At 39.3% G+C, this 288358-nt stretch overlaps 1 protein-coding gene across 1 annotated transcript; it reads right to left on the bottom strand.

Moving 5' to 3' along the window:
* Nucleotides 1–110681: 110681 nt before the first annotated feature.
* LOC539323 (protocadherin-23) lies at nucleotides 110682–246637 on the bottom strand (the record flags this gene model as incomplete). Its single annotated transcript, XM_059876472.1, has 18 exons — nucleotides 110682–114110; nucleotides 119097–119229; nucleotides 119807–120093; nucleotides 123288–123418; nucleotides 133151–133302; nucleotides 136446–136657; nucleotides 150330–150443; nucleotides 194960–195817; nucleotides 209672–209881; nucleotides 210088–210222; nucleotides 224240–224479; nucleotides 227905–228748; nucleotides 229822–229979; nucleotides 235956–236055; nucleotides 238916–239103; nucleotides 239990–240136; nucleotides 241764–242780; nucleotides 246349–246637. Coding segments are annotated over 18 exons (7842 nt in total), but the record flags the coding sequence as incomplete, so codon positions are not given.
* Between the last annotated feature and the right edge of the window lie 41721 nt (nucleotides 246638–288358).

Raw genomic sequence — 288358 nt, 5'->3', positions numbered from 1 at the left:
TGGAGAGTTATTTATATGCTCTCGATACCTGTTCTATATCAGCCATGTGTTTTTGCACATATTTTCTCCAAATGTATGTCTTATGCTTGATAGGTGTTTTTAAAGAACAGAAATTCTCCTAAATAGGGACTTTTAAAAATATCATCATTGAAACTTCAAGAGAAAGGGAGACTCCAGTTCTATTCTGATACGAATTTGCATTAGAAAACCCCCATCATCAATAAAAGCCATAAGAGGGACACAAAAATATGAGTATTTTAGAGTAAATTTAACAAGAATGGGAATAATCTTGGGCAGAAGTGACATTTTTATGACATTGACACACACTTTCCGAGAGCACGTGTATCTTTTTATTTGTTCAAATCTACTTATATGTCTTTCAGGCATATTTTAAAGTTTCTCTTTCTCTGAGGCTTCAGTGATGACCTTTTAAAAAGTGTTTATTTAGGAAAAGTTACTAATAAAGATTAGAAGCCCCTGAGTTCATCTTATTCTCCTTTGTTGGCACCTCCTACGGGTCCAACTATGAACAGAGATGGGCTACCAGGCAGGATTAAAGCGAGGGGAGAGCCTTATGTTCCACCTAGTCAAGAAATCCGGTGACAGCAAGCGGAAAGGGGATGATGGCGCCATCGTCCACCTGGGAGGCTGCCCGTGGAGAAAACGGGGCCAGCGCATCCCCTGGGCTCACCCCATCTGCTGCTACCGAGCAGTCTTACAGTCAGCTCATGGATACACTGACGAGGCACTTCTGGTTTAGGTGAATTACATCTGAGATCCCCCTCTTTCTCCAGTGACTCTACAGGACCCCTAGTAACCCATACCTGCAATATCTGTCATGGTGCACAGGGCACAGATCAAACTGAAAGATTATCAGAGTTTTTCAGAAAACCAGGAGGCACACAGGCATCAGGTGCTGACCTAGTGGTTGTAGTTCAAGAGGTGATTTGCACATAGATGTACAAACAGGAGGTGGTCCAGGCAGGACCAGCAGAGGTTTGGGTGTGGGGTGGGATGAGCAAGTGGCACTGAGGGGAAAACTGGTGCTAAGGGGCTCCGTAGTGTGAATTCTCCAGGGCCTGAAGTTTGACCTTCAGCTTAGCAGACTCTGACACAGGATTCCTCAGCATAAAGAGAGAGCAGAACTCCAGGATGGGGAACACATGTACACCCGTGGCTGATTCATGTCAATGTATGGCATAACCACTACAATATTGTAAAGTAACTAGCCTCCAATTAAAATGAATAAATTTATAAAAAACAAAGACAGACTGGCATCACTGGGTCTCAAGGCTGACTGTATGAGTGCCATGCCACCATGCCCATCTGCAGTAAAGCTGTACCTGCCCAGAGCCCGCTGCTATGTCCATAAGGCAGTAGGAGTTAGGGCGCATGTATGCCCCCACATCCTGCTTCTGGGGAGGCAGGCAAGGAATGAGAAAATCTTTTGTAGAGATTTATGTCCCCATCCTGGCAAGGCACTGTTCTTTGTATCATGACAGCACAATATTTACAAGGAGACCAGTATCTTCCTTGCAAAATGACAAATCCAAGGGTGATGTGATTCCCGTGGTGGCAAGACTCCTCTCATTGCAAAACAGCAAAAGCCGTCTTGTGTCTAGATAAAAATTTGAGTTACAAAAAGCAAAGTCAGCCGTGACTGTACAGTAACTGTATTTCTGTAGAAACTTTATGTCTGTTAACTCAGTTCCCGTCTCCCTCAATGGCACATGAAAAACTTGACAATTTAAGGTGGTCAGTTGCTTCGGAATTAGCCCCTTTGAGTAGATACTCAGCCAATCTCCATTCTCCCCATGCTGCTCTCTTCCCTTTCCCTGCCGGGATGACTGTATTTTCTCCCTGGGGTAAGGAGACAGGCTCTGGTCAGATGGCGGGGCCTGGCCCTCCCTGGCCCAGTGCATCTCAGCATCAGCCTCAGCCCTTGCTCCTGCACATTTGCCCAGGGACCACGGTCCTTCCTCTGCCTCCACGTGCCTCCAGCCATGCAAGGTTTCACCTCTGTTTCCTGTTTCCTAAACCTCCCTTTAGGACTGCCCCCCTCTCTACTATGTACTCTGCCCCTTTGGGGCTGGGGAGGCCCTAGGGTTGGGGTTCCTGGGGTTCTTGGAGGCCTTCCTGGTTCATTGAGATGTCTCTTGAGCCTGGATGCACTCAACACTGCAGCTGCTCTAAATGCCCCTTTATTCATGTCTTCTTCTTTTATTAAAGTGTTAACTTGTTAATTTATATCTTTAATCGTTTTAAAGCATATTCATTTAAAATCTGTCTTTACTGTCCTTCTAGCCTTTGGTGCTGCTTATTCTTCTGCACCAAGTTTCTAAACATAGTGGTTTGTATTCTCAAGAGTTTTGTAAAGAATTTTTTGTGAAAAGGTCTTGAAAAATTCCCGCCCCTCACCCTGTACGTCACACTTGCTCCCAACCACAAACTTTTCAGCTTGGTGTTGTAGAACTGTGCAGATCATGTCAGTTTGGGCTTCTTACCAACACGTGGGCAAATCTGGGTTTTTGATTTCTCATGGATGACTTTTTGGGCGCCAACCTACAGAAAGAAGGAACCTTCCTTGCTCTTTCTTGGACCAGGGGGTTTTCCTGTCCATAATGTGGGTACTGGTTCAAGGCTCTGAGCCTTATGCACCTGCATGCTTGCTGCCCTGCGGGATGAGATGGATCTGCCTCCTACGTACTGAGCTGCCAGCCAAGTTGCAAAGTTCCTTCTACATGTTTCTTAGAACTGGTCTCACAAGATACAAGAGAAATGAGTAGCAACTAGGTTATTTATGGTTTATTCATTTGATAAATATTTATTGAAGAGCTGTGATGTGCTATGCACTTCATTAGACACAGAGGTTTCAATGATGAGCCCAGACCCATAGGACTTCCAGCCTTGAAGACAAACAGTGCTGAAACCATCATATCAATGACCTGCTGTTACAATCTGAGACAGCCTCCCAAAGAGAGAGACACAGGTACCTTAGGGCTTATAAGAAAGGAAGTGACATGAGTTGACATCTAAAAAATAGGTAAAAGTTAACTAGCCAAAGGAGAGAAATGTTCTATGAGTAGGAATCCTCTGCCTAAATTAAGAATGTAACTCATAGACTAGTGATTTTCCATTTTGACTGTGTAATACTATCACCTGTGAAGCTTAACATAAAAGTGCCTGGGCTCTGTCCCCAGAGATTCCTAGTTAATTGGTCTGGGGTGAGCCCAGGCAACTGTATTTTTAAGAGCTCAGCTAGTGACTCTGTTGGGTATTCAGAGTTGTAAATACTGGATGATCGATGCCAGCAGCACCTGGGAAATTGTTAAACATACAATTCTGGGATGGATTCTCACATCCATCCCAGATCTGCTGAATGAGAAACTCTGGGAATGGGGCCCAGAACAAAATGCTGGAGCTTTCCTTCCCAGCAGCCTCCCTGAAGCACATGTTTAAAAATAAAGACTTCACTGATCATTCAAACAATGTAGGAAGGCCAACAAAGCTGTGCTCTTTTCCTGTGATAACTATTTTAGTGCTTTCTTTTTAATTGCTGAATACACTCAAAATGTTTTCTGTTCACATTCTGGTTGCTGAGACATTATTGGTTTTAAGAAGACGCTTTGTCCCCTGACTGGGCAATAAGTATGAGGGGGAACAGCACGTGCAAATGCCACGGGACAAGGGCAATAACATGGCCCGTTTGCAGAACTGAGGAGGTGTGGGTTGGAGGGTCCTGTGAGATGGAGGTGGAAGATGGTGCCAAAGGGGACCCAGAACCAGGAAAGGCTGCAACAGGCAAGGCCCAGGACAGGCTCCCAGTGGCGTATGTGGATTTGTATGTTGCAAAGATCAGTTTGGTTGTCATGTGGCCCAGAAAGACCTTTGGTCTGTAGATTGTTCCAGGCAGCATGGACAGTGATGGGGACTTGCTGTATGAATATTCTGGTCCTTAAACACAGAGGAGTGGGGTTTCTTCAAGCAGGATGGAAGACTGAGTTTATGGAAGAAGGGCGACCAAATAGTAAAGCTGGTAAAAAGGCATGGGGGAGACTGGCCAGCAACTAGCATGGGAAATATATCTGAGAATGAAGAATAAATGAATCATTGACATTACCTGGGGGCCTGGCACACATCCCCAGCTTCACATCCCTGTGACCCTGACTCAGTGAGTTCACAGTGAGGCGGAGGTGCTGAGCTGGTCACATGCTTGCCTGCGACTCCGCTCATCAGCTGAGTTTGGGGACTACGGAATCGGATGGACGTCCGTGTGGGTGGCAGTGAGGTTGAAAAGGTGACTGGTGACTAAACTGTGATAGTCCTAATGGTGAGTGATGGAACGCTACACCGCTGGGGGTGGGGCTGCTAAGGGGAGGGCCTGGCAGCAGGGGTGGTTTTCCTTCTGGTCCCAGAGTATAGTGGGAACTCCACAGAATTTTGTAAACTGAAGCCCATGGGTTTGTCCTCTGGGATGACTACATTATCCAAACATCTTGGTAATAGTCTGTGAAAAGTTCTGAAAAACAGAAACAAAACAAGGAGTTATTGTCTTTAAAGACTCCTCTGGACCAGCTACAGTATGTTAAATTCTGGAAAGATCTCCAACTAACTGCCAGCCAGCTTAAAAAGAAGCTCTGGCACTGAGGGGCCCAGAAAGTGCCTCCCGCCCTGAGGCCTCCGAACGTTGGTGTTCTTTCTTTTAGATGGACTGTTGAGACTTTTGGGAAACTTGGTAACAACATAATTGCATGGCTCATTTAGAGTCTAGCATTTAGTCAGCTAATTGGTTGTCACAAAGTGAACTCTGACGGGCTTTCTGGTTTGGACTTCAGCAAGGTCCCAGAGGGTGAGTTTGCACAGGTGAATCCTGCCCGTGGCAGAGTGGCAAAGAGGGGAAGCGGGGTGCAGAGGACAGTGTTGGCTTCTGGCCTTCCTGGGGGTGACCCTGAAGGAGGAGGGCCAGACCACAGAGGGGAGGAGGAGGCCGGGATTAGATGTGAGGGCTGCGGGGGTAGCTGTGTCCAGAAATAAACTAGAGGACGCTTTCCCAAGTGTCTGGCTGGGCGGCCTGTGTTCGCAGGAATGTAGTTCATTCCTTGGCCCCTTGGGTGTCCTGAGGCCGGAAGCTTGTACAATTTTGAAAGTCTTCTTTGAAGAAAAGAATAAAAATTATGAAAAAGCTTGATATGGAAGTGAGTATTAATTTATAATGATGAAACTGAGCAGGATCCTGCGGGGCACCTGCTCGCCATTTCTTGATGACAGGAAATAGGCTTGTTCAGCCTCCATGACCTCCCCTGCATTCCAATGGGCAGGTTTAAACAGTTGCCAATCAGGGAGGGAGGGGATGCTGAGACAAGTGAGGCACAGTCAGGAAACGACAGTGCAGCCACTGGACAGGGCCCTGGACCCCTCACGGGGTGCCAACACAATATCTCTGAGCTCTTTTGCAGACACTGAAATCTTCATCAGGTGGAGAAGTTAACTGGATGTTGCCCACAAGCATGAAGACCCCAGACCAGCTGGAACCAGAATATTGATAATGCTGACTCCCACTTACCTCACCTCCAACCAGTCAGAAGATTGTCCACGAGCTGATCACACCCTTTTTGAATTATTACTATGAAACTCCTCACTACCCCCTCCAGGTTAGGACATACAGGTTTGTGACCCCTTTGCTGGCAAAGCAATAAAACTATTCTTTTCAACTTTACCCAAAACTTTGTCCTTGAGCTTTAATTTGATGTCAGTGTATAGAAGCTGGCATCAGTATGACCAACCAAAACAAATTACAATATTTGAAAATGATTACCTCATTACAAGCTCCAAAAATTTAATATATTTTCATTAATTAACCTCATGACACACCTTTAAAATAGTTTTTCCCTACATTTTTGGTCTTTAATTATTTACACTTAATAATACTCTTTAATTATTCCTTTTTATGATAATGTTTTTTTTTTGATGGTCTTTTACTAAGAGAAAAGAAAATAACTTTATATTTCTTTCAGCGTGAATGTTCAGAATGTTTAATTATTGTTTCATAACATTCTTTCCACTTTACAACTTGTTAATGGTATTGTTATGTAAAAATTGAGGATTCTTGTCAAAGTTGGAAAATTTTCTATTGTCTCTTTTATATTAAAATTGTAGATTTTAGGTTATTTCAAACTTTATTGTGCAAAGATTGAGCTTAAATTCTTTTTGAATTGGTGACTTTTAAAAGCTGATTTGTTACCAATTTTACTTTTTAAAATAATATTTTATTTTAAAATAACAATAACATATTTTACCTTTTAAAATTTTACAAGTCTATTGATATATGAAGGTCCAGGTGAGACGGGCCATGATGCTTAAGCTTCTTTAGATTCACAGCAAAACTGTTGCTGGAGCTACTCCAGGTCTTTGCTCAAAACCCACTAACACCCACCTTTAGCAGGAGTTAACATAAATCTTTTCTTTTTTCATATGCAAAAGTTGTTTAATACCATTTTACAAAATTTAGGTTTGTTTGCAAGTTTGATTTTTAAAAGTTCAAAGGATCTGAACATACTGGTGACGATGGGCAGGAGGGAGAGAAGTTGTGTCCTGCTGTGTCAGTGTGTGTTTGAGTGGTCATCATTTATATATCATGAGGGGTTAACATAAATCTTTGTTAAAGGGGTCAGAAATAATAAAGGAAAATACAAACAAAAACACCAGATGCAGCCAACTACAACCAAGATGGTGAGGAATCTCACCTGCAATGGGCCCTGAATCTCATTATATGCTGATTTGACTACATTAGCATATTAAATGACACACCTACCAGTGACCAGGACCAGACAATAAGGACCAGACAATAAGGGTAAAAAGGGGCAGCAGTCCACTTTCTTGAAAAAGCCCCGCCTTCCCTGGTCGACTAATGCACGTGCCTCACCTCCCCATCATTAGCCTCACTCCTCCTCCTGTTATCTTTACTCTTTAAAATTAAATCCCTCAGTAGGTGGGCAAGAGGTTGATCTGGGAACTTAGTTTCCACTTCTTCATTTTTTGGCCACTAAATAAAGCTTGTGCTGTCTTGATCTCAGTTTCCATTTCAATATTTGGCTACTCAAACCCCAACAGAAAAAGAACACCCCCCCCGACCCGCCACCGCCCGCCCCAACGAAGGCAGAGACCTTTGGCTAGGTTGTGGCTTCTACAGGGTCCATACAATTGAATTCAGTAACTACCTCTGGTTGGTTCCTGTACTTCCTTACTACTGAGGGGGCAGTGCAAGAAAGAAAATAATAATAGCATTTGCTGAGCAATTTAGATAAATTTTCTGATTCAATTTAGCCATTTTTATGAGGTACCTATTAGTGTCCCCATTTTACAGATAAAGAAACTGATATTCAATGAGGTTGAATTGGCCCAGGCAAGGACCTGGGATTGACTGGCATTTCTTTGCCATCACTCCCTCCTTATACCCTCTCTTTCTTGAGTTTCTCCTCATTGCTTTGCAGGAGATTTTTTTTTCATCGTTCTTGCAAACCATACCAAAATTCCCATAAGCTTGCTAAGAATAAAGAATAATTACAGATATTTTGAGAACTGGGTTAGAAAAAGAAGGCACTTTTTAATAAAGTATTTCCACATCTTGACTTCAGCTCTCTATTTTTATCCTTAAGTGACAGGGAAGTGTCCCAGACTCAGAAGGTTCACAGAAGTCCTATCAGGGTCTCAGCCATGCTGAGGTTCAGAGATGTGAGGCCAGGAGATGGGAGTGTTTTGCAAATGTGGTATCTTAATGGGCTAGAGTTGTCTGATAAGATTGTAAGTAAAAAGAGACTTTAGACCAACTGCTGAATGCTAATGGATGGGTCTGATGCAGGTTTGAAAAATATACAGTTTTATCCGCTCATTACAGAGTTAACAGGTTCTGATGACTCCGGCCCATTCTTTTTGCTGTGCATGTGTTACTAGGCCAAACAAAAAAAAAAACCTAGCTGCATTGGAAACTGGTTTCAAATTACTTGCAGATGGCTGGAGGCAGATGAAAGCTGCTGTCGAGGTGTTCCTCGCTCTACTCTCTGGTCCCCAGACTATAGGGCCATGTGCTGACACTTGGATGCTTGTTTTACAATATCATTTGACAAGTGGGATTTATGTGTCAAAATTTCAGCTAAAGCCAAGAAAATGTCAGGGTGAGCAAAGAGAGGCAGCATTAGAAAAGGGGGATGGGGCTGCTTTTGGAAGCCAGGAGTGGGTGAGCTGGATGGTGCCAAGTCCTAACAGTACCGAGCACACAGGAAAATTAACCTGCTGCCAAAAGCTGGAGATTTCTTTGGTGCTGGTTCAGTGCTGTTACTGCCTTTGTCATCAAGGAAGCAATGCAATAAAAATGAGAACTTTTCCTCTGCATGTATTAATAAAGATAACTTACTGGTTCAATCCAAAACCACTGGAGCCACACTTAATTTGTTTCATTTATTGTCCTGAGATCTGGTGTACAGAAGTGCTCAGGATCACAGCAAAATGAGTGGAAACCCTGAAAGCAAGCACAAAAGAAGAGATTCCTATTCTTTCTGAGAATCTCCAAAATGCCGTAGGAACTAAATATTCATAAGTTCTAAACTTGCTTAGTTAGTGTTAGTCGCTCAGACCTGTCCAACTCTTTGTAACCCCATGGACTGTAGCCCACCAGGCTCCTCTGTTCATGGGATTTTCCAGGCAAGAACACTGGAGTGGGTTGCCATGCCCTCCTCCAAGGAATCTTCCCAACCCAGGGATCAAACCTGGGTCTCCTGCAGTATGGGCAGATTCTGTACCATCTGAGCCACCAGGGAAGCCCTAACTTCCTTAAACTTTCCCAGAGATTTTCATTTTATGGCTATTTTTAAAAAAATAGAGCACACAAAATCCTTAAACCCTACTTGAAATTGTTAGAGTTTCCTATTAACTCCCAAATAAGATAAGTTTCCCTCTTCTTTCTTTTTTTTTTGGTGTGAAACAGAGAGAGAAGGTGAGAGATTAAATGTTTAAATTCCCCCAAGTTCTATGCATTGCTTGCCATATTAAGAGCATGTGTGCATTACTTCATAAACTATCAGATGACACGCATATTTATTTAGACTCAATAAAGAAATGTAATAAGTTAAGCAAAGTTATTTCTGACACTGAGCAAAATAGTTTTGCGAAAAAGCGCCATTCATGGGGGCTGGCTCAGGGGCCATCATCCATCAACTCCAAACAAATTCAGGAAAGAAGTATAGCTGTGGACATCATGTCATATGCCAAGTGTAATAAGTAGGTTATGAACAACTCAAGATAAAACACAGTAACAGATGGCTTAGTCTCTCCATTCCATCCCCCTCTGTGGATTAAGGGCCCCCAAGGTCAGGATCAACTGCCTAGGAGAAGCCTTAGGAAGTCTGAGTGTGTATCTTCTCCAGATTTATGAAAGACAGAACATTGCTATGGCCATCAGCCTGGAGTTTGAAAATAACTAAACTGAAAATGGGATCTAGTCAAAGAAATTACATACATAAGATCTCCTTCTAATATATATAGTTTTGTTTTCAATTTTTTTTTTTTTTGGTCTAATGGCAATCTAGATATAATTCAAGGAACATTCAAATGATCTCTTGTGTTTATTTGATAAGGAGGGACAAATACTGAGATTTATTTAGGGGGTATCATACCTTTGTATTTTTTCTCAGTCTTTCTATGTGAAATATAGAGTGTGGTTTTTTTTGCCAGGATTCTAGGCCATCAAAATGTCCATTTTCCTGATGTGCAGATGGCTAAGTAATTTCTCCCAGTGGAAATGGTGTTCATGGGAAAATACCATGAGTGTAGTTGCTGCTTGGTTAAAATAAATTCTTGAAACATACCTGGAGCTCATAGGTACCCAGAATATCTTGTAAAGTGACCCGAGAGCTGAATTGTTAATTTAGAGACTTTGAAAATAAAAAGACTAGGATTATGAAAAACTCCCGTTTCACGTGACGTCAGTAGGCTGCCCACGTGTGTTGCCTGCCGAGAGTCAGCGTTTCGTTACTGGTGGAACTACTGTGACTCACCCCTGGATTTTGTGGGAACACAATGCTCACACCTCACGTGTGCCAACATTCACCTGAGCTCTGTAAAGAAAACCCACTACTAACCAAAGACACTCATTTTACTGGTTTATACACAGTTCTTAAATTCAGGCACATATGTGTGTGTTTGTAAAACTTAGAGGAAAATAGACCTAGACATTCGATCAGAAGTGAAAAGAGACAAAGCAGAAGGCTTAACTTCTCCCAGTGCAATGGTGATTTTTAACATCTCTATGCAATAAGGAGGATTCCCTCATTATTGAAATGGAGTAAGCGGAAGTGTTTGTATCTAAATAGCTTTTTTGAGAGATGATTGAAGAAGGTTAGGGCAGGTAAAGATGCATTTATTTGGAGGTGGGAAGGTAGAATTTGAAGGCAGTACATCACTGGGTCCATTTCTAGTATTTTAGGAGATGAGTTCCTCTCTGAGTGTCATGCCATAGAAATGAAGGAGCTGAAGTGAGAACTTCACAATCTGGGAGATAGAAAGAGGCTGAGGAGGATAAAAAGGCTCATTTGCTAAAATTAGGGCCCAAGTGAGACTGCAAATGATAAATATGTTCCAGTGACTAATTTTTTAAAACTTTGTTATTTTTTTCAACTGAATTCAGCAGGTCAGGAACAGCAAACAGATGAAACGGGGTTAAGTGAGGGTTATGAATTGTTGATCCCAACACTCAGAGACTGTGAGGGTGAGGGACTCATAGATTCTGGCAAAGATGTGGTTGAAATGACTGACTATGTGGTCCAAGCTGGATGAGAAAATTGAGGCCAAGAGCAGTGTGGGAGGATAGGGAGTCAGAATGGGTCTAGAAGATTCGCAGAACAGACATAACTAGTTTGAGCAGTGGAAGAACTGGAAAGGGATGTTGGAGAGTGAAGTTTTACTGGCAGTGGCAATATTTGGACTATGGGCCTGGGAATTGACTGACATGTAGGAATGAAGTCTAAGGTCTAGAAACCACAAGGCGGGATGATGGCTGAGACAACACATGGGTCATCTCATCTTGGGTGATGGAAAGACTCTGGAGGAAGAAAAAAGCTCCATGGAATGTGGGCAACTTAGCTCCTGCAAAGTTGTTGCTTTCTTAAATTTTCTGTGAAAGTATTGCTAAATTGTTACTGGTTATGCTTTTAAAAAATCCTGAGATGGGGTTCCCTGTTGACTCAGAGGTAAAGAATCTGCCTGCCAATGCAGGAGACACAAGTTTGATCCCTGCTCCAGGATGATCACACATGTCTTGGGGCAACTAAGCCTATGCACCACAACCACAGCCTGTGCTCTAGGGCCTGGGAGCCGCGACTCCTGAGCCTGCATGCCCCAGAGCTTGTGCGCTGCGGCAACAGAAGCCACCACGATAAGAAACCTGTGCATGGCAACTAGAGAGTAGCCCTCACTTGCTGCAACAAGAAAAATGTCCATGGAGCAACAAAGACCCAGCATAGCCAAAAATAAAAACAGATAAAAAGAAAATTTTAAAAAGACTTTCTGAGTGTAAAAGGCCCACCAGAGAGGACCATCAGACAAGCGCTGGGCAGCCTGTGTTCTGATAGCATCTCAAGGCAGCAGGATCTGAGCACTGGAGCACTGGATCCTGGTGTGGTTCTACTGATGACTTACTAGTGTAACTGACTAAATAACAACCTCTCTGGGTCCCTGGAGTACATCAAGGATGTATATTGTCACCCTGCTCATTTAACTTATATGCAGAGTACATCATGAGAAACGCTGGGCTGGAGGAAGCATAAGCTGGAATCAAGATTGCTGGGAGAAATATCAATAACCTCAGATAGGCAGATGACACCACCTTTATAGCAGAAAGTGAGGAAGAACTAAAGAGCCTCTTGATGAAAGTGAAAGAGGAGAGTGAAAAAGCTGGCTTAAAGCTCATCATTCATGAAACTAAGATCATGGCATCTGATCCCATCACTTCATGGCAAATAGATGGGGAAACAGTGGAAACAGTTGCTGACTTTATTTTTCTGGGCTCCAAAATCACTGCAGGTGGTGAGTGAAATTAAAAGAGGCTTACTCCTTGGAAGGAAAGTTATGACTAACCTAGACAGCATATTCAAAAGCAGAGACATTACTTTGCCAACAAAGGTCCATCTAGTCAAGGCTATGGTTTTTCCAGTGGGTCATGTATGGATGTGAGAGTTGAACTATAAAGAAAGCTGAGCGCCAAAGAAGTGATGCTTTCGAACTATGATGGAGAAGACTCTTGAGAGTCCCTTGGACTGCAAGGAGATCCAACCAGTCCATCCTAAAGGAGATCAGTCCTGGGTGTTCATTGGAAGGAGTGATTTTGAAACTGAAACTCCAATACTTTGGCCACCTGAAGAAAAGAGCGACTCATTGGAAAAGACCCTGATGCAGGGAAAGATTGAAGGCAGGAGGAGAAGGGGTCAACAGAGGATGAGATGGTTGGATGGCATTACTGACTCAATGGACATGAGTTTGGGTGAACTCCGGGAGTTGGTGATGGACAGGGAGGCCTGGCATGCTGCAGTTCATGGGGTCGCAAAGAGTTGGACACGAGTGAGCAACTGAACTGAACTGACTGGGTCCCTTATCTGTGAAATGAGAGGTTTGCCTTATGTGGTTTCCCAGGAATTTTCTGGCTTTAAATCACACTCAACTTCAGTGGAATATTTGTGTCTAACCTTTCCCACGTTGCTGTTGAGTTCGTCTAATTGCTACCTCTTCTCCACTTATTTCATTCTGCTCCACCTCACCCTCATATGACTCCTTCTTTCCACTCAGAGATAACAGTCCTAACGGGCTCAGGATCATTCTCCCAACTGCCAAAACTATTTCAAAAATGCAAACTTTGGTTGCTGATTCACACATGGCTTGAGAAGCACTGTTTCTTTTTGACTAGTTTCCCACATGCTACCCTTACATCCAGAAACCAAGTCATTGGTGAAAAGCTGGGATCATGAGGGAGTAGGGCCATTTGAGATGTTATTGTGAGACTTAAGTAAGAAAGATGAAGCTTTCAAATCACAAATATCATTACCAAATAGTGGAAAGTTAGCTAAATATGCATGGCCACTGTTCTTAGATACCTAAAATTAAAAACATTCCAGCTTAATGCCAAACATACAAACACAAACAAAACATCATGCAACCATCATCTTGTTGAGTGAATGAATAAATAAATGATTTAAGAGTCAACAGATACAACCCAAGGGCCCTCTTTGAGGCCTCATGTCTCACTGTAACAAATGTTGGGAGTTCACATGTATAAAGCTAACACCAGGGAATGAATGAAAAGGCAAATAGAAGGAGTGTGGGGCACCAAAATAGACATTCTCAGTGCAGTGCCTGAAGGAGCTCCCTCCTTTACAAGGTTAGATGCCAAAAGAAAGCAAGAAAGGCACAGAGGGAGCTGATGAGAGTGGGAACTAGGTCAGTAAAGTTCCACTGTAGCAAAGCCCAGATAGTTATCCTGCAGAGGAGAGACTTGTCTACAGGGGATAATCACACAGGTGTGTCTAAGAAGTTGAAGGCTGAAATAGGTTCCTGGGTTTCTCCATTAGGAGGTCAAATCTCCATGGGGTGTGCTGCAGTTCATGGGGTTGCAAAGAGACAGACAGGACTAAGTGACTGAATGGCAACAAATTAGGAGGTCTTCAGATGACTTTTCCATGAGAGTTTCCATGGAATTATGGGGCAGGCACCAGATAGTGTGAGATTTTACATAGCAAATGACTAAAGGGCAAATGTGTTTTAAGACCAGCCTGTTCTTTCAGAGAAATAGACAACAAAATTTAGTATTCAAGGGAGAATAGAGACAAAAGAGAAATTGGGGATGGGGGAGAATAAAGAGTTTGCCTGCAGTTAAAACAAAAGGGGAAAATTGCTTGAAACTAAGGACATTGAAGACATGTAGAAGAAGGAGAGCACAGAAGATGAAGCAGAGAACAGGGGGGAGAGATGCAACCACATCACAGGTAACGGAGGGAGCAGGGAGGAAGGGGAAGAGATTTTGAGGTTGAAGGATGCAGATGGAGAATATCCGTACAGAGGCAGATGTAGGACTAGCCAGCAACTTATGTTTTATGTGGAGAGTTCCTTGAAGATTTCAAGCATAGAAAGAGGGGAGAAGAAGCAGGGTGACATTATCAAAGAGGTAGACTTAGAAAATTCTAGAAGTAGAAAAATAGTAGAACAAGTAGAACAAGTCATTTGCCCTCCCTCCAAACATGCCAGAAGCTGGGACTTGAAGATGCTTCACCTGCCAACAGGAACAATTTCCCAGAAAGCAAGACATGATCGATGTAGAGACTGATTCCCTCATCTCTATTACCCATGCCTTCTCTTCAGTAACATGTTGGAAGAACAGGGAGGAAAAGACATTCTGATCCCAGGAAAGATTTATGCCCACAAATGACAACCTGGAGCATTGCCGGTGTAATCATTAAATTAGCTGGAAAACTTTTCATGAGCTAGAGAACTTCATATACTTATATCACCAACTTTATAAACACAGCCTAATATTTGGCTGGCTTGAGACCTAGTTTGGTGAAGTATTAAGTACATATATGTACACAGCCCCTTAATAAAATAGAATCTGAATAAGGCTTTGCCTCCTCTACTGAGTGTTAAACACTAAGAGTGTGCATGTGTGCGTGCTCAGTCGATTGACTCATGTCCAATTCGTTGTAATCTCATGGACCATAGACCACCAGGCTCCTCTGTCCCTGGGATTCTCCAGGCAAGAATACTGAAGTGGGTTGCCATGATCTCCTTCAGGGGAACTTCTTGACCCAGGGATTGAACCCGTACCTCCTCAGTTTGGTGGCTCAGTCATGTATGACTCTTTGCGACCCCATGGACTGCAGCACGCCAGGCCACCCTCTCCATCGCCAACTGCCAGAGTTTACTCAAACTCATGTCCATGAAGTCGGTGATGCCATCCAACCATCTCATCCTCTGTCGTCCCCTTTTCCTCCCATCTTCCATCTTTCCCAGCATCAGGGTCTTCTCAAATGAGTCAGTTCTTTGCATCAGGTGGCCGAAGTATTGGAGTTTCAGCTTCAGCATCAGCCCTGCCAATGTACACCCAGGACTGGTCTTCTTTAGGATGGACTGGTTGGATCTCCTTGCAGTCCAAGGGACTCTCAAGAGTCTTCTCCAACACCACAGTTCAAAAGCATCAATTCTTTGGTGCTCAGCTTTCTTTGTGGTCCAACTCTCACATCCATACACGACTACTGTAAAAACCATAGCTTTGTCTAGACAGACCTTTGTTGGCAAAGTAATGTCTCTGCTTTTTAATATTCTGTCTAGGTTGGTCATAATTTTCCTTTCAAGGAGTATGCATCTTTTAATTTCATGGCTGCAGTCACCATCCACAGAGATTTTGGACCCCCCCAAAATTAAGTCAGCCACTGTTTCCACTGTTTCCCCGTCTATTTGCCATGAAGTGATGGGACCAGATGCCATGATCTTAGTTTCATGAATGATGAGTTTTAAGCCAACTTTTTCACTCTCCTCTTTCACTTTCATCAAGAGGCTCTTTAGTTCTTTGCTTTCTTCCATAAAGGTGGTGTCATCTGCATATCTGAGGTTATTGATATATCTCCCAGAAATCTTGATTCCAGCTTGTGCTTCACTGAGCCCAGCATTTCTCATGATGTACTCTGCATACAAGTTAAATAAGCAGGATGACAATATACAGCCTTGAGGTAGTTATTTTTCTATTTGGAACCAGTCTGCTGTTCCATGTCCAGTTCTAACTGTTGCTTCCTGACCTGCATACAGATTTCTCAAGAGGCAGGTGGTCTGGTATTCCCATCTCTTTCAGAATTTTCCACAGTTTATTGTGATCCACACAGTCAAAGGCTTTGGGATAGTCAATAAAGCAGAAATAGGTGTTTTTCTGGAATTCTCTTCCTTTTTTGATGATCCAGCAGATGTTGGCAATTTGATCTCTGTTTCCTCTGCCTTTCCTAAAACCAGCTTGAACATCTGGAACTTCACAGTTCACATACTGCTGAAGCCTGGCTTGGAGAATTTTGAGCATTAATTTACTACAGTGTTCCGCAGAAGGCAATGGCAACCCACTCCAGTACTCTTGCCTGGAAAATCCCATGGACGAAGGAGCCTGGTAGGCTGCAGTCCATGGGGTCGCAAAGAGTCGGACACGACTGAGCGACCTCACTTTCACTTTCACTTTACTAGCGAGTGAGATGAGCGCAATTGTGCGGTAGTTTGAGCATTCTTTGATATTGCCTTTCTTTGGGATTGGAATGAAAACTGACCTTTTCCAGTCCTGTGGCCACTGCTGAGTTTTCCAAATTTGCTGGCATATTGAGTGCAGCACTTTCCCAGCATCATCTTTTAGTTTTTGAAATAGCTCAACTGTAATACCATCGCCTCCACTAGCGTTGTTCACAGTGATGCATCCTAAGGCCCACTTGACTTCACATTCCAGGATGTCTGGCTCTAGTTTAGTGATCACACCATCATCATTATCTGGGTCGTGAAGATCGTTTTTGTACAGTTCTTCTGTGTATTCTTGCCACCTCTTCTTAATATCTTCTGCTTCTGTTAGGTCCATACCATTTCTGTCCTTTATTGAGCCCATTTTTGCATGAAATGTTCCCCTGGTATCTCTAATTTTTTTGAAGAGATCTTTAGTCTTTCCCATTCTGTTGTTTTCCTCTATTTCTTTGCACTGATTGCTAAGGAAGGCTTTCTTATCTCTCCTTGCTATTCCTTGGAACTCTGCATTCAGATGCTTATATCTTTCCTTTTCTCCTTTGCTTTTCCCTTCTCTTCTTTTCACAGCTATTAGTAAGGCCTCCTGAGACAGCCATTTTGTCTTTTTGCATTTCTTTTTCTTGGGGATGGTCTTGATCCCTGTCTCCTGTAGAATGTCACGAACCTCCATTCATAGTTCATCAGGCATTCTCTCTATCAGATCTAGTCTCTTAAATCTAGTTCTCACTTTCACTGTATAATCATAAGGGATTTGATTTAGGTCATACATGAATGGTCTCTCTTTCATCAAATAGATGGGGAAACAGTGGAAACAGTGTCATACTTTATTTTTTGAGGCTCCAAAATCACTGCAGATGGTGATTGCAGCCATGAAATTAAAAGACATTGACTGCTTGGAAGGAAAGTTATGACCAACCTAGATAGCATATTCAAAAGCAGAGACATTACTTTGCCAACAAAGGTCCATCTAGTCAAGGCTATGGTTTTTCCAGTGGTCATGTATGGATGTGAGAGTTGGACTGTGAAGAAAGCTGAGCACCAAAGAATTGATGCTTTTGAACTGTGGTGTTGGAGAAGACTCTTGAGAGTCCCTTGGACTGCAAGGAGATCCAACCAGTCCATTCTAAAGGATATCAGTCCCGGGTGTTCATTGGAAGGACTGATGCTGAAGCTGAAATTCCAATACTTTGGCCACCTCATGCGAAGAGTTGACTCATTGGAAAAGACCCTGATGCTGGGAGGGATTGGGGGCAGGAGGAGAAAGGGACAACAGAAAATTAGATGGCTAGATGGCATCACCGACTTGAGGGACATGAGTTTGAGTGAACTCTGGGAGTTGGTGATGGACAGGGAGGCCTGGCATGCTGCGATTCATGGGGTTGCAAAGAGTCAGGCACGACTGAGTGACTGAACTGAACTGAACTGAATGATCTAGTGGTTTTCCCCACTGTCTTCAATTTTAGTCTGAATTTGGCAATAAGGAGTTCATGATCTGAGCCACAGTCAGCTCCCGGTCTTGTTTTTGCTGGCTGTATAGAGCTTCTCCATCTTTGGCTGCAAAGAATATAATCAATCTGACTTCGGTGTTGGCCATCTGGTGATGTCCACGTGTAGAGTCTTCTCTTGTGTTGTTGGAAGAGGGTGCTTGCTATGACCAGTGTGTTCTCTTGAAATTCTGTGTTATTAACATAAATAATTGAGTTGTTTCTTTCATCCCCAAAACTGATTTATTTACATATTTTCATTCTAATTTCTTTAGAAGTATCTTGTGTAACATAGGATCCCTATCTAATGTAATCTTAGACATAAATGTCTTTTAATTGCCATATAGTATTTTCCTTATCAAAATGCACACAAAATATTTTTATGATTTAATTTTAATGACCAGTGGTTTCTAATTCTCTAAATTTATAATTAAATGGTTCTCATTTTTATCTGCATTTTGGATTACCTGCTGCTACTGCTGCTAAGTCACTTTAGTTGTGTCCGACTCTGTGCGACCCCATAGACATCAGCCCACCAGGCTCCCCCGTCCCTGGGATTCTCCAGCCAAGAACACTGGAGTGGGTTGCCATTTCCTTCTCCAATGCATGAAAGTGAAAAGTGAAAGGGAAGTCACTCAGTCAGTGCCCGACTCTTAGCAACCCCATGGACTGCAGCCTATCAGGCTCCTCTGTCCATGGGATTTTCCAGGCAAGAGTACTGGAGTGGGGTGCCATTGCCTTCTCCATTGGATTACCTAGGGAACTTCAAAAATTGCTGATATTTAGGTCCTAGTCCAAAAAATTCTTATTTAATAGTCCTAAGTGTTTTTTGCATTAAGATATATTTAAATCTCTCCAAGTCACTCATTATAATGTGTAGTCATTGTTGGCAATCACTGCTCTAAATGTTAGAAAACATTTTCATCTGGTTTGAGTAACCATGGCAAATTTACTAGGTATATAATTGATCAGAATAAATTAAACATGTTATAAATTATGAAAGAGAGTTCACAGACACCATTGTTTCAAATTGCACCTTTTTTTGTCATTTCAAAGGTTTACTTACTTGCTGGTTATGCATCAATATAGATAAGAGGTAAATCTCTCTTTCTAAATGGGTAAGATATGCTTGTTTTAAATTTTGATTAGGGACTTTTTGGAAGCAGGTATGGGGAAAAAAGTAGCTTCAACTAAAGGTACATTCTCCAGCAGGTCAATGTTAAGAAATAATACAATTTAAGTCAAAGATATATAGAACTTGTATGCCAGAAAGCTCTCTCTAGCACACTCCTATGAAAATTTTCATGTATCCTTCAAACTTGGCAAGGGGTGTAGCACACTGAAAACCACTGCTCTGTGGTATGGGAGATAATGTTTCTTTCCCCTCCAAGTCAACCCCTACTCTGCTCCCTGCCTCCTGGAGGCTGATCTAAATAGACAGTACTGTAACCTTCCTCACCCTCTGGCTTCTGATCAGGTTTATTCCATGAGTTAGGAGGGAGAGTGAGGTCAGATTTCCTTTCAGTGGGTTTTTCCAGGGCAGACTGATTCCCTTCATTCTAAATCACAGTTCCTTTTAGGTGGCCATCTCTCCATGACTTTCTCCTTCCAGTTTTGAATACTTACTCTCCCTTCTTGTCCCCTAGATCCTAGAGCAAGTTAACAGCCCCAGGGTAGTCACTATCCCTGATGAGTTCCCACACCATCTGAAAATAGTCTCCATACTAAATCATTCTTAAAATATTTTGATTTGCATGTGCTAGGCTGACTCATCTATGGACAGAGGAGTCTTCTGTGTGACTCTGTGGCTTTCAAAGGGGTTGCTTGGGATCAGGGATGTTGCCGAACAAGGCTTCTGGCTCCTTGTCTTCTCTAATTAGAGAGCATAATGGCTATTTCTGAAGCAAACCTCAACAGACAAGCCTGGCATTTATGGCTCAGTCCATATACAGATCACAGAGAATGAATACTTCAGCTGACATCATCCAAAACGAATACAATGAGTACATGGACAGTCTGCTCAGGATGGTTTCTTGCCCACATCTACATGCTTGGTGAGTGAGGGATAACCCATCAGATAAACACCAAGGGAGGAATGTCAAACATATACAATACTTACACTCTTCCATCACTCTTCCCCATTTGCCCCCTATTTATATACAATTCTGTCTTTTGTTGTTCACAAATTGTTTCTTGAAAATTGATCTACTTTTCTTAGCTAGAGTGTAAGTTTCATGGGATCATAAACCACAAACATATTTCTTTTTACTCTCTTCCAGCTCTCCTGTCTTTTGCATGGAATCAAGCTTATCTGTTGTTGTTCATTTGCTCAGTCTTGCCTAACTCTTTGTGAACGCAAGGACAGCAGCTTGCCCAGTTTCCCTGTCCTTCACTATCTCCTGGAGTTTGCTCAGACTCATGTCCATTGAGTTGATGATGCCATCTAATCATCTCATCTCTAAGTTTATCTAATGAGCTCTTAATTTCAATTATTGTATTTTCTTGATTCATTCATTCAGCAAAATATTTATTGAGTTCCCAATTGGTGCTAGCCATTGAATGATTATAAAAATGAACAGAAGACCCTGACTAGTGTTAATTATCTGAGCATAATGACAATTGATTTTTTAAAGATAGATTAATTGAAAAGATAATATGCCCTTATTCATCTTTCACAAACTCCATCCACTCGCACTGTGACTATCAGAGTTCTTGGTTGAAAACAATACGAACTAACTCTGGGTAACTTAGGCAGAAAAGGAACTTATTGGGACAATATTTTGTAAATTACAGACTCAACCAGAAGTCCGGAGAACCAGTTCTAGAAAATAGGCAGACATCTAAGCAGGCTAGGCAGGAGCAGATGAGAGTTGTGGCGGAACACGGGTGGGGAACAGAGCACTGATGATGGCCGCCTGGTTGCATCACTGCACTCTTGACCTTGATGTCTGTCTAGAGACTGGAGAGGAGAGGCCAGCTTCAGCTGTCTCTGCATCTTGTGACATACTCACTCCAAACCCTGGGTGCCCATCGTGATCATCTGTGGAGGCAAATGAAGGTTCTTGCCAATTGTTAGGGGTCTGGGACAATAAGGGCATTCAGTGCTTCTAAGAGGTGACACTCTACTTCCAGTTAAGACCCTCTCACTGGAATATTTCCCAAATAAAGGAGGACTGCATGTCAGAGGCCAAAAATGCTCGCAAATGTCCACTCTATTCATATAGAGAACTTTACAGCCAACACACTGGCAATAGTGTTATATATTGGTAAACAACTTAGGAAGTGCTTAATATTCCAGACACCCATGGAGGCAGTGTTTTCAGGATAAATATTAATGATTTCCCCAGGAATTGAGCTATTTGTGGCAGAATTTGTCATTGTTAGTTCACACAAATATTTGCCAAGACATAAAAGAACAGAGCTAATTCATTCATTTCAATAAATATTTACTGACCACATGTTAAGGGCAAGGTGGTGGGAGCTGAAAAAACCTAGCTAACCTGCCTTCTGCCATTTCAGCATGCATTGCCAGCCTAGGCTTGGGGCCCTGGGGTTGCAAGGACCTCACTTTACTAAAGTTTAACCCAGTATCTCACCCGCACTCTTTACTTAGTGCCTATCTTGGTAAAGACTTAGAAAAGGAGATTATAGGACTGGTAAATGCGGGGGAAAGGAAGTGAAAAGCAAGGGAGAAAAGGAAAGATATACCCAACTGAATGTAGTTCCAGAGAAGGAGGAAAGCTAAGAAGTCCTTCTTAAGTGAACATGCAAAGAAACAGAGGAAAACAGTAGAATGAGAATATTAGAGATCTCCTCAAGAAAGTTGGATCTATCAAGGGAACATTTCATGCAAGAATGGGTACGATAAAGGACAGAAATGGTAAGGACCTAACAGAAGCAGATGAGATTAAGAACAGGTAGCAAGAATACACAGAACTATAGAAGAAAGGTCATAATGACCTGGATAACCATGATGGTGTGGTCAGCCATGTAGAGCTGGACATTCTGGGTATGAAATCAAGTGGGCCTTAGGAAGCATCACTATGAACAAAGCTAGTGGAGGTGACAGAATTCAAGCTGAGACATTTAAAATCCTAAAAGATGATCCTGTGAAAGTGCTACACTAAGTTGGCAGCAAATTTGGAAAACTCATCAGTGGCCAGAGGACTGGAAAAAGTCAGTTTTCATTCTAATCCCAAAGAAGGGCAATGCCAAAGAATATTCCAACTACCATACAGTTGGAATGGTAGCAAAGTTATGCTCATTTCACGTGCTATCAAAGTTATGCTCAAAATCCTTCAAGCTAGGCTTCAGCAGTATGTGAACCAAGAACTTCTAGATGTACAAGCTGGGTTTCAAAGTGGCAGAGGAACCAGAAATCAAATTGCCAGCATTTGTTGGATCATGGAGAAAGCAAAGGAATTCTAGAAAAGCATCTGCTTCATTGAATACACTAAAATCTTTGACTGTGTTGATCACAACAAACTGTGGAAAATTCTTAAAGAGATGGGAGTACAAGATCACCTTACCTGTTTTCTGGGAAACCTGTATGCAGATAAAGAAATGACAGTTAGAATCAGACATGGAAAAATGGACTGATATAAATTTGGGGAAGGATACTGCAAGACTGTATATCGTCACCCTGCTTATTTAACTTATATGCAGAGTACAGCATGTGAAATGCTGGATTGGATGAATCACAAGACGGAATCAAGATTGTCAGGAGAAATATCAACAACCTCAGATATTCAGATGATACCACTCTAATAGCAGAAAGTGAAGAGCTTCTTGATGAGAACGAAAGAGGAGAGTAAAAAAGCTGGCTTGAAGCTCAAATTAAAAACCCAGTCCCATCATTTCAAGGAAAATAGAAGGGGAAAAAGTGGAAACAGTGACCAATTTTATTTTCTTGGACTTCAAAATCACTGCAGATGGTGACTGGAGCCATGAAATTAAAAGATGCTTGCTCCTTGGAAAGTGGGCTTCCCATGTGGCTCAAGTTGTAAAGAATCTATCTGCCAATTGCAGAACAGGAGACGGGGTTCAATCTGTGGGTCAGGAAGATCTCCTGAAAGAGGAAATGGTAACCCAGTCCAGTATTCTTGCTGGGAAATGGACAGAGGAGCCTGGTGGGCTATAATCCATAGAGTTGGAAAGAGTCAGACATGACTGAAGTGAATGAGCATAGCATCCCTTGAAAGGAAAGCTATGACAAACCTAGACAGCATATTAAAAAGTAGATACGTCACTTTCCCTTGAACAGCAAGGAGCTCAAACCAGTCCATCCTAAAGGAAATCAACCCTGAATATTCATTGGAAGGACTGTTGCTGAGGCTGAAACTCCAGTACTTTGGCCACCTGATGCGAAGAGCTGACTCACTGGAAAAGACCCTGATGTTGGGAAAAATTGAAGGCAGGAGGAGGAGGGGGTGACAGAGGATGAGATTGTTGGATGGCATCACCGACTCAACAGACATAAATTTGAGAAAATTTCAGGAGATAGTGGAGGCCAGAGGCGCCTGACATGCTACAGTCCATGGGGTAACAAAGAGCTAGATATGACTTAGTGACTGAACAATAAAAACAAAAATGCAGAAGATAAAGGTGAAAGTGAAGTTGCTCAGTCGTGTCTGACTCTTTGCGACCCCGTGGACTGTAGCCCACCAGGCTCCTCCGTCCATGGGCTTCTCCAGGCGAGAATACTGGAGTGGGTTGTCGTTTCCTTCTCTAGAGGATCTTCTCGACCCAGGGATTGAATCCAGGTCTCCCGCATTGCAGGCAGATGCTTTACCCTCTGAGCCACCAGGGACTAATGTAAAAAAATTTACTGTTAACCTTTGGGTAAAAAGCATCAAGAGCTATAAGAACATTCTAGCTATAAAGATGATATAAAAGATAAAATTTTTTTTTCTTCTAAGCAAAATATTGAAAGCCATCTTTTATTTTCCTTGTCCCCTACATCTACCAGCTGTTCTATGCCAAATTGAAGATAGTGCCATACAAACTGGACACTTGGAACTGCTGATTCTGCAAAAGCTACACTGGTCTGTGGTGCTTTTTACTAAGGTATTCATGTTTATTCTTTCCCTTGGTCTTCACAACAATCCTATGAAGTAGCTAAGGATTGTCATGCCCACTTTGTAAACTAGCAGACTGATTCTCATAGAGGATAAGTAGCTGGCTTGGTCAAACAGCAGGTAAATATCAGAGTTAGGAGTCAAATCTAGCTCTACCTGACTTCAAACCTGAACTCTCAACCACAGCTCTACACATTTTTTTTTTTTTTTTTTACTTAAAAAGTGAAAAGCATCACTTAAGGAACATACAAGTCTAGGAGTTATTTCTTAGACTGGAAACAGACAATCAGTAGGGAGTAGCAACTGGGACATATCACTTTAGAGTTTGATGTGTGTAAGCTTGTTTCTTATAAGACTATTGATAATGTTATTTGGGCCATGAAATGGAAATTAGGTGTTTTGTGTGGTGGGTCCTAACTGTTATCTTAGACGTCTTTATATAACTTCCTGCTCTTGGTAGACAATCTCCAGAGATCCCTGTCACTGCCCGTGGCTGGCTGCAGGATATACAAGGTAAGCTATATGCAAGCAAGTCCTTATTCTTTCTGTAAGTCAGCTTTTGCAATGAATTCACAAGCTCATCTTTTCTCATATAAATACTACTGGATATTTTTTGCAAGAATCTTTTAAAAATGAAAGGCTGGGTCGCAGAATTGACTTTATAGGACACTGCACATGCCAAAGCCATTTCAAATCTTACTTCATTTCAAAAATGCCTCTGTGGCTGGATTTTTCATTTCTTTTCCTTATTTTAGATCATTATAACACATTTTATAGGTCAACGTCAAACAGCAAGTCTTCACCATGCGTAAGCTGTTGTTGGAAATCACGCCAGAACACACAACTGTATCCACTAAGTTAATGGAAATGCAACATTGTGGCTGGAATTTTACATCAGTGAAAGTCACGAAAACTCATGAACCCAATTCCCGCAACACAGAGAAAAAAGAGACTGGTTCTTTCTACTGTGAGCGGCCAACCCACAGGCCATGAATGACTCCTTTTGTGGAATAGGCGAGCCTTACTAGTTCCCACTTCAATAAACCATAAACTTTTAAATGCACACTAAACACCAGAGAACTCGCAATCTTTTCACCATTATCTGCACCCACCAAATGTGTATCTATGCGGGGACCGATGCACAAGACAAAATGCTTCTCCTTTAAAAACCTTATATTTTGATTCAGCCAGCACCTGCTGTGACCCCAGAAGTGTATCAACGTGGGTCATAACGTTTTCTAGTCCCTTTGGTGTTTAGTGGACACACTATTTCGTAGCTACAGTTTCCATTTGACCACAAACATCGTATCTTTAGCTGAGCAGCCTAACAGGAGCAAAAGTAAGGAGCAGTTCTCAATTTGGCGGTACCTTAGAATCATCTGAAAAGTTAAAAAAAAAAACCCAAAATCCTGATGCTTAGGCTGTGTCAGACTAATACCATTAGAATCTCTGGAGGTGGGAGCCAGGCGTTGCTAGTTTTAGATCTTCCCGGGTGGATGTGGGCCCGGGCTGAGGACCTGAGAGGAGCATGGCCTTCTTTTTTCTCTTTCTGGCCTTCTTGGTTTGTCCTTCATCAGGTCTCCTCTCTCCCTCTCCCACAATCATTCCTACTGTGGGGAATGATATTTTCCCCACAATAACAAGAAAGTTTAATGTTTTCCCTACATAAAAAAGGCCTCCTTGAAGAAAAAAAAAAAAAGTTTTAAACAGATTGCCTGATTTCCAGCACCATGGCCGGCCACACCACAGAAGCTGTGGGTAGATTGTGTGTTTTCTACTCAACCTCAAAGCTTATTAGGAAAGAAATCGACAGTTCTGACTACTTTAAGAAAACCCAGGGACTGTGGATCGTCAGGGACTATTAGAAAGACCAGTGTTTCTTTTTACATGGGCCCTGGGTCATTTGCCCAAGTCATTAGACCCTGCTTCCAGGCCACTTGAATGTGTGGGGCAGAGCCTAGTAACTTGCATTCTAACAAGCTTTCCAATGATTTGAACACTGGAAACTATTGAAGAAGCTGGTTGGCTCTCTAATAGCAGTGCCACCTCTATAATGTAAGCTTATCCCAAAGATTCAAAGAAGGCAATGGCACCCCACTCTAGTACTCTTGCCTGGAAAATCCCATGGACGGAGGAGCCTGGTAGGCTGCAGTCCATGGGGTCGCTACCAGTCGGAATATTGAATTTGAAGAAATGTTGAGTATCATGTTAATGGGAATGAATTTTCATAAAGGGTTAAAGTACACTAGAAATACAGTTTTTCTTGAAGTTCTTGGCGCTCATGATGCCAAGTGTATTTGACCTTGTTTTCAATGGATAAATCAGAGGCTCTTGGAGGGGAAATACATCTAAACTTGCGCTGAAATTGTATGCTTCTGCATCCATCTGTATTTCTGATACAGCCTGGACCACTTTCTTTCTATGTGACCTTCAACAAATTAGCTAGTCCTCCCTCTGATTAGCATCATCTGTGAATTTGTTAGGGGAGGCACACTGATTGAAACCGCCCACCTTGGCCAGGAACCATAGTAACCATTTGCATGAGTTGTTTTATGACAGGAGATCCTGATAAGGAATACGGAACTAATAAGCCACCACCAACCGTAAGAGTTCGGGAAATGTGGAAAGGAGGCACAGCGTGTCCGTCCACTTCCCAGAATCCCTTTCGCTAGCATCCATCTTGGCTGAGCGATGCGTGAGCCACCAGGAAAGACTCTGAATTAGAATGATTGGCCAAAGACCACCCAGAAACTAATCCCATCACCATAAAACCCGAGACTGCGAGCCACGCGGCAAAGCAGTTCTCCTGGGTTCCCTTACCCTACTGCTCTCCACCCGGGTGCCCTTTCCCAATAAAATCTCTTGCTTTGTCAGCACATGTGTCTCCTCGGACAGTTCATTTCCAAGTGTTAGATGAGAGCCCAGTTTTGGGCCCTGGAAGGTGTCCGCCTTCCTGCAACAAATTGGGGACCCCAAAGACTTTCATGCCTCAAAGACTGCATGAAACCTTAATGGTATGATACCTGTGCTTTGTGACTGGTAAGACCTGGCCCAGCTGCTGGCTGTCGCTCGCACTCCTGCTGTCCAGGCCGATAGCCTTGTGTTGCAGGAAATTCTCAGAAGCGCTAGTCTTGCCAGGTGCATGTCAGTCAGTTTTGTGGCTGAGCTGGGACTTGAGCCCAAGAGTCCCAATAGGACGCAGTTCTCTTTCTATTTCACCCCAGCATCTGAATCGAGATGCTTGGCTCAGATTTGTATCACGCTGAGCAAGGAACTCAAAGCAATGATTTGAATTCCTTATGTGACAGAGAAAGATACATTTTAAATGTAAAATCCTTCCCGTCTCCTGCCTTGTAAAGAGAAAGGACACTTTGTCATGCTGGGTACCTGGCGTTTGTCATGCTCCAGAGAGAGGTGAAAGGTGGAGAGAATGAGAAAGCTGAGGAGGCAAAATTGTGCTGCAGGAAAAAAGATGGAGCCAAAGGGAAAAACCAAGATTCCAGGACAAAGGTGGGGCAGGCAGATGGAAAGAGGGGAGAAGCCCATGAAGACTGGATTAAAGAGACAGGAACTGCCTCAAGGAGTGGAATTCCTGAAAGAAAATAAAAATTCAAGAGAGATTATTAGGAAAGTTTGCTCTCCAAGTATACACAGTACAATCTGTTTATCCTGTCTCCAAGACTCCTCCCCAAAAGATCCACATTGCTTATAAGTGGTTCTAGAGTCCAGTTTGGGTTTGTTTGCATGATTGCTTTTTAGAATGTGTTGGTGCAGAGTTAGGCATAAAGAAAGAGTAGAAACATTTAAGACAGTGGCACCCATTTGGGTAAATATTGTATCACCACTCCTCTCTGGAATTTAAAAATTACAGAAGCTAAATAAACCATCCACAAATTAACAGGTTTTGCTAAATAAGTCAGGTCTTGTCTCTATGTCGGGAGTCCTCTCCCAAGCTAAGGGGTGGTTTCCAGGCTGGACTCCCAGGGCAAGCAGAGCTGCCAGTTAAGTCTGTGCTTCCAGCATGAGGCATTGTGAGACCCTCAGGCGCTGGTTTTCCACGCCTGCTTCCTTCCCACTGCCTCCCCGCCTCATTTACAGTCTGCATCCTCAATTCTTTTGCATCCATACTCCATCTTTAAATTTCCATCAAACTACAGTTTTTATCTGCACCTAATTTCCTTGATTTCTTATCCTTCTCCTGGCCTGCTATTTATAACTTGCATCAGTTTCTCAAACTTGATTCTTAACTCCCTTCCCAAGGACTGGCTTTCCTTTCCATCTGTTGTTCTTATTGTCTTTGACTCGCTAGCTCTTGGACTTCCCAGGTGGTGCTAGTGGTAAAGAACCTGCCTGCAAATGCAGGAGACATAAGAGAGTCAGGTTCAATCCCTGGGTCAGGAAGATCCCTTGGAGGAGCGCATGGCAACCCATTTCAATATTCTTGCATGGAGAATCCCATAGACAGAGGAGCCTGGCAGGCTACAGTCCGTTGGGTTGCAGAGTCAGACACAACTGAAGCAACTTAGCACGCATACATGTACCCTTGTTCTAAGACATTCCTGGCGACACCTCCCTCCATGCAGCTTCTCCCACAAGGCCACGACCCAGAGACTAGTCTGTCGCCTCTGTTAAGCTCAGTCCTGCCCCTGAAAGCACCATAGATGAAGTCAATGTCCCTTTGAAAAGAAGGCTGTTGTGTTCCCTATCCACGCTTAAACCACCCAAGGGTCTGCCTTGATGTCGAGTGTAGACGTCTGCACACAGGATTTCCAGATCATGATCTGCAGTAGCACCCTCACGTTTCTGAGGCAATGATAGGCCAACAAACACACACATTCCAGGAAGATACTTCTGTGCCTGCACACATAACGATGCCTGTGTGTGTGGGTCTAATTACATTTGTTGTTCTTTTTTAAAGAGAGATTTTAATTAGAAATTAACACATGCTCTATGCTGTTTTCCTTTAATCCTTAATCAATTCTATTCAAGCGTAGCAAAGAGATTGAAGATATATTTTGTATTTTTAAAAGCCCCATCTGTTTTCTCATCTACTGAAATACAAAAAAAGATAGAAAGAAAAGAAAAGAAAAACTCCACTTGTACTGTATAGTTTTCCCCAGGAAGTCACATCATTTTCATGCAGAAGGCAAATTGCCTTCTGAGGTCATCGACATAACATGATTTAGCCCCAAAACTAATTGGAGCAATACTATTTATAGTCTGAATAAAACATTTTTGTGAGAAATGAGTCTACCGAACTCTGTCACTCTTTACTACCTTTTAAAAGCAGCACATTTTCACCACGAGAGCCGCACAGTTCTTTCTGTGGACTCCCTACCCCACATTTCAGTTCTGCTCTTTCGCTGGGCAATGCACTTGGGGGGATGTGAAAAAGAGATAATTGCAAAAACATGGGGCTTTCTGCTTTTGCTGCCAGCTTTCCCACCCCAAATAATATATTGGAATCTCAAGTTATTCTTTGTGAATAAAGCATAGAGTTCTTTTGAAGGAAAATACACAAAGGAAAAGTGATTTGTTTGAAGGGAGGAAAAAAATTGTAGTTAAGGTTATCAGCCTTTTTGTTTTTAACTGTTTGTTGCCAAGTATGAGATAAAGAGAATTCAAAGTGAATTCATTCAACTTACATGAATGATTTTTGGGGGTGTGTTTGTTAAATTTTCCTTTTGGGGGAGTCTCCATCACTACCTCTGCAAGGGGTGGCTGCCCGAGCCCAACCCCCAACCCCTTCCCTTCCTGGATTGTAGTCACCGCAGTCACATGCCAATGTGGTGATGGTCACAATTTCCATTAGCAGCATTTGGCTATTTGGCATAGTCCTCAAGCAATTGTGCAGAGTTGGAGTTGCCTGCAGTGTGGCTCATGTGTTCCTCATAGACCGTCTGGACAACTGTGATTCTCAGAGGCAATTAATTGTTAAATGTTTAAAGACATAAGTTATCTTTGTCAAATCTATGCACTCTGTTTCTGAACATGGTCTGGCATTGCTCTGGCTTTCAGGATAGTGCAACGATTCTTCTACGATTAGCGAAAAATGGATTTGGAAATGAAGCACTACTTTGGCACTTTTCTGCAAAAACAGCTGAACAATTCAGGTCCCAAGTCTGGCTTTCCTTGCCCTCTTTTTACGCCCACTGAGACATGGTGTGCACAGAAAGTCACTGTTTAACTAGAAACACCTATGTGCACAACTTGACTGCTGCAGCATTTACAGTATATATAGCATTTATATAGTATACACACTTGCCAAAGTATTTTTTGCTCCATTGCTGATTTTCAAGTAAGCAAGTGGTTAAAACAATTTCTAAACAGTGACTGCCGTTTTGTAAATTTCATTCATTTTATGTTCACAGTAATAAATGCTTCCTGTTAAGTGAAACATCTTTGGAAAGTCTGGTGGAAAAATAAGAAGCATGGAAGGGTAATCTGGCCTTTCCCGGTAGGTAGTGGGGGTGGAAACTTGATCCCTTTTCTTTTCCTTTATTGCACAGCCAGTCAGTGCTCCACAGAAATGGCCCTATGCAAGAGTGTACAAAGCCTGCCTCTGTGGTCATTTGTAGGCTCAGCTAAGGTACACTGGATCTTTAATGACTTTGGGAAAGTGTGAGCATACCATTGGGCTTCTCCAGTGGTGCTAGTGGTAAAGAAGCCACCTTCCAGTACAGGAGACACAAGAGATGTGTTCAGTCCTTGGGTCTGGAAGATCCCCTGGAGGAGGGCTTGGCAACCTACTCCAGTATTCTTGCCTGGAGAATCCCATGGACAGAGGGGCCTGGTGGGATACAGTCCATAGGATCACAAAGAGTCAGACATGACTGAAGTGACTTAGTATGCATGCATGCACGGGCACATTGTCACCACTTGGCTAGGTATTTATTCTTCAGGAATAATCTAAGCATGGGGAAAGCATAATTAATTAATAGCAGATCTGAAAACTTCCTCCAAGATTGGTACTTAGTTACTGAAATCAGTCACTGATCCATCCTGAGGACTCTGAAAGGGGTGGACAAAAGATTGTGTGATAGAAACACATCAATGGATGTGTTTCTCTTCTATTTGTAATTGTCTCCTACAAACCCATCCCTTCCATCAAATGTACATGTTCAGGATATATGAAAAGAAAAAAGTTAAAAGAAAAAAGAGGACAAAATTGCAATGAGTTATTAAGAATATTTGGGCATTATTTGAGGGAAATGAGTGACTTATGTGGGATGTCAGGCAATCCAGAGAGAATATATTGGGTAATTCCATTTGGTCACTAGTTATAATGCTCAGAACACTGAGACACTGGCCCTGTGAACATGTGATGAAGATGTGAGCCCAGAAGTAGCCAGATTGCTCAATCATGCAACGCCTTCAGTCTGGGAGCTACACGGCTTTGTACATGGGGCAAAGAGGGCCACTACTAGAAGTGCCCCCGATCTTTCCTAATTCAGCACTGATTTTGTGAACTGGATAACTGTGTTCCTTTGAAGATGTTTGTCAAATAATTAGTCTCAATATTCAAATAAACCTGAATTTATCTTAGAGGAAGCTGATCTTGTTACTAGTTGAAATAAATATGCCTTTGGAATTTTCTTTTCTGGTTCTTTTATTTTTCTAGGCACCAACGGAAGGCAGAAGAAATTCCCCAGTGGATCCAGAGTCTATCCATTAGCAGCCATTTAAATGACGTCTTTTTTTTGTTTTCCAAAGCACACACATTCTTTGCTGGTGAGTGAACAGATGGAAATGTGGCATCCTTCCTGCCACCCTTCATACTAAGACATATTCCTTCTACTCTCTAAATAACCTTGACGCAGGCTAAGCTTTCCAGACCTCATCTGTAGAAATTCTAAATTCATGCAAATGCATTATCATGCCAGTGAATTAAAGGAGAGAAGCAGAATTTAGAAATAGAGCTGAAGGAATAAAGCTTCATGAGGACCACCCTGAAATGGTGTAGAGATTCAACGTCTGTTTCCAATCATTGGCTTGTGGAAGAGAGTGAGTTCTGTTTACAGTAGTTCCAGACCAGGTGAGAATGAAGGAGTCATCTGTGTCCAGGGGGGCAGGTCAGCGTGGCTTGTGACAAGTTGTGACCTGTGTTGTGAGTGAGGTCAGATATGTTTTTTTTTTTTTTTTAAGTGATTTATGTGTCTTTGAAACTTAGGCTGTAGTTAGGCAGATAGGATGGAGAAAGAAAAGGCAGAAGAGAGAGGGTCAGAGGGTGTGATGGGACATCAGGATTGGGAAGTCCTGTTTTTGAGTTCGCCTCTGACAGGTAATAGTTGCTTCAGGCAATTTGTTTCTACTCGGTGAGCCTCAACTTAGTCACCTTAAAAATGACTCTGTTAGATGAGTGACTCTCACACTATTTGATCTACAGACTTGCCACGCTCTTGAAAACTGAGGCCTCCAAACAGCTTTTGTTTACATAGGTTCTATCTGTTGATAATCACCATATTAAAAATTAAAATGTGCAAATCTTTAAAATAGTAATTTATTTAAAATAGTAATAACAAGCCCTTTTCATGTTAACATATGATTATGAAAATTATATTTTCCAGAGCAGAAATAAATTTAGGGAGAAGTATAACATTGTTCGACAAAAAATGCAGATCAGTGTTTTGACTTAATAAGAGACTGCCAGATTCATATGTCTGCTTCTGCAGATTGAATCTGTTGCAATTTCACATATCATGTTGTCTTTGGAAAACTGCACTGTACATGCATAGAGGAAAGAGTGAAAAAAGCAAAATATTGACCAAATGTTATGGAAATAATTTTAATCTTCTATGCTTCCAGAAAGGGTCTTGGGGATAGGAAAGTCTATGTTTACTTTCCCAAGACATTAATACTGCCCTCTTTGTTTCATGCATGAAAAATACACACCAAATCTTTGATAACTGTGCACTTATCCTCTCATGCCCTCCTTCCCCCTCCCTATTCTCCTTACTTCTCCAAAGAAGGCAATGGAAACTTCACAGGCCGTTTCTGGCAGTGCCAGTTTTCTATACCATACCGCCACCTCCCCCTTCCCTTTCCCATCTGGGAAGCTAGTCCCATGGAGCAGACCTACGATGTGAAGCCTCTGACTGCATAATAGAATGGGAGAGCATTCTCCATCACTTGAACTGAGGGCATTTACTGGCTCTTCCCAAGATGCAGAGGAAAGAACATGGGCTTTGAAATCAGAGAGTCTTGCATTGATCTACAATTCTGCCGCTTATGTGGCCATGGACACATTAATTAATATGTTTTATCCTCAGTTTTCTTGTTTCTAAAATGAAGTTAACCTGTGTGGTTGATATATGGATTAAATGTGATAAAAATATTCACTGTTCACTTGTCTATGTGAAGAAATTTCATTAGATTGTTATTCTCCATCTTTTCATTTTGAGGATCCCTTTATGTTACAAGAAGTTTTGTGACTGCTAAAAGAACTTCTGTGTATGTGAGTTCTATCAGCTAATATTTCTCATATTAGAGTTTTCCTTTCATTTTTAAGGCAGAAAGTAAATTTTACCCTTTTTATAAAAAGTTTTATACAAACAATTTAAGTCTATGATCTATTTTTGAGTTAATTTTTGTAAAGAGTACAAGATATGGATCAAAACTCTTATTTTTGGCACATGGCAATCCAAATTTTCCAGCATATTCTGTTGAAAAGAGCATCCTTTCTTCACTGAACTATCTTTGTCCCTTAGTTGAAAATTCTTCTTTCATATATGAGTGGGTCTATTTCTGGACATTTTTTTCTGTTCCAATGATCTATATGCCTATCTTTCATTAATACCATACTCTCTTGATTATTGTAGCTTTATATAGTAAGTCATAAAGTTAAGTAATATGAATTCTTTATTCTTCCTTTACTATAGTTTTTTGGCTACTCTAGTTTCTTTAACATCATATATATTTTAGAGTCAACTTGCCAGTTTCTACAAAACGTTATTCTGGAATTTTGGTCGAAATTGCATTGAATCTTTTGAGCAGTTTGTGGAGAACTGTCATGGAGCAAGAGATTGAGTCTTCCAATCTCTTGACATATTTACAATATATGTATTCTTTGATCTTTTTTATCAGTGTTTTTAACTTTCAGTGTCTATATTTCACATGTATTTTCTTATATTTATACCTAAGTACTTTGATGCTTTTCAACTGTGGTGTGTTGGAAAAGACTCTTGAGAGTCCCTTGGACTGTAAGGAGATTCAACCAGTCCATTCTAAAGGAGATTGGCTCCTGGGTGTTATTTGGAAGGAATGATGTTAAAGCTGAAACTCCAGTACTTTGGCCACCTCATGCAAAGAGTTGACTCATTGGAAAAGACCCTGATGCTGGGAGGGATTGGGGGCAGGAGGAGGAGGGGACGACAGAGGATGAGATGGCTGGATGGCATCACTGACTCGATGGATGTGAGTTTGCATGAACTCTGGGAGTTGGTGATGGACAGGGAAGCCTGGTGTGCTGCAATTCATTGAGTCGCAAAGAGTTGGACACGACTGAGCGACTGAACTGAATTGATTTTATGTTTTTGGTGCTAATATAAATGAATCTTTAAATATTTCAGTTTCTGATCATTCATTCATATAGAACTTCACTTGATTTTTTAAATTTTTATTTTTTTAATTTAAATTTATTTATTTTAATTAGAGGCTAATTACTTTACAATATTGTATTGGTTTTGTCATACATCAACATGAATCTGCCACGGGTGTACACGTGTTTTTTAAAGTAAGATTATTTATTCCTTGGCTTGTATAAACTTCATTTGATTTTCGTACATTGATCTTGTGTCCTGTAATCTTGATAAACTCATTTATGATGCTTAGAGCTTTTTCTCATTTTTCTTGTAGATTCATTGGGATTTTCTACATAGACAATCATATTGTCTGTGAACAGAGACAGTTTTATTGCTTCCTTGGCAATCTACATGCTTTTTATTTATTTTTCTTGCCTTATTGCACTGGCTTAGACCTATCGTTTGATATTGAATAGAAGCAATGAGAACAAATGTCCTTATCTTGTCCCCCTTCTTAGTGAGGAAGTATTCAGTATTTCTCCATTAACTATGATGTTAGTTCTAGGACTTTTGTAAATGACCTTTATCAAGTTGAGGAAGTTTCTTATTTTCCTAACTTGCTGAGAATTTTTTTTCTTTTAATAAAGAATGGATGTTAACTTTGTTAAGTGTTTTTTCTGTTTCTATTGAAATGATCATATGGTTTTTATATGTTAGCCTGTTGCATCCATTGACTCAAACATGGCACCAGCCTTGCATTCCTAGGATAAACTCCACTTGTTCATCATGTGTTATCTTTTTCATATATTTTTGGTTCAATTTACTAAAATTTATTAAAAACTTTTGTTTCTATTTTTGTGATGAAAATTGATCTATAATTTTCCTGTAATGTTTTATTCTAATTTTGATATCAAGTAAACCTGACTTCATATATAAATTGAAAACTATTCTCTCCTCTTCAATTTTCATGAAGTGTCTGTTTAGAATGTTTATTACTTATTGGTAGTGCAATTCACCAATGAAGCCATCTAGTTCTGGAATTTCCTGTGATTAGTAGTAGAGGATGAGATGGTTGGATGGCATCACAGATTCAATGAGCATGAACTTCAGCAAGCTCCAGGAGATGGTGAGGGACAAGAAAGCCTGGTGTGCTGCAGTCCATGAGTGCAGAGTTGGATTGCAGAGTTGGACACGACTTGGCAACTGAACAACAGCAAGTTTTCTGAATAGAAATTCAATTTTTTAAACAGATATGAAGCTATTAAAGTTATCTATTTATTATTGGGTAAGCTTTGGCAATTTGTGTTTGTTATGCATTGAATTATTTGATCTCAAAATTTATATAAATTTATATAAATCAACATATGTTTAAGTCCTAATCTGAAACTATAAATTGCAGATGTAAATAATTAAAACAAGGTCATAATGAAGTACAGTGGACTCCCAACACATTATAGTTGCTGGGGACACAGGAGAATACCATGTGAAGATTAAGGCAGAGATCAGGATTACGTGGGTGGGCTTTTGGTAATCACAAGAGTCCTTATCAGAGGGAGACAGAAGTTTGGAGACGAGATAATTCTGTGCTGATGGCTTCCAAAATAGAGGAGTGGACATGAAGCAAGGAATGTAGTCGGATTTTAGGAGCCAAAAAATGCAAGGAAACAGATTCTCCCCTGAAGCCTCCAGAGGAAACCCAGCCCTGTGGACCCATTTTAGAATTTTGACCTCCAGAACTGTGAGAGAATAGATTTGTCATTTTCACTAATTTTGTGGTAACTTGCTACAGGTACAATAAGAAAATAATACAATAACTATACATTTTCTATTTTTCCAATGGTTGTTTTAGGGTTGATAGTATATGCCCTCAACTTATTAGAATCTACATTTAAGTAATATTATATATATTCATGGATGGAGGAGCCTGGTAGGCTGCAGTCCATGGGGTCACTAGGAGTCGGACACGACTGAGCGACTTCACTTTCACTTTTCACTTTCATGCATTGGAGAAGGAAATGGCAACCCACTCCAGTATTCTTGCCTGGAGAATCCCAGGGATGGCAGAGCCTGGTGGGCTGCCATCTATGGGGTTGCACAGGGTCGGACATGACTGAAGCAGCAGCAGCAGCAGCATATATATTCAGATACATTATAAGAACCTTAAGATGTATACTCCTCTTTTTCCTCTCCCAGTCTGTGTCCCAGTGTTGTCATATCTTTTTATTTTACATTATTCATAAATCCCATCATATATTATATTAATTTTACTTTACTTTTTAAAATTTTAAATTTATTTATTTTAATTGGAGGCTAATTACTTTACAACATTTTATTGGTTTTGCCATACATCAACATGAATCCGCCATGGGTGTAAAATGATGTTGAAATTTAGATACATATATTTTTACCCACGTATTTACTATCTCCAGTGCTATTCATTCCTCCGTGTACATACATGTTTCTCTCCAATGTTATTTTCCCTGCCTGAAGACTGTATCATCTTCTGCAGTGCTGATTTTTCCCCTAGTTTTATATATCTTAAAAACTCTTTATTTTGCCTTTATTTCTGATGAGAAATATGCTGTCATTTTCAATATAAATCATATTATCTTGCTTTTTTGCATGCTCAGTCATTTTTTTATTGAATGCAGACATTGTGAATTTTAGCTCGTTGGATGCTGGATATTCTGATATATTTAAAAATATTTTGAGCTTTATCCTGAGACATAGTTAAGTTGGTGGTAAATAATTTAATCATTTTGAGGTGTGCTTTATAGCTTTGTTAACTAGGACTAAAACAACTGCTGCTGCTGCTAAGTCACTTCAGTCATGTCCAACTCTGTGTGACCCCATAGACGGCAGCCCACCAGGCTCCCCAGTCCCTGGGATTCTCCAGGCAAGAACACTGGAGTGGGTTGCCATTTCCTTCTCCAATGTATGAAAGTGAAAAGTGAAAGTGAAGTCACTCAGTCATTGCAGCCCACCATGCTCCTCTGTCCATGGGATTTTCCAGGCAAGAGTACCGAAGTGGGTTGCCATCGCCTTCTAAGGCTAATTGCTATGGTTTTTCCAGTAGTCATGTATGGATGTGAGAGTTGGACTATAAAGAAAACTGAGTGCCAAAGAATTGATGAACTTTTGAGCTTTTGAACTGAGGTGTTGGAAAAGACTCTTGAGAGTCCCTTGGACAGTAAGGAGATCCGACCAGTCCATCCTAAAAGAAATCAGTCCTAAACATTCATTGGAAGGACTGATATGGAAGCTGAAACTCCAATACTTTGGCCACCTGATGGAAAGAACTGACTCATTTGAAGAGACCCTTTTGCTGGGAAAGATTGAAGGCAGGAGGAGAAGGGGATTAGATGGTTGGATGGCATCAGCGACTGAATGGACATGAGTTGGCATAAGCTCCGGGAGCTCATGATGTACAGGGAAGCCTGGTGTGCTGCAGTCCATGGGGTTGCAAAGAGTCAGACACGACTGAGCGAATGAACTGAACTGAACTTTGTTTCACTACAGATACCAGGCACTTCTGAGTATTATACCCTGTGCCTTACATATTACAGGTTTTCCTTTTTCTTTCTTTCTTTCTTTAAAGCCTGACTCATGGGAACATGAACTATTCCTGGTCATGTATGTGCCCTATGGATTCTTCTGAGAGTTCCTTCCAGATAGTTCTTTTCCAGTGTTGTGTATTGCTTTCTCTTTGGATTTTGTTTGTTTGTCTATCTGTTTGCTTTTTGTTTTGTATGTTTTTAGGTATTCACTCATCAGTACTCAGCTGAAGACTTGCTGGGCTTCTCTGCATATTTCCTGTGCTCTGTTCTCTAGCATTCTTCCCCATAAATTCTAGTTGCACTACCCTTCTTAATGTCCCAGCTCCACTTTCTGAACTAAAAGAGATGGTTGGGCTTCACCTAGGTTTATTCTTCTCTGCCTTGAGGAAATAGCCTCAAGGAAGTAAGCTGAGGCAGTTGTTGGACTCTGCATGCCTCTTTCCCCTCTCTTAGTATCACAGTTCTATGTTACTTGTTGCCTAATGTCTAAAATCATTGTTCTTTTTTTTTTTTTTTAAGTTGTTTAATGTAGGAAGGTATATATATATAACCCTGTTTCTTCATCTTGGAAGGAAGTGAAGTCATCCCACATTAGAAATGAAAAAAAAAAAAAAAAGATTTTTTGAATGTTTACTTATTTAAATATAACCATGCTATACCTGTTGCCTACTAACATAAATAATATATTTTTATAGACCTTAAGTTAAATCATCTCAACACACACACATGAACATGGACACATACACACAGAGGTAACTGTGTAGATATAGTGATAAGTTATTTATCTTGATCTTGGAGATCTTTTCAGCATGTATACATATATCAAAACATCAAGTTGTACACCCTAAATGTATGTAATTTTCATATGTCAAAGTTATCTCAATAAAGTTTTTTAAAAAAACCAAGCAAGTGGGAGAAAAAGGAAAATAACTATATTAAAAAAAAGAACAATTTAGTAGACTTCTGTTTACATACTAGGATATAAAAAACTAAAATAAGCCTGTTCCCAGCCTTACAATAAAAAAGGGCCAAATCAACTTCTAATTTACATCTTATAAAAGTTAACTCAAAATAGATCATAGACATAAATGTAAAATCTAAGATTACAAAAATTCTAGAAGAAAACATAGAAGAATTTGTGTAATCTTTGGCTTGCCAAAGAATTTTAAGTATGATACCCTAGAACAACCTAAAGAAGAAAAAAAATGATAAATTGGACTTACACACAACCCATATGTGAATGCTCATAATAGTTTTATTCATAGTTGCCCAAGTTTAGAAACAACCCAGATGTCTTTCAGTGAATAAATGGATAAACAAACTGTGGTAATCAATACAATGGAAAGCTGTTTGTTAAAAACAACAAACTATTGATTCATTAAAAAAAAAAAAGCAGAACATGGATTCATTTCACTAAGTAAAAGAATTCAGATGCAAAATATAACATTCTGGAGAAGGCAAAACTGTAGGGATGGAAAACATATCATTGGTTTCTAGGCATTCCCGGGGGAGGAAGCAGGGGGCAGATGGATTGACTATAATAGGATGAGGGGCATTTAGGAGTTTTGGGACCGTTCTGTATAGTGTCCTGGTTGTGGGTTTGTCAAAATCTGTAGACCTGCACAACACAATGACTGAATTTTATTGCATATAAACTAATAAAAAAAATCAACCAGAACATAGGGGAGCCCAAGGTGGAATATAGACTATGATAACTGTGTTGAATATGCTACAAATATATGACCTAATGACAATTTAAAAAGGTATGGAACAGAGAGTTGATCTAACTTTGGAAATTGTATTTATTGAATACTGTCAGGCTAAAGAAAAAAAGAATTTTATGCAAACATTGTATTTTAGTTGGTAAAGTTGTTTCTCTCAGAAGTCTACTTAGAAATTCTGAATTTTCTTTACATGTTTATTAGAATAGAGTAAATAAGTAGTCAGTTTCTCACTGTAACAGATAGTAGTTACACATAAGCCAAGGAGAGATTCTAGAATAAGCTTTGTAATGCTGAATTGGATTTGGAGTTAGCAGAGGACACCATGAGAAATGCTGGACTGAATGAAGCACAAACTGGACTCAAGATTGCTGGGAGAAATATCAATAACCTCAGATATGCAGATGACACCACCCTTATAGCAGAAAGTGAAGAACTGAAGAGCCTCTTGATGAAAGTGAAAGAGGAGAGTGAAAAAGTTAACTTAAAACTTAACATTCAGAAAACTAAGATCATGGCATCTGGTCCCATCTCTTCATGGCAAAAAGATAGGGAAACAATGGAAACAGTGGCAGACTTTATTTTGGGGGCTCCAAAATCACTGCAGATGGTGACTGCCGCCATGAAATTAAAGGACATTTGCTCCTTTGAAGAAAAGCTATGACCAACCTAGACAGCATATTAAAAAGCAGAGACATTACTTTGCCAACAAAGGTCTATCTAGTCAAAGTTTTGGTTTTTCCAGTAGTCATGTACAGATGTGAGAGTTGGACTATAAAGAAAGCTGAGCACTGAAGAATTGATGCTTTTGAACTGTAGTGTTGGAGAAGACTCTTGAGAGTCTCTTGGACAGAAAGGAGATCCAACCAGTCCATCCTAAAGGAGATCAGTCCTGGGTGTTCAGTGGAAGGATTGATGCTGAAGCTGACTCCAATATTTTGGCCACCTGATGTGAAGAACTGACTCAATGGAAAAGACCCTGATGCTGGGAAAGATTGAAGGTGGGAGGAGAAGGGGCCGACAGAGGATGAGATGGTTGGATAGCATAACTGACTCAATGGACATGAGTTTGAGTAAACTCCAGGAGTTGGTGATGGACAGTGAGGCCTGGCATGCTGCAGTCTATGGGGTCTCAAAGAGTTGGACATGACTGAGTGACTGATCTGAACTGACATATATAAATATATCTTTGCTCTAGGGTCTAGAAACTGTGACATTCTCATAGCAATGAGCACACCCAGAACTCAGAGATCTCAGTGTCTAAATACCTTCTCTAGTAAGAGGAACTAGGGTTCCTTGAGAACTGGATGATACTAGGGCTATAGCAGAAAATGTACGAAATGAATCTGGAACATTTTGTAGGGTCAGAAAGAAGGATGTCTCAAAAGAATTCATGAGCCAAGATGAAAGAATTACCAGTGGCCAAAGATGGAACAATTTGAGCAATAAATTACTGATGATATTTAATGCAATCCAAAGGATAAAACTATTGTCCATGATCCATATTGATATAAATGAATAATTGAATAAATAAATATGTGAAGGATAAAAAAAAACCTTAATTTAAATTTAAAAAGTAGATTGAATGAGGGAAATAGAAAATCAGCATTAGAACATCAGAGTAATAATTTCTTCAGGAAGGATCCATTATCCATTCATTAATGCTAAAATTAGTTGGCAAAATTTAACAAGAAAAAGCGTATTTGCATAGACAAAATATTTATTGAATAAAAAAAGAAAAGTAGTAACTTGCCTGAGAAACCTACTAGGTGCAACATTCAAGTTTAATATCTCCAGTAACATGACAGAAGGATATCACATATTTCTAAAGAAGGACACTTCACTATCTCTAAGGCTTTTTTCCCTCAAATCCATTAAGCCAATCCAATCATGAGAGAGTATCAGACAACCTTAAATTGAGGGCCATTACCCAAAATATTTAGCCAGTATTATTAAAAAGCATCAGGATCTTGAGGACAAGGGAAGTATGAAGAACTGTCACAGATAAGAGGAGACAAAAGAAATTTATAATGACAACTGAGTCCTTTGGACAGCAAAGAAATCAAAAAAGTCAATTCTAAAGGAAATCAACCCTGAATATTCATTGGAAGGACTGATGATGAAGCTAAAGCTCCAATACTTTGACCACCTGATGCAAATAACTGACTCATTGGAAAAGACCCTGATGCTGAGAAAGATTGAAGGCAAGAGGAGAAGAGGATGACATTCATTAATACTAAGGATGAGATGGTTGGATGACATCACCAACTCAATGGACATGAATTTGAGCAAACTCTGGGAAATGGTAATGGACAGGGAAGCCTGGCATACTGCAGTCCCTGGGGTCACAAAAAATCAGACATGACAGCACATGAACAACAAAAAATGCAATGATGTATCCTGAATTGGATTCTGGATCAGAATAAGGATATTAGTGTAAAAACTGCTGACATCTGAGTAAATTCTGTAGTATTATATCAATGTTAATTTCTTAGTTTTGATAGTTTGCAAACATTATGGTTACATGAAATGTTGAAAGAAGTTGGGTGAAGTGTACATCCAATCATTTGTGTTATCTTATATAATTTTAAAATGATTTTAAAGCAAAAAGATTTTAAAAAGCTAAAGAAAAAAATTCAGTGAGAAAAGTGGCCTTGTTTTACATTTTTGAAAATCCTATTTAATGAACAGCTTAATGAAAGTAAGCTGGATTCTGGATTTTGCATTGAGTTTGTTGCAACATTGTGTATCATATAGCTTCTGGAAAACCCCGCAGCACACTTGTGAGAAAATGAGAGTGAAAAGGCAAATAATAGTATCATAAAAAAAAAGCAGTTTTGACCTTCTGAATTCCTGAAAGGGCTTGTGTATCTCCAAGCCCTGGAACACATTTGAGAACCACTGCATTAGAATAACACCCCTAAGTTCTGTTTACCACTGAAGGGTGATTGGTCAGTTTCAGATGGAATTGAACTGCTGCTTTCTTTTTGGAGATGTGCCTATCAAAAACATATATTCTGGAGGTGAGTGTTTAATTCAGAAGAATGCTGTCAAGCTCATTTTTGGCTGTGCATAAACTATACTGTGCTTCCCTGGTGGCTCAGAGGGTAAAGCATCTGCCTGCAATGCAGGAGACCTGGGTTTGATCCCTGGGTCGGGAAGATCCCCTGGAGAAGGAAAAGGCAACCCACTCCAGTACTCTTGCCTGGAAAATCCCACGGACGGAGAAGCCTGGTAGGCTACAGTCCACAGGGTTGCAAAGAGTCAGACACGACTGAGCGACTCCACTTCAATTCAAACTATACTGAATATCAAGGAGAGATAAGGAGGCCTTCTTAAATGAACAGTGCAAAGAAGTAGAGGAAAACAATACAATAGGAAAGACTAGAGATCTCTTCAAGAAAATTAGAGATATCAAGGGGATATTTTATGCAAGGATGGGCATGATAAAGGACAGAAATGGTAAGGACCTGACAGAATTAGAAGAGATTAAAAGAAGTTGGCAACAATAAACAGAAGAACTATACGAAAAGGTCTTAATCACCAGGATAATCACAATGATGTGATCACTCACCTAGAGTCTGGTATCCTGGAGTGTGAAGTCAAGTGGGCCTTAGGAAGGGAAGTGAAAGTTACTCAGTCGTGTCCGGCTCTTTGTGACCCCATGGTTTGTAGCCTGCCAGGCTCCTCTGTCCATGAATTCTCCAGGCAATTCTACTGGAGTGGATAGCCATTCCCCTCTCCAGGGGATCCCCAAACCAGGGATCAAACCCAGGTCTCCTGCATTGCAGGCAGATTCTGAGTCACCAGAGAAGAGATGGTGTCACCCTGTTTACTTAACTTCTATGAAGAGTAGATCATGCAAAATGCCAGGCTAGATAAATCACAAGCTGGAATCAAGATTGCCCAGAGAAAAATCAACAACATTAGATATGTTGATGATACCACTGCAATGGCAGAAAGTTATGAGGAACTAAAGAGCCTCTTGATGAGGGTGAAAGAGGAGAGTGGAAAAGCTGGCTTAAAACTCATGGTACGGGGAGGGAGGTGGGAGGGGGGCTCAGGATGGGGAACACGTGTACACCTATGGCGGATTCATGTTGATGTATGGCAAAACCAATACAATATTGTAAAGTAATTAGCCTCCAATTAAAATAAATAAATTTAAATTTAAATAAAATAAGATAAAATAAATCCACCAGTGGCGGGGGGGACCTCAACATTTGGAAAACAAAATTATAGCATCTTGTCCCATCACTTCATAGCAAATAGAAGGGGAAAAAGTGGAAGCAGTGACAGATTTTATTTTCTTGGGTTCCAAAATCTCTGTGGACTGTGACTGCAGCCATTAAATTATATGACATCTGCTCCTTGAAAGAAAAGCTATGATAAATCTAGACAGTGTATTAAAAAGTGGAGGTATCCCTTTGCTGACAAAGGTCCATATAGTCAAAGCTATGGGTTTTCCATTAGTCATGTATGGACGTGAAAGTTGGACCATAAAGAATGCTGAGCTTCAAAGAATTGATACTTTCAAATTGTACTGTTGGTGAAGACTTTTGGGAGTCCCTTGGACTGCAAGATCAAACCACTCAATGCTAAAGGTGAAGCCCCAGTAACTTGGCCCTCTGATATACAGAGCCAACTCATTGGAAAAGACTCTGATGCTGGGGAAGATTGAAGGTAAAATGAAGAGGGTGGCAGAGAATGAGTTGGTTAGATAGCATTGCAGACTACATGGATATGAATCTGAGCAAACTCTGGGAGATGGCAAAGGACAGGGAAGCCTGGCATGCTGCAGTCCATGGGATTGCAGAGAGTTGAACGTGACTTAGTGACTGAACAACAAAAACTATACTGAACAGATGACTTTATTACTACTCAATCAAACTTTCTGATCTGTATAGTTCTGTTCTATATTTCAATTAGTTCAGAACTTGGATTGGTGTCAGAGATGTTATTTTCCTCCTAAATTCACAATGTGAGCTTTATATGACTAGATGTAGCCCATGATAGAAGAATAAAGGAGGCCAAAGTGGCAATAAATAGGAAGTGATGGGAAAAAATTGCCCAAAGAATTCAGGTCCACCAGAGAAACACTTGGATTATTTCTCTGAGCTCATTCCAGCCAAAGAATAGCCTCTTCTTTGTGTGATATCTGTAATGCTAGATGCACTTAGGTTCAAAAGCATTAATAACAAAGTAAATGACTATCATATGTGTCCAGTTATAAAATTCTCTTTCTCCCATGACGAAAGCTCAACTGCTCATTTTCACTCTGAAGTTCCAATTCATCTTCCTCTCAAACTAAATTCTAGGGGAAGCTCACTAAGCCATTTCAATATGGTATCCTCTGAGAAAGGAAGAGCTGGCAGCCCAGACTCACCCCACTTTCCAAACTCGGAAGAGAGCCGCTGCCCACAGAGTCCATAATCATAACATGTTCCAAAATCTTGCTTTGTGGCTGAATTTTTGAAGTACCTCTAAAACTAAACTTGCACAATCTGTTTCTATTTTACTATAATTCCTCTTTAATTTGTACTCCACTAATCCAGAATTTTACATAATTGAAACACCACTCCTATGATTCCTATTTAATAGAAAATTGAAAATTATTTCCTTATTGAAAATATTTTGGGCCCTTAAGAATAAAATATTTGATTTTCAAAGCAGTTATTATTTCAAAACAAGAGTTGAAAGATTAAAGATTCTTTTTTTTTGCTTGCTTCCTGGTCTAGCAACCCCCTTCCTTATAAAGATTTTGGGACTTCTGGCATAAGTCTATTAAGAACCATAACTCCTCCCTTTCATTCCATTTATAAATATTCAATATCACCCTGATGCTGGGGAAGATTGAGGGCAGGAGGAGAAGGAGGCAACAGAGGATGAGATCAACAGTGCCAACAGTGGATGGCATCATCGACTCGATGGACATGAGTCTGAGCAAACTCCGGACAGGGAAGCCTGGTGTGCTGCAGTCCACAGGGTTGCAAAGAGTCAGACTGAGTGACTGAACAACAACGGCTGTATCTGCACTTTGTACAGAAAAAAATTCTATTTCTTTAAGAAATATTCTGTAAATTTAATTCTTCTTAACCTAGTCTTGTGATTTGATGATCTTTTTCTACAAAAGTCTGTGTAAAGTCTGTAATAATTACAAATGAATAATGATGCTGACATGTACAACGTAAAGGACACTTAGACAATATTTATCCCCTGGTTTTGGTGACACACATAAGCGTTCCTGAGGCATAAGGTTTTTTATATATCACCCATTTTGAGATATTTAGAACACTTAAAAATTCTGCGCCAATTGTAGAAGCTCACATTTAAACATGTTGGTTTAATTTGAAAAGTTTGATGTAAAATAAATTACAGAGTTATTATCTCAAAAATTGAAGATGTTTCTGTGTGCCTTTAACATATCTCTAATTTGTGCAGGCTAACAATGGTTGTAGAATTTATCAGTATTAGATTACAAAACCACTTGGAACCTGTCTGACTAAATCATCTTTTTTGCTTTTCCTAATTGTGAAACTGATTCTGAAAATGATGAAATATATACACACCATGATTTAAATGACTGCATATGCTTGTTTCTATTTTGTGAGGAATTTTTCAATTTTAGCTTTTTCAGTACTAGCAAATACTCTCTTCTCATTACCAAATCCCTAAGCACAGTATTGTTTCATTGTCAAGGAGAATACCATATTTGGGGGCTCTAAATATTCTATTAAGATAAGTGGCTTCACTGAAGGAGATGACTGGCCATGTGTTAAACACTGACATTTCAATGCACTTTAATTTTGGTAAAAAACAGACTCAAAGTTAAACAACTTACGCAAATAAGCAACAATTGAAATTGACCATTTTAAAATAGGGACAATGAGCATGAAAAATCAAGATGAGTGCATTGCTTCAATTTCATGGACAACAGGACTTAAAAGCAGGCCACTGCCATTCTGCTTTAATTTAAATGAATAAAATGTTTTCATTGTCTCAAAAACCAATTTACTTTCAATAACATTCATGATATATTTTTCTTGGTTTGTGTGTCTCTTTGGAAAAGCATCAGCAAGAGTTGTTGGCTATGGAAAAGAATTCACTTAGTCTTTTACTGGGCTTCGAAGGTGGTGGAAAACTAGATTTCTCTGGATAGATTGCTGTTGGCCATTTAAAATGTATAGTGTTTCTCCTTAGACTAAACTTATTCAGTATATTTGTATTCTGGGATGAAATCTGAAAAGTGACTGATGGCAGGGAAACAGGATAAGATCTATTTCACAGCAGATTTGTTATTCAAGCTAGCTTTAGAAAGAAATATGTCCTAGAGGGGTCTTCATCAACTTAGATTGGACCAAGGATTGTGATCACAGACCACAAATACTCTGCCATCCAGCTGGCTTCTCCGATCAATTAGTGAAGTGGGGCTGTCAAATTTTAGCAGGATTAGGTGGCCAGAGAATGCATCTGCTCAGTTGGGCCTCTATATGTACCCACCGTCTAAAATGCTGCACCATTACCTTACAAAAGGCTGATAGACCAAATGTCTATGGTGGAAGTTACAAGTGAGGAAGTCCAACAGATGAAAAGAACTAATTTTCTTTTTTCTCCTGGAACTAACTTTGGTCCCTTTGCAGCCGGACTGTGCCTAATCCCTGGGGGCAAGCCTAACACCTCATACTCTTCAGCACTACTTCTGGTCCATGGAAGCTCAACTGAGTGGTGAAATTGGTGACCTTGACACAGGCTAGAAAATGGGAGGGAACAATGGATTGTAAATATTTTCACAAGAACACAGGGTCTCAGGCCCCTAGGCTGTGTAGAAAATCAACAAGGCAGCTGACAGAGTATCTTGAGAGCTCTTCAAAAGAGTTTTGGATGCTTATGATAAGAAAAGAAGCCATTTGGATATGTTCAGCTTTTCCTTCCACAAGAAAGCAACAGGGGGTACAGTTTGGGCTCCTGGATATTCTAGAACCTGAGGAGAGTCACAGCTGTCACTGACATTACAAGAAGTCCATGGGGGTTAAAAACAATAAAGACAGTAAACCCTTTTCTGTGCTTAGCCATCCTCCCTGCTAAGTTGACCTTCCCCATTATTTCCACCCTTGATTCATCAGTCTTTTCTCTGCCAAAAATTTTTAGAAACCTCTCAGGCACAGTAACCAGCTTTGAACTTGAATAATTACTAGGTGAGGTTTAAATGCATGGGGTGTATATGGTCCATTTTCATGGGAGTGCATGAAAATGCACTTCCTTCTTCCTCAGTTAGTTCAAGTCATCCTAGTTCTCCTGGTAATAGAGGAGAATGATCTCAAAGGGTATAAACAGAGAGAAAGCCAGGAATATAAAATGAGTAGGTGCAAAGTAGGTTTGGGAGGGTGGTAGAGAAATAAAAATTGAGAAAGCACACAACTTGTTTTTGAAAAGCTGGGAATGGAAGCAATGGAAATGTCATGAAATCCTTTGTTTCAACACAGTGTATTACCAGTTTGAGTGCTGGTAGAATAATTTAAGGAAAGAATAAAGGAAAATACCCTATATGGAAGAAATCACAAAAACTGAGACAGTCAAATAAGACAGTTAACTGTAGAAATAAAAAATAAATTGTGAAGATATAAAGGAAAATTATGAAAGGAAGAAGAGAAAAAGCACCACGGGAGGAAGCTCATAAATAAAAGCACAAAGAATGAAAATGAATCACAACTGACCAGGAGGATGAAAAGAGAAAAATGCAAAATATAGATTTAAAAAAAAAGGAGACAATGATAAGAAAAAACTCTTCCAACTAAAAGCAAACTTAAAAAAAAAATGAAAAGGTATTTCAAGAGCAAAAGGAGCCCAAGGGGATGCCTCAAACTGAATGACAGAAAAAGAAAACTTAATCCAAAATAGGGGAAGAAAGAGACAAAACCTATGCAACAAGTAAATTGAGCAAAAAGCACATGAAAAAACAATTGTTTTACTCAAATATTGATAAAAGAATGAAGTTCTGAAAGTAATAAAATATGATTTATTATCTCACAGCATTCTAGTAGTCTACCTCTGTTGGAAGCTTTGCCATTTCTCCCACTTTTTAAAGCTCCCCCTCCCCAGCAGAAAATATATTCAGTTCAGTTCCTTTCAGTTGCTCAGTCGTGGACTGCAGCATGCCAGGCCTCTCTGTCCATCACCAACTTTTTTTTTTTTTTTCATCACCAACTTTTGAAGCTTTCTCAACTCATATCCATCGAGTTGGTGAGGCCATCCATCCATCTCATCCTCTGTCGTCCCTTCTTCTCCTGCCTTCAGTCTTCCCTAGTATCAGGGTCTTTTCCAATAAGTCAGTTCTTCACACCAGGTGACCAAAGTATTGTAGCTTCAGCTTCAGCATCAGTCCGTCCAATTTATAGTCAGGACTGACTTCCTTTAGGATTGACTGGTTGATCTTGCAGTCCAAGGAACTCTCAAGAGTCTTCTCAAACACCACAGTTCAAGAGCATCAATTCTTCAGCACTCAGCTTTCTTTTTGGTACAACTCTCACATCCATACATGACTACTGAAAATATATTAGTCTTATAGAACCAGTTTGGGGCTTCCCAATGGCACTAGTGGTAAAGAATCCACTTGCCAACTCAGGAGATATAAGAGACACAGGTTCGATCTCTGGGTTGGGAAGATCCCTTGGAGGAGGGCATGACAACCCACTCCAGTATTCTTGTCTGGAGAGTCCCATGGACAGAGAAGCCTGGTGGAGTCATACAGACAGGACTGAAGCACACATGCAAAAGAATATGCATAAAACAGTTTAAAAAATAGGTCAAGAAACCTTGTGATTTGAAGGCTTACTGAGAAAGATGCACTGTTCCAACACTTCCTCTCAGTGTTAGAAGCATTAGATCGAATGGTGGTCAATATCTTGGATGTGATCCAACAGTTTATATCTGTAGATGTAAATGAAGGCAATTTATGGAGTAATTGGAGGACAAGATGAGGTCATACACTTAGAATATTGTTTGGCATCTAATGCATGTGTAATAAACATTAACTATTATTAGAAAAATAAATTTAGCTTTAATCACCAAAATCAGATGGCATTCTTAAAGTCACTGAAGTATAAAATCAGGGATGTGTAGCCAAAATGTAAATTTTGACTTGTTAAGATTTCCATGTCACAAGACTAGAAAATCAAAAGTGTAATATTAGTTTAAAAATCCAGAAAGAATCCAAGAATTTAAAGTTACATCACATTTCTATGCTAAATAAGCTGATATTAAGTTATAATTAATAAAGGATTGGACTATTAAACTCTTAACATAACACATGAGGCAACATAGCAAAACATTTAAAAATATGTTGTGGATAAATTATTGATGTGGATAAATTATTGATAAAGAAATAAAAACATAAGTGTAAACAATTGGTTGATATAGTCCACTGAGAATCTCAAAAGCCATCTGATAAAGTTTTACACTACCTATTTTCAGGATCCAGTCAGGCTGTAGTGAAGAGTCTGTTTTATCTTATAAAGGGTTTAGAGATAAGAAAAAAATAATATAAATTAATTCTTTTCTGAATAGAAATGGGTGAATAAGAGAGTTCTGTAAAACTGAATGAATTAATAAATAACTTGGAATAGAGAAAACAAAACAAAATATTTATATTTGGAGATGATACTGTCATTTTGAGTAGTTAAGAATAGACTCCTGAAAGATCTGATTTATCTCTGAGAATAAATAGAAAAATTGTTAATGATGGACAAGTATAAATCATTGTATTTGTATATTAAAAAAAATCCTAGCCAGAGTAATGGAATTCTAGTTTCTGGTAATGGAAGACTAGCTCTTACTGGGCCAAATTATCCTTCAAAAAACAACAATGAACTCTGGAGAAAATATGACAACTACCTAAAGGCACTGGAGAACAACCAAAAACAGGCAGAAACTTGATAGCAGCCCACTCTTGGAAGGAAGACGTGGCATGGAATAAGTTTCTCATTTTTCTCAATTTGTTTACCTGAGAGCAAACCCCAATTTATGCCAGATGGGGTGGCTAAAATGTGGCCAGAAAATTCATAGTCCTAGAAGCTTGAATAATCAGAGGACAAGTTTCAGGGGTACCACAGAAGCCAGAAATTGAAAAGCAGGTCTCAGAAAGGAGAGAGCCATGGAGGAGACTATATTCTGCATACCAGTTTTGCTTAAATCTCTGATTCTTGAACTACATAAGTATGGGGAAGGCTCCAAGCAGCCCAATTAAGGCTAGAATAAATAAGCTAGGTTTCTACTGCTTCAGGCAACACACAAAGAATTTATCGTTAGAGTTCTGTCAAGAATTGTCTGATAAAAAATTCAATATATATATATATTTAATTTAAATTTATTTATTTTAATAGGAAGCTAATTACTTTACAGTACTGTATTGGTTTTGCCATACATCAACATGAATCTGCCAGGGGTGTACATGTGTTTCCCATCCTGAATCCCCCTCCCACCTCCCTCCCCGTCCCATCCCTCTGGGTTATCCCAGTGCACCAACCCCAAGCATCCTGTATCCTGCATCGAACCTGGACTGGCGATTCGTTTCATATATGATATTATACATGTTTCAATGCCATTCTCCCAAATCTCCCCACCCTCTCCCTCTCCCACAGAGTCCAAAAGATTGTTCTATACATCTGTGTCTCTTTTGCTGTCTTGCATACAGGGTTATCATTACCATCTTTCTAAATTCCATATATATGCATTAGTATACTGTATTGGTGTTTTTCTTTCTGGCTGACTTCACTCTGTATAATAGGCTTCAGTTTCATCCACCTCAATAGAACTGATTCAAATGTATTCTTTTTAATGGCTGAGTAATACTCCATTGTGTATATGTACCACAGCTTTCTTATCCATTCATCTGCTGATGGACATCTAGGTTGCTTCCATGTCCTGGCTATTATAAACAGTGCTGCGATGAACATTGGGGTACACGTGTCTCTTTCCCTTCTGGTTTCCTCAGTGTGTATGCCCAGCAGTGGGATTGCTGGATCATAAGGCAGTTCTATTTCCAGTTTTTTAAGGAATCTCCACACTGTTCTCCATAGTGGCTGTACTAGTTTGCATTCCCACCTACAGTGTAAGAGGGTTCCCTTTTCTCCACACCCTCTCCAGCATTTATTGCTTGTAGACTTTTGGATTGCAGCCATTCTGACTGGCGTGAAATGGTACCTCATAGTGGTTTTGATGTGCATTTCTCTGATAATGAGTGATGTTGAGCCTCTTTTCATGTGTTTGTTAGCCATCTGTATGTCTTCTTTGGAGAAATGTCTATTTAGTTCTTTGGCCCATTTTTTGATTGGGTCATTTATTTTTCTGGAGTTGAGCTGTAGGAGTTGCTTGTATATTTTTGAGACTAGTTGTTTGTCAGTTGCTTCATATGCTATTATTTTCTCCCATTCTGAAGCCTTCCTTTTCACCTTGCTAATAGTTTCCTTTGTTGTGCAGAAGCTTTTAAGTTTAATTAGGTCCCATTCGTTTATTTTTGCTTTTATTTCCAATATTCTGGGAGGTGGGTCATAGAGGATCCTGCTGTGATGTATGTCGGAAGGTGTTTTGCCTATGTTCTCCTCTAGGAGTTTTATAGTTTCTGGTCTTATGTTTAGATCTTTAATCCATTTCGAGTTTATTTTTGTGTATGGTGTTAGAAAGTGTTCTAGTTTCATTCTTTTACAAGTGGTTGACCAGTTTTTCCCACATCACTTGTTAAAGAGATTGTCTTTTCTCCATTGTATATTCTTGCCTCCTTTGTCAAAGATAAGGTGTCTATAGGTGTGTGGGTTTATCTCTGGGCTTTCTATTTTGTTGCATTCATCTATGTTTCTGTCTTTGTGCCAGTACCATGCTGTCTTGATGACTGTGGCTTTGTCGTAGAGCCTGAAGTCAGGCAGGTTGATTCCTCCAGTTCCATTCTTCTTTCTCAAGATTGCTTTGGCTATTCGAGGCTTTTTTGTATTTCCATAGAATTGTGAAATTATTTGTTCTAGCTCTGTGAAGAATACCGTTGGTAGCTTGATATGGATTGCATTGAATCTATAGATTGCTTTGGGTAGTATACTCATTTTCACTATACTGATTCTTCTGATCCATGAACATGGTATATTCCTCCATCTATTAGTGTCCTCTTTGATTTCTTTCACCAGTGTTTTATAGTTTTCTATATATAGGTCTCTAGTTTCTTTAGGTAGATATATTCCTAAGAATTTTATTCTTTCCGTTGCAATGGTGAATGGAATTGTTTCCTTAATTTCTCTTTCTGTTTTCTCATTATTAGTGTATAGGAATGCAAGGGATTTCTGTGTGTTGATTTTATATCCTGCAACTTTACTATATTCATTGATTAGCTCTAGTAATTTTCTGGTGGAGTCTTTAGGCTTTTCTATGTAGAGGATCATGTCAAATGCAAACAGTGAGAGTTTTACTTCTTTTCCAATTTGGATTCCTTTTATTTCCTTTTCTGTCTGATTGCTGTGGCCAAAACTTCCAAAACTATGTTGAATAGTATGGTGACAGTGGGCACCCTTGTCTTGTTCCTGACTTTAGGGGAAATGCTTTCAATTTTTCACCATTGAGGATAATGTTTGCTGTGGGTTTGTCGTATATAGCTTTTATTATGTTGAGATATGTTCCTTCTATTCCTGCTTTCTGGAGAGTTTTTATCATACATGGATGTTGAATTTTGTCAAAGGCTTTCTCTGCATCTATTGAGATAATAATATGGCTTTTGTTTTTCAATTTGTTAATGTGGTGTATTACATTGATTGATTTGCGGATATTGAAGAATCCTCGCATCCCTGGGATAAAGCCCACTTGATCATGGTGTATGATCTTTTTAATGTGTTGTTGGATTCTGATTGCTAGCATTTTGTTAAGGATTTTTTGCATCTATGTTCATCAGTGATATTGGCCTATAGTTTCCTTTATTTGTGGCATCTTTGTCAGGTTTTGGTATTAGGGTGATGGTGGCCTCATAGAATGAGTTTGAAAGTTTACCTTCCTCTGCAATTTTCTGGAAGAGTTTGAGTACGATAGGTGTTAGCTCTTCTCTAAATTTTTGGTAGAATTCAGCTGTGAAGCTATCTGGACCTGGGCTTTTGTTTGCTGGAAGATTTCTGATTACAGTTTCAATTTCCGTGCTTGTGATGGGTCTGTTAAGATTTTCTATTTCTTCCTGGTTCAGTTTTGGAAAGTTGTACTTTTTTAAGAATTTGTCCATTTCTCCCAAGTTGTCCATTTTATTGGCATATAATTGCTGATAGTAGTCTCTTATGATCCTTTGTGGGAAAAGGCAATGGCATCCCACTCCAGTACTCTTGCCTGGAAAATCCCATGGATGGAGGAGCCTGGTAGGCTGCAGTCCATGTGGTCGCTAAAGGTCAGACACGACTGAGCGACTTCACTTTCACTTTTCACTTTCATGCATTGGAGAAGGAAATGGCAACCCACTCAAGTGTTCTTGCCTGGAGAATCCCAGGAACGGGGGAGCCTGGTGGGCTGCCGTCTATGGGCTCGCATAGAGTCAGACACGACTGACGTGACTTAGCAGCAGCAGCAGCAGCAGCATGATCCTTTGTATTTCTGTGTTGTCTGTTGTGATCTCTCCATTTTCATTTTTAATTTTATTGATTTGATTTTTCTCCCTTTGTTTCTTGATGAGTCTGGCTAATGGTTTGTCAATTTTATTTATCCTCTCAAAGGATAAACCAGCTTTTGGCTTTGTTGATTTTTGCTATGGTCTCTTTTGTTTCTTTTGCATTTATTTCTGCCCTAAATTTTAAGATTTCTTTCCTTCTACTAACCCTGGGGTTCTTCATTTCTTCTTTTTCTAGTTGCTTTAGGTGTAAAGTTAGATTATTTAGTTTATTTTTTTCTTATTTTTTGAGGTATGCCTGTATTGCTATGAACTTTCCCCTTAGGACTGCTTTTACAGTGTCCCACAGGTTTTGGGTTGTGTTTTCATTTTCATTAGTTTCTATGCATATTTTGATTTCTTTTTTTTATTTCTTCTGTGAAAAATTCAATATTCTAAAGAGGGATCTATAAGAAACCAAAACCTGTACACCATGTCATTAGCAATGTCCAAGATATAATCTGAAATTACAAGGAATGTGAAGAAATAAGAACATGTAACCAATGTTCAAATAAAAGGCAATCAATGGAGACAAACCGAGAGATAACCCATATAATGAAGTTACTAAAGATTTTGAAACAGCTTTTAAAGTATATTCGACACTACAAAGGAAAATATGCTCAAGTGAATAGAGAATGCCAGAAAGAAATAGAAAATGTTGAAAATAACCAAATTGAAGTCATAGAGCTGAAACATTAATATCTAAAATAAAGCATCCACTGGATAGTCTTTACAAGAGATTGAAGATAACAGAAGAAAGTGCTAGTAAGCTTAAAGATAGTTTCATGTAAATTAGACAATCTGAGGAATTATATGTTGTTTGTAAAAGCTCCTGTAAAACATAAAGGCACAGATAGTTTAAAAGTAAAAAGATGGGAAAAGGTTATAAAATATAAAACTAATCATAGAAAACCTAAGTGGCTATGTTAATATCTAACAAAAGAAACTTCAGAGCAAGGAGTATTATCAAGGATAAAGTTTATAATTATCAAAGAGCTACGTTCAAGATAACAAATTCTCAACATATATGCATATAATAACAAAAATTTAAAACACATGAAACAAAAAGTGATAGAAATACAAGGGGAAACTGTAAGTCTACAGTGTACAGAAATTAGAACAATTCTTACTTGTTAATGAATAGCACAAATAAAAAATCAGTAGCATCATAGGAAACTAAGAACACAACCAACTTGACCCGACATTTATGGAATGCTTGACCAACATCTGCAGGATACATAGTTTTTTCTGGTGCTTATGAAACACTCACTAAAATAGACCATATTCTGGGATTAAAAAAAAAATTCTCAGTAACTTTTTTGCTTTTGTTTTTTGGCTATGCTACATGGCTTACAGTGTCTCAGTTCCCCAGCTAGGGACTGAACCCAGACTGTGGCAGTGAAAGAGCAGAATCCTAATCACTAGGCCACTGGGGAACTCCCTCAGTAACTTTTAAAACATTTAAATAATGAAAATTATCTGCCACAATGAATTTAAACTAGATATCAACAATAGGAAGATGAGGAAGATATCTGAGAATGTTCTCAAATATTTAAAAATTAAAGAACACACTTCTAAATAGGCTTCCTTGGAGTCTCAGATGGTAAAAGATCTGCCTGCAATGTAGGAAACCCAGGTTTGATCCATGGGTTGAGAAGATCCCCTGGAGGAGGGAATGGCGACCCACTTCAATCTTGCCTGGAGAATCCCTTGGACAGAGGAACCTGGCAAGCTACAGTCCATGGGGTTGCAGAGTCAGAAATGACTGAGCAACTAACACTTTCACTTCTAAATAACCTCTGTGCTATGGTTTGAATGTTTGTGTCTCCCTGAGATTCATGTATTGAAAACCTAATGTCCCAGGTGTAATTAGGAGGTGAAGCCTTTGGGAGGTGATTACGTGGTGACTGGTTAACGGGGCCTTTATACATAGGATTGGTGCCCTTACAAAAATGGCTTCAGAGAGCCTCTTAGCCCCTTAAGCTATGTGAGGATGCAGCATTAAGTTGACAGTGTGCAGTCTGGAAGGAAGGGGAGCTTCGTCAGGACCAACTCTGCTGGCCACATGATCTCAGACTTCTAGCCTCCAGAATTTAGGAATAAATTTCTGTTGTTTACAAGACACCTAGTCTGGGGCAGTTTGTTGCAGCTGCCCAAATAGACTAAGAGAACCTGGGTTAAATAAGAAATTTAAAAATAAATGACCCAATCAAAAAATGGGCCAAAGAACTAAATAGACATTTCTCCAAAGAAGACATACAGATGGCTAACAAACACATGAAAAGATGCTCAACATCACTCATTATCAGAGAAATGCACATCAAAACCACTATGAGGCACCATTTCACACCAGTCAGAATGGCTGCAATCCAAAAGTCTACAAGCAATAAATGCTGGAGAGGGTGTGGAGAAAAGGGAACCCTCTTACACTGTTGGTGGGAATGCAAACTAGTACAGCCACTATGGAGAACAGTGCGGAGATTCCTTAAAAAACTGGAAATAGAACTGCCTTATGATCCAGCAATCCCACTGCTGGGCATACACACTGAGGAAACCAGAAGGGAAAGAGACACGTGTACCCCAATATTCATTGCAGCACTGTTTATAATAGCCAGGACATGGAAGCAACCTAGATGTCCATCAGCAGATGAATGGATAAGAAAGCTGTGGCACATATACACAATGGAGTATTACTCAGCCATTAAAAAGAATACATTTGAATCAGTTCTAATGAGGTGGATGAAACTGGAGCCTCTTATACAGAGTGAAGTCAGCCAGAAAGAAAAACACCAATACAGTATACTAATGCATATATATGGAATTTAGAAAGATGGCAACAATAACCCTGTGTATGAGACAGCAAAAGAGACACTGATGTATAGATCAGTCTTATGGACTCTGTGGGAGAGGGAGAGGGTGGGGAGATTTGGGAGAATGGCATTGAAACATGTATAATATCATGTATGAAACAAGTTGCCAGTCCAGGTTTGATGCACGATACTGGATGCTTGGGTCTGGTGCGCTGGGACGACCCAGAGGGAGGGTATGGGGAGGGAGGAGGGAGGAGGGTTCAGGATGGGGAACACAGGTATACCTGTGGCGGATTCATTTTCATATTTTGCAAAACTAATACAATATTGTAAAGTTTAAAAATAAAATAAAATTAAAAAAAATAATATGTAAGCTGTGTGAAAATGAAAACATAATGTGTAAAATTAATGAGATGCAGCTAAATACATGCCAAGAGAAAAATACACAGCATTGAATGCTTTTATTATTAAAAAAAAAAAGAAAGAAAGATTTTAAACTAATTGAAGCTACAGAAGTTAAACCCAGAGTAAATAAAAAGGATCTTCCTGACCCAGGAATTGAACTGGGGTCTCCTGCATTGCAGGTGGGAGTCTTTACCAGCTGAGCTACCAGGGATGTGTGTGTGTGTGTATGTGTGTGAAAGTCACTCAGTCGTGTCTGACTCTGTGACTCCATGGACTGTATAGTCCATGGAATTCTCTAGGCCAGACTACTGGAGTGGGTAGCCTTTCCCATCTCATGGGGGTCTTCCCAACCCAGGCATTGAACCCAGGTCTCCTGCATTGCAGGTGAATTTTTTTATCAGCTGAGGCACAAGGGAAAACCTACCAGGGAAGCCCCAAATAAAGGGAAGGTAATAATAAAGATAAGAGCAGGAACCAATAAATAAATTTAAAAAAGATATATTTTTAAAAAGTCAACAAGACAAAAATCTATGAATCTTTGATCCAGTGGTTCTTAACAAAAGGTGATTCCACCCATCCCAGGGGACCTTTGTCCATGTCTGGAGACAGTTTTGATTGACACAAATGGAGAGGATGTAGTTGCTACAGGTATGTAATGAGTAAAGGTTAAATGATGCTGCTAATATCCTCTATTCATAGGACAATCCCCCACAAAAAAGAATTATTTAGCCCAAAATGTTAACTGTTCCAAGTTTGAGAAACTGCTTGGAACAGTTCTCATAGTTCTCTGTTCGTGTAGTTCAAGCAAAATATGAGAGAGAGAAAGTGAGAGGGAGAAGGAGAAGAAGACCAATGTCAAGAATGAAAGAGAAGGATTTCTTTGGTAATTTAGTGGTAAAGAGTCCACCTGTGAATGCAGGAGACTTACTGGTGCGGGAAGACTTCTCTGGTCCACTTAATCCCACATGCTGCAGAGCAACCAAGCCTGCGTGCCACAACTACTGAGGCCTGTGCGTCCGAGAGCCTGTGCCTCCCGATGAGAGGCCACTGCAGTGAGAAACCTGTGCTCTGAACCTGGAGAGCAGCCCCCAATGTCTGCTAGAAGATAAAAGCCCATGCTACAACAAAGACGCAGCACAGCCAAAAATGAATACATACATAAATAAGTAGACTTATCATGAAGAAAACCCCATAGTCATCAAAAGGAAAATAAGTAAAAATGATTAACAACTTTAACTATGATCAATTTGACAACTTAGATGAAATGAACAAATTCCTTGAAAGAAGTATCAAGCTACTAAGACTCATTTAAGAGAAGCAGATATACATGACTAGTTCTCAATGATTAAAATAATTAAATTTATAGCTTAAAAACTTTCCATAAAGAAAACTCCATGCCCACATTGCTAAACTGATGAATCTTATCAAATATTTAAGGAGCAAATAATGCTAGATCTATGTAAATTCTTTGAGAAATAAAAAAAGGAAGAAGCATTTTACAATGTATCATTACTGTCATACTAAAACCAGATAGATACATTAAAAGAAAATTAATATCCTTCATGAATATAGACTCAAACTTCTTAAGAAGACTTAGCGACTAAATCTAGCTACATATGATACACATTATGGCTTTCCAGTTGGTGCTAGTGATAAAGAATTTGCTTGCCTATGTAAGAGACTGGGTTGGGAAGATTCATGAAGAAGGAAATGGCAAACCACTCTGTATTCTTGCCTGAAAAATTCCATGGACAGAGGAGCCTGGTGGGCTACAGTCCATGAGGTTGCAAAGAGTTGTACATGATTGAGTCTGACTGAGCACTAAGAAAATACATACTATATATTAATAGATAGATGTGTGCTTCATTCGTGTCTGACTCTTTGCAACCCTGTGTACTGTGTAGCCCTGGGTTGGGAAGATCCCCTGAAGAATGGCATGGCAACCCACTCCAGTGTTCTTGTCTGGAGAATCCCATGGACAAAGGAGCCTGGCAGGCTACAGTCCATGAGGTTGCAGAGAGTCTGACACAACTGAGTGACTAAGCACACAGCACATATATATGGATTACAAAGTTGGTTTAACTTTTGTAAATGTAAACCATATAAATGTAAACCATATAAATGACTATAAACCACACAAATGACTAAAAGAGAAAACCATATGATCATTTCAATAGATGTAGAAAAGTATTTGATAAAACTCAATACCCATTTATGATTAGAAAATTTTTCATCAAACTAGATATAAAGAAAGCATTCTCAATCTGATAAGTAGGCACCTGTAAAAAAAGAAAAAAAAATCTTGCAGCCAACATAATGCTCAAGAATGAAAGACTGAATTGCTTTTCCAGTAAGATCAATAGAAGAGCAAGAATGTCCACCCTCATCACTTCTAAACAACTTTGTTTTGGAGGTCCTCAGTTCATTTCAGTTCTGTTGCTCAGTCATGTCCACCTCTTTGTGACCCCATGGACTGCAGCACACCAGGCTTCCCTGTCCATTACCAACTCCTGGAGCTTGATCAAACTCATGTCCATTGAGTTGGTGATGCCATTCAACCATCTCATCCTCTGTCACCCTCTTCTTCTGTTTCCAATCTTTACCAGCATTAGGATCTGTTTCAGTAAGTCGGTTCTTCCATCAGGTGGCCAAACTATTGGAGTTTCAGCTTCAGAATCAGTCCTTCCAATGAATATTCAGGACTGATTTCCTTTAGGATGGACTCATTGGATCTCCTTTCAGTTCAAGGGACTCTCAAGAGTCTTTTCCAACACCACAGTTCAAAAGCATCAATTCTTCGGTGCTCAGCTTTCTTTATAGTTCAACTCTCACATCTGTACATGACTACTGGAAAAAACATAGCTTTGACTAGACGGACATTTTTCATCAAAGCAATGTCTCTGCTTTTCAGTATGCTGTCTGGGTTGGTCATAGCTTTTCTTCCAAGGGGCAAGCGTCTTTTAATTTCATGGCTGCAGTAACCACTTGCAGTGATTTTGGAGCCCCCCAAAATAAAGTCTGTCACTGTTTCCATTGTTTCCCCATATATTTGCCATGAAGTGATGGAACCAGATGCCATGATCTTAGTTTTCTGAATGTTGAGTTTTAAGTTAACTTTTTCACTCTCCTGTTTCACTTTCATCAAGAGGCTCTTTAGTTCTTCACTTTCTGCCATAAGGGTGGCATCATCTGCATATCTGAGGTTATTGAAATTTCTCCTGGCAATCATGATTCCAGCTTGTGCTTCAACCAGCCTGGCATTTTGCATGATGTACTCTGCATTTAAGTTAAATAAGCAGAGTGACAATATATACAGCCTCGACATACTCCTTTCCTGATTTGGAACCAGCCTGTTGTTCCATGTCCAGTTCTAACTATTGCTTCTTGACCTGCATTCAGATTTCTCAGGAGGCAGGTGAGGTGGTCTAGTATTCCCATCTCTTGAAGAATTTCTCACAGTTTGTTGTGATCCACACAGTCAAAGGCTTTAGCATAGTCAGTAAAGCAGAAGGAGATGTTTTTCATCAGAAAAGGTGGTTTAGTGAAGTGATTGAGTATTTAGACGCTGCAGTTGGCTTTGTGTGGCTTTGCATGGCGGAGGTAACCCCTGATGACTAGCTGTATCATCTTGGTTACTGTTGCTCAACCACTTTGTCGCCGTTTAATTATCCCTAAAGTGGAAATAGTAATAGTTCCTACTTTATCAGGTTGAAATAAATGCGAGTTAACGTGCGTAAAGCATTTAGAATAGTGTACCTGACACAAGATACCCACCAGTAAACTACCTACATGAATTATTCTTATAAATGTGGCTGCTTTCATGTTTTTACTTTTCTGAAATAAGTAAGCAGAGAATTAGTTGAGGTTACATTATTTAGCATATGAGGGAGAGGTTGCAGTGGTCCTCTGATTGGGTGGGGTGAATTGGACATGAGTGGGGCTTTGTAGGAACTGGTGTACACAGTGTGACATTGAGACTGTTTTGTGCTATCTGCCGCTTCCAAGCCCATGCTCACTGTGTCCATCCGCCTTGAAAGTTGAGTTTATATCACCTCTCCACTGAGTTGCTTTTAAAATCTTATTGGCCGCTACTTGGAAAGGACGGTATAAGGGTTAGATAGTCATAGGACATACCTCCCAGACTCTGTGGGCCCTCTGGCCCAGAGTGACAGACACTTGGCAGAGAGAGAAGAAACAATAGATGCAGGCTCACACACGCAGCCCGGTCCTGGGCACCTGCAGCTTGCTGAAAGCAGCCCTCTTGCTCCTCAGGAGATCAGCCCACTCTTTAACCTACAAATACTTGTAAGTTGCATCATAGAGTGCCCAGTGGGTTAGAAGGATGAAGTTCTCAGTCAGTGATGCTACTCTTGATTTGCTATTTAAGGGGTTTACAAACTTTTTAAAAAGCCTTTGGACATGTGCATGGTTGATAAGTAAGCTTTGGTAAAGCCCTCAGAATGTGGAGAATCACATGTTTTCTCCTCTGGAGATCAGCCCAGATGACATCTTTTGGATTCAAAGGACTGGGAACTATTCTAAGAATCTCCTTCCTTGAATGCAAATCTCTTGCTGTTACTTTGTGGTTTATTTTCCTACACAGGGTGGCAGGGACCCCCCCGCCCCCACCGCAGCTGGCTTCCACATGGGATTCTGTCCCTGTCCTAGCCCTGAGGAGCAGGCAAACAAAATCCAGGGCCACTTCTGTCAGCAATGAATCTGGGAGCTGAAGGATGGTGGATGCTTTTCCTGACCTTCCAATAATTATTCTGAATCCTATTGAGGCCTCCTTCCACCCACTTCCCACCCCCACCATAACAACAACAAAAAAAAGGTGAAAAGAAGAATGATTTATCTTATCAAGAAAATGTATGCATCTCCATTTTAAATTTTATTTATTTTATTTTTTTGGCTGCTTTGGGTCTTTGTTGCTACATATGTACTTTATTTTTTTTCACTTTATTTTTAAATTTATTTATTTTAATTGCAGGCTAATTACTTTACAGTCTTGTAGTGGTTTTTGCCATACATTGACATAAATCAGCCATGGATGTACATGTGTTCCCCATCCTGAACCCTCCCCCCCTCACCTCTCTCTCCATCCCATCGCTCAGGGTCATCCCAGTGCACCAGCCCTGGGCACCCTGTCTCATGCATCAAACTTGGACTGGCAATCTATTTCACATTTGATAATATACATGTTTCAATGCTATTCTCTCAAATCATCCCACCTTTGCCTTCTCCTACAGAGTCCAAAAGACTGTTCTATACATCTGTGTCTCTTTTGCTGTCTCACATATAGGGTTATTGTTATCATCTTTCTAAATTTCATATATATGTGTTAGTACACTGTATTGGTGTTTTTCTTTCTGTCTGTCTGCCTTTCTTTCTTTCTTTCTTCACTCTGTATAATAGGCTCAAGTTTCAACCACCTCATTATAATGATTCAAATGTATTCTTTTTAATGGCTGAGTAATATTCCATTGTGTATATGTACCATAGCTTTCTTATCGATTCATCTGCCAATGGACATCTAGGTTGCTTCCATATCCTGACTATTATAAACAGTGCTGTGTTGAACACTGGGGTACACGTGTCTCTTTCAATTCTGGTTTCTTCAGTGTGTATGCCCAGTAGTGGGATTGCTAGGTCATATGGAAGTTCTATTTCCAGTTTTTTAAGGAGTCTCCACACTGTTCTCCATAGTGGCTGTACTAGTTTGCATTCCCACCAACAGTGTAAGAGGGTTCCCTTTTCTCCACACCCTCTCCAGCATTTATTGTTTGTAGATTTTTGGATAGCAGCCATTCTGACTGGTGTGAGATGGTACCTCATTGTGGTTTTGATTTGCATTTCTCTGATAATGAATGATGTTGAGCATCTTTCCATGTGTATATTTTTGAGATTGATTCTTTGCCAGTTGCTTCGTTTGCTATTATTTTCTCCCATTCTGTCTTTTCACCTTGCTTATAGTTTCCTTTGTTGTGCAGAAGCTTTTAATTTTAATTAGGTCCCATTTGTTTATTTTTGCTTTGATTTCCATTACTCTGGGAGGTGGGTCATAGAGGATCCTGCTGTGATTTATGTCGGGGAGTGTTTTGCCTATGTTTTCCTCTAGGAGTTTTATAGTTTCTGGGCTTACATTTAGATCTTTAATCCATTTTGAGTTTACTTTTGTGTATGGTGTTAGAAAGTGTTCTAGTTTCATTCTTTTACAGGTGGTTGACCAGTTTCCCAGCACCACTTGTCAAAGAGATTGTCTTTTCTCCATTGTATATTCATGCCTCCTTTGTCAAAGATAAGGTGTCCATGCTGCTGCTGCTAAGTTGCGTCAGTTGTGTCTGACTCTGTGTGACCCCATAGATGGAAGCCCACCAGGGTCCTCTGTCCCTGGGATTCTCTAGGCAAGAACACTGGAGTGGGTTGCTATTTCCTTCTCCAATGCATGACAGTGAAAAGTGAAAGTGAAGTCTCTCATTTCTGTCCGACTCTTAGGGGCCCCATGGACTGTAGCCTAGCAGGCTCCTCTGTCCATGGGATTTTCCAGGCAAGAGTACTGGAGTGGGGTGCCATTGCCTTCTCCGTAAGGTGTCCATAGGTGCGTGGATTTATCTCTGGGCTTTCTATTTTGTTGCATTGATGTATATTTCTGTCTTTGTGCCAGTACCATACTGTCTTGATGACTGTAGCTTTGGGGGCTCAGTTGTTATGGTACATGCATTTATTTGCCCTGTGGCATGTGGGATCTTTCCCGATCAGTGATCAAATTGGTGTCCCCTGCATTGCAAAGCAGATTTGCAACCACTGGACCATCAAGAAGGGCTCTCCATTTCTATTTTAAACATAGTACAAGCATTGTGAGAGAGGACACTCACTTTTTGTCAGATGGTGGATCAGACTCTGTCACAGTGTGACTTTTTTTTATAATTTATTCCTGGGTTCCTGAATCTGAGTGAATAATGAGTAAAGAAATCCCTTTTAGGGACATAACTAGACCAATTACTTCTTCCTTTGCTTTATTACTTCCCCCAAACAATCCAAGTTTACCTTTTTTTTCTGAAGCCAGAGCCAGACCTGTTTATGGGCCTTTTCTCACCACCCACCCGCCTCTTGTGGCCACCAGGTGCAGCACAACAGACCAGGGCTGAGTGATTAAGAGGGCAGTGCCAGTCAGCTCGGTGGGCTGGTATCAATGAAGGACCGAGGAAGACGGACCTATCTAGAGCTGCCACTCCCCAAGGCCTCTGTGGGTCCTATCCCTGAAGGTGAGAATGTTTTCTGGCCTTGATGCGAAAAAGTGAAAGTGAATGTGTTAGTCGCTCTGTCCTGTCTGATTCGTTGCGACCCCATGGACTGCAGCCCTCCAGGCTTCTCTGTCTGAGGAATTCTCCAGGCAAGAGTACTGGAGTGGGCTGCCATTCCCTTCTCCAGGGGGTCTTGCCTACCCAAGGATCAAACCTGGGTCTCTTGCATGGCAGGCAGATTCCTCACCATGTGCTGAACTGCAAAGGAGGCATAGGATCTCCAGGCGCATGGCCTCCCTCTCATCAGACCCATGACAGCACTGTTAGGGCAAGGCTCGGGGTATGTCTGGGTGCTGTCCCTGGCTCTGATCGCTGTCTCAGGGAGCGAGGAGGGCCTCGCAGTCAAGATGTCCTTGAGAATGTGCATGGAAGTGGAAAGAATGGGAGGAGAAAATGAACGGGAGCCTTTTGTTTGAATGCCTGGATGATGGGACCAGCAAACAAAGGACAACCTAGACCACCAACCCTGTGGGATGGAAAGAGGAAAGAACGGGCAGGAGCAGGAAGCAGAACTGGAAAGACACCCGGGGATTCTGACACCTAAGTCTAATATGGGTGGGAAATCGTTTTTTTCCACATCACCAAGCAATTCTCAGGACACCAGCTGGATACTGGCTCAGGACACTCTACAATTTAACTCAGTTCTGACACTGTTTACCCAGAGCAATAGGTGAGGAATCAGTTCTGGGGGACCTTCCCCCACAGCAGACAGAGGTCACAATTCCAAGTCCTCACCTGTGCGGCTATCGATCAGTGGTTCCAATGATCCGCTGCTGGCCCCCACCTCCCTACCCAGGTCTCCGCCCCACCATTTGATTAATTTGCTACAGTGGCTCACGGATCTTAGAGAAACATTTCACTTGCTAGATTACCGGTTTATTATGAAAGGATATAACTCAAATAGACAGTAGGGATGCACAGGACAAGGTGTGGGGGAAGGGTGAAGCATCTCACATGTCCGCTCCCAGCAAGCTGCTCACCTCGGGTTCATCAACCTGGGAACTCTCAGAATCTTGCTCTTTTGGGGTTGTATGGTGGCTTCATTACATAGTCATGATCGATCAAATCATGGGCCATTGGAAATTGATTCAACCTCCAGCCTCTCTCCCCTACAGGGAGGTAAGTGGGTGGGTGAGAGAGGGACGGCAGGACTGAAATTTCCAACCTGGTAATCACTGTTGGCTCTGCTGGCAGCCAGCCCCCACCCTTAGGTGGGGTCCAAAAGTCACCTCATTAAAGTAACAAAAATCCCTTATTGCTCTATTTGTTTAGGAAATTTCAAGAGTTTTCTGTGCCAAAAATGGGGATGAAGGCCAAATATATTTCTTATTATAAATCATGATATTACACCCAATACACACCTTTCCCACCCACACTGGAGTCCCAATCCCTGGGCTCATCCTGGTTGCTGGTGGTACTGGGAGACCCTCTGCCTGAGACCCTCTGTCTGAGACAGTGAGACTCATCCTCACTTCCTTGGTATATAAAGTAGTACTTTTATAACTCATTTGTTAATGTCTTCCTGGGATAATACACCAAAAATAAGATACAGAAATACATTCCAAGCAGATAAACTGAATAAAGAATAGCTAACTTCTTACCCTCTTGTTTGTTAAGCTTTGGAAGAGGACTTGTGGGCAAAGATCCTAGTCTGCATGTTCCATCTGGGGCCGATACATCAAGTGCCTTATAACATTTTAACTGTGCAACACAAGTCTACTGTTAAGAGTATTTTTTTAATGGTGATAGATTAAAAATAAATGACAATGACAATGCCTTCATTTAGGAGTAGAATCTTCCAGTGAAGTCAGAGAAAGGTCCAATCTCAATCATGATCATCAAATCTTGTTTATTTGATAATAGTGCTATGTTCTTAAGAAAGATGCAACCCAGACCCAGACAGAAAGCAAGTAAAGAAACAAAACTCCTCAAACCCCAGAACTGACCCCATGGTGGCAAAAGCCTGAGGTATTTGTGGCTTTTCAGGAGCCTCTGATAACCTGAAGCTACAGACAGGGAAGCCTGACCCTAGACTGTTAACAACTCCAGACAGAAACAACTTCATATTTGTTATTGTACCTCAGTCCTAGGCACCAAAAAGATGCTACTACAATTCATGGGGCTAGATTGATGGGTATTTTTGTTCTTTTAACAGAGAAGCATAGATATAAAGAACCAGGGACTTAGAGAGAGGAAAACTACAGCTGAAAAGTTGGAGAGGTTAGGCAAACATACAGCTACCCAAACCACTGGGAAGTGACTCCCCATTTCAGGAAGCTTATAAAAGTGTGGGAACAAAGTCAGACCCAAGAGCCAGCTAGAATTTAGGAGAGAATCTGAGGACAAGATCTTGATATGGTCATTGGGGTGGTGGTACAAGATGAAGTGTGACCAAGGAGAAGCCAGACAAGAAGCAGTTAAGAAAAAGGATGCAGATGGCAGAGCACTGGTATTCTCAGCCCTCTAGGTGGGAGTGAAGCTGGAGCTGGGAGGCAAGGAAACTACCACACAAGGCTGTCCCCCGCAGGTCACTCAGTTCTCTGAGGTTGTCTCAAGGTGGCTTGTGAGTTTCCAAATTTTCCTTAGACCGACTTGTAGAGCTTCATACATATCAAGCAGCTTTTTGGTCTCAATTGTTTCTACTTTATGCTGGGTATATTGCACTGAAAAAGTGAAACAGAGTGGACAAAAATAGTTGTAAAAATAATCAATGGCTGATATTAAAATGTTGCTTAACCTTATTTGCAAAGTCCGATGGAAATGTTTTCAATGTTTTCCAGTAAGTCCAATGCTATAAAGAGCAATATTGCATAGGAATCTGGAATGTTAGGTCCATGAATCAAGGTAAATTGGAAGTGATCAAACATGAGATGGCAAGAGTAAACATCGACATTTTAGGAATCAGTGAAATAAAATGGACTGGAATGGGTGAATTTAACTCAGATAACCATTATATCTACTACTGCGGGCAAGAATCCCTGAGAAGAAATGGAGTAGCCATCATAGTCAACAAAAGAGTCTGAAATTCAGTTCTTGGGTGTAAGCTCAAAAACGACAGAATGATCTCTGTTCGTTAACAGGCAAACCATTCAATATCATAGTAATCTAAGTTTATGCCCCAATTGGTAATGCTGAAGAAGCTGAATGGTTCTATGAAGATCTTCTAGAACTAATACCCCCAAAAGATGTCCTTTTCATTATAGAGGACTGGAATGCAAAAGTAGGGAGTCAAGAGATACCTGGAGTAACAGGCAAATTTGGCCTTGGAGTACAAAATGAAGCAGGGCAAAGGCTAACAGAGTTCTGCCAAGAGAATGCACTGGTTGTAGCAAACACCCTCTTCCAACAACACAAGAGAAGACTCTACACATGGACATCACCAGATGGTCAACACCAAAATCAGACTGATTATATTCTTTGCAGCCAAAGATGGAGAAGCTCTATACAGTCAGCAAAAACAAGACCTGGAGCTGACTGTGGCTCAGATCATCAACTCCTTATTGTAAAATTCAGACTTAAATTGAAGAAAGTACAGAAAACCACTAGACCATTCAGGTACGACCTAAATAAAATCCCTAACCGTTATACAGTGGAAGTGACAAATAGATTCAAGGGATTAGATCTGATAGACAGAGTGCCTGAAGAACTATGGATGGGGGTTCGTGACATTGTACAGGAGGCAGTGAGCAAGACCATCCCTAAGAAAAAGAAATGCAAAAAGGCAAAATGGTTGTCTGAGGAGGCCTTACAAGTAGATGAGAAAAGAAGAAAAGTGAAATGCAAAGGAGAAAAGGAAGGATATCTTTGAATGCAGAGTTCCAAAGAATAGCACGGAGAGATAAGACAGCCTTCCGTAGTGATCAGTGCAAAGAAGTAGAGAAAAACAATAGAATGGGAAAGACTACAGAGCTCTCCCAGAAAATTAGTGATACCAAGGGAATATTTCATGCAAGGATGGGCACGATATAGGAAAGAAATGATATAGACCTTATTTGAAGTAGAAGAGATTAAGAAGAAATGATATAGACCTTATTAGAAGTAGAAGAGATTAAGAAGAAATTATATAGAACTTATTAGAAGTAGAAGAGATTAAGAAGAGGTGGCAAGAATACACAGAAGAACTATATTAAAAAGATCTTCATGACCCAGATAACCACGATGGTGTGATCACTCACCTAGAGCCAGACATTCCAGAATGCAAAATCAAGTGGGCCTTAAGAAGCATCACTATGAACAAAGCTAGTGGAGAGGATGGAATTCCATTTGAGCTATTTCAAATCCTAAAAGGTGATGCTCTGAAAGTGCTGCACTCAATACGTCAGCAAATTTTGAAAACTCAGCAGTGGCCACAGGCCTGGAAAAGGTCAGTTTTCATTCCAATTCCAAAAAGGAAAATGCCAAAAATGTTCAAACTACCACACAATTGCACTCATCTCACAAGCTAGCAAATTAATGCCGAAAATTCTCCAAGCAAGGCTTCAAATGTACGTGAACCATGAACTTCCAGATGTTCAAGCTGGATTTATAAAAGGCAGAGGAACCAGACATCAAATTGCCAACATCCATTGGATAATCAAAAAACCAAGAAAGTTCCAGAAAAACATCGACTTCTGCTTTATTGATTATGCCAAAGCCTTTGACTGTGTGGATCACAACAAACTGTGGAAAATTCTTCAAAAGATGGGAATACCAGCCCACCTGACCTGCCTCCTGAGAATTCTGTATGCAGGTCAAGAAGCAACAGTTAAAACTGGACATGGAACAACAGACTGGTTCCAAATAGGGAAAGGAGTATGTCAAGGATGTATATCATCACCCTGCTTATTTAACTTACATGCAGACTATATCATGTGAAATGCCAGGCTGGATAAAGCACAAGCTGGAATCAAGATTGCTGGGAGAAATATCAATAACCTCAGATATGCAGATGACACTACCCTTATGGCAGAAAGTGAAGAAGAACTAGAGTCTCTTGATGAAAATGAAAGAGGAGAGTGAAAACGTTGGCTTAAAACTCAACATTCAGAAAACTAAGATCATGGCATCCAGTCCCATTACTTCACGGCAATTAGATGGGGAAACAATGGAAACAGTGACAGACTTTATTTTTTGGGCTCCAAAATCATTGCAGATGGTGACTGCAGCCATGAAATTAAAATAAGCTTGCCCCTGGGAAGAAAAGCTATGACCAACCTAGTTCAGTTCAGCCGGTCAGTTGTGTCCAACTTCAACCTAGATAGCATATTAAAAAGCAGAGACATTACTTTGCTGACAAAGGTCCATCTAGTCAAAGCTATGCTTTTTCCAGTAGTCATGTATGGATATAAAAATTGGACTATAAAGAAAGTTGAGTGTGGAAGAATTGATGCTTTTGAACTGTGGTGTTGGAGAAGACTCTTGAGAGTCCCTTGGACTACAGGGAGATCCAACCAGTCAATCCTAAAGGAAATCAGTCCTGAATATTCATTGGAAAGACTGATGCTGAAGCTGAAACTCCAGTTCTTTGGCCACCTGATGTCAAGTACTGACTCATTTGAAAAGACTCTGATGCTGGGAAAGGTTGAAGGCAGGAGAAGGGGCTGACAGAGGATAAGATGGTTGGATGCTATGATGACTGGATGGACATGAGTTTGCGTAAGCTTCAGGAGTTGGTGATGGACAGAGAAGCCTGGAGTGCTACAGTCCATGGGGTCGCAAAGAGTTGGACACGACTGAGCAACTGAAGTGAACTGATCTTTATTTGTACTTTCATGTGGTATAATCTGACAAAAGTCACTTAACCCCATCACTTAATCATGTCCTCTTCAAACACTGCTACTCTTATGAGAAATTATGCTCCATTATTCTCCGGTGCGAGGGATATTTGGAAAGGAGGACCCAGAAGGTGAGCTTCATAATGGGATAGGCTGGGATTTATCTCATACAGAATCAGTTACAAGAACAAAAATCCAATCAGCTGATATAGAGCAGCTAATTAATACAGCTTCTAAAAATAGCAAGTTTGTAAAATATTAGCATTTGGAAGCAATCTTGATGATGACTGGTTTCAACCCCTACATTTAAATTGAGGCAAACAGGTTTAGAGGTTGAGTGATGTGCTGAAGGCCACGAAGTTAGAGGAAGGGTTGCTGTTGCTGCTGCCACTAAGTCGCTTCAGTCGTGTCCGACTCTGTGCGACCCCAGAGACAGAAGCCCACCAGGCTCCCCTGTCTCTGGGATTCTCCAGGCAAGAACACTGGAGTGGGTTGCCACTTCCTTCTCCAGTGCATGAAAGTGAAAAGTGAAAGTGAAGTCGCTCAGTCGTGTCTGACTCTTAGCAACCCCATGGACTGCAGCCTACCAGGCTCCTCCATCCATGGGATTTTCCAGGCAAGAGTACTGGAGTGGGGTGCCATTGCCTTCTCCGAGAGAAAGGGTTAGGGTGGAATTTTTCTAACTCTGGTCCCAATCTGTGCTCCTTCCAGCAATCTTCCTTGCTAGAGCAAAGGGAAAGGGGACTTGAGAGGGCCAGGAGGAGAACTGCATCTAGAATTACTGTTTCTTCCAAATATCCACCAAGTAGAAGTAATTTTGTAAAATGGGGAAATTGTAGAAAATATTTTTTAAATTTCCTAGTAAAAATTAGCTTCATAAATCAGATCTCTTCTCTAGAATTTCTAGCTCTTTCTAATGACAACTTTATCCATTTAGTCTCATAGCACTCTTTGCTTTTCTTTTCAGAGAAGTATTAAACAGTAATATTTTTGAAAAGGAAAAACCTGGGAGAGGAGAAACTTGCCTTTGAAAAAATTCCAAAGAAAACCAATTTTAAAAATTCTCTTGCTCTCTAAACTGTGTTACTTTTCTATAGTGTAATGCCAATGCTGAATATTTGAAAGTCTTTAAAGCACTACTATAATCTGTTGATGAGGTTCAAATTGTGGCATAATTAGTTTTTGATTATACTTCAAGTGATAGATATTTATGTGAGGAATTTAAAACCCTATAAAAAGTTTCCTTACATCTTTGTTTGGATGTCTGTAGTTTCTGGTTAAAATCGAGTAAATCTACGGAAATGCTCATCCAAGATGAAAGAAGAGATTCAAGATGGTGCTCATCCTCTGTAAAGTATTTGCTAGTGTCATGCTCACTTGTTACCGGATGTGGCACATTCTATTGACAAACCCATGAATAACTAATTAATAATTAACATGGAGAGTTAGAGTTTTTTCTTTCATTTAAATTTATTTTTATTTTTATTATTTTTCCTTTTTTTTTAAATTTTATTTTATTTTTAAACTTTACATAATTGTATTAATTTTGCCAAACATCAAAATGAATCCATCACAGGTATACATGTGCTCCCCATCCCGAACCCTCCTCCCTCCTCCCTCCCCATACCATCCCTCTGGGTCGTCCCAGCGCACCAGCCCCAAGCATCAACATCGTGCATTGAACCTGGACTGGCATCTCGTTTCATACATGATATTCTACATGTTTCAATGCCATTCTCCCAAATCTTCCCACCCTCTCCCTCTCCCACAGAGTCCATAAGACTGTTCTATACATCAGTGTCTCTTTTGCTGTGTCGTACACAGGGTTATTGTTATAATCTTTCTAAATTCCATATATATGCGTTAGTATACTGTATTGGTATTTTTCCTTCTGGCTTACTTCACTCTGTATAAGAGGCTCCAGTTTCATCCACCTCATTAGAACTGATTCAAATGAATTCTTTTTAATGGCTGAGTAATACTCCATTGTGTATATGTGCCACAGCTTTCTTATCCATTCATCTGCTGATGGACATCTAGGTTGCTTCCATGTCCTGGCTGTTATAAACAGTGCTGCGATGAACATTGGGGTACACGTGTCTCTTTCCCTTCTGGTTTCCTCAGTGTGTATGCCCAGCAGTGGGATTGCTGGATCATAAGGCAGTTCTATTTCCAGTTTTTTAAGGAATCTCCACACTGTTCTCCATAGTGGCTGTGCTAGTTTGCATTCCCACCAACAGTGTAAGAGGGTTCCCTTTTCTCCACACCCTCTCCAACATTTATTATTTGTAGACTTTTGAATCGCAGCCATTCTGACTGGTGTGAAATGGTACCTCATAGTGGTCTTGATTTGCATTTCTCTGGTAATGAGTGATGTTGAGCATCTTTTCATGTGTTTGTTAGCCATCTGTAAGTCTTCTTTGGAGAAATATCTATTTAGTTCTTTGGCCCATTTTTTGATTGGGTCATTTATTTTTCTGGAGTTGAGCTGTAGGAGTTGCTTGTATATTTTTGAGATTAGTTGTTTGTCAGTTGCTTCATTTGCTATTATTTTCTCCCATTCTGAAGGCTGTCTTTTTACCTTGCTGATAGTTTCCTTTGATGTGCAGAAGCTTTTAAGGTTAATTAGGTCCCATTTGTTTATTTTTGCTTTTATTTCCGATATTCTGGGAGGTGGGTCATAGAGGATCCTGCTGTGATGTATGTCGGAAGGTGTTTTGCCTATGTTCTCCTCTAGGAGTTTTATAGTTTCTGGTCTTATGTTTAGATCTTTAATCCATTTCGAGTTTATTTTTGTGTATGGTGTTAGAAAGTGTTCTAGTTTCCTTCTTTTACAAGTGGTTGACCAGTTTTCCCAGCACCACTTGTTAAAGAGATTGAAAAGATCATACACCATGACCAAGTGGGCTTTATCCCAGGGATGCAAGGATTCTTCAATATCTGCAAATCAATCAATGTAATACACCACATTAACAAATTGAAAAATAAAAACCATATGATTATCTCAATAGATGCAGAGAAAGCTTTTGACAAAATTCAACACCCATTTATGATAAAAACTCTCCAGAAAGCAGGAATAGAAGGAACATACCTCAACATAATAAAAGCTATATATGACAAACCCACAGCAAACATTATCCTCAATGGTGAAAAATTGAAAGCATTTCCTCTAAAGTCAGGAACAAGACAAGGGTGCCCACTTTCACCATTACTATTCAACATAGTTTTGGAAGTTTTGGCCACAGCAATCAGACAGAAAAGGAAATGAAAGGAATCCAATATGGAAAAGAAGAAGTAAAACTCTCACTGTTTGCAGATGACATGATCCTCTACATAGAAAACCCTAAAGACTCCACCAGAAAATTACTAGAACTAATCAATGACTATAGTAAAGTTGCAGGATATAAAATCAACACACAGAAATCCCTTGCATTCCTATACACTAATAATGAGAAAACAGAAAGAGAAATTAAGGAAACAATTCCATTCACCATTGCAACGAAAAGAATAAAATACTTAGGAATATATCTACCTAAAGAAACTAAAGACCTATATATAGAAAACTATAAAACACTGGTGAAAGAAATCAAAGAGGACACTAATAGATGGAGAAATATACCATGTTCATGGATTGGAAGAATCAATATAGTGAAAATGAGTATACTACCCAAAGCAATTTATAGATTCAATGCAATCCCTATCAAGCTACCAACGGTATTCTTCACAGAGCTAGAACAAATAATTTCACAATTTGTATGGAAATACAAAAAACCTCGAATAGCCAAAGCGATCTTGAGAAAGAAGAATGGAACTGGAGGAATCAACCTGCCTGACTTCAGGCTCTACTACAAAGCCACAGTTATCAAGACAGTATGGTACTGGCACAAAGACAGAAATATAGATCAATGGAACAAAATAGAAAGCCCAGAGATAAATCCACACACATATGGACACCTTATCTTTGACAAAGGAGGCAAGAATATACAATGGATTAAAGACAAGCCCTTTAAATTTATTTTTAATTGGAGGATAATTGCTTTACAATACTGTGTTGGTTTCTGCCATATAACAAGGTGAATCAGCCATAAGTGTGTGTATACATATATTACATCCCTCTTGAGCCTCCCACTCAAGTACACTTGGGCTTCCTCTGTGGCTCAGCTGGTAAAGAATCCACCTGCAATGCGGGAGACCTGGGTTTGATCCTTGGGTGGGGAAGATCCCCTGGAGAAGGGAAAGGCTATCCACTCCAGTATTCTGGCCTGGAGAATTCCATGGACAGTATAATCCATGGGGTCGCGAAGAGTCAGACACGACTGAATGACTTTCACTTTCACTTTTCTTGAGCCTCTTTCCCAGCTCCTCCATCCCAACCCTTTAGGTCTCACAGAGCACCAGGTTGAGCTCCCTGTGTTACCCAGCAGCTTCCCACTAGCTATCTATTTCACACATGGCAGTGTATATATTTCAATGCTACTATTTATGTTGGTTCCACCCTCTCCTTCCTTCTCTGTGCTCCCAAGTCATGGAGAGTTTTTTGATAGGAGGCCACCTGACATTCATTAAATGTCAAATTTGTTTAGACACCAGAGATATCTTGTGCTCATGACATGAATCTCTTCAGATAAACAAACGAGGCATATACAGTGCCAGAGTTTTCTGGATTTTGAACTGTCTTTACTGTTAAAAAGTCAATGTCTTAAGAGCTGACATGGATGGAACACTATTACACTATTACTTGCAAGGCACTATACTAAGTGCTTTGTATGGAGCAGCAACCTTAGAGGTAGGGATTGTTATTATCCTGATTGTATTGCTTTATTCAGGTACAACAGATTAAAAATTTGCAAGGCTTACACAGAAAGTACAAGGAAGAGTCTGAGTCTAAATCTGTTCTTTCACATCATGCTTTTCATCAATAAAAATGTGCATATGTTTTTTATCATCGTTCCTAATAGATAATGTTTTTAGATTATAAACTAAATAGTCTACTAAATGGAGAAAATGTGAATCCTTAAATTATCTTAAATTAACTTACTATCTCTAACTGTCCCCTTGGAATGATCAGTGGTAGCAATGATTACAATTATGGACTTTAAAAATGATCTTTCAGTATGCTTGTCATGTATATATCAATAAAAATGAGAGAAGATGGATAAATTCAAGTAAATTAAAATAACTTTTGCTCAGCAAGACACTAAAAGAAAATAAAAAGGCAAAACACAACCTTGAAGAACATATGTTCAATCCACGTAACTCACAAAAATGTCATGTCCAGGGTTAAGAAAGAATTCTTACAAGCTAATAAAACCTAATACAAAAATCACCTCCCAGAAATGGGTAAAAGAATAGACTTCCCAGGTGGCGCAGTGGTAAAGAATCCATCTGCCAGTGGAGGAGACACAAGAGATATGGGTTCAATCCCTGGGTCTGGAAGATCCTCTGGAAGAGGAAATGGCGACCCACTCCAGTATTCTTGCCTGGAAAATTCCATGGACAGAAGAGTCTGATGGGCGATAGTCTATGGGGTTGCAAAGAGTTGGACACGACTGAGCAAATATGTGGACACGACTGAGTGCACACGCACACATAGAAGAATAAGCATAGAATAGTAAGCATGCTGCTGCTGCTAAGTCGCTTCAGTCGTGTCCGACTCTGTGCGACCCCAGAGAGGGCAGCCCACCAGGCTCCGCTGTCCCTGGGATTCTCCAGGCAAGAACACTGGAGTGGGTTGCCATTTCCTTCTCCAATACATGAAAGTGAAAAGTGAAAGTGAAGTCGTTCAGTCATGTCCGACCTCTAGCGACCCCATGGACTGCAGCCTACCAGGCTCCTCCATCCATGGGATTTTCCAGGCAAGAGTACTGGAGTGGGGTGCCCTTGCCTTCTCTGAGTAGTAAACATATTGGCCCCCAAATATGAAAAGATGCTCAGGCCCACACTAGCCATCAAGAAAATGCAAATCAGAAGAAACAATTGATATCATTTTACTACTCCTAATAGATTGGCAAATTTAAAAGGTCTAGTCTGAAAATGCTAAGTGTTGGTGAAATTATACATTGATATAACCATTTAAGAAAACAACCAAGCATTATCTCATAAAGTTTAAATCCACATGTTCTCTAATCTAGCAATTCCACTCCTAAATATAAGCCCTAAGGAAATTCTTAGCAAGTGCCCCAGAAAACATCTGCAAGAATAACCATGTCATCATTAGCAACAGAAAACAGCTGAAGACAATCCAAATGTCCAAGATGAATGATGGTAGTTTCATGCTTACCAATAAAAAGAAATGAGCTAATGCTGCACGAATGACACAACTTGAAGGAATTTTAGAAACATAATCTTGAATTAGTAAAGCAAATTAAAGAAATTGAAAGCATCTGATGCTATTTTTATAAAGCTCAGAAATAAAGAAAGCTAAGCAAATAGATGTATAGGTCTACCTATCTATATTTTTCAAACTATTTATTTCTTTAAAAAGCCAGAGAATAATTAAGACAAATTTCCAGATAGTGATTAACTCTGAAAAGATGGGATAGGAGAGGACCATATAGTAAATTCAAATGCAGCTTTTGAATGGGGGTAAAATAAAAGGATCTTTCATTTCCAGTGAAAATAAATTGTCGACATTGGTGCTGTGGTCTGAATGTGTGTGTTCTCACCAACTTTATATATTGAAAACCTAATGTGCAAGGGAAGGTGGCCTCAGGAGAAGGAAAGAGTAGAAACTAGACAGATAAGTGCTGGAGTTCTAGAGAATTACTCAAGAAAGGAGACTGAAAAGATAAGACACATTCTGTGGCTTTGCTTGACCACATAAAACTTGAAGCAATGGAGATTAATATTAAAATTAATATTTGTGTAACCCCAGCAGCAAACCAGGCTATGTTACTGGGTACAAGTGACAGTTTCTCCTACTATTGCTGCCCAAGTGTGCTGTCCTGGCAAAGGCTGAGGCTGGCTGCTCAGACAATTCAGGGGACTTCCTGTGGTCTTAACGTGTGTTCTGCTAGGCACTACCATGCATGCATAAGACTAGTCCTCTCTCAATTCTGATACGTTAATTCATATCTCAGTTAAGGAAATATGACATCATTTTAACTCTCTAGGAGTTAAGTAAATGAACATACATGATTAAACTGCTTGTCAAATGGCATAATAACTCCACAGGGTGCAGAGGTGAGCAATCTTGTCCTTCACCACCCCAAGCCACTTGACACTTAACCAGTGTTACCCCGCTTTCCTCTAGACACATCGCCTTCCTGTGAATGCAGAATGTTCTGCTGCTGTTTACCATTTGTTTTCCTTTCTTTTCTTCTCAAAACAGTCTGCTTAATTCTTATTAAAGAGCTTCTAAGGAGGCAGGGTGTTGGGGCTGATGTGGAGGTGATGCGGGGGGGTTGAGGAGGGAATCAATCATCAGAGCTGCTTATGAAAGTGAACAACAAAACTTGTATTCAGATTTCTGGCTCAAGCTTTTGTACATCGTGGTGTACTCGAGGCTTACAGAAATAATTTTGAAAAGTAATAGAAATGGAGAGCTAAGACATATTTCATCTATAGGACATTAACTTGAGTCACACTGAGACTGACATCATTTGGGGCTCCAGAGAGAATAGTCTACAAAACATGAATTTTTTTATCTTGTTTAATGTTTGAAGTCACAAAAATGACTATCACAGAAATTCCAAGAGTCAGTTTCTCTCTGCCTTCTTCCAAAGCCACACCTGTGTGTTAAATCACCATCAGCCCTATGGGTCCACCAATAACAACGGTACTGAGAATATTAAAAATACGATTTCAGGTAAACATGCCCAAAGAGACAGTCCAGTGATAGACATAGGAATATATTATTCTACAAGCCTAATGCAGCTGCAGGCATTTGTAGGTGGAACCAAGTTGTCTCTGTATGTAGACTGGCATGCTAAACTGAGATACTCTGGAATCACCACAGATACACTGGGAGCTCACTGCCTGCCAGATGCTGATTATGGGCTTCTGGAATCATCATGGGTACACTGGGAACCCACTGACTGCCAGATACTGATTGTGGGTTTGTGGAGGATCATTCTGCTGAGAAAATTGGGTCTCATTTGGCCACAGTGAATACCATATGCTTTCTTTCCACACACCTCTCCTGGAAGGAAATCTCATGCTAAAAAGAGCCAGTAGCCACTAAGCATCCCTTTTCCTTTAAAGGAAAGAAACATGGAATTACATAAATGCAGCTCTTCCCTACTTCCAAGATGGTCTTATTACCCTTGAAAAACAGCTTTCAGCATACAAAGCACTGTGATATGCATTTTCATATTTTTCAACTTCCATGTATTATTCTGGAGGGAAGATGCAAATGGTGATTGTGCTGGGATGGAAAATCTGTATGTAGAAGGCTATGTTAAGGAGTTAGATACCTAAACCAGCCGATTTAGTAACTGAAGCAACACAATTTAGAGAGAAGTATCAGATTAGTATCATGTAAGTGAAAGGACAAATTCTTGATTATAGCTAAAATTTCCAGATGATACAAAGGCTCAGTTTTTCCTGAGAGGACGATGGTAGCTTCATAACAGGATAAACTTTCTGCTGTTATCCACACCAGACAAAACTTCCCAATATGTATTGCTTTGGAGATATTCCTCCTCTTATTTATTTTTACGTAGGGCAAGGAAAAGTGCAGACCTGATTAGAAAATCAGGGACTTCCAACAAATGCAATTAAGGCCACAAACAAAACTACACTTAATTATGAAGTTGAACTGTGATGATCATTCCCTGGGTGCTTTCTATGGGTCACTTGCCAATCAGAATATGCCATATCACATTCATCACAGAAACAAGGGACTCTTTTTCTCCAAATTAAGATGTGTATTTGAAAAACCTTGGCCATTCTTAGATTCTGTGGTTCACCCCAATAATCATGCAGTTACATGATTGCATTCACTCTCCTGGCATTCTTTGTAATGTGAAAGAAAAGAAAATCATTGGCAGAAGATGCTGATTAAAGCATACTGCCTAAAAAATTTTCCACAGCATTTGAATGCTTAGCTTCATTGCCACAGTTTTAATGGGCAAAGACTTCTACTTTAGAAGACAATTCATTTTCCCTAAGTTAGAAGTGTGAACTTAGATGAAGTCATGTTTTCAAGTCAAATCCTCTTATGTGATATTGATATTTGTAATCAGTTCTACATGTTTTAATTTAAAAATCTTACTGACAACTCAGCTCTATGAATATATTTTTCCTAATCTGCTTCAAAGTTTTTAAAGCAATAAAATATTATAAACTCATTTAAAACTCTGTGTCATCCTCTTTCCAATAGTAAGCACCATTGTGACTTGGTTTCTTTTCCTAGGCATGTATTTATACTAATGTGGCTTCCCTGGTGGCTCAGTTGGTAAATAATCTGCCTGCAATGCAGAAGACCTGGATTCAATACCTGGGTCAGGAAGATCCCCTGGAGAAGGGAATGGCAATCTACTTCAGTATTCTTGCCTGGAGAATTCCATGGTCAGAGGAGCCTGGCGGGCTGCGGTCCATGGGACTGTAAAGAGTCAGACATGACTGAGCAGCTAATACTTTCATTTTCACATATATCCTATATATGCATATGTTGATAAAGAATTGATATAGCATATTTTGCATATTTTAAATTTTATATAAATGGTGTAGGTTACTCTGTGATAAAATATTTTAAAGACTTATCTGAACTGATAAAGATAGCTCTAGTACATTCAGTTTAACTCCTGGATAACATTATGAATATTCCACAAATATTTATCAATACTTCTTTTGAAGGAAAATTTCATTGTTTCCAATTTTTGCTTTTATAATAGTACAGCAATAAGCATGCTTATACCTGTCTTCTTATATGCATAGAGACATTGTCTCTAGAATATAAACCTAGAAGCGGAATTAACTAGGTTGTCAGAGAGAATATCTCAAATTTGCTAAATATTGCCAAATTGCTCTCCATGATGGCTATAACAACTGATAAATGGTGTATGAAAACTTAAATTCTCACAAGAATTGCATGAAAATTCCTCTACAATCCTGCCAACATTTAGTATTGCTATATTTTCTTTTTGCCAGTAATATATCTTATTGAGCATATATATACTTATTGGCTATACAAGTTTCCTCTGTAACTCTTTTTTTTCTATTAAGCTATCACATTATTAATTTGGTAAGGTATGGATACTAAGTCCTTTTTCATAATATATTACTTTGTCAACAAAGGTCCATCTGGTCAAGGCTGTGGTTTTTCCAGTGGTCATGTATGGATGTGAGAGTTGGACTAAAAAGAAAGCTGAGCACAGAAGAATTGATGCTTTTGAACTGTAGTGTTGGAGAAGACTCTTGAGAGTCCCTTAGACTGCAAACAGATCCAACCAGTCCATCCTAAAGGAGATCAGTCCTGAGTGTTCATTGGAAGGACTGATTTTGAAGCTGAAACTCCAATAATATGGCCCTCTGATGCGAAGAACTGACTCATTTGAAAAGACCCTGATGCTGGGAAAGATTGAGGGCAGGAGGAGAAGGGAATGACAGACAATGAGATGGTTGGATGGCATCACTAACTCAATGGACATGGGTTTGGGTGGACTCCAGGAGTTGGTGATGGACAGGGAGGCCTGGTGTGCTGTGGTTCATGGGGTCGCAGAGTCGGACACGACTGAGTGACTGAAATGATGATGTGATTATAAATGCCTTGTCTAGGTTATGAATTCTTTTATAACTTTGGTCATTTCTTTGTTCATTCTTAATTTTAACATAATTATATTTATCAGTCTTTTATTTTGTATTTGCGTGTTTCATGTCTGGTTTAATGAAGTCTTACCTACTTTAAGGTCATGAAGATATTCTATGTTTTCTTCTCAAAGCTTAGAAGTTTTAGTTTTCACTATAATTTTGTATATATGAAAAAGATTAAATTTCATCTTCTTTTTTAAATACAAGTAGCTTATAAGCTTAGCACAATTTATTAAATTATCCACCTTTTCCTTATTTAGTAAACCATCTTCATATGAGATTTCATACATACGTTTTTTCCTAGGCCTCTCTAATCCATTCCATCTCCTTATATTTGGTAGGAAAAGTGACTCTCTCCTCATCTTTTCTTTTTTTTTCATGTTACCTCTATTATTCTTGGATCTTTGCTCTTTTTATGAATTATTAAATAAAATTGTCCAATTTTACAAGAATGTACATTGGCCTTTTGATTGAAGTACACTGAGTTCAAAGATTAATTTATAGAGTACTACTATCTTCAATCATTTAGAATCCCCTTCCATGGTATACTTTTATTTAATTTCCTACAATGTTTAAAAAATCCCTCAAGGTCTTCAAAATGTTGTTAGATTCATTCTTAGATGACATACAGTTCTTATTGTTCTTGTGAACGGGCTTTTGATCTGTTACACATTCCAGTTGATTATTGATGGCATATAAGAATGCATATTTGATGCTGATCTTGTATTCACAAACTTGCTTGATTTTCTATTAGTTCTAATTATTTACATGTGGAATCCTTGTATAGAGAGTGGTGTTTTCTGCAGATAAAGACTGTTCTGTCTCTTTCTTTCAGTTGTATACCTTATTTCTTTTTTCTAGTCTTGCTTCATTATACACAACTATTAAGTACACTTTAAAATAGCCATGTAAGGCAAAAACCATCACAAACCATATCTGTGAAGTAATTACCCTCCAATTAAAATAAATTAATAAAAAATAAAATAGCCAGATAAGAGATCTTTCTAAAATCATTCCTGACTTTAATGGGAATGCTGATTCCAGAATCAGATCTTATAATGACTTTCAAAGGCTTAGGTCTCTGAGTAATATTGGGATGTTGTAGAATAATCACCAAATTGTAGGCCAATGGGTTGATTTCTCATTCATAATAACATTGAGTTTTTACCCTTATCTCAAGTTCCACAGCTTAGTAACAGTCAAGATCCCAAGTGATCAATAACATATCCCTGTCCATCCTTTTATGAGAGGAGGAACTTCAGCAGCCTTACTAAGTTCCTGACTTGAAGCACTTAGTATAGTCACAGTTCTTGTCTCACACGAAATCTTTTTAGCACTTTCCTACTTGTCCATGTTTAGCAATGTCTGCCTCCTGGAGAAGAGCAGATCCAAACTTCACCCACACATTTTGCACTGATTTTCTGTTCCATACATATTCAGCATCATGGGAGATTTTTCTCTGGCATATACACTTAGAAATGGAATTAATCAACTTAAGGCTAAAACATGTTAAAATTTACCAAATAATATCATGAAGATGATTACCTTGTTTTTGAACCTATCTCATTTTTACTTTTGCTTAAAACATTTTATCTCTTACTACTCGTTTTCAGTGGAGACTGAAATAATATGCAAACATTCAGAGCTATTTTGGGTAAAAATAGTATTGGTTCTGTTTTTAAAATAAGTTTTTTTGTGTGTAATAAAAGGTGAGAATCAAGAAAATTATACTATACCTGCAGTTCAGTTCAGTTCAGTCGCTCAGTCATGTCCAATTCTTTGCCACCCTGTGAATCACAGCAGGCCAGGCCTCCCTGTCCATCACCAACTCCCGGAGTTCACTGAGACTCACATCCATTGAGGCAGTGATGCCATCCAGCCATCTCATCCTCTGTCGTCCCCTTCTCCTCCTGCCCCCAATCCCTCCCACCATCAGAGTCTTTTCCAATGAGTCAACTCTTCGCATGAGGTGGCCTAAGTATTGGAGTTTCAGCTTTAGCATCATTCCTTCCAAAGTAATCCCAGGGCTGATGTCCTCCAGAATGGACTGGTTGGATCTCCTTGCAGTCCAAGGGACTCTCAAGAGTCTTCTCCAACACCACAGTTCAAAAGCATCAATTCTTCGGTGCTCAGCCTTCTTCACAGTCCAACTCTCACATCCATACATGACCACAGGAAAAACCATAGCCTTGACTAGACGGACCTTAGTTGGCAAAGTAATGTCTCTGCTTTTCAATATGCTATCTAGGTTGGTCATAACTTTCCTTCTAAGGAGTAAGCATCTTTTAATTTCATGGCTACAGTCACCATCTGCAGTGATTTTGGAGCCCCCCAAAATAAAGTCTGTTTCCACTGTTTCCCCATCTATTTCCCATGAAGTGATGGGACTGGATGCCATGATCTTCGTTTTCTGAATGTTGAGCTTTAAGCCGACTTTTTCATTCTCCACTTTCACTTTCATCAAGAGGCTTTTTAGTTCCTCTTCGCTTTCTGCCATAAGGGTTGTGTCAATATGATTATCTGAGGTTATTGATATTTCTCCTGGCAATCTTGATTCCAGCTTGTGCTTCATCCAGCCCAGCGTTTCTCATGATGTACTCTGTGTATAAGTTAAATGAGCAGGGTGACAATATACAGCCCTGATGTACTTCTTTTCCTATTTGGAACCAGTCTGTTGTTCCATGTCCAGTTCTCACTGTTGCTTCCTGACCTGCATACAGATTTCTCAAGAGGCAGGTCAGGTGGTCTGGTATTCCCATCTCTCTCAGAACTTTCCACAGTTTATTGTGATCCACACAGTCAAAGGCTTTGGCATAGTCAATAAAGCAGAAATAGATGTTTTTCTGGAACTCTCTTGCTTTTTCCATGATCCAGTGAATGTTGGCAATTTGATCTCTGGTTCCTCTGCCTTTTCTAAAACCAGCTTGAACATCTGGAAGTTCACGGTTCACATACTGCTGAAGCCTGGCTTGGAGAATTTTGAGCATTAATTTACTAGTGTGTGAGATGAGTGCAATTTTGTGGTAGTTTGAGCATTCTTTACACCTGCAGTAGAATCCCTAAATTATCAGTCTCCTGTGACTATAAACCCAGCACAAGATAAACCATTTGCCTAGTTGGCATATGGCTCATTTGCTGAACATGATCTTCACATCTCAAATAATTTTAAAAATGGAGCCAATAGAAGCTTACGATTTTTTCAAAAACAGAGATTCTTAAGAACTTTCAGTATGAGGCAATACGGTGGAGGGGGTTAAGAGAAGAGCTCCTAGTAACACCATTGAGTTGGACTCCAGGTTCTGCCAAGTACTAGCTCTTTCTGCCATGATTTCCTTATTGGCTAAAAAGGATCATATTAGTATGAACTCTAAAGGGTTGTTTTGAATATTAAACAAAACATAGTACATGTAAAACATTCAGCACATATTTGGCACAGAATGAATACTCAAAAACCTTAGCTATTATTTAAATAAGTTCAAAAAGATTAATACATTTCCCTCACATATGAAATATAAGTTGGTAATCTGAAGGCATTTATTGTCATGTTTTTCAATTTGTCTATTTTCTAAAATTAATCACATTTTTTTTCAATAGTTAGCATGTAGTATAGGGATTTCCCAGAGTTTTTAGACAAGAAGTAAAAACTATACTTGCAAGTAAATTAAATTTAAAATGTAAAATTTTATAAAATAAGCAAAGTCCACTAAGTTTTGTCTCATTGTTGACAACCACATTACACTGAGTGAGTGAGTGAGTGAAATCTCTCAGTCGTGTCAGACTCTTTGTGATCCCATGGACTGTCCATGGGATTTTCCAGGCAATAGTACTGGAGTGGATTGCCATTTCCTTCCCCAGCGGATCTTCCCAACCCAGGGATCGAACCCAGGTCTCCCACATTGTAGACAGACGCTTTACCGTCTGAGCCTAAAAATAGGCAAATTATTCCATTACATTAGCTGAAGAGAAAAATTAGTGATGGGTTATAAAACCAAAAAAGAAATAAAGTAATTAAAAATTAAAAATTAAAATCCAAGTTAAAGACCAAATAGAGATCCTATTACTAACCTTCTGCTTAGTATATGAGCAAACTCTGTTCTTTGAAAAAGCACTTAAAGCTGGTAAATTTATGCTTTAGTCAATAAGATATATTTATAAAAGTTAGTTTTGTAATTGAACACAAGGTGAAAAACAGCATTGAATTTGTTGTGTTATGGTGATAGACATCTTTTCATTTTAAGAATTGGCATTTTTCCACCAAGTGTTTACCAATCACATGTTTCTTCCTCCCTTAATGCAATGTAGAACATGGGGCCAGAGAATCCATCCTCCTGTACAAATTACAAATTTGCATGATTGAAAAATGTTTTTTAGTCAAATTAATCACCTGTATATGGGCTTCCCAGGTGGTGCCAGAGGTAAAGAACCCACCTGCTGATGCAGGAGACATAAGTGACACATCTTTGATCCCTGGGCTGGGAAGATCCTCTGGAGGAGGGCATGGCAACCCACTCCAGTATTCTTGCCTGGAGAATCCCATGGACAGAGGAGCCTGGCAGGCTACAGTCCATAGGATGGTAAAGAGTTGGACACAACTGAAGTGACTTAACACTCATGCATTATTCTCATTGCTCTGGATTATGACCCATGGAGATTTCTTTATTTCTAGTTTATAGAAGTACACACTCAAGTTTTCCTCTAGTATTTACTTCCATTTATTTTATATGGCTTATTCTGTTGTGTAGTATAAATAAAAGATCAATTTAGCTTTTTCCATATGGCTGTCTAGTTATCCCAATCCTACTTCAAAAACTTGCTCACTAATTTAATGTGCTACCTTTATTCCATGGTATATGTCTATTTACACTCAGTTCTTTGAAGGCGATGTGTCATTTCTCTTTGAACGTTTCTAATAGTTTTTCATTTGTCACAGCAGTTATACTGTGATAGGCTGATTATGGTTTTCTTTTTATTTATCAAATTTGAGTCTCTAGTACATTTTGAATTGTGAGTTACTGTCAGTTTTGGAAGATTCTCAGCCATCATCTTTTTCAATATTGTTTCTGGCTCATTTGAGATTTCAATTACTCATATGTCCAAACTTTAAGCCACATTCTACACATATTTTATTATTTTTACATTATTTCCCAAACATCTTCCTGTGTTTTAGTCCATATATTTTCTCTTGATTTATCTTCTAATTTAAGAATACTCTCTTCATCTGTGTCTAACCTGATGTTAAACATACTTACCGAGTTCTTTATTTCAATTATTGTATTTTTACAACTTTATTGAGATATAATTCATGTGCTATACAGTTCATTTACTTAAAATGCCTAATTCAGTAGTTTCTATGTATTCACAAAGTTGTACAGCCATCATCATAATAAAATTTAGATCATTTTCATGATTCCAAAAAAGAAACTCCATATCAATTAGCAGTGACTCCTCATCTTCTCCCAACAATCCTAGCCCTAGGCTCTGCTAATCTGCTGTCTCACTATATTTTCCTATTATGGACATTACATATAAACAGAATCACATAATAAGTCTTATTTTGTGACTGAATCTTTTCATTTCCCATAGTGCTTTCAAATTCATCTGTGCTGTAGCATGTGTCAGCACATAATTCCTTTTAATGGCTAAATAATATACATTATATAGATATACATTTGATTTATTTAGTTATCAGTTTATTTATCAGTTAACATTTGGGTTATTTCCACTTTTAGCTATTATGAGTAAAATTTCTGTGAATATTCATGGGCAAATCTTTGTATGAACATTATTTCATTTCTCTTGGGTATATACCAAGGAGTGGGTTTGGCAGTTAATTATGAAAACTAGGTATGTTTAATTTTTTGAGGAACTCCTAGGCTGTTTTTCATAGAGATCACCCTATTTATTTAACATCCCCATTAGCAATATATGAGAATTACAACTTCTCTACATCCTCACCAACTCTTGCTATTATCTATACATATATTTTTATTATAGCCATCCTAGAGAGTGTGAAGTGGCAGTTACACATGGTAGTTTAGAATTTTCTTTTCCTTTTTTAATAGTTTAAAGATGGCTTTTTATAGTTTTACTATAGTTTAGTTTATAGTTGTTATAGTTCAGTTTTCACCTGAAGTTCTCCACATGGCATGTAATTTATTATGTTATTTTTAAATTATTTTTTATTGGATTATATTTGCTTTAAAATATTGTGCTAGTTTCTTCTGTATATGAAGGTGAATCTGATACACACACACACACACACACACATCCCTTCTTTTTTGGATTTCCTTCCCATTTAGGTCATCACAGAGCATTGAGAAGAGTTCCCCGTGCTATACGGCAGGTTCTCATTAGTTATCTATTTTATACACAGTGGTGTATATATATCAATCCCAATCTCTCAACTGACCCCACTCTTCTTGACCCCAATAGCCAACATCCATTCTCTATGTCCGTATCTCTATTTTGGCTTCACAAATTAGCTCATCTGTATCATTTTTCTATATTCTGCATGTAAGCGATATTATATGATATTTTTTCTCTCTTTCTGACTTATTTCATCTGTGTGATCACCTCTAGGTCCACTCATATCTCTGTAAATTGTAAAACATTGTTGTTTTTTATGTCTAAGTAGAAATCCACTGTATATATGTACCACATCTTCTTTAGCCACTCTTCTGTTGATGGACATTTAGGTTGATTACTGGCTATGTAAATGGTGCCACAATGAACATTGGGGTGCATGTGACTTTTTGAATTATAGATTTCTTAGAGTATATGCCCAGAAGTGGGATTGCTGGGTAATATGGTAGTTCTAATTTTAGTGTTTTAAGGAACCTCCATACTGTGCTCCATAGTGGCTGTATCAGTTAACACTTCCATCAACAGTATAAGAGCATTTATTGTTTGTAGATTTTTTGATGATGGCCATTCGACCAGTGTGAGGTGATACCTCATTGTAACTTTGATTCACATTTATCTAATAATGATGTTGAGCACCTTCTGATATGTTTGTTGGTCATCTGTATGTCATCATTGGAGAAATATCTATTTAGGTCTCTTGCCCATTTTTTGACTGAATTATTGTTGTTGTTTTGATACTGAGATGCATGAGCTGTTTGTATACTTTGGTGATTAATCCCTTGTCAGCTGTTTTGTTTGCAAATATATTCTCCCAAACTGAAGGTTGTCTTTTTGTCTTGTTTATGGTTTCCTTTGCTATACAAAGGATTTTAAGTTTACTTAGGTCCTGTTTGTTTATTTGTCTGTTTACTTCCATTACACTAAACTGTGAGTCAAGAAAGATCTTTTTGTGATTTATGTCAAAGAGTGTTCTGCTTGTTTTCTTCTAAGAGTTTTATTTAGGTCTCTAATATATTTTGAGTTTATTTTTGTGCATGATGTTAGAGAGTGTTCTGATTTCATTCTTTTACATGTAATTGTCCAGTTTTCCCAGCACGACTTACTGAAGAGACTGTCTTTTTCCATTGTATATTCTTGTCCCTTTGTCATAGATTAGGTGACCATGGGTATATGTGTGTATCTCTGCAATTTCTATCCCATTCCATTGAATTGTTTTTCTGCTTTTGTGCAAGTACCATATTGTCTTGATTACTGTAGCTTTGTAATACAGTCAGAAGCCAGGGAACCTGATTCCTCTGACTGCATTTTTATTTCTAAACATTGATTTGGCTTTGGGGGCCTTTTGTATTTCTATACAAATTGTAACTTTTGCTATAGTTCTGTGAAAAACATTCTTATTAATCTGATAAGAATTGCATTGAATCTGTAGATGGCTTTGGGTAGTATTATAATTTTCACAATATTGATTCTTTTAATTCAAGAACATGATATATATCTCTCCATTGTTTGTGTTATCTTTGAGTTCTTTCATCAATATCTTAGTTTTCTGAGTACAAGTCTTTTGCCTCCTTAGGAAGGTTACAGTTCAGTTCAGTTCAGTTCAGTTGTTCAGTTCAGTTCAGTTGTTCAGTTCAGTTCAGTTAAGTCACTCAGTCATGTTTGACTTTTTGCGACCCAACAGACTGCAGCACGCCAGGCTTCCCTGTCAATCACCAACTCCTGGAGTTTACCAAAACTCATGCCCATTGAGTCAGTGATGTCATCACACCATCTAATCCTCTGTTGTCCCCTTCTCCTCCCACCTTCAATCTTTCCCAGCATCAGGGTCTTTTCAAGTGAGTCAGTTATTCCCATCAGGGGGCCAAAGTATTGGAGTTTCAGATCCAACATCAGTCCTTCCAACACTGATCTCCTTTAGGATGGACTGGTTGGATCTCCTTGCAGTCCAAGGGACTCTCAAGAGTCTTCTCCAACACCACAGTTCAAAAGCATTAGTTCTTCAGTGCTCAAATTTCTTTATAGTCCAACTCTCACATCCATACATGACTACTGGAAAAATCATAGCCTTGACTAGATGGACCTTTGTTGGTAAAGTAATGTCTCTGATTTTTAATACGCTGTCTAGGTTGGTCTTAACTTTCCTTCCAAGGAGTAAGCATCTTTTAATTTAATGGCTGCAGTCACCAACTGCAGTGATTTTGGAGCCCCCCAAAATAAAGTCTTCCACTGTTTCCCCATCTATTTGCCATGAAGTGATGGGACTGGGTGCCATCATCTTTTCTGAATGTTGAGCTTTAAGCCAACTTTTTCACTCTCCTCTTTCACTTTCATCAAGAGACTCTTTAGTTCTTCACTTTCTTCCATAAAGGTGGTGTCATCTGCATATCTGAGGTTATTGATATTTCTCCCAGCAATTTTGATTCCAGCTTGTGCTTCATCCTGCCCAGCATTTCTCATGTTGTACTCGGAATACAAGTTAAATAAGTAGGGTGACAATATACAGCCTTGACGTACTCCTTTCCTGATTTGGAACCAGTCTGTTGTTCCATGCCCAGTTCTAACTGTTGCTTTCTGACCTGCATACAGATTTCTTAAGAGGCAGGTCAGGTGGTTTGGTATTCCTATCTCTTTCAGTTTCCTATAGTTTATTGTGATCCACACAGTCAAAGGCTTATGGTATAGTCAATAAAGCAGAAATAGATGTTTTTCTGGAACTCTCTTGCTTTTTCGATGATCCAGCAGATGTTGGCAATTTGATCTCTGGTTCCTCTGCCTTTTCTAAAACCAGCCTGAACACTTGGAAGTTCATGGTTCACGTATTGTTGAAACCTGGCTTGGAGAATTTTGAGTTTTACTTTAGTAACATGTGAGGTGAGTGCGATTGTGCGGTAGTTTGAACAATCTTTGGCATTGCCTTTCTTTGGGATTGGAAAGAAAATTGACCTTTTCCAGTCCTGTGACCACTGCCGAGTTTTCCAAATTTGCTGGCATACTGAGTGCAGCACTTTCACAGCATCATCTTTCAGGATTTGAAATAGCTAAACTGAAATTCCATCACCTCCACTAGCTTTGTTTGTAGTGATGCTTCTTAAGTCCCACTTTACTTCACATTCCAGGATGTCTGGCTCTAGGTGAGTGACACACCATCATGATCATCTGGGTAGTGACGATCTTTTTTGTATAGTTATTCTGTGTATTCTTGCCACCTCTTCTTAATATCTTCTGCTTTTGTTAGGTACATACCATTTTCGTCCTTTATTGACCCGTCTTGGCATGAAATGGTCCCTTGGTATGTTTAATTTTCTTGAAGAGATCTCTAGTCTTTCCCATTCTATTGTTTTCTTCTATTTCTTTGCACTCATCATTGAGGAAGGCGTTCTTATCTCTCCTTGCTATTCTTTGGAACTCCACATTCAAATGGCTATATAGTCCTTTTCTCCTTTGTTTTTCACTTCTCTCCTTTTCACAACTATTTGTAAGGCTTCCTCAGACAGCCATTTTGCTTTTTTGCATTTCTTTTTTTGGGGATAGTGTTGAACCTCTGTCCATAGTTCATCAGGCACTCTATCAGATCTAGTCCCTTAAATCTATTTCCCACTTTCACTGTATAATCGTAGGGGATTTGATTTAGGTCATACATGAATGGTCTAGTGGTTTTCCCTACTCTCTTCAATTTAAGTTTGAATTTGGTATTAAGGAGTTCATGATCTGAGCCACAGTCAGCTCCCAGTCTTGTTTTTGCTGATTGTATAGAGCTTCTCCATCTTTGGCTGCAAAGAATATAATTAATCTGATTTCAGTGTTGACCATCTGGTGATGTCCATGTGTCGAGTATTCTCTTGTGTTGGTGGAAGAAGGTGTTTGCTATGACCAGTGCAGTCTCTAGGCAAAACTCTATTAGTGTTTGCCCTGCTTCATTCTGTACACCAAGGCCAAATTTACCTGTTACCCCAGGTGTTTCTTGACTTCCTACTTTTGCATACCCAAAATGAAAAGGATACCTTTTTTGGGTGTTAGTTCCAAAAGGTCTTGTAGGTCTTCATAGAACCATTCAATGTCAGTTTCTTTAGCATTACTGGTTGGGGCATAAACTTGGATTACTGTGATATTGAATGGTTTGCCTTGGAAGCGAACAGAGATCATTCTGTCATTTTTGATATTGCATCCCAATACTGCATTTCAGGCTTTTTTGTTGACTATGATGGCTACTCCTTTTCTTCTAAGGGATTCTTGACCCCAGTAGTAGATATGATGGTATTCTGAGTTAAATTCACCCAGTCCAGTCCATTTTAGTTCACTGGTTCCTAAAATGTCGACGTTCACTCTTGCCATCCTTTGATTTACTGCTTCCAATTTGCCTTGATGCATGGACCTAACATTCTAGGTTCCCATGCAATACTGCTCTTTATAGCATCAGACCTTGCTTCCATCACCAGTCACATCCACAATTGGTACTAGGAAGGTTTATTCCTAGGTATTTCATTATGTGTGCTGCATTGGTAAATGGGATTGTTTCCTTAATTTCTCTTTCTGATCCTTTGCTATTAGTGTATAATGATGCAAAAGATATATGTGTTTTGATTTGTATCCTGTAACTTTACCAAATTTATTATAAGCTCTAGTAGTTTTATGGTGGCATATTTCGGATTTTCTATGTATAATATCATGTCATCTGCAAAAGAGACAGTTATAATTCTTCTTTTCCAATTTGAATCCCTTTTACTTCTTTTTCTTTTATTTACTGGTGTGGTTAGGCCTTCCAAAACTATGTTGGATAATAGTGCCAATAATGGGCATCCCTGTCTTGTTCCTAATCTTAGAGGAAAGGCTTTCAGTTTTTCACCATTGAGAATAATCTTTGCTGTGAGTTTGTCATATATGGCCCTTTATTATGTTGATGTAGGTGACTTCTATGGCCACTTTCTGGAGAGATTTTATCAAAAAATGGTGTTGAATTTTGTCAGAAGGTTTTTCTGCATTTATTGAGATGATCATGTGGGTTTTATTATTCAATGTATGATATCTTTTTCTGGTTTTGGTGTCCAGGTGATGGTGGCTTTCTAGCATGAGCTTATAAGTGGTCCTGTCTCTGTAATTTTTTGGAAAAGTTTGAGAAGGGAAGGTGCTAACTATTCTTTAAATGTTTGATAGAATTTGCCTGGGAAGCCATCTGATCTAGACTTTTGTTTGTTGGAAGATTCTTAACTACCGTTTCAATTACTTGTGATTGGTCTGTTCATATTTTCTATTTCTCCTTGCTTCAGTCTTGGAAGTCTGTACATTTCTAAGCATTTCTCCATTTCTTCCAGGTAGTCCATTTTATTAGTATACAGTTGCTTATAGTAGCCTCTTATGATCCTTTGTATTTCTGCTATGTCAGTTGTAACCTCCTTTTTAATTTATAATTTCACTGATTTCAGTCCTTTCCCTTTTTTCTTGATGAGTCTGGCTAAAGTTTTATCAGTTTTGTTTATCTTCCCAAAGAGCCAACTTTTAGTTTCATTGATCTTTGCTATAATTTTCTTTATTTCTACATCATTTATTTCTGTTCTGATATTTATTGGTTTTTCTCTTTCTACCAACTTTGGGTTTCGTTTATTCTTCTTTCTCTAGTTGCTTTAGGTGTAAGTATACATTTTTTATTTGAGATTTTTCTTGTTTCTGAAGTGGGATTGTATAAACTTTCCTTTTAGAACTGCTTTTGCTGCATCCCGTAGGTTTCAGGTTATCATGTTTTTGTTGCCATTTGTTTCTAAATGTTTTTTTTTTATTTCCTCTTTGATTTCTTCAATGATCCATTGGTTATTTAGTAGCATATTTAGCTACTAAATTTAGCTTAATTAGTTTAGCATTCATTTATTTGTGTGTGTGTGTGTGTGTGTGTGTGTTTTCCTTTTTCTATGTAGCTGGTCTCTAATCTCATAGTGTTGTGGTCTGAAAGATGCTTGATATGAGTTCAAGTTTCTTAAATTTTCCTAAGCTTGATGTGTGACTTACAATTTGATCTATCCTGTAGAATGTTGCATGTGAATTGAGAAGAAATTGTATTCTGCTGCTTTCAGATGGAATGCCCTATATTTATCAGTTAAGTTGAGCTGGTCTAATGTGTTATTTAAGAGTTCTGTTGAAGGCAATGGCAACCCACTCCAGTACTCTTGCCTGGAAAATCCCATGGATGGAGGAGCCTGGAGGGCTGCAGTCCATGGGATCTGCTGGAGGGGTCGCTGAGGGTCGGACATGACTGAGCGACTTCATTTTCACTTTTCACTTTCATGCATTGGAGAAGGAAATGGCAACCCACTCCAGTATTCTTGCCTGGAGAGTCCCAGGGATGGGGAAGCCTGGTGGGCTGCATCTATGGGGTCGCACAGAGTTGGACATGACTGAAGTGACTTAGCTTAGCTTAGCTTTCCTTATTAAGTTTCTATCAGGATGATTTGTTCATTGATGTAAGTGGAGTGCTCAAGTCCTCCACTATTTTTGTGTTACTATTGATTTCCCCTTTTGTGGCTGTTGGCATTTGCTTTATATATTGAGGTGCTCCTTTGTTGGGTGCATATATATTTATGTTTGTTATATCTTCTTTGTGGGTTAATCCCTTGATTATTGTAGTATCCTTCCTTTTCTCTTCTGATAGTTTTTATTTTAAAATCCATTTTTGTCTGATATGAGTATTGTTACTCTAGTTTTCTTTTGATTTCTGTTTGTATGGAATATCTTTTTTCATCTCCTCACTTTCAGTTTGTATGTGCCCTAAGGTCAGAATTGTGTCCCTTGTAGACAGCATAGATACGGGTCTTATTTTTGTAACCATTCAGGCAGTCTGTGTCATTTGGTCAGAGCATTTATTCCATTTACATTTCAGATAATTATTGATATGAATGTTCCTATTACCATTTTCTTAATTGTTTTGGATTTATCTTTTTGGGCCTTTTTTTTCTCTTGTGTTTTCTGCCTAGAGAAGTTTCTTTAGCTTATGTTGTAAATCTGATTTGGTGGTGCTGAACTCTTAGTTTTTGCTTGTCTATAAAGGCTTTGATTTCTCTGTTGAATCTGAATGAGATCCTTGCTGGGTAGGGTAATCTTGGTTGTAGGTTTCCTCCTTTCATCACTTTAGGTATATCTTGCCACTCCCTTCTGGCTTGCAGAGTTTCTGCTGATAAATCATTTGATAACCTTATGATAAGTCCTTTGGATGTTAACTTTTGCTTTTCCCTAGCTGCTTTTTAAGATTTTTCTTTGCATTTATTTTTTTATTAGTTTCATTAATATGTGTCTCCATGTTTTTCTCCTTGGGTTTATCATAGATGGAACTCTCTGCACTTCCTGGATATGGGTGAATATTTCCTTTCCCATGTTAGGGAATTGTTTTATTATAATCTTTTCAAATGTATTTGAACTTTCTCTTCTTCTGAGACCCCCTGTAATTCAAATGCTGGTTTGTATAATGTCCTAGATGTCTCTGAGACTGTCCTCATTTCTTTTCATTCTTTATTCTGCTCCATCGAAGTTATTTTCACCATTCTATATTCCAGTTCACTTATCCATTCTTCTGTCTCAGTTATGCTGATGTTGATTTCTTCTAGTATATTTTTCTTCTCAGTTATTGTGTTGTTCATCACTGATAATCTGTTCTTTGCTACTGCTGCTAAGTCGCTTCAGTCGTGTCCGACTCTATGTGACCCCATAGACGGTAGCCCAACAGGCCCCTCCGTCCCTGGGATTCTCCAGGCAAGAATATTGGAGTGGGTTGCCATTTCCTTCTCCAATGTATGAAAGTGAAAAGTGAAAGTGAAGTTGCTCAGTCGTGTCTGACTCTTAGCGACCCCATAGACTGCAGCCTACCAGGCTCCTCCAACCATGGGATTTTCCAGGCAAGAGTACTGGAGTGGGGTGCCACTGCCTTCTTCAATCTGTTCTCTACTTCTTGTTAAATATTTTTTGTTTCTTCTTGATCCATGCCTCCATTTTATTTCCAAGATCTTGGATGAATCATTTTTACTGTTATTACTCTGAATTATTTTTCAAATAGGTTGCCTATTTCCTCTTCATTTATTTGGTCTTGTGGTCCAGGGACCTGGGAGTGACTGGTGCCTGCAGTTTGGTGGATAGAGCTGAGTCTTTTCTCTCTGATGAGCAGGGCTAACTTAAGTGGTGTGTTTTTGGATGTCTGTGAGCTTAGCATGACTTTAGGCAGATTTTCTGCTGATGGTTTTGGGCTATGTTCCTGTCTTGCTAGTTGTTTGGTTGCCGCATCCAGTACCGTTGCCTGCAGATATTTAAGTAGAGCCAAGCCTTGGTGTTCATATGGAGACCTCCAAGCGAGCCCACACTGATTAATACTCCCTGGGGCTGGGAATTCTTTGGCTGTTCAGTCGTGGCTCTTACTCCCAAGTCTCAGGCCTGACCTCTGGCTAGGTAACCAAGTCTCTGCAAGCTATCCAACATTGCAAAAAAAAAAAAAAAGGAAAAAGAAAATAAAGAAAACCTAAGACAAATGATAAAACTAAAACTAAAACAAAGAAAACAAAAAAAACCTACAGAACAACCAAAGAACCCTAAAACAAAAACAAAGAATAAAAGCAAAGCTAATGAAAACAAAAACCAGAAAAGAAACTAAAAACAAAAAGCAAAGAAAACATGCAAAAATGATTAACAAACAAAACAAAGCAGAGAAACAAAAACAAGGAAAAACATGAAACAAAAAAGTAAAGTAAAAATAGAAAAATTGAGAATATAATAAATCTTTTTAAAAAGTAAAGAAAAAAATAATAGAAAAAATCAAAACCAACAGCAGAACAAAACAAAATCAACAAACAACATAATAGTGATAGTAACATTTTCCTAAGGCTGTTGCTGTCAATGTTTCCCTAGGGTTGCTTCTGTCAATGTTCCCCACACCTCAGTGAGCCACAGCTAACCCCTGCATCCCCAGGAGGTGCTCAGTTCCTCTAGGTCGGTCTTTGGAGCTGCTCTAGGTACTGCAGAGGCAGCTTACACTCTGACATGGCCCAACCCTTGCAGGTATGTGCTCCTAAATACTGCTAAAGTTAGACCAGTCTCAGCTTTAGTAGCTCTCATCCATTCAGATATTCTGTAGATTCAGGGTTTTTCAAGCAGTTCATAGGGATTCAATCTGGGGCTTGTGCAGCTAGAAATTTCTATTTTTCTTCCTTAGTCACACAGCCCCTGGTGCTCAGCTTTAGTTTTAGCCCCACATATGCATGTGGGACACACTCAGGCATGTATTCCCTGCCCAAGTGAGACGGGGTGGAGGCAAAAGCTGAATGGGGCACTCTGACTGATTAGGGCACTTAGGCTGGGGAGAGATAAACCAGCCACATCTGGGGTGTGTGTAGAGACCCTGTGCAGCAGAGAGAAGCAGGAAGTTGTAATGGACTAGGACATCCTCACTCTGGTTGGAGTCCCTCCACTGTCTATGGAGGTAGGGATTGGCAGGTGGGGAAGGGAGTTGCAATGGTGGTCCCACCCTTTGTGCACCGCTCAACAATGGCACCTAATTTCCAGGGCAGACAACACTTCCTCTAGGAAAACTTCCACCCTCAGAGCCCCTCTCTGATGTCCCCCCAGTTGTCTCTGTACAGCCAACAGTGGTCCTCTCCCCAGATCTGCTCTTCTAACTCTACACTTTAGCTCTCAGCCCCTGCCAGCATCAGTGGCTTCCTGTTTTGGGCTGGGGTTCCCAGGGCTGATTCCACAGGGGGCTTTGGTGTGGGCAATTTGCACAGGCACAGTGGGGTCAAAACTGGTTTTGGTGGTAGCAGCATTCAGGACCCTGGAGCCTGTGCAGGCAGAGGAAGCCTTGGCTTGAGGAATGGGTGAGTCTGCTCAGATGGGTACTTCTCCCAAGGCAGGGGCCAGGAGGTGGGAAGGAGGGCCTGCAGGTGGGGAGGGGGTGGCAGTGGTGTCCCTGCCCCTTGTGAGCCACTCAGTGGTGGCACCTTGCATCTATAGTGCTTTGGACTTCCTCTGAAATTTTCCTGGTTGTGAAGTTCCTAATCTCTCTCCCTTCTGGCTGTCTCTTTGCAGCCAACAATGTTCTTCTCCCTGCATCCAGTCTCCAAACCCCACTTTCCAGCATCCGGCCCCTGTCTGCAGCAGGAGACACACAGCTCAGGCTGGGGTGTACAGGGCAGCAGCACATACTGTGTGCACAGTTCTTCCTTGGTTCTGCCCCCCACAGACAGGTTGCTGCGTTTCCCTGTGATCCGCCGAAGGTCCCCTTATGCCCCCAGCTGACTTCCCCGCCAGGAATGGGCTTTTCTGAGTGCAGGAACCTCTCTTCACCTTTAGTCCCCCATCAGAGGTGCTGGTCCCCTCCCATTTCCTCTTTTCTTTTTCTTTCTTTCATCCTAACTGGTTGCACAGGTAGGGGGTGGTTTCTCATACTTTTAGGTGTCCAAGGTCTTCCTCTATTGGCCAGTGGATGCTCTGTGAGAACTTCCATTTGTTGATGTCTTCTTGATGAACTTGTGAGGAGGGATGAATTCCTTATCTTCCCATCCCACCATCTTGGCTCCTCCTTTGAACAATTAAAGTCTATGTGGGATAATGTCAATATATGGATCTCCTGTATGTCTGTTTCTACTATAATTGTTTTCTTTAATTTTGATTACATAAGCCTTTTCTTCAGTACACCTAGCCATCGTGGATTTAATCCTGGCTATTATGAATAATCACAAGGATTCTGAATAATTTTATTCTCTATAGGAGACTAAATATTAGTTTTGGCAACCAGTTAGAGTACAGATAGGGCTTCCCAAGTGGCTCAGTATTCAAGAATCTGCCTACAGTGCAGGAGAGCCAGGTTTGATCCCTGTGTCAAGAAGATGCCCTGGAGAAAGGAATGGCTCCAGTATTCTTGCCTGGAGAATCCCGTGCATAGAGGAGCTGGTGTGCTACAGTCCATGGGGCTGTAAAGAGTCAGACAAGACTGAGTGACCAACACTTTCACTTCAGAGTAGAGACATATCACATATCATGCAGAAATATAGAATTGATTTTATTCAAAATTTGGCTACAGAGTTTGTGAGGGCTTGCATTTTTTTATTTTCTGTTACTCCTGAGGCAGCTTTCTGGAAGTTCCAGTTTATTTACTGATGTATTTATCAGAGCTCCCACTCCTTAGCAGGACTTTAATAATTGTCTCCATAAAACTTCCAGTGGCTGCTTTTAGCTTCTCAACCTTGGAGTTGACATTTTCCACTCGGCCTCAAGAGGGTTTGAGGCACAGTACGTCAGTACGCATCTGTGTTTCTGTTTTTCTGTTCTCCCCAGGAACATGGTTTCTCTAGTATTTACTGGCTTGGTTGCCTCTTACACACATATACACAAAATTGTTTCTTTTTCTCCTTATCCTTTTATTCTTATTCAGTTTTTTGCTTATTCTCAGCAAGAGAACTGGTATATAACAAGTTAATTCATCACTACAGGAAGCCGTCACATGCACCTGGGTTCGTTTCTTGGTTTCCTATTCTGTTCTATTAGTCTATCTAGTCATGCACCAATATCAGTTTATTATAGAGAACTTTATGATGTATTTTTATATCTGGTAGGGTTAATGCTTCTGTGGACACTTGGATACACACACACACACACAAACATAGACACAGTTCATGTTTTCCAGTGTTTTTTAGTTATTCTTGCTTGTTTATTATTCCAAATAAATTATGTTTTCAAGTTATTTGACTCCAGAAAAAAGTGATACATGTTTGGAGTCAGGTTAAATTTATAAATTTATTCACAAAAAAATGAGATATTTCTAAGCATTGAATCTATTAAAAATATTTATGTCTCTTCTGTGTCTTTCATACAACTTTACACATATGAATGTTAGGTATATTTTTGTTAAGGTTTTACTTAATTTTTTTTTTTTCTGTTGTAAATGGAGTCTTCTCTTCCATTTATGTTTTAACTAGTTATTATTCATGGATGTGAAGGGTACTGATTTTTGATATTTATATATTAATGTTATATCTTGTAACTTTACTGAATTCTTTGTTTATAATAATTTTGAATCAATTAGTTTGACTTTTCTAGAAATACATAATGTAGTCCTCAAATAGAAATAGTTTTACCTTGTTCTTTCAAATTCTTATTTCTAATTACTTTCTTGTTTAATTCTATAGACAAATTTCTACAATATAAGATTTTGGTGGAGATAGTAGGCATATTGCTCCTGGCTTCTGCAACCAACAGTCTATAGTATTTTTGTTGGGGATCATACTGGCTTTTGGATTAGACATGATTTTGTCTTTTTAAGGAAGTATCCATTATACATAAGTGTCCATTCATGACTACCAAGTGCTATTCAAAACAGATGTTGTATTATGTACCTTTTTTCCATTTAAGAAAATGTTCATATTATTTTTTCTCCATATTAATATGATGAATTATATTGGATGTCTTAATAATTATCTCTGTATTTCTAAAATGTTTCTCATGTAGAGTACAATTTTTTAATGTACTGTTAATTCTTTTTGTTAATATTTAAGAATTTTGCATACTTATATAAATGAGAATAGATTGTATTTTTCTTGTGTTTTATTTTTAAGATTTTGATATTAATTCTCTATTTAATTCATTATTTTTCTTACTTTTTCATGCTTTGGAAAGTTTAAATAGCATTTGGATGATCTAATATTTATAGGTTTGGTAAAATTTCACTATCAAAATATCTGTGGGGAAGATTATTTATATCTTTATTTCATCTTTTAAATTCATTGTGTTAAGATTTTTACTGGGATAAATTTTTGTAATTTGTATTTTCATAGAAAACTATTTCTTTTAGCATTTCAAATGAATTTGTATAGCATTGGGCAGAAAAGTCTCTTTCAATTTAACTTTTTTCTTATGGCAGTTATCCATTACTCCCTTTTCTATTTCTTTTGTATATTATTTTCTTATATGCTATTTTCTAATTTTCTCACATTTAACTGATCTAATTTAGTTGATTTTTAAAGAACCAGATTTATTAATTCATAAGCTCTGTGGGCTTCTTTTTGTAATGTCTGGTTTACCTTTAGTTTCTTCTAATTCCAATACCCTTTGCTCACAGTTTGTATCTATAAGGCAATTAATTAGCATTCTATTTCCATGTATTCTCCCTTTCTTCCCTCATTTTTGAAGTTGTAATTTATTTACATTGTCAGGGCATATATTAAGCATATACTATGCTACAACCTCAATATCCACTATCAGCTTTACATTTAAATATATTTAATATCCTTTCCCTGAACTCATTTCCTAGTTGATTCTTTAGAACTATTCCTTGAGGTCCTGCATATTTATAGCCTCATTGATGATATATACATTTAGAGGTAAGTTTGCTGCTGCTAAGTTGCTTTAGTCGTGTCTGACTCTGTGCGACCCCATAGACGGCAGCCCACCAGGCTTCCCCATCCCTGGGATTCTCCAGGCAAGAACACGGGAGTGGGTTGCCATTTCCTTCTCCAATGCATGAAAGTGAAAAGTGAAAGTGAAGTCACTCAGTCGTATTTGACTCTTAGCGACCCTATGGACTGCAGCCTACCAGGCTCCTCTATCCATGGGATTTTCCAGGCAAAAGTACCAGAGTGGGGTGCCATTGCCTTCTCCAAGAGTAAGTTTAGCTAGATATAAAATTTTGGCTTACATTTTCTTTAAGTATCTTAAATATGCAACCCCACATTCTTCTGGCTTCAAATACTATTATTGCAAAGTAAATCAATCTTACATTCTTTACATTGTAAATGACTTGGCTTTTTTATCTAGGAGCCCAAAGGATATATTATTAACACTGATTGGATTTTCTCTGGTATATCTTTTCAACATGTAAATTCAAATTTTGTTTTGTGTCTGGAAAGCGTTATTGAATTATGATTTTTCTTCTTCATGTCTTTGATTTTCTTCTAAAGGAGTGAAATATACACATGAATTGAATCATTTTCCCCAGGCTGCTAATTTTATCATCACTAATTCTTTTTATATTTTTAAAAAATTCTACTTGATTTTTGTTTTTTCTTTTCATTCCTTCTTACCATAGTTTCATTGATTTCTATTGACTTTTTTCCTTCTAATTTGTGCTGTGCTGTGCAAAGTCACTTCAATTGTGTCCAACTCTCTCCAACCCTATGGACTGAAGCCCACCAGGCTCCTCTGTCTATGAGATTCTCCAAGCAAGAATACTGGAGTGGGTTGCCACATCCTTCTCCATCCTTCCAGTTTAGCCTTCTGATTTTTATTTTTAATTATCTGTTGAGCTCTTTTTTCTAATATCTTATAGCAAGTCCTTTCATCTCTGAAGTTTTCTGACTGATTATAGAACCTATATAGTTTTTTATTGTTTTCTTAGTTTTTTTTAAGCAGTTTTGAAATATTAAGTCACAATTTTCTTTGGACTTTTTGCCATAATTTTTCTTGTGTGTCATCACCGTCCATTGTTATCATTCAGAGAATTAGTCCTTTTGCTTACAATGTATCTTACACTGGAATTATTTTCTGTTACTCATGCTTTATAGAGATGGATTTTCCTTATTTTAGAAGGTTACCATATCTGGTGACAGGCCAGAATAATCTTCCTAGATTCATAGCTCTAAGACCCCTCTTCTTATTTCTGCAAATTACTTATAGATAAGAGATTTTTGGACCTTCTGCTTTCTCTGGTCCCCATTGTTTTGTGTCCAGAATTTCTTTCCCTTTACTAGCCATATGAATTTGAATTCTACCTTTGGTAGACTTAGTGTAGAATTCTGCTCTTTTAGGAGGCAATTTGGTCATGCATTTCTGAAAACTTTGGGGACCCAGACACACCTGCATAGTATAACTTTCCTTAGTCTTTCTACGTTAATCTACAAAGTAGGTGCTCTATGCCCCTTTCCCAGTTTTGGCAGTTAATCTCAAACCTGTGCTAGGTTTCTATTTCACGGATGGATCTTTCCTTGCATAGGTGAGTATATGCTGGTGATTCCTTGTTCTCTGGCTCAAAGAAAATAGGAAATCTCTCCTTTGCTCCCCTCTGTTACTGCTACTAATTGATGCTTTTTATTTGCCCACTCATATACTAGAATATAGGAACGACTACACTTTTTGTGAAAGATGTTGCCCATGAACTTTCACTGAAACAACTGTTTCATTTCATAAGGTCATTTGAGAAGACTAGAATCTACACATATGTTGCTATCTGGCCCTAACTAGAACCTAAACTACCTTCCCAACTTGGATTCTGGAATATCAAACTATTTTCTCTAATTTTCTAGTTTATCTCCCTAGTTGTTTTATCCTGGGAATTATTTGATGGGTTCAGTTCAGTTCAGTTCAGTCCAGTCACTCAGTCATGTCTGACTCTTTGTGACCCCATGAATTGCAGCACGCCAGGCCTCCCTGTCCATCCCCAACTCCCGGAGTTCACTCAGACTCACGTCCATCGAGTCAGTGATGCCATCCAGCCATCTCATCCTCTGTTGTCCCCTTCTCCTCCTGCCCCCAATCCCTCCCGGCATCAGAGTCTTTTCCAATGAGTCAACTCTTCGCATGAGGTGGCCAAAGTACTGGAGTTTCAGCTTTAGCATCATTCCTTCCAAAGAACACCCAGGGCTGATCTCCTTCAGAATGGACTGGTTGGATCTCCTTGCAGTCCAAGGGACTCTCAAGAGTCTTCTCCAACACCACAGTTCAATTTTTTGACCTCTTGGTCCTCGTCCCAAAGGTAGTTCTGGGATCTTTTTTCTATTTACGCTTGCTCTTCTATAATCTCATCCAGATGACTTTAGATACCACCCCCAATCTGATAACTGCAATTTTTCTCTCTAGCCCTAAATTCTCTCTTAAATCCTGGACTCATGTCTAGCTTTCTCCATATCTGTATCCAATTCACTATCAAGAACTAGTAGCACTGCCTCCAATATATATCTTGACTTCATTCACCTCCGTTCATAACAGCTCAGCTGAATTACCATCATCACCAGCTGAGATTACTGCAATAGTCAATTGACTAGGGCACTGTTACTGCACTAACTTCCTCCCCACCTCTGCCTTGGTCTAGTAGCCTGTTACTCTTTAAAAATTCAAATCTGATAATATCACTTATTGGGGCAGAAACTGTCAATGGCTTTCTGTAACACTTAGAACAAAACCTGAAATCTTTTACCATAGCCTACAAGGCTCTACATAATCTGAACCCTGCTGCTGATGCTGCTGCTAAGTCGCTTCAGTCGTGTCCGACTCTGTGCGACCCCATAGACAGCAGCCCACCAGGCTCCCCCGTCCCTGGGATTCTCCAGGCAAGAACACTGGAGTGGGTTGCCATTTCCTTCTCCAATGCATGAAAGTGAAAAGTGAAAGTGAAGTCGCTCAGTCCTGTCCAACTCCCAGTGACCCCATGGACTGCAGTCCACCATGCCCCTCTGTCCATGGGATTCCCCAGGCAAGAGTACTGGAGTGGGGTGCCATTGGCTTCTACAATCTGAACCCTAGTTACCTCCATAATTTTATTTCCTGCTATCCTTCCTCTCACTAATTCTGGACCACATTGGCTTTTTAGTTTTCCAAACACTTCAAGTGCTCCTATCCCAAGCCCGCTGTACTTGATCACTCATGTACCTCCAATGTTTTCCCTTCAGATCTTTGTGTGGCTCATTCAATTCATTCAGTTCAAACAGCACCATATCAAAAACATGCTTCAAAGATTCATTCAAAATTGTATTCCCCCACAACCTTGTCAATTATTGACATCTTCTTTGCTTTTCTTTATAGCTTTTAAAATCTTTTATTCTTATAATAACACTTACCATTACTTGAAATTTTATTTTATCTCGCTCAATAAAAAGGAAGTACTATAAATGCACTGGTTTTATCTATTCTCTTGACTCTAGTATCTCCAGAGTGCAGATCCATACTTTGTCCACAATAGGTACTAAGTATTTGTTGACTAAATTTATGAAGTATTTCCCAATTGTCACTTCTCATAACTTGCTGCAGTACTATTTACTGCCATAGTTTGAAGTTATCACATTACTTTTGCTCTTATATTTAAAAAAGGGTCTTTCCCACCTTTATTCTATGCTTTTCTTCCAGTCCTTATGGTTTCATTTTAACTTTTACTCATTAATCTAGCTAGGATTCATTTTGTTTATGGTATGAGAAGAAATAATATCATGTTTACTCCCTCCCTCAATTCCTCAGTATGCTTTAAATAACCTGTAGTTGTTTAAAGTATCACTTTTTAACACATACTAAGTATATACATATATAGAATTTCCTTCATAAATTATTTATATTGCTTTTACTTTGTATTTTAATAAATTTTGATGATAGCATTCTAGGCTTATCTACTTAACTATATTGTCTTCTTTTATTGGTGGAACTGTATTCTAGCCATAGGGCAGTTACAGTTTAATACACAAACTGAAATTAAATTAAACCCATGTGCTTAGTCATGTAATGTCACTGTCTCAAACAATATGCTTTTAAATGACATCTATAACTTGTTTCTATTATGTCTAAAACTCATATGCGATGTATGGATATTGTGAGGAAGGGAGGAAGAGAAAAAAAATTAGATTAAAGATGGAAATACCTGGGCATTTAGAAAAGGCAGAGGAACCAGAGATCAAATTGCCAACATCCGCTGGATCATGGAAAAAGCAAGAGAGTTCCAGAGAGCATCTATTTCTGCTTTATTGACTATGCCAAAGCCTTTGACTGTGTGGATCACAATAAACTGTGGAAAATTCTGAAAGAGATGGGAATACCAGAGCACCTGACCTGCCTCTTGAGAAATCTGTATGCAGGTCAGGAAGCAACAGTGAGAACTGGACATGGAACAACAGACTGGCTCCAAATAGGAAAAGGAGTACGTCAAGGCTGCATATTGTCACCCTGCTTATATAACTTATACGCAGAGTACATCATGAGAAACGCTGGACTGGAAGAAACACAAGCTGGAATCACGATTGCTGGGAGAAATATCAATAACCTCAGATATGCAGATGACATCACCCTTATGGCAGAAAGTGAAGAGGAACTAAAAAGCCTCTTGATGAAAGTGAAAGTGGAGAGTGAAAAAGTTGGCTTAAAGCTCAACATTCAGAAAATGAAGATCATGGCATCCGGTCCCATCACTTCACGGGAAATAGATGGGGAAACAGTGGAAACAGTGTCAGACTTTATTTTTGGGGCCTCCAAAATCACTGCAGATGGTGACTGCAGCCATGAAATTAAAAGACGCTTACTTCTTGGAAGGAAAGTTATGACCAACCTAGATCTGCTAAGTCACTTCAGTCGTGTCCGACTCTGTGCGACCCCAGAGACGGCAGCCCACCAGGCTCCCCTGTACCCGGGATTCTCCAGGCAAGAACACTGGAGTGGGTTGCCATTTCCTCCTCCAATGCATGAAAGTGAAAAGTGAAAGTCGCTCAGTCGTGTCAGACTCTAGCGATCCCATGGACTGCAGCCTACCAGGCTCCTTTGTCCATGGGATTTTCCAGGCAAAAGTACTGGAGTGGGGTGCCATTGCCTTCTCTGATAGTGTATTCAAAAGCAGAGACATTACTTTGCCAACAAAGGTCCGTCTAGTCAAGGCTATGGTTTTTCCTGTGGTCATGTATGGATGTGAGAGTTGGACTGTGAAGATGGCTGAGCGCCAAAGAATTGATGCCTTTGAACTGCAGTGTTGGAGAAGACTCTTGAGAGTCCCTTGGACTGCAAGGAGATCCAACCAGTCCATTCTGAAGGAGATCAGCCCTGGGATTTCTTTGGAAGGAATGATGCTAAAGCTGAAACTTCAGTACTTTGGCCACCTTGTGCGAAGAGTTGACTCATTGGAAAAGACTCTGATGCTGGGAGGGATTGGGGGCAGGAGGAGAAGGGGATAACAGAGGATGAGATGGCTGGGTGGCATCACTGACTCAATGGATGTGAGTCTGAGTGAACTCCGGGAGTTGGTGATGGACAGGGAGGCCTGGCATGCTGCGATTCATGGGCTCGCAAAGAGTCGGACACGACTGAGCAACTGAAATGAACTGAACTGAAGATATTCTATAATATTTTGATAGGCTCTTTACACTGACTTTCTCTCTCTCCTATGACTGGTTAAAAATCACAGAACTATGCTAGAATTCCCACCTAATGGGATTAAGGCTTAAGTGCCGCATCTTCACACTATGACCCACTCTGTGCCCATTCACATGTGTGCTCATTCATTCAAAGAACATCTGTATTTCATAATACAGGTGGAGCCCAGGCCTTGGCCCTGAGGGTTTGCTATCTAACAAACAAATCCATGTATTTAGTTTTCTAACCAAAATAATTCTTTCTCATTCAAGAGATGCACTTGTGCATCTGTTACTTATTTGATATGCTTTTCCTTCTCTCCTACTCACTTCACAGTTTTGGTTTAGCAAATATATTGGGTGAAATGAGGAAAATTATATAGACCAAAATAGTAGGAAGTGCTAAATTGTCATTAATTAAATAGCCAAGTGTCTAAGAGAAAGAAGTAGCCTGAAGCCATTTGTGGCTGATTCTTTCTAAGGTTTCCATAATTTTGTTTCTAATAGACAAATTTCTTTGATGCATATGGAATTAAAATAATTTATGTCACCAGAATTCAAATAAAATTGATTATACTTGAGAAGACACTATTGATTATGTCTATATGTGGTTGCAAAGTTAAGTAATATATAACTTTTTAATATAAAATCCCAACTACCAAGCAAGCACTCATTTTTAAAAAGAATGAGCTACTGGGAAAAAAGACTAGGTATTAAAATTCCATATTCTGTCCCAGCTTCCATTATATGGGATAAAGTTACCTACTCAAAATAGTGGCTCTTACAATGCCAAGGTTATGTAGAGTGGGGAATAAGGTAAGGCAATCATTCTATTTTTTTAATTCACCCCCCCCCCAAAAAAAGACCCAAAACCACAACAAATTCAAGTGCTTATGGTCAAATGTATTCTAGTTCATTGTTGCCTAGCTTTAGGTTCACAACTTGATAAACCTAAATTTTCAGATGATGGAGGGAAAGACTTGAATAAGAAGAAGGTGGAAAGAAATTCTTTTAAAAGGAGAGAGATTCCTCAAAAGGACAAACTTACAAAGGGCAAGTGACTCAGCAAAATCTTCACATGTAAAAACTTCTTTTCACAAGTCTTAAACTTTTGCATTCTTGCCTTTCTCTACCCATGCCCTAAAGTATCCCTTTTCAGCTTTGACCCTCTGTTTTCTCTTCTGTCCTTTGTTCTTTCTCTCCTTCCCTTCTTTTCTCCCTCCATCTTTGTAACAGATGGAAGCTGCTTTCAGTGACTCACACTGTAATGCCCAGTTTGGGTTATAAATAAAGCTTCTGCAACTTCCCTGATCCTGGAATTCCTCTTGGACAGAATGATTTTCCATACAAACTCTCTACAGCTGTGGCCAAACAGATAGCTCTATTCTTTGAGCTCAACTAAGACAAACCCAATGAGCTTATCCATAACATCACATGTTCACTTCATATCCTTCATTGCTCTGCAGTGGGTTAACATCTTAGATCCTTTTAATTATGTCTTGCCTTTTTTTACTTAAAGTTAAGGTATGTGTAAAATGTCAAAACAAAACAAAATAACAAGACATGTTTGGATGGGAATAATTTTTAAATTAATAATTTTCATTACCATAACTTCTAGAAAACACAGTAAGGGTGGGGCTCTGAAACTGAGGGTAAAGGTTCTGAGAACCTTTTTCACCTGGACATCTATCATGGACCAAGTGTGCACACTTGTAAGCAACTGGTAGCTTACAGCACATTTTAATATTTTTACAGAACAGTTAAATTATCAAATCCCTGAAGATGCAGCATTTTCCCTTTCTTTGCCTAGGAATCTGTTTTGGAAGCTAATTCAATGATTACTACTAGGACATGGAATCTTGATATTCATTTGGTCCTGATTTACACCAGTATTTTTAAGGCTGCCAACAAGAAAGTCCAGAATTTCAGTCAGCCAAAATTCCACAAGAGACAACTGTCTTTTATTTTATAGCGTATGAATTTGGGGCTTAATATGATTTTCCACTAACAAGTTCTGTACCCCCTCCAGAGTGCGAAAGCTGGTGTGTAGATCAGCAAAGTAACACAGAACATATGAGGCAAGTTAATATTAAACTTGAAGGAAAACCATACAAATTATATTGTTTACTTAGGAAAAAAGCACTCTAGTTGAAAGGGCTGACATATGACTTATTGCAAACACTTAACCAGCATGTTCACATTTTTACTCTCAACTCTACTGTAACGGTCATTCGGAGGTGGTGCAGCATGGATACTGTATTAATAAAGTCATCAATTAAAAATCCACTAGACGTTGGTAAGGAATAGCACTAAATATTTCATGTCTTCTGTTTTTATTAAATGTTTAGGAAACATGCAGAATCATGTCCAGAATGAGTAATAAAATCACAGGCAAATAACTTATGGAAGAGTTAGATAGCTAACTTTTTAAGCGTAAGGAATGAAGAACCTGTTTAATTAAAAACAACAAAATAGTCTTTGTTACGAGAAATAATTCTGTTGCCAAACAAAACTTCCGTGTATAGTTATGTCAGGTGAGTGTACACTCCTCAGTTCTGTCTCATCACAACAAAGATTTGGGGTGACGGACATTAAAGCCTTTGGCGCATCACAGCTCTCGGGTCCTAGACAGATTGTGTTACAGCTCTTACACAAATCAGTGTTACAGCTCTGTGTTACAGCTCTATTTTATTTAGAAAATCGGGGGCAAATCCATCCTTGAAGCACGAGGGCACGTTTTTATATGTTTTTTCCTCCCCCTGGGCCTGCCCTATGTAAATTGGGCTAGCCAGGAGTGCTGTTTGTTCTACTTGAGGTCCTCACTCCGGTCCTCAGACCTTCCTTTGTTCTATTTTCACGGGCTTTCCCCTTTCTTGTCTTTTAGCCACCACCATTCTGGACTTCTGTTTCCTATTCTAACTATCTAACATTTAGAAGAGGAAATCAGTATAGTATTTCTCCATATACTCAAAGAAATCTTTTGAAGGAAATCAAAGAGAGAATAAACATTGGCATGCTGAAATAACTGTTATTATTATCTTTATGAAAAACTATGAAATCTTCTTCCCCAGATGCCAGAGAAAAAGAGAGACAGGCATTCATCTTTTACTATTTAATTGTTCCATACCTAAATCACTTTCCCTAGGATTCCAGCCCTCTTAAAAAACCTACGTGTTTCATACAACTTCTAGTATATAACTGATAAAATCAGCATAGGAAGCTTAAGAATTATTTATCTGCAAAACTAGATATCAAACACGTCGTCTTACAGTGTTTCTCAGTAAAGACACATTAGTTATCTCACATAACTTTACAGATGAGGCTTATTGAAAGAAAACATAAAGGAAATATTTCTCTAGTTGAATCCCATAGTAACTGCTAAGAAAACCATACCAGATGCCCTCTAGACTCGATGTTAGATCCCTAAACTCTTCTTTCAAAGCCTGGCCACATTACCTACCATGGATGACTTCCGGACAAGCCTCATCAGGATGTGCTCTGCTTTCTTGGAAAGGATAAGAATCTCTGATGAATTCTCTGGTTCATCAGACAGAAAGAGATAGCAGTATATACATATAGGAGCACCAAACTACACCACTATATTTCTGAACCAGTAGCTGTACAAAACAAAATTATTTTAACCATGTTGACAAGCTGCTATATCTAATGACTGTTAAAACTAAATATAAGTATTAACAAATGGAAGAAAGAAACTTCTGACATCTATTATTTACTTTTATAATAAGAATATTTATATAAAAATCATTAAATATGTTGCTAAATTACTATATGAAATTTATTATCAGCAAATAACATAATTTTACCTGTGTAAAACCTTTTAAACTGACATTGAGTGGATAAATTATTTCTCATGTAAAGTTACTGTTTGTAGAAGAATATGAAGAAATATATTCAAATTAATCTTCAAAGGTTAATGTCTGTATCTGTACCACGTTACAAGATCATTTTATTTTTAAAGAAGGCCAAGGAAACACATCTTTGGTGGCAACCACACACATTGCTTTATCAGTACTAGCTCTTCATTTAAAACATGCATTTCTGGTTCATTTAATCAAGAATAAATTTGTTTTATTTGACACAGAGTTATGACAAATTTCACTCTTAAGTTCTCATTAGATTTCCCAAAGACACCCTACTAAATTCAAATTATGGCTAACCTCCACAAGTGTGCTTTATGGAGAAAGTGGAGAAATGCATTTCCAACTATATCAGATCTGCAGCCAATTGCTTCACTTTATAACTTGTTTATCCTTCCAAATTTCCCCTCTGTTACTTTCTGTTCTATACTCATTCTTTATTCAGTCTTTACTAATTTTGCTTTATAAATAGCAGTATAATCAGCAGTAATGTGACCAGAATGCAGTATATTATATTTCCATTCTTTTTCATATAAACATTTTGGCAGTCAGTCAAGTTCATTGTGACCTTTGGAAATCTAGCCATACAGAAGACCAGGTATGGTAGAATATACACTACTTAATATATACAAACTTAAATCCTGACAGCAAAACATAGAGGTTAAAAGACAGAGTAACTTATCATTAAGGCTGAAATAAATTTGATAAACTTAAATGAGAGGGTTCTAAAAACCCAGACTAAATTATACCCCTCACTTGTAGATGAATGAACCTCGTCTCAAGGAGCTTGCTTTGGAATGTTTTGTCCAGTCATTCGTGACCAATGGGGAGCAGGTGCTCGATATCACCATTGTTTTATATTTGAACTCCATCTGCTGCTTTAGGTTCAAGGCAAGAACCACTCAAAAGTGTCCCAAATAATTCTCCATCTGACAGCAGTGGAGTCATGGCAGGGGCCTGTGTGGTCAGTAGTGAGAGAGATGGGGAAAAACTGGAAGTCATGTCTTCTGGCAGAGAACTGTGATGATAGCGGATGGGGGAGTGTGGGTATTTCTGAAGTACCTGCCTTGAAGTTATGGCTGGCATTCTTGGTGGAACTGCTTTAATCCCAGGTTGGGCTACTGCTGTTATCAAAGGGGGTGGAAAAACAAAAGATTTCTTCTCTTTTGGAATGCCAGGCATATGTAAATGCTCATCCTTTAGTTTTGCAATATCATTAAATACTGAGGCAAGAGGTTGGAATTTGGGTTCCCAACTGAGGAGATAATCCCAGGGATATCTCATCATGACATCATGACCAGAGTCTTTCTGGGTTGAGAGAGCTGCACATCCTGCTTCCTGATCACTTGAAGTAAAGACAGTCTCTTTTCTGACATCAGTCTGGGTGTCCACTTCTACCTCTCTCTTCTTCAGTGGCTGGGGTAAGACAGTATTTTGAACATAGGTCATGCCACAGCCCTCGCCTTGATCTCCCTCCTCAAACATATGGCTGGTTTCTGCTGTTTCAGCAGTGACCATCACATCAGTTCCCCCAGACAAACAAGAGAGCTGGTCTGAGTCCCTTGGAATCCCAGAGTCTGGCACCCTGGACTCTTGATCACTCAAAGTTGAGTCATCATCCTTTCTGTAAGGGTGTTCATTTATCTTCTGGATTTCCTTATCTTCTGCAGTCTCTCCTTCCACAGAACAGTGATCACTGGAGTTTGAGTGCCTGTACAGATGTGCAACGTCCTTCTCCATGACTCTTATTAAACTCAACCATTCAGGTGTGGAGTCCACAGGCCCTGCCTTATCACCGCTCTCATTAGTTTTCTGGAAGGGTTTCAGTGCACTGGCATCCCTGGTCAGTCTCAAATTGATATCTAAGGATGACGACATTTTCTTTTCTTCATAATTATTTATTGCATCTTTTTGTTTATGTTTTAAAATCAGTACAATTGGAATGAAGACAAGTAACAAAAACACTAGAAAGGAGATGGTGAGACTGATCAAAAAGCTGCTAGCTGATCCTGCAGAATGTTTCCCTTCTGAGGAAAAAGACACATTCACAAAAACAGTACAAGATGTAAACTTGGAGTCCAGTTTGGGGCTATGAGCAATTATCTTCATTTCGATGGTGTCTTCTTTGCCGACTTGACTTTTTATTAGGGGAAGTGCTCTACTCAAATAAATATTTCCATTAGTTTTATTTACTGAAAAGAAAGGAGATGGAGTTTCAAGGGAGTAAAGGATGACTCCGTCAACACCAGCATCTGCATCTGACGCTTCCACTCTGCCAATCAAATGTCTTACATGACTCTTTTCTGGGAGGCTGAAAAAATATTGATCCTGAGTGAAAATGGGTTCAAACTCATCTATCCCTTCAACATCCACCCAAACCACTACGGAGGCTGTTGAGTCAGCCTTGTCTTTGGCCTGAACTATGAGGCAGTATTTGTTGTCATTTTCATAGTCAAGGACTTGCTGGGCACTAATATCCCCTGTTAAAGGGTCAATGAGGAAGAAGTTATGATCATGTGGCATTTCATGAGGGAGAGGACAGGGTGATACAATAGAATAGGTCATGTCTCCATAAGGACCTGCATCAAAATCCAAAGCATTTACGGAACATATGGTGGAGAAAACAGGTAGATTTTCAGGAACAGCACAGTTCAAGTTTGGGAACATAAACTGAGGTGCGTGATCATTATCATCCAGGACATTGACAAACACAATTGCAAAAGAGAAATGCTTCCTTTCCTCATCTGAAGCTTGGACAGTTAGAATGAATTTTATTGTTTCTTCATAATCTAGTGGTTTAATCAAAGAAAGAACTCCAGTTTTTTCTTCTAGGCAAAAATGCTGCTTCTCATTTCCAGAGGTTAAGTAGTAGCTGACTTCTGCATGGGAGCCCACATCGCGGTCACTTGCTGAGACCACAATGATGGGACTCCCTGGAGGGGTACTTTCCTTGATGTGGACATAATATTCCAGACTGCTGAATGCAGGTGGGTTATCATCCACGTCGAGGACTTCTATCGATACAGTGGCTGAGGAACTCAGTGGAGGGCATCCATGGTCAAACGCCAGAAGGACAAGCTCATGACTGGCAGTTGCTTCTCTGTCCAGATGGTGAAGCAACACTAGATAACCAACTTGCTTATAAGAATATTCTGAATGAATAAAACTAGTTTCCACATGGAAATTGTTCTGTGAATTACCACTGATGATAGAATATTCAACATGTGTGTTTTCACGGGTCCAGTCATGGTCAATGGTTGAGAAGGTGACAAGTGTCCTTCCAACTGGAGTGTCTTCACTTAAGCTAAGATTATAATATTCTATTGCAAACTCAGGGGCATAATTGTTCATATCTTGTATTTCTGTCTCCACTAAGGTAACGGCCTTCAGGTCAGGAAATCCACCATCACTGGCTTCAACAAGAAATCGAATTGTTGATTTTCTCTCCATAAGGAAGACAGGGTTGATAGTAAATATTGTGCCTGAAAAACAACACAGCCTTACAATGTTGTGAAATAAAATTTGTATGATCCTCTTAGTCAGCAAATATTTACTAAAATGTAAAGTTATCTGTTAGATGTGTCATTTAAGTTATAACCAAGGGTAACCCTAAATAGAAAGCTTAAATTATTATATTTATACTTCTGTAACACTTAAGATTCAGAAATATTCATGGGATTCACTCAATTAAATATGTGTGCTGCTTAAAGATTATTTGCCATAATTTTTAAAAAATTCATTTTTTTGTATGGTAAATTGTCCCATTACGACTTTTTAAGGAAAGGTGGCTTCCCAGGTGGCTTAGCAGGTAGAGAATCCACCTGCAATGCATGAAATGCAGGAGATATGTGTTTGATACCTGGGTTGGGAATATCCTCTGGAGAAGGAAATGGCAACCCATTCCAGTATTCTTGCCTGGAGAATCCCATAGACAGAGGAGTCTGGAGGGTTACAGTACATGGGGTTGCAAAGAGTCAGACATGACTGAAGCAACTGAACACACACACATTCTCATTTGAATAATGTATAACCCATTCTACCATCAATAGAAACATGCATAGGGACATTCTGGCATAAATTTCTGGAAATACCAAATGGTATTCATTCAAGTCAAAGGAAAGCAGTAAATATAATAATGCAGACTAACAACTATCGCTTAATTCTAGATAAGTCTTTCCTAAAGCTATGGGTTTATTCAGCAAGTGGATTTTCCCACTATTGATGAAATATATGTAATATATTTTATCATTTTTAAATCCACATTTTAAAATATATGTAATACATTTTTATGATTCTTATATATATATATGTATGTATGTAAAAATGTTTTTCTAAGGTAAATGTGCTTTTAGTACAGCCATGAAGAAAGAAAAAAAAAACCAGTATCTTTTAAATGCCACATTTCATTAGAGTCCCACTATGAACTCAGCTGACAAGGTAACAGTCAAGATTTTAAAAACGTTCTAATCAATGTCTTACTGTAAAGTTTGTTGCTAATACAAATAAAAAGAAAAGTGCCGCCAGGATTGTGATTTGCTGCAGCCAAGAGAGTGAGACACACGAAGACAGAGGGACGGAAAAGTCAAATTCCTGACATACTTAAATCCACACAGTAGCCATTCATCCACAGGCCACGGGGCTACATTAGCTACTTCTCCCAATTATCACATTCCGAGGGCCTCATACCAGATTCTCCCTTCAGGTAATCCTGAGGTTAACTTTTTAAAATTGAGAATATAATTGACATACAACATTGTATTAGTCTCCAGTGTATACAACATAAGGATTCAGTATTCATGTAACTGCAAAACTATCAGAGCAGTAAACCTAGTAACAGTAAACCAGTTAACATCCATCTTTCAGAAGTTAACTTCTAAGTCAGCTCTCCCTTGTGAAATGACGCAGTGGTGGGTACAGATGGGGAACACACAGCATAACATGTCCCAATTCAGTTCAGTTGCTCAATCGTGTCTGACTCTTTGCAGCCCCATGCACGGCAGCAGGGCAGTCTTTCCTGTCCATCACCAACTCCCAGAAGCTTGCTTAAACTCATGTCCATCCAGTCGTTGATGCCATCCAACCATCTCATCCTCTGTTGTCCCCTTCTGCTCCTGCCTTCAGGACCCTTTCCCAGCATCAGGGTCTTTTCCAATGAGTTAGTTCTTTGCATCAGGTGGCCAAAGTATTGGAGCTTCAGCTTCAGCATCAGTCCTTTCAATGCATATGCAGGACTGATTTCTTTTAGGATTGACTGGTTGGATCTCCCTGTAGTCCAAGGGACTCTCAAGAGTCTTCTCCAGCACCACAGTTCAAAAGCATCAATTCTTCGGCGCTCAGCTTTCTTTATAGTCCAACTCTCACATCCATACGAAAGCCATAGCTTTGGCTAGATGGACCTTTGTCTGCAAAGTAATGTCTGTACTTTTTAAAATGCTGCATAGGTTTGTCATAGCTTTTCTTCTAAGGAGCAAGTGTCTTTTAATTTTATGGCTGCAATCACCATCTGCAGTGATTTTGGACTCCAAAAAATAGTCTCTCATTATTTCCACTATTTCCCCATCTATTTCCCATGAAGTGATGGGACCAGATGCCATGATCTTAGTTTTCTGAATGTTGAGCTTTAAGCCAGCTTTTTCACTCTCCTCTTTCACTTTCATCAAGAGGCTTTTTAGTTCCTCTTCACTTTCTGCCATAAGGGTGGTGTCATCTGCATATCTGAGGTTATTGATATTTCTCCTGGCAATCTTGATTCCAGCTTGCTCTTCATCTAGCCTAGTGTTTCTCATGACGTACTCTGCATATAGTTAAATAAGCACAGTGACAATATACAGCCTTGAGGTACATCTTTCCCTGTTTGGAACCGGTCTGTTGTCCCATGTCCAGTTCTAACTGTTGCTTCCTGACCTGCATACAGGTTTCTCAAGAGGAAGGTCAGGTGGTCTGGTATTCCTATCTCTTGAAGAATTTTCCACAGTTTGTTGTGATCCACACAGTCAAAGTCTTTAGCATAGTCAATGAAGCAAAGTAAATACTTTTCTATGATCCAGCAGATGTTGGCAATTTGATCTCTGTTTCTTCCGCCTTTTCTTAATCCAGCTTGAACATCTGGAAGTTCTCAGTTCACATACAGTTGAAGCCTAGCTTGGAGAAATTTCAGCATTACTATGCTGGTGTGTGAGATGAGTGCAATCGTGTGGTAGTTTGAACATCTTTGGCATTGCCTTTCTTTGGGATTGGAATGAAAACTGACCTTTTCCAGTCCTGTGGTCACTGCTGAGTTTTCCAAATTTGCCAGCATATTGAGTGCAGTAATTTTACAGCATCATCTTTTAGGATTTGAAATAGCTCAGCTGGAATCCCATCATCTCCACCAGCTCTGTTTATAGTGATGCTTCCTAAGGCCCACTTGACTTCACATTCCAGGATGTCTGGCTCTAGGTGAGTGATCACACCGTCATGTTATCTGGGTCATGAAGATCTTTTTTGTATAGTTTCTGTATATTCTTCCACCTCTTCTTAATATCTTCTCCTTCTGTTAGGTCCCTACCATTTCTGTCCTTTATCATGACCATCTTTTCACGAAATGTTTCCATGGTATTTCTAATTTTCTTGAATAGATCTCTAGTCTTTCCCATTTTATTGTTTATCTCTATTTTTTTTTTTTTGCATTGATCACTTAGAAAGGCTTTCTTATTTCTTCTTTGTGTTCTTTGGAACTCTGCATTCGGAAAGATATATCTTTTCTTTTCTCCTTTGCCTTTCACTTCTCTTCTTTTCTTAGCTGATTATAAGTTCTCCTCAGACAACCATTTATTCTTTTTGTATTTCTTCTCCTTGGGGATGGTTTTGATCACTACCTCCTGTACAGTTTTATAAACCTCCATCTATAGTTCTTCAGGCACTCTATCTATCAGATCTAACCTCTTGAATCTATTTGTCACTTCCACTGTATAATCATAAGGGATTTGATTTAGGTCATATCTGAATGGTCTAGTTGTTTTTCATACTTTCTTCAATTTAATTCTGAATTTGGCAATAAGGAGTTCATGATCTGAGACACAGTCAGCTCCAGATTTTTTTTTTTTTTTTGCTGACTGTATAAAGCTTCTCCATCTTTGACTGCAAAGAATATAATCAATCTGGTTTCAGTGTTGACCATCTGGTGATGTCCATGTCCCAGACCCTGTTATTTTTCTGGCGCGTGCTCTGCTATGGACAGTGCTTTATTAATTATTCATCTTTATTAAGTTTGGCTTTTAATGTCTGTTGTTCAGTTGCTAAGTTACATCTGACTCTTTGTGATCTCATGGATTTCAGCAAGCCAGGCTTCTCTGTCCTTCACTATCTCCCAGAATGTGCTCAAATTCATGTCTACTGAGTCTGTGATTCCATCCAACCATCTCATCTTCTGTTGCTCCCTTCTCCTCCTGCCTTCAATCTTTCCCAGCATCGGAGTCTTTTCTAATGAGTCAGCTCTTCACATCAGGTGGCCAACATATTGGACCTTCAGCTTCAGCATCAGTCCTTCCAGTGAATATTCAGGGTTGATTTCCTTTAGGATTGACTGGTTTGATCTTCTTGCTGTCCAAGGGACTCTACTTGCTGTTATATTTTCTCTATACGATTCTTAACTTTTCTGTAATCACTTGCCTGAATGCATTTTACAACCATAAATGTCCTGATCTCTAATAACAAAACAAAGAGCCTAGTGAGGCATCAAGGAAATAAGAACAGCATCAAAACCACAAAACATTCTACTTAATGAGTAAATGTCTCTCAGTCATGTCTGACTTTTTGAAACACTATGGACTGTAGCCTGCCAGGCTACTTTGTCCATGGACTTCTCATGGCAAGGATTTTGGAGTGAGTTGCCATTCCCTTCTCCAGGGAATCTTCCTGATCCAGGGATTGAAGCTGGTGTCCTGCATTGCAGGCAGATTCTTTACCATCTGAGCCACCAGGGAAGCCCACTCCACTTAACAGAGGTGCTCAAAAAACTTTCCTGTTTCAGTTTTTTGTGTTCCTTGTTGAATATATGATACTATTACCCAACTTCTTATACTTGGCTTGGGAAAAAAGCTTCCAAATTCTGGTAACATGCAGTCTTCAGTTCTAAATGAATCCCTTCCATTTTACTTTGATTCTTATGGAGGCCTGGTTAATTACCCCAACGGTAATCAGACGGCTGAATGAACTGGTGTTTACTATACTGAGGTCTCTGAATTTCTGTGCATTTGCCAGCATTTAATCAATTCCTTTTTCTTTCCAACCATTGAGATGTTGGAGAAGAGAAATAGCACCAGAATTTGCTACCACAGCAACTGACATGAAGAGAAATAAGAAGGTGGTGTCTATGATCCCAGCAGGAGGGCCTGGGGGCTATTTTAGGAATATTTGGAAAGGATTATTTCAGGTTTCCTCTCTGTAACCCAAACCTATGAATGCTACAGCCACCACAAATAACTCACCATTGGTAGGATCAACTGAAAACATCTTGGAAGAGGAGAGGATCCTGTAAGTAATGTTCTCACTGCTTTCCACGTCTGTGGCCACAATGGTCAGCACGGGGTGCCCCAGAGGCACCAGTTCTGAAATGGTGACCTGAGGGGGAAAAAAAAAGGGGAGACAGGCCCTGTGCTTAAAGAACACAGCTATTTTCATGAACAGAGCCAGGACCTGACTCTTTTATTTATTTTGTTTATGGAAGTAACAGAGAACCTGACTTTATTAGGTGTTATTAATTTATAGAGTGGACATATTAAGAAGATTGTGTTAGTAGTTCCAGAATTCAGAAAAACAAAATTAAAAAATTTTGAAAGATGTTTCATGCAGTATTGATTTTTATTATGAAAAATTTCCTTCTAGATTATTTCTGTGTAGCGGAGGATAGCTAATGCATTCACTAATGTATTCACTAATGTTTCATTGCACTGTACATTGTGTAATTATGAGCCTTATGTTACATACTTAAGAAATTGAATTGAATGAGAGATTCAACTCCATATGTACTTCTATTCTCCATGATGCTAAATATAAAACTCTCAGCACAAACTTAGGCAGTAAAAACAGTGAATGCTATCTGTCTGTCTACATTACTTTGTTGACTATGGTTCAGTTTGCATTATTCCCTGTTCTTTCAAGTTTGGTCATGGTCTCAGCATCTCTTTATGCTATTTACCTGGTAAGAATCCTGAGAAAATACTGGTGGGTTATCGTTGACATCCAGCACGTGGACAGTGACTGTCCCCTCTGTTTGGTGCACCAAATCTGAAATTTGGATCTGCAGCTCATATTTAGTAGCTTCTTCAAAATCCAGTGTTTCAACCAGCACCACTACCCCAGTGTTCCGATCAATAGCAAACTTGGTTCCAGAATTACTCTCTTTGACAAAACTGAAGGTGAAAGCTGGATTCGAATCCACATCATAAACTGATATCCGAGTCACAATCGTGCCAGGCAAAGAATCTGAAATAGTCATGACCACTGTCAGTCTCCATTAAAAGTCATCCTTTGAAATATTTTTCTTTAATAGTTCAATCCAAGCATTTTTATTTTATGTCCAATATGATTTGCTGTTTTTTGGCATGATTTCTCATACAAGGCTCATTACACACTGAATAAAAACTCTGAAGAATTTATGAGCCCAATAAAAGTGAAAACTTACCACTGAGTAGGGAAATGAAGAGGTAGACAATTTTCAATTTTTATATTTCACTTTTTATCATATGTTTATCACACAATCCCAGAACTAAGAAACATTGTAAGTCACTTATTTGCACTATGTTATTTCCATATCAAAATCATATATTCATGGGTGATGTGGGTGGGAAGAAGGTTACTATTCAAAACATTAATACAAAACATAAAATTCTGAAAAGCAAGCAAGATTTAAATGAAAATGTTTGGATCCTGAAGCTAGATACTTAGTTCCTCATATTCATTTTTGTAAAATTATTTCTTTTGAGAGGCACACACTGCTTCCTTCTCTTAAAACCTGACTCTCAAAATTATCAAGACTACAGAAAGTATACCTCATACTGGTGATCCCAAAAGATCTCTAATAGTATTCACACACACAAAAATCACAAATAGATGATATGGTAAATATCTCACATAACATACATGTTCTTTAAACTGCCATGACAGGGACTTTGGTTTGGACTTCATAGGTATGGTACAGGTAGAAAGAAGATTCCAGGACATTTGGAATAATTCCACTGCGTATGAGACTAATAATTTTCATATTTCAAATTTGAACATCCTTGACATGCATCAATTACACTTGACTCCTTCTGGTAAGTTTTGATATACACAGTTTAGTTTTGTGATATATTTATTCTGAGCACATTACTGCATTTTGATTCCAATGCATGTGCTTTAGAATAGCACTTTCAGTAAAAGCAGATGAAAACACATCAAATAGGTGAGAGGTAAAACTAGACAATTTTTTTATTAGTATAATATTTTAAATTATTTAAAATATTTATGCTGCTGCTGCTAAGTCACTTCATTCGTGTTCGACTCTGTGCGACCCCACAGATGGCAGCCCACCAGGCTCCCCCGTCTATGGGACTCTCCAGGCAAGAACACTGGAGTGGGTTGCCATTTCCTTCTCCAATGCATGAAAGTGAAAAGTGAAAGGGAAGTCGCTCAGTCGTGTCCAACTCTTCGCGACCCCATGCATTGCAGCCTACCAGGCTCCTCCGTCCATGGGATTTTCCAGGCAAGAGTACTGGAGTGGGGTGCCATTGCCTTCTCCTAAAATATTTATAGGTATTCTTATATATAAAAATTGCTGGAATATAGCCCTCTTTGAGCAGTGATGTTTGTAATTTGTTTGGAAAGTGAACATAACAAAATGTTAGGCACATTTTAGGAATAAGTTGGATATTAAGAGTGAAAAGAGAGAGGAGAGTGACGGGCCACTGTATGCAATTTCAACTATAAAAAGTTGGGTTGGATTCTCTCAGCTTTTGCTTGTCTGAAAAGCTTTTGATCCAGGTTTGATACACGATACTGGATGCTTGGGGCTAGTGCACTGGGACGACCCAGAGGGATGGTATGGGGAGGGAGGAGGGAGGAGGGTTCAGGATGGGGAACACATGTATACCTGTGGCGGATTCAATTTGATATTTGGCAAAACTAATACAATTATGTAAAGTTTAAAAATAAAATAAAATTAAAAAAAAAAAAGTTGGGTTGGGTTTTACCAGGACAGCTATTGACCACAGGAAACTTTGAGATCACAGACTATGGAGTCATCGTGGAACCCAGAGACCCAAACAATTAAGATTAATCAGCATATCATGTAAAACTTTGTATTTTCAACCTCCACCATTAATGTGATAAAAGTTTTTTGCAGATGTTGAACTTTAGTTTATAGTAGAGGAAAATGATGACTCTGTGCAAAAATCATCCAACTCCTTCACTTATTACTTGTCATTAGTATATTGCAAATAAAACTGAGCAGGGCCCTATGGGGCCTTCCTGGAACAAACCCTCCTCCACCATGGCTTTTCCTTGTCTTTTTTCTATAGAAAAACTTTAGCCAAAGAATAAATTCAGGGAATTCCCTGGAAAGCAGGGGTTTGGACTCCTTGCTTTTGGCCTGGGTTAAATTCCTGGTCAAAGAACTCAGACTCTACAAGCCACCCAGCATGCCCCCATAACAAATAATATTAATAAAATAAACTTAATCAGAGAAATGAAGAGACTCAGAAACAAAGGAAAAACAGTCAAATAGGACAAAATAATAACAGTTCAGTCCTTAAGCAAAGTCAAGGACCTTTAGTTCTTCCTCAAGGGCTATAGATAACATTCTGAGCCATATTCTATGAGCTGTCTTGTAGAGAATAAAACCCCCACCAGGTGGAAGAAGTTAGCTACATGATGACCAGACTGTAGCCATAACATAAGCTATCTGAGAACTGACCTCAAAGAAATGAGAACCAACCAGTCCTGGAACTGAAGATTAACTGGGCTTAAAACAATCAAGATAATGGTCAAATTACCACATGGCTAATTTCAAGATGATCCTCAGAGGTGACTCGGCATGGAGCTCCCTTACTCTAACCATATACCCATGAAGCTCCCCGTTAAAAGCTGTTGCCCCCTATTAGCACTGAGGAATTGGCCTTTGGACACAAGTATGCCTTCTTCCCCAAGTTACTGGCCTCCTGAATAAAGCAACCTTTCCTTTCCAACACTTGCCTCTCGAATATTGGCTTTTAAGTGGTGAGCAGCTGAACCTGAGTTTGGTAACACAAAGATTGATACAGTTATCAGTCTAATAACATCACTTTCTCTCAGGGGAGCTTTAGGGTGACCATCACAGCCAACAAAAGATGCTTCTTCATTGAGCAGATTTCACTTTTAAGAAATGTCTGTATACAAAAGAGGCTGTGTGGAGTAGTGGTTTGACCTTGGGAGAGCAGCTTCCTGCTAGTTTGAATGCAAACCCCAACTTTAACTTTTAACTTCTTTGACATTTTATATTTAATTTTTGACTCTCCATTTTATATTCTGTAAAATGAAGATAAAAACAATTTATAGTTGTGTGATTGTTGAGGAATAGTATGCGTACTTAACACAGCATCCAGTTGAAAAAATAGTAGGTGATATACAAGTTAATCAAAACCATTATTTCAAATCACACTTACTTTCGACAATTTCCACTGCTTCAGAGGGGAGAAAAATTGGGGCATTGTCATTTATGTCAGTCACCTGTATCTTGATCACAGTTGTATCAGAAAGCCTGGGCATGCCTTTATCCATTGCTTGTACAATCAAACTGGTTTGGAAAAGAATTAAGGAATGTTATCCATCGTCCAGAGAATAAGAAAACCACATAAATATCAAATATCCACTTGAAAATTTTAAAATGAGCTGACTAGCTTTTTTATTTCCCCCCTGACTTTTCTAAAAGGCATCATTTAAAGTTTATTTCATAAGAATGGTAGTCTGAAGTGTATTTTTTGACACATTTAAAGAATCAAATCAATCTTGGTTATTTAAAATAAATGGACTCTCTTTGGGAGACAGACTATAAATTTCAGTCCTTTTCTGCTAAGAACAACTTAAAAAGTACAAACACCTATACCTGTTCTTTGAGTAGACTGCCTCCACTCTGCCACACATGGCCTGAATATTGCTATTGATACATATTTCCGTTTTACTGCACCAACAAAAGAGAGAGTCACTAAAAGTTTTGTATTTTTTTTTTTCAGATCTAAATTGCAAATCAATCAAAATTGAAGAATCAACAGAGGGCACTGCCATGAATAATACACACGCAAAAGATGCTTTATTGACTAGGACTGTAAAATAGAGGTAAGAGTCCATGATCTGAAAGAATCTACATGTAGTGACTCAGTCTCTCTTGGATGACGGTACAACTTACTTCTCCAGTAACTGACTCAGAAACCTTAGTGTCTTCAGCTTCTCCCTTTCTGTCACCACCCTGACAACATCTAACTCGTTATTAGTCTTATAGATTTTACCACCTGACTATGATTTGGATCAGTGTACCCATCCGTCTCATCCCCACCTCAGAGCCTCAGATGAACTGGTCATCCGACTGACTTTACAGGGACTGAAAGGCTTCCTGGGGCGTGGTACGTTCAGTTTCTTTCTAAAGCAAGACAGTCTCAGGCAAAGCAGGACAAGGTATCTGCTCTAACCTCATCCTCTTACCATCTCTGGCTGGCATGCTGTGTATTCACTATATCTTTCCTCAACTGGAGTGCTTGCTACTCACCAATCTTCCTACTGCAAGTCTCAAATGCTCCTCTTCATCCTCCACTCTGCAACTGCTCAATTGCTTTATCAAAAATTTTGGTTTGAAAACCTGACTCCTCTAATTAAAACCTTTCCTTGGCTCTCCATGTCTACAAGAGGTAATATAAGTCTTGAGCACGTACACATAGCCTTCTGGGATATAGCTTCTGCCTGGAATTCCTATGTCTACACCCCTTTGGTCTTTCAAAGCTAACATCTCTGTAAGCTTTCCCTGGCATCTCATCTGATTTGGGTGCCCCTTTCTCTGCCCCATAGCACCCTGCACATTCTTCCACCATAGCAATCATCATTCTTTCTTCTTAATGACTTATGTGTCTACCTCTCCTATAAATTCCTCAAGGACAGATGTCTTGGTTATTTGGATTTCTTTAATATATGTTGATGTTGGTTTCTCAAGATTTGCTCAAGATTATAAATATATCAGATGACACAGCTAGGATTTAAGTACAGGTCTTAGTTGACTGGAAATTTGTGCTCCACTGTCTGATACTTTTCGATGTATCTCTCTTCCTGTCTATATATCACACTCTAAGGTATAATCATTAGCTTTCCACTGCCTTCTAAACACTATGAGTTACAGGAGAGTATCTGAATAATAAAGTAAGTTGTCAATTGGAAGAGGATCTTCCTTTCAGAAGTGGAATTCGTCTTAGCCAGCTGGTGATACTATCCGTTGAGAAACTGAGTCTTTCTTCTTTATTGACTAGGACTGTAAAGTAGAACTAAAAGTCCATGATCTGAAAGAATCTACACGTAGTGATTCAATCTCTCTTGGATGACGGTACAACTTGCTTCTCCAGTAACTGACTCAGAAACCTTATTAGTGTCTTCAACTTCTCCCTTTCTGTCACCACCCTGACACACTTCTACTCACCACCCTGAATCACACTTCTACTTTCTTTCCCATTCTTAGCTTACCTGATAAGTGTTCTTTTTCTTCCAACCTTAAATTTTTAAAATCATGTAAAATAGATTAGAGATACCAAGGGAAGATTTCATGCAAAGATGGGCTCAATAAAGGACAGAAATGGTAGAGACCTAAAAGAAGCATAAGAGATTAAGAAGAGGTGGCAAGAATACACAGAACTGTACAAGAACAGATCTTCATGACCAAGGTAATCATGATGGTGTGATCACTCACCTAGGGCCAGACATTCTGGAATGTGAAGTCAAGTGGGCCTTAGGAAGCATCAAAACAAACAAAGTTAGGGGTGGTGGTGATTCCAGTTGAGCTATTTCAAATCCTGAAAGATGATACTGTGAAAGTGCTGCACTCAATATGCCAGCAATTTTGGAAAACTCAGCAGTGGCCACAGGACTGGAAAAGTCAGTTTTCATTCCAATCCCAAAGAAAGGCAATGTCAAAAAATGATCAAACTACCGCACAATTGCACTCATCTCACACACTAGTAAATTAATGCTCAAAATTCTCCAAGCCAGGCTTCAGCAATTCGTGAACCATGAACTTCCTGATGTTCAAGCTGGTTTTAGAAAAGGCAGAGGAACCAGAGATCAATTTGCCAACATCTGCTGGATCATCGAAAAAGCAAGAGAGTTCCAGAAAAACATCTATTTCTGCTTTCTTGACTATGCCAAAGCCTTTGACTGTGTGGATCACAATAAACTGTGGAAAATTCTGAAAGAGATGGGAATACCAGACCACCTGACCTGCCTCTTGAGAAACCTGTATGCAGGTCAGGAAGCAATAGTTAGAACTGGACATGGAACAACAGACTGGTTCCAAATAGGAAAAGGAGTATGTCAAGGCTGTATATTGTCACCCTGCTTATTTAACTTATATGCAGAGTACATCATGAGAAACACTGGGCTGGAGGAAGTACAAGCTGGAATCAAGATTTCCAGGAGAAATATCAATAACCTCAGATATGCAGATGACACACCCTTATGGCAGAAAGTTAAGAAGAACTAAAGAGCTTCTTGATGAAAGTGAAAGAGGAGAGTGAAAAAGTTGGCTTAAAGCTCAACATTCAGAAAACTAAGATCATGGCATCCAGTCCCATCACTTCATGGCAAATAGATGGGGAAACAATGGAAACCATGTCAGACTTTATTTTTTGGGGCTCCAAAATCACTGCAGATGGTGACTTAAGCCATGAAATTAAAAGATGCATACTCCTTGAAAGGTAGGTTATGACCAACCTAGATAGCATATTCAAAAGCAGAGATATTACTTTGCCAACAAAGGTCCATCTAGTCAAGGCTATGGTTTTTCCAGTGGTCATATATGGATGTGAGAGTTGGACTATAAAGAAAGCTGAGTGACGAAGAACTGATGCTTTTGAACTGTGGTGTTGAAGAAGACTCTTGAGAGGTCCTTGGACTGCAAGGAGATCAAACCAGTCCATCCTAAAGGAGATCAGTCCTGGGTGTTCATTGGCAGGACTGATGTTGAAGCTGAAACTCCAATACTTTGGCCACCTGATGCGAAGAGCTGACTCATTTGAAAAGATCCTGATGCTGGGAAAGATTGAAGGCAGGAGGAGAAGGGGACAACAGAGGGTGAGATGGTTGGATGGCATCACCGATTCAATGGACATGGGTTTGGGTGGACTCCGGGAATTGGTGATGGACAGGTAGGCCTGGCATGCTGTTGTTCATGGGGTCACAAAGAGTCAGACACGACTGAGTGACTGAACTGAACTGAAAAAAGCATCAACTTTTTGTTGGTTTAAATTCCACTTAGTAGGAAATAATCACTGCTTATCTATGGTTCACAAAGCATACAGGCTGCCTTCTATACTACTGAAGTTGGGCCATCATTAGAACAACTACTTAAATTTCACACTTTAAGAGCCTAGAAATAATTCCCTGTTGAAAGTCTGTTTTGTTAGCATGAATGTAAGTCAGGTACATATGGAAAAATTTTACTAAAAATAATTGACTCATCATATTCTCTGCCCCTGCTGCCTGCCCCTCCCCAGTATCACAGTAAAGTCTCAGCCAAGATATTAAAGTTATGGCTCTGTTGATTCTTCCTCTGTGGTCATAAGGACTCTTATTTTCACACTATTACAATTTCAGGGGTTCTATATAATGCCTATATAGTGTTAAAAAGCAAGATTCTTTGACATAGACACAAATATGATTCTGTTTCAAAACAAAAGGACAAGTCAAAGGTTTCTCAGTGGCTTGAGGCACAAATGAAGAATTATGGAGGTAGATCCACTGAAATTCTACACATAACTTCTATGAGACCTCAAGTTTTCTGTGATGGCTCTTTGGCAAGCTTTGCAAAATTCTTGGCTGTTGTCAGCCCAACTGGCCCCATGTTCCAAAACTATTGCCCTGATTAGCATATCAGCAGAGAGGATAAATGAAGTTCACCAGATAAAAACAGTCTCATTCTAGTTCAGAGCATAGTTCTCCTAATCTACCAGTGGTGGGAAGCTGCTTTTTATCATGTTAAATTTTAAATGAGACTTCAATCAGGCAGATTCTTTTCTGATTGCTTTAATACCTAAGACAGTGATAGAGGATTTTTCAAAACTCTCTCTCAACAGTTTATTAAATATATTCCCAGAACTAAATGTTTCTTCTGTAATTCCAAGAGAAACAAAACATCAGTCAATATCATAACACCTCTGAAAGGAAGAGCTATAACTTCTGGTTATATCTACACAGGTTTTATTTCCTATTCCTCTAGGGATTCTGCTATAACAATGGCAAAAGAACTTAGAATAAGGTATATGTTGATAAGGCTAAAAAGAAATGGGTGAAGATATTAGTGAGTGGAACGGGTGAGAAGTTTCAACACATGTCTGAAAAATGCAAGCAGACTGAGAAGCGGTTAAAGATGTGTGTGAGTGTGTGCGTGCATGTATGTGTGTGTGCGTGCGTGCATGCGTGTACATGTGTGCACACTCTTAGTCATGTCTGACTCTTTGAGACCCCGCTGACTGTAGCCTGTCAGGCTCTTCTGTCCATGAAATTTTCCAGGCAAGAATACAATGCTGGAGTGGGTTGCATTTGTTACTCCAGTGGTCTTCTTGATCCAGGGATTGAACCCACATCTCTTGCATCTCCTGTACTGGCAGGTGGATTCTTTACTACTGTGTCACCTGGGAAGTCAGGTGGCAGAGGAATGCATAGATTAAAATGCATCCTGCATTTGAAGGAAGACAAGGATGAGTGAGAAACAGATTTGCCCCCACATAACCAAGGAGAGGCTCAAAACATGGCAATATGCAGAGTGAGATACTGAGCTAAAAATAGCTTAAAAGATTAAATTCAAAATATAGAACAATCAAGATCGCTTGCCCATTTTTTTCACTCCCAGGCAAAACAATGTCTGATGTTCATACTCAGTAATGTTGAGGGACTGTCCCTGAAGAAATGAAATCTCCTCCTAAAGGGGAAAAAACCCTCTCTATTGTTATTTACATGTCCTCCTGCAAAGTAGTCAAGTTCTTCTCTGGTTCATCTGAAAGCCAAGCATGCTGGTCAATGAGATTCATCAGGAGATTCTGACTTTAATATTGCCTCACTTAGGACCAAGCATGGTTATTTATTCACAGAAGGTCTCTCACATGAATAAAAGAGGATAAACTAGACAAGCAGAAGAAATAAATCCAGAGGACACAGAGATTTTGAAAGAGCAAAAGACTAGGTAAAAATAATTCCAACTAATGTCTTCGGAGAGCTATCATAACACATAAATAAGAACAAGATGCTATGGAAAAGCTCAAAGATTAAGAAAGAGTTGTTGAAAATTATAAAATATATAATATTCAAAAAATTGTAAACTAAAAACAACAAAAAAAGAAAGTTTAGAAGGTTATAATTAAGAAAATCTCCCAGAAAAATAAAACAACAAAATAAACCCCCACACAACAAGAAATGGAAAGTAGAGAATAAAGAATCAGTGACAAAGGATCAATCCTGGCAGCCTAACACTTGACTGAATAGGATCCAGGAAAAAGAAACCGGGTACAGTAACAAAACAAAACAAAACCAATAAACAGAAGGGAGGTAATTATCAGTGAAATAATACCAAAAAATAGAACATTTATCCTCATTAAAAGACTACATCAAGTACTCAGCACAAGGAAATACTCACACTAAAGTACACAATCGCAACACGTCTAAACATTGCAGATGAAATAACCTGAGAATCTCCACAGAAAGTGCAAAAAAAAAAAAAAAAAAAAAAGCCATGTACCAAACATATTAGAATGGCATCAGACTTCTCAAAAGCAGAACTGAGTTTTAAAAGAAAAATGCCTTCAAAAATCTAAAAGAAATGTTCAACTTCTATATTATCCATTGCATAAATCACATGTGAAAGTAGAAAAAAGGTGTTTTCAGATGTGTAAGAACTAAAAGAATTTACTCTCTTGGCACCTTTTCCTACAAAACTACTATAAAAGTAAGAGAAAGACATGGGATCTTCAAGGCATGCAACTAAATAGGAAAGCAGTAAACCAGTCGCAAGTCATGGGGCCCAGCTTTCACCCTGCTTATTTAACTTATGTGCAGAGCACATCATGAGAAACACTGGGCTGGAAGAAGCACAAGCTGGAATCAAGATTGCTGGGAGAAATATCAATAACCTCAGATTTGAAGATGATACCACCCTTATGACAGAAAGTGAAGAGAAACTAAAAAGCCTCTTGATGAAAGTGAAAGAGGAGAGTGAAAAAGTTAGCTTAAAGCTCAATATTCAGAAAACTAGGATCATGGCATCTCCCATCACTTCATGGCAAACAGATGTGAAACAGTGGAAACAGTGTCAGACTTTATTTTGGGGGGACTCCAAAATCACTGCAGATGGTGATTGTGGCCATGAAATTAAAAGACGCTTACTCCTTGGAAGGAAAGTTATGACCAACCTAGACAGCATATTGAAAAGCAGAGACAGTACTTTGCCAACAAAGGTCCGTCTAGTCAAGGCTATGGTTTTTCCTGTGGTCATGTATGGATGTGAGAGTTGGACTGTGAAGAAGGCTGAGTGCCGAAGAACTGATGCTTTTGAACTGTGGTGTTGGAGAAGACTCTTGAGAGTCCCTTGGACTGCAAGGAGGTCCAACCAGTCAATTCTTAAGGCGATCAGTCCTGGGTGTTCTTTGGAAGGAAAGATGCTAAAGCTGAAACTCCAGTACTTGGCCACCTCATGCGAAGAGTTGACTCATTGGAAAAGACTGATGCTGGGAGGGATTGAGGGCAGGAGGAGAAGAGGATGACACAGGATGAGATGGCTGGATGGCATCACCGACTCCATAGACATGAGTATGAGTGAACTCCGGGAGTTGGTGATGGATAGGGAGGCGTGGCGTGCTGCACTTCATGGGGTCTCAAAGAGTTGGACACAACTGAGTGACTGAACTGACCTGAACTGAACTGGAAAGGCATACTGCCCAGCTAGATCAGGAGGAAAGGAAACAGTAGGACTCAGTTCTCCAAGAAACAGAAGATTTGATAGAATACATGATATGAGAGGCAAATCAGGGGAGAAAGACGAGTGGGCATGTCTGATAGAGCTAATGGAATATTTACAAGGAATTAAGTACAGGGACATAGCAAATCAGGTGAGCAAAAAGAAAGATAATCATTAACTCTGGGGATAAGGGGAAGAATAAGGAAAGAACTATAATTATGAAGTATGACCTGGCTCTGAAGTAAACACCTGTATAACCATGACTGCAGCCATGAAATTAAAAGATGTTTGCTCTTGGAATAGATTTCATCTTCTCTCAGTTCCTATTTCTCCCAGCCCTGAATTCATGGGGGAATTGGTGAGCGGTGCTTTTGCACATTGTGACCAGTTTAAATGATGTGAACACTGAAACCATGACGCAAATAGGACAAAGCTGGAAGGAGTTAGATTTAATTGATAATTAGACTCCACTGAGTAAGAACTCTGTAACAGAAAGTCATTACAATCAGGATATACATAGTTCTGAAACAGGGCAGACACTCCTGAATCTGAATTTGTAATCATTCAGGTAGCAACTAGACTGAGATTTACCTGCAGTCAACTATGGAGAGAAAAAAGAAGTTTGTGCTTAAAATTACTAGAGAAGCAATGTAGCAGGGTTTTATTTATATGATTGATTTCAATGTTTATATAATAAGTATCATAACAACTGATTACACTAAAATATTACTGAGAAAGATCCTACTACTTAAGACAGGGTAAGACCTTAAACTAAACTTTTAAAATACCTTTGAAGTAATATTTTGAAATACATTAAACAAAAAGAACTAAATACTTAATCAAATGTTTAGAGTTGGGAAGTTTTTCAGAGGTAAATTAATCCAGTCTGCCCAGGAACAGATCCCATTTTAACTGGTTCTTGCTGTTTAACCACAAGAGTAGGAAACGGCAACCCATTCAGTATTCTTGCCTGGGAAATTCCATGGACAGAGGAGCCTGCTGTCCAGGGGCTGCAGAGTGGATATGACCGACAGACTGAGCAACTGAGCACACTGAGCCACAAGAACATACTGCAGTTTCCTCGCGTAACATGTAAGTAGTCTGGCCTCGGAGACTATTGAGGCTTGGGTCTCTTGTTTTCTTCCTTTTTCCCTCAAAAGGAAGTCTGCTGTGTGGCCAGTATGGTAGATGCAGCGCAACACAGCATCAAGACACCCGGTGCTAAGACGTGATCGATGACGAAACGGTTCTGTGATCCTGAGCAAACCTGCATGTGACTTGTCTCATCAGTGAGTGAGAAAAAGCCTAACTGAACTTCTCTGGGGGTGACGGGAAGATTGCAGGAAACGCTGTGTATGCGGCCTTTCAGAAAAACATATAAATACAAGGCTGACTGAAACGCATGGTAAGGAGGTCCAGACTTCCCATGTGACCACTTCCTCAGAAACCAGGTTTACGGTTTCTTAGGTTTTCTTCCTAAAGCTGTCCAATTTTATGGGTGTGTTTTCACTCGAAAAGGCCTGCAGGAAAGCACCGTGGGGCACCCTGTCCCCTCCTTCACTTAGTCGTACATCCTAGGGTTCCATCTTCACCGGTGCACATATACCTCTTCTTTATGATCAGTTTTGTTGTCTTCCATGAAAGCTGGGTTATCATTCTTGATGCAGCCCCCATTCACAGATATTTTGTGTCCCTTAGAGTCTTTCATTTTCTCTTATAGACTGTGAATTCACAAATATCTCTGTATATATGCCTAGACACTTGGGAACACCCACTTTTAAGAAATCACAGAAGACCTATGACACATTCTCTCTTTCACAGAAATTCTGTGTAAGTCTGGCATATTTTGAACTCTAGGCAAAAAATATATCTCTTTTTGAATGTGCCCTTTAAGATGATCATTTCTATCAGAACAGAGTCATGTAACATGGACCTGATAACAGGGTTGTACTTTCCTACACAAAAATGAATAAATGACTAAAAAGAGAAACATCATTCAGTCTTCACTGTTTTTAAAAGCAACTAAAGCAACGTTTGCAGGGTCTCCATAGCTCAGGAGGCATTTCGCAAATGTTTTAATGTCTCTCATTTAATATCATACTTAATGGCATCACAAATGCATGAACTCCTAGAATGAAAAGGAATCTTGACATTCTTGTAGTCCAATCACTTTTTCCAAATAGCGTCTACTTCCTAAGACTCTCTCAGTGTATCAAGGACGATCCTAAGTTGGGGCAAAGGGAAAACATAGCTAAGCATACCAAACAGGAAGTCATGCCCAAAGCAACAAGGCAGAATAGCTGGTCAAACAGATCTGAGCTTGGGGCAAACCTGTAGGTGCTGGTGTACTCGTAATCCAGAATCGCACTTGCTGTTAGCACACCACTCAGGGGATCCATTTGGAACACGTTTCCTTGGTTGCCGGAGAGAATGGAATACTCAACGAGGCCATTCGACCCACTGTCCAGGTCTGTGGCAAAAACCTGTGAGGAAGCAACTCCTCCGTTAGGTAAGCATTGAAAGTGCAGAATGGGTTAAGCCTATTTTTCAGAGCAATGCATTATGAAAGAATCACATTATCAAACACATCTTAAAGACAATGATCAAAGGAATATTAGACATGGCTGAGTTTTATATAAAAGTGAATGATGAGGTGAGAAGACTATAGATGCAAGAGTTTCCAAGTAATTTCAGTAGGAGTATAACAAGTTTTGAGTGAAATGAAACAAAACCCAGATTTAGTGCTAGCAAATTTAGATCCTAGTGATTTATTTGATGAGTGATCCAAGTACTAGTGTTGAAAATAAAACAAAAGTATTAATGGTGAAGTGTGCATCACTCTCCACAGAGATGTATTATTTAGTCTGATTTACCTTTTATTTGCAAATTAATTCTATTAGTGGATTCAAGACCTTGCATAAGAACAAGTTGACTGATAAATTGCTTTCTGTTTATTTTTATTTCCTAGGTCCCTCAGCCTTGGCCTGAGCTTCCATCTCCTTTCATTTCTTTCCTGGGTGACTACACTGATGTCCTAGCAGGCTTTTGCTTGTAACTCCCTTCCCTGTCAATCTATGCTTCACACTGCCACCAGAGTTCTCAGGTGACCCAGGGCCTCATCAGGAAGACACAACACCAGATAGATGGCACAGAAAGGCAGCATCAGACAGCTCTCCTCAAGACCATGAGGACGAGAAACATACCTACATCCAGGCAGAATAAGTCCATCATGTCCCCGAGGTCATAGACTTAAAAGAGTTACAGAGAGGAGGCCTCCCAGGACACATATCATTTAGGGTCTCCAGATGCCATCAACCCAAATGCACTGTGACCAACTTCACCAGGAAAGAAGCACAGCAAAAAGACAGTGCCCAGGTGAAGCACAGGAACAGGGATATCTCTAGGGCACAGCTTCTCTGAGCTGTTGCCAGCAAGATGCATCAGCTCTTACTTGTCTTCATCTTGGGTCCTACCAGCCAAGGTTCAAATTCCAGAGAGAGAAAGTCTCTACGAGACACACAGTCGACAGCACTCTGTGACTGGGTGGGGTCGGGTGGGTTCACCACCTGGACTGACAATCCTACCAAGACTGCTTCTGGCAGAGGAGGGGAAGTTCCTAAACGGAGTTTGTGGGGCTGCAACCAAAAGGAGGGCACTCGGCAGTGTGGGGGCAAAAAGCAAGAGCTCCAGAACCTTCGACATTCCTGTTCATCTGAACAGGACACAAGAAAATGACAGTTCTATTAATAGTTTCCCTGAAATTAAACGGTCTAAAAAACATGAAGAACAAAGTCCCTTGTATCCATCCCTGACTGAGCCTTCTCAATGTTTACATTACTGAAGCACTGGCAGGTCGGGCTGTTTCCCCTAGTGGGTGTTGCTGCTGCTAAGTCGCTTCAGTCGTGTCTGACTCTGTGGGACCCCATAGACGGCAGCCCACCAGGCTCCCCCGTCCCTGGGATTCTCCAGGCAAGAACACTGGAGTGGGTTGCCATTGCCTTCTCCAATCCTATTGGGTGTACTGGAGCTTTAAAGTTGCCTTCACCTTAATATGAGTGGCCTAGCTCTTCTGTCCAGGTCTGCATCTGTGACAAAGTGCAAGCACCAGCGCCCCGGGGAGGGAGGGCCCACTGTGACAGCAGGCCCTGCCGTGACACTGGAGGCGCCGGTCACCCCGGCTGAACAGGCACCACTGGGGTACAGATTGGAAGAGAGATGTTCTTACTCCTCGCCTTCCTCTTAAGCATCTCAGGCCTGGCTGAAGCCAGAGTAAAGGCTCAACAATTCTGGACCATGCTGGAACCTGGAGCAATTAGGCTAAATGTGCAAAAATAATGTAGGAAATCCTGGGGATCCTGGACCAAGTGAAGAGCACAGAGCTAAAACTCCAAGACAGCTGAGCCTCTGCTGGTCTTGTCTGTACCTTCAGAGGGGAAGATGGCATCTGGGCTAGGCAGGGATCAAAGAAAGGTCTGCGTGCATATCCAGGTGCATGGAAACCTAGGGGACCACCTATACCCCTGGCCCCATCTACCCCAGAGAGAGAGTCATGAGATGCTGGGTCATGGGTTATAGAGGTGAAAGGGAATGTCCCGCTCAGCCACCAACTGTCAGGAAGGGGGTTTATACACATTCTCTGTGCAGATTCCCAAGAGCCTGTAGGTGTCCTAATGCCCAGGTTCTTGAACTCAAAGCATCAGTTCAACCATGAATGGAAAGATGAAGATGTGCAGCAGTCCTGAAGCAGGGAGAGTCTAGCAAGGGTGGGTGGGTTGGGAGCTTCAGCAAGAAGACCGCCGTGTGAACAGACCCTCTCTTTCAGGCCATGGGGCTTTCTCTTGAGATGGGGCTGGGCTTGACAATAGTGGATATGTGCCTTTCATGTGAGACACCCGAAGATCCCAAGCCCAGCGGGCCTTCCCATGTGTCTGTACCTCATTCTGTGCACGTCTGGTTGCAGCTCCACTTGGGAAATGCCTGCTCACCCTTTAAGACCAAGTGCAAATGTCGGGACCTGTCTGTGTTTCCTCTTAGCGCGCACGACATTCAATATACGCTTTTCTATTATCACATTAGAAATTTATATCGTATACTTAGTCTTCTGACTTCTCCACTAAACCGTACACACTTAGAAGGTGAGCTGCTTCTTGTGCCCATCTAGACTCCCTGCTAATCTCCAACAGGGTCCCTAGAAAGAGCAGGTGGGTGCTACATGCATGTTATGCATGCTAAGATGCTCAGTTATATCCAACTCTTTGCGACCCTATGCACTGTAGCCGCCTAGACTCTTCTGTCCATGAGATTCTCCAGTCAAGGAGACTGGAGTAGGTTGCAATTTCCTACTCCAGGGGAACTTCCCTACCCAGGAACCAAATCTACATCTCCTGCATTGGCAGGGGGTTCTGAGCACAAAAAGAAGGGAGCAAGGGTAGTGAACTCAGAAACTCCAGATTTCCTTCAACCTAAGGTTCATTCCAGTACATCATATAATGCATATGCCAAGGAAACAATGACAATTTAATTAATGTCCTGGAAAAGGTCTTTAGGTATTTGGATGTACACTGATTGATAAAAATTCACACACACACACACATACACACACACACATAAAACATGTTTCTATTACCTGTACAATGTGATGATTGTAGAACTGGCCCTCAGACACTGATACTTGGTAAACACTTTGCTCAAAGTGTGGTGGATGATCGTTCAGATCTTGGATAAAGACTGCTACTTTGCTGTAGGCTTTACGCCCCCTACTTTCAGCTAAAACGATGAGTTGAACTTCTTTTCTGACTTCAAAATCAAGAAACTTGGGTTCTTTCACAGTAACTTCTCCTATTTTTATTTCCAGAGAGGAAAAAAAAAAGAAAGAATAGAAAATGATTTTATCTTTAACTGATGCTCACACACTCTCCTCTCCTTCAATGCCTCCCATTGGCTGGAACCCCCTTTCCTAGTGTCTGGGGTCATTGTGAAAAAGGGTGAGAAGAGGCAGACATTTACACAGTTCAAACATGTAGGAGGGAAAGAAACCATGAAACACCTAAGATATGAGCGCTCTGTTTTAAGTCATCCTTCTGTCTCTGTATTTAGCCCATTGCCAGGTCTTTGCAGTCAGACATCTCTGGATTCACCATCTCCCTGCTGCTGCCCTCCTCCAAGCAACCAGCATTTCCCACCTTGTCCCCTGCATTAGCCGACTTACTGGCCTCTGCACTCATCCAGTTCCCATTCTGAATTAAATAATTTCAAAAAGGCACTGTGACTATCTTTAAAGCCCTTGATTGGCTTCCACAACAATGATGATGAAGCTCAGCATTTTAGCCTCCCCAGAACCACCTGCTTCAGCCCCTCCCGCCTGAAAAATCTCATTGATCTCTTTCTCCCCTTTGCTCTCTCTGCTCTGATGCTAACACTCATACATGTTCTGCTTCTCAAACACACATTTTAGAATTTCCTTGTAGGCTTTTCCATCCATCTGGGATTGTCCCCACTTCTGTGGGTCCTCTTTCCAGCCATCACCATCACCATATCTGTCTCTAACACATGCTCCCAAAGTGCCTGCAGAGCCTTTGTTCACCTGTTTCTGCCAAATTACTCCCCTTGGTTTCTTAGAAGATTCACCAAGGTGAGCACGGTTACCTCTTACACCACCCTCTCCCCAACGCCCAGCTCAGGATCTGGCACACAGATTCACCTAATAATATCTGTTCCACCCCCAGGCAACAAGTAGAACCAGATGAGAGAAACTGTGCCTTGGGGGTTATGCCCTGCACAGGTTTGCCCCTGGATTAAGAAACTTCCTCCCCTGACATAATTTCCTTCTCAAGTTTCTACTGTTTTATTTCTTCCCCTTTACAATTAAATTTCTTACTGAATTTATTGTTATTATTACTCCATCACGATTAACTCAGCTCTCTCTGTCAGAAGTTCCATCAAATGGAATTTGCTAGAATGGGTACTGATTTGAGTTTGAGACACCTGAAACCAAGCACAAATCCTAGCCCCAGATACTTTACTTAGGTAAAGTACCTGGCTCCCCCACTACTAAGCTTGTGACCTGTAGGAAGTAACTCAGGTTCTGTCGGGCAGAAGCTCACCTTCCGTAAAACAGGGCTCTGAAGGATGGCCCCATAGCATTGCTCTGAGAGTAACTCAGTGCATGTGTGAATCTCTTTGTAGTCACACGATAGAGTCCAGTGTCCTCCCCATGTCTCTCACCCCCTCCACCATCAGATACAGATTTAATACCTACATATGCTCTGAATTTAGAAGGAGAACATTTAATAGCATGGGTTATTACAAATTTGGTCTTCTGGTGAAACAATCTGTATAGTTTCTGGAAATAGGGCCTAGAGTCACACTTCTGATCTATCTGATCCAGTTTCCCTAGAGAACCAGAGTTGACCAACAAAACTTAGGCTATCATGTACCTACCTGGGTGCTAATGGTAATCATGCATCCGTGTGTGCTTACTCACTTCAGACGTGTCTGACTCTTTGCGACCCTATGGACTGTAGCCCACCAGGCTGCTCTGACCATGGGGATTCTCCAGGCAAGAATACCTCAGTGGGTTGCCATGCCTTCATCCAAATAGTTATCATAGCCTTTTCTAAAAAGTCTAACTCTAGCACTGAACATTGTAGGAGGTATTTTCTTGCTTCTATTCTATTACTAAGAAAAAAAATACTTACATTCTATATGAAAAACTAACTACAATACCAAATTTTAAAATTCATAAATTCACTTTTATTGTCATCAGATTCAGTTACCAATTTTAGAAAGCTAAATTACTTTTACAAACCACAGTCTGATGTTACCAAAATCCCTGATAGAAAATTCAGAGTAGATTTAATGATAGACAGCTGAAGGATTATTAAGATAAATTTTTTGATGAGCTGGTAATGAAAGAAGATAGCTTTCAGAAGTCTCTGTGGAACAAGGGCTGAGCCACACCTCCAAATGAGAGAGGGGCCCCAGTTGATGTTGGTTCAAGGCTCTCATCTGGAACTCTGTCTCCACCAAACAGGGCATTCAGCCTGCTATCGTGTTCTGTTACTATTAGTAAAGAAAAATAAAATTGAAACACAACACTTAATTGCCAGTGTCACTTAGTAGAAAGTGTGCCAATCATAGTGCAGACCAAAGTGGATTTTTTTTTTTTTTAATAAAAGGGCTGTGTTTAGGCTTGATAATTGGAATTTTGCACTTGGAATGAATCTATAGTTCTAATGCTTTCCTTGCTTGGTTTTTATTTTTGGCATAATAATTGGCACATGTGGTGAAAGTTGTGCAAATAGGAAAGACAATAACCAGTCTGTGAGATGATTCAAGGCACGCATACCTACCAGATACCCAATTTGCCTTGGATGATTGATGTATATTTTTTCTTAGAGATGTCCAGGATCTACTGTCACCAAGGAGATGAAAGTACTACTGGGTTCTGTCTAATAGTAGGGGCAGAAGTCCATGCTTTCTTTTGAGTAAGAGGCTCACAAATATCAACTTTTTGCTCATTCTTACATGTTAGTGGGCCAGTTATATATTTAATAACTGGAGAATAAAATTGCAGCAATACTTTTCTTCTGATATATGGACATGCATAGCTTTTATCCAGGTTATAACGTACACATCAAAATGAGATTAAGATTTTTCAAATACTCACGCTAGATAGCATAATCCGGTTACTTCCATCAATTACAAACTGTGTACATGCATAAGCATACGCCCAAAGCAGAATGTGATAAATATTTATGTTATCCCAAAGCTTCTAAACTCTCTCCTCTAAAGCTACATCCTTGAAACACTGGAAGTTTGATCACTTTGTTTTATGTCAGTCTAGCAAATAATAGTTGGAGAAGGAAACGGCAACCCACTCCAGTGTTCTTGCCTGGAGAATCCCAGGGACGGGGGAGCCTGGTGGGCTGCCGTCTATGGGGTTGCACAGAGTCGGACATGACTGAAGTGACTTAGCTGCGGCAGCAGCAGCAAATCATAGAATGAAAACTACCATTTGTTATGTACATGCACAATGTTAGTCAAACTGCAAAATTCCTTCTGGTTTAAACAGTGAGTAGTAGATATTTTTAAGGCACAGTGACAGCAAGTTTAGCTGCAAAAGTAAACTTTGGTTTGTGACTGCGGCACAGGGCACACTCAGGCACAACTGGGCAGAAACCAGTTCTCACCAGAGAGCCATCTAATCACAACTTACCAAACCAATGACTAATACAATGATTTTCTCACACTGTACCCTGAAGAAAAGTGAATATAACACGAGAAATCAAGTTTACTGATTTACCATACATACAAGTTTTCTACTTTGGCATATGTTTTAAAATACATACATTGGTAAAGCCTACATTAAATGCCTTTTGACACAAGTTTAATGATTATGTGGCAAAGGTGGCATGGAAGATGAATTTAATATCATAATTTAAGATCCTTAGAGATATTTCTTGACAAAATTATGATAAACTATATATTGGAACAACCTGCATGATAAAAGCAACTAAAATGCTTGATAAATTGTGTGTGTGTATTAAAGTGCATGAAAAAATCCTCAAATAAAAAATTTCCACAACAATGTGTAGTCTATAGTTAACAAGCCCCCAAATCACAGAGAAGCAGGGCACCATGAATGTCAGACAGCAAATTCAGAGGTAGCAGAATAAATTTTGAAAAACTTAAATGCAGAAGTTATTGGACATATAATATGTAATATTATATTAAATATATTAAAATATATTAAAAGAAGGTTGAAAACAAGAGCAAGGAACAAGAGATTACTTATTTAAAATACCAGAAGTTGAGATAGAATTAAAGAAAACTTACAGAAATGAAAAGTGTACTTCCTTAGGCTGAAGAGAAGAGGCATATAGAAATGAAAAATATGGAAAGGGATGTAAGAGACAGTAATATGGTCCCAATATTTGTCTAACTAAAGTTCCAAAGAAAGATATAAATAAATGATATTTATATCAACAGCTGACTTATTAATACAACTGGAAACTAGAAGACATGGGTAATATCTTAAATTAAAGAGAAAATAACTGTGAGCCTGAAATTCTCAGCCAAGCAAAAATATCTCTTAAAAACAAGAACTGAATAAAGACATTTTTAAATGAACAAAATCTGGGAAAGTTCATTGCAACAGCTTCTCACTAAAGTATGTACTTCGAGTAGAAATAAAATTATTCTAAGTTAACTCTGAAATGTAAGAAAGAATACTTATTAACAGGAAAGAAAGCAGAAAACAAGCAGGTGAATCCATTTAAAAACATTAATAATGCCTAATTTGAAAGACCTAAATTTGTGGTCAAGAAAACCTTATAAATTACAAAAGCAAATATTAGGAGATCAGATCAGTCGCTCAGTCTTGTCCGACTCTTTGCAACCCCATGAATCGCAGCACGCCAGGCCTTCCTGTCCATCACCAACTCCCGGAGTTCACTCAGACTCACGTCCATCGAGTCAGTGATGCCATCCAGTCATCTCATCCTCTGTCGTCCCCTTCTCCTCCTGCCCCCAATCATTCCAGCATCAGAGTCTTTTCCAATGAGTCAACTCTTCGCATGAGGTGGCCAAAGTATTGGAGTTTCAGCTTTAGCATCATTTCTTCCAAAGAAATCCCAGGGCTGATCTCCTTCAGAATGCACTGGTTGGATCTCCTTGCAGTCCAAGGGACTCTCAAGAGTCTTCTCCAACACCACATTTCAAAAACATCAATTCTTTGGCACTCAGCCTTCTTCACAGTCCAACTCTCACATCCATACATGACCACAGGAAAAACCATAGCCTTGACTAGACGAACCTTTGTTGGCAAAGTAATGTCTCTGCTTTTGAATATGCTATCTAGGTTGGTCATAACTTTCCTTCCAAGGAGTAAGCGTCTTTTAATTTCATGGCTGTAGTCACCATCTGCAGTGATTTTGGAGCCCCCCAAAATAAAGTGTGACACTGTTTCCACTGATTCCCCATCTATTTCCCATGAAGTGGTGGGACCGGATGCCATGATCTTCGTTTTCTGAATGTTGAGCTTCAAGCCAACGTTTTCACTCTCCTCTTTCACTTTCATCAAGAGGCTTTTGAGTTCCTCTTCACTTTCTGCCATAAGGGTGGTGTCATCTGCATATCTGAGGTTATTGATATTTCTCCCGGCAATCTTGATTCCAGCTTGTGTTTCTTCCAGTCCAGCATTTCTCATGATGTACTATGCATATAAGTTAAATAAACAGGGTGACAATATACAACCTTGACGAACTCCTTTTCCTATTTGGAACCAGTCTGTTGTTCCATATCGAGTTATAACTGTTGCTTCCTGACCTGCATACAAATTTCTCAAGAGGCAGGTCAGGTAGTCTGGAATTTCCATCTCTTGAAGAATTTTCCACAGTTTATTGTGATCCACACAGTCAAAGGCTTTGACATAGTCAATAAAGCAGAAATAGATGTTTTTCTGGAACTCTCTTGCTTTTTCCATGATCCAGCAGATGTTGGCAATTTGATCTCTGGTTCCTCTGCCTTTTCTAAAACCAGCTTGTACATCAGGAAGTTCACGGTTCACATATTGCTGAAGCCTGGCTTGGAGAATTTTGAGCATTACTTTATTAGCATGTGAGATGAGTGCAATTGTGCAGTAGTTTGAGCATTCTTTGGCATTGCCTTTCTTTGAGATTGGAATGAAAACTGACCTTTTCCAGTCCTGTGGCCACTGCTGTGTTTTCCAAATTTGCTGGCATATTGAGTGCAACACTTTCACAGCATCATCTTTCAGGATTTGAAAGAGCTCAACTGGAATTCCATCACCTCCACTAGCTTTGTTCGTAGTGATGCTTTCTAAGGCCCACTTGACTTCACATTCCAGGATGTCTGCCTCTAGGTCAGTGATCACACCATCATGATTATCTGGGTCATAAAGATCTTTTTTGTACAGTTCTTCTGTGTATTCTTGCCATCTCTTCTTAATATCTTCTGCTTCTGTTAGGTCCATACCATTTCTGTCCTTTATCGAGCTCATCTTTGCATGAAATGTTCCTTTGGTATCTCTGATTTTCTTGAAGAGATCCCTAGTCTTTCCCATTCTGTTGTTTTCCTCTATTTCTTTGTATTGATCGCTGAAGAAGCCTTTCTTATCTCTTCTTGCTATTCTTTGGAACTCTGCATTCAGATGTTTATGTCTTTCCTTTTCTCCTTTGCTTTTCACTTCTCTTCTTTTCACAGCTATTTGTAAGGCCTCCCCAGACAGCCGTTTTGCTTTTTTGCATTTTTTTTCTATGGGAATGGTCTTGATCCCTGTCTCCTGTACAATGTCACGAACCTCTGTCCATAGTTCATCAGGCACTCTATCTAAGATTTCTAAATCTCAGGTATTGTTTAAAAGCTAGATATTGATTAATGTTAGACTTTAACTGGGGCTTCCCTGATGGTTGAGCAGTAAAGAATCCACCTTCAATGCAGGAGACACAGGAGATTTAAGTTTGATTCCTGGGTCAGAAAGATCCTCTGGAGGAGGAAATGGTAACCCAGTCCAATATTCTTCCCTGGAAAATCCTATGGACAGAGGGGTGTGGCAAATTATAGTCCAAAGGGTTGCAAAGAGTTGAACATGACTGAGCAACTGAGCATGCACACAGGCTTTAATTATGCCTGTGAAAATAGCTAGGATAACCAATAAAAGTGGAGAAGGCAATGGCACCCCACTCCAGTACTTTTGCCTAGAAAATCCCATGGATGGAGGAGCCTGGTAGGCTGCAGTCCATGGGGTCTCTAAGAGTCGGGCACGACTGAGCAACTTCACTTTCACTTTTACTTTCATGCATTGGAGAAGGAAATGGCAACCCACTCCAGTATTCTTGCCTGGAGAATCCCAGGGATGGGGGAGCCTGGTGGGCTGCCGTCTATGGGGTCACACAGAGTCGGAAATGACTGAAGCAACTTAGCAGCAGCAGCAACCAATAAAAGAAGAGAAAAAACTACATAACTTCCAACAAACGTGGGGAAATTGTCATTTTCAGATGACTGTATATGTCAAATGTACAGAAAAATAGCAGAATCAGTAAGAGTTTACAAGTTTTCTAGACATGAAATCAAAATATAAAAGCTAATTTCAAGTAAATAAACCTACACCACCAGAAAAAGGCTTATTTCATTTACCTCAGCAAGAAAAAGTATAAAATATTTAGGCTAAATTTAGCAAGACATATGCTGCAGAAAAATAATGCTATTAAAATTAGTAAAGAAAAAAATGGTGTGAATTTCCATATCAATCTTGGATTAGAAGATAATACTGTAAAGATACACATTTTTCCCCAAACTAATATGTTGTTGCTGTTGTTCAGTCACTAAGTCATGTCCAGCTCTTTGCAACCCCATGACTGCAGCATGCCAGGTTCCTTTGTCCTACATTATCTCTTGGAGTTTGCACAAATTCCTGTCCATTGAGTCGGTAATGCTGTTTTGATCATCTCATCCTCTGCCACCCCTTTTTCCTTTTGCCTTCAGTCTTTCCCAGTATCAGGGTTTTTGCCAATGAATCGGTTCTTTGCATCAGGTGGCCAAAGTATTGGAGCTTCAGTGTCAGTTCTTCCAATGAATATTCAGGGATGATTTCCTTAGGATTGACTCGTTTGATCTTCTTCCAGTCCAAGGGACTCTAAAGAGTATTCTACAGCAACACAATTTGAAAGCATCAATTCTTTTGTGCTCACCCTTGTTTATGATCCAACTCTCACATCTGTACATGACTACTGGAAAAATCATAACTTTGACTATACAGGCCTTTGTCAGCAAAGTGATGTCTCTGCTTTTTAACATGCTATCTAGTTTTCTCATAGCTATCCTTCCAGGGATAACTTTTATCCTTGTCTTTTAATTTCATGGCTTCAGTCACTGTCTGCAGTGATTTTGGAGCCCAAGAAAGTAAAATCTGTCACTGTTTCCACTTTTTCTTTTCTTTTGTCATGAAGTAATGGGACCAGATGCCATGATCTTTATTTTTTAATGTTGAGTTTCAAGCCATATTTTTAACTCTCTTTTTTCACCCTCATCAAGAGGCTCTTTAGTTACTCTTCACTTTCTGCCATTACAGAGGTATCACCTGCATATCTGAGGTTGTTAATATTTCTCCTGGCAATCTTGATTCCAGCTTGTGATTCATGCAGCCTGACATTCTGCATGATGTACTATGCATAGAAGTTAAATACACAGGGTGACAGTATACAGCCTTGTCTTACTCCTTTCCCAATTTTGAACCATTGTTCAAATGTCCATTGTTCCACGTCCAGTTCTAACTGTTTCTTCTTGACCTGCATACAGGTTTCTTAGGAGGCAGGTAAGGTGGTTTGGTCATTCCCATCTCTTCAAGAATTTTCCATAGTCTGCTGTGATCCATATAGTCAAAGCCTTTAGTATAGTCAAAGAAGCAAAAGTAGATGTTTTTTCCTGGAACTCCCTTGCTTTCTCCATTGATCCAAAGATTGTTGGTAATTTGATCTCTGGTCCCTCTGCCTCCTTGAAACCCAGCTTGTCCATCTGCCAGTTCTCAGTTCACATACTGCTGAAGCTTAGTTTGAAGGATTTTGAGCATAACCTAGCTAGCATGTGAAATGAGCCCAATTGTACAGTAGTTTGAACATTCTTTGGCATTGCCTCTCTATGGGATTGGAATGAAAACTGACATTTTCTAGTTCTGTGGCTACTGCTGAGTTTTCCAAATTTGCTGGCATATTGAATATAGCACTTTAAACAGCATCATCTTTTAGGATTTTACACAGCTCAGCTGGAATTTCATCACTTCCACTAGCTTTGTTTGCAGTAATGCTGCCTAAGGTCCACTTGACTTCACACTCCAGGATGTCTGGTTCTAGGTGAATGGCTTCACTGTCATGGTTATCTGGGTCATTAAGACCTTTCTTTGTATAATTTTTCTGTGTTCTTCTTAATCTCTTCTCTTTCTTTCTGTCCTTATTGTACCCATCCTTACATGAAATGTTCTCTTGATAGCTCCAGTTTTCTTGAAGAAATCTCTAGTCTTTCCATTCAGTTGTGTTCTTCTTTTTGCATTGTTCACTGAAAAAGGCCTTCTTATCTCTCCTTGCTATTCTGTGGAACTCTGTATTCAGTTGGGTATGTCTTTCCCTTTCTCCCTTGCTTTATGCTCCTCTTCTTTCCTGAACTATTTATAAAGCCTTCTCAGACAATCACTTTAATTTTTAGGTTAACACAATTCCAGTAAAAATTCCAACAAACTAAATATCCATCAATAGATTAATGGATAAAGAAAATATGATATAGTCCTATAATGGTAGATTATTCAGCCTTAACAAATAATATCCTGCCATATAACAACATGGATGATCCTTGAGGACACTACATTTAGTGAAATAAACCAGCCATAGAAAGAGAAATATTGCTTGATTCCACTTATGTGACAGATCTAAAGTAGAAAACTCAGAGGCAGAGAGTAGAATGGTAATTACCAGAGACAGGGCAGGGTAAAATGGGGTTGCTGTTTAGTGGGAAATGAAGTTTCAGTTATGCAAGACTAATATGTTTTAGAGATCTGCTGCACAACAGTGTGCCTATAGTTTGTACACTTAAAATTTGTTAAGAGAGAAGATTTAATGTTAGATATTCTTATAACAATTAAAAAAGAAAAATCATCAAATAGGAAAAATTTTATCAGATGATTGTTATCTACAATGCATAGCTATATAAACTTTGCAAGATTTAAAAGGAAGATGTTTTGGCCTGATGACGAAATTCTAGATTGAAGCTATATGATTTTTTTTGACATTTTTCTCATTAATTTGGGTGAGTTTTCACCTGAAATAAAATATGCATGCCATAGTTATGTGGGTTACATTAATGAAGGTGTGATGAGCTGTATATTACTGCAATATTCATGAATGAATTTCCTTTTTATAGAACAACTATCCCTGTAGACATGCATGTGGGTTGTGTGTGTGTGTGTGTGTGTCTGTAAAACTTAACAAGTGGATACAATGCTTTATGTTAGAGCAAATGACCAATAACAGCCAATATATTGTAACTTGAGGCAGAACATGAGGATGGGATAAATATTGAGGGAGGGAGTCCTGCTTCCCTGATATGAAGACTTACAAAGCCAAGGTAATTAAGAGAGTGTGGTGTTCGTGTTTGGATAGACAAAGAAATGAATGGAAAAGTCATGGAAACATGATATATATATACATATGATCATGGTGATACTGCAGATCACAGGAGAAGGTTATTGTCATTAGAATAATAGGCAATCATGGTTTTTAAAAAAAGAAAGGAAAGGGAAGAAAAAAAAGGGTAGGAAAAAAGAAAGGCTATTCATAACTCACATAAAACACAAAACCAATGCACTAGATGCACTAAAGATGAAAATATGAAACATAGGAAGACTATAAAATTTTAAAAAGACAATGTAAGAATAAGAATAATTTCATGATCTCAAGGAAGGGGAGAATATCTTAAACAATGTACTAAAAAGGCAAACGAAAAAGTAAAAGATTGATTCATTCTAAAATTGATCTTCCCTGGTGGCTCAGTGGTAAAGAATCCATTTGCCAATGCAGGAGATACAGGCTCAATCCCTGGGTCAGGAAGATCCCCTGGAAAAGGAAATGGCAACCCATTCTAGTATTCTTGCTTGGGAAATCCCATGGACAGAGAAGCCTGGCAGGCTACAAGTTCTTGGGGTCTTGAAAGAGTTGGACACAACTTAGCAACCAACCAGTAGCAACATTAAAATCAAAACATGTCATTAAGAGAGTGAAAGATAGGCCATAAATTATAAAAAAAAAAAACTTGTAAAAAAACCAAAGGGTGAATAATAATAAAATATATTTAAAGTCTTTACATTTCAGAAAGAAAAACACAATCTTGAAGAAAAACAGGCAAAAATATCAATATGCATTTCACATAGAAGAAAATAGAAATGCTCAATAAACTATGAAAAAAAATGCCCAAATTCACTAGTAGAAAATGTAAGTTAAAACCACAGTGGGATAATATTTCACACCCACAGCTTGGCAATAGAAAGTAAACAACGGAGACAGCTCTCATTGGATGCTGGTAGAATACGATGGAGGAACTACTTCATAACACAAATTGGCACCACCTATACAGCTGAACACAGGCAACCTCTGAGGTATTTGTCCAGCCTACACTTCAGGGCTTAAAGAACTCTTTACTTGTGCACGAGAAGACACATGTATGAGATTGTTCATTATACCCCCAGACAAGAAAACCTCCCTGCTCATCAACAGCAGATAGATAAATAACTTGCAATATAGATTTATAATAGCATATCATAAAGCAATGAAAATAAAAGAATAGAATACAAAAAAATAAAAGAATAAAAGAACGCCAGCGACACACTTTAGCATGGATGATTCTAACGCTAAATTGAAAAAACCTATCAATAGAATGCATGCATGCATGCTAAGTCCCTTTGGTCATGTCCGATTCTGTGTGATGCTACGGACTGCATCCTGCAAGGCTCCTTTGTCCATGAAATTCTTTAGGCAAGAATGCTGTAATGGGTTGTCGTGTGCTTCTCCAGGGGATCTTCCCAATTCAGGGATCAAACTCACGTCTTCAATGTCTACCTGCACTGGTATATGGGTTCTTTACTAGTGCCACCTGGGAAGCCCAATATCAGTAAATACATAGGGTATTTTTTTAGTCCATTTAGGTAAATTCAAAGCAAAACCAATGCTTCTACTAAATTTCTATTTGTAGGAATGCATTTAGTATATTCACAAGGGAATAATTATACCTGAAGTCTGGGCATTAATCAGCCTGGAGCAGTGGAGAGAAAAGATGCAATCAAAAAATGGCCCAAAGGGAACATGGGTGAGAATGACAGTGTTCTATTTTGTAACCTTGGCAGCAGGTACGTATCATTCTTTGCTATTCTTTAATAGCTTCTGTACTACACATCACAGTAAAAATTTTGAGCAAAAAGCAATTCACAGAAGAGTTCATTCAATGTGATTCTATTATGATGTTTAAATCAAAGTAAATCAAAACAATGCACTGTTTAAGGATTCAAACATAATGGGGAAATTATAATGAAAAAAAAAAAAAAGGTAGTGTTCAATACCAAATAGAGATTACTGATTTACCGATTGTGTCTGGGGTGAAATAAGACAGCTATGAGAGGGAAGGGCACACAGGGGCTTCTTGAGGTTCAGTGAGGTCTCTTATTTGGAGATGGGTGGTAAAGATGTGGCCTTTTATTTTACTATTGTTCATTAAATAGCTGTATATCTCTCAATATAACAGCTTATAGCTGCTGCTGCTGCTTCTGCTAAGTCGCTTCAGTCATGTCTGACACAATAAAATTTTGAAATACATTTCAACGTAAGTCAATCACTATTTAATTAAAACTATAGAGTTTTCTGTAGATGACCACTTTGAGCTAACTCTTAGGTGTGTTCTCTCTTCCTTTTAATGAGAGACTAGAGAAAATAAGGCCAAGTCTGGGCCATGTTAGGGGTGACAGGCAAAAGGATTTGGGTGACCTGGGAAAATGTGCAAACTCATATTTACCTTCTCCCTAAATGTTCTAATCTCAGCTCCTTTCCTAGAACCCTCAGACATCAGACTGCTAGAGACTTAATGACTGCTGGGCGGGTGGGGGGAGGTTTGGTGGTGTTCGCAAATGGCCTTCTTGCCAATAGGCTTCCTGAACTGTTCGTTAACCACATGATCGGGGGAAGAGATGAAGACTTCTTGCAGGCTACATCTGAGAGGTTGCTGAGCAAAGGCTGAATGTATAAAAAAATTGTAACACTAGCTTGAAGGAGAAGGCTTTTGCTTAAGAAATGACCCCCCTCTCAATTCTTCCCATGTGTACACAGTATGGATTAAATAAGGCAGTTGTACGGTAATACAGAAATTATTAAAAACATTCTTCTTGAGGTTTGACAATGAAGCAGTAGATACATATCTACGACATAGTTGTTAGATTAAAAAAAGAATGTTTCAAATAATCAATTGGTATTCATTTAAGGCACATGCTGTATTTGGAAGTAATTTCTTTACCACCACATAGAAACCTTTCCAGCTTTCCTTTTTTGTTGCACTGTTGACATTAAGTGGCTAATTAGAAGAATCTCTGATGAAAATTTCCTAAGGCTAGACATGTGTGCTTATTTCCAGTTCAACCCCATTCTCACTGCTCTCCCTATTACATTCCCAATTTCCCCAAATGGATAGGTGAATTATAAGTAGGAACCAATTTATCACCAAATAACTGGTAGGGTAGGACAGGTACTGTTTAACTTGGAAATGTGAGGAATAGAATTCTTAGAGAATACACATAAACATTTTATGATATCTCATCAGCTACCATAAAAATGCTTTGTTGTTTACCTTTGAAATTATTTACATCTAACAGTTTCTACCTTTCCAATCTTGAATTTTCTTTGCAGATGTATGCCTTACTAGTAACATTAAGTGGAGCAGGAAATAAAGCATAGAGAAGGGTTACCTGATTTAGAACACAAGGAAAAAACTCCATCTTCATTTCCACTAAAAACTGAATATTTAATGCTGTCCCGAATTGAATCTGGAGCAAAAGCTTTGATAGTCACAATAGACGTACCTGTAAAAATTAGGCAAAAAAAAAAAAAAAAAAAAAAAACAAGTTTAGGAAAAGGAAATTCAGGAAAAAACCACTGGGTGGTTATTATTTGCCTATTAATTATATTTTCACTTATTCATTCTGTCAACGATTACTTATTGAGTATAGTCAATAAGCCAAGCCCTATGAAAGGTGTTGGGGGAATATAGCGACAAATAAGACAGAAAGACCTCTGTCTTCCTGCTGGTTATTAACTGATGGGAGGATATGAACAGTAAACCATTAACGAAATACATAATCAAGGTAGATTTTGGATGTGCTGAGTTCCCTACAAAGAATTAAATAAAGTTACCCGATAGGAAACACTTCTGCTGCTGGGGAGGTAAACACCCCTCTGCAGAGGCCTCAGAGGAATGGCGTTCCAGTTGAACTTTGAAGCATGAGAAGCCACAGAAAGGACTGGAAGAAATGGCTTCTAGGAGAAAGAGCAGTGGTAAAGAGGCCCCGGGCTGGGAGAAGACTTGCCTTGATGAGGCACAGTGAGCAGGAGAAATGTGGATGGTAAAGACAGGAATGAGGCGGGCAGGACCAGGTTTTACTCTTAGTGCACTGAGAAGACACAGAAGCATTTTAAGGAAGTGAGCAAAACTACTGGATTTAGTTTTAAAAGGCATCAATCTGATTGCTGTCTGGACAAGAAAAAAGGGGGTAAGTATGGAAAAGAGAGGCCAATTAAGATAATACTGCATTAGTCCATGCAAAAAACAACAACCTAGGATAACCGGAGGGGAGGGATGAAAAGAGGGAGACAATTAAGGTCATATGTTGACACATTTTCCTGAACACTGCATGAAATGTGGGAAAGGAGGTAACAAAAGTATAAATATAAGAAATCTTCTTTCAACCAGTTTCCACTAGCTGCTGCTGCTGCTGCTGCTAAGTCCCTTCAGTCGTGTCCAACTCTGTGCTAGAGTTGTGGGTAAAAGTAACACAACTCGAGAGTAATCAAGGTCTTAACTGCATGATGCAGATTCACTCAAGAATTGTTAAGCTAGGGCAGAAACAGTCAAGAGAAAATTTCAAGGAAAAGACAAGAACTGATTTAGGGGTAGGAATTAGTGAAGAAAGAAGCCATGTCAGTTTTTAGGAAACAGACTGATTACCAGCATGAAAGAAAAATCAGCAAGGACTGATAGAGGTAGTAAGACAACAGGTGCGATGAACCGCGGCTTCACTGGAAACGTTTTCAAGAATCTATCTGGGTCCCAAGTCAGCAGTCTGTCATCTCTGTTTATATAATACCTTATGACCTTTGCTGCTCACCTCTGCCTTGCTTCCTGTCTCTTCTGTCCATTTGTCACTCTCTCATGACTGCCTCTCCTGTCTTATTTTTAAGTATTTTTATTTAATTAACTTTATTATGGTAAAATTTACATAAAAACCTTCCCTGGCCGCTCAAAGGGTAAAGAACCTGCCTACAATGCAGGAGACTCAGGTTTAATCCTTGGGATGGGAAGATCCCCTGGAGAGGTGATTGGCAACCCACTCCAGTCTTCTTGCCTCGAGAATTTAATGGAAAGGAGCCTGGAAGCCTACAGTTGGCTACAGTCCATGGGGTCACAAAGAGTCAGACATAACTGATAGACTACCATAGTTTAAGTATTAGTTCTATATACTATACACACTTATAACACAACTATACACACCTGTGACAACTATACACACCCCTGGAGCCACCATCACATTTAAGATGTAGAATATTTCTATCTACACAAAAAGTTCTCTCAGACCCTTGGCCATTCTACATTTGTTTATCCTTTACTCATCTATGGGCATTTGTATTGTTTTCAGTATGGGGTTTATGAATAATGCTGCTATAAACATTCATGTAAAAGTACTTTTGTGGACAAACATCTTCATTCCTACAGGAAGTGTATATTTAACCTCGTAAGAAATTACAAAACTATTTTCCAAAGTGGTTGTACCATTTAATTAATTTATTATTGAAGTTTACGTGATTTATAATGTTGTGTTGGTTTCTGGCCTACAGTAAAGTGATTCATTTAAACATACATGTACATAATAATCTTTTTCATATTCTTTTCCATTATGGTTTATTACAGGATCATGGCATCTGGTCCCATCACTTTATGGCAAATAGATGGGGAAACAGTGGAAACAGTGACAGACTTTACTTTTTGGGGCTCCAAAATCACTGCAGATGGTGACTGCAGCCATGAAATTAAAAAAATATTTGCTCCTTGGAAGAAAAGTTATGACCAACCTAGACAGCATATTAAAAAGCAGAGACACTACTTTCCCAATAAAGGTCTGTGTTGTCAAAGCTTTGGTTTTTCCAGTAGTCATATATGGATGTGAGAGTTGCACTATAAAGAAAGCTGACCACCGAAGAATTGATGCTTTTGAACTGTGGTGCTGGAGAAGACTCTTGAGAGTCCCTTGGACTGCAAGGAGATCCAACCAGACCATCTGAAAGGAGATCAGTCCTGGGTGTTCATTGGAAGGACTGATGCTGAAGCTGAAACGTCAATACTTTGGCCACCTGATGGAAAGAACTGACTCATTTCAAAAGACGCTGATGCTGGGAAAGATTGAAGGCGGGAGGAGAAGGGGACGACAGAGGATGAGATGGTTGGATGGCATCACTGACTCAGTGGACATGAGTTTGAGTAAACTCCAGGAGTTGGTGATGAACAGGGAGGCCTGGCGTGCTGCGATTCATGGGGTCACAAAGAGTTGGACACGACTAAGCAACTGAACTGAACAGAATATAGTTCCCTGTGCTATAGAGTAAGAACTTGATGGTCATGGTGGTTGTACCATTTTATATTCCTGCTAGCAACATACAGGAATTCCATTTGCTCTACATTCACTGGCATTGTCAGTCTCTTTTAAATTTTGGTCATGCTAGTAGGTATGTAGTAGTGATTTGTGTGGCTTTAATCTCCCTAGTATCTGATGGTGTTGATGCTTATTGTCATTTCCAATCCCCTTTTTAGTTCATTTTTGTACTTTGCCTTCTTGTTCTCTATTTATCCACTACTTCTGATAATTCTTTCTTGGTCCTGATCCTCCTGTCATAGGCCCATAACTCATGGCATCTATTTTAGACTCCCACTCAGGCAATGAATGTTCTGAACATACTTGAAGACTGATCTTATCTCTCCACTAAATTGAACTAAATTCTGTGAGTGCATAAGAGTTTTATTATATATTTGTATTCTATATATCTCTATAAATCAATATTAGTTTTGCCTATAAATTTTCGTGTACTTACAAATCATATAATAAATGTCATCTTTGACTTAGCAAACATTTTTGAGAACCAAGTATGCTGCTGTGTGAATCAAGTGTTAGGAGCTTTTCATGTTCCAGATGAAAGGACAAGATAAAAACCCAGAAAAACAGCTAAGTAAAGTGAAGATAAGAAATCTACCTGATAAGGAGTTCAAGATATTAATCATGAAGATACTCAAAGAACTCAGGATAAAATGGATGAACACAGCTAGAAGTTTAACACACAGTTTGAAAATTTAAAAGAGAACCAAACAAACTTAAGAATATACTAACTGAAATTAAAAATTCACTGGAAGGAAACAACAGTAGATTAGATGATACAGAGGAATGAATCATTGACCTGGAAGACAGATTATCAGAAATCCTGTAAGTTGAACACACACACAAAAAAAAAGAATAAAAAAATGAAGATACTTTAAGGGACCTCTGGGTATATTTTCATCCATATTGTAAAGGTCCCAGAAGAAAAGACAGAAAGGGCTCAGAGAACATATTTGAAGACATAATAATAAGACTTCCCTAAACTGGGAAAGGAAAAATACCTCCAGGTCTAGAAATCATAGAGAATCCCACAGGATCAACAATAAAGAGGATGACACTGGGACACGTTGTAATTAAAATGTCAAAAATTAAGGATAAAGAGATAATATTAAAAGCAGGAAGAGGATATCAATAAATTATATACCATGGAACTCCCATAAGGCTATCAGCTGACTTTTCAGCAGAAATTCTGCAGAGCAAAAGGGTGTGGCATAACATACTTAAAGTAGTAAAAGAGACATCAGTTCAGTTCAGTCACTCAGTTGTGTCCAACTCTTTGCGACCCCAAGAACCACAGTACACCGGGCCTCCCTGGCCATCACCAACTCCCGGAGTTCACTCAAACTCATGTCCATCAAGTCAGTGATGCCATCTGGCCATCTCATCCTCTGTTGTCCCCTTCCTCCTGCCCTCAATCCCTCCCAGCATCCGGGTCTTTTCCAATGAGTCAACTCTTCGCATGAGATGGCCAAAGAACTGGAGTTTCAGCTTCAGCATCAGTCCTTCCAACGAACACCCAGGACTGATCTCCTCTAGGATGGACTGGTTGGACCTCCTTGCAGTCCAAGGGAATCTCAAGAGTCTTCTCCAACACCACAGTTCAAAAGCATCAATGCTTCGGTGCTCAGCCTTCTTCACAGTCCAAGTCTCACATCCATACATGACCACAGGAAAAACCATAGCCTTGACTAGACAGACCTTTGTTGGCAAAGTAATGTCTCTGCTTTTGAATATGTTATCTAGGTTGATCATAACTTTCCTTGGAAGGAGTAAGTGTCTTTTAATTTCATGGCTGCAATCACCATCTGCAGTGATTTTGGAGCCCCAAAAAATAAAGTCTGACACCGTTTCCACTGTTTCCCCATCTCTTTCCCATGAAGTGATGGGACCGGATGCCATGATCTTTGTTTTCTGAATGTTGAGCTTTAAGCCAACTTTTTCACTCTCCACTTTCACTTTCATCAAGAGGCTTTTGAGTTCCTCTTCACTTTCTGCCATAAGGGTGGTGTCATCTGCATATCTGAGGTTATTGATATTTCTCCCAGCAATATTGATTCCAGTTTGTGTTTCTTCCAGTCCAGTATTTCTCATGATGTACTCTGCACATAAGTTAAATAAGCAGGGTGACAATATACAGCCTTGATGTACTCCTTTTCATATTTGGAACTCTCTTTTAAAATATTATGTTTATTTTCTCCTATTCTGAAGGCTGTCTTTTCACCTTGCTTACAGTTTCCTTTGTAATGCAGAAGCTTTTAAGTTTAATTAGGTCCCATTTGTTTATTTTTGCTTTTATTTCCAATATTCTGGGAGGTGGGTCATAGAGGATCCTGCTGTGACTTATGTCGGAGAGTGTTTTGCCTATGTTCTCCTCTAGGAGTTTTATAGTTTCTGGTCTTACGTTTAAATCTTTAATCCATTTTGAGTTTATTTTTGTGTATGGTGTTAGAAAGTGTTCTAGTTTCATTCTTTTACAAGTGGTTGACCAGTTTTCCCAGCACCACTTGTTAAACAGATTGTCTTTAATCCACTGTATATTCTTGCCTCCTTTGTCAAAGATAAGCTAATCTCAAAAATATACAAGCAACTCCTGTAGCTCAATTCCAGAAAAATAAATGACTCAAATCAAAAAATGGGCCAAAGAACTAAATAGACATTTCTCCAAAGAAGACATACAGATGGCTAACAAAGACATGAAAAGATGCTCAACATCACACATTATCAGAGAAATGCAAATCAAAACCACTATGAGGTACCATTTCATGCCAGTCAGAATGGCTGCAATTCAAAAGTCTACAAGCAATAAATGCTGGAGAGGGTGTGGAGGAAAGGGAACCCTCTTACACTGTAGGTGGGAATGCAAACTAGTACAGCCACTATGGAGAACAGTGTGGAGATTCCTTAAAAAACTGGAAATAGAACTGCCTTATGACCCAGCAATCCCACTGCTGATCATACACAACGAGGAAACCAGAATTGAAAGAGACACGTGTACCCCAATGTTCATCGCAGCACTGTTTATAATAGCCAGGACACGGAAGCAACCTAGATGTTCATCAGTAGATGAATGGATAAGAAAGCTATGGTACATATACACAATGGAGTATTACTCAGCCATTAAAAAGAATACATTTGACTCAGTTCTAATGAGGTGGATGAAACCGGAGCCTATTATACAGAGTGAAGTAAGCCAGAAAGAAAAACACCAATACAGTATACTAACGCATATATATGGAATTTAGAAAGATGGTAATGATAACCCTGTATGGGAGACAGCAAAAGAGACACAGATGTATAGAACAGTCTTTTGGACTCCGTGGGAGAGGGAGGGGGGGATGATTTGGGAGAATGGCATTGAAATGAATTGCCAGTTCAGACTCGATGCATGATACAGGATGCTTGGGCCTGGTGCATTGAGACGACCCAGAGGGATGGTACAGGGAGGGAGGAGGGAGGGGGGTTCTGGATGTAGAACAAGTGTACACCCATGGCGGACTCATGTTGATGTATGGCAAAACCAATACAATATTGTAAAGTAATTAACCTCCAATTAAAATAAATAAATTTATATTAAAAAATAAAATATTATGTTTAATATAAGCTGTAACAAAGTTTAAAAATCCTTTATCAGAGTTTCCAAATGATTACTCTTTTCAAGCTAGTTATGAAGTCATTCAGTCACAAAATAAAGGATTTTAATTCAAATTACATTATAATCTGATGCTTATATTGTTACATTTCAGGAGACCTCACTAACATAAAAATGGTTTACATTTTTGGTAGGAATATGACTTCATGGTAGTATAATCAATTTTATCTTCAGTGCTAAATCACAGTTCTGTGCTTACTGACACAATTTCGTTTTTAAATTTAATTAATTAATTTATTTTAATCGGAGGCTAATTACTTTACAATATTGTAGTGGTTTTTGCCATACATTGTCAGGAATCAGCCACAGGTGTACATATGTTCCCCATCCTGAACCCCCTTCCCACCTCCCTCCCCACCCCATCCCTCTGGGTCATCCCAGTGCACCAGCCCTGAGCACCCTGTCTCATGCATCGAACCTGGACTGGTGATCTGTTTCACATATAGTAATATACATATTTCAATGCTATTCTCTCAAATCATCCCACCCTCACCTTCTCCCACAGAGTCCAAAAGACTGTTCTATACATCTGTATCCCTTTTGCTGTCTCGCATACAGGGTTATCATTACCATCTTTCTAAATTCCATATATATGCATTAGTGTACCGTATTGGTGTTTTTCTTTCTGACTTACTTCACTCTGTATAATAGGCTCCAGTTTCATCCACCTCATTAGAACTGATTTAAATGCATTCTTTTTAATGGCTAAGTAATATTCCATTGTGTATATGTATCACAGCTTTCTTATCCATTCATATGCAAACTAGCACAGCCACTATGGAGAACAGTGTAGAGATTCCTTAAAAAACTGGAAATAGAACTGTCATATGACCCAGAAATCCCACTGCTGGGCATACACACTGAGGAAACCAGAATTGAAAGAGGCACATGTACCCCAATGTTCATCACAGCACTGTGTACAATTTATTTTTGAAACCTAGGAGATTTTACTTCAACTGGCTGTGACATATTCTTAGGAATGGCAGTAAGAAAATAAACAGCTATGTAGGCAGATGTACAGTCTTGCTGATGGACTTTATGTTCTTCATGTGTTAGAATGCTTATTATAGACCCAATTACAAAAGCAAATATAGAGATTGCTTGCATGTAAAAGAATAAAGAGGAGTATAAAATTGTCAAAAAGAATCACATATAGCCTCTGTCACAAAAGCAACAATACTATCTTTATTGAAAATAAAATGTTCATAATATCAAATTAAAGTGCAGCATACAACTTCACTCAACGAAAATATTTGAAATTAGAATATTTGAAATTAAAATATTTCAAAGTCAGCAAAGAACTGCAAACATTCATATATGTTCTTCCTTTAATGAAGTTTAAATTTGAGATTGTCTGGGAAAAGAGAAAATCACTAAAGGATCTTGAATTCTTCTAGGTCTTGGCTTAATGTACACATTTTAAATAAAGTCTGTGTCTGGACAAAGTTTACAATCCCAGCTCATTTCACATCGAGGTAGAAATGGTAAAACATAAAAACCAACACTATACCATCATTTCTAGGACATAAGTGAAACATACAGAATTTACCCTTTATATTTTCAGGCTTTTATGAATATCACTTTAAATCTAACATAGCATCAAAAATAGAAGACATTTAATGTTCTTGTTCTTTTCTTCTTTACAAAACTACTGTTAAAACAGTAATACCACCTACAGTAATAGTGAATCATCCACTTAAGGGCAGAGTTATATAACAATAAATGCAATGGGAAAATAAAAATCAATATCTGTGGCTACATTTAGGTAAGATAATTATGTGAACCTTTTATTCAGAGTTTTCCATGAGTAAATAATTCTAGAGTTCTAGTTATGCTATTTCTAAACATCTTCTTATTAATGACTTACTTGAGAAACAGATTTTTTAAACATTTGGATAATTTTTGAAATATCTATTATATCTCAAATGTCCAGCCACTGAAACACTGGAACATAATACAATCACTTAAGAAAAAAGTTGAGAGTGATGTCAACAAGATGACTGACTAGAAAACCCTGGACCTAGTCTCCCACAGAGATATAGTCTAACAACAATGTAGAGGGTCAAAAGAGTCTTTAGAAAACTCCAGGCCAAAATGGAGTGGGGTAATTTATTCAAAGTGCTGAAAGAAAAAATTTCCACCAAGAACATTACATCTAGCAAAACTGTCTTTCAGAAATGAAGAAAAAATAAAGACCTCTGATAAAAGTTCAGAGAGTTCATAACCACTAGACCTGCCTCAAAACAAATGCTGGGGGAAGTCTTTCAAGTTCAAATGAAAAAGACTCTAGACAGCAACACAAAAGCACACAAAAATATCAAGCCCTGTGATAAAGGTAAATTTATAGACAAATACCAAATCCTGTAACATTGTAATGGTGGTGCATAAATCACTTTTACTTTGGCATAAAATTAAAAAAATAAAAGCATTAAAAATAGCTTTAAGTATAAAACTTTGTAAATGGATCAAAATTTAAAAAGATGTAACTTGTGAACTTATGTTTTGATAACATAAAATGGTAGAGAAAAGTAAAGAAGCAGAGTTTTAGATGTGATTAAAGTTAAGTTGTTATGAGTTTAAAGTAAATTGTTAAAACTTAAAGATGTTTTATGTAATTCCCATGGTAACCAGAAAGAAAACACCTATAGAAGGAACACAAATGAAAATAAGAAGGAACTCAAGCTTGTCACTTTTAAAAATCAAAAGAAGTGATTTCAAAATCACTTTGAAATACAACAGAAGGCAACAAACAAAGAAAAGGGGGATAAAATAACTATAAAACATACAGAAAACAATTTAAAAATGTCAATACTAAGTCCCTCCCAATCAGTAATTACTTTATTTTTTTTATCAACTTTTTATTTTTTTTAACACATATATACGGAATTTATTTTTTTTTTCTTTAATAGAAAATTATTTAATTAGTATACATGTGTTATGGATAAAAGTTCCTAATGAAGAAACACAGAGTGGCTGAATGAATTAAAAAAAAAAAAAAAAAACCCACAAGATCCAACTACATACTGTCTAGAAAAGACTCATTTTAGATATAAGAACACCCATAGGCTGAAAGTGAAAAATGGAAAAAGATATTCCATGCCAACTGTATCCCAAGGACAACAGGATAGCTGTGCTTATATCAAACAAGCTAGAATTTAAGTCAAAACTCTCATGAGACAAAGAAAGACATTATATTAAAAACATCTATTTACCAGGAAGATATAACAATTATAAATATATATGCACCTAACAGTAGAGCACCCAAACATATGAAGCAAACACTGACAGAACTGAAGGGATAAATAGACAGCAACACAATAATAGTAGGGTATTTCAATACCCCACTCTCAATAATGGATATATCAACCAAACAGAAGATCAATAAGGAGAGAGGACTTGAACAATATTATAGACTAAATGCACCTAACATACAGATACAGAATATGACCCAACAGTAGCATAATACACATTCTCAAGTGTTACATTCCCAAGTGTATCGCCAAGTGCATATGGAACATTCACCAGATCATATTTTAGTCCACAGAATTATAAAAAATTTAAGAATATTATACCAACTATCTTTTCTGACCACAACAGAATGAAACTAGAAATAAGTAGCAAAGAAAAACTAGAAAATTCGCAAATCCATGGAAATTAACATGCTCTTGAACAATTAATAGGTCAAAGAAGAAATTTAAAGGAAAATTAGATAATACCTTGAGACAAAACAGAAACAAAACATAAAAACAGGAAATGCAACAAAAGCAGTACTAAGAGGGAACTTTATAGCAGTAACTGCCTACATTTAAAAGGAGAAAGATGGGACTTCCCTGGTGGTCCAGTGGCTAAGACTCTGCACTCCCAATGCAGAGAGTATAGGTTCAATCTCAGGTTGGGGAACTAAAATTATACACGCCACACAGCCAAAAAAAGAAAGATTGCAAATCAACAACATAGCTTCATATCTCAAGGAACTAGAAAAAGAAGAACAAACTGAAAATGAAACAAAAGGAGCCAAAAAAAAAAAAAGATTATAAATAAATAGTAGGAAAACAAAAAATCAATAAAATTAAGTTTTTTTTTAATCAATGGAATCAAAAATTTCTTAGCCAGAAAAGAAAAAAGAAGTGAAAAAGCTCAAATAACAAAAATCAGAAATGAAAAAGGAGACATTACAACTGATGCCATGGAATTAAAAGTATCATAAGAAACTACCACAAACAATTATACACCAAATTAGACAACCTATGTGAATTTAACTCAGATGACCATTATATCTACTACTGTGGGCAGGAATCCCTCAGAAGAAATGGACCAGCCATCATGGTCAACAAAAGAGTCAGAAATGCAGCACTTGGATGCAATATCAAAAATGACAGAATAATCTCTGTTCGTTTCCAAGGCAAACCATTCAATATCACAGTAATCCAAGTCTATGCCCCAACCAGTAATGCTGAAGAAGCTGAAGTTGAATGGTTCTATGAAGACCTACAAGACCTTCTAGAACTAACCCCCCAAAAAGATGTCCTTTTCACTATAGGGGACTGGAATGCAAAAGTAGGAAGTCAAGAAACACCTGGAGTAACAGGCAAATTTGGCCTTGGAATACGGAATGAAGCAGGGCAAAGACTAATAGAGTTTTGCCAAGAAAATGCACTGGTCATAACAAACACCCTCTTCCAACAACACAAGAGAAGACTCTATACATGGACATCACCAGATGGTCAACACGGAAATCAGATTGATTGTATTCTTTGCAGCCAAAGATGGAGAAGCTCTATACAGTCAGCAAAAACAAGACCAGGAGCTGACTGTGGCTCAGACCATGAACTCCTTATTGCCAAATTCAGACTTAAATTGAAGAAAGTAGGGAAAACCACTAGACCATTCAGGTATGACCTAAATCAAATCCCTTATGATAATACAGTGGAAGTGAGAAATAGATTTAAGGGCCTAGATCTGATAGATAGAGTGCCTGATGAACTATGGACAGAGGTTCGTGACATTGTACAGGAGACAGGGATCAAGACCACCCCCATGGAAAACAAATGCAAAAAAGAAAAATGGCTGTCTGGGGAGGCCTTACATATAGCTGTGAAAAGAAGAGAAGCGAAAAGCAAAGGACAAAAGGAAAGATACAAGCATCTGAATGCAGAGTTCCAAAGAATAGCAAGAAGAGATAAGAAAGCCTTCCTCAGCGATCAATGCAAAGAAATAGAGGAAAACAACAGAATGGGAAAGACTAGAGATCTCTTCAAGAAAATTAGAGATACCAAGGGAACATTTCATGCAAAGATGGGCTCGATAAAGGACAGAAATGGTATGGACCTAACAGAAGCAGAAGATATTAAGAAGAGGTGGCAAGAATACACAGAACTGTACAAAAAAGATCTTCATGACCCAGATAATCATGATGGTGTGATCACTGACCTAGAGCCAGACATCCTGGAATGTGAAGTCAAGTGGGCCTTAGAAAGCATCACTATGAACAAAGCTAGTGGAGGTGATGGAATTCCAGTTGAGCTATTCCAAATCCTGAAAGATGATGCTGTGAAAGTGCTGCACTCAATATGCCAGCAAATTTGGAAAACTCAGCAGTGGCCACAGCACTGGAAAAGGTCAGTTTTCATTCCAATCTCAAAGAAAGGCAATGCCAAAGAATGCTCAAACGACCGCACAATTGCACTCATCTCACACGCTAGTAAAGTAATGCTCAAAATTCTCCAAGCCAGGCTTCAGCAATATGTGAACCGTGAACTTCCTGATGTACAAGCTGGTTTTAGAAAAGGCAGAGGAACCAGAGATCAAATGGCCAACATCCACTGGATCATGGAAAAAGCAAGAGAGTTCCAGAAAAACATCTATTTCTGCTTTATTTACTATGCCAAAGCCTTTGACTGTGTGGATCACAATAAACTGTGGAAACTTCTTCAACAGATGGGAATACCAGAGCACTTGACCTGCCTCTTGAGAAATTTGTATGCAGGTCAGGAAGCAACAGTTAGAACTGGACATGGAACAACAGACTGGTTCCAAATAGGAAAAGGAGTACGTCAAGGCTGTATATTGTCACCCTGCTTATTTAATTTATATGCAGAGTACATCATGAGAAACGCTGGACTGGAAGAAACACAAACTGGAATTAAGATTGCCAGGAGAAATATCAATAACCTCAGATATGCAGATGACACCACCCTTATGGCAGAAAGTGAAGAGGAACTAAAACGCCTCTTAATGAACGTGAAAGTGGAGAGTGAAAACGTTGGCTTAAAGCTCAACATTCAGAAAACGAAGATCATTGCATCTGGTCCCATCACTTCATGGGAAATAGATGGGGAAACAGTGGAAACTGTGTCAGACTTTATTTTTTGGGGCTCCAAAATCACTGCAGATGGTGATTGCAGCCCTGAAATTAAAAGATGCTTACTCACTGGAAGGAAAGTTATGACTAACCTAGATGGCATATTCAAAAGCAGAGACATTACTTTGCCAACAAAGGTTCGTCTAGTCAAGGCTATGGCTTTTCCTGTGGTCATGTATGGATGTGAGAGTTGGACTGTGAAGAAGGCTGAGTGCCAAAGAATTGATGCTTTTGAAGTGTGGTGTTGGAGAAGACTCTTGAGAGTCCCTTGGACTGCAAGGAGGTCCAACCAGTCCATTCTGAAGGAGATCAGCCCTGGGATTTCTTTGGAAGGAATGATGCTAAAGCTGAAACTCCAGTACTTTGGCCACCTCATGTGAAGAGCTGACTCATTGGAAAAGACTCTGATGCTGGGAGGGATTGGGGGCAGGAGGAGAAGGGGACGACAGAGGATGAGATGGCTGGATGGCATCACTGACTCGATGGACGTGAGTCTGGGTGAACTCCGGGAGTTGGTGATAGACAGGGAGGCCTGGCGTGCTGCGTTTCATGGGGTTGCAAAGAGTCGGACATGATTGAGCAACTGAACTGAACTGAACTGAAAAGAAATAAATAAATTTATACAAATATACACCCTACCAAAATGAAATCATGAAGCGAGAAAAAAATCTGAACAGAGATGTAACTACTAAGGAGAGTGAATAACAAACCAAAAGCCTCAACAAAGGAAGGGGATGTATGTATACACATGGCTTGTTCATGTTGATGTTTGACAGAAAACAACAAAATTCTGTAAAGCAATTATCCTTCAATAAAAAAATAAATTATTTTTAAAAAGAGGTTTTAAAAAGCAAACGTACAAAAGATAATAAAGAGGAACAGATGGCTTCACTAATGAATTCTTTCAAACACATAAAGAAGAATTAACACCAATTCTTCTCAAACTCTTCCAAAAAATATTAAAGAGGCTAGAATACTTCTAAACTTATTTTATCAGGTCAGCCCTACTCTGATACTAAAACCAAACAAAAGCACTAGGTAAAAAAGAGAAAACTACAGACCAATATCCCTGATGAATATATTAATAGATGCAAAAATCCTCAACAAAATATTAACAAACTGATTTCAACAGCACATTAAAAGAATTATGTGCCATAACCAATTGAGACTCCTCTCTGAGATGCAACGATGTCTCAAACATATGAAAATCAGTCAATATGATATACCATAATAACAGAACAAATGATTTTAAAAATCATGTTATTATCTTAATATATGCAGAAAAAGCACTTGGAAAAATTCAACAATTTCTTGTGATAAACACACTCAATAAACTAGATATATAAAGAAATTGCTAAAAAATAATAAGGTCCATATGTTAAAAACCCATAGGTGACATCCTGCTCAATGGTGAAAACCAGAAATTTTCTCTACTAAGCTCAGAAATAATGCAAGTATATCCACTCTTGCCACTTCTCTGTGATACTGAATTGGAACTCCTAGTCATGGAAATCAGGCTTGAAATTAAAGGCATATTAATCATAAACAAGTAAAATTATCTCTAATCTCATGACATGATGATATGATCTTTTATGCAGGAAAGCTTATTGATTTCACACACACAAAAAAATCAGTTGCATATATAGGCACTAACAATGCGCAATCTCAAAAAGAAATTAGGGAAAAAATCTCAATTACTATATAAAAATAATTTTTAAAATTATAATCAAATTTAATTCAATTACAATAAAATAATAATTAAGAATAAACTTAGCCCAGAAATGAAAGTCTTTTACACTAAAAACAATAAAACATTGGTGAAAGAAATGAAATATAACCAAAATTGGTGGAAATACACTCTGTGTTCAAGAAGTGGAAGACTTAACATTATTAAAATGTCCATACTACCCAAAATAATCTATAGTCAATGCAATTCCTATCAAAATCCCAAACGTAATTTTTCAGAAAAACAAAAAATATTAAAATTCATATAGATTCTCAAAGTACTCTGTCTAGCCAAAACAAACTTGAGAAAGAAAAGTAAAGCTGGAGGCCTCACATTCCTGACTTCAAACATAGTCCAAAGATACAGTAATCAAAACAGTATGGTACTGACATAGAGCTATATAGACCAAAGGAACAGAGCAGAGATTCCACAAATAAACTTTCACATATATTTTCAAATGATCATTGACAAAGATGCCAAGGCTACACAATAGGGAAAGAATAGTCTAATTAATAAATGGTCTTAAGATAACTGAATGTCCACAATCAAAAAATGTATTTGAATATCTTACACATATTTAAAAATTAAGTAAAAATGGACTTAAATCTTCCAGAAGAAAACATGTGGGGAAAGCTTTATGACATTGCATTTGGCAGTAATTTTTTGGTTATGAGAATAAAAGTACAGAAAGCAAAAGCAAAAATTGATGAATAATACTACATCAAAATAAAAATTTCTGTGCAGCAAAGGAAACAATCAAGAGTGAAAAGGCAACCTATGGAATGGGAGAAAATATTTACAAACTACATATATGATAAGGGGTTAATCTCCAAAGTATACAAAGAACTCCTACAACTCAAAAGAAAACAAAATCAATTGAAAATGAAAAAATGACTTGAATAGACAATTCTCCAAAGAACATATAAAAAAGGTCCATGAGTACATGAAAAGATGTCCAACACTAGTCATAATCAAGAAAATGAAAATCCAAAACCACAATGAGATACCACCTCATACCTGCTAGAAAAATAACAACAACAAAAATAGAAAATGACAAGTGTCAGTAAAGGTAAGGAGAAACTGGAACAATTTTACACTGTCGTTTGGAGAGTAAAATGGCATAGTCACTATGGAACACTGTATAAATATCCTCTAAAAACTGAAATTAGAATTGCCATATGATCCAGCAATCCAAAGAACTAAAAACAGGATCTTAAAGACATATTTGCACATCCATATTCATTGCAACATTATTTACAACAGCCAATCTCAAAAACGACAGAATAATCTCTGTTCGTTTCCAAGGCAAAACATTCAATATCACAGTAATCCAAGTTTATGCCCCAACCAGTAATGCTGAAGAAGCTGAAGTTGAATGGTTCTATGAAGACCTACAAGACCTTTTAGAACTAACACCCAAAAAAGATGTCCTTTTCATTATAGGGGACTGGAATGCAAAAGTAAGAAGTCAAGAAACACCTGGAGTAACAGGCAAATTTGGCCTTGGAATACGGAATGAAGCAGGGCAAAGGCTGATAAGAGTTTTGCCGAGAAAATGCACTGGTCATAACAAACACCCTCTTCCAACAACACAAGAGAAGACTCTACACATGGACATCATCAGATGGTCAACACTGAAATCAGATTGATTATGTTCTTTGCAGCCAAAGATGGAGAAGCTCTATACAGTCAGCAAAAACAAGACCAGGAGCTGACTGTGGCTCAGACCATGAACTCCTTATTGCCAAATTCAGACTTAAATTGAAGAAAGTAGGGAAAACCACTAGACCATTCAGGTATGACCTAAATCAAATCCCTTATGATAATACAGTGGAAGTGAGAAATAGATTTAAGGGCCTAGATCTGATAGATAGAGTGCCTGATGAACTATGGACAGAGGTTCGTGACATTGTACAGGAGACAGGGATCAAGACCACCCCCATGGAAAACAAATGCAAAAAAGAAAAATGGCTGTCTGGGGAGGCCTTACATATAGCTGTGAAAAGAAGAGAAGCGAAAAGCAAAGGACAAAAGGAAAGATACAAGCATCTGAATGCAGAGTTCCAAAGAATAGCAAGAAGAGATAAGAAAGCCTTCCTCAGCGATCAATGCAAAGAAATAGAGGAAAACAACAGAATGGGAAAGACTAGAGATCTCTTCAAGAAAATTAGAGATACCAAGGGAACATTTCATGCAAAGATGGGCTCGATAAAGGACAGAAATGGTATGGACCTAACAGAAGCAGAAGATATTAAGAAGAGGTGGCAAGAATACACAGAAGAACTGTACAAAAAAGATCTTCACGACCCAGATAATCACGATGGTGTCATCACTGACCTAGAGCCAGACATCCTGGAATGTGAAGTCAAGTGGGCCTTAGAAAGCATCATTATGAACAAAGCTAGTGAAGGTGATGGAATTCCAGTTGAGCTATTCCAAATCCTGAAAGATAATGCTGTGAAAGTGCTGCACTCAATATGCCAGCAAATTTGGAAAACTCAGCAGTGGCCACAGGACTGGAAAAGGTCAGTTTTTATTCCAATCCCAAAGAAAGGCAATGCCAAAGAATGCTCAAACAACCACACAATTGCACTCATCTCACACGCTAGTAAAGTAATGCTCAAAATTCTCCAAGCCAGGCTTCAGCAATATGTGAACCGTGAACTTCCTGATGTTCAAGCTGGTTTTAGAAAAGGCAGCAGAACCAGAGATCAAATTGCCAACATCCGCTGGATCATGGAAAAAGCAAGCGAGTTCCAGAAAAACATCTATTTCTGCTTTATTGACTATACCAAAGCCTTTTATTGTGTGGATCACAATAAACTGTGGAAAATTCTTCAGGAGATGGGAATACCAGATCACCTGACCTGCCTCTTTTTTTTTTTTTTTTTCTTTTTTTTTTTCTCTCTAATTTTATTTTATTTTTAAACTTTACATAATTGTATTAGTTTTGCCAAATATCAAAATGAATCCGCCACAGGTATACATGTGTTCCCCATCCCGAACCCTCCTCCCTCCTCCCTCCCCATACCATCCCTCTGGGCCGTCCCAGTGCACCAGCCCCAAGCATCCAGCATCATGCATCGAACCTGGACTGGCAACTCGTTTCCTACATGATATTTTACATGTTTCATTGCCATTCTCCCAAATCTTCCCACCCTCTCCCTCTCCCACAGAGTCCATAAGACTGTTCTATACATCAGTGTCTCTTTTGCTGTCTCGTACACAGGGTTATTGTTACCATCTTTCTAAATTCCATATATATGCGTTAGTATACTGTATTTATGTTTTTCCTTCTGGCTTACTTCACTCTGTATAATAGGCTCCAGTTTCATCCACCTCATTAGAACTGATTCAAATGTATTCTTTTTAATGGCTGAGTAATACTCCATTGTGTATATGTACCACAGCTTTCTTATCCATTCATCTGCTGATGGACATCTAGGTTGCTTCCATGTCTTGGCTATTATAAACAGTGCTGCGATGAACATTGGGGTACACGTGTCTCTTTCCCTTCTGGTTTTCTCAGTGTGTATGCCCAACAGTGGGGTTGCTGGATCATAAGGCAGTTCTATTTCCAGTTTTTTAAGGAATCTCCACACTGTTCTCCATAGTGGCTGTACTAGTTTGCATTCCCACCAACAGTGTAAGAGGGTTCCCTTTTCTCCACACCCTCTCCAGCATTTATTATTTGTGGACTTTTGGATCGCAGCCATTCTGACTGGTGTGAAATGGTACCTCATAGTGGTTTTGATTTGCATTTCTCTGATAATGAGTGATGTTGAGCATCTTTTCATGTGTTTGTTAGCCATCTGTATGTCTTTTTTTGGAGAAATGTCTATTTAGTTCTTTGGCCCATTTTTTGATTGGGTCGTTTATTTTTCTGGAGTTGAGCTGTAGGAGTTGCTTGTATATTTTTGAGATTAGTTGTTTGTTGGTTGCTTCATTTGCTATTATTTTCTCCCATTCTGAAGGCTGTCTTTTCACCTTGCTAATAGTTTCTTTTGATGTGCAGAAGCTTTTAAGGTTAATTAGGTCCCATTTGTTTATTTTTGCTTTTATTTCCAATATTCTGGGAGGTGGGTCATAGAGGATCCTGCTGTGATGTATGTCGGAGAGTGTTTTGCCTATGTTCTCCTCTAGGAGTTTTACAGTTTCTGTTCTTATGTTTAGATCTTTAATCCATTTTGAGTTTATTTTTGTGTATGGTGTTAGAAAGTGGTCCAGTTTCATTCTTTTACAAGTGGTTGACCAGATTTCCCAGCACCACTTGTTAAAGAGATTGTCTTTAATCCATTGTATATTCTTGCCTCCTTTGTTGAAGATAAGGTGTCCATATGTGCGTGGATTTATCTCTGGGCTTTCTATTTTATTCCATTGATCAATATTTCTGTCTTTGTGCCAGTACCATACTGTCTTGATAACTGTGGCTTTGTAATAGAGCCTGAAGTCAGGTAGGTTGATTCCTCCAGTTCCATTCTTCTTTCTCAAGATCGCTTTGGCTATTCGAGGTTTTTTGTATTTCCATACAAATTGTGAAATTATTTGTTCTAGCTCTGTGAAGAATACTGTTGGTAGCTTGATAGGGATTGCGTTGAATCTATAAATTGCTTTGGGTAGTATACTCATTTTCACTATATTGATTCTTCCAATCCATGAACATGGTATATTTCTCCATCTATTAGTGTCCTCTTTGATTTCTTTCACCAGTGTTTTATAGTTTTCTATATATAGGTCTTTAGTTTCTTTAGGTAGATATATTCCTAAGTATTTTATTCTTTCCGTTGCAATGGTGAATGGAATTGTTTCCTTAATTTCTCTTTCTGTTTTCTCATTATTAGTGTATAGGAATGCAAGGGATTTCTGTGTGTTGATTTTATATCCTGCAACTTTACTGTAGTCATTGATTATTTCTAGTAATTTTCTGGTGGAGTCTTTAGGGTTTTCTATGTAGAGGATCATGTCATCTGCAAATAGTGAGAGTTTTACTTCTTCTTTTCCAATTTGGATTCCTTTTATTTCTTTTTCTGCTCTGATTGCTGTGGCCAAAACTTCCAAAACTATGTTGAATAGTAATGGTGAAAGTGGGCACCCTTGTCTTGTTCCTGACTTTAGAGGAAATGCTTTCAATTTTTCACCATTGAGGATAATGTTTGCTGTAGGTTTGTCATATGTAGCTTTTATTATGTTGAGGTATGTTCCTTCTATTCCTGCTTTCTGGAGAGTTTTTATCATAAATGGATGTTGAATTTTGTCAAAGGCTTTCTCTGACCTGCCTCTTGAGAAATCTGTATGCAGGTCAGGAAGCAACAGTTAGAACTGGACATGGAACAACAGACTGGTTCCAAATAGGAAAAGGAGTATGTCAAGGCTGTATATTGTCACCCTGCTTATTTAACTTATGTGCAGAGTACATCATGAGAAACGTTGGACTGGAAGAAACACAAATTGGAATCAAGATTGCTGGGAGAAATATCAATAGCCTCAGATATGCAGATGACACCACCCTTATGGCAGAAAGTGAAGAGGAACTCAAAAGCCTCTTGTTGAAAGTGAAAGTGGAGAGTGAAAACGTTGGCTTAAAGCTCAACATTCAGAAAACGAAGATCATGGCATCCGGTCCCATCACTTCATGGGAAATAGATGGGGAAACAGTGGAAACAGTGGCTGACTTTATTTTTTGGGCTCCAAAATCACTGCAGATGGTGACTGCAGCCACGAAATTAAAAGACGCTTACTCCTTAGAAGGAAAGTTATGACCAACCTAGATAGCATATTCAAAAGCAGAGACATTACTTTGGCAACAAAGTTTTGTCTAGTCAAGGCTATGGTTTTTCCTGTGGTCATGTATGGGTGTGAGAGTTGGACTGTGAAGAAGGCTGAGCACTGAAGAATTGATGCTTTTGAAGTGTGGTGTTGGAGAAGACTCTTGAGAGTCCCTTGGACTGCAAGGAGATCCAACCAGTGCATTCTGAAGGAGATCAGCCCTGGGATTTCTTTGGAAGGAATGATGCTAAAGCTGAAACTCCAGGACTTTGGCCACCTCATGGGAAGAGTTGACTCATTGGAAAAGACTCTGATGCTGGAATGATTGGGGGAAGGAGGAAAAGGGGATGACAGAGGATGAGATGGCTGGATGGCATCACGGACTCGATGGACATGAGTCTGAGTGAACTCCGGGAGTTGGTGATGGACAGGGAGGCCTCGCGTGCTGCGATTCATGGGGTCGCAAAGAGTCGGACACGACTGAGCGACTGATCTGATCTGAAGAGGTGGAAACAACCTAAATGTCTTTCAGGGGATAAATGGATAAAGAAATGTGGTATAAACATACAATGGTATAATAATCAGCCTCAAAAAAGATGGAAATCCTGTAACATGGTACAACATCGATGGACATTATATGAATAAGCTAGTCATGAAAAAGACAAATACTGCATGTCCCCACTGAAAGTTTGTTTGGCTTCCCTGGTAGCTCAGAGGTTACAGCATCTGCCTGAAATGTAGGAGACCTGGCTTTGGTCCCTGGGTTGGGAAGATCCCCTGGAGAAGGAAATGTTATCAACCCACTCCAGTATTCTTGCTTGGAGAATCCCATGGACAGAGGAGCCTGGTAGGCTGCAGTCCATGGGGTGGCAAAGAGTTGGACACAACTGAGCGACTTCACTTTCACTTTCACCTTCCCCTTCCACTTAAAGTATCTATAACAGTCAAACCCTTAGAATTAGAAAGTAGAATGGGTTTTGCTTGGGGTGGAGAAAGAGTTGTTCAACGAGTATAGAATTGGAGTTCTGAAAGATGAAAAAAGCTGGAGAAATTCACTGCACAATGATATACATACTGTTAACATGACTGCACTATGCACTTAAAAATGGTGAAGATGGTAGATCTTATGTCTCTTACCTCACTTTAAAAAAAGAGTTGATTTTTCCCTTCCTACCTTCTCATCCTCAAAAATGATTGGACATATGTTAACTAGGGCTTTCCAAAAATTTCACCCCTGGGATGAAACAAGGCATGGAAAATACTCAAAACGACTAATTTTCCAAAATTTGTGAACAGATGAAAACCATGTTTTAAAATGTAAATGGCATGCAATCTTGAACACTACTGCTTTTGTAAACACCTGAAGAAACAATAGAGGAAGCCATAAAAAGTGCTTATTGACTCTTGTACTTGACTCTTGTGGAAGAAAACCAATACAGAATTAATACATGCAATGAGAAGTAAATAAAATATATTTGTAATGGGATTAGGGGTTTTAGTGGGCAACTTTTAAAAAATGATTGATTATCTGTAAACGGCTGTATTCAATCATGTAAAAATGCACTCAAAAAACCTAGAGAAGGGCAATGCTAAAATGATTCCTGGATGTTGCTATTACCTTTACAATTTTGTGAATTACAGAAAACTAACATACAAAGACTCAAAGTATGAACTTGAGAATTTTCACTGTTACTTCAATGTTGGATCAGACTCCAGATCTTATCTGCGGACCAGCTGCTGCTATCTTCCCTCATTTTTCAACCATTCCCTGTCTGTGTGATATTCCCCGGTTAATAAATCATATTTCAAATTCACTGTACTTTAAAAAAAATATTTAGTTTGAGGATAATTGCTTTACAATGTCTTGCTGGCTTCTGCTATACAACAATGTGAATGAGCCATCAGTTCAGTTCACTTCAGTTGATCAGTCATGTCTGACTCTTTGTGATCCCATGGACTGCAGCACTCCAGGCCTCCCTGTCCATCACCAACTCCCAGAGCTTACCCAAACTCATGTCCATTGAGTCAGTGATGCCATCCAGCCATCTCATCCTCTGTCATCCCCATCTCCTCCTACCTTCAATCTTTCCCAGTATCAGGGTCTTTTCCAATGAGCCAGTTATTCACATCAGATGGCCAAAGTATTGGAGTTTCAGCATGAGTCCTTCCAATGAATATTCGGGACTGATTTCCTTTGGGATGGACTGGTTGGATCTCCTTGCTGTCCAAGGGACTCCAACACCACAGTTCAAAGCGTCAATTCTTCAGTGCTCAGCTTTCTTTATAGTCCATCTTTCACATCTACAATGGAAAAACCATAGCTTTGACTAGACGTACTTTGTTGGCAAAGTAATGTTTTTTGCTTTTTAATATACTGTCTAGGTTGGTCATAACTTTTCTTCCAAGCAGCAAGCATCTTTTAATTTTATGGCTGCAGTCACCATCTGCAGTGATTTTGGAGCTCCCCAAAATAAAGTCTGTCACTGTTTCCACTGTTTCCCCATCTGTCTGCCATGAAGTGATGGGACCAGATGCAATGATCTTAGTTTTCAGCATGTTGAATTTTAAGTGAACTTTTTCACTCTCCTCTTTCACTTTCATCAAGAGGCTCTTTAGTTCTTCTTTGCTTTCTGCCATAAAGGTGGTGTCATCTGCATATCTGAGGTTATTGATATTTCTCCCAGCAATCTTGATTCCAGCTTGTGCTTCATCCAGTCCAGCATTTCTCATGATGTACTCTGCATATAAGTTAAATAAGCAGGGTGACAATACACAGACTTGACATACTCCTTTCCCAATTTGGAACCAGTCTGTTGTTCCATGTGCAGTTCTAAATGTTGCTTCCTGACCTGCATACAGATTTCTCAGGAGGCAGGTGAGGTGGTCTGGTATTTCCATCTCTTGAAGAATTTTCCACATTATATTGTGATCCACACAGTCAAAGGCTTTGGTATGGCCAATAAAGCAGAAGTAGATGTTTTTCTGGAACTCTCTTGCTCTTTCAATGATCCAATGGATGTTGGATGTTGGCAATTTGATGTTTGGTTCCTCTTCCTTTTCTAAATCCAGCTTAACATCTGGAAGTTCATGGTTCATGTACTGTTGAAGCCTGGCTTGGAGAATTTTGAGCATCACTTAGCTAGTGATGAGATGTGTACATCACTTGGAGAATTTTGAGCATCACTTAGTGTGAGATGAGTACAATTGTGTGGTAGTTTGAGCATTCTTTTGCATTGTCTTCCCTTGGGATTGGAATGAAAACTGAACTTTTCCAGTCCTGTGACCACCACTGAGTTTTCCAAATTTGCTGGCATATTGAGAGCATGTCTTCCAGATCATCATTTTTTAGGATTTGAAATAGCTCAACTGGAATTCCATAACCTCCACTAGCTTTGTTTGTAGTAATGCTTCCTAAGGCCCACTTGATTTTGCATTCCAGGATGTCTGGCTCTTGGTGAGTGATCACACCACATCATAGAGATATCCATGTGATCACATCATGATTATCTGGGTCATGAAAGTCTTTTTTGTATAGATCTTCATGTTAGTTCTGTATATTCTTGCCACCTCTTCCTAGTATCTTCTGCTTCTGTTAGTCCATACCATTTCTGTCCTTTATTGAGCCCATCTTTACATGAAATGTTCCCTTGGTATCTCTAATTTTCTTGAACAGATCTCTTAGGCTTTCCCATTCTATTTTTTCCTCTATTTCTTTGTATTGATCACTGAGGAAGGCTTTCTAATCTCTCCTTGCTATTCTTTGGAACTCTGCATTCAAATGTATATATCTTTCCTTTTCTCCTTTGCCTTTCACTTCTCTTCTTTTCACAGCTATTTCTAAGTCCTCCTCAGACAGCCATTTTGCCTTTTTGCATTTCTTTTTCTTGGGTATGGTCTTGATCACCTCCACCTGTACAATGTCACGAACCCCCATCCATAGTTCTTCAGGCACTCTATCAGATCTGATCCCTTGAATCTATTTGTTACTTTCACTGTATAATCGTAAGGGATTTGATGTAGGTCATACCTGAAAGGTCTTGTGGTTTTCCCTACTCTCTTTAAGTCTGAATTTTGCAATAAGGAGTTCATGATCTGAGCCACAGTCAGCTCCCAGACTTGTTTTTGCTGACTGTATAGAGCTTCTCCATCTTTGGCTGCAAAGAATATAATCAATCTAATTTTGGTGTTGACCATCTGGTGATGTCCATGTGTAGAGTCTTCTCTTGTGTTGTTGGAAGAGGGTGTTTGCTATGACCAGTGCACTCTTCGCAAAACTCTATTAGCCTTTGCCCTGCTTCATTCCATATTCTAAGGCCAAATTTGCCTGTTACTCCAGGTGTTTCTTGACTTCCTACTTTTGCATTCCAGTCCCCTATAATGAAAAGGACATCTTTTTTGGGTGTTAGTTCTAGGTCTCGTAGGTCTTCATAGAACTGTTCAACTTCAGCATCTTCAGCATTACTGGTCAGGGCATAGACTTGGATCACCATGATATTGAATGGTTTGCCTTGGAAACGAACAGAGATTGCAAACTGTCATTTTTGAGACTGCATCCAAGTACTGCATTTTGGATTATTCTGTTGACTATGATGGCTACTCCATTTCTTCTAAGTGATTTTTGCCCACAGTAGTAGGTATAATGGTCATCTGAGTTAAATTAATCCATTCCAGTCCATTTTAGTTCACTGATTCCTAAAATGTCCATGTTCCCTCTTGTCATCTCCTGTTTGACCACTTTCAATTTGCCTTGATTCATGTACCTAAGATTCTAGGTTTCTATGCAGTATTGCTCTTTACAGCATCGGACTTTATTTCCATCACCAGTCACATCCACAACTGGGTGGTGTTGTTGGTGGTGTTTTTTTTTTTTTTTTGGCTTTGGCTCTGTTTCATCATTCTTTCTGGAGGTATTTCTCCACTGATCTCCCATAACATATTGGGCACCTACTGACCTGGGGAGTTCATCTTTCAGTGTCCTATCTTTTTGCCTGTTCATAGTGTTCATGGAGCTCTCAAGGCAAGAATACTGAAGTGGTTTGCCATTCCCTTCTCCAGTGGACCACGCTTTGTCAGAACTCTCCAGCATGATCCATCCATCTTGGGTGGCCCTACATGGCATGGCTCATAGTTTCATTAAGTTAGACAAACCTATGGTCCAGGTTATCAGATGGTTTAGTTTTCTGTGATTGTGGTTTTCAGTCTGTCTGCCCTCTGATGGAGAAGGATAAGAGGCTTATGAAAGCTTCCTGATGGGAGAGACTGACTGAATCTGCCATAAGTGTACATATGAGCCTCCCTCTTGAGCCTCCCTCCGCAGCCGCCCACCCCCACCCAAGCCCTCTAAGTCATCTCAGAGCACCGACCTGAGTTCCCTGCACTATACAGCTGCTTCCTGCCCACCATCTGTTTCATGGTGGGGGCTTCCCTGGTGGCTCAGACAGTAAAGTGTCTGCCTGCAATGCGGGAGATCTGGGTTCGATTCCTGGGTCAGGAAGATCCCCTGGAGAAGGAAATGGCAATCCACTCCAGCGCTCTTGCCTGGAAAATCCCATGGACGGAGGAGCCTGATAGGCTACAGTCCATGGGGTCGCAAAGAGTCAGGCATGACTGAGTGACTTCACTTTCACTTTCAGTGTATACATGTCAATGCTACCCTCTCAAGTTGTTTCACCCTCTCCTCCCCACACTGTGTCCACAAGTCAGTTCTCTAAATGCATATCTCTATTGCTACCCTGCATGTAGATTCATCAGTACCATTTTTTGATTCCATACATATGCATTAATACAATATTTGTTCTTCTCTAATTCACTTCACTGTGTAACAGGCTCTAGGTTCATCCACCTCATCTGTTTCAAATTCAAATTCATTCCTTTTCATGGGTGAGTGTATACACACAGGCTTCCCAGGTGGTGCTAGTGATCCATTGGCCAAAGAAGGAGACATGGGTTCGATCCCTGGGTGGGGAAGACCATCTGGAGGAAGAAATGGCATGCCACTGCAGTATTCTTGCCAGGAGAATCCCATGGATAGAGGAGCCTGGTGGGCTATGGTCCATGGGGTCAGAAAGAGAGTCTGAACAGCTGCATAGGTACCACAATTTCTTTATCCATGCATCTGCAGATGGACATATAGGTTGCTTCTATGTCCTGACTATTGCAAATAGCCTCTGCACTTTTAAGACTGGTCCTTATTCTCTGTTCAGCTCCTAGAATCTGAGAGCCAGCCAGAACCTAGAGCCTGCACATCCAGAAAGAAAGGTTGCACAATTTTTCTGTATGAGTGATTAACCTCAGTTATGAAATATTCCGCACATTTTCCATTAAGAAACAAGGAAAATGTTGAAAGTATGTTTCAATTAGATTATAAGAAACAACTTTTACAATGTTTTTAGCAGCACATAATGAGTACTATAATATACAATTTTAATGAGTCTATTTGATTGTCACAGTAGCTCTTCAGGAAGACAATATTGTTATCCTCAAAATAATCTGAAAACAGGGGTCAGGATTCTCCTGACAAACAACAGATGCTAGTTAAAACCTAAAAGAAATGAAATCCTGATATTTCTAAGTGTTATGTTCTGTTTTTGACTTACATATAAATGAAAATTCTTTGTAAACTTTAAAGTGCTATAAATCATCAATGTCTAAATCTCTTTTCAGCTTTCAAAAACAAAACAAAATAGCCCTCTGATCTTCAGCGTTCTTCAAGATATTGCAACATTACTTCTGTCCCTTTATGGCCAAGCTTTGTGAAAAATCTCCACTTCACTCTGTACTCTGTATTCTAAAAGTATTAAGTTCTAGCAAGTTCAGTCAGTTCAGTTCAGTTCAGTCACTCAGTCGTGTCCGACTCTCTGCGATCCCATGAATTGCAGCACACCAGGCCTCCCTGTCCATCACCAACTCCCGGAGTTCACCCAAACCCATGTCCATCGAGTTGGTGATGCCATCCAGCCATCTCATCCTGTCATCCCCTTCTCCTCCTGCCCCCAACCCTCCCAGCATCAGAGTCTTTTCCAAAGAGTCAACTCTTCACATGAGATGGCCAAAGTACTGGAGTTTCAGCTTTAGCATCAATCCTACCAATGAACACCCAGGACTGATCGCCTTTAGGATGGACTGATTGGATTTCCTTGCAGTCCAAGGGACTCCAAGACTCAAGAGTCTTCTCCAACACTACAGTTCAAAAGCATCAATTCTTCGATGCTCAGCTTTCAGTGCTCTCCAAAGTTCCCAGTCCTCTCTGAAGCTGCTAAATTCTGTTTGGCTGCACGTGATTCTTATAAACAGCCACGGCCGACTCTGGTTCACTTAAGAGGTCTCCATTCCTGGTCTTTATTCTTGGCCACGTCCTGAACAATTTCAACAGAGTTTCAAACATACTTGTCAGAACTTCCTTTCTTGACTCTCCCAGCACTTATTTGCTAACTGTATCATTCTCTTATTGTCTTATCCTTTATACTTGATGTACAGACTTGTCTTTTCAGATATGTCTTCTTTCTATCATGTTCTTACCTCCTTATGCCAAGACAGCATCCTCAGACTATGTCAGGCAACATTCTTCCCAATCCCACCATGGAAGACTCTATGAGCACTGTAGCCCCACTCCCAGAGTGTGGTAGCCCCCATGCCCCCCCCCCCCTTCACTCTCTTCTGCTTTGGGGATACATCTCTGACTGAGCTAATCTCCACTTTTCAGTCCTTATCTTCCCTCAGCTGTAAATTAGATAATGTTGGCCACTCCCTACTTCTTTAATGTGTCACTTTCCTGTTCCTCTAGCACCACCCTCCCAGTTGTGCCCTGGGAATCCATCTCAATCTCTTCTGTAGATATAGTACATCTCCAACTCCTGTAAAATACTGGCATTACTTTGGATTTCTTCTCAGCCCACTAACTACCCCCATCCTTGATTTGCACACATAATAAATGGGAGTTTCTGCTGATTCACAATGTCTGGTCTACCTTCAAAGATTAGGGGGAAGATGGATGTCCAGGCATCAGTAATTTTTAAAAGCTTCCCAGTAACCATATGTGCAGCCAGGATTGACAACCTTGGGTCTAAATAGTTAGCAAGTCCCAGTGAAGCTGCTTAAAAAACACTGGGGACCACATTCCCTCTTATCTTCCCCTGTTACTTGTGTGTTAGTTGCTCAGTCATGTCCAACTCTTTGCAACCCCATGGACTACAGCTTGCCAAGCTCCTCTGTCCATGAAATTCATGGACAGAGGGGGTTGCCATTCCCTTCTCCAGGGAATCTTCCTGACCCAGACATTGAACCCAGATCTCCTGCAGTGCAGGCAGATTCTTTACCATCTGAGCCACCAGGGAAGAACAATTTTCGCCTACCACTGCAGTTTTATTTGGGTATTTACCACGTGGGTGACCACAATAGCCTCCTAACTCATCTCTCTTTCTCAAACCACTCTTCTTCACAAGACCTTCAAAGTGAGCTTTCTACAATATGGAAGCTTGTTTTGTTACTCCTTTGACAACTGAATGTCCATCAATATCTCTCTGGTCTAGCTCATCATTGGACAAAAGACTCTGTCCAGGTACTCCTTGTGATAAGTTTACCACAAGCTCATGAGTCCATAAGCCTCTGTGTGGGCCACTTACCCTGCCCAAAACTAAATGTCTTCCTCATCTTTTTTTTTTTTTTTTTTTGTGGCCTGGTTTTATTCTCATTCAGGCATAAACTTTTTGTCTTTTTAGAAGTATAGCAGTTAAATGATGAAATTATTTCAACAAATATTTGGTGAACACCTACTAGGAGCAAGCTCTTTCCTGGTTCTGCCTTCCATAAAAGGGAAGCTTCTCCAAAGTACTCCTGGCTATATTTTCATCTCTGCGATAACTGTTATTAATAATGAAAGTAAAATGTTTTATAGATTATGAGGTACTTATTTGATCATCAAAACTGTCTTGTAAGAGAAGAAATGAAAGGGATGTTCAAGGGTGTTTACAAGGCTGACCACTTGTTTCCTATATGTTTAAAAAAATGAGTATTTGGTGCATAACACTGTGTACACTGTCACCATTTATCTGGCATCCTTGAGAATAGAGATAAGAGTATTTTTTTAAAAAAAACAAGATGAAAATTTATTTCTCTGTAATATTGACATCCTGATGTGCATGCATGCTCCCTTCTGAGCAGTTCTCTGGTGACTCAGTGAGTAAAAGTCTGCCTGCAATGCAGGAGACACGGGTTCGATCCCTGAGTTGGGAAGATCCCCTGGAGAAGGAAATGGTAACCCACTCCAGTGTTCTTGCCTAGAGAATCCCTTGGAGACAGAATCTGGTGGGCTACAGTCCATAGGGACTCTTTAACTTAAATAATAATAATAATCCACTCTCTTATTCTTAAGGAAATTGTAAAGTGACTTGAATGCAGACATTTAAGAGTAAAAACCTAGACATTTTCTTCACAGTGTGGTTTTCTTTTGTTTTAGCCAATGTGCTATTCTTCAGTACAGTTCAGTTCAGTTCAGTCGCTCAGTCGTGTCCGACTCTTTGCGGCCCCATGAATCGCAGCACGCCAGGCCTCCCTGTCCATCACCAACTCCTGGAGTTCACTCAGACTCACATCTATCGAGTCAGTGATATCATCCAGCCATCTCATCCTCTGTCATCCCCTTCTCCTCCTGCCCCCAACCCCTCCCAGCATCAGAGTCTTTTCCAATGAGTCAGCTCTTCGCCTGAGGTGGCCATGCTAAGAGTTTAGCAAATGAAGCAAAGTTAGTTTTACACAGCACAACTTTGATGTGCAAAGAAAAAAAATCATTTCTGTACTTTTTCATGATTGGTGTAATATTCCTTAAGAGCACCATGATTGACATGATACTCATGTTTTCTCAGGCTGTCCTCTTGAAGCAGTGCTCTCAAGTAAGTTAGAGGTTTTAGATTCATGCCCAGTCTTTGAGGGTTCCTCCTCTTTTGCTGCTGCTGCTCTGAAGATGACACCAGTTGGAGGAGACCTGCAGTGATGGGGGCGGGGGGGGGGGGGGCAGCACCTATGTGTGCTGTCCACTGGCTCTTAGAATTTGTCTCCTGGCAATGAATCTGGTCTTTCATGTGAACACGTTCAGGCTCAGAACTCTACCCTGCTGGCCTGGCCCCACTGAAACTGCTTTTGATGTCTCAGTTTTTGGTACTTGGCATGCTATGTAATCCTGTGTTTTGGCTATCTACCCAACAGACTTAGGAAGGGGCTCATCTCATCACTGGCAGCCATGGTCCTCATGACAAGCCCGTTGGCCTCTACTCTGCATTAATCTGCATCTGGGAATGTTGGGACTATGAGAGGTCTTTTGGGCCTTGCAAGAGGCAAACAAGAATGGAACATTTGCTTGTGCCTTCTCTTGACCTAAACATGTTGCCCATTTGAATCTGCTTCCACTCACCTGTGTTAGGAAAAAGTTATCCCATGAAGCAGTGTCCTCCAGAGTTCCAAAGTGTCCTCTGCTTTTAGCTTTTCCTTTAGGCTGTCTCACTGGCCCTCTCAGGGTTGAAAGCTTTGGGGAAGAGGGTCAGGATGCTCACAGCTCACCACTTGTTTCCTACATATTTTCTTCTAGCCCTTCCTGCACTCTCCAACAGCATGAAGGAATGGGCTTTCCCTTCTTTCCATGTGGCAGATTTCCTCAGGAGAAATCTCTGTTTATAGTAAGGACCACCCATTTTGCTTGTCAGAGGCAGAATATTCTTTGTTTGCATTTCTGCTTTAACTATCCTCATGAGTCCAAAATAAGTTAATGCCTCTCACAGAATAGGTGGAAACTCCTATTAACAGACAGGCAATATAGAAAAGAGTAGAAATAAATAGTAAAAAAATATTAACCCTCAGGAAAATAACAAAGTTGGATGAATATGACTACTTGACTTCAAGACTATAAAGCTACAGTAATCAAGATGAAAGGATAAGACAAATAGATCAATGGAACAGAATACAGAGCCCCCAAAATAGACATATGTAAACACAGTCAACTAATCTTTGGCCAAAGAGCAAAGGCAATACGATGGATAGTCTTTTCAATGAATGGTGGAGGGACACTGGGCTTCCACATGCAAAAAAAAAAAAAAAAAAGAATCTGTACAAGGATCTTATGCCTTTTAAAAAATTAAGTCAACATAGGTCATGGACCTGAATTCAAAATGCTGAAACACAAAACTCCTAGACACTGGAGAAAATTTAGTTGACTCTGGGTTTGGTGATAACTTTTTAGATACAACACCAAAGGCAGGATCCCAGAAAGATGGAATTAAAATGCTGGCCTTTATTAAAATTAAATTTTCTACTCAGCAAAAGATACTGCCAAGAGAGAGAAAAGACTAGACATAGACTGAGAGAATATTTTTGCAAAAGACATATCTGATGAAGGCCTATTATTCAGAACATACAAAGAACTCTTAAACTCAACGTTAACAAACAACCTGCTTGAAAATCAACAAAAGACCTGTAAAAACACTCACAAAGAAAATATACAGGTGGAAAGTAAGCATATGAAGATATTCACATCATATTCATCATAGAAATGCAAACTAAAATGACATAGAACCATATATCTATTAGAATGGTTAAAACTTGGAACACTGACAACATCATATGCTAGCAAAGATATGCAGCAACAGGAACTCTCATTCATTGATTGCTGGTGGAAAAGCAAAATGGTACAACCACTTTGGAAGACAGCTTGGCACTTTCTTACAAAACTAAATATAGTCTTACCATAAGATCTAGGAATCATACTCCCTAAAATTAACCCAAAGGAGTTGGAAATTTCTGTCTACATAAAAACCTGTACCCTGGTTCTTATAGAAATTTATCGGTAACTGCCAAAACTTCAAAACAACCAAGATGTCCTTCAGTAGGTGGGTATATAAACTGCAATATCTAGACAATGGAATACTATTCAATGCTGAAAAGAAATGAGCTCTCAAGCAACCAATAGACATGGAGAAACATTATATGCATATCACTAAGTAAAAGAAGCAAATCTGAAAAGGCTACATATGGAATATACAGAAGGCTACATATGGAATATACAGAAGGCTACATATGGAATCATACTATATGATTCCAACTATATGACAACTTGTAAAAGGCAAAACTATAGAGACAGTAACAAGCTCAGTGGTTGCCTGGGTTTAGGCAGGGAGTATGGGGAAAAGGATGGGTAGGAAAAGTATATTTTTTAGGCAGAGAATCTACTCTGTATGATATAATAATGGTGGACACATGTTACTATCAGTTCAGTTCATTCACTCTTTGCGACCCCATGTTACTATACATTTATCTAAACTTGTTTGTCCTTTTACACAGTTCATGAGGTTCTCATGGCAAGTATACTGGGGCAGTTTGCCATTCCCTCCAGAGCTGGCTTAAAACTAAATATTAAAAAACAAAACAAAAACAAAAACCTAAGATCATGGCATCTGGCCCAATTACTTCATGGCAAATAGACGGGGAAAAGGTGGAAGTAGTGACAGATTTCCTCTTCTTAGGCTCTAAAATCACTGCAGCTAGGACTACAGCCATGAAATCAGAAACCATTTGTTTCTTAGCAGGTCTATGACAAACCTAGAGATAGGTTTAACACATTTATACATGTTAGACACTACTCTGCCAACAAAAGTCCATATAGTCAAGGCAATGGTCTTCCCAGTGGTCACATATGGTTGTGAAAGCTGGACTGTGAAGAAGGTGGAGCACCAAAAAATTGATGCCTTTGAACTATGATGCTGGAGAAGACTCCTGAGAGTCCCTTGGACAGCAAGGAGATCAAACCCATCATCTTAAGGGAAATCAACCCTGAATACTCATTGGAAGGACTGATGCTGAAACTCCAGTATCTTGGTCATCTGATGTGAACAGCTGACTCATTGGAAAAGTCCCTGATGTTGGGAAAGATTAAGGGCAGGAGGAGAAGAGAGCATCAAAGGATGAGAAGGCTGGATGGCACCATCAATGCAACAGACATGAACTTGGGCAAACTTTGGGAGATGCATAGGGACAGAGAGGCCTGGCGTCCTGCAGTCCATGGGGTCACAAAGAGTCAGACACGACTGAGTGACTGAACAACATTTACAGCCATAGAACGTACAACACCAAGGGTGAACCCTAAAGAAAACTGGAAACTTTGGGAGATTATGATGAATCAATGTAGGTTCACAGATTTTAGCAAATGTATCACTCTGGGATGAAGAAGCAAATGGCAGCCCACTCCAGTATTCTTGCCTGGGAAATTCCATGAACAGAGGTGCCTGGAGGGCTACAGTCTATGAGGTCACAAGAGTCAGATCTTACTTACTGACTAACCACCACCACCGTCACTCTGGGAAGGATGCTAATAATGAGGGAGGGAATGCATGAGTCATTGGGGCAAAGGGTACATGGGAAACCTCTGTGCTTTCCCCTCAATTTTGCTGTGTACTTAAACATTTGTTAAAAAGTAGCTGTTAAAAATATTAACTCTGTTACATCTCTAAACAAAATATAATAGTTAAGAAGAGAGCTATACAAAATCACCTGAAGGAACAGAATCATTCCCAGGGCAGAAGGCTTGATGGAGGCGTTAAGACACAAGAACGGATGTGTGATCAAAAGGAAGTCAATGAGCAATGCAAGCCCAGACGATCATGAGAGGCTCATAAAATTCTACTTGGCAATGCTGTGTGAGTTCTTTCTTAAGAAAGGCTAACATGGGCTGAGGACATTCAAGTAGGATATAATTCTCTCCTACTTGAACTATATAAGATTAACAAGCAAACTTCTGAGTATAATCTGGCTTCCTGCATCCTTTTTCCCAGAGAAAGCTGGTCATTCTGAAATGACTACTTTAATCCAGAGGGCAATTATAGTTTTTCTATAAGAAAAATAACTGTAAAAATGAAAGTGTTAGTCACGTCGTTATATTTGACTCTTTGTGACCTTGTGGACTATAGCTTGCCAGGCTCCTCTGTCTATGGAATTCTCCAGGCAAGAATATTGGAGTGGGTAGCCATTTCCTTCTCCAGGGATCTTTCTGATCCAGGGATCAAACTCGGGTCTCTTGCATTGCAGGCAGATTCTTTGCCATCTGAGCCACCAGGGTCTAGGAGAATTGTACTCTGGTTTATATATCAGTCCCCTTTCTAATGGTTAGTGATCCCCAACGTCAAGGGAAGAACTTGGTTTGCTAAGATTACGTCTTGAGCCTATATAGCTGAGGCTTAGATGTGGGACTGGGGTTAATTCACAAAATGAAAACTGCCTTGTGAGATGTTCACCTTCTTTCAAGAGGACTTTCCCCTCCTCTCTCCTCTGGAGCTACCTTAGAGTCATATGTAAGGTGATAGAATTTGACACTGTTAGCCAATGGTAACTTAGAGGGCACTCATTCCAATAAATTCCATTCCAAATAGGAGACCAGCCTTAAAGAATGAATAGAAATGAGAGATGTTGTTTGCTTCCTTCTTTTCATTATCATAAAATGTTATATATTGAACCCTTTTCCAAAGTTGTAGACGACATAGAGACATCACTTCCAAAATTATAGGAACTCTAACACCTTATAGTTCTTATATGAATATAGTTCTTATCCGGTTTGGAGACCAAGTAAAACAGAGAGGACTGGTAGGGTTTTTAAAACTGCAAATATTTAATTGCTGTTAAATACTTGCTAAGTAACTATTAGCTGTTCTGGTGAGAATTTATACTCAGCTAACTTTATGGAATTCAATTAAGGATTTGGGACAGAAGGAAGATAAGAGTAACAATGAAAACTGTGACTAGTAGACTCTTATTACCTCACTTGATCCTTATGGTTTCCCTGTGAATCAGTTGTTTCCATCTCCACTTTCCAGAAGGAGTGGGAAAGTTGTCCAACCTGGGCAGGAGAGCAGTAGAGATACACTCAGCTATACTAACTCCTATGCTATTTCCATACTCCACATACATGTGCCCAACCTGACCCACTGTAGGAGCCAGAATTCTGGATCAATTTCAAAGGGCCAGAAGATGGGTTTTCCTCCAAAATATCAAGATCAAATTTATTTAGTAGAGAATGTTAAATGTATTTTAATACTTAGACTGCCCTCAGACATCATTATGTTAATTTTATCTCAAGTCTTCAATGTCTGACTAGTCATTTTTAACCAAGGTATCAACGCAATTCATAATTTCAATTTTTCCTCTCATAGTAATTATTTAAAAATACATGAAATTGTAGAAAGTCCACATTGGGGAATAGCTGCTGATTCACCCTTACTGGTATAACCAAAGCTTTGGAAGTGAAACAGAAGAAATAAAAGCTGGCTTCTAGAAGGAGCATGTAAATGGTTTAATGGGTTAGAATGTCATGGACAACCAAGTGGTTTATCTTCCACTTCAGAAAAATTCAGAATGCTTATATTTCTTCTCATGCAGGTATAAAAGGAAGACTAAGTGGTAAGAGTGAAGGGTGGGGAATCACTTGAGCTTCAGCTTTTCTTGCCACCTTGCAGTACATCTAACCTCTCTCTTATAGGCAACTGGCACCTTCTGTGATGACTCTTTCTATGAAAAAGTGAGTATTTCATGACATAAAGAGATTTTATCTACCAAAGGGCTGCTTCTAAAATGCTATAAGCTATAAAAATTATTTATATATATAATTAAACTACATTCTGTTTTAAACAGTTGAAGTGTTAAGTTTAATGCTGTCAATAGAAAGATACAATATTAATTGAAATTCAAACTTGTAGGCTTTCCAAGAAAGAAATGTTAAACAAATATAAAAATTGAGTTGTTTTAATTTTTATTTTCTTAAAAAAATCTAAATGTTAAAAACAGTTTAAAATGATTAAAACTTAGGATAGTACAAAAAATAATTAACTCAGATGTCAAGTGCTCCTACTGACAGGCCATTTAAACTACAGAAAATATAAACTTCCAATAGGCAGCTTCCAAGATTTTTCATTTGAAAATAAAGATCAAAATTGCAGGCATATTGGAGAGTGAAGCAAAGCTGGAAATTATAAAATGCTATTAAATAATTTATGTCAAGGCCATTTAAACACTAATCAATGGATTTACAATGTTTTAAAACCATTGGAAGGAGAAGGCAATGAGGATACATGGAAGAACTATACAAAGATCTTCATGACCCAGATAACCATGATGGTGTGATCACTCATCTAGAGCCAGACATCCTGGAATGTGAATTCAAGTGGGCCTTAGGAAGCATCACTACAAACAAAGCTAATGGAGGTGATGGAATTCAAACTGAGCTATTTCAAATCCTAAAAGATGATGCTGTGAAAGTGCTGCACTCAATTTGCCAGCAAATTTGGAAAACTCAGCAGTGACCACAAGACTAGAAAAGGTCAGTTTTCATTCCATTCTTTGGCAATGCCAAAGACTGTTCAAACTACTGCACAATTGCACTCATCACACACGCTAGCAAAGTAATGCTCAAAATTCTCCAAGCCACACTTCAATAGTATGTGAATCCTGAACTTCCAGAGGTTCAAGCTGGATTTAGAAAAGGCAGAGGAAACACAGATCAAATTGCCAACATCCACTGGATCATTGAAAAAGGAAGAGAGTTCCATAAAAACATGTATTTCTGCCTTAGTAACCATGCCAAAGCCTTTGACTGTGTGGATCACAACATAATGTGGAAAATTCTTAAAGAGGTGGGAATTTCAGGCCACCTTATCTGCCTCCTGAGAAATCTGTATGCAGGTCAGGAAGCAACAGTTAGAACTGGACATGGAACAATGGACTGGTTCCAAATTGGGAAAGCAGTACATCACGGCTGTATATTGTCACCCTGCTTATTTAATTTATATGCAGAGTACATCATGCAAAATGCCAGGCTGGATGAAGCACAAGCTGGAATCAAGATTGCTGGGAGAAATATCAATAACCTCAAATATATAGATGATACCACCCTTATGGCAGAAAGAGAAGAACTAAAGAGAATCTTGAAGAAAGTGAAAGAGGAGAGTGAAAAAGTTGGCTTAAAACTCCACATTCAATAAACGAACATCATGGCATCTATCACTTGAAATCCTGTCACTTCAAGGCAAACAGATGAGGAAACAATGGAAATAGTGAGAGACTTTATTTTCCTGGGCTCCAAAATCACTGCAGATGGTGATTGCAGCCATGAAATTAAAAGACACTTGCTCCTTGGAAGAAAAGCTATGACCAACCTAGACAGCATATTAAAAAGCAGAGACATTACTTTGCCAAAAAAGGTCTGTCTAGTCAAAGCTATGGTTTTTCCAGTAGTCATGTATGGATGTGAGAGTTGGACTATAAAGAAAGCTGAGCACTGAAGAATTGATGCTTTTGAACTGTGGGGTTGGAAAAGGCTCTTGAGAGTCCCTTAGACTGCAAGGAGATCAATCCAGTCCACCCTAATGGAAATCAGTCTTGAATATTCATTGGAAGGACTGATGTTGAAGCTGAAACTCCAACACTTTGGCCACCTGATATGAAGAACTGACTCACTGGAACAGACCCTGATGCTGGGAAAGATTGAAGGCAGGAGGAGAAGGCAATGACAGAGGATGAGATGGTTGGATGGCATCACCGACTCGATGGACATGAATTTGAGCAAGCTCCAGGAGTTGGTGATGGACAGGGAAGCCTGGCATGCTACAGTCCATGGGGTCGCAAAGGGTCAGACATGACTGAGTGACTGAAAAGAAATGAATGAAACCATTGGAATCCAAATTTTTTAAAAATCACCTTTTGGTGCCCTTGTTATGACCTGGCAGAATTCACACTCCAGGCAAAGCTTTGGCCAGATGAAATGTTAATCAATATTTTATGCACCTCGTCACTGTTGTCCACCAGGGCCTAGGAAATCCTGCTGATGTGGGTGTAGATTAGTTGCATTAAACCAGATTCAATAGCCTTCTTAACCATCATCTTTTCCTTTCTTGTTGTGCTTCCTGTCATACAGCTTTTAGGCTACTCTTCCTGTAAGCTCCATGCCCTTCACACATGTCATAGCTACTCTTCAAAACAAGATCTCAACCCATTGTTTTAGATGTTTTGTAGTGCATGCCTACCTGAATATTTATGGATAACATATGCTTACTGCCAGAATATTTCTAACCTTGTCTATATGTAAGATTAACAAACAAAATTTTAAACTGTTAGGCTCTATTTAAAAGGTACCAGTCAAATTTAGTTCAATAATTCTAAATGCAAGAAGATTAAGAAGGATGACTCTGATCAGAGGTCAAAAAAAACACAATATGCCACAGCAGAATAAAGTCTTTCCACCCACATATTCTAGCTTTCCTGGTAAAGAATAAAGAATCTGCCTGCAATGCTGGAGACCTGGGTTTGATCCCTGGGTTGGAAAGATGCCATGGAGAAGGAAATGGCAACCTACTCCAGTATTCTTGCCTGGGAAATCCCATGGGCAGAGGAGCCTGTTGGGCTACAATCCATGGGGTCGCAAGAGTCAGACACAACTTAGTGACTAAGCCACTGCCGCCACCCATGTGTTCATCAGCTTTTCTGCCTGAATCTGCAGCAGGAGGCCCACCTTCAGAGGTAAGAGACTAATTTAGTCTTCCACCCTAATTTTTTTTTTTTTTTTAATCTCAGACCCGTTTACTGTTAACCATAATGATTAATTCCAACTGCTATGGCTGGGGGTAGATGGAAGGTTGAGTGATGAGAAATGGACCAAAACAAGGGTAGTTTCCTCCCATAACAGCTGCCTCCTATCAGCAGAGCGAATCCTGGACAAATAAATGAATGGCACATTGAAAAAATGAAATCAGGTACAAAATTTTTCCCTTCCATGGCAGTGTTCATTAGTGTTATTATTCAATCATTTCTCAATTCAACCATAAACATTATTAAACTTCCTAATCTATAGCTTAATTTCATATTGGGCTTTCTTTGGGATGCCCTAGATATGGGCTTTTTTGGGGGGTTAATCCTACAAAGAAATTGATTCTGGGTGACTTGAGAAATGATATGTTAATTAGGAAATGGCCAGACACATTACTTAATTTTTAGAAATTTCATTTACTAATGTGAATAAGTGTGATAATGACAACTGACTTAGTCTATGCCAATTCTTTTGAGGGATAATTTACTTGATGCCTCCTACTCTGCAGAATTTGTATTGGGTGAGACTATTCACTAGCAGTGGTTGGAAATCTCATTATGTAAAGAATAACTGAATGAACTAGAGAAAGAAAAACTATTTTCAGTAAAAGTCAAAGACCTCCCAGTGATCTACAAGACACCACCTCTTCTTTTTGTCTTCTTCTGACCTCAGTTTTTACCATTCTTCATCTTGCTTGACTTCCCTGGTGGCTCAGACAGTAAAGCGTCTGCCTACAATGAAGCAGACCCAGGTTCAATCCCTGCATTGGGAATATCTCCTGGAGAAGGAAATGGCAACCCACTCACTCCAGTATTCTTGCCTAGAAAATCCCAGGGACAGAGGATCCTGGCAGGCTATAGTCCATGGGGTCGCAAAGAGTGAGACACAACTTCACTTTCACTTTCACTTTCACCTTGCTTACTCTGCTTTAGTCACACAGTCCCCTTTACTGTTCATGAACAAACCAGGTGAGTTCCCACTGGATTTCTCCTCTTTTTCTTTGGAAATGCTACTTTCCCATATATATGAATGGCTACCTCCTTTCTTTATGTCTTTGCCCCAAATTTCACTTGCTCACTAATGCCAGTCCTAACCTGCCATCTAAAATCGTCTTTGTGCCCTCGCCAGGAATCCTGCTGTTTCTTCATACCACAGCTTTTAACACCAGCTAACATACACTGTGACATTGTACAGGAGACAGGGATCAAGACCATCCCCATGGAAAAGAAATGCAAAAAAGAAAAATGGCTGTCTGGGGAGGCCTTACAAATAGCTGTGAAAAGAAGAGAAGCGAAAAGCAAAGGAGAAAAGGAAAGATATAAGCATCTGAATGTGGAGTTCCAAAGAATAGCAAGGAGAGATAAGAAAGCCTTCCTCGGCTATCAATGCAAAGAAATAGAGGAAAACAACAGAATGAGAAAGACTAGAGATTTCTTCAAGAAAATTAGAGATACCAAGGGAACATTTCATGCAAAGATGGGCTCGATAAAGGACAGAAATGGTATGGACCTAACAGAAGCAGAAGATATTAAGAAGAGGTGGCAAGAATACACAGAAGAACTGTACAAAAAAGATCTTCATGACCCAGATAATCATGATGGTGTGATCAGTCACCTAGACCAGACATCCTGGAATGTGAAGTCAAGTGGGCCTTAGAAAGCATCACTACTGGAGAAGGAAATGGCAACCCACTCCAGTATTCTTGCTTGGAGAATCCGAGGGACGGGGGAGCCTGGTGGGCTGCTGTCTATGGGGTCGCACAGAGTCGAACACGACTGCAGTGACTTAGTAGCAGCAGTGTGACCCTCTTGTTATGAAAAATTTTTGGATGCATTTCATATTCAACTGTGATTTGAGGGTTATTTAAATAATGCTACTTGTAAGCTCAGAGAGCTTCTAAAAAAGAATTTATTATCATATAAATGAATACCATAGGGATTTTCCTGGTTAGTCTATATAAAATTAAAAAAATAATAATTAAAAAAAAAAAAAGAAAGAATCACTACGAACAAAGTTAGTGGAGGTGATGGAATTCCAGTTGAGCTATTTCAAATCTTGAAAGATGATGCTGTGAAAGGGCAGCACACAATATACCAGCAAATTTGGAAAACTCAGCAGTGGCCACAGGACTGGAAAAGGTAAGTTTTCATTCCAATCCCAAAGAAAGGCAATGCCAAAGAATGCTCAAACTACCACACAACTGCATGCATCTCACACGCTAGTAAAGTAATGCTCAAAATTCTCCAAGCCAGGCTTCAACAATACATGAACCATGAACTTCCAGATGTTCAAGCTGGTTTTAGAAAAGGCAGAGGAACCAGAGACCAAATTGCCAACATCCGCTGGATCATGGAAAAAACAAGAGAGTTCCAGAAAAACATCTATTTCTGCCTTATTGACTATGCTAAAGCCTTTGACTGTGTGGATCACAATAAACTGTGGAGAGTTCTGAAAGACATAGGAATACCAGACCACCTGACCTGCCTCTTGAGAAATTTGTATGCAGGTCAGGAAGCAACAGTTAGAATTGGACATGGAACAACAGACTGGTTCCAAATAGGAAAAGGAGTACGTCAAGGCTGTATATTGTCACCCTGCTTATTTAACTTATATGCATAGTACATCATGAGAAATGCTGGGCTGGAAGAAGCACAAGCTGGAATCAAGATTGCCAGGAGAAATATCAAAAACCTCGGATATGCAGATGGCACCACCCTTACGGCAGAAAGTGAAAAGGAACTCAAAAGCCTCTTGATGAAGGTGAAAGAGGAGAGTGAAAAAGTTGGTTTAAGACTGAACATTCAGAAAATGAAGATCGTGACATCTGGTCCCATCACTTCATGGGGAATAGATGGGGAAACAGTGGAAACAGTGGCTGACTTTATTTTCTGGGCTCCAAAATCACTGCAGATGGTGATTGCAGCCATGAAATTAAAAGACGCTTACTCCTTGGAAGGAAAGTTATGACCAACCTAGATAGCATATTCAAAAGCAGAGACATTACTTTGCCAACAAAGGTCCGTCTAGTCAAGGCTATGGTTTTTCCAGTGGTCATGTATGGATGTGAGAGTTGGACTGTGAAGAAAGCTCAGTGCTGAAGAATTGATGTTTTTGAAGTGTGGTGTTGGAGAAGACTCTTGAGAGTCCCTTGGACTGCAAGGAGATCCAACCAGTCCATTCTGAAGGAGATCAGCCCTGGGATTTCTTTGGAAGGAATGATCCTAAAGCTGAAACTCCAGTACTTTGGCCACCTCATGTGAAGAGTTGACTCATTGGAAAAGACTCTGATGCTAGGAGGGATTGGGGGTGGGAGGAGAAGGGGACGACAGAGGATGAGATGGCTGGATGTCATCACTGACTCAATGGATGTGAGTCTGAGTGAACTCCGGGAGTTGGTGATGGACAGGAAGGCCTGGCATGCTGCGATTCATGGGGTCGCAAAGAGTCGGACACGACTGAGCGACTGAACTGAACTGAACATACACTACTTTTTAGCTATTTATTACGTTCACTGATATTGTCTTTTTACCCCTGCTGGAATGCAAGCCTCTCAAGGACAAGCATCTTTGTCTTTTTGTTCACTAACATATCCCGATAGAAATGTACCTGGCACATAATGTTCGATAGAATTTTTGTTGAAGGAGCAAATAAAACATTTAAAGAACAAGCAACCATGTAGATCAGTGGAATACTCCAGATGGCAGGACTAGAATTTACGGACATACATAAATGAGGCAGATCTGGGTTTAACACAGGAATTACTTTCCAAATGAAAGAGTTTTCCAACTTTGTCATGTAATCAAATCACCTACAGAGCATTAAAAATGATAGTTCCTGGATCCCAGATTACTGAAGCAGAAACTTCTGCAATCATGAGAGAGTGCTTGTTTCATACCCAAGTTCAAGAACCACTGTCCTAGACTCTCAATCACTGAGAGATTCAAGTAGAGACTGAAAGATCATCAGTTAAGGAAAAAATGTTTATATGTTCACTGCTGATAAAAGCTGGACTTAAAAATTCTATGATTTTATCAAATACATTTCAAGATTGATTAATATATTTTGTGCTGTATTATTTAGCACAAATATATTAATTATTATTATTTAGAAAATTTTACCTTTCTTTCTATCAGGCTCTGCTCTGGAGTTAGGATGTATAGCTCTCATGAGGAAACACAGCTCTATGGAGTATCTCATATTATTTAACATTTAACTCTTCCGTGGAATTCTCATTACACCTAAGAATAGGTGGAAATTTCTAGTTATTTTGGAAGATGCTATTATTTCATTTAATGAAGGTAACTGCAATTTACCCCTAATAATGTTTAGAATCATAAGAGGCCTTCTGAATAAGCAGCCCATGAGATAACCGTAATTCAAAAGAAGATGCAACTGGGGTTAATAATATGTAATTGAGAAGAATCCTAACTTGACATTCAATATTAAGTTGAATATTCTCTTTTTATAGAGAATATAATGTGTAACAAATGTGTGATAATGTGTAACAAATATTTTCACTATGAAGTAAATAAAACAATTTCAGAAAAATTCAAGCTGCCTTTTAAACAGTGGTTGTTTTGGGTATGAATAAAGTGAAATTGAATCCAGAATAACAAAGCAAAAACAAAGAACAACTGGAGAAATCAAACAGCACACATCAGACTTGTTGAAAGCAAACTCCTCCTCCCCCAAGCCCTGGAGTCCACGTGATTTGCCCTCTGGCTGGTTCAAAGATTCAGAAGGTTTATATTTCAACTCTCTAGTTAGATATAATCATCTAGATTGGATTTCTTTCCATTCACAACTATCTGCAAATGGGTTTTTTCTTTAGGGTAGAAAGATCATTGGAATTAATTATTTATGTTTCCCATTATGGCATAAATTTGAGTAGGGAAATAACTGAAAAATAATTTAGCATTATGAGGAAAAACAGTCACCATTCACAGAAGCCTGTTCTGAGTAGTATAATCTTGCCAAATTCTTTGAAGATCAGATATTACTGCATTATTTAAAAGTAATACTGACTGTATCAAAATGAAGTAATAATAAGAAAAATCACACTTCCTTAAAATTACACACTGATTCTGAGTCAGATACTGTTTTAAAGGCTTTATATGAAGTGGCTCATTCGGTCCTCAGAACACCCTAATGAGGTAGGTACCAAACTCATCCCTAATTTGCAGGTTGGGAACCGGAGGCCACGAGAGCCAGCTTCCCAAGGACACACAGTGGCAGTCACTGAACCACAGCACATTTCACCTCTCATTGTATTTCCAGGAAAGTCATTTAGGAAATGTAGTTGTTCAGGATTCATAAACATTTAAATTAATGTGGGTTTTTTGAGATTTTAAACTTAAAGTTCAAGAGTCCTGAATGATTTCAGTGTTTTTATTAGTTTTTGTTGTCTTGAAAGGGGTGTGAATATATTACTGTATTTGAGTATATATTTTTAATAACATATGCTGAATGAAAATTGTAATACCAAGAATTGGCTGGACTCAGAAATTCATAGTTTTAATGCTTTGATAGTTTTAAGCATTTTGCCCAAACTGGGACACTTGACACTCACCTGCCTCACAATTTTCAGGCACGATCCCTTTATACAGATGCTGGCTGAAGGAGATCCTTACATCTTCTCCTTCCATGTGAATGACCAGGAGACCAGTGGTTGTCCTAGCTGGGACCCCTTGATCCACAGCTTTTAACTGCAGCCAAATAGGAAAATATTCTGAAGACGGAATTTGCTGAAGTTGAATTGCTCCTGTGTATTCATTAATAGAAAGCACTGACTGCGGCTCTGCGAAGCTGAACGTGACGGTGCCATTGGGTCCTGAGTCTGGGTCACTGGCTCTGAGGATGGCAGCTGTTTGGTTTGTAGGTGACTGAGAGGAAAGAAAAATATCAAGGGGGTTCTGTTCCAAAACTGGACTGTTGTCATTAACATCAGTGACATGTACTTTTATAACCACCGTGGTGCTTCGTGAGCCTTGGACACCACAGTCTCTGGCCACAGCCTTCAATACGTGCTCAGACCTGGCTTCCCGGTCAAGGGCGCGGCTGGTTCTCAGTGTGCCTGCCACAGGGTCGATGGTGAACGCCCCGGAAGACTCATGCACCAGAGAATACATGGTTTGCCCGTTCAGGCCCTCATCCTCGTCCGCGGAGGAGAGCACGAGAACCGTGGTTCCCACCTGCGCGTCCTCTCTCACAGAAGCCTGGTACTGCAGCCTGGGGAAGGAAGGGCTGTGGTCGTTGTCGTCCAGAACTCTGACCTGCAGCTGCGCCGTGGAGCTTTGCGGCGGGCTCCCCAGATCCGAGCACAGGATGACGAGGGTGAAGTTGCTGACTTCCTCCCGGTCCAAAGCGCGAGTGGTTGAGAGTTCTCCCGACATTTCATTAACAGCAAAGTACTCATCAGTATTTCCATCTATTAAAGAAAGCAAGTTCAGAATATATTTGAATTGAAAAAGTAGCAGCTCTTTACTATGAATATATATATATATTCATCCAACAAACATTTATTTCCTGATTATTATAGTACACTATCACTTTTGTAAGTACATGATCCAGTCCCTACCCTCACAAAGCTTCCTGATAATAATACTCAGGGGATAAGTAAAAAATAAAATTCAACATCTATCTTAATTCAATCAGTAATTCAAACACTCGCTTTGACTGATTTGCAGCAGTATGATTTTTTTTCAACTTCAACTTTTTATAGTAATATGCTTTTCCTTTTTGAAGGATTAAAATGCATATTTTACTTGAAATAAAACAATAGTAGGCAGAGATAAGCAACAGTATTCGATGTTCATTTGTAGATAGCAATCAAAAATTAACAGATTGATTTATAACAACGTATTTTTAATTTTCCCCTTACTCACTATAGATTGAATGTTGGTTATATTACTGGAATAAGGTCCTCTTCTACATGGCCCTTTGTGCATGAGCCATAACACTTCTTTCAGAGACAGTAGAACACTTGTCTATCTCTTACATAACATAAGCAAGGATTATGTTTTATTCTTTAAAATATGTTCCTTTTGCTATTGTATATGGTACCAAGTAGAATAAAATTTAGAAGTAAAACTGAAAGTCACCCAGTCGTGTCCGACTCTTTGTGAACACATGGACTATAGAGTCCATAGAATTCTCCAGGCCAGAATGCTGGAGTGGGTAGCCGTTCCCTTCTCCAGGGGATTTTCCCAAACCAGAGATCAAACCCAGGTCTCCTGCACTGCAGGTGGATTCTTTACCAGCTGAGCCACAAGGGAAGCCCTTTATGCAAGACAGCAAAAGAGACACAGAGATAAAGAACAGACTTTTGGACTCTGTGGGAGAAGGCGAGGGTGGGATGGTTTGAGAGAATAGCATTGAGACATGTATATTACCATATATGAAACAGATCAGCCGTCCAGGTTCGATGCATTAGACAGGGTGCTCAGGGCTGGTGCACTGGGACAACCCTGAGGGATGGGATGGGGAGGGAGGTAGGAGAGGGGTTCAGGATAGGGGACACATGAACACTCATGGCTGATTCATGTCAATGTTTGGCAAAACCACTACAGTATTGTAAAGTAATTAGCCTCCAATTAAAATAATTAATTAAAAGAAAACTAAACTCAAGGATAAAAAGCTTCCAAAGGCATTTTAAAGTCAACCTGAAGATTAGTTGGGAAAATGAAGTTCAGTGACCTACCAGCCACATTCTTGGACTAGTGGGGACCGTTCCCAACAGCATGAGAACTTCCTGAACCCTGCAGAGGCACACGGAGGAAGTGGAGCAGTGCAGAAAAAACAGCAGCCTCAGGCAGTACGGGGGCTGAGGAGCAGGGACGGCATTTGAAGGCCTTCATGAGACATGTTAATTTGTACCAAACACAGGTGGTGAGACAAATTACATTTCTGTGGCATTTGTGATTGATAAAGCCATTCATTCCCTCATTAGACATTTTAACAACACCTGTCATGTACCAAATATGTGTTGGGACACTGGGAATATGAGGAGAGGAAGATGTGATCTGACTTCTAAGAGTTTACAGTCCAGGAGGAACGGCACATCCGTACCTGGACATTAAAGTACAGTGTGAAACTCACATGTGCAGGACACTGGGAGGACAGAAGATGAGCACAGGGTCCCGCATGAGGGTGGCAAGAAAATGCTTATTATAAACAGTGACACCAAACTAACTCCTAAAGGGGAGGAAGCCAGGCTATTAGTCTTAGGGGAGGGAGAGGGAAGAGGGTCAAACCTGGATGAAGTCCCAGGATTATGAAAAAGCAAAGGTTGCAAACATTTTAGTATGACTAGAATTTAGGGTCCCCTGGGTATTTGAGGGTAGAATGTAGGCAGAAAGAGGATTGACAGTGGCAAGAATATAAATCTGGAAGATAAGCAGGATATCCAGTCATGAACTGCCCTGTATACACTGCCAAGATGCTGGGCTTTATCTTAAAATCTACCTGCAAGATTTTAGACAGGAAGACACTGTGAATCACATTTCTGTTTTAGGAAGAATCCTGGGCAGCAGTGTCAGAGCTTTTAGACTAGTGAAAGATAGGAGACTATCACAGTGTCTGTGTAATGAGGGGGTTCTGGAAAGATATGCACCTAGAGGAAGTGGATGCATTCCAAAGAATCAGAGGAGGAAAAGTAAGCAGTAAGGAAGGTAAGACTCATGATCTGGCTTAGGAGAAAGACTGAAAGGTGTGTAGACCAGTTTTGTTTAAAATGAGGTTTGAGGACCCTTCAGTTCAGTTGCTCAGTAGTGTCCGATGCTGTGACCCCATGAACCCCAGCACGTCAGGCCTCCCTGTCAATCACCAACTCCCAGAGTCCACCCAAACCCACGTCCATTGAGTCAGTGATGTTATCCAGCCATCTCATCCTCTGTCTACCCCTTCTCCTCCTGCCTTCAATCTTTCCTAGCATCAGGGTCTTTTCAATGAGTCAGATCTTCGCATCAGGTGGCCAAAGTATTGGAGTTTCAGCTTCAACATCAGTCCTTCCAATGAATATTCAGGACTGATTTCCTTTAGGATGGACTGGTTGGATCTCCTTGCAGTCCAAGGGACTCTCAAGAGTCTTCTCTAACACCACAGTTCAAAAGCATCAATTCTTCAGCACTCAGCTTTCTTTATAGTCCAACTCTCACATCCATACATGACCACTGGAAAAACCATAGTCTTGACTAGACGGACCTTTGTTGGCAAAGTAATGTGTCTGCTTTTTAATATGCTGTCTAGGTTGGTCATAACTTTCCTTCCAAGGAGTAAGCATCTTTTAATTTCATGGCTGCAATCACCATCTGCAGTGATTTTGGAGCCCCCCAAATAAAGTCAGCCACTGTTTCCACTGTTTCCCCATCTGTTTGCCATGAAATGATGGGACCAGATGCCATGATCTTAGTTTTCTGAATGTTAAGCTTTAAGCCAACTTTTTCACTCTCCTCTTTCACTTTCATCAAGAGGCTCTTTAGTTCTTCACTTTCTGCCATAAGGGTGGTGTCATCTGCATATCTGAGGTTATTGATATTTCTCCCTGAGGATGCTGGGGTTATATAAAACTATCTAAAGAGTATCTGGAAACAGGTAAGTTTTAGGGCAATAACCAGAAGTTTATTTACATATCCTTATTTTGAAAATGGTTCTGCTTGAGAAAACCCATAGGATCACATGGGTTTGTCTTTCCCAAAATCACTTTATAACTACCCTTCTTACAAATTATAAAAGAAAGGTTCACTTCTCACCCCTCCTAACCTGACCAAGGTGTACCAGATCAGGGTGTGAAAGTTTCTAGGCTGCCAGGTAAGGGGGCATTCCCAATGCTGGCGTTTCACATTGAAACAAGAACTGACTTGAATGCCTGGGGGGATACATCATTTTTTTTGGAGAGGACCTTTGCTATGAACTAAACTTTAGGGCCTATTCTCAGTTGGTAAAGAATCTGCCCACAATGCAGGAGACCCTGGTTCAATTCCTGGGTTGGGAAGATCCACTGGGGAAGGGATAGGCTACCCACTCCAGTATTCTTTGGGCTTCTCTGGTGGGTCAGACAGTAAAGAATCTGCCTGCAATGCAGGAGACCTGGGTTTGAGCGCTGGGCTGGGAAGATCCCCTGGGGAAGGGAATAGCTGCCCATTCCAGTACTCTGACCTCTCCAGAACAGAGGAGCCTGGCAGGCTACAGTCCATGGGGTCACAAAGAGTCAGACACGACTGAGCAACTTTCAGTTTCAAGTTCCTAAGTAGTAAATAAATAGATAATAAAAGCCATTATTGGATTTGGGGACACATATCAGAAGGAGTTTAAGAAATGTTACTACTATAACAACAATCTGTCTACAATGTAAAAAGCGTGAACAAGGATTTTCAGTGCTTACATCTGTAACGAGATTTTTTAAGGACACATTGAGCAAAAAAGGCTGAGCACTTGAAGAAATTCTAGAAGCAGCCAGATCATGATGAGGTGAATGAAAAGGGAGTGATGTTCAGTTTTAGACACACTGATAATGAGATGCTATTGGACATGAAGACTGGGTCCTTGAGGCTATCAGGAAAAAATGCTGAAACAATTTGAAATGGAAGGAAATAATAAGTGGATGTTCTATGGTAAAAATAAAGATCAGTGTGTGACTAGTCTGGTTTTGACATCAGAATTGTCTTCCAGGTATTTTATCTTCATTGTCTTTCAGGCATTTTATTTCTGTAAATTGCTGAAAACTAAAGACATAATGAAAACAGTTCATGTTCACAGAAATCCAAATTAATTGTGTCTGGTGGAATGGCAATGATTACTGTCCTGTGGCTAGAACTCTTCTGCATTTCAGAATCTCTTATTTTCTCTCTCTGTGTGCATGTGTGTGTTTCTTAGATTTCTCCTTGAACCAATTTTAACATCTTTTTGCCTTGTTTATTAACTAATGACTTGAATAAAAACCTTTGGAAGTTGTCAGTTTTATATTTGTATGAAATCCATTATTTTCCTTTTAAAATCCTTTGACAGGGAGCCCTAGAGTCAGGATGATACAGAGCAAAGCCCACAGTTTACCACAGGACATGAAGTGTGGACAAAAATGCTATTTATTTTTAGTCAAAGGCACTGATCCTAATTCTACTTTCTCATTGTAAAAAGAAAGAAAGTAGAAAATAAAAAATAATTAGAAGGTGGGATCAAGATGGTGGAGTGGGAAGACCCTGAGCTTACCTCCTCTTAGAAAGACAAAATTGCATTGATATAAAAAGAAATTCTCTCTTAAATTGACCTGAAGTCTAGCAGACTTGATCTTCTAAAACCAAGATTATAAAGGAAGAACCACAAGGAGTCTAGTATTAGGGAAGAAGAAGAAGTCTTGTCAGGACCCACACACTTAGTGGGTAACACAGAATAAGATTTCACAGGCTCAGGGATCTTCCCTTCGTTGTTAGGGATTTGAGCCCCATATCGGGCATGCCAGCCTGAAGATAAGTACTGGGAATATGAGCCCTTTTAGGCAGTCTGAAAACCAGTGGGGCTTAATGGAGGCCTGTAGGCAATGGAGACTCTGCTTTTGGAGAGCATGGACACAGTTGTTTGCTCCCAGTCCTGGCACGGTGGCAACCTGCCTGGTGCTCCGACCAACCCACCGTGACCACCCCAGCACACCTCACCCCATCTGAGACAGGCTCTGACCTCAGTCCCTCCTGCTCCAGCCCCAGGCTGTGACAAGGCAGAATCACCAGTGCACCTTGGGAAAGGCCAGGGCTGGCTCAAGGCTCCTCTTCCAGCCTCGTGGGTCCCATCGCTACCCCTGGCCAAGACAGAAACTCTGTAGCACCAAGGATATGATAACCTCACTCAGGATTGTGGCTCCAGCCTCTCCAAACCTGGCCCCGCCCCTCAACATGGCAGTGACTGCTAGCACACCCCGAGAAAAGGCATGGCCCATGGTCACTTTAGATCCAGCTCTCCCGCCTAATCCACCGGGCACAGGGAGACTGCATAGGGATGATCCAATACAATGACATGGCTTCAAGACCAAGATGTGCATGTTTTCCTTAATTTCATCAAACAAAATGAAAAGACAGTAGAATATGTTACAAAACAAAGAGCAATATAAAACCCTGGGTGAAGGGAAGCCTAATGAGACAGTAATTCATCTGATAAATGGTTCAAAGCAAAAGTCATAAAAAAAGTTAATCAAACTTGTGAACATCCTTTTCATAAGGAAAAGGATACAAAAATACAGTGGGAACTTCAAAAGGAACTAGAAAATATAATAAAGAACCAATTAGAGCTGAAGAATACAATAACTGAAAGGAGAAATACACTAGAAGGAATTAACCACAGATTAGGTGATACAGAGAAACACATGAATGACCTGGAAGACAGAATAGTGGAAATCACCTTATCAGAACAGCAAAAAGAAAAAGTTCATAAGGATTATTTAAGGGACTTCTGGGCTTCCCTTGTGGCTCAGATAGTAAAGAATCTGCCCTGCAGTGTGGTAGACCTGGCTTTGATACCTGAGTTGGGAAGATCCACTGGAGAAGGAAATAGCAACCCACTCCAGTATTCTCTCCTGGAGAATTCAACAAGGGACTTCTAGGAAAATATCAAGCATACTAACATTAGCATTATAGGAGTCGCAGAGGAAGAGAGACAGAAAGGGGCATAACCTTATTTGATGAAATTGTAGCTGAAAATATCACTAACCTGAAAAGGAAACAGATATCCAGGTCCAAGAAGCACAGAGAGGCCTAAACAAGATGAACTCAAAGAGGTTCACACTAAGTCATATCATAATAAAAATGAAAAAATTTTAAAGAGTGAATGGGAGAATTTTAAAGGCAGGAAGAGAGTCACTTAAAAGGAAACCACTAAAAATATTAGCTGATATCTTTTTTTTTTTAATTTAATTTTATTTTTAAACTTTACATAATTGTATTAGTTTTGCCAAATATCAAAATGAATCCGCCACAGGTATACATGTGTTCCCCATCCTGAACCCTCCTTCCTCCTCCCTCCCCATACCATCCCTCTGGGTCGTCCCAGTGCACTAGCCCCAAGCATCTAGTATCATGTATCGAACCTGGACTGGCAACTCGTTTCTTACATGATATTTTACATGTTTCAATGTCATTCTCCCAAATCTTTCCACCCTCTCCCACTCCCACAGAGTCCATAAGACTGTTCTATACATCAGTGTCTCTTTTGCTGTCTCGTACACAGGGTTATTGTTACCATCTTTCTAAATTCCATATATATGCATTAGTATACTGTATTTATGTTTTTCCTTCTGGCTTACTTCACTCTGTATAATAGGCTCCAGTTTCATCCACCTCATTAGAACTGATTCAAATGTATTCTTTTTAATGGCTGAGTAGTACTCCATTGTGTATATGTACCATAGCTTTCTTATCCATTCATCTGCTGATGGACATCTAGGTTGCTTCCATGTCCTGGCTATGATAAACAGTGCTGCAATGAACATTGGGGTACACGTGTCTCTTTCCCTTCTGGTTTCCTCAGTGTGTATGCCCAGCAGTGGGATTGCTGGATCATAAGGCAGTTCTATTTCCAGTTTTTTAAGGAATCTCCACACTGTTCTCCATAGTGGCTGTACTAGTTTGCATTCCCACCTACAGTGTAAGAGGGTTCCCTTTTCTCCACACCCTCTCCAGCATTTATTATTTGTAGACTTTTGGATTGCAGCCATTCTGACTGGTGTGAAATGGTACCTCATAGTGGTTTTGATTTGCATTTCTCTGATAATGAGTGATGTTGAGCATCTTTTCATGTGTTTGTTAGCCATCTGTATGTCTTCTTTGGAGAAATGTCTATTTAGTTCTTGGGCCCATTTTTTGATTGGGTCGTTTATTTTTCTGGAGTTGAGCTGTAGGAGTTGCTTGTATATTTTTGAGATTAGTTGTTTGTCAGTTGCTTCATTTGCTATTATTTTCTCCCATTCTGAAGGCTGTCTTTTAACCTTGCTAATAGTTTCCTTTGATGTGCAGAAGCTTTTAAGGTTAATTAGGTCCCATTTGTTTATTTTTGATTTTATTTCCAATATTCTAGGAGGTGGGTCATAGAGGATCCTGCTGTGATGTATGTCAGAGAGTGTTTTGCCTATGTTCCCCTCTAGGAGTTTTATAGTTTCTGGTCTTATGTTTAGATCTTTAATCCATTTTGAGTTTATTTTGCTGTATGGTGTTAGAAAGTGTTCTAGTTTCATTCTTTTACAAGTGGTTGACCAGATTTCCCAGCACCACTTGTTAAAGAGATTGTCTTTAATCCATTGTATATTCTTGCCTCCTTTGTCAAAGATAAGATGTCCATATGTGCGTGGATTTATCTCTGGGCTTTCTATTTTATTCCATTGATCTATATTTCTGTCTTTGTGCCAGTACACAGAAATCCCTTGCATTCCTATACACTAATAATGAGAAAACAGAAAGAGAAATTAAGGAAACAATTCCATTCACCATTGCAATGGAAAGAATAAAATACTTAGGAATATATCTACCTAAAGAAACTAAAGACCTATATATAGAAAACTATAAAACACTGGTGAAAGAAATCAAAGAGGACACTAATAGATGGAGAAATATACCATGTTTATGGATTGGAAGAATCAGTATAGTGAAAATGAGTATACTACCCAAAGCAATTTATAGATTCAACGCAATCCCTATCAAGCTACCAACAGTATTCTTCACAGAGCTAGAACAAATAATTTCACAATTTGTATGGAAATACAAAAAACCTCGAATAGCCAAAGCGATCTTGAGAAAGAAGAATGGAACTGGAGGAACCAACCTACCTGACTTCAGGCTCTACTACAAAGCCACAGTTATCAAGACAGTATGGTACTGGCACAAAGACAGAAATATAGCTGATATCTTATCACAAATCTTGCAAGCCAGAGGGAGTAGCATGACATATTTAAAGTGCTGAAAGAACCTGCAACCAAGGACACTCTATCCAGCAAGGTTACCATTCAGACTTGAGGAGAGAGAAAGAGTTTTCCAAACAAGCAAAAACTAAAAGAGGTTGTTACCATTAAACTGGCCTTACAAGAAACATTAAAGTGTTTTCTTTAAGTGAAAAAGAAAACCTTATAACAAGAAATTTTAAAAAATGATATGAAGAAAAATATCACTGATAATTATAAGTATATAGTAAAAACAGTGAATCAACCACTTATATGAAGGCATAAATGTTAAAGATAAAAATTATAAAATCAAATATAACTATGATAAACACTGAAAGGGTACAGATATAAATGTACAATATAAAACCAAACCATAAAGTGTGTTGGGAATAAAATGAAAAAGGTAGATATGTTTCAAGATATGTTTGAATTTAAACAACTATGAATTTAAAACAACTATATATAATTGATATATATATATATATATATAAACCTCATGGTAACTACAAATCAAAAATCTCCAGTGGACACACAAAGAAACAGAGAAAATAACCCAAACATAAGACTAAGGAAAATCATTAAACTGCAAGGGAAGAGACTAGAGGAACAAGAAAAGAACATAGAAAAACTGCAAAAAATAATACTAGAAAACAGTAACAAAATGTCAGTGAGTACATGTCTATCAATGATTACTTTATGTAAATAGATTGAATGCTCCAATCAGGACATGGGTGGCTGAATGGATTAGAAAACATACCATCTATATCCTGCCTACAAGGGACTCACTTCAGATCTAAAGACACACACACTTGAAAGTAAAATGATGGAAAAAGATACTCCACACAAATGGAAATAAAAAGAAAACAGAGATAACAATATTCATATCACACAAAATAGACTTTGAAACAAAGTTTATAACAAAGACAAAGAAGGGCATCAATCATATAATGATAAACAAGTCAAATCAAGAAGAAGATATAACATTCATAAACATAAATGCCCCAGTACAATAGCACCTAAATATATAAAGTAAATACTAACACATATAAAGGGAGAAACTGACAGAAATACAGTAAGTATAGAGAACTTTCATAACCCACTTACATAAATGAACAGGCAGAAAATCAATAAGGGATACATTAGATGACACATTCGACCAGAAGGACTTAACAGGTATTAATATTTACAAATCGTTGCATTAAAAACAGAAGAAAACACATTCTTTTTCAAGTGCACATGGACACTAGATCTCCAGGACAGGTCTCATGCTAAGCCATGAAAAATCTTCAATTCATTTAAGAAGATTGAAATCATATCAACCTTGAATCTTTTCTGACTACAGTGCTATGAAACTAGAAATCAATTACAGGAAGGAAACTGGAAAATAAACAAACATGTGGAAACTAAATAATATATTACTAGAAAACCAATGGATCAACAAAGAGGAAATAAAATCATAGCTTGAGGTGAATAAAAAAAAAAAAAACAAACACAACTTTCAAAATCTATGAGACACAGCAAAAGGAGTTCTTAGAGGGAAATTTATAGTAATTCAGGTCTAACTCAAAACACAAGAAATATCTTAAATAACTTAACTTTCTATCTAAAGGAACTAGTAAAAGAAGTACAAACAAAGCCCAAAGTCAACAAAAGGAAGAGAATAATAAAAATCAGAGAAGTAAATAAAATAGAGACCAAATTTTAAAAAATAGAAAAAGCCTGGTGAAATTAAGCACTGTTGTTTAAGATAAACAAAGTTGATTAAGATGAGTCAGAAACTCATCAAGAAAATAAGAGAAAATCTAAATAAAATTAGAAATAGAAAAGGAGAAATTACAACCAATATCACAGAGATACAATCATAAAAGAATACTATTGACAACTATACACCAGAAAATTGGACAGCCTAGAAGAAATGGAAGAATGTCTAGAAATATATACTTTTCCAAGACTGAATCAGGAAGAAAGTGATTACTGAACAGTGATTACTATTAATGAAATTGAATCAATAATCAAAAACCTCCAACAAACCAAAGACCAGGACCACACCAGAATTGGAGAGTTTCTACCAAACATTTAAAGATGAGTTGAAGTCTATCTTTCCTAAACTATACCAAAAATCAAAGAAGAGGGACTTCCAAACTCATTCTATGAAGCCCTATCTAAACCAGACAAAGACACTATAAAAAAATTACACACCAATATTCCTGAAATGAAAAGATGCTCAATAAAAATTAGCAAACCAAATTCAACAAATACAGAAAAGAGATTTTTATTCATGATCAAATAAAATTTATTCCAGGGATGCAAGGATGGTTCAACATCTATAAATCAATCAAGGTGTTATACCACATTAACAAAAGGGAGAATAAAAACCATATGATCATCTCAATAGACACCGAAAAAAACATTTGACAGAATTCAACATTCATTTATGATAAAATCACTTATCATAGTTGGTAAAGAGGAAACATACTTCAACATAATAAAGGCCATATATGGCAAGCCCACAGCTATCATACCAAAAATGAAAAGCTGAAAACTTTTCCTCTAAGATCAGGAATAAGATAAGTATTCCCACTCTCATCATTTCTACTTAACATAGTATTGGGAGTCATGGAGGTGGGGCAAAGTACATGAAGGGGAATCAGGAGTACAAACTATTAGGTATAAAAGAAAGAAGTTACAAGGATGTAATGTACAGCACTGGCAATACAGTCAACATTTTAATAATAACTTTATATGGAGTATACTCTATAAAAACATTGAATTATGTTGCACATCTGAAACTAACAGAAGTATATACTTCAATTTTTAAAATACCCTTTAATGGGACTTAGATCTAGGATGTAGTCAAGATAGGGGGATATTAAAGTTCAGTGGTAACTAGAAACAGGGACTGGATGAAGCGACCAGTAAGAGTGTGTCTAGGAGAAAAGAAAGAGATATACCAAAAAGATCCAGGAAACTCTAACAAGTCAGAGAATAAAAAGGACATTGGGAAGGCTTGTCTGGAAAGACAGATGAAGAATCAGGAGAAAGTGGTGGCTTTTGAAGTAAAAGTGAGGCCAAGCATCCAGGGCATGGCGCACAAAGACACAAAGCAGCGCAACTAAGAACTGAAAAAAGATCCAACGCATTTAGCAACAACAAGGTCTTGTGCTTTCAACAAGGGTAGTTTCAGCGGAGTGACTTCAGTGGACTGTATATTGCAGCAAGCTAAGAAATTAAAGTGAAATAAAGACATAGAAACTAGCGTGTAGACAACGATTTTTAAGAAATTTGATTGTGAAGGAAAAGAGACAGAGGATGAAGGGAGACATCTATGCTTTTCAGGATAGGAGAGACTAAAAAAACTGATTGGAAAAGCCAGTAGCGAGGGAAATGTTGACCATATGGGAAGGGAAGGTGAGTGGTCAAAAAGAATGTTCTTGATGCAATGAAAGGTGACTGGTGCAGTCTGGGGATTGTTTATACCCAGTCCTCAACAAAATAAATACAATAAATTGAGAGTAAACATTTAGAGAAATTTATAGCAATATGACATAATAATCTTATATCTCTGTAATATAGTAATATCTTTTTTTAAATTGGGGCTTGCATTTTGTATGCCTTTTTTTCTCCCAATAATTTATATTTATTGTATTTTACAAAAGCATCAATCACAACAGATTGCAAACTTTAAAAAACACCAGCCCTGGTTCTTAACCACAATTGATTTGGGAAGTTTCAGAAAACAGGTAGAGTTTACAGAGAAGGAAAAGTATCTATTCCACTGCTACAGCAAAGAAAGAGATAATAATTGGGCTTATTCTTAAAAATTGGGCTTCTCAAAGTTAGTTTGAGGGATTATCATCCTTTTGGATGATAGTATGACAATATATGGAGAAGGCAATGGTACCCCACTCTAGTACTTTTGCTTGGAAAATCCCATGGATGGAGGAGCCTGGTAGGCTGCAGTCCATGGGATCGCTAAGAGTCGGATACGACTGAGCGACTTCACTTTCATGCTTTGGAGAAGGAAATGGCAACCCACTCCAGTGTTCTTGCCTGGAGAATCCCAGGGATGGGGGAGCCTGGTGGGCTGCCGTCTATGGGGCTGCACAGAGTCAGACACAACTGAAGCAACTTAGTAGTAGTAGTATGACAATATATGTGATCATTTAAAATATAAATGTCCTTGGACAAATAATCCAGATATATTATCATAAGGAAATAATTGAGTGTGTTCACAACAGCATTTTTATTATAGAGTGTTCAATATCTAAATTAGCACAAAAGGAGATGATTAAGATAAATCATGTTATAATATGCATATTAGAAATCCTAATATATGTATAGTCAACAACATGAAACATTTATACAGTGTATTACTTTTAAAAGGAGATAATAAAACAGTGTATATAAATTATTCAGTAGTGTAAGATTGGTGTCTGCATTCACTGAGATTCATTGAAAAGCGATTTTCAAAAATATCAAATTACTTATCTCTGCAAGATATAAGATTTTTGTTTATTACTGTTGTTTTTCATAAATTGTATATAAATTCTGCAATTATATATCATTTTCTAATCAGGGGAAATGACAATAAAAACCACTCTCATTTTGGAGTAAACTGGGTGGTACACAGAAAACATGGCCTGGTTATGGGAATTTTAGTAAATAGACAGTGATAGCTTCCAGAGTGAGCCTCACAGCTGTTTCTACACCATAAAACAGCTTCTCTTTGTGCGTTATTCTAGCTCCATCTCATTATCATTCTATGTGTGCTCTGACATGTGCTAAAAAAATGAATTCTCCACTCTTTTTCAGGTAAATAAGATGTGGCCTTCACAAAACTTGCCATGCTAATCCTTCCATGATTCTGCCAGAAGCTTATATCTCTGATCCAAAGGGGAAAATATTACAAAATTATCTTCCAGTGCAGAAGTTCCGAAAGACCTTGATTATTTATCTCTGGAGTATTGTGATAGATATGAAGTGTTTCATTGGTCTGCAGATCTCAGAAAACTGTTTTTCTACTTATGTCCTCTAGGCCTGATTGCTCAAAATAATAAAAGTAAGGGATCATATGAAAAAAAGTGAAAATAGAAAAAAAGCTATCTGCTGCATCTGTATATCCTTTAATGTAAATGGATTACTAACAACAAGAGTTGTTGAGGGCGGATGTTTGAGGAGTTTGGAGGGCAGTAGATCAGTCAGGGTAGCTGTCGGAAGGAGGAGGAGAGGAGACCCGGGGCGCCAAGTAGTTCTTAGCAGGTGTGTGTTCTGTAGACACTGAACTATGTACTGAATGAAGAATACTCACCATGACACATGTGTCAACCACGCTGGTACCCCGGGGGGAATTAAAGGAAAGATGATACTTACCGATTATATGATACGTGACAGCTCCATTGCTGCCAGCATCCATATCAGAAGCCAAGAAGGTGTAGACAAGGCCTGGCTCTTGGTTTTCCAGAACCTCAATGTCATCCCTGGGGACAACAATCTGTGGTGCGTGGTCATTTTCATCTCTCACCGTGCAGAGAATCACTGTGGTCCCGGACAGAGCAGGGGCTCCCCCGTCATGTACAAGTACTGACATGGAATAAAAGATGGCACAGATGGTGGCCATTAATTCACACCTAAAATATGCTGCCCCAACCAGACAGCCTCAGACCAAATTAACTGGGTAGCACTGGGTCAATAACGTTTTATTTAAAGACGCCCTACTGAAATGTAAAATTTCACCTCTCAACTGCCTGCGGCCTACTTTTGTTTAGCACAGACGAGGGATCACTTACCTCGAAGGGTGAGGACTTCCTGAACTTCTCTGTCAAGTGTGGCGGCCGTCACTACCTCCCCAGTGTCCGAATTTATCTGGAACAACATGAATGAAGCACCTGGCATAATTTCAAACTGAAGCTTGGAATTAATTCCTAAAGGAAAACACAGAGAAAAACTTAACCATTATCCCTTGGAATGCATTCATCTGTTTCATTTTTTCCTATGAATATGTTAAACCATAAATGAAAAAGGCAAGACATTGAACCTTCAAATTAAGGTAAAAAACAAAAGCCAACTCTTTTGGCTGTTAAAAAAAAAAAAAGCCTCCTGGGCTGAAATGCTTGATTTTCAAGTCTTATGAGACTTCACCACAGTAAATGCTTCAGAATTTCTCCCTTCCATAAAATTTTTCTTACGAGTGTGCAACCCTCCAACATATTCCTAATTCCTTCTGCTAATACTAATTGTGATTTAATGACATCACTGGAAGCTTGCAGGGCAAGTGACGATTTCTGTAGATGGATGCTCTGTTAGAGGCTGTGTCCAGTTCCAATACTCTGCTCATCTTCCAGCTGGGAGCTGAGCACATGGAGTTACGGACGGACAGAGTTTCCCGCCATCTTGTTTCCTACTTAGTATTCAGTCTCCTATCTCCGTGAGAAATGTGGTACCATATTACTGTGCAATCTGAAAATAATTCTTCCCATATTCCTGTGGTTTCATTTCTCCCCTGGGAAAAGTGTCAGGTCATTCCCATCTTTGGTATAAAGCTTTCTCATGCCAGTAACTTGAACTACGTTATTCCATGATATTGCAGTTATTTGCACTTCACAAAAGTTCATTTCAACCATGTTCCTAAATTCTTAACTGATGAGAATCTACATTAGATATAGTACTTAACATATGCGATTTACACTTCAATAAGAGACGAAATATTGTTCTTTGGACTTAACAAAAAAACTTCAATTACTCATTTCCACCTTGAATGTCATAAAAAGTAAATTTTCAGCCACCATGGTCTAGTAGAACTGAGTTCTGGAAAAAGTGGAATATGCTAATTTTACACTAGAATAAATATACATGACTTCTTCCTATGCCAGTTGAAAGAGAAAGGATATTTGGGATCACCTGCAGGCATTTTAATAACCTTGAGAAAAAATGTCTAATAATGTAGAAACCAAATATTTGAAATAGTATAATCAGAGGTCACCAGACTATTTCAGCCTAGCATTAGGCATTAAGCATATTATTGCATTAGTGATTATGTAATAATTAAGTGATTACTTTGGTCTCATAGTGATAACATAACCTTTTCTTTGGTCAGACAGAATTTTTAAAAATTCCAAACTATTAAAATTCCCTTTATCAGTCTCACCCTACATTATGAAAATGGGGACAATATCATGTTACATCTACTTTCTCTGTTCCTCAAATATTTGGTGAGCATAATTAAGTGCCAAGCACAGTGCTGTGTGCCAAAGAGACAGGTGGGGAATCAAAGAGGTACGGCCCTTGCCTTTATGAAGATATCATGGAGAACAGCATCTTTTAATTTTTGGACCCTTTAAAAAAAATAAATCTACTCATTTATAATGTGATCTTATTACACATTACATATAAAATTATATATTACATATTGTATTATATACATTTTAAAATCCTGACACTTGTCAAACCTAGAAAACATCTTCACATGTTTAAACAAAACACAAATTTTTACAGCTTCCCTTCCTCCCATTGGTCTAATTATTCTCTAATGTGCTTACCATTGTATTCAATACTCCTTTGACTTCTTAGAAACTGTCACATTTTATTGTTCCTTTTTTTCTACATTGTTTTATCCCTAACATAACACTCTACTTACCTTCAATCCTCCTAGTATTTTATTAAGAATAAATGAGATCTTTATGTAACTATAGTTTGCACATATATGTTTTCACACTACAAACTGTGCACCCTTTACAACTTAAACAATGTGAAATAAATTGAAAGTATTGCACTTGTGTCTCTTTCAGAATTCAATTAATGCCTTGCTTCTTCCTCAGTCCAATTCAGTTCATTTCATTCGCTCAATCGTGTCCAACTCTTTGCGACCTCACAGACTGCAGCACATTGTTCAAACTCATGTCCATTGAGTTGGTGATGCCATGCAACCTCTCATCCTCTGTCATCCCCTTCTCCTCCTGCCTTCAATCTTTCCCAGCATTAGGGTCTCTTCTAATGAGTCAGTTCTTCGCATCAGGTGGCCAAAGTATTGGAGTTTCAGCTTCAGCATCAGTCCTTCCAGTGAATATTCAGGACTGATTTCCTTTAGGATGAAATGGTTTGATATTCTCGCAGTCCAAGGGATTCTCAAGAGTATTCTCCAACACCACAGTTCAAAAGGATCAATTCTTCAGCTTTCTTTATAGTCCAACTCTCACTTCCATATATGACTACTGGAAAAACCATAGCTTTGACTAGATGGACCTTTGTCAGCAAAGTAATGTCTCTGCTTTTTAACATGCTGTCTAGGTTAGTTATAGCTTTACTTCCAAGGAACAAGCATCTTTTAATTTCATGGTTGCAGTCACCATCTGCAGTGATTTTGGAGCCCTTAAAACAAAGTCTCTCACTGTTTCCATCCATTTGCCATGAAGTGATGGGCCCAGGTGCCATGATCTTCATTTTTGAATGTTGAGTTTTAAGCCAACTTTTTCACTCTCCTCTTTCACTTTCATCAAGAAGCTCTTTTAATTCTTCACTTTCTGCCATAATGGTGGTGTCATCCCGACAGTCTTGATTCCAGCTGGTGCTTCATCCAGCTGGGCAATTTGCACGATGTACTCTGCGTAGAAATTAAATAAACAGGGTGGCAATAGACAGCCTTGACATACTCCTTTCCCAATTTGGAAACAGTCTGTTGTTCCATGTCTGGTTCTAACTGTTGCTTCCTGACCTGCATACAGATTTCTCAGGAGGCAGGTCAGGTGGTCTGGTATTCCCATCTCTTGAAGAATTTTCCACAGTTTTCTGTGATACACATAGTCAAAGGCTTTGGTGTAATCAATAAAGCAGAAGTAGATGTTTTTCTGGAACTCTCTTGCTTTTACGATGATCCAATGGATGTTGGCAATTTGATCTCTGGTTCCTCTGCCTTTTCTAAATCCAGATTGAATATCTGGAAGTCCATGGTTCAAGTACTCTTGAAGCCTGGCTTGGTGAATTTTGAGCATTACTTTGCTAGCGTGTGAGATGAGTGCAATTATGCAGTAGTTTGAACATTCTTTGGCACTGTCTTTCTTTGGGATTGGAATGAAAACTGACATTTTCCAGTCCTGTGGCCACTGCTGAATTTTCCAAATTTTCTGGCATATTGAGTGCAGCACTTTCACAGCATCATCTTTTAGGATTTGAAATAGCTCAGCTGGAACTCCATCACCTCCACTGTCTTTGTTCATAGCGATGCTTCTTAAGGCCCACTTGACTTCACATTCCAGGATGTCTGGCTCTAGGTGAGTGATCACACCATCGTGATTATCTGGGTCGTGAAGGTCGTTTTTGTACAGTTCTTCTGTGTATTCTTGCCACCTCTTCTTAATATCTTCTGCTTCTGTTAGGTCCATACCATTTCTGTCCTTTTTTGTGCCCATGTTTGCATGAAATGTTCCCTTGGTATCTCTAATTTTCTTGAAGAGATCTCTAGTCATTCCCTTTGTATTGTTTTCCTCTATTTCTTTGAATTGATCACTGAGGAAAGCTTTCTTATCTCTCCATGCTATTCTTTGGAACTCTGCATTCAGATGGCTATATCTTTGTTTCTCCTTTGCCTTTCACGTCTCTTCTACTCTCAACTATTTGTAAGACCTCCTCAGACAATCATTTTGCCTTTTTGCGTTTCTTTCTCTTGGGGATAGTGTTGATCCCTGCCTCCTGTACAATGTTACAAACCTCCATCCAAAATTCTTCAGGGACTCTGTTTATCAGATCTGATACCTTGAATCTATTTGTCACTTCCACTGTACAATTGTAAGGGCTTTGATTTAGCTCATACCTGAATGGTCTAGCCATTTTCTGTACTTTCTTCAACTTAAGTCTGAATTTTGCAATAAGGGGTTGATGATCTGAGCCACAGTTAGCTCCAAGTCTTGTTTTTGCTGACTGTACAGAGTTTCTCCATCTTTGGCTGCAAAGAATATAATCAATCTGATTTTGGTGTTGACCATCTGGTGATGTCCATGTATAGAGTCTTCTCTTGTGTTGTGGAAGAATGTGTTTGCTATGACCAGTGCATTCTCTTGGCAGAACTTTATTAGCCTTTTCTCTGCTTCGTTTTGCTTCTTCCTCCTCACAGAATAATCCTCCAGAACAAACACAGCATCATCAAATTTGAGAACCAAAGAAATAAAAGTCAAATGAGACTATTTGATCTAACTCCATAATCTTACTAAGAAAACTGGATATCTGAATCTGAAGATATTTAGGGATATACTTAAAATACACCTAGTAAAGGATGAGTGTGTGTGCGTGTGTACGTATACATATATCTGCTCTTAGAGCTCAAGACCTACAGTCTTTTGCTCTTTTACCTTCTCCCAGTCTCGGATAGATACCCTTCCTCAATTCATTTCTTTCCCTATCAAGTCCAGACCCATGAATTAACACTTTAGAAACCTTGCAAATTTCCTCAGGTCTTCTGACTTTTTCCGAAAGAATCCCAGCAAAACCTTAGTTCAGGATCATGTCAACCATCTCTCTGGTCTTCTGGACTATCCAGCAGATAATTGGGGCTGGAGAAAACTTCACAAAAGCATAGACTGAGGCCACTGAAATACCACTGTCCTCTGGCAATCTGTCCAGTTTTCCTTGGTCACCCCTTTCCTGTTCAGGTCTTCTACCCAACCACCTACTGGCTGACTCTCAAAAACCACTTTCCTTCCTATTTCCCAGAGAAATTGAGGCATTGGGAAAAAGGCTCCCTCAGCTTCTTGCATCTGTACTTAACCCCACCTCTTGCTTTCTGTCTCAATGGCAAAAATAATGCTTCAAACACCCTCTTGAAGTTTTCCTGTCAGTTCTAATCTTTCTCTTTACATTTTCCCCTTAAATTATACTCTTCTCTAGCTATAAAGGGCTTCCCTGGTGGCTCAGTGATAAAGACTCTGCCTACAATGTAGGAGACCTGGGTTTGATCTCTGGGTTGGGAAGATCCCCTGGAGGAGGGTATGGAACATACTCTAGTACTCTTGCCTAGAGAATCCCATGGATAGACTGCAGGCTGCAGTCCATAGGATGACACAGAGTCAGACACGACCAAAGCGACTAAGCAGCAACAGAAGCTAACTGTAAGAAACAAGTTTTCTTCTCTTTATAGCCAAGCTTCTTTTAAAAATTCCCTGCAGCTAGCTTGAAACCACTGCCATATATAGTTATTCTTTCTGCAGTCATCAATAAGCTTCTGGTTATAAAAATCTACTGATCATGTTTAGCTGACTTATCTTCTCCGTAACTTCAGATATTGCTGACTAATTAAAAAAAAAAAAAAACATGGAAAGGAAAGAACAAAGAGAGAGAGGAAGGAAGGAAGAGAAGGGGAAGGGGAAAGAGGAAGGAAGGAATTCATTCCACCTCTTTCCCAGTTCACTGGCTTCAGTTTCCATCCATATGCAGATGACACATATGTACTGAGCTCCAGTTATTTGATTAATTCATTCACTCATGCAACACACATTTATTTATACAACATACATTTACCAAGTGCCAGGCACTCGAAAGATACCACCAAATTATCTTGAACTATCATTGAATTATCTTGGTCCTCAGAATTCCTCTCATTTCAGTTCAGTTGCTCAGTCGTGTCCAACACTTTGCGACTCTATGGATTGCAGCACACCAGGCCTCCCTATCTATCACCAATTCCCGGAGTTTACTCAAACCCGTGTCCATTGAGTCAGTGATACCATCCAGCCATCTCATCCTCTGTTGTCCCCTTCTCCTCCTGCCCTCAATCTTTCCCAGCGTCAGGGTCTTTTCAATGAGTCAGCTCTTCACACCAGGTAGCCAAAGTATTGGAGTTTCAGCTTCAACATCAGTCCTACCAATGAACAATCAGGACTGATTTCCTTTAGGATGGACTAGTTAGATCTCCTAAGAGTCTTCTCCAACACCACAGTTCAAAAGCATCAGTTCTTCAGCGCTCAGCTTTCTTTATAGTCCAACTCTCACATCCATACATGATTACTGGAAGTAATGTCTCTGCTTTTTAATATGCTATCTAGGTTGGTCATAACTTTTCTTCCAAGGAGTAAGTGTCTTTTACTTTCATGGCTGCAGTCACCATCTCCAATGATTTTGGAGCCCCCCAAAAAATAAAGTCTGCCGCTGTTTCCACTGTTTCTCCATCTATTTGCCATAAAGTGATAGTGGAGAATTATAGACAGTGTGGTGGAATATGTGAAATCACTGGGGAAGGGGATCAGGGAAGATTTATCACAAGTAGATAATTGCTCATTTATATCTCATTTAACAAACCTACAGAGATAGTGAGAGCAAGTGCCAAGGTACCACACCACATGCTAAGGATGTAACTGCTGGCAAGAAGACACACTCTCTGCTCTCATGCTACATACAGTGTAGCACTGGATTCAAAATAAGCAGGCAATTACAATTCCACATGATAAGACATAACTATGTGTTGCCTTCTGTATAAGCGGAGGCCCTAAAGATGAATTAGATTTATCAAGTAAGAGGGAATAAAGTGAATGCAATCAAAATAGGAACCAAACACCATACTGCAGGCTACAACGTCCCATATTATATGGGCTCTGCTTATTTCTCCAAGCTCTTCTCATAATTTTTCTTGGCCCACCAATGTCCCTTCTGCTCTCTGAACATGCTAAGTGTCTTTCTGTTGGGGTCTTTGATGTTGCTGTTCCTTCTGCCAGCACCTCCCTCCATCCTTTACAAGGTGTACTAGTTATTGGTATACTAAATTATGGTGCCTAGGATCTGAAGCCATTCTTCCCTCCTCTGCCCTGCAATGCTGGGGCTGGGGATCCGGATGCCACAACTGTGCAGGACCTCCTTTGCCACTAAGCCCCTGTTAGCATCTGCCAATAAAGCGACCCTCAAGGGAGACTGAAGGTCAGAGGAAAGCAGATGGGACTACTTCTTCCGGTTCTCTTACTTTCCCTGTCAGCAATGCCATTTTTCCTGGTGTAACAGCTGTTCACAACTTTCTGTCTCTTTTGGCTCTCCCAGACCAGGCTCTACAAAGCCCTTCTGCTCTTTCTCTTCCTAGGTTCTGATAATCTCATCTTCTTTTTGTTTCCCAGAATTAGGGGTGGTAGCTGCTTTCCTATAGTTATTTTTTTCTGGGTTACTTCAGGATTCCTTTTTCACTTACTCAGCCTTCCATACCAGTATTTTAACAGCTGGTTTTCCTGATTACATATGACTGGTGCAGTACTCGGAACAAGAGTGGGTCCCAGGTATCAGGGATTCTGATACTGGTTTGGTTATGCCTTTGGCCTTAAAGGCAGTGCTGGGTTCCTGCCCAAAGGAAATGAAACACGAGTAATTTGTCACTTGCAATGGTATCACAGGGGCTTCCCAGGTGGTGCTAGTGGTAAAGAACCCACCTGCCAGTACAGGAGATATAAGAGACGTGGGTGTGATCCCTGAGTCGGGAAGATCTCCTGGAGGAGGGCATGGCAATCAACTCCAGTATTCTTGCATAGAGAATCCCATGGACAGAGAAGCCTGATGGGCTATAGTCCATAGGGTCACAAACAGTCAGACACAACTGAAGTGACTTAGTGTGTGTGCACACACATGCACACACATGCACACACACACACACTATAGTATCATAATCAATTAAATTATCACCCATGTTTGATTGTGATGAACTGACTATTAAAGGACTCCTATTCCTTAGAGGACCAAATGGTGCTGACCATAGCCTTGGGATAGTAAAAGGAGTATGGTGTGAACTGGCTATCTCTGAATACAATGAGAGCTTACAGAAAGAAAATTATAAGCTGAGGCTTTAAAGTCATAGTTTAGGTCATAGTCAAAATAGCTGAAAGCTTCTAAGGAAGTCAGTCTCTCTGAATATCAGAACCAAATTGGGCAGCAGATATATAAGGAGTAGCTTCTTGGAAGGGAAAATCCATATGAAGACCCACAGATTTCAACATACTGCAGGCAGATCTCAGCATACATGCAAATATGACTCAGTCAGAGACAGCTTTCAGCTTTCAAAGAATATCAAGATTTTTCTAACTTATATTAGGATAAGTCTGTCCAAAATGTGTGGAAATCAATTCTAAGAATGTGAAACCCAGAAAGATTAAATAACACTTTGGTTTATGCTGGATTTATTGATGTAGTGTGCTTACTAGCTATTCTGAATTGAATGTTTTAACTCGTATAGCTATGTCCCTTGACAGTTTCTTTTGATTGGTTGTGTTACAAGTGGCCTATCATTGTTGAGTTTGAGATGCCAGACTTTCCCCGGCATACTATACAGGAAAGGAAAGTTTGAGAAGAACGTTAGGATGGATTTATGTATGACATGCCCACCACCCTCCTCTGACTACATTTACCAACAATTCAGAGGACTCTCCCTTCATAAAGACCATGGGAAAGGCCTTGGTTAGAGGGACACAGCATCCTTTAAACGCCCTTTGGTAGTAGCCCTCTGTGTCGGTTGAGGATGATGGTACCACTGGCTCTGGAGGTCACCTTTTGAGAACCAACACTCTCAGACTTCCTGGACCAGATAGCAGAGTAGAAGCAAGTTGAGCTCACCTCTTCCCACAAGTCTATCTAAATTACAACTAATTGTTGACCAACCATTGATAAAAAAGACTGGAACCTACCAGAAAATATATTCTACATCCAGAGACATAAAGAGCAAACCACAGTGCAATGGTAGGGGCATGAACTTGCAATATAGTCAAATCCCATACCCCCTCCCTGGGATCAGCAACCCACAAACTAGAGAACAATTTATACCATAGAAGTTCTCCCACAGGAATGAAAGTTCTGGGGCCCATGTCAGGTTCCCAAGCCTGGGGGTCTGGCATAGAGAGGAGTGAGCCCCCAGAGTATTTGGCTTTAAAGGGCAACGAGGTTTGAGTTCAGGAACTCCACAGGACTGGGGAAAACAGAGACTCCACTCTTGGAGGGCATGTCCGAGGTCTCAGGCACACTGGGACCAAGGACAAAAGGTCCTTCATAACCTGGGCCATAACCACCTGTGGGTCTTGGAGGGTCTCTTGGGGAGGCAGGGGAGGGGGCAGCTGTGACTTATTCTGGGACGAGGACACTGGTGGTGCACACACTGAGGAATGGTCATCAGCATGAGCTCTCCTGGAGGCCAATATTTTGGGACTGAGACCTGGCCCCACCCAACAGCCTGCAGTCTCCAGTACTAGGACATCTCAGGCCAGACAACCAGCAGGGTGGGAACACAGCAGACAGGCTGCCTCAAGACTTCCTGAGCTCACAGCTGTCTTCAGACGCACTCCTTGGCAGAGCCCTGCCCACCCTGGCCAAGGCCCAGCTCCACCCACCAGTGGAGAGGCACTGCTTCTCCCACTAGGAATCCTGAACAAGCCTCCAGATCAGCCTCACTCACCAGGGGGCTGCAGAAGTGAGTCCACAAATGCAGGTCAGAACCTACCCCAAGACCAGCTGGTCTCTGGCCCTTGAGTAACAAGAACAGAGTGTACTGCTGGGACATAGGACATCCTCTACAGAGGGCCACTTCTCCAAGTTCAATAAACATAACTGATATTCCACATACATAAAAATAGAAATTCAGACAAAATAATTCAGACAAAAAAGCAGAGGAATATGTTCTAGGTGAAGGAACAAGATAAAACTCCAGAAAAACAACTAAGTGACATGGAAATAGGTAATCCTCCTGAGAAAGAGTTCAGTATAATGATCACAAAGATGATCCAAGAACACAGGAAACAAGAGGGTGCGCAGAGCGAGAAGCTACAAGAAGTTTTAAACAAAGGGAAAATATAAAGAGCAACCAACAGAGTTGAAGAATACAATAACTGAAATGAGAACAACACTCTACACCAATTTATAAGGACTATCGGAAGTGATCTGCTTTCATCCAGCAGGAACAACAGTACATCTTTATGTAAAGTCTTCCACTATCAGCCATCATCTACTCAGCAGAGATAAAGATCATCTCAGCATCCAGTATTTCATCACACTGATCCACTACTGTGATGACATCATAATTGGATCTGATGACCAGAAAGAAGTAACTTAGATACCTTAATTAGATATATATATATATAGCAGCAGTTGGCAAACTATAGCCCACTGGCCAAATCCAGCCTGTTGCCTGATTTTGTAAAATTCCATGGAAGTCCAGCTACATTTATTTGTTTATGTATGACCTACTGCTGATGTCTTGCCCCAATATCAGCATTGAATAATGGAGACCTATAGCCTGCACAACCTAAAACAATCACTGTTTTGCCCTTTACAGAGAAAGGTTTGCATAACCCTATCCTAGAGTAAAGGTGGGCAAGTGATAGGAGCTGAGAATAGAGAGGAACACCACAATCACTTACTGAAGTGTCTGGTTGTTAAGCTAAAAGAGAATAGAAATGTATCCTCAAAATCATAAGGAATTAATAAATAATTCTGACGAGCAGAGTGTTGATTTCAGATTTACTCTTTATGAATATAATTTTTCATGTAATTCCTCAACGATACAATGCCTACACAACTCAACCATTTCCAAAGCAGAAAAAGGATTGTGCCTGGCTGAGTGAATGAAGAAATAAACAAATGAATTAGTTCAGAAGAGTGAAGGCAGCTTGAAGCAGCCTATTTCACAGATGCTGCAGTTTTTCAAATCATGTAGTCAAAAATAGTTACTACACTCCTATGTCATAGCTTGCATTATCTTAGAGACCTGGGATAAAAGCAAGTGAAATATTAAAATGTTTTGAATCTATGAGTTCACACCTTAAAAGGCAGGCAGACAGACAAATAATCATATAATCACAACACCGTGTATTAAATGAATGAAGATTGTATTTCCAAGTTTTAATAGTGATTGTCTCTGGGTGAGTAGTCCTTTTTCTGTCTCTGTTTACTCTTTCATTAATTCTAAAATTTTCCCCCAATTTTAATATATCTGGAGTTAGATGCTTCTTACAATTAATGGTATCTTAGATTCAGAGAAATAGATGAAATACCGTCATGGCAGTGTTTCTAACTTTGCTCCAAGAGTAGGTTGTTGGGTCTAGTTGTTCATCCAGCACGAGACAGTTTCCAAGAAACCAGATGTAGAGATTGTTCACGATAAATCCAGATGCATTTTTATGGGATAGAGAATAAAATTTCACTATAGAATTCAACATTTTAGCATGGCAATGTGCTGTTGTACCACGAATGAGCCAATACATCATCAGGACTGAGTCGTCTTTCCTGATGGGGCACCCTTCCTCCCAGGACTAGGGGAGAGGTACCCCTGGGGGTAGATCTTTTCTCACTAACAATGGAGCTCTTGTTGGTGGCACCAAATGCTGTAGCAGTTTTAATATCTTAGTTAAAATGTGGTAGTTGTTTTTCCCATTTAATACAAGAAAAAGTCCTGGTAGAGCCAGTGTGAGTCATACATCATAAACATTCAGTACTCAAATTCCTATGGGTTTTGAATGCCAAACAACATTTTGGCTTACACTTTTAAAAACTACATTGTAGAATGCTAGAAAACACATGTTAACCTTTCAAGTATTAAGTAAAGCTATAGTATTTTTAAGAATACATACTATTAAACAAGCCATTAATAAATTCCAATGTGATGCCAGATATGTTAAAATCCTGACATCATTTAATTCTTATGCATAATCCTTTTTCATTGTCTTAATCCAACAAGCAAAGAAGAAGAAAAAGATTTAGGAAAGATATGTTCAAAAGCACATGCATACATCCAAATTCACATACACTGACATAATCATTGGTTTAACAGATCTGGCCTCATTAAAAACACTGAGATTTCAGTAAACCAAGATTGTACACAAAACTTGTGAAGGTACATGAGACTCAGGAAATGCTAATTTTGTATCTCAAACACCCACAAATGAAAAGCCAGAAAACCAGCAATTTTGCATCCAAATTTCCTGGCAAACCATAATCTATAAAATAATAAACTTTCAATTAAATTATAAATAACAGGTTGCAGACCATTCATTCCAAAAGAAAATTACACTAGCACTTGGCAACTTGACAGTAAAAATTGGAAGGCATATTTTGGTAGTCATCTTTAGTTGACATATGAAAACTTTTGAGACAAATTCTTTTCTCCTTCAAATATTAAAGTAAATCAATATTTTCCATAGGGTCAATTCTAAAAAATGAATTAATAAAGTCAAGGGGAGGAAGCATTTTACAAACTTTAAATGATCTCTAAATCACACACCAGTGACTGACTGCATTTTATCCGTCTGCACTTTGGGAAGTGGTTTCTGTGCTGCCCAGAGCCCTGCGTGACTCAGTTTACATCAGAAAATGCTCTCAAAGAACTTTACCATACTGGATACATTGGAAACACAAAGCTCATGTATATTCTCCATTGTTTCCATCATCTAAAAACCACACTGCCAGAAACGTGCTCAGTTCAAAGCGGAGTTGGGACGAGCAGTTGCTAGGGCACTCTAGCCCTCTTGGTGAGCACAGCAAGCAAAACTCTTTGATCACACTGCCCCGCTCTGGTCAAAAGAGAAAACTGGGCTGGCCCGTCAAAGATTTTGTAGCATCACAAAAAATACATTTCTTTAAAAGAGGATGTTTCCCCAAAGGGCAAAGCATCTAAATGGTAAATAACTTAAAAGTTCAAGAAAAATGCATCTTTTACTCCTCTGATAAACAATTTAGGAGGTAAATGCTGGTGTTCATACTATTATTTTCATAGAAACATCTGTTACAGTTCTTTCAAGAGAAGAACAAAATATTATATTGATTATGAATCGCCAGTTGCTATATACAAATGTTAATTTAAAAAGACCAACTTATTAAACTATTTGTATTAATTCAGATTTAAAAATTCAGCATATGCTGTTAATGGCAAATATTTCATTATAATTTTTATAAGTATTTAGTTTAAAATTTAAAAAGTATATTATTAGAGTTACTGAAACTTAAATGTCCCCCAAAAGTCATAGTGATATTGAAAAGAAATTCTAAGATATTTGAAAATCCCTAGTCATAGTACGGAGAAGGCAATGGCACCCCACTCCAGTACTCTTGCCTGGAAAATCCCATGGATGGAGGAGCCTGGTAGGCTGCAGTCCATGGGGTAGCTAAGAATTGGACACGACTGAACGACTTCACTTTCACTTTTCACTTTCATGCATTGGAGAAGGAAATGGCAACCCGCTCCAGTGTTCTTGCCTGGAGAATCCCAGGGACGGGGGAGCCTGATGGGCTGCCATCTATGGGGTCGCACAGAGTCGGACACAACTGAAGCGACTTAGCAGCAGCAGCAGTCATAGTAACTGTTCACTTCAAAGTCATTTGTCTGGACACAGTGGTTGATATTAATATTAATAGTATTACAGTAATGATGGGAATTAACATTTGTTGACCATTTATTGTGCCAAACACGGTCTCAGCTCTTTGTAGGTGATACCTCTTTCATTCTCAGAACTGGGAATTAGGCTCTCTTGTAATCCCCATTTTACAGATAAGGAAACCAAGGAGCAGAAACAACTAGTATAAAGCTGAGGCAAGGCTACACAGCTTAAGCGGTGCTTCTCGGATTCCAACCCAGGCAGTCTGACAACAGCATTCTCTCTTCTATTATGCTATGCATAGAGGAAGTCAGGAGCCATTTACTTTCTGTACTTATGTATTTTGCTACTACAATCTGAAAAAAAAATGTGATACTTTGTCTATACTTGTTTATTATCAAGATCGAATCACTAAATTTTATGCTAATTAGATATGTATCTACTATAATAATAAAACTTAATATAAGCAAATGCTACAAAAACTACACATTATACATTCATTTTTTACATGTATGGTAATTAACAAAATATCAGAAATCTGAGATAACTAGCAACTGTTTTCAAATTTCTGGTAAATTTCTGATCCATATTTAATTTTAACATGAATTACCTAGTTGCCATATTTTTGAGTTACCTGAATCTCTGTCCACAGCTTCAACTCTTGTGACAAACTCTCCTGGATTTTGATTTTCTTTAACTGAAGCTTCATACAGGTGCTGCTTAAATACTGGGGCCTCATCATTTACATCAAGAACAGTAACTGTCAAAGTCTGGGATGAAGAAAGTGTTGGTGTGCCACCATCCAGTGCCAGAAGGGTCAGAATGTGCTGACTTTTTATCTCATAATCCAAAGGAGAAGCAGTAGTTAGAAAACCTGTTTTGAAAGAGAAGAAAAGTAATGCATAATATTCTTTGGGAAAGTCATGCTCACTCTACTTTTGCATAAGTTCTCTAACCTGCTAAAAATTCAGAAACTTTTTCTGTTAAAGTTAAATTTATATATTATCTAGAATAAAAGAGAACATTTTTAAAAGTCACCATAATTTAAATATAAGAATGAATCAGAATTCAGTAATAATCCATCATGTACCATTATTTACTGAGATGATTACATCAAGGATATTTATCTACCCAACATCTATCTTCATTAAAAAAAAAAAAAAATACCACTACAACAACAGAAAGTGAAGAGGAACTAAAGAGCCTATTGATGAGGGTAAAAGAGGGGAGTTAAAAAGCTAGCTTAAAACTTAACATTCAAGAAACTAAGATCATGGCATCTGGTCCATTACTTTGGGAGAGTCAATTCCTAGGCAGATTGATAAGAAGTCTGGGGGTCCCCAAAGAGAGAGGGGTCTGGAATTCTCAAGGAGGAGGAAAGGATAAAAGTTTTTCTTTTTTCCTCTACATTTTTTAGTCTTAGTCATAGTCACATAAGTCACGTTTTTATCTTTAAGCCTCAAACTGATGATTACACAACAAACAACTCAGTTTAAACTCTGTACCAAGGATTATGTAACAAGAATGTATCCTGCTTCAGGACAGTTTCTGGAAAAAACTTTCTGGCTAATCCTGTTATCTTAAAATGTAAATTATGGGAGCGGGTCTAGTAAGATCTTTACAATCTCCAGACATTCTTTTGATTCACTGTAATAACTACTTAAAAAGTATATAACCCCCTTGCTAACACTAGCGAAGGGGGCACTCTCCATCCCGCTTCTGATGTCTATGTCGGAAGCTCTCCCTATCCCTTTTCTTACTTTAATAAAACTTTATCACACAAAAGCTCTGAACGATCAAGCCTCGTCTATGGCCCCGGATTGAAGTCTTCTCCTCCGGAGGCCAAGAATCCCAGTGTCTTTCGTGATTCAGCAACAACCTTTGAACTTCATGGCAAACAGAAGTGGTAGAAGTGGAAACAGTGACGGATTTTACTTTCTTGAGCTCCAAAATCACTGCAGACAGTGACTGCAGCCATGAAATTAAAGAAAGGCTTGCTTCCTGGAAGAAAAAACTCTGACAAACCTAGACAGCATATTAGAAAGCAGAGACATCACTTTGCCAACAAAGGTCCATATGGTTAAAGCTATGGTTTTTCTAGTAGTCATGTATGGATGTAAAAGCTGGACCATAAGGAAGGCTGAGCACTGGAGAACTGATGCTTTTGAACCATGGTGCTGGAGAAGACTCTTCAGAGTTTCTTGGACTGCAAGATCAAAGCAGTTAATCCTAAAGAAAAACAACCCTAAGTATTCATTGGAAGGACTGATAGTGAAGCTGAAGCTCCAATACTTTGGCCATCTGATGCAAAGAGCCAACTCATCAGAAAAGACTGATGCTGGGAAAGATTGAGGGCATGAGGAGAAGGGAGCGACAGAAGATGAGATGATTGGATGGCATCACCGACTCAATGAACATGAGTTTGAGCAAACTCCAGAAGACAATGAAGGACAGAGCAGTCTGGCGTGCTGCAGTCCACAGGGTCACAAAGAGTGGGACATGAGTTAGCAACTGAATAACAAGGTTCTGTGTATCCCTCTTTATGTCAAAGGACACTTCATGTGTAAATGTGACCAAGGTACAAAAAGTTATGGTTATATCCTTTAAGACATTAAGTTTTTGTTAAAAAGTTACAGTTTCTTTATACTATTCTCAGTTAACTATCTTTCATATTAATAAAAAATAATAAAGACTTTACAACTAGGACAATAAAATTCACAAATAAAATGTCTCTATCCAACTGCCACTGAAGTACATAATTCACATAAGCCACGTGTTATAAAAACTTGCATACATATATTTGTTACATAATTCCAACTGTCACATTTTTTCTTTTAGAATTGGTACTTGCTTCTCTAACACATGTTTATCCTATAAGAGCATTTCTTCAAATAATTAAAGAGGTTTACTGAGTCATATTTTATAAAATGGCTTCTCAAGAATTGCTTATCATTTTATACTTCATAGACAAAGCCATTGAAAACCTTACTTTGTCTTGATTTAAAAAAATATGAACCTTGTGAGAGAAAAAATAGCCCATCTCATATGAGTATATTCAGTAATTAGCATTTTTATGATGTTAAAAAGATCTAAAACAGCCACTGCAATTGTTCAAGATTCATGATATCTATATTACTGAGACACAATTCTATTTTTATCCACCCTCTTTAACAACCTGAAAGGGACCTTCCTTAGCCATTCTGGAAAGCATTTGAAGCATTGCTGAAACAGATCCTTGGAGACCCGAGCTCTAACAGAAATCAGCAACTAGGTCTGGACTCTCTCTCTGTCAGTTGGGCTTTTAGGTAGTGTGCATGCAGGCCTCAGAATGGAACCATATGTACAGGATTTAATAAATATTTTGATGAAAATTTCCAACAGTACATAGCCAGACTATAATCATGACTTCCAAATCCTACACATTCAATCTCACTTCCAAATAATGTTCTTATTAACAGTTGGACCAAATGGTATACGTCTGAGATTTTTTCCTGTTGTTCATACAGAAATGACTTTATTTTGAGAATGAGATGGTAGTCCATCTCTTTAATATTTTCTGAAAATCAGGGTGAAGGAATTTCATTCAATTATGTGTGTGTGTGTGTGTGTGTGAACTGGTGAGAAAATGTCAGTATTACAAGGTTGACACTTTGTATATATAACTGTCCATCAAGCTACATCAAAACTTTTAGAAGACATTATCTGGCAATATGGTGACAGCAAGATAAGAGCAGTGACAGTGAGTGTCACTGTCTTGTGACAATGTCAGTGTCATTTCTGCAGAGTACTGAAGAGTGAATAAATGCTTCCACCAAAAATAAAATGGTTCAGTTGTGAAAACTGAGGGTCTTGATGTCCAAATTAATCCAACTATTTAAAAACACATGATTTCCAACTATTTACAAGGGTATGTTTCTATGATCTTAGAGATGTTTTGATACTAAAGTCTTTGATTAACATGGTTGACCAGTCATGCTCTACCTTGATCTATCTTGGTATACCTCCTACCCTGTGAACACACACAATGAGGGCAAAAAAGTTGGCTACTGTAAAATGTTCACCCCAGGAAATGTGACCTAGCTACAAACCAGAGATCTATATTAACAAACAGGCCAACTACTGTTGGTTTCCTGAATACAACCTCTATGCCTACCATCTGTATAAGTGAAATGGTAAATCAAGTCAAATTTCCTTAATGCATATGCATCTTGAGAAGATCATTTGATAACAGAGGAAAATGGAAAGGATAAATGCAAGCAAGCAATCACAGGCTGTAATCAACAGTGACTTAGACGGTACCTGATGACTCATCTAGCATAAAGGCCATGTTTTCATTTCCTGAGAGGATGCTAAATGTTACTCTTCCATTCCTTCCTGCATCTGGATCTTGAGCAGTTATGTGATGCACCAAGGAGCCCACCGTAGCATCCTCTCTGACATGGGCGATGGGGAAAGATGTAAAAGTGGGACTGTGGTCATTCACATCCAGAATCACTACCTTCGCCATCAGTGATCTCAATCGCCGGTCCGTCACGTTCACAGCCTGGTCCGATGCGGTTACTGTCAGGACAACAGTTGGAACTCTCTCTCTGTCAAGGGGAGACGTGGTGACCAAAGTGCCAGATGAGGGGTGGATGAGAAATGGATTCATTCCAGGGTGGTTGGCTTCAATGAAGTATTGTATTCTACTGTTCAAAAAACTTCCATCACCATCTTTGGCATTGAAGATGTGCACCAGAGTGCCAACAGGGGTGTTCTCTGGTACACTTATCACAATGAACTCCTCCCGGAAAGATGGGGAATGGTCATTCTGATCTTCCACAGCAACACTCAGGAAGACCGTGCTATTCACGGGAGGGTTTCTGCTATGGTCTTTAGTTACCACCCTGAGAAGATAATGAGACATCATTTCATAATCCAGTTCCTTAGAGAGGAACAAGTCTCCTGTTGAGCTGTCCACTTCAAAGTGACCATCCTTGTCATCTGCAGCGATACTAAAATGCAACTTTCCACCATGCTGTCGTTGAAGGTGATCAGGTGACTTTATCAAGCTCATTACTTTTGTAGGCTTCAAGTTTTCTGGTATAACTAAATGTCTAATATTCTGAGAAATGACAGTTCTCCCTTTGGATAGTGGTATCACCTGAAATAAGAATAAAAAGGAGCTGTTTATTTGTAGTATTTTAATAATTTAATCAACACAGGTGCTGCTATTCTTTTGGACCCTAATTCCGTCTATTCATGATATGTATACATACATATTACAAATAAATATATATACAGTAATTGATGAGAAAATGTCTTTTCTTTTATTGCCTAATTCCAGTATGTCTCTGAAAATTAAAAATTGCATCATATCTAGGAGATAAGAAAGTATAGGATTTTCTACTTCCCCGTTTGCTGTAATGGATGCAATGATAGTTTGCTGAGGCCACAGATGAGAACCAAGGTAGTTAGTTCCACAAACTACTCTAAATCCTAGAAACCCTTGTCTCCTTAATGACAACATCTGCATATATTTAAGAATCATGTATCTGTTTATCTGAAATTAGAGACTTGAGATATTATGATAGAATTTTCTCCTAAATCACACATCCTTAGTCAGTTAATATACTTTGGAAACAGAATACTTGGGGATATATATTCCTGATTAGTATTCATATCTATGTTAATATTACTGATTATTGTATGTTTGAATAAAAAATCTTCCTATAGTCATCTTGTTATTGATGGGTTGGTGTAATTTTTTTCCTACTATCAAGACTTCCCACAAATCATTTGCTCATTATGACTAAAGGGAAGCCTTAAAATATGGATCTCAAGTGACTTCCTAATTTTTAAAACAGTTACAAAAACTATGTGATTTATTATTGGCCATTTGTTTATAAATGTTTCTTCTGCAAATTTGCCAGGTCCCTGCAATTAGGAAAAAAGAAAAGATATTTTTTGTTCTTCATTAAAAAGTAGTATAAATACCCACATAGTGATGAAAGTATCTTGTCAGTAATTTACAAAGTTAAAATAAACATTTATTTAAATATAGTCATTTCTCAAATAGTAGTAAAGTCACTTAATATAATGTACACATACATCTGCAATGCTCTTTAAAGGGAGTATTCACATTTTTAAAGTATCTTCACTCTATACATTTGTATATAAAGTAAAAAAAAAAACTTTCAGAGCATTTTCCCCCATTTGTGTGATGTGAGCTATTACCTGAATATTGATAACTGCCTGTCCTTGAAGAGGAGGCACTCCCTGGTCACTGGCTATTACAGTCATCCTGTAAGAAGGTCCATAATCACGTGAAAGTACTCTAGTTGTTCTTATTTCACCACTGTTGGCATCAATCTTGAAGTGATCAGAACTATCTTCTACACACACACACACACACACAAAATTAAGAAATTAATGTTAGTTAATAATGCAGAATACAGAGAATTAATTAATACAAATATATCTGTGATCATTTGGGAGATTTATTTACCTTAGAGCTCTGTGAGAATATGAACATAAGGATTATATGAAAAATATAGACAAGAAATGCAACAGATTACAAAAACTTTATTATGGAAATTTTCACATACTAAAAGTTAGACAATGATATAATGAACTTTCACATGCCTATCACTTAGCTCCAGTATTTATCAACCTATGTGCCACATCATTCAGCAACCCCAATCCTGGGAATATATCCTGACAAAACTATAATTCAAAAAGATACATGTACTTCCATATTCATAGCAGCACCATTCACAATAGCCGGGATACAGAAACAACCTAAATGTCTATCGACAGGAGAATAGGTAAAAAAGATGCAGATTATATACACAATGGAATATCACTCAGCCATAAAAAGACCGAAATAATGCCATTTGCAGCAGGATGGATGGACCTAGAGATCATCGTAAAGTGAAGTAAGTCAGACACAGAAAGACAAATACCATTTGATGTCACTTATACGTCAGATCTACAGCGTGACACAAGTGAACGGAACTATGACAGAAACAGGCTCACAGACACGGAGAGCAGGCTGTGGGGGCCAGGGCCGGGGCAGGGGCTCGGCGGACGTGGGATGGCAGGTGCAAGCCATCATACAAGGATGGACAAATAACAAGGACCTACTGTGTGGCAAAGGCAGTTATATTCAATATCCTACAGTGAACCATATGGAAAAGGATAAAAAATAATATTTGTTAACTCATGGCTAATATTATTAGACATTCAGATATTTCCCTTCCGTGTCTACTCTTGAAGCAAATCTCAGAAATTGTATCATTTCTTCTGCATATTTTTCAACACACATCTCTAAAAGATAAGGAAAAATATAATTATAGTATTATATATTTAAATTAGTAGTAATTCCTTCATATTATCAAATTTCTAGTTATTTTTTAAAATTTCCAACTGTCTCAAATATTTCTTAGCCAATTCAAATTGGGTTTAACATAAACTCCATATGCGCATATCTCTTTGGTCTGTCTCTTCCTGTCATCCATTTATTTATTTTATTTATTTTGCAACTCATCTGCTGAAGAATTGACTATGTATCCTGAAGCTTCCCATGGTCTAGATTTGCCTGTTGCTTATCACCAACATATAGCTTAAATATGTTCTTCTGTCCTCTATGGTTTCCTTAAATTGGGAGGTAGATGTAGATAATTAATCAGATTCGGGTTCATTTCAGGGGGAAGACTGCTTTTGAAGTGCTGTGCTGTGTTTTCCTTCAGAGGCGCATGTCTGATTGTCTCTTTTTGTGATGGGGGCACCAGTTGGTACACAGCCTAGATCCACTAATGATTCACTAAATGTTATAAAGTATAACATTCTGAGTCTAAGATGCCATCTTCATTTATTGGCTGGAATGTATTACTCAAGAGAATCGTCTTCTTACCTGTTTATTGGTAACCCACTGGGGCAGTTCATTATACGAAAATTCAGGATAAATGTTTGATAGTAAAATTTTATTTAACAGTATTCAAAATAATGGATTGATTTACTAACATCCTTCAATACTCCAACTATGATCATTAAAGGTTTGTTTAGCTTGTTTTAAGAATCGTTAAACAGACATTTAAACACATTATAAATGGGTAACTCTATTGCCATTGTTACCCCTAATGATGTTCACACTGTTTCATCTCTTATCATTCAGTTCAGTTCAGTTCAGTCGCTCAGTCATGTCTAACTCTTAGCGACTCCATGAATCACAGCACAACAGGCCTCCCTGTCCATCACCAACTCCCAGAGTTCACTCAAACTCATGTGCATTGAGTCAGTGATGCCATCCAGCCATCTCATTCTCTGTCGTCCCCTTCTCCTCCTGGCCCCAATCCCTCCCAGACTCAGGGACTTTTCCAATGAATCAACTCTTCACATGAGGTGGCCAAAGTATTGGAGTTTCAGCTTCAGCATCAGTCCTTCCAATGAACACCCAGGACTGATCTCCTCTAGGATGGACTGGTTGGACCTCCTTGCAGTCTAAGGGACTCTCAAGAGTCTTCTCCAACACCACAGTTCAAAAGCATCAATTCTTCGGTGCTCAGCTTTCTTCACTGTCCAACTCTCACATCCATACATGACCACTGGAAAAACCATAACCTTGACTAGACGACCTTTGTTGGCCAAGTAATATCTCTGCTTTTGAATATGCTATCTAGGTTGGTTATAACTTTCCTTCCAAGAAGTAATCTTTTAATTTCATGGCTGCAATCACCATCTGCAGTGATTTTGGAGCCCCAAAAAATTAAGTCTGACACTGTTTCCCCATCTATTTCCCATGAAGTGATGGGACCAGATGCCATGATTTTAGTTTTCTGAATGTTGAGCTTTAAGCCAGCTTTTTCACTCTCCTCTTTCATTTTCATCAATAGGCTTTTTAGTTGCTCTTCACTTTCTTCCATAAGGTGGTGTCATCTGCATATCTGAGGTTATTGATATTTCTCCCGGCAGTCTTGAATCCAGCTTGTGCTTCTTCCAGCCCAGCGTTTTTCATGATGTACTCTGCATTTAAGTTAAATAAGCAGGGTGACAATATGCAGCCTTGATGTACTCCTTTTCCTATTTGGAACCAGTGTGTTGTTCCATGTCCAGTTCTAACTATTGCTTCCTGATCTGCATATAGGTTTCTCAAGAGGCAGGTCAGGTGGTCTGGTATTCCCATCCCTTGAAAAATTTTCCACAGTTTATTGTGATCCACACACTCAAAGGCTTTGGCATAGTCAATAAAGCAGAAATAGATCTTTTTCTGGAACTCTTTTGCTTTTTCCATGATCTAGGGATGTTGGCAATTTGATCTCTGGTTCCTCTGCCTTTTCTGAAACCAGCTTGAACATCTGGAAGTTCACGGTTCACATATTGCTGAAGCCTGGCTTGGAAAATTTTGAGCATTACTTTACTAGCGTGTGAGATGAGTGCAATTGTGCAGTAGTTTGAGCATTCTTTGGCATTGCCTTTCTTTGGAATTGGAATGAAAACTGACCTTTTCCAGTCCTGTGGCCACTGCTGAGTTTTCCAAATTTGCTGGTATATGGAGTGCAGCACTTTCACAGCATCACCTTTCAGGATTTGAAATAGCTCAACTGGAATTCCATCACCTCCACTAGCTTTGTTAGAATCTTCTTAAAGGTGGTTCCCAGGGCTTCCCAGGTGGCGCTAGTGGTAAAGAATCTGTCTGCCAATGCAGGAGACATAAGAGATACGGGTTCAACCCCTGGGTTGGGAAGATCCCCTGGAGAAGGGCATGGCAACCCACTCCAGTATTCTTGCCTGGGGAATCCCATGGAGAGAGGAGCCTGATGGACTATAGTCCACAAGGTTGCGCAGAGTCGGATAGGACTGATGTGACTTAGCACGCACGCACAAAGGTGGTTCCCAAGTCTTTGATATGATCTAGTCATCTTTAGCAGCCTCCTGGTATTTGGTTTAACAAAATGTTACAGACTCATCTTGAAGATTTCCTGTCCGAGACCTGGAGTCAGTCATTTCTCCAAGGACTCCTGGTTTCTTCCATGGAACACAGTGTTGGGAGGTTGTATTCTGCTCATTGCCTCTGGGTCACTCATTCTTTCTAGGCCATCTTCAGTGGACAGAGAACACACACACAACTAAAAGATGTCACAAGTTCATATTGATATTTCTAATTCAAATTGATTTTGGTAGGGTTTTTTTTCTAGTTTGTTAAATAATAGATTTGTATTATTTGATAAAATCTTAATACTTCGAACAATCCAAAAAACTCAAAGTCTGGGCCAGTCATGACTCTCTTTCTTTCTTTTATTCAGCTGTCAATGAGTCATTATGATACAACAGACACTTTACTAGTTATAGAGGAAATAAAGGCAAATAAAAAAGCACTCCTGCCCTTAAGAAAGTCAGAGTATAGAGCAGGACATTATGTAACATTTGCTGGTTCTGATATCTATATTTTGATCCATTTACTTCATTCTTATAGGATATAAACAAAGATATGTGTGTGTGTGTGTGTGTGTGTGTATATGTAAACAAAGATATATATGTTCCCATTATATTGATTTTTATCTTGTTATTTTATCTTATATTTTGTAGTTGCTTCTATTTTGCAGTTGGATGGAGTTAAAGGAAGGGTATGAATAACATAATAGACAACACCATATTTTTATATTGCTATGTACCAAGTACCAGATTAAAGACTATTTTTTTTTTAAATATCAACATTTCAAACTTTCAGAAATATATGATGACCATCCATGGAAACACTTCCAGGTTGGTAAAGTCCCAATATTTCTTCAAAAGTTTTAAAGAAATGACAAAATATAAGTACAGCAGAGAACCTGTGTATACCTCCAAATTTCATTCCCCTTTTTCTTCCCTGTGGACAGCCTCTGTTCTAAAGTGGAGATGTATCTCTCTAGTCCATATATTCATGGACAAGTTCTAGGCTGGTTGTGTTTCTTTCCAAATAATGGCACCACAGAGGATTATAGTGTAACCTGTGTGTGTGTGTGTCTGTCTCTCTGCAGCAGGCTCACTGTCCCTGAACAATGCCCTCTGTCGCCCTTGCCAAGCATGAACGTGATTTGCATTCTCATTTCTTTCTGTTTTCAGGTTTTTCATCAATATTTTGTAATTTTCTACACAAAGGTCTTGAATATATTTTACTGAAATTTCTCTCCCTATGCTTTTCATCAAGATGATTCTAATTTGGAAGGGAAACATTTACTTTGTGGGTCCTCCTTTAAAGAGAATAGGACAATATTCCATCCCAGAGAAGCCCCAGCAAGGGAAGAACCATGAAGCCTAAACTTCATGATCTTTGAAGCAAGCCAGACCCTACACCCTATGATTTTCTTTGTTATAGTGAATCAAACCTTTGAAATCCTGCTTAGTTTTTAAAATGCTAGTGATTTTTGTATATTGACATTGCTCCCAGAAATTTTTTTATGCTATTGATTCCAATGGTTTGCCTGTAGCATATTTGGGGTTTTCCACGCAGGCAATTAACTTATCTGCAGGTAAAAGCAATGCTGTCTCTTGCTTCTCTATGTTTGTATCAAACATGACACAGCAAAAAATGCCTTTTAAAATCGTATAAAGAAACAATGTCAGCTAAAGGTAATCATTGGATCCAATCACAGGAATGCAACACCTGTGCATTCTCGAAGAAAAACATAAACATAAGCCTGTCTCAGTAAAATTCCCACATACACATACATGAGTGTACATATGTGATATTTTGAGTATGATTGACTCTGACCTGAAAAATATTTAATTTTGATAGAGATTCACAGGTGCTTGGTATTTATAATCATGTGTCTTTATGGGGAAGTGTTAGTCACTCAGTTGTGTCTGACTCTCTGCAACCCCATGGACTAGGCAGCCCACCACGCTCCTCTGTCCATGGAATTCTCTAGGCACAAATACTGGAGTGGGCAGCCACTCCCTTCTCCAGGGGATCATCCCAACTCAGGGATTGAATCTGGGTCTCCTGCATTACAGGCAGATTCTTTACCATCTGAGCCACCAGGGAAGCCCTGTCTTTATATGTCTTTATACTCAATATCATTTTTTATACATTATTAATAGTGCTTTCCTCAATAAAAGCTGATTTGCATTTTTAGATTATTGAAAATTATTCATTTAAAGTGGATGATTGGTTGATTTCTCTTTAGGACATGAAAAAAATGTATGATTTTACATTAAACTTTAAAATTCTTTTTTAAAAAGGTGATTCTAAAATACAACAAAGTTATTTTGTGTGCAATTTGGTGTTATTTTCAGCATTAACTATTTTCTCAGAAGGAGGCAGATGTTTGGTAGACAGTGGAGAAAATGCTAAAAGCTCTTAATCCTATATGAATAGTAACTTTTACCTGAAGATACCGAATATATAACTTCTGCATTGTTTCCCTCATCAAGATCCTTTGCAAACACAGTTGTAACCAACATATTTACTGGCTGACCTTCCAGAACCTGTCATTAAGACAAAGAATGCGAAATTAGTAGGTAAAATTTAAACAAGAAATATCGATGAAACTTGAAAGAACACAATGCTCCTGTAATTTTTAAACTACTTTTAAACCCACACATAATTCAAATGTCTACCATATAAAGGTTATATGAATGTAAATCCATGAAAAGAATCCATATTACATATTTAAATGTTTCATTCAATTTGAACAAATTATCTGCAGCATTTAAACTAATTTTGAGAGGAAAAAAAGGAAACAAAATTCACTACAAAATTTCAGATTTTTGATGCAAGAAGCAACAGTTAGAACCAGACATGGAACAATGGACTGGTTCAAAATTGGTAAAGGTGTATGTCAAGGCTGTATATTGTCACCCTACTTATTTAACTTATATGCAGAGTACATCATGCTAAATGCCGGACTGGATGAAGCACAATCTGGAATTACGATTGCAGGGAGAAATATCAATAACCTCAGATATGCAAATGACATCACCCTTATAGCAGAAAGTGAAGAGGAACTAAAGAGGCTCTTGATGGAGGTGAAACGGGAGAGTGAAAAAGCTGGCTTAAAACTCAGCATTCGAAAAACGAAGATCATGGCATCCAGTTCTATCACTTCATGGCAAATAGATGGGGAAACAATGGAAACAGGGACAGACTTTATTTTCTTAGGCTCCAAAATCACTGCAGATGGTGACTGCAGTCATGAAATTAGAAACGCTTGCTCCTTGAAAGAAAAGCTATGACCAACCTAGACAGCACATTAAAAAACAGAGACACTACTTTGCCAACAAAGATGCATATAGTCAAAGATATGGCTTTTTCAGTAGTCATGTATGGATGTGAAAATTGGACCATAAAGAAGGCTGAGGGCTGAAGAACTGATGCTTTTGAACTGTGGTGTTGGAGAAGACTCTTGAGGGTCCCTTGGACTGCAAGGAGATCAGTCCTGAATATTCATTGGAAGGACTGGTGCTGAAGCTGAAACTCCAATACTTTGGCCATCCGATGTGAAGAGCTGACTTATTAGAAAAGACCCTGATTCTGGGAAAGATTGAAGGCAGGATGAGAAGGGGACGACAGAGGACGAGATGGTAGGATGGCATCACTGACTCAGTGGACGTGAGTTTGAGTGAGCTCCAGGAGATGGTGAAGGACAGAGAAGCCTGGCGTGCTGCAGTCCATGGGGTCCCTAAGAGTCAGACACAACTGAGTGACTGAACAATAACAAAAAGGATTCTAGCTTCTTATTCATCACCTTCTAGGGGCATTTTTAAAGGTTTGAAACATGCTAAAGATAATCACAGACTATTATTTCAGGAAAGGTATCTTATTAATTAACAGAAGGTTTCCTGGAATACTGAAATACACATGTGGAACTGAACTCCTAGTTTCTGTTCTATTGCCTAATTAAGCTGTGAAATGTCATACTTGGGGCTTCCCTGATGGCTCAGCAGATAAAGAATCCTCCTACAACACAAGAGCTGCAGGAGATGTGGGTTCAGTCCCTGGGTCAGGAAGACCTCCTTGATGGAGGGCAAGGCAACCCACTCCAGTATTCTTGCCTGGAAAATCCCATGGACAGAGGAACTGGCAGGCTACTATCCACAGGGTCGTAAAGAGTCAGACATGACTAAAACGACTGAGCACACTGTACACATGTCATGCATAAAATGAAATAATATAAAATCATAAGGACGGTATCAAAATGCTCCACAGATGGCAGAATTTTCTTTAAATATGATTTTGGAAGATGAGTTTAAAGTTATTAACTTCCTCAATACCTTTTTTGTGTTTTTCAACATGCATATCTGAGCTTAATTTGAATGTTTAATTATTTTAGAGCAATAGCTTCCAAACTTTTTATTTATATAACCCATTTATTTTAAAAGAAGTATGAGTACCTTCAAGGTACATTTATCAATTATCTACATGAACTAACACGCTAATTTATTATGTACATTATAAAACATACAAAAATATGGAAATGAAAAACATAAGATCACATAAATGTAATTAGAAGTTTTTGCATTTACCTGCAAAGATCAAATGTTACAATCTTTGGGTGCACATCAGTCGCAAAGAGTTGGACACGACTGAGCATCTGAGCACACGTGCACCCTTCACTTTAAAACTACAGATTGTTCTGTCTTCAACTAACCAGCTCAAAGATGGTTTTCAGTTGAGCTTTAAAACAAAGAAAGGCATGAATATTACTGAAAAAAAAAAAAATCCATGTCTGAGCACTACTGATAATGAAGTACTGTTACGTTTGCATACAACAGACAGAACCACATTATCATGAAACAACTGAATGTGTGATCCCAAATAGAACATACAAGCATTTTCTTTTTAAAATTTATTAATTTTTTAATTGGAGGACAATTGCTTTACAGTATTGTGTTGGTTTCTGCCATGAATCAGCTATAGGTATATCTTTTCTTTTTTCTAATAATTATAGGTTTCACATTTAGATCTTTAATCCATTTTGAGTTTATTTTTGTATATTACCATATGTGAAGTAGATCACCAGTCCAGGTTCGATGCATGAGACAGGGCACTCAGGGCCAGTGCACTCAGATGAGCTTGAGGGATAGGATGGGGAGGAAGGTGGGAGGGGGGTTCAGGATGGGGGACACATTTACACCCATGGCTGATTCCTGTCAATGTATGGCAAAAACCACCACAATACTGTAAATTAATTAATTAAAAAAATAATTGTAGGTTTCTATGACATGTGGATAATTCTAAATCTAAAAATGTATGCATTTCCACACCGACTGACTGGGTAAGTTCATTCTTTTGACCACAAGATGGTGCTGAAAACTAATAATAATACAAATGCTGCATACCACATACCTTGACGTACAGTTCCTTCCCAGCGAGGCACTGTGGGAAATACGGCCTGTTGTCATTGATGTCAGTAACTGAGACATGCACCAGCGTGGTGGCGCTGCGCGGAGGGGAGCCGTGGTCGCTCACCAGGACGGCCACTTGGTGGTGCGCGCGCTGCTCGTGATCCAGGGCCACCCAGCTGATCAGCTCCCCTGAGGAGCACAGAGCAGCGTGAGAGAAGACACCACTTGTACCAGAATTCCGGTGTTAAGAACCCCATCCAGACCAATGCCCAGAAAGTAAAATCGGATACAAAGCTCTAAGAGCACAACTTCCAAAAGCACATTCCTTCATAATCCAGCTCCACTGCTGAAAGAATTTTCTGAAGTTTTTTCTGTCATCTTCAATTTGTCATTCTTTATATTTCAAATTATCTACCATGAACCATTTGAACTAAAGAATGTATAAAGTTATTTATTACTATCTCACAAAATATATGTATAGTGAGCATAATGACTTCCCAAATAATTTCATGCTTTACAAACCATATTTTGCATATTCTTGCTCAAAACTGTCTTCTAGACTATGTCCCTCATGTTTCATCCCACAAACTCAGGCATAAAGTTGTAAATGCTTCTACATACTACGAAGGGCCATCTCCCACTGCAGAATTCCACCAGGAATTAATTTCCTCACTATCTATGAAAATATGAATTTGTGAGAAAGTAATCATGAAGAAACTATTACCTAACATTGCCATTTCTAAGATTTTTTTTTTTTTTCCCTCGTCCTCCAAATGAAATGACCGTGTGAAAAACAAAAAGTGAAATCAGGAACAAAAAAATTCATATTTGGAAAAGTTGCTGAATTGGTGAAGCTAAAATGCAGTGTTTACATATCCCTTTACTATGTCAACTGTATTTATAAAGTATTTACTGTTTGATTCTAACAAAAATGACAAAGACAACATCTGCATTTTTAAAGTTCCAAAATATAATTCTTCTCAGAAAACCCTAAATGCTGAATATCAGACTTTCACTTGATGAACCAACTGTGACTGACAAGTAGCAGCTATTTGGAAAGACTGGGAGGCTCAGCCAAGGACAGGCGTGAGGGCGCCATGCAGGGTTCTGAGGAAGAGGGCTGCTGCCAAGGCTGCCTGGAGCCTCGGATGCGGAGAGCACTCGTGCCGGCCACACTCGGGAGGGTGCCCGCAACCCCCGCACTGCCACACCGTGCCCAGCCCTGGTGAAGAGGAACAGCTTATGAGTGTCTAGACTTCCAAGCCCCTTCATACACTTTAACTCTTCACCCCCCAGAGCAGGCCATGGAGCATGGCAGGATTCTCTCTTCTAGTCAAGGAGAAGGCAATGGCACCCCATTCCAGTACTCCTGCCTGGAAAATCCCATGGACAGAGGAGCCTTTTAGGCTGCAGTCCATGGGGTCGCTAAGAGTCGGACACGACTGAGCGACTTCACTTTCACTCTTTACTTTCATGCATTGGAGAAGGAAATGGCAACCCACTCCAGTGTTCTTGCTTGGAGAATCCCAGGGAAGGGGGAACCTGGTGGGCTGCCATCTATGGGGTCACAGAGTTGGACACGACTGAAGCGACTTAGCAGCAGCAGCAGCAGCAGTCAAGGTAAGGAAACTGCCCTAAAATGAAGCTTCTTGCTTCTAGCCATGCAACAATTCTAAGAGTGGACACCTGGTCTTCTGAATCTGGGCATTGAACTGACTGTGGGAGAGAGAAGATCATGCGGGGACCAAATGTATATTTTATTTCCAAAAAAATAAATTGCTGAGTGAAACAGAAGACCTAAGAGAACTATTCAGCACATGGAAGTAAAGAGCAAGCAGGACCATCCTGGCAGCAGTGCAGTTTGTGCCCTGCTGGGGACGCCCAGCTCAGGAGGGAATGGGATCTGAGATGCAGCTTGCCATCTCAGCAGGCCCTGTGTCCTGGGGTAAAGCGCCATCTGCTGGAGGAAGGGGCACCTTTTCCTAACTCACACAGTGGGCACTTAGAAGGTAATTAGAATTGAATTCAAATTGGGTCCCATTACAGTCCATGGGTCACAGACTGAGCAACTCACATACACACACACATATATAGAGCAAAGGGCAACATGTATAAGGACCTCAGCATGAATGGTGCCTCTTGGAAATGTACAAAATGGTAACCTTCTCACTTCTTTTTAGCCCCATGACCTTGGGCATGTTATTTGAGCTATGCAGGTCTCAGTTTCTGCAGCTAAATGGTTGCAGTATAAACACAGTTAATTTGTAGGTAGTTGCAGAAATTAAGGTCCTTGTAAATTTATATAAAATTTAAAATATAATAAAATTTGTATACTTAATTAAGACTTGAAAAAAAAACCTCATGGGTAAATATTTGCCCATTCCCCATGGTTCCTTGAAAAAAAAAAAAAATGAGAATGGGGAAATATATCAAATGAATAATTTTGAAATTTAATTAATGTATGATTTTCTAGTTCTCCATCGATGACATTTATGTTTTATAAAATATTATTTGAAAAATTTAAAGGCATCTACAAGTGAAAAAATATTGTGGGAGAGATTCGACTTTACACAAGAGTTTATCCAGTCCAGTGCTCACTGTAGCTCTAATTCAAAACGAGAACCATGTATGGACAGGCAGTATGTGGGTGTGAGGCAAGGAAGCATGGATCATTCTAGGAAAAATTGTTTTCAATTTTGACTTCACTTTAAAATCACAATACTGTCATCAAGTAAAGTATTCACTAAAAACTGCAATTTTAACTATATATTTGCACTAGTGTTATAATTTAGATTTGGGTTTTGTCAATTCCAATTTTAAAGCAATAAGTGCAAGCTACAAAATGCTACCTGTATTAGGATTCATCTTGAAGAATTTTTCATCGGACAAAAGGAAATATGATAGCTGTCCATTCTTTCCGGAGTCTCTGTCAATTGCTGTAATTTTGCCTATTACCCCTTGGGGCATAGGACTCTCCTGGACTTTCAAAAACAATACATCGTGCCAGAAGGTAGGGGAATTGTCATTCTCATCCAGGACATGAACAGTTACTGAAGTGCTCGCATTTTGTGACAATTTGTCCTCTGGGATCCAGGCAAACACTCTAAAATTATACATTTGTGTGGATTCATAGTCAAGCTGTCGCCGCAAATAAATCCAACCTGTGAAAGGATGGACTCCAAACGCAGCGGAATCTGTGCTGGGCTCCAACCAGTACACGAGCTGCGGGGGAGCACCCTGCGGGCCCAGTGGGCGGGCCCGGATGCGCAGAACTGGGGTCATTGGCGAGAGCGACTCACTCACTTCCACTTGATAGACCAAATGCTCAAACGTCAAAGATGGGCTTCGCTCCTGTCGCACGATAATGACTGTCAGCACCAGCAGGGACGCCCGAGAAGGAACGCCAAGGTCCTGGGCCACCAGGGTCAGCGTGCACGCCTGCAGCTGAGCGCCAGACAGGCTCCGGTTGAGGTACACCACGCCGAGCCCAGCGTCCACGGAAAAGAGGCTCGGGCTTTGGCGCGCAATGGAGTAGCGGACGAGCCCGTTGAGCCCGCTGTCTTTGTCTTCTGCGCGGGCACGGTACAAGGCTGTGCCAGGCAGCATGCTCTGAGACACTGTAACCTCATCGGAGGCTTTGGGAAACACCGGGGGGTTGTCATTGACATCGATGATGGTTATATTGACCTCTGTGCTGCTGCAGGCGGGGGAGCTGCCGAGCTGTGCCTGGACGGTGAGCGCAACCACCGGCTGCGCTTCGTGATCCAGAGGCTTCTGGGTTCGAATGGTGCCCAGCCATGGGTGAATGGAGAACGTGCCGTCCAGATTGCCAGAGGAGATCCTATAAAAAACTGGCTCTGAGGAATCTGAAAAGAAAAAGAAAAAAAAAAAAAAAAGAAAGAAAGGACGAAATTAAAAGAGAAGGCAATCACTTTAGGCTAAAAGAACATACCTACCAGGAACACTAAGAACTGAAAGCACTAACGTGTATCACATACATGGAGAATGCTGTGCAATGTCGCACGTCTTCCTCCGCTCTCCAATCCCTGTTGTAAGTGAACACATGGTCTCTCAAGTATCAGTAGACAAAAGTACTGTCTCGGGACAAGGAGAAAGCCACAGGTTTCACCATCTTCCTTCCCTCTTCTTGAATTAAGTAAAACAGAAAGATATTCAGAAAATAATGTGGATGCCTATATTTGAGGAAGCAAAGTCAAGTATTTCCTACTCCAAGGGATAGTCCCCACCCAGGGGTCTAACCCAAGTCTCTTGTATGGAGGGAGACTCCTGCATTGCAGATGGATTCTTTACCAACCGAGCCACTAGGGAAGCCCCTTCTCTATAATAGCTACTGACAAAAGGCGAATACCATCCCCAAAAGTTAAGGAAAGAAGAGGCGATGGATTAGGTTTAGGGTTAGGGAGCAGGATGGGCTTCCCTGGTGCCTCAGATAGTAAAGAATTCATCTACAATGCTGGAGACCTGGGTTCAATCCCTGGGACAGGAAGATTCCCTGGAGAAGGGAATGGAAACCCACTCCAGTATTCTTACCTGGAGAGTCCCATGAACAGAGCAGCCTGGTGGGCTACAGTCCAAGGGGTCTCAAAGCGTCAGACATGACTGAAGGACTAACACTTTCACTAGGGAGCAGGATAAAATCTTTGAACAAGTAATTCACTTCTAGGAATTTTTCTTGCAGAGAAACCTCTACTAGAAAAAATAACTGTAAATCATTCAAATTGATAGCAAAAAGAAAATGTTTAAATAAAGCATATTTTATACATATAAGTTGAAATACTAGGCAACTTTTTTAAATGAGATGGAATGATGTCCAGTTTCTTGGAAAAAGGTCCTCAATACACAAACTGGGGAAGTAGGGGGATAGGGGGAAGGTCGTTGTAGAACAGCAAATACAGTTGGATGTGTTTTCATAAAATTTTTTTGAAGTCTGTGTGTCTGTGAAATGCAGTGGGTTAAAAGTACCCATTACTTTTGTGATTTAAAAAAGTAGGATAAAAATAATGTTGAAAGAACAAAGAGTAAGCCATAGATTGTATGGTCTCAATTCTTCCATGGAGAAAAGGTAAGATTTATTCAACACTGCATTGTTTGGCCGACTCTTTGCTACTCCATGGACTGCAGCATACATGGCTTCCCTGTCCTTCACCATCTCTTGGAATTCGCTCAAACTCATGTCCATTGAGTCAGTGATGTCATACAACCATCTTATCTTCTGTTGTCCACTTCTCCTGCCTTCAATCTTTCCCAGCATCAGGGTCTTTTTCAATGAGTCTGCTCTTTGCATCAGGTGACCAAAGTATTGGAACTTCAGATTCAAATCAGTCCTTCCAATGAATATTCAGGATTGATTTCCTTTAGGATTGACTGGTTTGATCTCCTTGTGGCCCAAGAGACTCTCAAGACCCTTCTCCAACACCACAATTCAAAAGCACCAATTCTTTGGTGATAAGCATTCTTTATGGTCTAACTCTCACATCCATATATGACTACTGGAAAAGCCATAGCTTTGACTATACAGATCTTTGTTGGAAAAGTAATGTCTCTGCTTTCTAATATGCTGTCTAAGGCTGTCATAACTTTTCTTCCAAGGAGCAAGAGTCTTTTAATTTCAGGGCTGCAGTCACCATCCACAGTGATTTTAGAGCTCCCAGAAATACAATCTGTCACTGTTTCCATTGTTTCCCCATCTATGTGATGGGACCAGATACTGTGATCTTCGTTTTTTGAATGTTGAGTTTTAAACCAGCTTTTTCACTCTCCTCTCTCAACTTTACAGAGAGGCTCTTTAGTTCCTCTCTGCTTTCTGCCAAGGGTGGTATCAACTGTACATCTGAGCTTATAATTTCTCCTGGCAATCTTGATTCCAGCTTGTGTTTTAACCAGCCCAGCATTTCACATAATGTACTCTGCATAGAAGTTAAATAAGCGGAGGAACAATATACAGCCTTGACATACTCCTTTTCCAATTTTTAATCAGTCCATTGTTCCATGTCTGGTTCTATCTGTTGTTTCTAGACCTGCATACAGATTTCTCAGGAGGCAGGTAAGATGGTCGGTATTCCCATCTGTTTTAGAATTTTCCAGTTTGCTGTGATCCATACAGTCAAGATTTTAGTGTAGTCAATGAAGAAGAAGTAGATGTTTTTCTGGAATTTTCTTGCTTTTTCTATGATCCAACAATATTGGCAATTTGATCACTGGTTCCTCTGCCTTTTCTAAATCCAGCTTGTACATGTGGAAATTCTCAGTTCATGTACTGTTGAAACCTAGCTTGGAGGATTTTGAGCATTACCTTGCTAGCATGTGAAATGAGTGCAATTGTGCAGTAGTCTGAACATTCTTTGGCAATGCTCTTCTTTAGGATTGGAATGAAAACTGACCTTTTCCAGTTCTGTGGTCACTGCTGAGTTTTTCAAATTTGCTGGCATACTGTGTGCAGCACTTTCACAGCATCATCTTTTAGGATTTGAAACAGCTCAATTGGAATTCCATCACCTCTACTGTCTTTGTTCATAGTGATGCTTCTTAAGGTTGACTTGACTTCGCACTCCAGGATGTCTGGCTCTAGGTTAGTGATCACACTATTGTGGTTATCTGGGTCATTAAGATCTTTTTGTATAGTTGTTCTGTGTATTCTAGCCACCTCTTCTTAATAGCTTCTGCTTCTGTTAGGTCCATACCATTTCTGTCCTTCATTGAGCCCATCTTTGAATGAAAGTTTCCCTTGGTATCCCTAATTTTCTTCAAGAGATCTCTAGTCTTTCCCATTTTATTGTTTTCCTCTATTTATTTGCATTGTTAACTTAGGAAGGCTTTCTTACCTTTCCTTGCTATTCTTTGGAACTCTGCATTCAGATGGGTATATCTTTCCTTTTCTCCTTTGCCTTTCGCTTCTCTTCTTCTCATAGCTATTTGTAAGGCCTCTTCAGACATCCATTTTGTCTTTTTGCATTTCTTTTTCTTGTGGATGGTATTGATCACTGTCTCCTGTACAGTGTTACAAACCTCCATCCATAGTTAGTTCTTCAGGCATTCTGTCTATCAGATCTAATCCCTTGAATCTATTTGTCCCTTCCACCGTATAATTGTAAGGTCATACCTAATTTAGGTATGATTTAGGACATACCTGAATGGCCTAGTTGTTTTCTCTACTTTCTTCAATTTAAGTCTGGATTTGGCAATAAGGAGTTCATGATCTGAGCCACAATCAGCTTCTGGTCTTGTTTTTACTGCCTGTATAGAACTTCTCCATATTCAGCTCCAAAGAATATAATCAATCTGATTTCGGTACTGACCATCTGGTGATGTCCATTGTGTACAGTCGTTTCTTGTGTTTTTGGAAGAGGGCGTTTGCTATGATCAGAAAATGTTCCAATAATGGGTTTCAATGTAGCATAAGACATAAGTACTTACTCAAGGACTCTTTAGCTTTCACTGTTCCCACAGGACTGTCTTCAGGCACATCTTCATAAACAGAGAAAGTGTACTTAGGCCTTTCAAATTCAGCAGGTGCCAGAGTCGTCTGGAGAATGTGTATGGTGACTTCAGCATTAGTGACAGATGTGAGCCCACCACCATCTCGAGCACAGACCATCAGCAGAAGTGTGGTGGATTCCAAATGACTAAGAGTTGATGTTAAGTAAATAATCCCTGATAGGAGAAAGAGAGAATTAAAAGGCAGATAACATGCAATAAATATGTACAAGCAACATTACACTGGCCTGCTAATGCTACTGTTATGGCTGCTACTGGAGTGGGCCACGTTGTGCTCAGTATTCGGTAAAACATTACTCTGCATGTGTCTGTGAGGGTATTTTTGGGTGTGACTGAGTCAAACAGATTGGCTTCCCTGCTGTGAACAGGCCTTATCCAGTCACATGAAGGTCTAACTAGAACAAAAGGGCTGGTCCGCCCCCAAATAGATGAGATCCCTCTTGCCTGACTACCTTCAGCTTGGCACAGTGCCTGTTTTCCTTTCCTTTTGAATTGAACCTAGACTTCCTGGCTCTTCCTGAGTCTTGAGACTGCCAGCCTCAGCCTTGAGCTACACCGTGGGTTCAGCAGGTCTTGAGTTTATCAGCTCACCTGCAGATCTGGGGGCCTGTTAATCTGTGTAATCTCTATAATCACAGGCCCAATTCCTTCAATAAATGTACACACACACACACACACACACACACATATACACATCTTCATATTTATATATGTCCTTTTAGTTCCATTTCTCTGGGGAGCCCTAATACATCCACTTTCCAATCAAAGAACTTGAGAATATTTGCAAAATGATGGTCCAAATTCCACCAAGTAAGCAATATTTCCTAGAGCTTAAACTTTAAGTCATCTTGGAAATACATCAGTTAACTAGGAAAAAACAAACTGTTGCCTTCCCAAGGCCTTACTATCATATCTGCAGCCCGGGATGAGGGACAAGCAGAGTACATCTCATAACCCAGTGTAGTCTAGGCTAATGCCAGGTTGTCAGGTGATCACCATCTGCCCAGGCACCAGAACTTAAAGCCACAGATGAGGCTGGAGTCTTATCTTCTGGGGTATCTGCCATAGCAAGACCAGAGAGCAGCTCTTTTTCAGGGAACTCCATTCTCTTTGTTAGTGAGAGAATAAAATATTAATGGATGTGGGGAAGAAAACTTCAAGAAACATTAAAACTGTTAGGTAGGAAGTTAGGCATGAGCAACCATGGGTTGCTGGCTGAAAGGGATACAAGCTCACAGATATGCTACAAAAATAACCATAGAGACTTTTCCAACCCCTGCACATATACTCTAGACACACAGTGATACAAACTTACCACAGGGGCTTTTCCAGGTAACCTTAGGCAACTAAGGGCCAACCAAGGGCTCACAAATATTCTACATCTGATTATAACAAAGACTGAATTATGGGAAGATATAAACAACACAGCCTGCTATTATATAACTTGCAATTGTCAATTGGCTTTGAGTGTATGCTCATTTGCATTCCCTTTCATTGACTGGTAGTAGGCACAAACCCTATTTTGCACAAAGCATAACCCAAAGGAGGAAACATGAAGTATAAAAAAGGGGAAACTAACAGGGAAAAATGGCAACCCCACTCCAGTACTCTTGCCTGGAAAATCCCATGGACGGAGGAGCGTGGTAGACTGCAGTCCATGGGGTCACTAAGAGTCGGATATGACTGAGTGACTTCACTTTGACTTTTCACTTTCATGCACTGGAGGAGGAAATGGCAACCCACTCCAGTGCTCTTGCCTGGAAAATCCCATGGACGGAGGAGCGTGGTAGACTGCAGTCCATGGGGTCACTAAGAGTCGGATATGACTGAGTGACTTCACTTTGACTTTTCACTTTCATGCACTGGAGGAGGAAATGGCAACCCACTCCAGTGCTCTTGCCTGGAGAATCCCAGGGACAGAGGAGCCTGGTGGGCCACCGTCTATGGGGTTGCACAGAGTTGGACACGACTGAAGCAACTTAGCAGCAGCAGCAGCAACAGGGAAAAAGAAAACTCTTTTGAGGTCAGCCTGCTCCCATATCATGGGAATGTCTGTCTAACAAAAGATTTATCTGCTTGAGGTGAACTGAGCTATAACTTGTCTGTTGTTTTAAACCCTTTAGACTACTGTTCCAAATTTTTGTTGCAATGAGGCAAGAATCAAGGAAGAAAAATAAACCGACCTGACAAAAGCATGAGGATAATTTAGGTGTATACACAGAGAAGAAGGTGTAAATGGTTAAGTTGAGGAGAGATCCAGTAGTGCTGAGAAAACCAATCATTTGAACACCGACACAAGCTTCCCTAACCAAGAAACCTTGACAAGCCACCTGTACAAACCCACACACAGCAAGGAAATGCCACAATAAAGAGAACTCCACAAATTGCCAGAATACAGAAAGGACACCCCAAACTCAGCAATTTAAACAAGATGAAGAGACAGAGGAATACCCAGCAGGTAAAGGAACAGGATAAATGCCCACCAAACCAAACAAAAGAGGAAGAGATAGGGAATCTACTTGATAAAGAATTCTGAATAATGATAATGAAAATGATCCAAAATCTTGAAATCAAAATGGAATCACAGATAAATAGCCTGGAGACAAGGATTGAGAAGATGCAAGAAAGGTTTAACAAGGACCCAGAAGAAATTTAAAAGAGTCAATATATAATGAATAATGCAATAAATGAGATCAAAAACACTCTGGAGGCAACAAATAGTAGAATAACAGAGGCAGAAGATAGGATTAGTGAATTAGAAGATAGAATGGTAGAAATAAATGAATCAGAGTGAAAAAAAGAAAAACGAATTAAAAGAAATGAGGACAATCTCAGAGACCTCCAGGACAATATTAAACGCTACAACATTCAAATCATAGGAGTCCCAGAAGAAGAAGACAAAAGAAAGACCATGAGAAAATACTTGAGATAATAGTTGAAAACTTCCCTAAAATGGGGAAGGAAATAATCACCCAAGTCCAAGAAACCCAGAGAGTCCCAAACAGGATAAACCCAAGGTGAAACACCCCAAGACACATATTAATCAAATTAACAAAGATCAAACACAAAGAACAAATATTAAAAGCAGCAAGGGAAAAACAACAAATAACACACAAGGGAATTCCCATAAGGATAACAGCTGATCTTTCAATAGAAACTCTTCAAGCCAGGAGGGAATGGCAAGACATACTTAAAGTGATGAAAGAAAATAACCTACAGCCCAGATTACTGTACCCAGCAAGGATCTCGTTCAAATATGAAGGAGAAATCAAAAGCTTTACAGACAAGCAAAAGCTGAGAGAATTCAGCACCACCAAACCAGCTCTCCAACAAATGCTAAAGGATAGTCTCTAGACAGGAAACACAAAAAGGGTGTATAAACTCGAACCCAAAACAATAAAGTAAATCTCAACAGGATCATACTTCTCAATAATTACCTTAAACATAAATGGGTTGAATGCCCCACCCAAAAGACAAAGACTGGCTAAAAACAAGACCCCTATATATGTTGTCTACAAGAGACCCACTTCAAAACAGGGGACACATACAGACTGAAAGTGAAGGGCTGGAAAAAGATTTTCCATGCAAATAGAGACCAAAAGAAAGCAGAAGTAGCAATACTCACATCAGATAAAAGACTTTAAAACAAAGGCTGTGAAAAGAGACAAAGAAGGACACTATATAATGATCAAAGGATCAATCGAAGAAGATATAACAATTATAAATATATATGCACCCAACATAGGAGCACCACAATATGTAAGACAAATGCTAACAAGTATGAAAGGGGAAATTAACAATAACACAATAATAGTGGGAGACTTTAATACCCCACTCACACCTATGGATAGATCAACTAAACAGAAAATTAACAAGGAAACACAAACTTTAAATGATACAATAGACCAGTTAGACCTAATTGATATCTATAGGACATTTCACTCCAAAACAATGAATTTCACCTTTTTCTCAAGTGCACACAGAACCTTCTCCAGGATAGATCACAGCCTGGGCCATAAATCTAGCCTTGGTAAATTCAAAAAAATTGAAATCATTCCAAGCATCTTTTCTGACCACAATGTAGTAAGATTAGATCTCAATTACAGGAGAAAAACTATTAAAAGTTCCAACATATGGAGGCTAAACAACACGCTCCTGAATAACCAACAAATCACAGAAGAAATTAAAAAATAAATCAAAATATGCATAGAAACTAATGAAACACAACATTTCATTTCATAGAAAATGAAAACACAACAACCCCAAACCTGTGGGACACTGTAAAAGCAGTCCTAAGGGGAAAGTTCATAGCAATACAGGCATACCTCAAGAAACAAGAAAAAAGAAATAAATAACCTAACTCTACACCTAAAGCAACTAGAAAAGGAAGAAATGAAGAACCCCAGGGTTAGTAGAAGGAAAGAAATCTTTAAAATTAGGGCAGAAATAAATGCAAAAGAAACAAAAGAGACCATAGCAAAAATCAACAAAGCCAAAAGCTGGTTCTTTGAAAGGATATACAAAATTCACAAACCATTAGCCGGACTCACCAATAAACAGAGGGAGAAAAATCAAATCAATAAAATTAGAAATGAAAATGGAGAGATCACAACAGACAACACAGAAATACAAAGGATCATAAGAGACTACTATCAGCAATTACATGCCAATAAAATGGACAACGTGGAAGAAATGGACGAATTCTTAGAAAAGTACAACTTTTAAAAACTGGACCAGGAAGAAATAGAAAATCTTAACAGACCCATCACAAGCATGGAAATTGAAACTGTAATCAGAAATCTTCCAGCAAACAAAAGCCCAGGTCCAGACGGCTTCACAGCTGAATTCTACCAAAAATTTAGAGAAGAGCTAACAACACCTATCCTACTCAAACTCTCCCAGAAAATTGCAGAGGAAGGTAAACTTCCAAACCCATTCTATGAGGCCACCATCACCCTAATACCAAAACCTGACGAAGATGCCACAAAAAAAGAAAACTACAGGCCAATATCACTGATGAACATAGATGCAAAAATCCTAAACAAAATTAGAGCAATCAGAATCCAACAACACATTAAAAAGATCATACACCATGACCAAGTGGGCTTTATCCCAGGGATGCAAGGATTCTTCAATATCCACAAATCAATCAATGTAATACACCACATTATCAAATTGAAAAATAAAAAACATATGATTATCTCAATAGATACAGAGAAAGCCTTTGACAAAATTCAACATCTATTTATGATAAAAACTCTCCAGAAAGTAGGAATAGAAGAAACATACCTCAACATAATAAAAGCTATGTATGACAAACCCACAGCAAACATTATCCTCAATGGTGAAAAATTGAAAGCATTTCCCCTAAAGTCAGGAAGAAGAGGGTGCCCACTTTCACCATTACTATTCAACATAGTTTTGGAAGTTTTGGCCACAGCAATCAGAGCAGAAAAGGAAATAAAAGGAATCCAAACTGTAAAAGAAGAAGTAAAACTCTCACTGTTTGCAGATGACATGATCCTCTACATAGAAAACCCTAAAGACTCCACCAGGACATTACTAGAACTAATCAATGAATATAGTAAAGTTGCAGGATATAAAATCAACACACAGAAATCCCTTGCATTCCTATACATTAATAATGAGAAAATAGAAAGAGAAATTAAGGAAACAATTCCATTCACCATTGCAATGAAAATACTTAGGAATATATCTACCTAAAGAAACTAAAGACCTATATATAGAAAACTATAAAACACTGGTGAAAGAAATCAAAGAGGACACTAATAGATGGAGAAATATACCATGTTCATGGATTGGAAAACTCAATATAGTGAAAATGAGTATACTACCCAAGTAATTTATAGATTCAATGCAATCCCTATCAAGCTACCAACGGTATTCTTCACAGAGCTAGAACAAATAATTTCACAATTTGTATGGAAATACAAAAAACCTCTAATAGCCAAAGCAATCTTGAGAAAGAAGAATGGAACTGAAGGAATCAACCTGCTTGACTTCAGGCTCTACTACAAGCCACAGTCATCAAGACAGTATGGTACTGGCACAAAGACAGAAATATAGATCAATGGAACAAAATAGAAAGCCCAGAGATAAATCCATACACCTATGGACAACTTATCTTTGACAAAGGAGGCAAGAATATACAATGGATTAAAGATAATCTCTTTGACACGTGGTGCTGGGAAAACAGGTCAACCACTTGTAAAAGAATGAAACTAGAACACTTTCTAACACCATACACAAAAATAAACTAAAAATGGATTAAAGATCTAAACATAAGACCAGAAACTATAAAACTCCTAGAGGAGAACATAGGCAAAACACTCTCTGACATACATCACAGCAGGATCCTCTATGACCCACTTCCCAGAATATTGGAAATAAAAGCAAAAATAAACAAGTGGGACCTAATTAAACTTAAAAGCTTCTGCACAACAAAGGAAACCATAAGCAAGGTTAAAAGACAGCCTTCAGAATGGGAGAAAATAATAGCAAATGAAGCAACTGACAAACAACTAATCTCAAAAATATACAAGCAACTCCTACAGCTCAATTCCAGAAAAATAAATGACCCAATCAAAAAATGGGCCAAAGAACTAAATAGACATTTCTCCAAAGAAGACATACAGATGGCTAACAAACACATGAAAAGATGCTCAACATCACTCATTATTCAGAGAGATACAAATGAAAACCACTATGAGGTACCATTTCATGCCAGTCAGAATGGCTGTGATCCAAAAGTCTACAAGCAATAAATGCTGTAGAGGGTGTGAAGGAAAGGGAACCCTCTTACACTGTTGGTGGGAATGCAAACTAGTATAGCCACTATGGAGAACAGTGTGGAGATTCCTTAAAAAACTGGAAATAGAACTGCCTTATGATCCAGTTCTCCCACTGCTGGGTATACACACTGAGGAAATCAGAATTGAAAGAGACACATGTACCCCAATGTTCATTGCAGCACTGTTTATAATAGCCAGGACATGGAAGCAACCTAGATGTCCATCAGCAGATGAATGGATAAGAAAGCTATGGTACATATACACAATGGAGTATTACTCAGCAATTAAAAAGAATACATTTGAATCAGTTCTAATGAGGTGGATGAAACTGGAGCCTCTTATACAGAGTGAAGTCAGCCAGAAAGAAAAATACCAATACAGTATACTAATGCATATATATGGAATTTAGAAAGATGGTAACAATAACCCTGTATATGAGACAGCAAAAGAGACACTGTTGTATAGAACAGTCTTTTGGACTCTGTAGGAGAGGGAGAGGGTGGGATGATTTGGGAGAATGACATTGAAACATGTACAATATCATATATGAAACGAGTCACCAGTCCAGGTTCGATGCATGATACTGGATGCTTGGGGCTGGTGCACTGGGACGACCCAGAGGGATGGTATGGGGAGGGAGAAGGGAGGAGGGTTCAGGATGGGGAACACGTGTATACCTGTGGCGGATTCATGTTGATATATGGCAAAACCAATACAGTATTGTAAAGTTAAAAAATAAAATTAAAAAAAAGAAAAAGAAAACCAATAATTTATTATTGCCAATACCACCTATTGGTGTGTTAGTGTGGAAACACAAAAAGAAGTCTAGCATAACCAGTTTAAGAAATGAAAATGTTAGTTGTATTTAACAAAAAAATAAACACACACATAAAATGTTAGATGCATTTACATATAAATAAATGTGGCTGAACCATAAGGAGTCTATCACAACACAACTAGCTCTAAGCATTAGTTAAATGAAGGCCCGACTACTGCAATTTTGCCAGTTTAAGAGAAGCTGGCAAAAATATCAGAAATGTTTGTTTTCCAGGCATTAAAAAAACTGAAACCCATACAATTTCTTTCTTTTTTTTAATCAAATCTGCCCTGTTATAACTCCAATTCCTCGTTTCAATGTTCATTAGAAATTTAGTGAATTTTTCTTATTTCTCCTTGGCAAACACATCATCAACCAGTCAGTTAAGTTCAGTCACTCATTCGTGTCTGACTCTTTGCGACCCCATGAATTACAGCATGCCAGGCCTCCCTGTCCATCACCAACTTCTGGAGTTCACTCAAACTCATGTCCATTGCGTTGGTGATGCCACCCAACCATTTCATCCTCTGTTGTCCCCTTATCCTCCTGCCCCCAATCCCTCCCAGCATCAGTCTTTTCCAATGAGTCAAATCTTTGCATGAGGTGGCCAAAGTACTGGAGTTTCAGCTTCAGCATCATTCCTTCTAAAGAACACCCAGGGGTGATTTCCTTCAGATGGACTGGTTGGATCTCCTTGCAGTCCAAGGGACTCTCAAGAGTCTTCTCCAACACCACAGTTCAAAAACATCAATTCTTCAGCGCTCAGCTTTCTTCACAGTCCAACTCTCACATCCATACATGATCCAATCATGTATGGAAAAACCATAGCTTTGACTAGACGGACCTTTGTTGGCAAAGTAATGTCTCTGCTTCTCAATATGCCATCTAGGTGGGTCATAACTTTCCTTCCAAGGAGTAAGCGTCTTTTAATTTCAGGGCTGCAATCACCATCTGCAGTGATTTTGGAGCCCCCAAAAATAAAGTCTGACACTGTTTCCACTGTTTCCCCATCTATTTCCCATGAAGTGATGGGACCGGATGCCATGATCTTAGTTTTCTGAATGTTGAGCTTTAAGCCAACTTTTTCACTCTCCTCTTTCACTTTCATCAAGAGGCTTTTTCGTTCCTCTTCACTTTCTGCCATAAGGGTGGTATCATCTGCATATCTGAGGGTATTGATATTTCTCCCAGCAATCTTGATTCCAGCTTGTGCTTCTTCCAGCCCAACGTTTCTCATAATGTACTCTGCATATAAGTTAAATAAGCAGGGTGACAATTAAGTTAAATAAGCAGGGTGACATATAAGTTAAATAAACAGCCTTGACGTACTCCTTTTCCTATTTGGAACCAGTCTGTTGTTCCATGTCCAGTTCTAACTGTTGCTTCCTGACCTGCATACAGATTTCTCAAGAGGCAGGTCAGGTGATCTGGTATTCCCATCTCTTTCAGAATTTTCCACAGTTTATTGTGATCCACACACTCAAAGGCTTTGGCATAGTCAATAAAGCAGAAATAGATGTTTTTCTGGAACTCTCTTGCTTTTTCCATGATCCAAGGATGTTGGCAATTTGATCTCTGGTTCCTCTGCCGTTTCTAAAACCAGCTTGAGAATCTGGAAGTTCATGGTTCATGTACTGCTGAAGCCTGGCTTGGAGAATTTTGAGCATTACTTTACTAGTGTGTGAGATGAGTGCAATTGTGCAGTCGTTTCAGCATGGCTTTTCTTTGGAATTGGAATGAAAACTGACCTTTTCCAGTCTTATGGCCACTGCTGAGTTTTCCAAATTTGCTGGCATACTGAGTGCAGCATTTTCACAGCATCATCTTTTAGGATTTGAAATAGCTCAACTGGAATTCCATCACCTCCATGAACTTTGTTCGTAGTGACGCTTTATAAGGCCCACTTGACTTCACATTCCAGGATGTCTGGCTCTAGGTGAGTGATCACACCATCGTCATTTTCTGGGTCGTGAAGATAATTTTTGTACAGTTCTTCTGTGTATTCTTGCCACCTCTTCTTAATATCTTCTGCTTCTGTTAGGTCCATACCATTTCTGCCCTTTATTGAGCCCATCTTTGCATGAAATGTTCCCTTGGTATCTCTAATTTTCTTGAAGAGATCTCTAGTCTTTCCCATTCTGTTGTTTTCCTCTATTTCTTTGCTAATGATCACTGAGGAAGGTTTCTTATCTCTCCTTGCTATTCTTTGGAACTCTGCATTCAGATGCTTATATCTTTCCTTTTCTCATTTGCTTTTTGCTTCTCTTCTTTTCACAGCTATTTGTAAGGCCTCCCCAGACAGCCGTTTTTCTTTTTTGCATTTGTTTTCCATGGGGATGGTCTTGATCCCTGTCTCCTATACAATGTCACGAACCTCTGTCCATAGTTCATCAGGCACTCTGTCTATCAGATCTAGGCCCTTAAATCTATTTCTCACTTCCATTGTATAATCATAAGGGATTTGATATAGGTCATACCTGAATGGTCTAGTGGTTTTCCCTACTTTCTTCAATTTAAGTATGAATTTATACATTATCATAACCAAAGCTAAATATCTCCTCAGACCTGTGCCAGGCACAGCATCTCCATTTTCTTATCTGACATGATTGTATGTCATTTCACTTGCAGTTCCTTTCTCCTGAACATTGTCCAAATTGATCTGGGAACACATGGTTCCAGATGCAGTCTGACTACAACAAAGAAGAGCAGAAACATTTTTTACTGGAATACTTATAAAATAGTAATGTAACCAAGTATTATCACACCCACATTTGCAGTCATGTCAAAATTGGGGTTCCTACTGATTTGCTGGTCCACCAAAACACTCAATATTTCTGTTATTGATTAGCTTCAAGCTTTCTTTATGAAAGTCTATCCTTGATTAAAAAATAAAACTCAAATAATGCAAAAGTATCAATCTACAGAAAAAAATGAAAAATCTCTCTAACCCAATTATCCCCTATTCTCTGGGTATATAGTCTCCTAGAATTAACTCAGTTTTAATTATTGGACATTTAAAGGCTTTTATTTTCCACACAGATGGTGTATTTCCATTATGACAATTAAAAGATTAATGCCTGCCTCAAGTAGACCACAAGCTGGTCTACCTGCTTTCAGACAGACTGCTTCCATATTATTTTTCAAGATTTGGATTTTAGGAAGACTATTCTAATGCAAATATGTATTAGAATAGTCTTCCTAAAATCCAAATCTTGACTTATCATGCTCTCCCAGTTTTCAGGGAAAGTTTAAGTGCCTTATTGTGATAACCAAGCTGCTCAATTAGTACTTTTCCATCTCTGTGGCTCCATCTCACCACTCTCATTGTACAGGACCTCGGCACAGAGAACTATATCTAATTTCCAGAATAGATCTTGTTCTTTTCTATTTGGATTGCTGCATCCCCTCCCTGGAATAACTTCATTTTCTCTGGCAATGATTTCTCAGATCAGATGAGATCAGCCACTCATTCGTGTCTGACTCTTTGCGACCCCATGAATCGCAGCACGCCAGGCCTCCCTATCCATCACCAACTCCCAGAGTTCACTGAGACTCACGTCCATTGAGTCAGTGATGCCATCCAGCCATCTCATCCTCTGTCGTCCCCTTCTCCTCCTGCCCCCAATCCCTCCCAGCATCAGAGTCTTTTCCAATGAGTCAACTCTTCACATGAGGTGGCCAAAGTACTGGAGTTTCAGCTTTAGCATCATTCCTTCCAAAGAAATCCTAGGGCTGATCTCCTTCAGAATGGACTGGTTGGATCTCCTTGCAGTCCAAGGGACTCTCAAGAGTCTTCTCCAACACCACAGTTCAAAAGCATCAATTCTTTGGCACTCAGCCTTCTTCACAGTCCAACTCTCTCACATTTTAAAGCACAGCTCTAGGTTCAGCTGGCACAGGGGACCTTCTACCTCCCACCCTGCTTTGGAGACCGCTCCTCCAGGACCCTGCAGTGGCCTGAGGTCATGTGCCCATAACACATGTGCCACATTGTACTTAACTTTTGTTTAATTGGAGGATAATTTCTCTACAATGCTGCATTGGTTTCTGCCATACAACTATCATAACTATATATTAATATGTATTCCTTCCTTCTTGAGCCTCCCTGCCATGCACCCCCATCCCACCCCTCTAGGCTGTCACGGAGCACCAGGCTGGGCTCCCTGTGCTATACAGCTGCTTCAAATAAGCTATCTGCTTTACACATGGTAGTGTATATAACTACCTTACACTTTAATTAACGGTGTTTGTCTTTCTTATCATTCATTCACTTATTCATTATTTCACTTATTCATTATTTACTTGTGGTTTAAAAATCAAAAGACAACATTTTGAAAATATATAAAAAACAGTTTAGTACACATAATAATGCAGACATCTATAACTAAGATGAAAAGATACAAATAAACCAAAAGTTAAGGTGAATAAGGGCAGATAATTCTTATAAGAAAGAATAAAGCATAAATAAATACGATAATGCTCAAACTTATTAAACATAACAGAAGTACAAAACTAAAAACAACTACCTCCTATTTTCATCTCTGCTGCTGTTGCTAAGTCGCTTCAGTCGTGTCCGACTCTGTGCGACCCCATAGATGGCAGCCCATCAGGCTCCCTGTCCCTGGGATTCTCCAGGCAAGAGCACTGGAGTGGGTTGCCATTTCCTTCTCCAACGCATGAAAGTGAAAAGTGAAAGTGAAGTCGCTCAGTCGTGTCCGACTCTTAGTGACCCCATGGACTGCGGCCCACCAGGCTCCTCTGTCCATGGGATTTTCCAGGCAAGAGTGCTGGAGTGGGGTGCCATTGCCTTCTCTGATTTTCATCTCTAATGTTGGGTAAAACTTTTAGGTAATATTTTGCCAGATTAATAAAGGATGTGGTATCAACAATATACTTTGCAAAAGACACTTTAGCAATATTTATCTAATGGTAAATTGTTCTTATTCAAAACTTAGAAATCTACCCTGTACTTACATAAGGGCTCTGAAATAGGAAGTCCTTTGCAATATTGCAAATGAATTTAATATCTCTCAAGGAAATAATAAATGTTTAAGTCTATTGTAATATATTAATACAATATAGTAAGAACACTCCATAGCACCCAAAATGTGTAAAGGAAAGATATACGTTTTCATTTAAGAAGACTTTACATGCTGCTGTTGTTGCTTAGTTGCTTAGTCATGTCCAGCTCTTTCGTGCCCCATGAACTGTAGCCCACCAGGCTCCTCTGTCCATGGCAGTTTCCAGGCAAGAATACTGGAGTGGGTTGCCATTTCCTTCTCCGTTACATCGTATATTTTATATAAAAAATGAGTTGTAAAAATGAGTGTATATATAATTCAGTATGTTTAAAAAAAACTTAGTACTCAAACATTTAAACAATGTATAAGAATACAGTGTATTTCTACTGTAAAACATTCAGGAAGTGTTAAATGAGCAGGTTAGATTACAGAATAATACGTAAACTATAATCATAAACACTAACATATATACTTTGGATGCACACACACATGCAAAGAAATATGCACACTGGAAAATATGGAAAGATCCAAACAACTATAAAGAGAGCCCATCTATATGGGTTGAGATTACAGGACAACTCACAATACTTCTTACGTTACTATAGTTTTAAAGAGCATATGTGCTATGGACTGAATTGTATCCATCTTTAATATGTTGAGGGTCTAACCCCCAGCATAGCTATATTTGGAGCAAAGAAGTAATTAAGGTTAAATGAGGTCATCAGGGTGGATTCCTGATCCTACGGGATTAGTGTCCTTACAGGAGAAGACGCCAGAGAGCTCTGTCTCTCTCCCATCGTGTGAGAACACAAGAGCCCTCAACAGGAGCTAAATCAGCCAGGAACTTGGTCTCAGACTCCCAGCCTCTAGAACTGTGAGAAAATAACATCTGTTGTTTAAAACAGCCAGTCTGTGGTATTTTGTTACAGTAGCCCAAGCTAGGGCTTCTCTGGTGGCTCAGACAGTAAAGAATCTGCCTGCAATGCAGAAGACCAGGTTTGATGCCTGGGTCAGGAAGATCCCCTGGAGGAAATGGCAACCCACTCCAGGATTCTTGCCTGGGAAATTCCATGGACGGAGAAGCCTGTGGGCTACCTTCCCTGGAGTCACAGAGAGTCAGACATGACTGAGTGACTAACACTGACTGAGCCCAAGCTAAGGCAATTAAGTTTGTAAGTAGAAATTTTATATATGTGTGTATATATAAGATAGTCATAAAAATATGTGTTTATTACAAGACATTAATCTACCTCTGTTTAGAGCTTGTATACTTGCATACCATATTGAAGCTTTACATTGGACATTAAAACGTGCATTTTAAAATAACTGTCCAAAAGCCTTTTCAAAAATAGGATTCTTATTCTGTAAAAAGCTTCAAGGATGTACAAGAATGGAAACATCAGAACTAGCAAATGAAGATATTTAGGAGAGCTGTATTCAATTAAATGAATCCCTGAGGTTGAGATAAACATGATCTGTAGAAATTACCTATATAAAAGTGATTGAACGTGATTCCCAGATATAAACAAAAATAATGCTACCAATGTCCAAATTACTAGCAAAATGTGTCCCAACAACATATGGTAAATTGGGAAATGTAATAAAATAAATATCTGTACTATATTCACTCTGCTAGTTGAAAGCATTATATCTGGTGAGAGTAATCTAGTGTTCAATGGGCCTCATCCCCAAATTCCGAAGCTGGTGTTTTAAATCAAGATAATTTGATAATGAGATTTGAAGTCTCAAAGGTTTGACAATGGGGACCAAAAAGAACGCATAAGTTGTCTGTGGTTTTTATTAGTCTATGCTTCATGCCACACAGAATGGTATTCCATGTGGCAAGATTAATTTTCTTGTTTTCTAACAAAATTTCACTGATAAATGTCCATCTCATTTGTTATATTACAGATTCTCAACAAATTTGAAGGAAAGGAAAAGAGAAAAGGAGACACTGGCAAATACAGACAGCTGTACAAATATAACTTTGTCAAGAACCTTCACACTTAAGAAATATACACTCACTGATCAACAGCTAAATGCCAATGAAGTGAACTAGTTAGACCTGGCAGCTAAGGCACTGCATGATGTTAGCTCTTACAACGAGGGCTTAGCTTGCATGCCTGCTATGTCGCTTCAGTCACGTCCAACGCTTTGTACCCTGTGGACTGTCTATGGGATTCTCAGGGAAGAAAACTGGGGTGGGATGCCATCTCCTACTCCAGGGGGTCTTCCCGATTGAGATATCAAACCCACATCACTTACATCTGCCGCATTGGCAGGCAGGCGCCTCACATACAGCAGTCATTCAGACATGAACTCACTGCTGGGCAGTGGCAGGCGACCCACTTCCCAAAGGGAAGGGCCTTGTTGAGAAAAAATTTTTAAGTCTTTTAAAACTAATAACACTGTATAAGAGCCTGACCATACAAGGTAAATATTTCTAGTTTTAGCTTTTCAAAAGGTTTTTAAAAGAAGATGCCCATTATCTTACTACTTCAGGTGTCATTTCACAGACATCTCAGAAGTATGGCCTTTGCTCTAGGGTGTCTGCATTAAGATAGTTTACATTCACATATATGCATACACATATATATGTGTGTATACATAGATACATACATATCTATATATACTTACACATACTTGTATTGTGTATATATATTATATATATAAAATATATAAATGTTAATCTACTCAAAACTCCTCGGCAATGATGGGATGGTCAGTTTTACATAACAGGAAATCTTTTCAACAGTACCAAGTGCCAAGTACAGTCTCCATACTATCACAAATTGCACTGACTTCCGTGAATGCCCACAGAAGCATTCAGGCCTTCGCTTAAATCCATCATGGATTTACCCTCCTCATCTATAAATTAGGATGATGATGATAATCACCCAGCAATCTCAGACACAATTAGTTACTCTCTGAAAATGTCCAATTCTTGTATAAACTATTTTTAAAAGCCCCAAATTTTAGGATTTCTAAGATTTTTTAAAAACTTTTATTAAACAAAAGCGTGATACTCCGTTAAGAACAACCACTCGAAAGGTAGCACAACTGATAAACACACTTGTCTGGATATGCATGACAAAACAGTGTGACAGAAAGCCCTGAGGGCTGCTGGTTCACTATTAGTAAATGTGCATGCTTACATCTTCATATCTTCTTTTGTGTATTTAAATATATGACGGGTACTTGTGTCAGTCAGGAACCAGTAAGGGAAACAGAAACCACACTGAGACTGTTAGAGACGATACAATTAAAAGAACCAAAGACACCTGCGTGAAGTGAAAGCGTTAGTCGTTCAGCCGTGTCCAGCTGTTTGCAACCCCATGGACTGCAGCCCGCCAGGCTCCTCTATTCATGGAATTCTCCAGGCAAGAATACTAGAGTGCATTGCCATTCTTTTCTCCAGGGGATCTTCCCAATCCAGGGATCAAACCTGGGTCTCTTGCACTGCAGGCAGATTCTTTACCATCTGAGCCACAGGCAAGCCTGACCACACATGTATGAGAAGCTAAAGCTGTAAGAAGGGGAGAATGAGCAGCACTGCATGAAGCAGTGGGCTTTTCCAGGGCTGCAAGGACAGAGAGGAAGAGGCAGTGGTACTACCCCTACCTCAAAGGAGAGGAAGAGCTCTGCGCTGGTGCTGTTCGATGGTACCCAGTGCCCAGGGCACCTCTTTGCAGCTGATATTCAAACGCCTGAGAGAGTGACTCACAGCTGATGTTCAAAACTTCAAGGGCAAGGCCAGCAGGCGCTTAGATTGCCTTTGAGAAGTCACAGTGAGGGTAGTACTCATCACCCTAGGACACACTGCAAGGTCAGGGCAACTGATGGGCACTTCTGAAGGGAATGCATTCTCATATATGGGAAAAGGAGACACTGATAATTATATACATAAGTGATATTTTTTAAAAAGGAGAGACAAAGATAAAATCTTACAGCAGCAACAAGAGAAGAAAGACTGAGAACCTATAATGGAATAATTCTTTGACTTCTCAATTGCAATGACAGAGGTCAAAGGATAAAGCAATATTGTGAAAGTTATGGAAGAAAACAACTGCCTATTCAAAATTTTCTACTCAGATAAGCTATTTTGAAGTATGAATACTGGATCAGTCAGAATTCTTCAGAGAAACAAAAACAAATAGTGGAAATGATAGAGAGAGAGACAGCGATGGGATAGAGAAGATAGGGAATGAGGGGAAGAAGGAATAGAGGTAGAGAGACTAGAGAGATTTAAGGAACTGGCTCATGTGGGGGTTGGCAAATCTGGAATTCAGGGCTGGCCAGAAGGTTAGACATTCTTGCAGGAGTTGATGTCACAGTCTTGAGTTGGAATGCAGTCTAAAGGTAAAATTCCTTCTTCCTGGGGGTATATCAGTCTTCTCTTTGAAGGCCTTCAACTGATAAGATGATCAGATCAGTCGCTCAGTCATGTCCGACTCTTTGCAACCCCATGAATCGCAGCACGCCAGGCCTCCTTGTCCAGCACCAACTCCTGGAGTTCACTGAGACTCACGTCCATCGAGTCAGTGATGCCATCCAGCCATCTCATCCTCTGTCGTCCCCTTCTCCTCCTGTCCCCAATCCCTCCCAGCATCAGAGTCTTTTCCAATGAGTCAACTCTTCGCATGAGGTGGCCAAAGTACTGGAGTTTCAGCTTTAGCATCATTCCTTCCAAAGAAATCCCAGGGCTGATGTCCTTCAGAATGGACTGGTTGGATCTGATAAGATGAGGCCCACTCATATTATGGAACACGTTTTGCTTTACCCAAATATTACTTAGTTAAGTGTGAATCACATCTTAAAAACTCCTTCACAGCAATATCTAGACTGGTGTTTGATCAAAAACTAGGTACCATAGCCTAGTCAAGTTGACACATAAAATTAATTATCACAAGCATAAATAAGGCCAGGTCAGATAGACAATTTACCTCTTACAAATCATCACTAAAAGAATTACTAAAGGGAACACTGTTTTGATACTAAATACACTGACCACCTCCTCCCTGAAAGCAAGTGCTGCCAGAAATATAAAAATATATAAAATATAGCCTTTTAAATGCAACAAAAAATTGGCAGTGAAAACAGTAAAATATTAAGTGATGCACCTAGAGTGCATACAGCATGAATTCAGCTTTGACCTTCAGAGTATTTACCAAACCTCAGTGTCCTTGAATTTTTATTTTAATGACTTTGTGGAACTCAGGAGGCAGAAGACAAGACCAGGGCCTTTGGGGATGAGGGCAGTGTGGAGAGGGAGTGATTCACAGGAGTTCCTCCAATAAAATTAGATCCACAAAGCTTTCAATGTAAGAGGGAGCTAGGAATAAACCCCTGCCTACTGAGTGAAAATTAGTGACTTGAAACCTGGTGTCCTAAACAGAGGAGTAAAAATGTCCTTTGAGAATTCATAAACATAAGCCAACCTTCACAGTAGTTTTTAGCCTGAATTCACAATAAAGGATGATATGAAAAATTTCAAGTCAAGACTTTAGTTGAAAACAATATAGATTTGTCCTTCCCTAGGGTGCTTAGCCTCTTGAGAAACCTGTATGCTGGTCAGGAAGCAACAGTTAGAACTGGACATGGAACAACAGACTGGTTCCAAATAGGAAAAGGAGTACGTCAAGGCTGTATATTGTCACTCTGCCTATTTAACTTATATGCAGAGTACATCATGAGAAAGGTTGGGCTGGAGGAAGGACAAGCTGGAATCAAGATTGCCAGGAGAAATATCAATAACCTCAGATATGCAGATGATACCACCCTCATGGCAGAAAGTGAAGAGGAACTAAAGAGCCTCATGATTAAAGTGAAAGAGGAGAGTGAAAAAGTTGGCTTAAAGCTCAACATTCAGAAAACTAAGATCATGGTATCTGGTCCCATCACTTCATGGCAAATAGACAGGGAAACAGTGGAAACAGTGTCAGACTTTATTTTTGGGGGCTCCAAAATCACTGCAGATGGTGATTGCAGCCATGAAATTAAAAGATGCTTACTCCTTGGACAGAAAGTTATGACCAACTTAGATAGCATATTAAAAAGCAGAGACATTACTTTGCCAACAAGGGTCCATCTAGTCAAGGCTATGGTTTTTCCAGTGGTCGTGTATGGATGTGAGAGTTGGACTGTGAAGAAAGCTGAGTGCCAAACAATTGATGCTTTTGAACTGTGGTGTTGGAGAACTCTTGAGAGTCCCTTGGACTGCAAGGAGATCCAACCAGTCCATTCTAAAGGAGATAAGTCCTGGGTGTTCATTGGAAGGACTGATGTATAAGCTGAAACTCCAGTGCTTTGGCCACCTGATGCGAAGAACTGACTCATTTGAAAAGACCCTGATGCTGGGAAAGATTGAGGGCAGAAGGAGAAGGCGACGACAGAAGATGAGATGGTTGGATGGCATCACCGACTCAATGGACATGGGTTTGGGTAGGCTCCAGGAGTTGGTGATGGCCAGGGAGGCCTGGCATGCTGCGGTTCATGGGGTCACAAAGAGTCGGACACGACTGAGGGACTGAACTGAACTGAACTGAGGGTGCTTAGGCAAGGGAAACACAAATACTCTTCAGAGGAACCCAACTTCATCCCTGGGATTAAAATAATTCTCTCAGATAAAGATTCAAGCCCACAATAGAAAATCACACAATACATGAGGAAATATGTTAATATGAGTTAGACTCATTACTAACAGCAGATTTGGACTGGGAAAGACTTCAAAATGGACAAAATGCTCTAGTTAAAAGAGAGAAATCATCCAACCATATGTTGTTTATAAGAAACACTACTGAAACCAACAGATACAGGCAGGATGTGAGTGAAGACAGGTGACTATATGTTGCCTCCACCCTCACGCCCCTTGCCTTCTACAGTCTATCTGATCCATGCCAGCCCCTTGCTCTTGGACCAGAGCCCCTAGCTCTGGTTATGCTATAATCTTATTTTTGCCTTTCCTAACAATTTCGTGGATTTGATCCACAGTCCTTCCTACTGCTTAGAGTTCTAAGCATTTCTCTGGCTTCGTACTGGGCTCTTCTTATAGTCTCTGAGAGATCTCAAAGGGTGTCCTGGGCCACCTGCATCAAAATCACCTAGATTACTTGTTAAAAAAAAAAAGATTTTCAGGCTCTTACCTAGATATCCTGATGTCGAGAAAGATTATTAAAATTAAAAGACTCTTGCTCCTTGCAAAGAAAGCTTGGACAGCAAAGAGACCAAACCAGTCAATCCTAAAGGAAAACAACCCTGAATATTCAATGAAGGACTGATGCTGAAGTTGAAGCTCCAATACTTTGGCCACCTGATAAGAACAGCTGGCTCACTGGAAAAGTCTGAGACACTGAAAAAGACTGAAGGCAAAGGATAAGAGGGTGGCAGAGGATTAGATGGTAGGACTCAGTGCACATAAATCAGAGCAAGCTCAGGGAGATAGTGAGGGACAGGGAGGCCTGGCATGCTACAGTCCATGGGCTTGCAGAGACATGACTCAATGACTGGAAAACAGCAAAAAAGAAATATTATAGAAGTGGGAAAGCATGCTGGGATTGAATTTCTAAAGATCTCTACTGGTAATTCTCATGTGTTCTAAAGTTTGAAGACCAGAGCTATATATTATTTCCATCAAAATATTCATATGTTTCATGACTTCAAGAGTTACTTTGCTGTAGTATCTCCCCATGTCCTCTCACCTGAATTAAGTTCTATACCTCTTTCTAGGTGGCATTTCCTCTGGGGTATTTGTCAATTTGACATCAGTTGGATCATCTATCATTCAGTTAAAATTAAAGAATTGTACATGACTTATCCTCTTTCATTAATAAATCAATCATCATCTCTATATCATTTTCCTCTTAAAATATTCTCAGATTAGTTCCTTTCTATTTTTATTACTATCTCCTCAGTACAAATTTTATCATGCTATCCCTGGATAATAATAGTACATGCTATTATTACATATTTTCTGTTAATAAATATATATATTCCCTGTTCAAATTTTCTAGTCTTTTAATCCAACCAACACACTACTTCCAGGGAAATTTTTCTAAATATCATCATGACATACTGATGCTCAAAACCCTTATCTTGTGTATTTCCTATATTTAAACTTTGTCATGATTTAAAATTCCTTCATTAAACCACACCCACTCAGTGTAGCTCTGGATCATCATGTAGCCTGTCTCTCTACCCCAGACACCATCATCTTGTGTTGTCATAAATATATGTAACAAGTATGATAGCAAAGCACAATTCATGGCATGCAACCATAGAGTGCCTTTATTCTTTTCTATTTTAATTTATTTTGTATGGCTAACTATTCTTCTCCTGACCCTATGTGAAAATTCAGGAAGCTCCTGCCTCCTCCAGAATCACTAGCAACCAATTAAAATCCTTTTTGTTACATTAAGTCACAGAACAGTCTCAGTTTAATAAATAGAGTATAAATGTCCATGGAATAATCAAAACTCTAAGGTTGAGTTCAGATGGGGAAAAGAATCTGACAAAGAATGGATATATATGTAATCGCATTACTTCGCTGTACACCTGAAATTAACATAACACTGTAAATCAACTATGTAGCTTCCCTGTTGGCTCAGTGGTAATGAATTTGCCTGTCAATGCAGGAGACACAGGTTCAATCCCTGGGTCGAGAACATCCCCTGGAGAAGGGAATGGCTACCCACTCCAGTATACTTGACTGGAAAATGCCACAGACAGAGGAGCCTGGCAGACTACAGTCCATAGGGTCTCAAAAGAGTCGAACACGACAGTGACTAAGCAACAACATAAATGAACCATGACAGTGAAAGTCTTAGTCGTTGAGTCATGTCCAACTCTTTGCAACCCCATGGATTGTAGCCCTCCAGGCCCCTCTGTCCATGGAATTCTCCAGGCAAGAATACTGGAGTGGGTTGCCATTCCCTTCTCAGGGGATCTTCCTGACTCAGGGATTGCACCCAGGTCTCCCACATTGCAGGCAAATTCTTTACCATCTGAGCCACCAGGAATTATCAACTATACTCCAATAAAATTAAAGATAAATAAACAGCTCTAATTTAAGGGAAAAAAAAGTTTAGGTGAGGCATGTGCTACAGGTCAGAAGTTGTTAGCTTCTTCTTTCTTTCCTCCCCTAACTCTCCTCCTCTTCCTCATCTTGCTAACGTGAGTTTCTGAACCATCTAGGAGCATCTAGGGCAAAGGAGAGGATAGGAGAGCAGCAAAAGCACTCTCACTGGACAGCTGCCAACTCATGTTGGAGCGTCAGTTCTCTCCCGCCCGGGCAGCTGTTTAAAAACCACTTCCCATCACTAGTGCTTTCATGGCTTTCGCAGGGAATCTGAGGCTGCCATAATAGACACGAGCACGTCCCTCTTCAGACGCACTGCTTCCTCATCTCCTGGAAAGCGGGCACGGCTCAGACCCCTAGCCCTGCCTCTGCAGGCAGGACTGAACCCCACCCCAGCTGTCTCCACCACAGAGCCCATGCCCAGTAGACACTAGTCAGCACTCTCAGCTCCACAGACAAAGGTTGCAGGAATCCCTCCTTTATTCCACTGTCTATCATTCCTGCTCTAGATTATTCAGATGAGAGACACCCTTGATTGTCTTTGAAATGTATCTTTTAAAATATGCTAAACCAGAGCATAGCCAACAATCCCAGTAAAAGTAGGACAAAGAGGTAGTCGTTAGCACACATCCAGATCAGGCCATAGAACAGCGAGAACAGCCTTCAGGCGTTTCCCTCCTGACAGCAGCAGAGCGATGCAGGGCGCAGTGAGTGAGTCGGCAGGCCTCCACAGCTTTGTTGTACTGGCAAGGACGTCCTTATGATGGAGAAGGCCCGTCAGGTCATTTTAATCTGGTACCACTAACCATTAACATTACCGCATTCCCTTCTTTAAAAGTCAGTGCTATTTGTAGTTCCCCAGACTGATCTGACTCTCTCCACAGTGTGCCTGAGTACAAAAAGCAGGCTGCACATGAAGCCTCAAGAACCCCACTCCTGTGACAGTCACGCTTTCTCACCCTAACCGGATAATGGGCATTCAGTTTGATGCATCAACAGAAAGAACTTGCCTAATACAAGCCTGAAGATAAAATTACGTAACTGTGGACGACCATCTGTTAAAAACTAAGAGCCAGACTGCTGAGCTTCTTTTGGTCAAACACCACCCTACTGTGTGTGGCCACACTCTCAATATTTGACATTCGGGAAAAAATTATTAAGTCTCTGGTCTTCTTCTACATGTGTTTTCTTTCTACATTTCCACATATGTTTCCATAGATTTCTGTACTGTGGTATGGACTATCTATTTCGTTTCTAGTATTAAACTGTAAAAATTAATGTACTCTCATAACACAATTTTTTACATTTATTTATTGAGACATAATTGATCATATACTATTGTATTAGCTTTAGATGTACAAATTAGAGGTTTGATATATATATATATATATATATATATATATGCATTGTGAAGATGATTATCAGCAACCATCATCACATACATATTTACATTAATAAACTTTTTCTTGTGATAAGAACTTTTATGATCTACTCTCTTAGCAACTGTCAAATATGCAATATAATATTGTTAACTACAGTCACCATGCTGTACATTACATCCCCAGAATTTATTTATCTTATAAATTTAAGTTTGTACCTTTGGATCCCTTTCACCTGCCCAACCCCTCCCTTCTCTGGCACCCACCAATATCATCCCTGTGTATTATAAGGACTATTATTGTCAGTTCAATTGGACTACAAGCTTTGTTTTGGCAACAATTCCATCTCAGTCTTTCTTTTTTATTTGACAACCACATACTTTGTACCATCTACATCCCAGAACTGAGCTAGTAACCAGAAAAGGAGCCAGGAACAGAACAGACAGTGTCGGTGGGGCACAGACAATCAAATATTCACAAAACATGTAATTATAATATAAAGAGAAGCTGTGCTAGAACATAAACTGGGCACCTGTTTTAATGTGCTTGAGGAGGGGATTGTCAGAAAACGCATCCATGGAAAGGGGACCCATAACTTGAGCTCTGAAGGATGAGTTAGGCCATTAGCTGGGTGAGGATGTGTGTGTGGGAACAGAAGAGGAGAGAGAGTCGTCCAGTGTTCTGGGCAGAAGGGAACACATGTGATGTGCCCAAGGAGGGAAGCACACGAGCTCAGGGAAAGGAGGTGAAGGAGCAAGAAGGAGGAGGAGGAAGAGAAAAAATAGTAGCTGGTATAAGGAATGAGCACAAAGACTAAGGAGAATTATTGGAGCTGAGGCCACAGGGAAAGCAGGGCAGCTCATGAAGAGCCTGGGAGACCATAATAAGGATTGGCTTTTGGCCAAAGAGCCAAAGTCACTGAAAGGTTTAGGCAGGGGAATGAGATAACCAAATCTGTCTTTCTATATTTGGACAAGGTCCATTTTGTGACTATATATATATATATATATATATGAATTTTACTAGGCTTCTTCTGAGCCAACGACTGCTTTTTAGGCTTTCAATGCCAACTTGTGTAGTGAAACAATTTCTACTAGAGACCAGGACGAAGCTATAAGTTTCTTTGAATGAACAGTCATCACTTAGAAGAGGTGAGTATTAAGATTAAATTTGTCCTCCTATATGTTGAATATTTCAAAACATTCACTTTTAAAAATATTCAGATATAAAGAGGAGCTAGAAAACTCATTTACTTGAATTCAACATTCAACTAAGATCTGAGGAGCCAGAAAATGTAGCTCTATAATATATATGTATTAATTACTATATATATATATATATAGGGGCATACATAATATGTATGTATATGGCTTCCCTGGTGACTCAGATGGTAAAGAATCTGCCTGCAATGCAGGAGACCCAGATTCAATCCCTGGGTCAGGAAGATTCCCCTGGAGAAGGGAATGGCTACCCACTCCAGTATTCTTGCCTGGAGAATTCCATGGACAGAGGAGTCTGGAGGGCTACAGTCCATGGTATAGCATATTTACATATAATAAATAATAAAACAGTAAGTAAAATCAATAGCTCCCTTTACCTGTGTATTTGCCAGCTTAAAATTTATGACATTATATTTTAACACTTTAAAGAACAGTGATTATTTAGCTTTTTTTTTCATGACACATACATTATTAATTACTATTTGGGGGATCAATTTTAACTTTAAAAAATAGATATTGATTCATTTACAGAGCACTAGTTATTTTATGTTTCAATTGCTGAGTGTTTAGATTTATACATACTAATTATAATCTGTAACATTATTTGTCTATGCTTTTATCTTGTCATTTAAATAGAAGAAACTGCTGGGATTAATTTTTTTAATTGATAGACTAATAAAAGGACTTCAAGATTTCTATTAAGTAAAATCTAATAAACAGATAGAATCATGTTTTCCTACTAATTAAACAATACTTATTTTTAGAAGCAAACCTCCTGGAAAAGATGGCATACTCTTTGCCAAAGTGTACTTTGTAGTTAGACAATAATCTGTGGGTAATTACTAAAATTGTAAGCTATGGGATAGTTATGAACAAAAACAAGCACAAAATCCTGACCATCACCAAACATCTGTAGTCTGTAAATGTAATTTTCTCAAAAACAGAGATAGATCAAAAACTATAAGATATAAATATCAATTTCTTATTGATATAAAGTCACAATGAGAGATTGTTTTCCTATCTTACCTACTTGAATCAATGTAATGTATATTTACCTTAGCTTTGTCTTTAGGTTTTTTTTTTTCTTTTTTTCAAAGCCACAATCATGGAAAGAGCTTCAAAATGGAAATTTGAGAAGTCAAAATGTGTCAGGTTTACTATTATTGCCTTGAGCAAATCACTAGGACTCTTAGGGTCTCCAGTCTCTTAATTTGTGGATGGGAATAACAACTGCCTTGCTTATCTAATATGCTAATGGAAAGCTCAAATGAGCAATATATGGAAGAGATGTCAAAAAGCATTGTCTGATACAGAGCAGTACAGCAACAGATCACAGGTCCAGGATGGGGTTCAAGCCCAGTTATGCCATGTACCAACTGCGTACCTTTAGGGAAGTCACCAAATCTCCTTCTGCCTCAGTTTCTTCCTCCACTGAATGAGGGAGCTGAACTGTAAGGTTCCTTCCATCTCCAAGAGTCTGTGGTCTTTAACTGGAAAAACTAAAGAAAGCTTTCTACATGCTTCTGTTTCCCATGAAACTGATATACACTGATTAGGTGCTTGTGACGCATTTTAGTCTCTGTCTTGCAAATTAAAGAAAGTCATCTTGGTTTTTATTTTGGCATGAGCAGACTCACATCCTTTAGAAATAAGGTGTGGTATTAATTTGTTAACTATATATCAGAACACTGATTGTAGGAAAGTGACAATCATGTAGAATTATGAGAATCATTACAAGGTATGAAATCTGAGCATAAAACCAGCATTAGAAAAGAATCTGCCCTTGAAATAAAGGAAAACTGTCCTGGTGCTACATTGCTAATAATTGCTGTTACAATCCACATACCCTGCACAAAGAGGGTGATCACAACTAACCAGGGAAGCAGTGCTGGCTGCGTGTGGCTGTTTAACTCTCTCAGCTGCCCTTTTAATTACTTGTCCTTCCGTAGTGTTAAATTTGGATTTTGTGTGCACCGCTACTAAACCCAGAACAGACAATAGGTGAAACAATGTGAGCTTTTGTTGTCAGATCTATGAGATTGAGCAGGAATTTTTGTCTGTCTTGTTCACTGATGTATTCCAAACACTGAGAACTGTGTTCATAATAGGCATTGAAACAATATCTGTGGAAACGATGGACTTGCTTCCATTTTCTGTCTTTCTTTTCAGAACTTTTGACTTTTTCTTGTATCATTAGCATACAAAGAGATAAATCACAGAAATGTAACAATAGGTAGCCCTAGCAAAAGAGATAATTGGGTAAAAATAAAAGACTCACACAAATGCTTGAAACCTGCCACCTTAAAATAATCTGAATTATAAGTAATGCTTGTTGCAGAGTAAAATCACTAAATAAATAGAATCAACACAAAAGCTAAAAATTGTTTTTTTACCTTATTAAAAAGACTAATTTGGACAATGTAGGAAAAAAATTGACCAATAGTTCATAAAATGGGATTAAAAATACATGAAAAAGGGCTATTAATAAGTAAGTTTCTTGTGTTACCTCCTTTTAAAACTCAAAACAGTGTGGTCTGCCTTGTACCCACATCAAAGGAAACCACTAAGAATAAGAGAAACGAAGGCTCAAGTCAATCTCTCTCTCCTGATGTTGAGACACATTCTACAAAAATGTTCTTTGAACCAACAACACACTTAGAAAACCAGAAACAGAACAGGAAGATAAACACACAAGAGAAAACAACCAGGACATGGCCACACCCCCCTCCAAAACCTTTTCCTTCCCAGCTAAACACAGTAAGTCCAAGAACTCTATTTCTCATGCATGAGTCCTGGTTATGGCACAAACAGATAATGGAAAATCTCTTGTCTTCAGAAAACTGGAGCCTATGTAAGCTTATAAAATAGTATATCTGATATAGGAAGCCTCAAAATGAAAGCACAAAGGAACCAGTGAGTAAATGAATTAATGTCTCTAAGAGAGAATTTCAGAGTATTTCAGGAAGAAATGACTATGTATAAGTCAGCTATCAATTCTCAGTCTTCTCCTCCACTGTACACCTATGTACACCCACATGTATCTGTGTGTATTTAGTTTCTATAACTAGAAAAGAGTTGGCATAGTTATGCTGCAGAGGGAATTTGAGAGAGTTCTGAAGAAAAGTGGGGGTAGGCCCTGGGATCCTGTGCCATTCTGCAATGGGGAAAGAGGATTTTAAATGAAGGTATGCTCTGTTATCAATGGCACTGCTCTGCAATTTCTTAAGAGTCTGTAATAAGAATTTAAATCATTTTTCAATTATTTCTAATGTCATTTATTAATTTACTCCATATATATTTACTGATAAGGGCAATATCTTGAGATTGTGTTTCTACTGGCAGGCCCTATAGAGACAGGCCTTTAAAATGAAAGCAAGAAAGTCCAGCCTTTTACAGGTTCAACAAAGACACAGATCTAGGAAACGGAAGCCATATTCCAGTACAGCTCCTTGTTCCATTCTTTGAGAACATCAGCATTTAAACCAGTTTTTATGGCAGGGCCTGGAGGCCTAACTATTATGTACAAAATAGAAAATGTGTCTGTAGTTGTAGTCAACCAACAGATGAACTGGAACTCAGATGTTCAAATTGGAGACTATCTGTTCACTAGGCAACTTCTTTCCACAATTAGTCATGATGCTGTTTCATTCTCTTCTAAAGGTTACAGTAGAGCATTAGCAGGTCCCATGAATTTCTCATGAGTTGTGATTAGGTGCAACCACATTCTCAGCCCTGTCAGACTGAGAATATCTTCACCCTAAATTCAGCAGCATCGAAATGCCAACAATAATATCCCAAGGCCCCTTCCATTACAAAGTTGGTCTTTGCTTTAAAAAAATACCAAGATACTCTCCTAGATAATAACCACTTAAAGCATTCTCCCTGATTAACAATGGCATTTATCTAATGCCTGTGCCAGGAATGGAAGCCTGTGGCTGTTGAAGCCAGCACAACAACAGAAATATCTCCTAAAAACACAATACAGTACAGATCATTCTTCAAGATTGTCCAGGGGAAACTAGAGGATGAGTGTGTTGACGTTTTTTAAAACAACCTGCTAAATGCTTTTAGATCATGTGCCCTGATTACTGGCTGACCTATATATTTTTGGCAATGTTAGTGCCCTAGCTGCTGCTGCTGCTGCTAAGTCACTTCAGTCATGTCCGACTCTGTGCGACCCCATAGACGGCAGCCCACTAGGCTTCTCTGTCCCTGGGATTCTCCAGGCAAGAACACTGGAGTGGGTAGCCATTTCCTTCTCCAATGCATGAAAGTGAAAAGTGCAAGTGAAGTTGCTCAGTCGTGCCCGACTCTTAGCAACCCCATGGACTGGAGCCCACCAGGCTCCTCCATCCATGGGATTTTCCAAGCAAGAGTACTGGAGTGGGGTGCCATTGCCTTCTCCGTAGTGCCCTGGAGGGCCTGACAATTTGACAAGTAGTTAAGGTCCTCAGTTTAGATGAATTTTGAAAAAGTCAAGATAAGCAGAGACTAATTTCCTAAAAAAGTATTTTTGTCTGATCTTTGAAAAGCTAAAAGGACCATGTCAGTGGATTATCTTGAGCAAGGAAAGTTTTGTCTTATAAAGCCTGCCATTGAAAACAACGAATCCCCTGGTCAGTCATACACACTAGAGGTACACTTTCCAGGCAAGATGCAATAACTCTTTAGCTAATGGAGCTAGTTAAGAAGGCAAACTAACTTGGTACATCAGATTCCCTGTCTCAGTTATTGCTGGTTGCTAATGAATGCAGTCATTACAAAGGGTGTTGTAAAGATCCAGTATGACTACATGCAGAAAAGCCCAGTGTAGCACTTCACATCAGTATTAGCATCACAATAGAAACACATCTCACCCATGCTCAGAGAAGGTGTTTCAAGAAAAAATAAAATCTTGAGATCTCTGCACCCCCACATGTTCTAAAGCACTATTCACAATCACCAAGTTGTAGACACAACTTAATGTCTATCAACAGATGGATGGATAAACAAGATACGGCATATACATACAATGGAATATTACTCAGCCTTGAAAAAAAGAAGGAACTTCTGAAACACAGGAAAATATGGGCAAACCTGGAGGACATAAAGTTAAGTGAAATAAGCCATGCATATAGAAGGACAGTTATTACATATTTCACTCTGTGAAGTATCCAAAATAGTCAAGTTCATCAAATCAAAGACTAGAAAGATGGTTGCCAGGGATCAGAGAAGAGAGAGAAATGGAAGGTGCTAATGAAGGAGCATAAAGTTTCAGTAAAACGAGATGAGTAAACCCTAGAGATCTCCTATGCAACACTGTACCTCTGGTCAATGATAATGTTGTTATTCAGTCTCTAAGTCATGTTTGACTCTTTGTGACCCCATGGACTGTAGCCTGCCAGGCTCCTCTGTCCATGAGATTTCCCAGGCAATAAAACTGGAGTGGGTTACCATTTCCTTCTCCAGAGGATCTTCCTAGATCTGGTACAGAACCCACATCTCCTGCACTGGCAGCCAGCTTCTTTACCACTGAACCACCAAGGAAGCCGAATGATAATGTACTGTACGCTGAAAAATGTGTGAAAGGAACCATCTCAGGTTAAGTGTCCTTATTACAATAAATAAAATAAACATTTTTTAAAGAAGAAATGCAAAAGAAAAAAATTTTTTTTGAAGCCTCATTATTAGGACCAGAATATCTGCAATATCTCCATAGGATTATAATGTAATATTATACACTTAAAATTTTGTATTTTCTTATAACCAAACACGTCAAACATTTCTGTTAACAACAAACCAATAGGGAAAGGAGGCAACCTCTTAAATATTGATTACTTCTGAAAGATTCAGTTTGCCCACTCGATTTCTTCAGCAGATACACAATTACCACATAAGAGACCTAAAAGGAGCTTTAGGTATCATTTCAGAAACAATGAGACTAAGACCTGAAGAGATTAAGGGAATGCCAGCCATAGCACGAGAAAGGCATTTCTTTGGATGTCACTACAATGCTTTTTGCATGATTAGGATTATTCATACATTGAAAGGATGCAAGTTATCCTTAGATGATCATACAAATAGGGGACATTTGCAAAATAAATACTACTAACCAGTATCTTTTATAATTTACCACCTTTAATCCTCACAGAAACTTTGCAACATAGGAATTATTAGTACTCCTAAGGTAAGGATACAAGGCCGCTGAAGGTCGTAAGATCAGGAAGAGGTAAAGCTGGGACTCAGATCCAGTCCTAGCCTAACAAATCCTGGCTCTTTTCAACATGCTTTCTGGAAGGTGACGTGAGTCCTGCAACACCCCTGCCAAGGAAAAAATCATTTCAACTCATTTTCTGGTTCTTACGCAAAAGCTACTGATTCCAAGCTCACATACCTGTGGTGGAGTCGATGGTGAAAAAGGAAGACAGGTCTCCAAGGACGAGCTCATAGGCCACTGTTCCATACTTTCCAGAATCCCTGTCTGTGGCAAGAACATTGATGACTTCGGTGCCCAGCTGCGCCTGGCCACTAAGGCTCGTCACATAGGTTAATGGGTTAAACACAGGTTCATTATCATTTACATCCTCCAGTTCCACACGAACAAAAGCTTGGGCACTGAGTCCACCCTGTTGGATGGATGAGAAGTGATTACAAATGGGTCTCACATGAACACTGGGGTGCACAGTAAGTGAGAAGGATCCTAGAATAGACTTCTGAAACAACCAAAAGTATGTGTGTGTGTGTATTCATTTTACTTTTAACATATATATATATATACATATGCATTTTACTTTAAAACTTGAGCTATGAGTTCATGTGAATAGCATGATATCTGTACTCCAATACTGATTCTTAAACTGGAATTTTATTACCGCACATGTATTTAGGTATGGCTGAATCTCTTCACTGTTCACCTAAAACTATCACAACATTGTTAATTGGCTATACCTCAACACAGAAGAAAAAGTTTAAATAAATAAAAGGGAAAAAAAAATACTCTAGGAGGTAATAATTTCAGAGTAGAGGCCAAAGAGGTCTTACTTAAGATTTCCTTAAATAAGGAAATCTCTCCTGAAATCCAAAGAGAAAAAAAAAAAAAATCACTTTCAATGCCTAGATAATCTTTAACTGCTAAGGAGAAGGGATAAGAGAGTACTGGAGGGAGGTGGAATTTCAAAATAGGTAACGGGGGAAAGCATCACTAAGAAGGTGTAATTTGAGTAAAGATGGATGCATATGAGGGACCAGATCTGTTATTTGGAGGAAAAGCATAACAGAGATGAGAGCTCATGCAAAGGCCCTGAGACAGGAGCACAGTACATCCCAAGCCTGATCAGAATAGCAAGGAGGCCAGTGGGTGATGTCAGAGGGGTGGGGGAAGGTCACAGGGGCTTCTGTGGGCCTCTGAGAGGACCATGTCTCTACCCATCTGAGGGTTATAAGCAGAGGAGTAGCTTGATTTGTCCCCCAAGGGCAGCAAGGCTGGAAGGAGGGAGGGAATCTAGGTAGGAGCCAGAAGAATCATCAAGTCCAGCACAGCAGGTGACATACATCATTTTTATTTCTACCGTTCACTTCTTTTTTCCTTTTTTTATTCTATTGATATGCTGTTATGTTAATTGATTTTTTTTTCTCATTGTGTCTACTGTATTCATTTAAAAACTGGCATAGCCCTGGCACTTTATTCAACTTAGAACATGGAAGATCACTATTTTTATTCTTTCTCTGTTCTTTTTCAGTCTGCAGTGTTGGGTACATGGGCCCTCAGAGCATGAGAACCATTTCTGAATTCACAGTCAGCTTCATCTGCTTTTCCTACAAACTTAGCGCCAGGTTCATTTTGAGATTTAAAATTTTCCACATATTAGAAAAGAAATCAAGTGCCTAAAATAGTGAGAGATGGATCCCATACTGGCTTTGTGTGTGTGCTTCCTTCATCTAAAAACAAGGAGCAGGAAAGAGCACAATAGAAGAAAATAATCCCTGCAATTTTTACTTTTCTAAAGGAAAACATATGTTCCTACTTCAAAGCACCATTTTCCATTTCTATCTGGTATACTTTGATACTTTCATCTTAGGCAAAAGTCCTTGGTAAGTCACAGCAGCCTGGGTTTTCTCCTTCACTTATCCTCTTCTCTCTCTCCTATTCTGTCTCTGTCTCTCTCTCCCACTGTGGCAGGAGGCAGTGAGCAAAAAGGAAAATCAAAGGCAGTGAAGCAGCAGCTTTGGCACAGGACAAAGGGAGACCACGGCTGTGGACTCTGGAGGGAACGTGTGCTGAGCATGAGGGAGGGTGCAAGAGAGAGCGCATCATTTACTATTGTTTGGGATGAAGCTGACTGTGAATTCAGAAACCGTTTTCATGCTCTGAGGGCCCATGTACCCAACACCGCGGACTGAAAAGGAACAGAGAAAGAATAAAAAATAGTGATCTTCCATATTCTAAGTTGAATAAAGCGCCAGGGCTATGCCAGTTTTAAATGAATACAGTAGACACAATGAGAAAAAAAAGTCAATTAACATAACAGCATATCAATAGAATAAAAAAAGAAAAAAAGAAGTGAACAGTAGAAATGAAAATGATGTATGGCAAAAAACCATCACACTATTGTAAAGTAATTATTCTCCAACTAAAATACATTTTAAAAAATTAAAACAAAAACAGAAAAACAATGGCAGTACCATCTAGTCTTTGTTCTTGACATTTAGACTGGTGCTGTGTCTTCAGCAAACTGAAGTAACCCGTGGGTCCCGGGTGGAGTGGAGTGAGGGGCTGCGGATGGGAAAGGCTGCACACCATCTCACAAAGCCCTGCTGGTTCTTAGAGCTGGAATCTTTCCCAGTTTTGCTTTTCCTTTATCTTTCCTTCCCTTGTCCTTTTAAATTCCTCCTCAAGATCAAGAAATCATCTAGGTTTGAGGTGGGGAGAGGCTAAGAAAGCAGGAAGGAGGAGAAATGAAAGAGTGGCAAACATGTGAAGAAATGAGGCTCACTCCACCTTCAGGCTTTCAAGAACAAAGATGTTCATTACTGGGCTGTCCACGAAGACTCCAAATCAGGCCACACTACCCAAAACAAGCAAAATGTTAGATGGACAAATCAGAGCTTGTTGTTATAGATAAGTGAATCTTCTCGCAGGAACAGTATTACATATAGATCTCAGTTTTCTTTTTTATGAATCTAATTTTTATCTATTAAATGTGTCAACAGGGGACACTTTCCTGTCATAACAACCATTTGTGAATGAATGTTAAGCGTGCTTTACATGTATTTTCTCCTTCAACTGTTATAATCTCACTTTCTAAAGATTTTTATGGGGCCCTCCATTTTTACAATAAGGAAATCAAAGCACAAAGAGGCTAAGTGACTTGTCCAAAGTAAGTGAGACTATAAACAGCAGATCTGTAACTGGAATGGAGATTCATTTGTCCCCAAAGCCCCCATGACTTGAGACTTTTAAAGTATTACTATGATATAAATTCGACCTTTCATGAAGGAATGTTTAAAGACCATATTACAGGCAATGCCAACCATGGATTTTGTCTCAGAGGAAAAAGGAAAACAGAGCCCCTGTTTACAAAGAACTTGACAGTTACGAAACAAATGCTGTACAGCTTGGTCTGTGGCACAGTGGAACAATCTGGAGCCAGAAGATCTGGATCTAATATCTGGCCCTGCCTGCCTCTGGGACCACAGCTTCGACAACATAAGATGGCCCAACTTTGAGCTGCCTCTTCCACAAAGTGGGGCTACCTGCTCACCTTGCAGGCCTGTTGTTGCAAGGAGTGATATAATATGTGTGAATGCATTTATTATGGCTATAATAAAACCACCACCAATTAGAAAATTGTACAGGCTCTTTATCCTAAATACATGGGACCAGATATACTTGTCTTGAAATTCTGAATTTTTTAAGTTTCATAAAAGAAATATAGTGCATCCAGGTGAAGTCTGGAATGATGGCCCATAATCAGGAACTTAATATTCTGCTGCAAAATTGATGAATAAACACATTTACAAGTTTTAAAGAAAAGCCTCAAGGATCTCACAAATGCTGGGGACATATACCTTTCCTGGAAAGGGATTCCAGTTGGACAAATAATGTTTAGAAAGAAGCTTTTAACAGAGTGCCTGACCCTTAGCAAACAGACTGAGGCCCAAGCTCCAGCTGTGCTGGGAGTGAGCTCACCAGGAGCAGGGTGGTGATGGTAGAGGGCTCTCCTGAGTGCCTCCCTGGCCTCATTAGTACCTTACTCACTGCTGGGGACCAGAGTACTAAGATGAAAAGCATCTTCACACAGAAATCAACCCCTGTGCCTTTGGAGTGGGAGCACTGACTCCAAGACCATAGACTACCAGAGAACTAACCCTAGGGAATATCAAATAGTGAGAACTTCCACAAAGGGAACCACTTGAATACAAGACCTGGCATCACCCAACCACCAGTAGCACCCTGTGCAGGATGCCTCATCCAAACAGCAAACAAAACAAAAATACAAACCAAATCATCAGTAGGCATGATTACCACCTCACTCAGCTTTGCACATCAGAGGGAAAAAAAAAAAAAAAAAAACCTCATCACAAATCTCACCTTATACAAAGCTTACACAAACCACCGCACCAACCAAAAGGAAGAAAGAATTCAACCTTTAACCATGGGAAAAGGAAACCTCAAACACAATAAGATTAAAAAAAAATAACGAAAAGGCAGAGAAATACTGTACAAATGAAGGAACAAATGAGAAACACAGAAGTCCAAATAAATTAAGAGAAACTAGGCAAACTACCTGAAAAAGAATTCAGAATAATGATAGTAAAGGTGATACAAAAAATAATAGCAGAATATCTGAAGCAGAATGAATCCCTGAGCTGGAAGATAAAATGATGGAAATGACTACTAAAGAGCAGAATAAAGTGAAAGAATGAAAATAACTGAGGATAGTCTCAGAGACCTCTGGGACAATATCAAATACACCAACATTCAAATTAGAGGGGTCCCAGAAGAAGAAGAGGAAAAGAAAGGGTATGAGAAAATTTTTGGAGAGATCAAAGTTGAAAATTTTCCCAATATGGAAAAGGAAATAGTCAATCAAGTCCAAACACCCTCTTCCAACAACACAAGAGAAGACTCTACACATGGACATTACCAGATGGTCAATACCGTAATCAGATTGATTATATTCTTTGCAGCCAAAGATGGAGAAGCTCTATACAGTCAACAAAAACAAGACCAGGAGCTGACTATGGCTCAGATCATGAACTCCTTATCACCAAATTCAGACTTAAATTGAAGAAAGTAGGGAAAACCACTAGACCATTCAGGTATGACCTAAATCAAATCCCTTATGATTATACAGTGGAAGTGAGAAAGAGATTTAAGAGCCTAGATCTGATAGATAAAGTGCCTGATGAATTATGGAATGAGGTTTGTGACATTGTCCAGGAGACAGGGATCAAGACCATCCCCATGGAAAAGAAATGCAAAAAAGCAAAATGGCTGTCTGGGGAGGCCTTACAAATAGCTGTGAAAAGAAGAGAAGTGAAAAGAAAAGGAGAAAAAAGGAAAGATATAAGCATCTAAATGCAGAGTTCCAAAGAATAGCAAGAAGAGATAAGAAAGCCTCCCTCAGCGATCAATGCAAAGAAATAGAGGAAAACAACAGAATGGGAAAGACTAGAGATCTCTTCAAGAAAATTAGAGATACCAAGGGAACATTTCATGCAAAGATGGGCTCGATAAAGGACAGAAATGGTATGGACCTAACAGAAGCAGAAGATATTAAGAAGAGGTGGCAAGAATACACAGAAGAACTGTACAAAAAAGATTTTCATGACCCAGATAATCATGATGGTGTGATCAGTCACCTAGAGCCAGACATCCTGGAATGTGAAGTCAAGCGGGCCTTAGAAAGCATCACTATGAACAAAGCTAGTGGAGGTGATGGAATTCCAGTTGAGCTCTTTCAAATCCTAAAAGATGATGCTGTGAAAATGCTGCACTCAATATGCCAGCAAATTTGGAAAACTCAGCAGTGGCCACAGGACTGGAAAAGGTCAGTTTTCATTCCAATCCCAAAGAAAGGCAATGCCAAAGAATGCTCAAACTACCACACAATTGCAGTCATCTCACATGCTAGTAAAGTAATGCTCAAAATTCTCCAAGCCAGGCTTCAGCAATACGTGAACCATGAACTTCCTGATGCTTAAGCTGGTTTTAGAAAAGGCAGAGGAATCAGAAATCAAATTGCCAACATTCACTGGATCATGGAAAAAGCAAGAGAGTTCCAGAAAAACATCTATTTCTGCTTTATTGACTATGCCAAAGCCTTTGAGTGTGTGGATCACAACAAACTGTGGAAAATTCTGAAAGAGATGGGAATACCAGACCACCTGACCTGCCTCTTGAGAAATCTGTATGCAGGTCAGGAAGCAACAGTGAGAACTGGACATGGAACAACAGACTGGTTCCAAATAGGAAAAGGAGTACGTCAAGGCTGTATATTGTCACCCTGCTTATTTAACTTCTATGCAGAGTACATCATGAGAAATGCTGGGCTGGAAGAAACACAAGCTGGAATCAAGATTGCCGGGAGAAATATCAATAACCTCAGATATGCAGATGACACCATCCTTATGGCAGAAAGTGAAGAGGAACTAAAAAGCCTCTTGACGAAAGTGAAAGTGGAGAGTGAAAAAGTTGGCTTAAAGCTCAACATTCAGAAAACGAAGATCATGGCATCCAGTCCCATCACTTCATGGGAAATAGATGGGGAAACAGTGGAAACAGTGTCAGACTTTATTTTGGGGGGCTCCAAAATCACTGCAGATGGTGATTGCAGCCATGAAATTAAAAGATGCTTACTCCTTAGAAGGAAAGTTATGACCAACCTAGATAGCATATTCAAAAGCAGAGACATTACTTTGCCAACAAAGGTCTGTCTAGTCAAGGCTTGGTTTTTCCAGTGGTCATGTATGGATGTGAGAGTTGGACTGTGAAGAAGGCTGAGTGCTGAAGAATTGATGCTTTTGAACTGTGGTGTTGGAGAAGACTCTTGAGAGTCCCTTGGACTGCAAGGAGATCCAAGCAGTCCATTCTGAAGGACATCAGCCCTGGAATTTCTTTGGAAGGAATGATGCTAAAGCTGAAACTCCAGTACTTTGGCCACCTCATGCGAAGAGTTGACTCATTGGAAAAGACTCTGATGCTGGGAGGGATTGGGGGCAGGAGGAGAAGGGGACGACAGAGGATGAGATGGCTGGATGGCATCACTGACTAGATGGACGTGAGTCTGAGTGATCTCTGGGAGTTGATGATGGACAGGGAGGGCTGGCGTGCTGCGATTCATGGGGTCACAGAGAGTCGGACATACTGAGCAACTGAACTCAACTGAATCAAGTTCAGGAGGTGCAAAGAGTCTCATACAGGATAAACCCAAGGAGAAACATGCCAAGACATATACTAATCAAACTAACAAATATTAAACACAAAGAAAAATATTAAAAGAAGCAAGGGACAAGCAACAAGTAACATACAAAGGAAACCCTATAAGATTAACAGTTGATGTTTCAGCAGAAACTCTGCAGGCCAGAAGGGAAAAGTAGGATATATTTAAAGTACTGAAAGGGAAAAATCTAAAACCAAGATTACTCTACTGGGAAAGGATCTTATTCAAAATTGAGAAATTTTGAATTTCTCAATGGAGAAATGGAGAAAACAAAAGCTTATCAGACAAGCAAAAGTTAAGAGAATTCAGTACCACCAAACCAGCTTTACTACAAATGTCAAAGGGACTTATAAGTCTAGAAATAGAAGAAAAAGATCTACAAAATCAAACCTCAAACAATTAAGAAAATGGCAATAGGAACATATATATCAATAGTTATTTTAAATGTAAACTGATTAAATGCTTCAACCAAAAGACAGACTGGCTGAATGGATACAAAAACAAGACCCATATATATGCTGTCTACAAGAAACCCACTTCAGACATAAAGACACATATAGACTGAAAGTGAGAGGATGGAAAAATATATTCCATGCAAATGGGAAGCAAAAGAAAGCTTGAGTAGCAATCCTCATATCAACCAAAATAGACCTTAAAATAAAGAATATCACAAGAGATAAATAAGGACACCACATAATGATCAATGGATGAATCCAAGAGGAAGACATAAAAATTGTAAATATCTATGCAGCCAACATAGGAGCACCTCAATACATAAGACAAACACTGACAGACACAACGGGAGAAACTGACAATAACACAGTAATAGTAGGAGACTTTAACACCCCACTCACATTAGTGGACAGATCATTAAAACAGAAAATCAATAAGGAAACAGAAGTCTTAAATGATACATTAGATGAGATGGTCTTCATTGATGTCTTCAGGACAGTAATCCAAACACTAAATAATACACCTTCTTCTCAAGTGAACACAGAACATTCTCCAGGATAGACCACATCTTGGGTCACCAATCAAACCTTAGTAAATTTAAGAAAATCAAAATTGTATTAAGCATCTTTTCCGACCACAATGCTATGAGACTAGATATCAATTACAAGAAAAAAAAAAAACTAAAAAAAACACAAACACATGGAGATTAAACTAAAGGTTTCTCAATAACCAATAGGTTACTAAAGAAATCAAAAGTGAAATAAAAAAATTCCTAGAAACAAATAACAATGAAAACACGACAACTCAAATCCTATGGGATGCAGCAAAAGCAGTTCTAAGAGGGAAGTTTATAGCACTACAATCCTACCTCAAGAAACAAGAAAAACATTGAATAAACAACCCAACTTTACACCTAAAACAACTGGGAAAAGGAGAACAAAAAAACACAAAAATTAGTAGAAGGAAATAAATCATGAAGATCGGAGCAGAAACAAATGAAAAAAAAAGAGAGAGAAACAATAGTAAAGATTAATAAAACTAAAAGCTGTTTCTTTGAGAAGATAAACAAAATCAACAAACACTTAGCTACACTCATCAGAGAAGGCAATGGCACCCCACTCCGGTACTCTTGCCTGGAAAATCCCATGGACGGAGGAGCCTGGAAGGCTAGGAGTCGCTAGGAGTCGGACGTGACTCAGCGACTTCACTTTCGCTTTTCACTTTCCTGCATTGGAGAAGGAAATGGCAACCCACTCCAGTGTTCTTGCCTGGAGAATCCCAGGGACGGGGGAGCCTGGTGGGCTGCCGTCTATGGGGTCGCACAGAGTCAGACACGACCGAAGTGACTTAGTAGCAGCAGCAGAAGCTACACTCATCAAGAAAAAAAGAGAGAAGAATCAAATCAACAAAATTAGAAATGAAAAAGGAGAGGTTACAAAAGACAATGCAGAAATACAAAGGATTATAAGAGACTAGTCTGAACAACTATATGGCAATAAAATGGATAACCTGGAAAAAATGGACAGATTCTTAGAAAAATTCAATCTTCCAAAACTGAACCAGGAAGAAATAGAAATTATGAACAACCCAATTACAAGCACTGAAATGGAAGCTGTGATCAAAAATCTCCCAAAAAACAAAAGCCCAGGACTAGATGGCTTCACAGGAGAATTCTATCAAACATTTAGAGAAGAGTTAATGCCTCTCCTTCTAAAACTCTTTCAAAAAACTGCAGACAAAGAAACACTTCCAAACTCATTCTATGAGGCCACCATCACCCTGATACCAAAACCAGACAAAGACAACACAAAAAAAGAAAACTACAGGCCAATATCACTGACGAACACAGATGCAAAAATCTTCTGCAAAATTTTAGGAAACAGAATTCAGCAACATATCAAAAAGCCCATATACCATGATCAAGTTGGGTTTGTTCCAAGGATGCAAGGATTCTTCAGTATACAAATATCAAATCAGTGTGATACACCAGATTAACAATCTCAATAGATGCAGAAAAATCCTTTGACAAAATTCAGCACCCTTTTATTATTAAAATTCTTCAAAAAATGGGCATAGAAGGAACCTACCTTCACATAGTAAAGGCCATATGTGATAAGCCTACAGGACACATTATTCTCAATGGTGAAAAACTGAAAGCATTCCCCCCAAGATCGGGAACAAGACAAGGGTGTCCACTTTCCACCACTATTATTCAACATAATTTTGGAAGTCCTAGCTATAGCAATTAGAGAATAAAAAGAAATAAAAGGAATCCAGATTGGAAAAGAAGAAGCAAAGCTTTCAATGTTTGTAGATGACATGATACTGTACATAGAAAACCCTAAAGATACTATTAGAAAATTACTAGAGCTAATCAGTGAATTTAGCAAAGTTTCAGGATACAAAAACAATATACAGAAATCACTTGCATTTCTATATATTAACAATGAAAAATCAGAAAGAGAAATTAAGGAATCAGTCCCATTCACCATTGCAATACAAAGAATAAAATATCTAGGAATAAACTTACCTAAGGAGACAAAAGGGTCTTCCCAGTAGTTCAAATGGTAAAGAATCTGCCTGAAACGCAGGAGACCTGGGTTATATCCCTGGGTCAGGAAAATCCTCTGGAGAAGGGAATGGCACTCTACTCCAGTATTCTTTCCTGCAGAATCCCATGGACAGAGGTGCCTGGCAGGCTACAGTCTGTGGGATCGCAAAGAGTTGGATACAACTGAGCGACTAACACTACTACTACTAAGGAGAAAAAAGACCACAGAAAATTATAAGATTGATGAAAGAAATCAAAGATGACATAAACAGATGGAGAGATAGTCTGTGTTCCTGGGTAGGAAGAACCAATATTGTGAAAATGACTATACTATCAAATGCAATCTATTACCAATGGCATTTTTCACAGAACTAGAACAAAAAATTTCACAATTCATATGGAAACACAAAAGACCCCAAATAGCCAAAGCAGTCTTGAGAAAGAAGAATGGAGCTGGAGGAATCAACCTTCCTGACTTCAGATTATACTACAAAGCTACATTCATCAAGCCAGTATGGTACTGGCACAAAAACAGAAATATAGACCAATGGAACAAGATAGAAAGCCCAGAAATAAACCCATGCACCTATGGGAAAATTATTTTTGACAATGGAGGCAAGAATATACAATGGGACAAAGACAGCCTCTTCAATAAATGGTGCTGGGAAAATTGGACAGCTACATGTAAAAGAATGAAATTAGAACACTTCCTATCATCATACACAAAGATAAACTCAAAATGGATTAAACACCTAAATGTAAGACCAGAAACTATAAAGCTCTTTTAGGAAAACATAGGCAGAACACTCAATGATATAAATCAAAGCAAGATTCTCTACTCACCTCCTTGAGTAATGGAAATAAAAACAAAAATAAACAAGTGGGGCTTGATCAAACTTAAAAGCTTACAGCAAAGGAAACTATAAGCAAGGTGAAAAGAAAACCCTCAGAATGGGAGAAAATAATAGCAATGGAAACAACTGACAAAGGATTAATTTCCAAAATATATAAGCAGCTCACGCAACTCAATACCAGAAAAACAAACAACCCAATCCAAAGGTGGGAAAAAGACCTAAGCAGACATTTCTCCAAATAAGACATACAGATGGCTAACAAACGCATGAAAAGATGCTCAACATCACTCATTATTAGAGAAATGCAAATCAAAACTACAATGTG

This window comes from Bos taurus, chromosome 17 (assembly GCF_002263795.3).
Source record: "Bos taurus isolate L1 Dominette 01449 registration number 42190680 breed Hereford chromosome 17, ARS-UCD2.0, whole genome shotgun sequence".
Lineage (NCBI taxonomy): Eukaryota > Metazoa > Chordata > Mammalia > Artiodactyla > Bovidae > Bos > Bos taurus.
Note: the sequence above shows the minus strand (reverse complement) of the source record. Positions and strands in the feature narration are given on the sequence as shown.